Source organism: Rana temporaria, chromosome 8 (genome assembly GCF_905171775.1).
Source record: "Rana temporaria chromosome 8, aRanTem1.1, whole genome shotgun sequence".
Classification (NCBI taxonomy): Eukaryota; Metazoa; Chordata; class Amphibia; order Anura; family Ranidae; genus Rana; species Rana temporaria.
This window is the reverse complement of record NC_053496.1, coordinates 141936819-142194669: the sequence shown is the minus strand read 5'-3', so window position 1 is coordinate 142194669 and position 257851 is coordinate 141936819. Positions and strand designations below refer to the sequence as shown.

The 257851-nt window shown below is 44.2% G+C and overlaps 2 protein-coding genes across 5 annotated transcripts; one reads left to right on the top strand and one right to left on the bottom strand.

Moving 5' to 3' along the window:
• Positions 1-19637: 19637 nt before the first annotated feature.
• On the bottom strand, positions 19638-164157 carry LOC120909128 (catenin delta-1-like). Of its 4 annotated transcripts, XM_040320795.1 has the most exons (20): positions 164004-164157; positions 145192-145398; positions 127206-127271; positions 126977-127111; positions 126478-126893; positions 105985-106213; positions 102249-102471; positions 92123-92318; positions 89253-89370; positions 72307-72454; positions 67302-67367; positions 64488-64615; positions 50617-50767; positions 50274-50463; positions 48864-48978; positions 44994-45072; positions 43971-44018; positions 31024-31097; positions 29474-29555; positions 19638-20218 (listed from the first exon to the last, which is right to left on the bottom strand). In XM_040320795.1, the coding sequence occupies exons 2-19, from the start codon at positions 145378-145380 to the stop codon at positions 29493-29495; spliced, it is 2634 nt and encodes an 877-aa protein (XP_040176729.1). In that variant the 5' UTR covers positions 145381-145398; positions 164004-164157; the 3' UTR covers positions 19638-20218; positions 29474-29492. The 4 variants fall into 4 exon arrangements, with proteins under 4 accessions (XP_040176729.1, XP_040176726.1, XP_040176727.1 ...); XM_040320792.1 differs by lacking the exon at positions 29474-29555 and having other exon boundaries at positions 164004-164086; XM_040320793.1 differs by lacking the exon at positions 43971-44018 and having other exon boundaries at positions 164004-164086.
• Positions 164158-235354: 71197 nt separating this feature from the next.
• Positions 235355-246077, top strand: LOC120909127 (pepsin A-like). Its single transcript, XM_040320791.1, has 9 exons — positions 235355-235466; positions 235580-235733; positions 235820-235937; positions 240276-240394; positions 240744-240943; positions 244561-244677; positions 244851-244995; positions 245082-245180; positions 245722-246077. The coding sequence occupies exons 1-9, from the start codon at positions 235411-235413 to the stop codon at positions 245869-245871; spliced, it is 1158 nt and encodes a 385-aa protein (XP_040176725.1). The 5' UTR covers positions 235355-235410; the 3' UTR covers positions 245872-246077.
• The last annotated feature ends 11774 nt before the right edge of the window (positions 246078-257851 follow it).

Here is a 257851-nt window from a genome sequence, read left to right as displayed (position 1 = left end):
TGATAGAAGTTGGCTCACTCTGGTGTTTGTTACACGCTAAGATTATTAAAGTTTGCTTGGTCCAGTTATTCATGGACAAAGCATTATGGGCATTGTGGCACCAAATACAGGGACCCTATTGATATGGGCAGAATTGAGACTAGTGGCTTGGAAAGAACATTGGGACTTTGTATGAAATATGCTGCCGAGTTGGACATGTGGACATGGGGTGGCTGGTAAAAAACAAACATATAGTAACAAAGTGTCATCTTATATACATAGTGGCATAACATACACACATTATATCAATTGTAAATAGGTTTATTATATAAACATCATAAAATGGCATAACAGCACATAGCATGAATAGCAGTAAATTAAAAAATGACACAATGATGGTAATAAAAACACCAGACACAAACAACCATGTACATATAACAAAACCATGACATATGGGTCTAGGCCATTGCAGCATATTGTAAGAGTAGGTTAGTAACGGTCTTGATTTAATGATCATAGGGCATCTATATAGCTCGACACGTTTCATGGATATTTCCAATCGTCAGGAGCAGATACAGTATCAAGGTCTATGAAGGATACACAGAATAAGTTTTAGGGGTTAGCCACAGGTACAGATAGGGAAGAAGAGTAAAACTCATAGTATTGGTAATGATAATAAACAAACAACATGGACTAAGGATGATAACCTTAAATAGAATTGAGACTACATCGCCCACAAGTCATTGTACTACCAAGGTGCAATACACCACGCACAGCCTGATGGGAGGAGTAATTTAAGGCAAGTGCGGACTCACTGCCTGGGCCTACCCTGGAGAGGACAGATCACCTAGCATGAGAGGGATTATTGCGGACATCTTCGCTGACTGGACCGAAGAGAGATCGCCTGAACTCACCTCCCGTCGGAGTCACCTCTTCACTGGTATCCATAGAGCGGCAGTGCAGAGGACTAGAGGCCCTACGCTACAGAAAGTCTGATCGTTGAAGGAAGGTTCCGGACTGAGGAAAACCAGTGAAGTGAGGCCTTGTTTGGTGAGCTGGCACTTGCCCATCAACATAGTTAACTGTTTCGCAGGAGTGTGACTTCCATAGATTTCACTTGTGCTTGCCGGCCTCTGCAACGCAGCGAGCGGGGACACACTGCCTTCTGAGAGCGATACTTTGGGAAATTGGCACATAGCTTTACTGTTACATTGTGGGCATCAAGCGTGTGTCTTCCTTCCACCCTGTTATTGGAAATACAAATAAATAAGTGCACCAACGAAGCTAGCAGAAGATTAACTGACTCTTAAAGGAACAGCCACCCGTTTCTTTCTTTCCCCTACAAGTCGTTTACTACAGGACACACACCAGTTGAATTGTCCACTAGGGGGAGCCATACAGTTGGGAGTTATGTGTTTCTTTTATATAACTGCTTGTATTGCACTGCGATTTCTTTGCTGTTTTATGCGAGACCTGGTAGAGAGGTGTCCCAGTGCTGACATCACGGCATTGAGAGATTCCTCCACCATACTCTCACTCGGGTTATTTGAGTCTGATTGCAGGAATATTCTGAATTAGCTGTGTTCCAGTGACAACTGTAGAGAGCTGTATGTATTTGATGTTCTTTGCATAACCATTGTTCTATTTCTTTGCTAAGTAAACATCTTAACACTGGTTAAGTCATATCTTTTGTGGGACTCTGTCTGTAGCAGCTGTGTGGCAGGTGAACAACAACAAGGTAACAATATTTGACTGCATCTATTATTGTGTGGTATAATTGTGGATCCCTATAACCAGCCCGGGTTCACAGTTACATTATTGTCCATTTGTGCCAAGGGGGGATCGAGACAAATTCTGGGGGTTGACAGGCAGAGTGCAGGCCCAAATCTAAACCAGCTGCTCCTTCGGGGGTGCTACACTATATAAAAACCTGGTAGTGAACCTAAATGGCTAACTAGCATCACCAGTGACACTTATAAGGTGATCACTGGTGAAAGGGTTAACTAGGGGGCAATCAGGGGGTTAAAACCTTTATTAGCTAGTATATGGGGCACCTGACGCTATAAAAACCTGACGGTGAACCTAAATAACTAACTGGCTACCTAGCGTCACCCGTGACACTACGGCGATCAGAAAAAAGATCGCTTAGTGACACTGGTGACAGGGGGTGAAATGATTACTTGGGGGGCGATCAAGGGGTTAAACCTTTATTAGGGGTGGTTAGGGGGGTACCCTGGACCTAAAGGGGCCTAACACTAACTGCACTGACACTTCTTTTTACAGTCACAAATGACACCAAATGCAGTGATCAGTAAATAAATGGCCACTGCAATCAGTGACACTGTGATTGGGGGTGCAGGGGGTGATCTGGGGGGGGGGTGATTTGTGTGCCTATGTGTACTGGTGTCAGTGTAGTGTTGGTGCACTTACTTAACCGGTTAACGCCCGCCGCATGTATATGTACATCCACAGAATGGCACGTACAGGCATATGGGCGTACATGTACGTCCCTGCCTTTCCTGGGGTCGGAGGTCCGATCGGGACCCCCCTCGGTACATGCGGCCGTCGGAAACCCGCGGGAGCGATCCGGGACGAGGGCGCGGCTATTCGTTTCTAGCCGCCCCCTCGCGATCGCTCCCCGGAGCTGAAGAACGGGGAGAGCCGTATGTAAACACGGCTTCCCCGTGCTTCACTGTGGCGGCTGCATCGATCGAGTCATCCCTTTTATAGGGAGACTCGATCGATGATGTCAGACCTACAGCCACACGCCCCTACAGTTGTAAACACACACTAGGTGAACCCTAACTCCTTTAGCCCCCCTGTGGTTAACTCCCAAACTGCAACTGTCATTTTCACAATAAACAATGCAATTGAAAGGCATTTTTTGCTGTGAAAATGACAATGGTCCCAAAAATGTGTCAAAATTGTCCGAAGTGTCCGCCATGTCGCAGTCATGAAAAAAATCGCTGATCACCGCCATTAGTAGTATTTGTAAACGCTATAAATTTTGCGCAAACCAATCGATAAACGCTTATTGCAAGTTTTTTTACCAAAAATAGGTAGAAGATTACGTATTGGCCTAAACTGAGGAAAAATTATTGTTATTATAGCAAAAAGTAAAAAATATTGCATTTTTTTCAAAATTGTCGCTCTATTTTTGTTTATAGCGCAAAAAATAAGAAAACGCAGAGGTGATCAAATACCACCAAAAGAAAGCTCTATTTGTGGGAAAAAAAGGACGTCAATTTTGTTTGGGAGCCACGTCGCACAACCGCGCAATTGTCTGTTAAATCGACGCAGTGTCTAATCGCAAAACCTGGCCTGGGCATTTAGCTGCCTAAAGGTCCGGGGCTTAAGTGGTTAATGTCTTGCTCCGGACTAAATGACTGCACCGCGAAGAGATGACATCACTTCCTCTGCTTCTGTTTACATTTACAGAAGCAGAGGAAGCTTCTCATTCTCCAGGAGCTATCATTAGGGGTTGGCCACAAATCGATGTCAGCCCCCTCATCACGGATCGCTCTCGATCGAGCCCCCCACCTGCTGGGAGGCAGGGATGTATATATACGCCCATATGCCTGCCCGTGCCATTCTGTCTACGTATATCATCGTGTTGCAGTCGGCAACTGGTTATTGTTTATATGACTTAGTGAGCAACTGTTTGGACATTCAGCTGAATGTTTAGGGAATCCAGCATGGTTGCTAAGAAAGTAGCAGGTGCTATGGTCATATTTGGGCAATAATGTCACCACTGTTCCTTCCCCTTCCCTTATATAGCTGATGACAGTTTGTGAAGTTGTCATTTGGCGAGTGGTGTCCTCGGGTTAAGGTAATTGGGTTTTATTTCAGCAGGCATTGGGCATCATGATTGACGTGAATCTACTTCATGGGGCTGTAGTTTTACCAGGATTTAAACACACTTTTAAATATTAGTATAGTAGGTTGTACACATCACACAGATGCGCCACTTTACAAACAGGATCATGGCACCCCCCAGGCATGTTATTTATTGGAAGTTTGCATTATTAATGCTTCACTTTAAAAACATTACTAAAATTTCAGCTCCCCATCGATGGAATAAAAAAAAAAATGTTTTTTCTTTGGTACGTTTCCCCCAGCCCTCCATGCCATTTGGGTTCGGCACTCAAACTTTAGTAATGTTCTCCAAACCCTGCTTAAACAATACCCAGGTATTTTTGGCACATCACTACTTATTAGACATGTGCATTCGTTTTTGTCCGAATGCATTTTCATCCGAATTTTTTAGGTATTTTCGTTATCGTTTTAACAAACGATAACGAAAGCACAGAAAACGAAAACCGAAAAATCCGACATAAACAAATGCTTTATTTTCGTTTTCGTTGCGGTCGAATGTGCCTAACCTTAACTCTATTAGTCCAATATTATTATACATAGAGAGAAAAGATTCGACATAGAGAGACATGAAGATTCGACATTGAGAGACATGAAGAGTCGAAATTGTTTTTTTTTTTTTTTTTTAAGATTCTGTTGAATCTTTTTTTTTTTTCTTAGAACATTCAACGGACACCATAAGCCTTCAATGACAGATTCGACATAGAGAGACATGAAGATTCGACATAGAGAGACATGAAGAGTCAATTTTTTTTTTTTTTAAGATTCTGTTGAATCTTCTTTTTTTTTTTAGAACATTCGACAGACACCATAAGCCTTCAATGACAGATTCGACCTTAATTTGGATTTTCGGACGAATGCATTTTTTTTAATGAAAAACAAAATAAATAAAAACGAATTTCGGGAGTAACTAAATAAATTCATTTTTCGGACGAAAACGAAATTAAGAAACAAAATATTTCAGTGTGCACATGTCTACTACTTATAAGCCTGTGCCTCAACAGCCATGCAGCAAAAAACAATAATTGAGAGGGTCAGGTCAGACCCTGTGATAACAGATCTGGATAACCTAGAAGGAGGCTTGGTATGCTAGACATCAGAATAATAAGATCTGCAACCCATACTCTCCTTTTCACCCAGAACCATATGCAATATTGGAATCATTTTGGAATGATACAGCAAGATGGACAAAGACAGGGTAGGGAATATGTAACACATTCCACAGAAACAAAAAACATCCACTGCCTTCACTTCTGGTGCCCGGAACAGAGTCAGGTATAACAGTCCACCCAAAAAAAAAACCTGAATTGTTTTAAATGTATAAATTCTCTGAGAAAATCGTATTAAACCGTATTAAGATAAAGATGATTAACGTGTCAAGAATCAAACTGTCAATATTTTTGGTGAATGAATACATTTATCATCATTTATGTCCAGATCAACATACAGTATCTCATAAAAGTGAGTACACCCCTCACATTTTTGTAAATAATTTATCTTTTCATGTGACAACACTGAAAAAATTACACTTTGCTACAATGTAAAGTAGTGAGTGTACAGCTTGTATAACAGTGTACATTTGCTGTCCCCTCAAAATAACTCAACACATTGGCAACAAAAGTGAGTACACCCCTAAGTGAAAATGTCCAAAATTGAACCCAATTAGCCATTTTCCCTCCCCGGTGTCATCTGACTCATTAGTGTTACAAGGTTTCAGGTATGAATGGGGAGCAGGTGTGTTAAATTTGGTGTTATCACTCTCAATCTTTCATACTGGTCACTGGAAGTTCAACATAGCACCTCATGGCAAAGAACTCTGAGGATCTGAAAAAAAAGAATTGTTCCTCTACATAAAGATGGCCTAGGCTACAGGAAAATTGCCAAGACCATGAAACTGAGCTGCAGCATGGTAGCCAAGACCATACAGTGGTTTAACAGGACAGGTTCCACTCAGAACAGGTCTTGACCAAAGAAGTTGAGTACACGTGCTCAATGTCATAGCCAGAGGTTGTCTTTGGGAAATAGACTTGAGTGCTGCCAGCATTGCTGCAAAACTTAAAGGGGTGGGAGGTCAGCCTGTCCACTATAGTGACTGTCCAATTTTGCATGAAGCTCTCCTCAATTGCATATTGCTAAGCCAAACGCTTAAAGAAGCAAATAGCTTTTCAGAGGGAGGCCAGTATAGGACAGGTGCTGAAAACAAGTGGGCTGTGAAGTTCTTAGCAGGCTTCAGTTATTTTAAGGACCTGGAAACTATGGGGTAGCCAGAATTGGGCTATTACAACACTAAACAAGAGCATAAGGGTAGCAAAGAGTGGATGAAATTTCAGCTGTAGGTGACTCATTCTGATATGATTCCTGTGAAGGAGGAGGGAGATCTTCCTTCTCCTCAGACAGTGGGGGTTATTTACTAAAGGCAAATCCACTTTGCACTGCAGAGCTTCCCCTCATTTCAGATCTTCCCCTCAGATCTACAGCGACTGCACTTCCAAGTATTTGCCTTTAATAAATCAAAAGTGGAAAAATACTGCGCTGATCACAAACACAGTGTGAAAATGAATTGTAACACTGCTAAAACAAAAAAACAAAAAGTGCTGGTGCAGCGAAAATGTCAGATAGAAACATTAGATGCCATAAAAATTATATAAGCTGCGCTACACAAATCGCATAAAAAAACAAGTGAAATAAACAGGTGAAATAAAATAAATTAAACACCATAAATGTGTATATAACCTGTGCAAAATATATTTATGACTTAAAAAATCCTGAGTGACTAAGTAGATTATAGTTCATAAAAAAGTCCATATTCCAGTGATGTCCAAAAAGTATATATCTTGTAAAATACGTGCAAAAAGCAAATCCAGGAGCCCCGTGTTAGAAAGTGGGATAGATGAGACCTCCAGCTCTTATTTCTAATCTGCTTACCAACTCAAAAGAAATTGTAGGCATGTACGGCTAACAGCCCTGGTGTATTTTCATGGACCCCTTGTTCACTGATCTCCTGTACGTTCCACCTTAGGTTCACACCGAGATTTCCTCATTCGAAATGACCCAAAAAAAGGAAGGTACTGACATGGTGTAATAACGTCTAAAAGGTTTATTAGGTAAAAGCAAAGGTTGCACTCACATGACAATCGAATAAAAGTAGCGTGTGTAAAATTTGCTGAAGCCGGCCGGCTCTCACTATCCACCCGCCCTTCCGGATAGCAGCGAGGTAAATCTGTGGTGACGTCAGCACGCCGCTTCTCCCTACGCCGTTTCGTCAAACAACTGACTTCTTCCAGGGGCACGAGCGGCGCGCTGACTCGCCACTACTTATTCATTAGGAACACCCAGGACCGCCCAGTTTTGAGATCCAGGAATCAGGTGTGCCGATCCACCATTTTGGAATGGGGATCACTGCCAATAGTGGAATGAACTACTTATTGGATAAAAAAGATCAATCATCACTAGCGCTATCAGTCAGCACTCAAAAAAGATGATATGACCTATCACAAAAATTATATATAAATCTAAAAAACAAAAAAATGTTGCTGATATTTTATTTAAAAAAAAAATTCTTTCACAAGAATGATCGGACAAGGAAGCAAGTCCTATGTCGAATCTGCAGCAACATCATAACACCAGCTTAAAGGGACAAACTGTAGTTTAGAATATATAGAAAAAAATTGTTTTTAAATATAAAATTATTCTATATTGCTACACACTAAAAAACTGGCCTGAGTACAATTGAATAGTGATTTTGGACAATAGCCAGAGTCCGAATGGACCAAAATTGAGTCCATATCATCTGGATTAAATCAATAGCTATACACAGAGGGGGGCACGCAAAACAATGCATAGCACCCAGTGGCAGAAACTGTGTACTGCAATCAGCTTATAAATATAAGCTAATAAGTTGAAAGGCAAGTATGTTGCCCATAGATATTATGAATTAGCATTCACAATAATGGACAATATAAAAATGAAAAAACAAATACAAGAAAAAGCAAAAAATACAAATAAAAAATGAAAAATAAAATGTACAGTAAAATAGATATAAAAATGGTTAATGTCATTAATTCTATGAAGGAGCAAGAATTACATTATAGGAACCCAGATTTGCCCAGATCTCAAAACTGGTTTACAATATAAGTCACACACAAAACATTATGGGTCAGTTCAGATCACATAAACATTGATTGTCTAACCGTTATCAATGAATGCATTCACATCAGTGTCTACATTCAACCCATGTGGCATGTACGTCCGTACCCGGTAAATCCATGACATTTCTAACCTAGATAATTCCCTAATCAGAGAACTGCCTCTCCAATGAGGATCGTATTTGTCGATCCCCAAAAAAAGTGTACCTGCCGGATTGCGACCATGATGCTGGTCATAGTGGCTGAACACTGAATGTTGAGGAAAGCCGGATTTAATGTTATTGATGTGTTCACCTAATCTCACCTGCATAGACCTTTTGGTTCTGCCTATATATTGAAGTCCGCACGGACATTGTAATATATACACTATGCCAGTCGAACTGCAGGTGATAAAGGGCTTAATTTTATGTTCTTTTTGGACCTACTCTTGTTAAGCAAGCAGACTTGGCATCTACGGCATTGATGATACCCTTTGATGCCATGTTGGAAAAATGAGATCTTCTTAGTGGGAGGGTCCACCACATTGGAGCTATCCTATCCCTTAGTGAGGGTACACGTCTAAAAATAACCTGTGGGTTAATTGGTAGGAAGGTTTTAATAATCCTGTCATTACCCAACAAGTGCCAATGTTTTTTTTTTTTTTTTTGCTCTCGCCTAGGAGAGCCACCTTGTGGACGTATTATGACGGTGCGGCGACGGCAAGTGGTTAAGGTATTCTCCAATGATCCAGGGTCATACCCCTTCTCCAGAAATCTTTTTTAGAATTCCTGCTTGTATGTCAAAATCCTCTAAGGAGGTACAATTTCTTCTAATTCTTATAAATTGACTCTTAGGGACCGATCTTAACCAGTTGTTATGATGGCAACTATGGAACGGCACCAAGTCACAAGTGGAGCAATTCCTCGAGACTTTGAATGGCAATGACAGGGGAATTCGCTTAACATACAAAGCGAGCCAGGAATCTATTAATTTCTTGGATCTTTCCATTAGGAAAGAAGAAGGTACCTTTAAAACTAAGACTCATTTTAAACAAACTGACCGAAACTCTTTTATCCCTATGGGAGGTTGCCATCATTACAACTGGTTAAGATCGGTCCCTAAGAGTCAATTTATAAGAATTAGAAGAAATTGTACCTCCTTAGAGGATTTTGACATACAAGCAGGAATTCTAAAAAATAGATTTCTGGAGAAGGGGTATGACCCTGGATCATTGGAGAATACCTTAAAGGAAGTAGCTGAAATTGACAGATCATATCTGCTGGACTCTGGCCCTAAGCCCAGCAGAGAAAGACCTATGATCCCATTCATTACTACGTATTCCACCCAACACTTTGCAATTAAGAAGCTGATTAAAAAACATTGGCACTTGTTGGGTAATGACAGGATTATTAAAACCTTCCTACCAATTAACCCACAGGTTATTTTTAGAGGTGTACCCTCACTAAGGGATAGGATAGCTCCAAATGTGGTGGACCCTCCCACTAAGAAGATCTCATTTTTCCAACATGGCATTAACCTCCCTGGCGGTATGATTCTGTCTGGAATTACGTACCAAAAGCGGTACAATTATTTGCAAGGAAATTTGGCGGTTTATACTGTAGGCCTGTAATTCTTAGGAATAACTCACTTAAATCTGACCAAACAATAATCTAATAGGCATCCCGGCTATGACATTTTTTTTAAAACAAAATTATAAATTATAATATAATAAATAATTATAAATAATTATAACAAATAATAATATAATTCTAATAAAAATTATTCAATAATGTAATCAAATAAAAATCACTGAAATTTGCTCAGTTGCAGAATTGTCGCTGTCATTATTTATTTATTTTTATGACGAATTTCCCCACAAATCGCTATCGCACAATTCTGCAAGTGATTTTAATTTATTATCGCTGTTTTTTAGCTGCTCTAAAACCATTTTTGACATAAAGGGACACTTTTGGTTGCTATGTACAATCTACAGTTTTCAGGCAGAAAGAAAGGTTTTTATTATATAAAATGACATGTAGAACACAGGGCAGACCACTAGGGACAAGGGGTGTGTGTTTTTTTTACATACAGTACTGTAATCTATAAGATTACAGTATACTGTGTGTATTGTGTTTGTTTACGTTTTTGAATTTGGCGCCGTTCTCCGTCCCTGTGCGTCGTAACATCGCAGGGAACGGAGATCGGCGGCACAGGAGGACGCTGTGTGAATCTAGCAAGGTCCCGCTCACTCACACAGCGCGGTGACATCGCTGGATCCAGGACAAGGTAAGCCAGCGCACGCTGCAGGCTCTGCATAGCTAGCCCGAGCGTGACTCGGGGATACCGATCGCAGCATGAAAAACCCACCCCGAGTCACGCTCGGGAATACCGCCAGGCAGGTTAAAGGGTATCATCAATGCCGTAGATGCCAAGTCTGCACGCTTAACAAGAGTAGGTCCAAAAAGACTTTAACTTTTCGCTCAACTAGTACTTCTCAAGAACATAAAATTGAGCCCTTTATCACCTGCAGTTCGACTGGCATTGTGATATAGAAAAATGTATGTGAAAGTGTCTGCGCTGTAAGATCCTGAAATGGGGGAGGGGGAAAGGAGGGGTAAGTGAACAAAGGTCCGTGGACCAGTGGGGTGGTGGGGTGTGCAAACACAAACACAAAAGGAAGTGACCTACAATTGGAAATTGTATGAGTGCAGTCTGACCTGGACTGTATGGCAGGGAACACACAAAAAAATCTACAAATGTGAATAATCAATGAACTACAGTTCAAGGAAAACCTTGGATTGTGGGTGGAAATCAGAAAAAATAAATAAAATGAGCAAGACTAAGTAAGAAGTGGAATCCTACAAACAATATTGGAGTGCAGTCCAAATTTCAGACAGATTCAAAGTGAAAATGGGTAAATAAGTGGTTCAGTGTGAGAGGTACCAAACTCAGGTGAGTGAAAGTGTCAGGTAAAAATATCAAGTATCAGGTAAAATCCGCACACCGTGCACCCTTCACCGATGGTGAATCAAAAGGCTTACCTCCCTACTGATATACAGACCCAGGTGAATCACTATACCAGCCTTCTATTAGATGGATGTCTACTTGTCAGATCTCAGTGGTTGATCATACATGTAAAAAACAATGGTAAAGGTATTGTGGCTTTTTCCTCTTTAAGACAAGGAGGAGAGAAACTGCGCAAAAGAGTGACCAGATGTCCACTTACACAACTTACAAAAGTGTGTAGGGGGCGTGTGCCTGTCTCCACGAGTGCCGAGCTCGTATCCTTGTTTTCTTCCTGCTGCCAATTTCTCCCTTTAGCATCCGTAGAGCTGTCCGCTCATAGCGAGATATGAAAGGCAGGGGTGGAAGAGGAGAAGGGGGCACATCGCATAAACCGTGCAGCAAAGTAAATTTAATAGATCAGTCGGTTTAACAGTCGGTAAAAAACTCACATGGGGCAGTCTAAAGGCGGTCACGTAGCCACGAACACCGCGCTCGTCCACCGTCCGTCAGGTACTGCTCCTGGTGTATGCTCTGTTGTCCCGACGCGTGTTCGTCACATCACGTGACTTCATCAGGGGATGTTTGACTAGAGCGCTGGATTCTGTTTAAATATCGTCTCAACGATAGGGCATAGCGGCGGCCATTTTGTTGAAGTCAACGCCGTGGAGGAGCGGCGTGCTGACGTCACCACAGATTTACCTCGCTGCTATCCGGAAGGGCGGGTGGATAGTGAGAGCCGGCCGGCTTCAGCAAATTTTACACACGCTACTTTTATTCGATTGTCATGTGAGTGCAACCTTTGCTTTTACCTAATAAACCTTTTAGACGTTATTACACCATGTCAGTACCTTCCTTTTTTGGGGTCATTTCGAATGAGGAAATCTTGGTGTCAACCTAAGGTGGAACGTACAGGAGATCAGTGAACAAGGGGTCCATGAAAATACACCAGGGCTGTTAGCTGTACATGCCTACAATTTCTTTTGAGTTGGTAAGCAGATTAGAAATAAGAGCTGGAGGTCTCATTTATCCCACTTTCTAACACGGGGCTCCTGGATTTGCTTTTTGCACGTATTTTACAAGATATATACTTTTTGGACATCACTGGAATTTGGACTTTTTTATGAACTATAATCTATTTAGTCACTCAGGATTTTTTAAGACATAAATATATTTTGCACAGGTTTTATACACATTTATGGTGTTTAATTTATTTTATTTCACCTGTTTATTTCACTTGTTTTTTTTATGCGATTTGTGTAGCGCAGCTTATATAATCTTTAATAAATCAACCCCAGTGTGTCTGTAGCCAGGGTAAATTCAAAGACCAATCAAGGAGGGAGAGGTTAAATGGGTTTGCTTGTAAAATCTGTTATGTACATACTCTAAAAATGTCTGAAATGCAGTCCATGAAATCATGTTGTGAGTAGCCAAAGGGCCAGCAGAATGTCCAGAAGTAGGCAGGGAATCAAACTGGGGGGCAACTATCCAGAAGGTAAGTGTAAAGGCTAGCCGAAGGCTATCCTCCACCACCCTCTCCAGTGCATCAGGGAACCGCCAGGGGTTTCTGTCACAGCGTTCTGCCCCAGGGGGTTCCGTGATAGCGTTCTGCCCCAGGGGTTTCTGTCACAGCGTCTTGGCCCCAGGGGTTTCTGTCACAGCTCCTGGTAGGTGCGGGGGGGGGGGTTTCAGTCCTTGGGGGGGGGGGTCTGTTTTTCAATTGCAGCATTCTGTCATAGCGTTTCTACCCCAGCTGTTCTGTCACAGCGTGTGTTCCCCAGGGGTTTCTGTCACAGCGTGTTTTCCCCAGGGGTTTCTGTCACAGCGTGTTTTCCCCAGGGGTTTCTGTCACAGCGTGTTTTCCCCAGGGGTTTCTGTCACAGCGTTCCTGCCCCAGGGGTTTCTGTCACAGCTCCCGGTGGGGGGGCGGGGGGTGTCCGGTTTTCATCGCAGCATTCTGTCATGGTGTTGCTGCCCCAGGTTTCGGTCATTGCTTTTCAGTCTCGGCATTCTGTCATAGCGTTCCTACCCCAGGTTTCTGTCATTGCATTTTCAGTCTCAGCATTCTGCCATAGCGTTGCTGCCCCAGGTTTCTGTCATTGCATTTTCAGTCATAGCGTTTCTGCCCCAGATTTTCTGTCTGTGCATTTCTGCCTCAATGGTTCAGTCTCAGCATTGACTGCCACAGGGTTCCTGTCATTGCGTTCAGTTTCAGCGTTTCTGTCATTACATTTTCTGCCTCAGCGGTTCAGTCTCAGCGTTTCCATCTGCCCAGGATTCTGTCTTTGCATTTCTGCCTCAGCGTTCAGGCACAGCGTTTCTCCCTTAGCGTTCTGCCCCAGGGTTCTGTCATCGCATTTCCGCCTCAGCATTACAGGCTCAGGATTTTAGACTCAGCATTTCTCTCATACCTTTTCTGCCCCAGGTTTCCTGTCATGGCATTTCTGCCTCGACGTGTCAGGCTCAGCATTTCTCTCATACCATTTCTGCCCACGTTATCTGTCATACCATTTCCGGCTCACGATTTCTGTCATAGCGTTTCTGCCCCACGATTTCTGTCCCACGATTTCTGTCGTAACGTTTCTGCCCCACGATTTCTGTCATAGCGTTTCTGCCCCACGATTTCTGTCATAGCGTTTCTGCCCCACGATTTCTGTCATAGCGTTTCTGCCCCACGATTTCTGTCCTAGCGTTTCTGCACCAGGATTTCTGTCATAGCGTTTCTGCCCCGCGATTTCTGTCATAGCGTTTCTGCCCCGCGATTTCTGTCATAGCGTTTCTGCCCCGCGATTTCTGTCATAGCGTTTCTGCCCCGCGATTTCTGTCATAGCGTTTCTGCCCCGCGATTTCTGTCATAGCGTTTCTGCCCCGCGATTTCTGTCATAGCGTTTCTGCCCCGCGATTTCTGTCATAGCGTTTCTGCCCCGCGATTTCTGTCATAGCGTTTCTGCCCCACGATTTCTGTCAGCGTTTCTGCCCCGCGATTTTTGTCATAGTGTTTCTGTCCCATGTCTGTCAGTGTTTGTCCGTCATAGCGTTGTCTTCTTTGTGGTTACCATGTCTCATTGTACTTGTCCACGTTGCACCTGGGTTGGTTAGCTAGTGCTCACATCTCAGCATCTGTCACGTCTACAGATACATACGGGCTGAGGTTTCGTTTCTTAACACATTAGGGGGGGGGGCTGTCATGTTCATTCACGCACAGTGGTTTCAACGTTTTGTTCATATTCTCATACTTAGCATTTCTGGCTCTGCGTCCTAGCATTTCAGTCTCTGCCTTTCTGGCCCAGCGTTCCAGTCTCTGCGTTTCTGGCCCAGCGTTCCAGTCTCTGCGTTTCTGGCCCAGCGTTCCAGTCTCTGCGTTTGTCATTTCTGCCCCAGTCTCTGCGTTTGTCATTTCTGCCCCAGTCTCTGCGTTTGTCATTTCTGCCCCAGTATGTCGGTCATAGAGTCTCTGTCATGGCGTGGTTGTCGTTCGTTGGTTATCATGTCTCATTGTACTTTGTCATGTCGCACCTGGGTTAGCTAGTATTCGCATCTCGGGATCTGTCACGTCTACAGATCCATACAGGCTGAGGTTTCGTTTTTAATGATTGTTGACCACAATCTTCTCGCCCGTATACCATACGTCATACGATGCACGTTCATTCTTACACCTATACGACTACCCACCACACTCCGTGGGTACACTAGCCCTGAGTGTTCAGTTAATTGCCTGTGTCTGCGCTGCAGGTTACTGGGCTCATTTACTAATCACACAAGGGTGGGGGGGGGGGGCTGTCTTCAGGTTCATTCACGCGCAGTGGTCTTGACGTTTCTGCTCATGTTCTCGTACTTAGGTAGGTGCCGAGGGGGTGGTGGTTGTTGCATGTCTGTTGTCTTGTTTGCTAGTTTATGTTCCTAAATCTGTGAGTCTGGCTTGGTTCCCATGTGCCATGATTCTATTGCCTAGTGTATTGGCCTTATCCAGGTAGCTGACAATTAGTCTCCTGCCTGTTGTCCTTTTTGCAACTTACCCTCATCAACATGGGTAGTGCCCGGTTGAAGGATTTCAATCCGCGTGGCCCTTGCTCTATTTCCCCATGCATCCTCTTGTCTGTCACAAGCAGTTCATTCCTCATGGTGGGGTTGTCTCGGGCATCAGGCGCGATCCATCTTTCATGGGTCATTGAGTTCTGAGCAGTTTCGCAGGTTATATGGGGGGGTTCCTTCTGTCACAAGTCGTGGGTTCTCCTGTCATAGCGGATACGTATACGGTTGCCTTCCTGGTGCACGCTACTCCACTGGATGGATTGTTCTCTACCCTTCTTCACCTATACATGTGTCTTTCGCCCTCTTCTCAGGCATATCGACCAGCTAGGCCAGGGGTCTTCAAACTACGGCCCTCCAGTTGTTCAGGAACTACAATTCCCATCATGCCTAGTCATGTCTGTGAATGTCAGAGTTTTACATTGCCTCATGGGAAGTGTAGTTCCACCACAGCTGGAGGGCCGTAGTTTGAAGATCCCTGAGCTAGGCCAAGGCACACCTCAGGCCTTGGTTGTTAGGGTGATCACAGTTCATACTCGAAGACTCTGACTACAACTATGCGCACGCTCTCTCTAACCCCATATTTGCAGGAAGCCATGTGCAACCTCTGAGGTAGCTTGGCCATCCAACCCCTTACCTCTGCGCTTGCAACCTGCCATTTGTGGCACAATGTCCTCAGAGGGGTTCTCACAATCTATGCAGCAGTGGAAAGGAAAGAGTTAAGTCTGATGTGCCAGGCACTGTAGGCTCAGGGTACGACTCTACAAAGGCATTGGAAAATCAGAATTCTCAGCTACTTGCTAGGGATTCGGATTAAACACAGCAGTGTTTGTGCTGGGAGTACACTTGGAAGCCCTGAGTCTTGTACTAAATATCAAGTTAAATAGCTAGATCAAGGTTTGATTTAGGCCAGTCAGGGTCAAAGGGTTAGAATAATTTGGGGAAGATTTTTTTTAACATTAGGATCAATGCCAGTGTGTTTTAGGTAGGATTAAAAAATAAAATAAAAATTTGCACTATTCTTTCTGGGCCCAACTACACCCTGTCCCAAATTATTATGCAAATTCTATTTTAGTGTCACAAAGATTAAATATTTAGTTTAACTCATGGATGGCATTGTGTCTCAGGGCTCTTTTGATCACTGAAAAAAATCTCAACGCTTTTGAGAAGAAAGGTTTCCTTTCCGGATCTTGCCATTCCCAAGAGGAAAAAGAGGATGTTCCCGGTCCATGATGTCTTGATCAATGCCATCAAGAGATGGCATTGATCAAGACATCATGGACCGGGAACATCCTCTTTTTCTGTTCCCCCCAATCCCTTGTACATCTGATCATGCAGCGACGCCTTTTTTCATCCTGAATTCCTAAAGTGGTGTGGATAGCTCCTAAGAGATCCTTCCACCTCCTCAAGGGAAAGTTTGTATCGCAAGGTTTTTGTGGACTTCCCATCCACCCCCTCTGTATCCGATTCTCCCCGAGAATCTGAAACGGCGCTCTCTGCTTCTTCCTCAATTTCTTCTCTGAAACCCTCCAGTTTCTCACCCTCACCAGGGAGAACATACTTTAGGTTAGGTGTAACACCTTGCTGCACTGGTGGAGCGTTGCTCTGGGGCTGGGGCAACTGGAAACTAGAAAACAGTGCCTGAAACGATTGGAAGGTGCTCGAAAGCTCTCTGATGCTGCCAGTTCCAGACCCTGCTCTGCTCTCTCGCTAGACTCTCAATACACTCCCTACAGAGTGCCTTGGTCCAGGAATCCCCCAATGTGGTTCTGCAAACGGGACACTTCTTAGACCCATGGGGCGACTTACTTGTGGCTTTCTGAAATATAAAGAGAGAGACTGCAGCATAAGCAAGAGCCCACCAGCGCTATAGTCAAGGATCACCAGGAGTGCCACCACCAGGGTCCCAGACGCGCTCCTCTCCCCCCTTGACCACCAAGAAGGGAACAAACACCCGTGGAGCTAACGGGGAACAGGTAAGGTAACACCACCCCAGGGTTCCACTTACTTTAGAGTGGCTGGTGCGGTTATCCCCAGGAGCTATCCGTGAAGCCTCTGCCTCCAACATCTCCCGCTGGAGGACGAGTGGTCACTAGCCTCCGACCGCTGTCTGTACAGGATACAAGAAAGGCCGCACCAGCCCAGCGCTTGGTCCGTCTTCTAGGCCGCGTCCGGAACCGGAAGACTCGGCCTCAGGTGAAGCACCCGCCCCCCAGCCAGAACTGACGTCACCCGGCCTTCAGAGCTCCCATGCTGGCTGCAAATGCAGGGGGGACCTGGTATGCTTCCCACAGCGCCCCCCTAGGCAGAAGGAACACAGACCTCCCAATCTGCATCTTCCCCAAGAGAAGCTGGGATGCGAGGCACGCGACCGCACAGGTAAGCCGGCTCCCTAGCCGACCCGGCCGCAATACAAAAACAGGGAGAGAGAAATTCCCAGAGCTCCTCCTGGACTCCCTCTCAGTAACATTCAGCCTCAGCTTTCCCAGCTGTCTGGCCCCAGCACCATAGCAGTCTCCCCACCGGAGGAAACACCATAACTGAGGGGCCGGCAGGAGGATGAGGCTTAAATCTTGGCTGAAGGAGTGTTTCCTGAGGGGGAGGAGCCAGGATCTCTCTATGGTGGCTGTCCTGAAAGACGGCCTAGGGAAAGTTAATTTTTTGCAGATCCTTTTTACCTTGCAAAAATCTCATCCACACGCTGTGCAGCCAGACATGGACAGAGATATCAGTGAAGACAACAGAATAAGGTATGCGCATAGACTCCATCTAGTGGAGATTTAAGGCAAAAAATTCACATTAATGGAAGAACGGCGGGCTGCGTTTAGCAAACCTTTAAGGACTTAAAACGGGGTTCCAACTGCCTTGGGCCATATATAAGCACCCCATCAGGAAGCTTTAGGTAATGTAACAAGACCTAAGCCCTGGGTTCCTGCCCTACAAAGAGAGGCGTTGCAGGCAAAAACCTTGTGCCAGGTACCATCCACTTAGGCCTCAGTGGCACTTTTAGATGGATCTGGCTTCTTTTTATGGAGGAATTTAAGTCCAACCTGGATCCCTCCTGTAGCTCCTCCGAGCACTTCTTCACTCATGACCAACACATTAGACACTGGCGAAAAAACTGATGTGCTCCTGGAAAGGAGGAGGGGGTTATATAGGGAGTGAACTTGTTTTAATTGAGTTTACCAGCGTCAACACCTGAAGGTGGCCTATAACCCATTAAGTAATTACTTAAAGCTCTGTGTCCCAAGATGTACCATAAAGAAAAATATTTATAAAAAAAAAATTACAAAATACCCCAATATGTACAGTGGGCTGTGAGGGGAGAAAAAAAAAGGGGGGGGGGTTGACTCTGCAAACATCACAGCTATTTGAGAAACTGAACAAAATTCAGACTGTCATTCAATCCTGGGGCCTTTGTGGCCTCTAGTTCCCAAATCCAGCGGGCTTCATGTTGAAGAACACGCTGATCAATGTCCCCCCCCTTGTCCGGTGGCATTACTTCAAACATTTCAGGCAACTGGGGTCCCTATTATGTTGTAAACATACATGTCTCACAAGTGGCGCTTTAAGATGGTAGGTCTTAAAGGGGTTGTAAAGGTACAATTTGTTTTTTCTAAATAGCTTCCTTTACCTTAGTGCAGTCCTCCTTCACTTACCTCATCCTTTGATTTTGCTTTTAAATGTCCTCCTTTCTTCTGAGAAATCCTCACTTCCTGTTCTTCTGTCAACTCCACACAGTAATGCAAGGCTTTCTCCCTGGTGTGGAGTGTCGTGCTCGTCCCCTCCCTTGGACTACAGAAGAGTCAGGACACCCACTAACAAACGGCTCCTTTCTCAATCTGCAAAGTAGAGAATGTCCTGACTCTCCTGCAGTCCAAGGGAGGGGCGAGCACGACATGAGTACCGAGTTTAATGAAGTACCCTAGGACCGTATAAGTACCTATTCATACTTTATTTCAAAGGAACATTGATTGTGTAACAACTTACTTAGTCCGGATTATGCACTTCACAAGGACTTCACAGGAATCTCATTGGTAGCCCAGTGCTTTATAGACTGTGGATCTACTTTTAGAGCGAGGCAGGGAGTAGAATACAGAGTGATCCCACCATTGAATACATGACACTTTACTCTCACATCTAGTTCCTGACACTTGAACCTCCACTAGACCACCATCATCAGCTTCCAGAACATTCATTCCAGTGTTTGATTGCTTTCACCATTTGCCATCGGTCTGTGTTCATTTGGAGTAGGGATTTTGGTGCTACATCTATGCTTTCTGTGGATCATCTTGAATTCCTTACCTCACAGGATGATTTTTCCATTTACCAGGGTGTATAATTCCATCTATGTTTTTTTTTCTCCAAGTAGTTTAGTGCTTATATAAAATGTATACAACACAATAGCACTTATGGTTTTACAATTCAACCGTAGAGATGGTCACATACTTTTAGCAATGGGTCTTGTCTTGTGTTTGTTTTACATGTAGCTTTCCATAACTTTTTCATACCATTAAACTCTTTGCCTTATTAAGATCTCCGATGGGCTGTGAGAGTTTGTTTTGTCAAATGTGGAGGTGGTGGAGCTAAACTGTAAATGGACCTTTAACAAACCTTTAAATAAAGACGGCAAACAAACTTTTCTTTTATTACGATTGTCTTAAAACTTTATTTATAAAAAACATAATTCTTGGCATGAGATTGTTATGAAAAAAGTTGCAAGTATAGCATGATGAGACAAGGTTAGGGGAGTCCATTACACAGCCACCTCCCTCTATTCCCCAATAAAGGCCACTGGTGATTCCAGAAAAAAAAAATAGAGGCAAAAAAAAAAAAAAAAAAGAAATCATTTGCAGCAAATATGAAACCAAATCACCCAGGATTAAAAAAATTGGGAAAAAAAAGGTGATGCTGGAATAACTGCACCACAAGATGTCCTAAAAGACTGTTAGTGTTGTATATCAGCCACATTATATGTTAGTGTTCCTGTATTTACAGTCAGTCATTATTATTGTGATATTCCAGTGTTATTGCATCCGCTGCAGCCAATGTTCAAAAATCCAGTAATTATCAGCTCAGTTTGCACTTCATCATTGATCTGCAGAGGACATTAGAGATGGGATATGAAGAATGGAAGAGAGGCAATTGGGGCTAAAAGATTAAGAATTCCTGGTCCAGTAGCTCCAATGAGATCAAGCACGAGTGTCACCCTGCAAAAAAAAAAAAAAAAAAAGATATGAAGTGGGCCATTCATGAAAAATATCTTCCAGCTACTTTGCAAAGAAATCATAATGCTATGTAAATTTAAGTATTTATCCCTATTACACATGTATTCAAGAACTGGTATGGTATGCTCAAAAGTGGATTCATAATTTTCTCTTTATTCCTACATTTTACATTTTGGTCAATGACACAGAACAAGCATACCCGCTAGCATTCATGTTTGTGCAATTCAATGAAGTAACTCAAAGCATTAGAGATGCTGAGAAAATAATTAGCTTTGCATTATCATTCAAATGATACTCATTAACCACTTCCATACCGGGCACATGTGTCCCTTCCTGCCCAAGCCAATTTTTAACTTTCAGAGCTGCCGCATTTTGAATGACAATTGTGATATCATGCTGCACTGTACCCAAACAAATTTCCCCCCCACAAATAGAGCTTTCTTTTGGTGGTATTTGATCACCGCTGGCGTTTCTATTTTTTGAGCAACAAATAAAAAAATACCCCAAATATTTCTTTGTTTCTGTTATAAAATGTTGTAATTAAGTTTGTTTTCTCCTTCACCAACGGGCACTGATGAAGTGGCATTAATGGGGTTGGCACTAATAGGCAAAACTGATAGGCGGCACTGATGGGCGACATAGATGGGCACCGATGGGCGTCACTGAGGATACATCTGGCAGGCACCGACTGACAAGGTGTGGGCACTGATGGGCATTGTTTGGGCACTTACTGGCATCCCTGGTGGTCTAGGGTGGCATCACTGGTCATCCATCTGTTGTGGGCATCCCTAGTGGTCCTGGTGATGTCCCTGGTGTTCCAGTGTGGACATCCTCAGGGGGGCAATCAGCGCAGACCCCCCTGTCAGGAGAGCTGCCGATCGGCTCGCACGTCTGTCAGACGCGAGTGAGGAAAAGCAGATAAAACGGCTCTTCCTGTTTACATCGTGATCAACCGTGATTGGACACGGCTGATCACATGGTAAAGAGCCTCAGTCAGTGGCTCTTTATCGAGATCAGTGTAACGTTGTATTAGACTGACATGCCACACCACTGATCACTGCGCTGTGCATCCCCACGGGCGCACGCGGGCAGTTATCCTGCTGGACATCATATGACGCCCAGTCAGGATAACTGAACCACTTCCCGGCCGTCATTTTGCTATATAGGCAGGAAGTGGTTAAAAAAAGCTGGTGGAAGGTTAAAAAAGAAGGCACCTAGAATTGTCCACACACGCAGTACCATCCATTCCCTTCTGCTGTGACCAAAAAAACAGACCGTTAAAAACAGACATGTAAAAATGCGCACTGTGTGTCAGGAGAGCCCAGGGAAATAACCCCAAAATGCATCAACAGTTAATAAAATATAAATTTACTGAAAAAATTAACCAATTGATAAAGGGTATGCAGAAATTCTACACCTAACACCACAAATAGACAAAGATTGTCTGGTGGTACTGTGGTGTACATTTAATTGGTTCCCTCTCAATCCTTTTGTTATATGCTTGCTTCTATATAAAAAGGTACTAGTGACCTTTTCATGGGAACCATTTTTGTTCTCATATCTATTCTCACCTTTTATCATCCAGACAACCTTGTCTATTTATGGTGTTAGGTGTAGAATTTCTGCATACCTTTTATCAATTGGTTTGCTTTTTCAAAAAAATTATATTCGATTAACTGTTTATACATTTTTTGGTTATCATTTCCCTTGGCTCTCCTGTGTGGCACTTAGCACTGTGCCTTCTTTCTGACACAGTGCACATTTTTACATATGCTTCTTTTGGCCACGAGTTGCCACTCGACCTGTGTGTGGATAAATACCTGGTGATACCATGGTGTACCTTTATTTAATCGGTTGCCTCTTCATCCTTTTGTTATATGCTTGCTTCTCTAAAAAGGTACTAGTGACCTTTTCATGGGAACCATTTTTGTTTGAAAATCTATTCTCACCTTTTTTTTTAGCATAGTTATGATATTGTGAGGTCCCAGTAAATTCAGGCACCCCTGTGTGGGATCACCTGGCAATTAACATCTGCCCTTCAAAGCTTTCACTTTATATAGTCAGCACCAATTATTGGACATTTTTGATATTACCACCTTTAAAAATTGATATTATGAATATTAACCCATATACTTATCTATTAACTTTTTTCAAATTGCACATATTGTTTAGTTCTGAACATATTTTATATAACGTGGGTTGCAGATCCTGGGAGCCCAGAAGGTTAGTTAGAAAAGTTTCCTTAGATTTTTTCTGGAGGTCCTTTACTTGCCTCTGTACAGCATGTAGCCTGGGAGATCCATTCCTCTGCACCTATCAGGCGCAATCGGAATTTATCTAGTTAGTTGCAGATAAGACTAATGTCTCCAGACAAAGTAAATGTTATCACCAGGTCTCCTTGCAGGCTGTTATGGCCGCTAGGATGTCAGTGCTGGAGGGCTAGTCTTTCCCCATGTCTGCTGAGGAGGTCTGAGTGCTCACCAATATGGTAGTTGCAAGAAACCACATGTCAAAGATGGTTACTGCAGGATGTGCACAGGGGACACTGAAGTGCATGTGGCCAGACAAATACAGAGAGCTAGAGCAGTAGTTGGTAAAATCCAGAAAACCACAGGTTGGTGCTCTCAGAATGGTGAAGAGATGACGGTAAGCTTGGAGCTCTAATTCCGTAATTTAGCTCTGAATCCCTTCTTAGCCACATCCCTGAGGGTTAAAGACTTTAACGTAGTTGTTCAAAACCCCCTGAAAGCTTTTCAGATACTTTGAAAAATTATGCTGCACACACCACTACAGTTTGTAGAAATATGAACTATATGGATTCCTAAATTAGCGAATTCTACACAGAACTGACAGAGCTACACAAAATTATAAAGACAAATAAGAAAAAGTGATGCACCAGAAGTGTGCGATTAGGCACTAATGTGAACATATATGTAAAGCACACCGTAAAATCGTAGGCACTATACAGATGCCTGCAATAAATAATTGAAAAAGGACCCTAGATATCGTCACTGCAAATATAACTGTACTTGCACGATTAAAGAATGGGGGAAAAAAAAAAAAGGAGTACCAGTACCTGGAAAAAGCAAATACATGTATACTAAAGCCACTATCAAGTTAAAACAAAAAACAAACAGTCAGTAACCACTGGCAGCTCGATTTGCTAAACCACAGCAACATTGGCACTAAAAGCATGCATCCCCCCCCCCCAAAAAAAATACCTCATGGGACACAGAACCTGCTGGTGGATGAACACTGGCAGATAGTCAAACAGGAAGTCCACCCCTATATAACCCCTCCTACACAGGAAGTACCTCAGTTTTCTAGCAAAGCTATGAATATCTAAAAAAAAAAAGATGGAACGTCTGTGTACCATGATGTACTCCAAGAAAAGGATTTTACCAGGTATGACAAAAAAATCCTATTTTCTTTATGGTACATCACGGGACACAGAGCAACGATAATAATGACTATTTGGGATGTCCTAAAGCAATGCACTTGAGGAGGGAGACACAATCTCACACTAACTGCCACCTGAGAAGGACTCCTGCAGCCCAAAACATACTGTGGCCAAAGCAGTATCCTCCGTGGCTTTGACATCCATCTGGTAAAATTCTGTGAATGTATGAACAAAAAAAAAAAAATGTAATGGCCTTAAATCCTGAGCCACTGACACCTGATGGCCCAAGATGCCCCCACACACCTGGTAGCGAGCACTTTTACAAAAAAAAAAAAAAAAAAAGGGATGGGGGACCTTTCCCTTTCAAGCCATAGGCTTGAATAATTAACTGGAAAATCCAAATGAATAGTTAACTTGGATGCCTTCTGCCCATCCTAGGCTCTGCTGGCAGCACAAACCAGGATTCCTGACCTGTACCGACAAATCAAGTAATTCTGACAGCCAGAACTACCTCCAGAGTATGCAGTGATCTAACTCCTGCCAACTGAGGATCAAAAAGGACGGCAAGACATGGTCTCAATTCAAATAAAAACTAGACACACTCCAGGCAAAAAAATGATGAGGGACCAACAATCTACTTATTGGTTCAAAAAGTGGGCTCTGCAAGGACAGTCAAGATCAAATTCAAGTCCCAAGGACACAAGAATGTTCTGACAGGCGAGACTGTCTGCGTTACACGCTGTATGAAGTCTGAATCAGAGAGTGAGAAACAACAGCCCCTGGAAAAAGAACCCTGACCCTTAATGGCACTCAAGGCCAATTTCCTTTTCCCTACCGATAAAAGAAAAAAAAAAGAAAAGCTCCCACTCACATATTTTTGCAGGTGCCACTTCCTGGCTTCACACCAAGCAAAAAAATGATTTCTAGTCCTGTAATTGAAGTCCCCCAAAGCTGGCTTCCAGGGGCTCAACAGTGCTGAGATATAGGACTCAAGACCATTAGGTCCCGCTGGACTGGGAGTGTTCTAAAAGCGACCCCAGCAAGACTCGCTATGTCGGCTTAGCCAAATTAGCCCAAGAGGGCTTGGTTAACACTATTATCAGTGTTACTACCTTCCGGGTTCTTTGCAAAAGATGTGGGAGAAGTCAAAACAGGAAGTGTTGAAGAACTTTTGACAAGTTCTACAAGTTGGGACAGGTTGTGTTCGGTAACACCTCTCTCCGTTCTTCAGCTCTGTGACCCGATTGCGGGACACCGGCCGCGATCGGGTGCCGCAGGGGCTGTCATGGAGCTTCGGACCGGGCTGCCAGCGTGCCATCGGTGGCACGCTCGCGACCCACGGCTAGGTTCTTAAAGGGGACGCCCTTGTGCCCAGCCGCGCCATTCTGTCGACGTAAATCGTCGTGCGGCGGTCCTTAAGTGGTTAAATATCACCAAAAGAAAGCTCTATTTGTGTAAAAAAAAAATTAAATTCATATGGGTACAGTGTTGTATGACTAAGTCATACAATTGTCATTCAATTTGTAAGAGCACCGAAAGCTGAAAATTGGTCTGGTTTAAGTGCCCAGTGGTTAAACAGCACGCTGCCACAGATCTTTTTTTTTAAAGAGAAACTGCAAAAATGCAGACTTAACATTCCTGCTGCAGGACTCTGAACACAACAGGAGTCTAATCATGGCAAGCTGCGTCATAAAAGACCTTCAAAAACTGGGTCCCCCTTAATGTGGGGTCCACTCCCCTGGACCTGTATAGCACCCTGCAGGAAAGGACCTTGGTCAGAACAAACACTGCACAAGGCTCCATTACTCAGGGTCCAGCACCATAAGGTGGCATTACAGGCAAAACTTCAAGGAATCTTCTCTCCTTCCAATGAGGCTCGGGTACCATCCATTTTCAAATGGATCCGAATGAAGTACGTGATTCTAAATAGAACCGTCCAGATCTCCAAGTATGCTCCAAGAGCACATGTATCACATCAGTGACCATTCCATCTTACAGACACTGTTGAAAAAAACTGAGGTCCTTTCTGTGTAGTAGGGGGTTATATAGGGGTGGACTTCCTGTTTGACCATCTGCCAGTGCCCATCCACCAGCAGGTGGCATATAACCCTCATTATAACCTATAGTCATTATTATGGTTGTGCTGTGTCCCGTGATGTACGATAAAGAAAAGTTATTAAATAAAAAAAAACATTTCTTCAAATAATGCATGCATTACATTTTTATTTTGTGGTATTTAGCAAATTGTTTACACCTTATACTACCTTGATTTACATTTGTAAAGTTATTTTTTTAACACTTTATTTTAAAAATGTTGCTGAACTTTATTGCCATCACAACCGTATTCAGAGAGTAGTGAGGAATGATTCATACTCTGAATGGTATAAGGTTATTAGTGGTGTACCCCAAGGTTTAGTTTTGGGACCCCTACTTTTTACCTGGGCTTCCCGGCCGTCTAGGGGGCATGTGCGCCCGGCGGCCGCGATATCTGCCGGGTACCCGCAATTACATGAGAAAGAACAGGGACATGGATCTGTGTGTGTCAACACGTCCTGTCAGGGGAGAGGATAACTGAGTGTGTTCCTTGTACAGAAGAACACTGATCGATCACCTCCCCCACAGTTAGAATCAGTCCCTAAGCAACACATTTAACCCCTTGATCGCTCCTTAGTGTTAACCCCTTCCCTGCCAGTGACATTTATTCAGTAATCAGTGCATTTTTATAGCAACGATTGCTGTATAAATGTGAATTGTCTCAAAATAGTGCCAAAAGTGTCCGATATGTCTGGCGCAATGTCACAGTCACGATAAAAATTGCAGATCGCCACCATTACTAGTAAAAAAAAAAAAATTGCTATAAATCTATCCTTTATTTTGTAGGCGCTATAACATTTGCAAAAACCAATATACGCTTTTTGTGATTTGTATTACCAAAAATGTTGAAAAAAATACCCAACGGCCTAAACTGAGGATTTTTTATTTGAATATTATAGCAAAAAGTTAATATTGAGTTTTTTTCCCAAACTTGTCGCTATTCGTTTGTTAATCGCACAAAAAATAAAAACCGCAGAGGTGATCAAATACCACCAAAAGAAAGCTCTATTTGTGGGGGAAAAAATTGATAGATTTAATTTGGGTAAAGCGTTGCATGACTGTGCAATTGTCATTCAAAATGTTACAGCACTGAAAACGGAAAATTGGCCTGGGCAGGAAGGGGGTGAAAATGCCATGTATTAAAGTGGTTAACTTCCCACCCGACCACTGCATATGTACCGCCGGGTGGGCGCTCTCTACTGAGTGGACATTCAGGAATGTCCCTCAGGTGCAGGTTCCCGTGCATCGGCGCAATCCCAATGCGCTCGTGTCACCCGGACATGGCGCATCTCAGATCGGCAGGAGGGCTCTGTGATTGGCCCACCTGATCACATGACGTCTGTGTCCAATCACAGCCGCCATTTGTTGTAAACAAAGAGCAGGTTGCTAGGCAATCGGCTCTCCTCACACATTAGTTGTCGGTGAATAGAGCAGCTCGCTGCAGCCAGCTGGTGACCAGTGTGTATGAGCGTTTTTTTTACAGCTTTTTACACACTGATCACCAGTGTAAAACATGTACAGAATGTAAAAACACACATGTCCCCACATAGTAAAAACCCCTGTCCCCCACATATGCAACAGTAAAATCACATGTCCCAATGATTATCTGCACACATATTTCCGTGATCACCTGCGCAAATCTGTACATGATCATTTGCGTACATATGTCCCTGATCACACGAACCAATTATTACACTTATTGGGATTTTTTTTTTACCAAAAACATGTAGCAGAATACATTTAAATTAATTACAAATTAATGACAAAATTAGATTTTATTGGATTTCTTTCTACTGTTTTTTTGCTTATATTGCAAAAAATTTAAAAACCGAGTCGTGAATAAATACCGCCAAAAGAAAGCTCTATTTGTGCGAACAAAAGTATAAAAAATGTATTTGGGTACAGCGTAGCATGACCGCACAATTGACGAGAGCGCTGAAAATTGGCATGAGAAGGAAGGGGGCAAAAGTGTCCAGTATTGATGTGGATACATGGACAACCAAGTGAGAAATTTGGTTTAATGTTGATAAATGGAGAGTTACACACTTGGTGGCTAGGAACATGCATGCATTGTACATACTAAGAGAACAGCTGGGGGAGTCAATAGCAGAGAAAGACTTGGGTGTTCTAGAAGATCAGGGATATGCAATTTGCAGAACAACAAGTCCGAAGAGGCATAGCAAAACTAACAGCCAAAAGCCAACACCCAGAGGCAGAGGCATGATGGGACTTGTAGTTTTGCAACATCTGGAAATCTGCGAATTGCATATCCCTGTAGTAAATCATATAGAATTAATAACATGCAATGTCAAGCTGCAGTTTCTAAATCTAATTCTTGTATTAAATGAGGTACAGACTACAGAGAGACACAATTTTGCCCCTGTACAAAATTATTAGTAAGTCCTCATCTGGAATACGTAGCTCATTAGTAGGAACTCACCTGGAATATACAGTTCAGTTTTGGACACCAGTTCACAAAAATGACATCAGATAACTTGAGAAAGTGTTGAGAAGGCCAACCAAACTGATAACAGGCATGAAGGATCTCAGGTATGAGGAAAGATTGGCTGAGCTGAATGAATGTATTCCCTCTTAAGAAGAGGAGATTTGAGGAGCATATAAGCAACAAGTATAAATACATAAGTGGTCCATATAGTAAACGATGTAGCGCAATTCACTTTCAGGTCAGTACAGAGCAGGCACGCCTTACGTCTGGAAGAAAAGACTTCCTCAAGAATAGGTTCTGGCCAGCTCAGTAGGTTTTAAAACAAAGGCATGGATGCATTCCTAAATGCAGATAATAGAACTATATATTTAGATCTAACACCACCAGGGATAGTTCATCAAGGGAATATTCGATTGCCTCCCGGGGATCAGGAAGGTATTTTCTGCCCCCACTGGAGCGAAATGGATCATGCTTAAATTTTTTTTTTTTACTATGCCTTTCTCTGGATTAACCGTGGGTATAGGATTGTGTTTGAGGGTTTTCAAATTTCTTGTTGGTTGAACTAGATGGACTCAGTAACTATGTAGCAAGGCATGATAGCATGGGCAGTGACAGGTACTCTTTATTGAAACATAAAACCCCTTGAACCCTCCAAGGCAGCTGATCAAACCAAGATCAGTTTGATAGGCTGCATTAAAAAGCCGGTACTGACACCTAAACCAGAAAATATGACAATGCTAAAGCTGACGAAACCCATACAGAGTGACGTCATCTTGACCTGGCCAAAGACAGCGGCCAGCAATCGTGACCCGGAAGCCAGCTGCCCAAAGATGGCCAGGATTCCAGGGACAGTGGATCGCTGGATTGAAGGGGAGTATAGTTCTACTTTAATACATTTGATATGCCCGTTATCTTTGTCGAAATTCTTTGATATTTGGCTACGTCCCTATTTGCCTCTAATACATTGGTTAAATAGCGAATGGTTTGACCAGGAATTAATGAATGTGTTATTTTAATGAAATGATCCTTAGTGCACACCACAAAATTTTATGAGGTATTTATGGTCTGTCGGTTTTGTGGTATTTACCACAGGAACCATAAAGTGTATGGACTTTTTAATTAGCGCATTTGAGATTTCACATGACCTAAATATTAAATGTGATAATGGTTAGCGAATTGAACCCTGGATGTGTTACTCTTCAGGAAAAGGAAATTAATTTCACAAAGAACACGCCATAACTATGACAGTTGAAACTAAATGAAATGAAAAATAAATGAAAGAGTTGGCTTTACATACACGTGTGAAAGATGTATGATTAGACTGGTTGGTCTTCAGCATTCCCAAGATCCAAAGATCCCCCAGTACTGAGAGACCTCTCCTGTGACAGAAAGGGTTAGTGATGAGATGAAATGTCACAACACAGTATGAATGAAAAACACAGATGAGGTCACAGTCTGATATTTTAACTGAGCAGCACAATGTTTGCATTAATATTTTCTACACTATTTACTGCATTACAGACACAGCAATTAACCACTTAAGGCCCAGCCTATTTTTCAGACTGTGTTTACAAGTTAAAATCATTTTATTTTTCTAGAAAATTACTTAGAAACCCCAAACATTTATTTTAGACACCCTAGAGAATAAAATGGCAGTCGTTGCAATACTTTATCGCACCATATTTGTGCAGTGGACTTACAAGCGCACTTTTTTGGGAAAAAAATCCAAGTTTTTGAATAAAAAAAAAAAAAATAAGACAACAGTAAAGTTAGCCCAATTTTTTTTTTTATATTGTGAAAGATAATGTTACGCCCAGTAAATTCATATCAAACATGTCATGCTTCAAAATTGCGTCCCGTTCATGGAATGGCGTTAAAGTTTTACCCTTACAAATCTCCATAGGCGATTGTTAAAAATTTCTATAGGTTTCCAGTTTTGAGTTACATAGGGGGTCTAGGGCTAGAATTATTGCTTTCGCTCCAACGATCGCAGCGATACCTCACATGTGTGATTTGAACACCGTTTTCTTATGCAGGCGCGACTTATGTATGCGTTTAAAAAAATCGTATTTATTATACTTTTTATTTTCACTGTCCTATTAAAAAAAATATATATATAATTTGGGACACTTTTATTCCTATTACAAGGAATGTAAAAATGTATTGTAATAAAAAAAACATGACAGGGTCTCTTAAATTTGAGATCTGGGGTCAAAGAGACCTCCGATCTCATTACACTAAAATGCAATAAAAATTAATCCCCTTTAAGAGCATACAGAGGAAGTGACGTTTGACATCACTTCCGTCTTCCATGGAGCAGAGTGTAGGCCATCTTCCCCTCACTCGGTATCCAGGCTAACAGGAGAGCAGACGCGATCGTCTCCGCCGCTACCGATGGCTCCGGAAGGGCGGAGGCGACCAACGTGCTGTTGGTCGCCTCCGCCCTTCCAGAGCCATCGGTAGCCGCCCCCTCTCCCGCCCCTGATAAAAGTGAGCAGAGACCACTTTTATCTGAAAGCGGACCGCCCGCTGAAGAAGAGATTACCGGGGTTATGACAGCTAGCTGCTGCCACGACGGCGGGCGGTCCGAAAGTGGTTAAAGTATATTCTGTAAAGGGAAACACTGCAAGTAACCATTTAAAATAATTTTAAATTGGGTGACAGAATATGTTTAAATAGGGGCATTTATGTATATTCATTAAAATTGCTGTAATTTTTATAGGGGTGAAGGTTCACGTTAATGTAGAGATCACTACAACCCATTTAAGATTAGAATAATGTTCAGGTAATTAAGACCGTGTGGACAGGTGAAAAAAAAAAAACATGCATGCTGTGCAACATATTTACCTTAAGAGGCTCCAGTTCAGAGAGATCTCCTGAACGATTCAGTAGGCGAGAGTTATTTTCCCCATTGAATGGTTCTGGGGAAAAAGTAATGTGATAGGAGAAAAAATATAAAAAATTGCAAAAAATTGTATATGCAGTATATGGAAATATGCCTTACTGTGCAAAAGTTTTAGGCAAGTGAGAAAAAATGCTGCAAATTAAAGAATACTTTCAGAAATAAAAGTGGTAATAGTTTATCAATTATTAAAATAAAAAGTAAATTAACAGAAGAGAAATCCAAATCAAATCATTATTTGGTGTGATCATACTTTGCCCTGAAAACAGCATAACCACTTCTAGGTACTCTTGCACACCGTTTTTAGAGGTACTTGGCACGTAGGTTGTACGGGTAAGCCGATAAACTGACAGTGTGCAGGAGACCTGCGTGGCACCAGCGATTTGCAGATCGCTGGTGCAATGCTTTACAGGCCTCTACTACAAAAAATAATAAACATGTATTGAATTGTATTGTAACTGCACTGTCTGCCCACATGTTGTAAAACACGCAAACTGTTGGCGCTATATAAATCCTGTATAACAATGCAAATTTTGGATTTGCATTAGATAATGCACTTTGAATGCAATTGCACGGTCATGCAACACTGTACCCAAATACATTTTTTCTATGTTTATTTTCTCACACAAATAGAGCTTTCTTTTAGTGGTATTTAATCACTGCTAGGATTTTTATTAAACAAAAAATACAGTACAATACAAATGTCAGTACATTTTGTAAATAAGTAATTATTCTCTTTCACTGATGTGCGCTGATGAGGCTGTACTGATGGGAACTAATGAGGCGTTACTAAAATGCCGCACTGATGGGCACCGATAGGTGGCACTGGTGGGCAGCACTGATTGGTGGCACTGCTGGGGCTTTCCTGTAATCAGGGCACTGATCACCTGCCCAAGTCTCCTCTGCGAGGAGATGACGCTGATCGGCACTCCGCCACACAAATACTTGGTGGGAGCCGATTCACAGCACTTCCTTATTTACATGTGACTGGCTGTGATTGGACACAGCCCATCACATGGTTAAAGAGCCGCGACTCTTCATAGAAACCGGGGTCACGCTGTGTCCTAGCAACACGGCGCGGCCACGATCGCTGCGCGCACCCGTGATAGCAGCCTTTTTGGGGCACAGTTATATGACGTCCTTTTAGAACGAGGACTGTGGCCGGGCGGCAAGCGGTTAGTGCACAAACACACAATACCCAATTATTTGGTAAAATATAAAAAAATGTTATGGCGAGTAAATAGATGCCAAGCATGTCACGCTTTAAAACTGTGCACTCTACTATCCATAGGCGACACTTTAAAAGTGTTTACAGGTTGCCACTTTAGATTTACACAGGTGGTCTGGTGCTAGAATTACTGCCTACATTCTGAAGTTCGCAATTATACCGCACATGTGTAAGGCGATGGCCGTTTGCACCCGTGGGACCAATCTGTGCATTTGCCTTTGCGTACAAGGCGCTTTACATTGTTTTTCTACTTGTTGGTTTTATTTTTACATTGTTGCTTTAATTTTATCACTTTTACTGTTATTAAAAGTAATATAAATATGGTTATGGACACGGATGCATAACAATGATATTTTATTTCATGCGATTTATAGACTCCGTAGTAGTATTTTACTGCTTTGTGCACACAGCAGCGCAACACCAGATTTATATTTATTATTACTTATTTTGGTGAACGCACTGGGATTGGAGTGGAAGCACATACGTTTTTTTTTTTATTTAACCTGAGGTTCATATACACTTGTGCTTGCAGCCATGGATATTTTAGCTTTCTTGAAACCAGGGAGGTTAATCTAGAGGAGGTTTCCTGCACACAATACAACAGAAAATGGAGATTTAGTGCCTTCAGAAAGCTAGAACATCTGATGGAAAAAATAAATGAGCCTATGGTGTTGATACCCAAGACAGGTACAGTATATCAAAGAAAAAATTGTAACAAGAAGATTGAGATGAGAGGTCCCCATCAATGAGAGATGTACAGATGAGGAATGGTTCAATTTTTTAACGATTAAAATGCGGGGGTGTAAGTTTGTTACCCCCCCCCACACAAAAAAAGGATCCGTGTTATACAGAACATGCTTGTGCTGTGCAATTTGGCCCTTTTGATCACCTAAAATACATGGCAGATACTGCCTAGTTCTGCCCTCCCCCCTGAAAACTGACCACAGTTTATCATGGCTGCCGAGCCCTGACATTGTGGTCCGTCATCCGCAGTTCTCCTCTGTCCCCCCCCCCTGCTTGTCAGCTCATACCAGTGCCCACTCCTCCCCTCCTGATGCTAAGATTACTTTTGAATTTCCATACAATCCTCTCTGGTTGATAGGTGCCCAGAGTATGTGCTTTATAAAAAAAATTGCAGTTCTATACCTTATTTTAGAGCGCAGCTCAGTGCTCATGTGACTGCCTGCCTCTCCCTCTACTCCACTCTGTTGACGTCAGTGGGGGATTCTCGGCCCCTCCCGCTGTAGCTGTCAGATCGAGGGGGGAAGAGGCAGCCGGTCACATGAGCGCTGCTCTGAAATAAGGTATAAAGTGGCATTTATTATTAAAAAGCACATACACTGGGGCACCTATGATATACCAGAGAGGTTTGTATAAATAGACCACTTTAAGGTGTTGCTAAAAATTGAAAAAAAGTGTAAAATGAGGAAGAACAAGTAATGGATAGAAAATAAAAATTAGAACCGTTTAAAGGAATCATCCGAGTTTGTCACATTGACTACTAGGTTCAACGGAAATTTAGAGAGAAAAAAAAAAAAAAGATCAGGAAGTAAGGCATGGGAAAAGTAAGAAATATCAATGGGACATCAGTAATTAGAAAAAATTAAAAGGTGCTCAATTGGCAAAGCAGAGATTTGGAAATGGAACTGGGATCGATCAACACCAGAGAAAAGTAGGGAAAATAAGGAGGTGATAAATAGATCTAAAAGTAAAAGCAGTGCATAAAGTATGAGCTCCTCTTACTACCTTTAGTTTTGCAAATAACCTCTTCCAATTGGGTTGTACCAAAGATTGTTATTCACTCGACAGAAATCCTGACATTCTACCAAAAATTTTCTTTGTGCATTTCAACTGTCTTAGCGCCCATTTAGTGGCTTTTATTGCTTCTTGATGGTTTATGATGGTATAGAGAGGCAACATCAGCTGTGGCTAAATATATTTGTCCTGCGTCCAATTCTATCTTGTCCAGCATTTGTAGCAAATGTTTAGCATCTCTAAGATACTCTTTAGCTTGTTGTACTACAGGTTGCAAAAAACAATCTATATATTGCCCCATTCTTGCTGTGACGGATTCAATCACATTTTACAATGGGCTGTCCAGGGGTATTTGTCCCATCTTGGTGTATTTTCAGAAATATATATACAGTGCCTTGCGAAAGTATTCGGCCCCCTTGAACTTTGCGACCTTTTGCCACATTTCACGCTTCAAACATAAAGATATAAAACTAATTTTTTTTTTTTGAAGAATCAAAAAGTGGGACACAATCATGAAGTGGAACGAAATTTATTGGATATTTCAAACTTAAAAATAAAAAAAGGAAAAATTGGGCGTGCAAAATTATTCAGCTCCTTTACTTTCAGTGCAGCAAACTCTCTCCAGAAGTTCAGTGAGGATCTCTGAATGATCCAATGTTGACCTAAATGACCAATGATGATAAATTGAATCCACCTGTGTGTAATCAAGTCTCCGTATAAATGCACCTGCACTATGAAAGCTCAGAGAGCATCATGAAGAACAAGGAACACACCAGGCAGGTCCGAGATACTGTTGTGGAGAAGTTTAAAGCCAGATTTGGATACAAAAAGATTTTCCAAGCTTTAAACATCCCAAGGAGCACTGTGCAAGTGATAATATTGAAATGAAAGGAGTATCAGACCACTGCAAATCTACGAAGACCTGACCATCCCTCTAAACTTTCAGCTCATACAAGGAGAAGACTGATCAGAGATGCAGCTAAGAGGCCCATGATCACTCTGGATGAACTGCAGAGATCTACAGCTGAGGTGGGAGACTCTGTCCATAGGACAACAATCAGTTGTTTACTGCACAAATCTGGCCTTTATGGAAGAGTGGCAAGAAGAAAGCCATTTCTTAAAGATATCCATAAAAAGTTTGTTTAAAGTTTGCCACAAGCCACCTGGGAAACACACCAAACATGTGGCAGAAGGTGCTCTGGTCAGATGAAACCAAAATCGAACTTTTTGGTAACAATGCAAAACTTTATGTTTGGCGTAAAAGCAACACAGCTCATCACCCTGAACACACCATCCCCACTGTCAAACGTGCTAGGGGCAGCATCATGGTTTGGGCCTGGTTTTCTTCAGCAGGGACAGGGAAGATGGTTAAAATTGATGGATGGAGCCAAATACAGGACCATTCTGGAAGAAAACCTGATGGAGTCTGCAAAAGACCTGAGACTGGGACGGAGATTTGTCTGCCAACAAGACAATGATCCAAAACATAAAGCAAAATCTACAATGGAATGGTTCACAAATAAACATATCCAGGTGTTAGAATGGCCAAGTCAAAGTCCAGACCTGAATCCAATCGAGATTCTGTGGAAAGAACTGAAAACTACTGTTCACAAACGCTCTCCATCCAACCTCACTGAGCTCGAGCTGTTTTGCAAGGAGGAATAGGCAAAAATTTCAGTCTTTCGATGTGCAAAACGGATAGATACATACCCCAAGCGACTTACAGCTGTAATCGCAGCAAAAGGTGGCGCTACAAAGTATTAACTTAAGGGGGCTGAATAATTTTGCACGCCCAATTTTTCAGTTTTTAATTTTTTTTAAAAGTTTGAAATATCTAATAAATTTTATTCCACTTCATGATTGTGTCCCACTTGTCGATTCTTCAAAAAAAAAAAAAATTACAGTTTTATATCTTTATGTTTGAAGCCTGAAATGTGGCAAAAGGTCGCAAAGTTCAAGGGGGCCGAATACTTTCGCAAGGCACTGTAAATAAAAAAGAAAACGCAGTAGGACGTAAGATGAAGCACACAGTTGCAAGTGGATGAAATTGTCAATATATTGTCATATTTATTGATTCATATATAATCGGTATGTGTCAAAGTACAAAATAGTAATACATAATAATGGTAGGTATCCCAATATAGGATTTTTTGTCATCCTTACCTGTAAAATCCTTTTGACTACATCTTGGGACAGAGCAAGGCTATTCTTACTTACTGGGACATCCCAGAGCAATAGCCTTGAGGGGAGGGAGACACCCTGCCAAAACAATAACCATCAGACCTATTACGGCAGCCCGCAGTACACTGTGGCCGAAAAACGAATCGTCGGCTGCTCGAAAATCCACTTGATAACATTTTGTGAACGTATGCACGGAAGACCAGGTAGCAGCCTTATAAATCTGAGCCACAGATAACTGATAGTGAAAAACCCTGAAGGGAGGAGCCTTACGTTTCAGACCGTAGGCCTGAATGGGCAATGGAAGCCTTGGAAGCTGCCTGCCCCTTCTTGGGTCCATCTGGTAAAACAAAAAAAGGAGTCTAATCCTCGGATCTCCACAGATCTAGACAAACTGACTGCTCGCACTACATCCAAGGAGTGCAGTCTTTCCTCTTTCGCCGAACAAGGCTGAGAGAAAAAAGAAGGCAAAACAATGTCCTGACTCAAATGAAAGGCCGATACTACCTTAGGCAAGAAGGATGGAACAGGTCGTAACATGACTATCGTGGTGAAGGATCAAGTATGGTTCCCTGCACAGGCCAACTCTGACACCCTTCTTGCCGAGGTGATGGCCATCAGGAAGGCTAGCTTGCGTGATAGCCAGACTGAGCCTATCAAGGAAATTCCATTAAACAGTTGTTTCTGTAACACGGACAGTACCAGGTTTAAAACCCAAGGAAACGTAGGTGACCTAATGGGGGGATGCAAACGAGTTACCCCGTGCATAAAAGTGACGGATCAGTGACTGGGATGCCAAGAGGCTTTGGAAGAATACTGACAAGGCCGTAATCTGACCCCGGATTGTACTCAAGCCAATCTGATTTTCACAGTCGACTGTAGAAAAGATAATTCTCCGAATCACGTATTTCCGAGGATGCCATTTTCTGGCTTCACACCAAGCAATATAGGCTTTCCAGATCTTATAATAGATCTTCCCAATGATCGTATTTCTGGCATTTATTAGGGTAGACACCACCAATCGCGAAATGACACGATCCTTTAACACCCTGGCTTCAATAGCCATGCTGTCAAATTTTAGAGACTGTAAATTGGGGTGGAATATAGGACCTTGAGACAGTAGATCGGGGTGGCGCAGAAGCGCCCATTGCCCATCTATTGCCAATCTCATGATCTCTGGGAACCAGGGCCTTCTGGGCCAGGCTGGTGCCACCAGGATGACAGGAGCCCCCTCTGTTCAAATCCTGCACAACAAATGTGGAAGGAGAGGGATTGGGGGAAAGCATATACCAGAACTGGTTCAATGGAACTACTAGAGCATCTGCTCAGATTGCCAGGGGATCCCTTGTTTGGGATAAAAACTGCTGTCGCTTGTTGTTGAACCTGGATGCCCAAAGCTGGAAGATTTCCCGAAACACGCTTGGGTGTAGGGACCATTCTCCTGGGCAGATCTGCTGGCGACAGATAATCTGCATTCCAGTTCTCTACTCCTGGGATATGGACCACTGACAGAACCAGCACATGTCCCTCTGCCCAGGTTAATATGTGGTTCACCTCCTCCTGAGTTGAACGGCTCCTGGTAACTGGTGGTTGATATAGGCCACAGAAGTAGCATTGTCTGACTGAACACTGATAGGGCAGTCCTGAAGCTCCACCGTCCAGGACCGTAGGGCCAGACATACCGTCTGTAACTCCAGGATGGCGATAGGCAGGCTCTGCTCTTCATCTCCCCTGAGCCCCTCTAGGATCGCTCCCCAGACCGAGAGACTGGCGTCAGTGGTCAGTTTTTTTTTTTTTTAGGCTTGCACCTTGTACAGTATAAGATTTCATGTCATCTGTGCCCAGTCTTGACACAGCGTTAATCTGGTGCGGAGCAGTCCTCTTATCTTTATTCAGTGAGATAAAAACTGACACACAGAGAAATAGAAGTCAGTTTCTCCCCCTTGCTGTGAGCGACAGGTGATTTACACGTCTCATGCACCCGAGAGAGGCATTCTGTGTACTTCAGATCCCCTCCTCCTTTCTTCTCCAGCTCTCCCAGGATTGTCTGCTCCACACCTCAGCATGATTGGGCATGCTGAAGTCATGTGGTGACTTTTCTGGGTTTTGACTGGATGTTAATGATCATAGTAGAAGTTCAGTTCAGTGTAAAAAAAATAAAAAATAAATCACAGGAAAAAATGCATGTTGACAAGGGAAGTGTAGAGGTGGGCGGAGAGAGTCTACTGACATCACAAATCCACCCACAGAGATCTGAACAGACCCATCCACAGAATCTGCAGTTTTTCGGGTCTCATAACAGACATTTGACAGCTAAGGATACATACAGGAGGTATGTAGATCCTTATTGATAACCACTATGGCAGTAGTTTAGAAAGGATGAGAGTGGGTTTACATCCACTTTAACAGATGTTGGTTCAGGGATCTTAGGTCCATGTCCCCAGGTTCGAATAAAATCAGGTGCCTCTTTTGGACACCGGAACCTGTATGATCACTCCCTGATGCACTAACTTCTCTAGTGCTTGAAACAATACGTTTTTTTGGAGGACCTGCTGGAACGCTGGATCTTAAAACCTCTGAGGAGGAAACCTCCAACTCCAGCTTGTAACCGTGGTACACTGTTGAGATGACCGGCCACCTGACCTGATCCTTTCAAGACTGTCAGACTCCAATTGCTGCGACATCTGCCTGAATAGCTGAACTGGCCACGGGACAAGTTAAGCTCTTGTTTAAGTAAGACTGCCGCATCTACGGCTGGCATGCTCCTTTTTTTTTACTTTTCCTCCATGGGATATAAAAGGGAAAACCTCTTAGGAGGAATGAAAATCCTGTCAGGGTGTTCCCAATCCGCATACACCGCCTGTTTCAACAGTGGTTGCAAGGGGAAAGCCTGTCCCGAGGAGGCCTTAGGGACCCCAAAAGGGACCAGAGGGGCTCAAACCTCTACAGGAGATAACTTAAAGGCAGAACAAACCATCTTGGTAAGAGTCTGGATCAAAAGCCTCTGCGAATGAGAGGCTGGTACCAACTGCACATCTTCTGGTCCAGATTCCTCAGAAGCACACTCATCTGCCGGGCCATCTCCCAAGTCCTTAGCATCTAGCTCTTCCCCTCTTCCTCAACCCATTCCTGCTCCAAATTAGGAGGCTCGGGGGGGAGATCCCTGGTGATAAAGGGTGAAGCAGGATAGTTGACTGTAGGCACAATACCAGATTGCCCAGAAGCCTCTGGTCTCTCAGGGGATCTAACCCTAGGGTTTCAACTAGGCTACTCGGGAGCTACTGACGACAAAGGTGTGCCCTTTTCTGTAGCGTTAGGCCCGCTCCTATTTTTGAAGACATTGCAAGCCACAAAAAGGGAGTACCTGGGTTTAGTATTTTACCCCAGATAGGAGACCCTTTAATGGGGCTCACCAAGCCCCTATGCAACAATCCTGCTAAGCACTTATCTTGCCAACCAACACCTGGTGACTCACATGACCCAGGTAAGGAGTGAACTGCTGAAAGCGAAAAGGTTTTCAGAGCCTGCCCTGTGTCCCACAGCCATCCCCTGGAGGCGCTGCATGTCAGCCTCTTTCAGCTTAAATTGGATGGCTGTGAGTTGGGGCGCTCTGCACCTGCATGGTCATGGTGCCAACAAATTTTTGTGTGCAGACCAGCCACAAGAAGGCAGTCAAGACAACAAGAAAGGTACTCCTTAGTCAAATGCCAACAGTCAGCCCAAAACTCCCCCCTGCGATGACCGCTAACACAGGTGTCCAGCCTTAGCTAGTAGTCTGACAGTTTGTTACACACAGGGGGCACCCCAAAATAAGTAAATGAGGAGGGATTTCACTTACCCGTCCCATTACGGCGGGATCAGTCACTTGGGGGACCTTCAATGACCTTTACAGCACCCTGCAAGAATGCCTTAGGTCTGTGGTGTCCAGTACTGGGACAGACCTGGCGCTCGAGTGAATTCAAACAAATGTGCCCACCCCCCTTGCAGACACTGGTAAAAAAAAAAAAAAGTACTGCCGGCATGGGAGGGGTTATATAGGGGATCACTTCCTGTCTAAAGACCTTTCCAGTGTTCATTCACTTGGAGATGCAGTATAACCCAGTAAGGAATAGCCTCACTGTGTCCCTAAATATATATATATATATATATATATATATATATATATATATATATACATATACACACACACACACACACACACACACACACACACACACACACACCATCTCACAAAATTGATTACACCCCTCACATTTTTATAAATATTTTATATCTTTTCATGTGACAACACTGATGAAATTACACTTTGCTACAATGTAAAGTAGTGAGTGTATAGCTTAGCTTGTATAACCGTGTAAATTTGCTGACCCCTCAAAATAACTAAACACACCAACACATTAATGTTTAAACCTCTGGCAACAAAAGCGAGTACACCCCTAAGTGAATATGTCCCAATTGGGCCCAAATTGTCAATATTTTGTATGGCTACCATTATTTTCCAGCACTGCCTTAACCCTCTTGGGCATGGAAGTCACCAGAGTACTCTTCCACTCCTCCATGACGACATTACAGAGCCCTTGTGCTCCTCCACCTTCTGTTTGGGTATGCCCCACAGATGCTCTATATTTCTAATGAAATGCATAAATCCCTATATAGTCTGGCATTGTCAAAAGGGAAAATTTAAAAAGATTGGATGAGGAGACAACAACCCAACATAAAGCAACATCCAAAGTGGACAGATATCCATGTGATATGCAAGTAATTTAGGGGGGTCTCCTCATCCTATCTTTTTCATTTTTCCCTTTTTCCCTATATAGAAATGTATGCATTTCATTACACCATTTGCCTGCTCCTGAAGAGTGGATTAAATCCACAAAACGCGTCAAGCTATTTAGATGTCGTGTTTAAATCAATCATGTGTTTACAAGACTTTGTATGCAATTTGTTATACAATCATGCGTTTACAGGATCCTATATGAACTTTTCGCAATTTTTACTTAAAATATTATATATGAATCAATAAATATGACAATATCTTGACAATTTCATCTACTTGCAACCGTGTGCTTCATCTAAAGTCCCACTCCTTTTCCCATAAGAAGAATTGGAGGCATATGACTTTACTAGGTCATTGCTTAATTTAAAGAGTCTCTCTCCACACATACACACTGTATATACATACACTGTACACTATTAGGCAAGTATTTTTACCTTTTTAAATCATAATTTTTATGCATATTGTCCAACTCCAAGCTGTATAAACTTGAATTTATATTGGATTTAAGCATGTGAGGTGATGTGTATTTGTGTAATCAGGGAGTGTGTAACCTAAGAAAATCAACACCCTATATGAAGGTATGCATAATTTTTAGGCAGCTTCTTTTCCTCTGGCAAAATGGGCCAAAAAATGTATTGAACTGCATTTGAAAAAGTAAAAAAAATTAAAAAGTCTGTCAGGGGGATGCAGCACTCTTGAAATTAATAAGATATTGGGGCGTGATCCCAGAGCCAAACATTGTTGAAAATGGTCAACAGGATCGCAAGAAACGTGTTCAGAAAAAGGACGTTAACTGGCAAAGATTTGAGAAGAATCAAACTTGAAGATACCAGGAACGTATATTCCATAATTGCAACCTACCTCAAAGGCCCATAGGTACAAGGTGTTCAGTGCTCCGAGATATGGCCAAGGTAAGGAAGACTGAAACCTGACCACCACTGAACAAGACACATAAGTTGAAATGTCAAGACTAGGGCAATTTTTTTCAAAAAATCACAGATTTTTCAAAGGTTTTAAGGACTTATGAGATGAGAGCGACTCTTGATGTGGATGAGTCAACAACTCATTGTAAGAGTACCTACCCCTACCCCAGGTGGTGGAATCACAACTCCTTATTGGTGATCGCACAATTGAATACCAGGCTTATTTCTACTTACAGGCCACTTTGGAAAGACTTTCATCTATTTTCCAATATTGGCGTTCTTGGAGGACTTTAAGATATGCTAGTTGAGCAAATGATTTTTATTGTTTATGAACTTTTCACTATAGCACATTTGCACTTGCATTGGACTTTCGTAAATGTGGATTGTTCACTTAGACCAGTTAACGGTCCATTTATGTGTTTGATTTACATAAGGATTATTTTCAGATTTATGCACCATCAGTGAATACACCGATTCTTATCCTTTTCACTTCAGGATTATAGACCAGTTTAAGCGGTTGTATAGTCCCAAAACAAATTTATATATTTTTTTTGGGTCACCTGTAAGGCAAAAGGCATAATAAGCTAGTATGCTCGTGGGAGACTTCTTTCCGACAAGGTCCAGCGTCTGCCGGGCCTTAACTGAGAATCCCCTGTGCGCATGCGCCGCTGCAGGTTTTTTTTACCTACAGGTTAGCCTTATTATAGGGTTACCTGAAGGTAAAAGTAAAAAATTTGACTATACAACCACTTAAATGGTTCATTTATGTTTTATATTGGTTTCCTTTTGCACTTTCAGTGAACAGACCAATTTTGATTCCAATCGTTCCAACTTTAGGATTATAGTCAACATTCCAAGAGTTTACACATATGATGCTACCTGAAAAAAGATGAGGTGCAGAATCCTGGGGAATTTGTAGAGGCCTGGCTGAAAACCACGTTTCCAGAGGCCCAATTCTCCACTGCCTTCGCTGTGAAAAGTGTATAGAGTGCCAGCAATACCTCCCTTACCAGGCGCTCCACCGTGGCCATTTCCTGGTAGAATGCTGAACTGCAAGGACTGGGATCTTATCCGTCGCAGGGCCAGATTCAGTTAGAAATTACACAGATCTCGATTTTTCCCCACTTTTCAGTGGAATTACAAAAGCAAAAAGGCCTCCTTTACGGACATCAAAAGAAAAAAAGAGGGAGAAAGGGATCATTTAATCTAGGTCCTTCCCGACTCGCTTAAAAGGTGATTGACTGGAGTAGAGATATTTTCTTTACAACTCCTAAAGGCTACCCACGACTGGTTTACCATGAAAGGGACATCAAACACGACTTTGCTGCAGCTGGATCCCCTTTATTGTTTTCCTGCTTTAACCTGTTCTATGCTGATTACTTAACTCTGTTCTTTAAGGATGTGTCTTTGCTGCCAAGGCAGCAAATGTTGACAGCTACTCTAACTTTACAGTTAAAATAGCAGTGCACTGCAAACCATGAACTGTGGTCACTATTTTCTGAACCCCATTTTGCGTTACGTGTTTTTGCTGAGTTCCAGAACGATGCAGTTATCCTTGTGGTTTGTCAGCATCTACTAGTCTTTGCACAAAAGTCCAACAGTCAAGAGTAAGACCACTGGACATGTTCTTATGACATCCGTTACTGGAGGGTGGAGACATTGGCAACAATGGATTTTGATATACAGTATATCTATTAACAGAAATGGTAAATTCTTTGGAGAGGTGAAAAAAGGAGGCTCAAAATGTATTTTGTGTTGCCTGTACTTGATACAGACAGACATTAGTTGGGTCAGATGCTTTACAAGCTGGTAACCGTATCAAAATTATATATAAACATACATATATTTTGTGTTAAAATTACAGGTCTAATAAAATACTACAAAATATAAAATATCATGTACTGTACATGTACTTTGAGTCATGTTTTAGGTTCTCTTCATAGATATCAATATGTATCTGTAGACACAGGTCTTAGATTTATGTATTTCTGTAAGTGGGGACATTAATAAAATAATGTAAGTGTGTACTACCTGTTCTAATGTCATTCAGTGGAATGTCCACACCTTCAGACGTTTTACCTGGGGAGGGGGAGAAATAAAACGCACAACTATAAAAAAAAATCATCTACCCATTACAAATAAAATATGAAAGTGCTATACATCAAACTGCTAAATTTGCTAAATATAAATTGCACTTATATTGGAAGGAGGTTATATGCACCCTCAATCGGGTCTTTCCTGCTCAGATTCGCAAGGATCTCAAACAGTGCCCTTTTGGGTATACTTGATAATATTGCAAGAGCCTTTTTTCAGGCCCGTAAACTAATTCGGAGACACTGGAGGTCCACAAGCCTCCCACAGTGGAGGAATCGATTGCTCAAATGGTAAAAATACCAGCATAGTGGTTGTATGTGGAAGTTTGATGAACTCTGGACCCCTTGGTTAGATGGATACTATCCAGACCTTGTTCTGGACAGTATATTGTAAATAATGGAGGGCTAATGTCTACTGTAATGAGGATTCGTAGTGGATAATGTGGTACAATACATTTCTCCAGACGTCTATCAGCACAGGAGAAAGACATGCTTCACCTCCGGAGGCAGGAAACACGAAAATGCAAGGCATCCCCACTCTTCAGTATTTTTACTAAGTTACTAGTAAAATATTGAGCCTACAAACTATGGAATAACTTTTGCATCAATCAATATACGCTTATTGAATTTTTTTTTTACCAAAAATATGTAGCAGAATACATATGGACATAAATTGATGAAGAAATTAGACTTTTAAAAAAATGTTATTGGTTATGTTTGATAGCAGAAAAAACAAAAAATATATTTTTTAAATTGTCTGCATTTTTTGTTGGTGATCAAATACCATCAAAAGACAGCTCTATTTGTGGGGAAAAACGTATATACATTTTGTTTAGGTAGAGCATCACACAATTTTCAGTTAAAGTAACAGTACCATATCGCAAAAAAATGACCTGGTCATGAAGGGGGGTAAACCTTCTGAAGCTAAAGTGGTTAAAGGAGATGATTTTAAAACACTTACCAGTTTTCTGGCTGCGATCGATGAGAGGGAGTGTGCTGTCATCATATGACTGAGGTTGTAGTGTGCCAGCAAGAGACACCTAATACACAAAAACAATCGTTAACATGCTTTTAGAATTAGAATACTGTATCAGCAATTAAAAGTTGCAGTATTCTATATCGTCTTTAAAAGACTTAGGAACCAAGTAACACATAAGAGCAAAAAAAAACCAGGGGTGTCCGTTTATGAAAGCCAAGATCCTGATGATCCTGGTTGATCTCTCATGTATGCCAGTTTATGTAGCCGAGATGAGGAGCAGAGAACATGTTCTTCACTTATCACAGGACACATCCTTCGGTCATTCACTTTTACAGAGATGGCTGGTTTATGAAGGCAACATCTGAAGATCTCACTTGCCATCTCTGTAAAATATCTGTCCCAGCTTCTCCAGGGCAGAAGTGGAGAATATGTGAGGAAGAAGGCTTCTTTTTTCCCCCAATATCAAAACCAGCAGGGTTACAAATGTATATAACTACGTATGTTTATATACCGTATAGAATGTTATATATGGTTAGTACATTGTCTTTTATGCCCCATTCACATCTGAGCAATGCAGAACCGTGGGCAGAATCTTGCAATTCTGGCCACAATTACAAATTGCGCTAAAATTGTGTCACAATACGTAGTACGCTTTTGGATGCCATTCATAGTTAATGGCACTGCAAATGTGGTTAGCAGACATGCATTTTAAATTCAAAAGTGACAATTTTTTTCTATAATGCAAAACAATGTTATGCCAAGTAAATAGATACCCAACATGTCACGCTTTAAACTTGCGCACACTCATGGAATGGCGACAAACTACACTACCTACAAATCTCCATAGGTGATGCTTTAAACGCCTTTACAGATCACCTTTAGAGTTAGAGAGGAGGTTATTTCTCTCGCTCTAATGTTTGTGGCGATCCTTCACATGTGTGGTTCGAACACAGTTTACATTATTTTCTTCCAGCCTGGACCAGAACATGACATTGCTCCGGTCCTCCAAGGCCATAGAGTCAATCAAAGAGTGTTTACTATTTGATCGAAAAAGGGGTCAAACACCTTTGGTGAGTTGCCACCTTCCCTGTGAGCAACCGTGATGAAAGAACTAGAAGCACAGTAAGTGCCAATTCCTTTACACACTTTTTATGCATCTCAGAGGGGACGTTTAGGATTTTTAATTATTTTAATACGACACACTGGATTTATCAGAGGAGTCCTCCAGAAAATAATCTAGACAGACATTAAAATTTTAGGCGAAAGTAGTCAAACTCCATAAGTTTCCGAATGGCCATTTGGAGAAAGTGTAACTGAACATTTGATAATGCATATATGTTTTCTATTGTGACTTCTCCATTTTACAATTTTCCTCTAAAGTAGATATCCACCCCTACTGTCAGACTGCATAGAGTTTAGATTATAGAAAACCAATCACAACTCCTGCAGACTTATTAAAATCAGTGTTACTAAGGCTGGCCATAGACCATTCGAATCTCAGATGGTTCACCAGGATCCATTCGAGATTCAAACCATGTATGGGCAGACAAAGTACCCAAGTTGATTGATCAACTCGGGTAAAACCAGCCTGCCGGATTGTGCTAGCGCCATTCAAATACGGAGCTGTGGTTTGGCCCCTCCCTCTCTCCTGATTGGCCGAGTTTGATTGACAGCAGTGGGAGCCAATGGCATCACTGCTGTGTCTCAGCCAATCAGGAAGGAGAGTGCAATTACACTTAAACTGCAGCTTACAAATAATATGTGGTGGCTGCAATAGTATTTTTTTTCAACGAATGATCCAGCCAGCAAGTCTGCCATTATACAGCTTATGTTAACAGATCAAGCTTTCTAGACAGCTCTAAAAGGATTAAAAAAAAAAAAAAAATGAATGGGAACCCACCCAATTGTGTGACCATAGAGAATTACTTTTCGCTATTTTTCCACACTACAGTGCCTCCCCACCAATCAGGAGCAGGTCAGTGAGACCCGTTTCCCGATTGGCCAAAGTGCCAGGCGTTCCTATTGGATGCCTAGCGGCGCTTTGGCAAGAGGAGGAAGCATAAGGAGCGGATCCCGCCGCTGCTGCCTGCACTGTGGAGGCAAGGATAGTGGAGCCAGAGCAGGATCCTCTCCACAGCCCGTTAAGTGCAGTGCCACCCACGTGGGGAAGGAGTCGGTGCTGCCATTGTCGCAATTTAGTTTATATAAATCCTGTATCCCGTAATGAAAAAACTAAACTGTTTAGAAAGTGTTAGATTATTTTCAGTTTCAATTTCTAATTAAAGCTCATCTAAATCTAAGTCAGGCCATAGATTATGCAAATTTCTTTCCTGCAATCATGGGTTACAGGAAAGAAAATGGCTAGATTCCCCCATCAACACTGAGCCCTTCACACAGAGCTATTGTGATCTCCTGCTGAGGGAGCGGGGAGCCATTCCTGCTGGGAGAACACAACAGTTATTGCAAGGTACTATATTCACTGGCCATAATCACATGCTAGAAATCTGACATGCTGGTTGTACATTTTGGACATGCTGAGTGTACATTTTTATCTTTGCGTTTAATACTGCTTTAAACTGTAGACATTATATGTGTAGGTTACACAGTAAATAATCACATTTGGAAAAAATAACTTTCAGGGAGGCCTATCACACCTCCGACTAACCACAGTCCCCACAGTCATGACCATTTGTACTACTTGTCCCACCCTATTAGAGTGTAAGCTCTTCTGATCAGTGCCCTCTTAATCTTCTTGTATATTACTGTGTTTTAACTGTATTGTCACCCTTTATATTGTAAAGCACTGCGTAAACTGTTGGCGCTATATAAATCATGTATAATAATAATAATAAGGGTTGCACCGATGCCACTTTAAGACCGAGTACCGATACTTTCTCCCCCCCCCCCCCCCCAAGTACTCACAGATACCAATTACCGATACCCATCGGCTAGGAAGAGTGGGTGGGGGGTGGTTTGGGAGCAGGAAGGTTGGTAGGGACTTGAGTTGAGTAGAGGGGGTTAGCGAGTGCAGAATAGTTGTGTGGGGTGAAAGAGTTGGGATGGAAAAGGCTGCCATCACTAGGGTAAGATGGTATGGATGGGAGACATGGGAACAGAGGTTGCGGGAATGAGGATGCAACACAATGAGTGCACAGTACAGGGGGTTTGGAGGGCAGGGTCCAGGCACCCTTGCACGCAGAGGGCAGGGTCTAGGCACCCTTGCACGCAGAGGGCAGGGTCCAGGCACCATTGCACGCAGAGGGCAGGGTCCAGGCACCATTGCACGCAGAGTGCAGGGTCCAGGGCCCATTACATGCTGGGTGCAGGGTTCTGTTTTCCTCCACCCCTCCTCAGCTCCGACTCGTACTCACACCTTCTCTACTGCGTTCATCTTCTCCCCCTTTCCTTAAAAGCTACATCGTGCACATGCCTTACCGTTGTTGTACAAATGTGAAGTACCCGGCTGGCTCTAGCACAGACATCCCCCAATGCAAGCGCTTCCTCTCTGCAGCCAGATCATCCGGAAGCGTCGGCATCCAGGGTCAGGTCAGAGAAAGTGCAGAATACCTTCCGAGGCCCCCCTCTCACTCCTGACCATACTAGATGGGACACTGGCATCTCCCTCGTCACGGCATGCAGGGAGACAAGCCATCACAAAGCCCAGATCCTAGCACAGATGTAGCCGACAGGCTGCGACTGATGTATGCAGTTCATATCACTTCCGGTATCAAGTTAGGGTATCGGAGCATTTTCGCGAGTACCGATACCAGTATCGGTGCAACCCTAATAATAATAATATTATTATTACTACAAATGTACAGTAAGAGAATACAGGTTGCCAGATATTTTTACCTGAAAGTCACTTTTTTTCCAACCTTCTTTTTCCAGTGGTTTTCTAAGCTCTTTAAACCCCCATACAGTCTGAAGGCAGAGACCAGCTGCACGTATCTCTCGATCAGAGCGTCCTCTATAAGAAGTAAAAACCAACTCATACATTAAAAATCAGCTCTATTAAGTCTGCAAAGTATATACAAAATTAGTCAAGTCAAAAATATAAAATACACTATATATACACACACATATATATATATATATATATATATATATATATATATATATATATATATATATATATATATTTTTTTTTTTATTAGAGCTGCACGATTCTGGCCAAAATGAGAATCACCATTTTTTTGCTTAGAATAAAAATCACGATTCTCTCAATTCTTGCAGCGTAAAATCTTTTTTACATTATACCAAAAAATTGGGCTAACTTTACTGGTTAGTGTAACGGAAGGGCCCGTGGGACACAGAAGCTCTTAAAAAGTACGAGATACTCATGTTTCCGCTTCCGACGACTCTTATGTCTAAAATCATCCTATGTCCACTAGGGGCATAGGATGACTTAGCATTGATATCTTGGACTACCTGAGATGGGGCAGTAATGATTATCCACAATATCTTCCAGGATATCGTCAAAGAACTAATTACTGTTTGTTGATTCTGAACAGGTTAATTGAAAGATGTTAATGTCATCAACTCCTGTCTGATGCCTGTCTGTTGTGATGTAAATGAATCTAGGATGGCTTCTAAGGATCTTTCATTGTGGCCTGTTCTAATTGACCCTGTATTGTGTGAAGGTTTATTGATGGTAATGTGAATTGTAAAGTAGCAGACAGCCTAAAAGGTCAGGTGTACGAATCATCAGCTGTTAATTAGCTCATGTAAAATTACGTCAGAGCCAGAGTCAGAATGGCTACTAAAAAATGTGTATTGGGGCTCGTTGGGAACCATTGTATGATGTTGTGGGTGGAGTTGGGTCATTGTTCATTTTTTTTGCTTGGGGGGTTCCAAGTAATTTTCTAGCAAAAAAAAAAAAACTGTAACTTGACCAACAAACGTCAGAAAAAGGTTTAGTGTTCAAGTCTTTCTTTGATCTAAAGGACAAATTGTTACAATGTTTAGACTTAGTTCCACTGCTAAAGAATGTTACGATACTTGGCAGACTGACTTTTGATCGCAACAGGGAAACAATTTGTGATAACGATTAATCGTGAAGCCCTAATATAATGAAAATAATAATAATAATAATAAATATAAATATATATATATATATATATATATATATATATATATATATATACACACACACATATATACACATATATACACATACATACATACATACATACACCCTGTACATGCAAGAAGCTCTCTAAACTAAGGCTTTAAAGTGAAATGCAAATACTATTAGACACTAACCCTCCTTTGTTGATGAGAACAAGCCTCTCAATTCCTTGGCTCTCCCGCAGCTTCTTAGCTGCCTCCAAATTTCCAGTGATGACTTCCTGGATGGTGCCAAGTACTGCCACAGTTGTATCCTCTGAAACCTTGTTTGACTGGGGAGAAGAACTAGGGAGACGGGCAACCAGACTGCTGAGAGCATGCTTACCTGCAAAGGGTACCACATAAGAAAAAAGCCAGAAATGTAATATACATGTTTATTTAACCTTATTCCTTATCCACTCCCCAATTAGCTTGTTCTGTCATGTTCTATCCGCCCCAGTAACCAATCCCTACAAGAATCACAAGACAACTGCCTCACCAATCAGCTCCCTGTTCCGGTTGTCTCCACATAGATTTCGAAGAGCCCCACATACGGCACGTACAACACGCTCATTCTCATTGGTAAGGTGATCAGCAAGTGACGAAAGACCTTTCTCCAGACGGACAGCAGCACGAATACAACGACCATACTGCGAAAGCCACACCACATAGTATGAGACACAATGCAAGCTCACTAACCACAACAAAAGAAAATTATACATCTCTGTAAAAATGACACCATTAAAAAGATTAAGAGCATTTCAGGCCACATTTACATGTGTTTTTTTACAGTACAATAACTTGCAGTGTGGTGACTTGCCATTCAATTTCAATGGCACCCCAAGGGACATGCATGAACAAAAACACCTGACATTCGCAAAACAAGCTAGGAGAGGTTTTTGACTTGTGGGGGGGTCAATGTTCCAAAAAGGCCGTAAAATGCTAGTAGAAATAAGAATAGGAAAATAATGCTTATATCTTATTTCAGCATATCTAGGACACCAAGCAGATTTGCAGATAGAACAAAATACTTGTCAGTCAATGCCTTTAGTGCAATTTCACAAAATGTATTATTTCTAGACTGCGCTCTCATTAACCAAGTAGCCACAGGACCATGAAAAATGTGTTTTTACTTACCTGTAAATTCCATATCTTGGAGTACCGTGCAGAACACGGACTGAATATTCATAGACCCTCAGATGTACCCAAACAATGAATAAGAAGGGTGAGCAACAACTAGGCAAACAATACTGTGCCAACAACCCATCTTCAGAATGCCTCTGCACGAGTCTTGTGGCAGAAGATTGGATGTCCATCTGGCAGATCTTTGCAAAGGTATTAACAGATGTCCAGGTGGTGGCCTTACAAAAGTTGGGCTACAGAGGCCCGGTGCCAGAAAATCCAGGAAATTCCCATGATCTGGTGGAATGGGTACAAAAAAAGCACAAGAGGAGATTTGTACTTCAGAATATACCTTCTAGTGATCATATTCCTAATTCATCCAAGAGATGAAGGCTTTTGAAGCAGGGGTTCCCTTGTGAAGTCCTGAATACAGGATAAACACAGAATCCTTTTTCCTGATCAAAGCCGTCGCTCAGCGAAGCTGTAGATGCTATAGGCTCTGACTAGGTTCAGGCAATAAAGATTTTGGTTTGATGCTTTGGAGCAAGGCGTAAGGACGGAAGGAAGGAAGGGTGGAACTCACTGAGGAGGAAGGATACCCCCTTATGCTTCATGTACACGGGACATTGAACAACTTCTCCTGAACGATTTAACTTGACAGCTAGAAACCAGCATCTAAAAAACGTATAAATATTTTTTTAAATGAGCAAAAACAAAAACCTATAAACGAAACGCGGGTTACCGCGTTTGGTGTCTGAACTCTTTTTGCCTTAAAAAAAAAAAAAAAAAAAGGGCTATAAATGCAACTGCCGAAAAACAGTAAAACGAACCTGTGTACATGTACACATAAGATAACATTAAATGAGTTCAGGGGCAGTTGAAAAGTGTCCAACTGCCTCTGAACGTCCGTTTAGCAGCAGCAGTGTACATGGGGCCTTAGGACAAAAGGTTAGTCTTGGGCATAAGACTATGCCGTCAATATGAAAGAGAAGGAACGACTTGTTACAAGAGAGTGCAGCCAGCTCTGAAACACATCGGACAGATGTGACGACAACCAAAAAGGACACTTTTCAAGAGAGGTCATGTACAAAAATTCAAAGGGCGATTTCTAAAGAGGTAGAGAGAAACAAGATAAAATCCCAAAAAAGTACAGGGTGCTAAGGGTGGGCTTTATGAGAGATGCACCATGAATAAAATGTGTTTGTTTTTTTGTTTTTTTTAAACAAGGGATTGTGAAGCCAGAGGTCTTTCAAAAAAAGACAAGGACAAGGCCAAAACCTGATCCTTTCAGAGTGCTGAAGGTCAAATTCTGGTCATGGCCTAATTGCAGAAAAGCTAGGATGTGAGGCAGAGGGTTATTACTGTGATTGAAGTGCCTGTGTTCATACCAGGCAAAAAAATTGATTTCCACATACGATAATGGATCTTTTTTGAAGTGTCTTTTAAAAGAAAGTCTCAGGTTCCTATATCTCGTAAGGCCTGGGGCTTCAGCAGCCATGCCAATCAAGCTAGAGACTAAGAAGCCAGATGGAACGGGGGGGGGGGGGACTGGGACAGCAGATCTTGCCTGTTGGGGAGAGGCCAGGGGTCAACTGTGAGAATTCAGAGTATGTGTGTTTACCAGGTTCTTCTGGGCCAGTTTGGTGCAACAAGAATCACCTTCGTCCTCGCTAGCTCTATCTTCTTCGGTAGACTAGGCAAAATTCAAACTGGGAAGAATGCATAGATTGGCCTGAACTGAAACCAGTAAATTATTAGAGCAATCAATCTCAGCTCTAGAGGATCCTTGGTCCTGGACACAGAGTTAGTTTGTCATTCAATTAAGGTTAGGATGTCTAAATCGGGAGTCCCCCCCCCCCCACTTTGTATTGCCAGTCCTATTGGTCTGAATTCTGCAATATTGATGGGTAGCTTGGTTCCCATGTGTGACCATGTACCCTGGACCACGAGGGAATGGAACACACCTCCCCTGCCTGAAAGACTGGCATTTGTTATTTTCCAGTGATAAGAAAGGAAAAACTCCTACTGCCAACAAAATTATGAAATTCTTGCTTGGCTAAGCAGCAGCATGGGTAGTTCAAGAGAAGGAATGTGTCTGTTCCAGGTCGACAATTTGTGTTAGAGAGGTCTCAGATATAATTGGGCGAATGGTACAGCCTTGGAGGCCAATGAGATTAGGTTCCTGTGGCTTGCCTCTGATCTCAAAACTAGTGAGAGACAAAATAGGATTTTTTAAAACATCTTCCCTGTAAAATCCTTATCTTGGAAATACATCAGGGGACACAGAGCCTTTAATTACTTAATGGGTTATGTAGTCACCACAGGTGATTGGACACTGGTTAACCCAAATAAAATTGAGTTCCTACCCTATATAACCCCCTCCAAAATGGAGAGTAACTCAGTTTTGTAGCAAAGCAATAAGTGTCCCACGTTTAACTCAAAGAGGGGTGGGAGCTCTGTGTCCCGTGATGTGTTCAAGAAAAGGATTTTACAGGTAAGCTGTATTAAAAAATCCTATATTTTTTTTTATCATACATCACGGGACATAGAGCCTTAATTACTTAATGGGATGTCCCATAGCAATGCTAAAATTTAGGGGAGGGAGACACAGATCATAACAAGACCGCCATCGGGCCAGAGGATCTATACTGCTGCCTGCAGCACACTACGCCCGAAGGCAGCATCCTCGTACCCCCTCACATCTACCTGGAAGAATTTAGTAAATGTATGGACCGAGGACCAAGTCGCAGCCTTACAGATCTGAGCCATGGAGGCCTGGTGATGCACTACCCATGAAGCACCAACTGCCCTAGTCGAGTGCGCCTTCACCTGTAAAGGAGGAATGTTCTTTTCTAAACCATAGGCCTGAATGACTTGTCGAATACAACTCGCAATAGTGGACTTCGGCGCTGCCTGGCCCTTCCTTGGGCCCTGTGGCAGAATAGACAGACAATCAGTCTTTCGTATCTGAGCCGTAGCTTGCAGATAAACCTTCACCACTTTTACAAACATCTAGAACCCAGAGCTCCGCAGAGAGACATTACAGGCAAACCTTGTTTCTTCTTTACACGAGGCCCGGGTACCACCCATCTTAGGCTTTTGATATCGGCCCGAGGCAAGGATCCGGTTATAGCTCCTAGGCCTCCGCAGACAGACCATCAAAAGAGCTTTTTATTCTTAGCACATGTTCAACGTGACCAACCACCTTAAACACTGGTGAAAAAATTGAGGGACTCTCCATTTGGGAGGGGTTATATAGGGGAGGAACTCAGTTTTAATTGGGTTTACCAGTGTCCATTCACCTGTGGTGACTACATAACCCATTAAGTAATTAAGGCTCTGTGTCCCGTGATATATGAGCAAGAAAACTAATTTTCTAGGAAGAAGGTCTTGTTTGGGATAGGTCCAAGAGCAGACCTAAATATTCCTGGCAAGAAAAGGCTGGAAAGCAGATTTTAGGAAATGTACCCAAAGGCCTGGAGAATCCAAATTGTTCTGTGGACATTTTCAGATATCTGTAATACAGAGGAGTCCATCAAGATAAGGACGTCTAGTTAAACCGGACATGGAGGCCCCAAGTTCTGAGAAGGGCAAGAAAAAGGTACTCAAAACTGAGAAGAGCCCGAAGGGCAGTGTGACAAGCTGGAAATGGATGTCTGTCCCTGAAAAGTGCAGAAAGAACCCATGGAGGTAGATAAATGGGAATATGCAGATAGTTATCTTGGCTATCTACTGAGGTCCATGTGGATTTCATGCAAAAAATAAATAAAACATTTTTGTGAAAGTATTTGTTGAGAGATTACAGGAGAGAACAAATACCCCATTGGGCTTTGCTACTGTGAAACAATTTGACTGCCATAACTACTTCCTGAGATAAGACATGGGTCTCAGTCACTCATAGCTGCTACAGATCATCTGTTATTTCTGTTTGGTATTCCACCAGCAAATATTTCTTTTGTTACCATCATATAAACAGACGATTCAGACGAACACACAAACATGGGCAGATAAATAGCCATATAAAATCCATCATTCGCTGATGCCTCCAAGTCCTCCAGGTTATCGAGTTTCCCCAAGTTCCAAGTCTCAAACTGGGGCATAGGGAGAAGGCTTTTCATCCCCTTTTAACAAATTGCGTATATGCTATATGGAGAAGAAGTGGGTATGGTATTGGTGGGAAACTTCCCGCAGACTATGGTACAATAAAAACCATTAACATGATCATGCAATATAGTAGTTTGTATGCCCAGAGAGATTTGTTCAGCTTTATATACAGTGGATATAAAGTCTACACACCCCAGTTAAAATGTCAGATTGGTGTGATGTAAAAAAAAATATTTCAGAACTTTTTCCACCTTTGATGTGACCTACAAACTGTAATTTTCTTATAACTGGGAATGTAGCTGTGTACCTGACATCATTTAAAGTGCCTCTGATTAACCACAAATAAAGTTGTTCTAGTAGGTCTTTCCTGACATTTTCTCAGGTGTATTCTACAGCAAATGCCATGGTTCACAGAGAGCTGCCAAAGGGATTTCATTGTTAAAAAGTGGTCATTCACAAGAAGGGTACAGAAGAATTTCCAAGGCATTAGTTATACCAGGGAACACAGTGAAGACGGTCATCATAAAATGGAAAAAATAGGGCACAACAGTGACATTACCAAGAACAGGACGTTCCTTCAAAATTGATGAAAAGACCAGAAGAAAACTGGTCAGGGAGGCTGCCAAGAGGCCTACAGCAACATTAAAGGAGCTGCAGCAATATCTGGCAAGTACCGTGTGTGGTACATTTGATGACAATTTCCCGTAATCTTCGTATGTCTGGACTATGGGGTAGAGTGGCAAGACGGAAGCCTTTTCTTTTACGAAGAAAAACATCAAAGCCCAGCTACATTTTGTAAAAACACATCTGACGTTTCCCAAAAGCATGTGGGAAAATGTGTTCTGGTCTGATGAAACCAAAGTTGAACTTTTTGGCCATAATTCCAAAAGATATGCTTGGTGCAAAAACAGCACTGCACATCACCAAAGGAACACCATACACACAGTGAAGCATGGTGGTGGCAGCATCATGTATTAGGGCTGTTTCTACAGCTGGAACAGGGGCCTTTATCAAGGTAGAGGGAATTATGAACAGTTCCAAAAATCAGTCAATATTGGCACAAAACCTTCAAGCTTCTGCTAGAAAGCGACAATGAAGAAGAGGAACTTCATCTTTCAGCATGACAATGACCCAAAGCATATATCCAAAACAAAGGAATGGCTTCACAAGAAGATTAAAGTTTTGTAATGGCCCAGACCTGAACCGGATTGAAAATCTGTGGGGTGATCTGAAGAAGGCGGCGCGCAGGAGATGCCCTCGCAATCTGCCAGATGTGGAGTGTTTTTGCAAAAAAGAGTGGCCAAATATTGCAAAGTCAAGATGTGCCATGCTGATAGACTCATACCCAAATAGACTGAGTGCTGTATTAAAATCAAAAGGTGCTTCAACAAAGTATTAGTTTCAGGGTGTGCACACTTATACAACCATATTATTTATATTTTTACTTCCCTCCACCTAAAAGATTTCCGTTTGTTGTTCAACCGAGTTATACAGTTGATAGGTCACAGAGGTGGAAAAAGTCCTGAAACTATGCATCTTTGTCTATTTTTTTACAGCACAGAAACTTGAAATTTAAACAGGGGTGTGTACACTTAGAAAAAAAAAAAAAAAAGTTTATTTTTCCATGTATAAAAAAAAATATACAAAATCACTCCCCCCCCCCCCCCCAAAAAAAAACCTTGCCCCATTGTGCTTCCCTTATGCTTACATTTACTCTTCCTTAGGCCCTCTCCCTTCTCTTTTTAATCCTTTACTTGAACCACTGAGAATTTTAGTGCACAGGGGCTGCTCACCTGTCAGTTAATTACCAGCCACTCCTAGTTCCCACAGGGACTCACCTTGTCACCATTACCTGCCTCATTAGTCCAGCCTACGGTCAGCCCCTTTTGGCTATTTAAAGCTCATTTCCTCTGTGCCCTTGCATGGTCTATGATCTCCAGTGTGTTCTTGTGTATGATTCGGCCTGGCTGACTTCTCTTCCGATACCTGTTCCTATATTTGCTTCTTACTACACTAACTTCTGGCTTCCTGATTTCATCTCATCCGATTACCCGCTCTGGCATCCAAACCCTGGTTTCAGTTTTTGACTATGATCCTCAACATTGTATTTTTCCATTTTATTAAAGGTTCGATTTTAACTGCATTTTCAGCCTCCATCCAGTTTATGGTTCCTGAAAACATAGCCCCATTTGAAAAAAATTAAGGATAAAGGGTGACTGTCTTTGCTGTCCACAACACTGGACTGTATATAAATCTCAGGCTTTGCCTATCACTGTGGGCATACCCCATACCAGTTCTATAGCAATCAACCATGACCCTGCACCTGTATAGCACCCTGCGACTAGATCGGCAACGCAACAAGTGGCAAGATGAGCTTCCCACACAGGATTCAGTGCCTGATGCAACATTACAGGCCGTCCATACAATGCGAGTAAGGCCTCATACACACGATTGGTTAACCAGAGGACAATGGTCTGGTGGACCTTTTTCATCGGTCAAAACCGATTGTGTGTGGGCCCCATAGATTATTTAACCATCGGTTAAAAAAAAAGCTAACTTTATTTAAAATTAAAATTTAATAAAATCCAGGCATGCTCAGAATCAAGTCGACGCATGCTTGGAAGCACTGAACTTCGTTTTTTTTCAGCACGTCGTTGTGTTTTACGTCACCGCGTTCTGACACGATCATTTTTTTAACCAATGGCTATAGGCGCGACGGACCATCAGTCGGCTTCATCGGTTAACCAATGACAACGGTCCATCAGACCGTTCTCATCGGATGAACTGATCGGGTGTACGAGGCTTTACAGGAATAGCTCCCCAAAATTTACAGAGGTTGTACCAATCCAAATAGACAAAAAAAAAAAAATAGCCAAGTAATAAACTAGCCAAGCAATAAGCGTTTATTGATCGGTTTGCGCAAAAGTTATAGTGTGTACAAAATAGGGTATAGTTTTATGGCATTTTTATTAATATTTTTTTACTAGTATGACGGCGATCATCTATTTTTATCGTGACTGCAAAATTATGGCGGACACATTTGATACATTTTTGGTACCAGCGATCAGTGCTATAAAAATGCACCGATTACTGTGAAAATGACACTGGCAGTGAAGGGGTTAACCACTAGGTGGCGCCGTGTAGGGGTTAAGTGTGCCCTGGTGTGTGATTCTTACTGTAGTGGGGCGTGGCCTGGCACGTCACTGATCGTTGTTCCCCATGACAGGGAACAGACAATCACTGCCACTAGGAAAAACGGGGAAAGGTTTGTTTACACTTGCCTCTCCCTGTTCTTCAGCTGTGACCCGCGGCGATCGGGTCCCACGGGCGCGGTCACGGAGCTTGGGACCGCGTCACGCTCACGACCCACGGCTGGGCTCCTAAAGGCAACGTACCTGTACGCGCTTATGCCCAGCCGTGCCGCTCTGCCGGTGTATATTGTCGTGCGGCGGTCCATAAGCGGTTAAGCTACAAATGTGTCATTGACTCCTTACATGCTACTGTATATGTGGTATTAGGCCAAGATCTATAATGCTCATCTCCAGCACTTTTCCAGAGCCTCTCTCATCCTCTCAAACTCTTTACCTCAATTTGTTCTGCCATCTTTTACTCTGGCAACCTTTAGGTGATCCCTGAAAACCCAAATCTTTAGGGAAGCCTATCCCACCTCCACCCAGCAACAGAACTTTTCATTCTTTCATCAGCTCATCTTTCACTGTTATGTGTTGTACCACTTGCCCCACCCTATTCGATAGTAAGCTCATGTAAAAAGAGCCCACTTAACCATATTGTACTGTACCTGCACGGTCTCCCTTTATATTGTAAAGTACTGCGCAAACTGTTGGCGCTATATAAACTCTGTAAAATAGCAAGTCTAAGACCCTCAAAAAGAAAACCGTGGAAACATAATCTTGGAAAAGGATTTAAAAAGATTTAAAAAAGTTAAGTTAATTTTAAACAACTATTTTGTCCTTGACTCAACCCAGGAGCTGATCTTGTTTGATGCCAAAAGTAGTCTCCATAAAGCCCAAAATGTCATTGCGTCTCTTTAGTAACTCTTGCAACACTTGGGTTCAAAGAGCATTCATTTAGAATCACAAAGATTGCACCAGTTAAACCTAAATGACAGGTGTGTAAAAACAAAATCTTTGCGGTTCAAAAAAAAAAAAAAACAGTGGCTGGATTATACAGTGAGGAAAAAAAGTATTTGAACACCCTGCTATTTTGCAAGTTCTCCCACTTGAAAATCATGGAGGGGTCTGAAATTGTCATCGTAGGTGCATGTCCACTGTGAGAGACATAATAAAAAAAAAAAAAAATTCCAGAAATCACAATTTATGATTTTTTAACTATTTATTTGTATGATTCAGCTGCAAATAAGTATTTGAACACCTGTCTATCAGCTAGAATTCTGACCCTCAAAGACCTGTTAGTCTGCCTTTAAAATGTCCACCTCCACTCCATTTATTATCCTAAATTAGATGCACCTGTTTGAGGTCATTAGCTGCATAAAGACACCTGTCCACCCCATACAATCAGTAAGAATCCAACTACCAACATGGCCAAGACCAAAGAGCTGTCCAAAGACACTAGAGACAAAATTGTACACCTCCACGAGGCTGGAAAGGGCTACGGGGAAATTGCCAAGCAGCTTGGTGAAAAAAGGTCCACTGTTGGAGCAATCATTAGAAAATGGAAGAAGCTAAACATGACTGTCAATCTCCCTCGGACTGGGGCTCCATGCAAAATCTCACCTCGTGGGGTCTCAATGATCCTAAGAAAGGTGAGAAATCAGCCCAGGACTACACGGGAGGAGCTGGTCAATGACCTGAAAAGAGCTGGGACCACCGTTTCCAAGGTTACTGTTGGTAATACACTAAGACGTCATGGTTTGAAATCATGCATGGCACGGAAGGTTCCCCTGCTTAAACCAGCACATGTCAAGGCCCGTCTTAAGTTTGCCAATGACCATTTGGATGATCCAGAGGAGTCATGGGAGAAAGTCATGTGGTCAGATGAGACCAAAATAGAACTTTTTGGTCATAATTCCACTAACCGTGTTTGGAGGAAGAAGAATGATGAGTACCATCCCAAGAACACCATCCCTACACTGTGAAGCATGGGGGTGGTAGCATCATGGTTTGGGGGTGTTTTTCTGCACATGGGACAGGGCGACAGCACTGTATTAAGGAGAGGATGACCGGGGCCATGTATTGCGAGATTTTGGGCAACAACCTCCTTTCCTCAGTTAGAGCTTTGAAGATGGGTCGAGGCTGGGTCTTCCAACATGACAATGACCCGAAGCACACAGCCAGGATAACCAAGGAGTGGCTCTGTAAGAGGCATATCAAGGTTCTGGCGTGGCCTAGCCAGTCTCCAGACCTAAACCCAATAGAGAATCTTTGGAGGGAGCTCAAACTCCGTGTTTCTCAGCGACAGCCCAGAAACCTGACTGATCTAGAGAAGATCTGTGTGGAGGAGTGGGCCAAAATCCCTCCTCCAGTGTGTGCAAACCTGGTGAAAAACTACAAGAAACGTTTGACCTCTGTAATTGCAAACAAAGGCTACTGTACCAAATATTAACATTGTTTTTCTCAGGTGTTCAAATACTTATTTGCAGCTGTATCATACAAATAGTTAAAAAAATCATACATTGTGATTTCTGGATTTTTTTTTTTTTGATTATGTCTCTCACAGTGGACATGCACCTACGATAACAATTTCAGACCCCTCCATGATTTTAAAGTGGGAGAACTTGCAAAATAGCAGGGTGTTCAAATACTTATTTTCATCACTGTAGTTGGTCATTAACCACTTGCTGACTACCCTATAGCTGGTATTACTGCTACAGGGTGGCAATCTGTGCTCAGGATCACGTGTACTACCGGGTAGCGGGCACGAATATGACTATACATAGCGAGAGCCGATCAGTGAGTACCGCTGACCATGTCCGCTGGCACCCCCGATCATTCTGCCGTGACATCAAACGGCAGTCTGCCTATGTAAACAAGGCAGATCGCCGTTCTGAGGGGGAAGGCATGGATCCTTTGTCTCTGCAAGGACATGGATCCATGTCCTCCCCTAGAAAAAGCACCTCCCACACAAAACAGTGAAAAACACTGGCTAGGCACACAGTTAAACCTTTGATCGTCCCTGATGTTAACCCTTTTCCAACCAGTGTCATTAGTACAGTGACCGTGCATATTCTTTTAGCACTGATCACTGTATTAGCATCACTGGTGTTCGAATGTCCACCACAATATCGCAGTCCCGCTATAAGTTGCTGTTCACCGCCATTACTAATAAAAAATAAAAATGAATAAGACTATCCCATAGTTTATAGACGCTATAACTTTTGCACAAACATACGCTTATTGGATTTTTTTTATTTTAACCAAAAATGTGTAGCAGAATACATACTGGCCTAAATTTATGAAGATTTTTTTTTCCTTTTTATAGCAGAAAGTAAAAACATTTTTTTTTTGGTCTTTATTTTTGCTTATAGCATAAAAAAAAAAAAAAAAAAAAAAAAGGACACCAAAATAAAGCTTTATTTGTAGGGGGAAAAAAAAAGGAAACACATTTTATTTGGGTACATCATCGCACAACCGCGCAATTGTCATTTAAAGTAAAGTGGTGTATCGCAAAAAACGGCTGGGCCATGAAGGAGGGTAAATGTTACTGAGCTGAAGTGGGTAAAGTGGTTTTAAACCTTCACAAACACCCTGTGATAAACAGACTAAATTATTATTTTTTATACATAAAACCTGTTTGTTTACCTGCCGTCTTCCCAGCCGTTCAAAGTGTCAAATTTATACAGCATGTCTGAGCTTTCAGAAAACAGGGGAGCTAAAGTTACACTATGCAGATCTCAGTGAGGGGAGCTCTGAGAGCCAATTGGATGAAAAGGGACAGAACACCTAAACACAGCATACAGGAACAGTGCTGAGGCTGTTTATCACAGGCAGCTTTTTTTTTTATTGGGGTCAGGAAAACTTGTCAGAAGTGACACATGTTAATAGAGAAACAAGGCAGTAGACAGAAAGAACACTTCCTGCTCTGGATAGAAACATCTACACACTTTATTCCGATTTCATGTCAGAGGTTTACAATCACTTTTACTGCCAGAGCAAATTTTGTAAATATATATTTTCTGAAAGCAGGCAAAATAAAATGGGGCTAGTTGGAACTTTTTATGTCAATATTAGCCTCACTGAAAGAATATTTTAAAAAAGAAAAAAAATACTAAATTTTAGAGCACACAACAATACTATATATTACCTTTTTTTTTAAATAACATAATAGTCTGCATCAAGTAATAGACACCAAACATGTCAAGCCTTAAAACTTCATTACCCCAAGTTGTCAATAGATGATGCTTTAAACGCGGTTGAAAGTCATCAGTTTAGAGTTAACCATGAATTATTTTTCTGTCATGTGATATTTAACCACTTAAGGACCAGCCCATGTACATATACGTCCACAATATGGCACGTACAGGCACATGGGCGTATGGGTACGTCCTCCCCTATTAGCGGGTGGGGGGTCCGATCGGGACCCCCCCCGCTACATGCGGAGGTCGGGTCCGCTCGGGGAGCGATCCGGGACCACGGCGCGGCTATTTGTTTATAGCCGCTCCGTCGCGATCGCTCCCCGGAGCTGAAGAACGAGGAGAGCCGTGTGTAAACACGGCTTCCCCGTCCTTCACTATGGCGGCGCATCGATCGCGTCATTCCCTTTATAGGGAAGACACGATCGATGACGTCATTCCTACAGCCACACCCCCAAACAGTTGTAAACACATACACAGTGATCCCTAACTCCTACAGCGCCGCCTGTGGTTAACTCCCAAACTGCAACTGTCATTTTCACAATAAAGAATGCAATTTAAATGCATTTTTTGCTGTGAAAATGACAATGGTCCCAAAAATGTGTCAAAATTGTCCGAAGTGTCCGCCATAATGTCGCAGTCACGAAAAAAATTGCTGATCGCCGCCATTAGTAGTAAAAAAATAAAAAAAAATAAAAATGCAATAAAACTATCCCCTATTTTGTAAACACTATAAATTTTGCGCAAACCAATCGATAAACGCTTATTGCGATTTTTTTTACTAAAAATAGGTAGAAGAATACGTATCGGCCTAAACTGAGGAAAAAAAATGTTTTTATATATGTTTTTGGGGGATATTTATTACAGCAAAAAGTAAAAAATATTGCTTTTTTTTCAAAATTGTTGCTCTATTTTTGTTTATAGCGCAAAAACTAAAAACCGCAGATGTGATCAAATACCACCAAAAGAAAGCTCTATTTGTGGGGAAAAAAGGACGCCAATTTTGTTTGGGAGCCACGTCGCACGACCGCGCAATTGTCTGTTAAAGCGACGCAGTCCCGAACTGTAAAAACCCCTTGGGTCTTTAGGCTGCATATTGGTCCGGGGCTTAAGTGGTTAACATATAGCGCAATAGTGTCTTGTACGTAGCCACACCTGACTGAAGTGGCGGCACACAATTCCCCCCCCCCCCCCATTCCAGCTTTTGATGTCAAAGGTATGCACTTTTTCTAGAATACACCATTACAATTTGATATTTGACTGAAAAGGCACATTTTTATTTTATTCGTATTCAAGTACTGTATTTATTGGCGTATAACACTCACTTTTTTACCCTGAAAATGGAGGGTAAACTGTGCCTGCGTGTTATACGGAGGGGGCTGTGGAATGTTTTTTTCCTGAAACTTCCCTCTTAAAGTTAGGGTGCATGTTATACGCCTGTGCGTGTTATACGCCGATAAATACGGTATATAAACTTTATCAGTAGGCACGGTTTGAATAAAGATCCAATGTTTGTCTATTCAGACATGTTGAGAAAGCCCCAGAATTCAATTGAGTATGCTTATATATTTATATGATTGTATTTATATGTACTTGCCAAATTTTTTTTTTAAGGGAAATGGGCACGTACTGCAGACATGTACTAAAAATGTTATTTTATTTTTTTGCCCTAGACTCGGCAAGTGATTATAGTTGGCATGTAATTGTAACATTTCACACAAACACATGGGACAAAATCTCCTGAACATTTCACCCCCAAAAAATTGTAAGCAACCACAGGAAACAATGTACAGTTAGATTCAGATAACACTTACAGTCCAGTTACCAGCACAAAGGTTCTGTATTGCTCCAGACGCTGCTTCCAAGATGGCCGGTGTAGGCGACAGCTTCACAAGAGAAATGTAGAGACGCACTACCTCTGGTTGAAAGAGGAGCTCATAACCTGCCATTGAAAAAAAAAAAAAGTTCATAGCTTGGAACCACAATATGAAAATAATCAAAAACCTAAAACTAACTCCAGGAATTTTATCCTATTGAGGCTTTTTAAACAGGCTGAATTGTTTAAAGTGATTGTAAACCCTTACAACACTTTTTGCTATGGGTAAGCCTATATTAAGGCTTACCTGTAGCTACCCTGGATATCTCCTAAACAGTTTAGGAGATATCCCTCCCCTGTGCCTGCATGTGCCCAAGTCATTGGCACATGTGCACTGAAGCAATGGTTCAATGCTTCAGAGCATGCATGTTTTTTTCTCCGTCGGAGTGTCCTACAGAAAAACTGAATTTCCGAATCGTTTTTCCGATATTCTGCAGCAGGAGTTGAGCCTCTTATAAAGATACATGGTAGAGTGGATGCAAATGTTTAACAGAGCATTCTTTGACAGCATGCGGTTCATCACTTAATCAGCCAGCAATTTTTCATGCAGAACAATGCCCCGTCACACAGCTTAATCGGTAGGTAAAGCAGTTCCTTAAAGCTGAAAATAATAAAATAACCATCCCAGAGTCCTTAACTAAACACAATAGAAAACCTCTGGATAATCCTTGGCGACAAAGTTATGGCCAAGAAACACTCTACACTACCCACTTCAAACTGTGAAAGAGACTGGAAGAGTGTGTGTGTGTGTGTGTGTGTGTGTGTGGGGGGGGGGGGGCAATCACACCAGAGCAGTGTAGCGATTGTCCTGTGGCCACATATGTGCTGAAGCAACAGCTTTTTTTTTTTTAAAGTGCCTTTGGTTATTTTGAAAAACACTGTTCTATTAGCATGGTATAGCCACAACAAAAATGCCATCAAATGTTGAGCAATGAAGATTACATTATTTCTGGGGAAAAAAAAAAAAAAAGTTTTCATAAATTATCTCATTTACATACATACACACACACAGTGGCGTAACGTGGGTTGTCAGGCGGCCGGGGCAAAGCAAAACATTTGCGCCCCCAACCTGCGGACTTTACACTACACACTGACCACTAACCTGCACACCACTACACTGCACACTGACCACTAACACGCACACCACTAAACTGCACACTAACCACTAACCCGCACTACACTACACACTGACCACTACACTGACCTACCCGACACCTACACTAACCTACCTGACACCAACACTAAACCACCTCACTCCTACTTCCTGCACTACTCACATTACACTGACCCACCTGACACCAACACTGACTATTACACTGACTGACACATACACTGACCCGACACCGACCTTACACCTACACTGAAATATGTAAAATGAAGTACAGCGCTAAATGAATAAATAAATGAATGTCAATAGGTGTAATTATTAATCCTCAGGAATTGGATTAATAATTTACTGAGCTTCATGATGTTATTCCTCAGGGCTTTCAGCATGTAAGCCTGTGAGAGAGGCAGAGCAACCACCGGTCAGCAGCAGTTAGGGAGAGGAGAGTCACGCCATGTGTTAATGCACAGATAGTACAGAGACCGTTACATGCCGAAAGCCCCCTCCAAGCCCCCCCCTCAGGAATCGGATTAATGATTTACTGAGCTTCATGTTATCCCTCAGGGCTTTCAGCATCATGTAAGAGGTTAAATTATGAATCCTGCATGTCAAATTCCCTGAGGGATGCAATATATAGCAGGATTAACAATTTAACCGCTTACAACATGCTGAAAGCCCTGAGGGATGCATTATATTTCAGCATGTAAGGGGTTAAAAGATCCTGCTATATAATGCATCCCTCAGGGAATTCGACATGCCAAATACCTAGCAGGATTTATAATTTAACCCCTTACATGATGCTGAAAGCCCTAAAGGAATAACATCATGAAGCATAGTAAATCATTCCTGAGGTGGGGGGCTTGGAGGGGGCTTTTGGCATGTAACGGTCTCTGTCTGTACTCTCCTCTCCCTAACTAACTGCTGCTGATCGGCGGTTGCTCTGCCTCCCTCACAGGCTCACTTGTGACTCACTCACTTTTTGTTGTCCATCGATTTAGTATGCCACACTGACACTGCCGAGTTGTTCCACTTCCCGGTCCCAGATGAAGGCTCTGAGCATTTCGAGATCCTGTCAGGGAGGAAGAGAAGACGGCGCTGGCTTACAGAAGCGGGGGCGGGACTTCACCCAATGCGCCGCCCGCGTTCAAGGACTGGCCAGCCCCGCTGGAGCACATGACCACATTCGGCCAATCACAGGGCGCCATCTGCCGCAACATGGCAGCCGGCCCGTGACAATAACGGTAACCGACCTTAACAGTGTGGGATTTCGCCCCCCCCCCCAATATTGCGTCCAGTGCGACGGCCCCCCCCCCTACGCTACATGTATGTATGTATGTATGTATGTATGTATGTATGTATGTGTATATATATATATATATATATATATATATATATATATATATATATATATATATATATATATATATATATATATATATATATATATATATAAATAAATGTATTCATTATGACATCAATATTAATGCATTACAGGGCATGTTGCAACACACTCGCCAATTAAATCATAATGACATGCTGAATTGACATATTTTTGAAGGATTACCGTTGATTTCAACAGATAAAAGTAAAAATGCAAAAGGTGTGGATCCAAACATGAAGCACATTGTTACTTAAACTAGTTGTTACCTTTTGCTGAAACCGTTCTCTTTGGAAAATCCACACTGTCTGGCGTCTCTTCCGAAGTCTTTTTACCTAAAAAGAAATAATCATCAGGTTTACCATAAATGGACGATTCACTCAACATAACGCCTGACTAGATAGACAAATCTAAAATGCAAATGAACCTGCAAACTGGAATCAGGTGCCCCTCTGTTTCAGGTGCTGGCATAGAGCCAATATTAGATGCTGTGAAAACATCATCATTCACAGATTTGGATAACTCGCAACATAAGCAGATATTACGTCCATGAAAAATAAAATAAAAATTACCAGCAGATCCAGGCATCTGAAGTTATAAGCAAATCTGGTTAAAGTCAGATTTGGCCCTTTCCTCCATCTCTTCACAGCTTTTCTCTAGCAACAGGTTTCCTAAAGTAATGGCTTACTGAGCAGAAGCAGCTGGGGTTACCTTTTTTTTTTATTAACCAAAAGCCTGTATGTATTATATCAGTCACTTATGTTCAGTTGCCTAAACTCTAGATCTACAGATCATTTTGCAGTTTTTACAAAAAGGGAGGCATGCTTTAATCCTAGTCATTCCTTCATTACACACTACGTTTGAATTTGGCAGATTTCAGTCAGGTTTTATTTACCACATATAGTAGACACTTTTACACAGAGCACTTATTCACCATGGACCATGCTATGTAATGCAAAGACACTACGTTCCTTCTCTTAGGGGGTCATTGCTCCCTCACAAAAGCTTTAGCCAGTGAGGGGGTGAAGTCCAATAGGGAAACGGTCAATTGCACCTTGGTGTCCGCTGTTGAGGTAGAGATTTGCCAGTGTGACATAATAAAAATCTAACAAACATTAAAGGATTGTTTCATGTGGTACTAAAGGTTTTGGTACTGCATAGACACATCTGCTAACCATAACAGGTGCACCAAGCCGAAAAATCTGCACAAGATACTGCAGTTCACAGTAAAAATGCTGTTAAGGGGGCGTGGCCGACAGCATGGAGTAGGTCGCAGGAGGAGCTCCATCCATTGATCCTGGCATTTAACTTATCCTGAGACACTACGGTATCCCGACTTCATTTAACCTTCTCTGGAAGACCCCCACAAGCATACTGAGCTAGGTCTCCGACTAAAGCCCAGAAGGCAGCAACAGCCAAGTGAGGGAAGATGGCGGCGCCACGTGTGAAAACCCTTCTCCGCCACCTATGGACACAACTACACTCCTGGAGGCCATAACATTATACCGAACCTCGCTGACGGCCCAGATCAAAGAGGTAAAGGTAGACATCTCACTGATCCGACAGGATTTCCAGAAGCTCCACAGCAGGGTCACAGAGGTGGAAACCTGCTTGGGCCTAGTGGAGGACGCCATCACGCCCCTGCAAACGGGATCCAACCACATGCCATTGCCCAGATCACCCAGCTATTAGCAAAACAAGATGATATGGGAACCATTTGAGGAGATGCAACCTCTGATTCATTGGCCTCCCTGAAGGCGCAGAGAGTAAGGACCCGACCACCTTCCTTGAACAGCTGATTGTCACATACGGCCGGGAGGCCTTCTCCGCCATTCTAGCAGTTGAGAGGGCCCATCGCAAGCCAGCTAGGCCCCCCTCCCATCGGGCGCTCCCTCTCGTACCTTCATAGCCAAGTTTCTCAATTATAAAGACCGGGTGCAGTCCTGTATTGATGGGCAGTGACCCTTATTTTGATTCACAGTTCTTTATTTAAAACGTAAGATTTTTAAAGTGAAGGTGCATGTTATACACCGATAAATACGGCATATCCAAAGAACACACCCAAGCTCATCTCTTCACCACACACAGCCACAAAGGCAAGAGAATTCTTGTTGGGCAGTGTTTTAGTGCTCGAACTAACAAACTTAGACCGAATTTTAATGGTTCACAGAATCTCAGGCAAAATGGTCGGCCCTCACGCATGTTCACTTCATCTAATCTGGCCCTCTTTGAAAAAAGTTTGGACACCCCTGGTCTAAGGTTATCAGTGGTGTAGCCCAAGGTTCAGTGCTGGGACCCTTACTTTGTAATACCTTTATAAATGATATAGGGTCTGAGATTAAAAGCACCATTTCAGTCTTTGCAGATGACACCAAACTATGCAAGTGGAATAACATCCTTACAAGAAGTCTCCAATTTACAAGCCAATTAGGCGACTATGTGGCAGATGAGGTTTAATGTTGATAAATGTAAAGTTAAGCTCTTGGGGGCTTAGAATATGCATGCATCATACATACTAGGGGGATCCATAGTGGAGAAGTATCTGGGGGTTTAGATAGATCATAAGCTCAATAATAACATGCCAAGCTGCGGTTTCCAAAGCGAGCAAAGTCCTCTCTTGTATTGAGAAGTATAGACTCCAGAGAGAGACATATCATTTTTGCCTCTCTACAAATTAGTAAGGTCTCATCTGGAACATACAGTTCAGTATTGGGCCCCAGCTCTCAAATGGGATATCGGGAACTGGAAAAAGCGCAAAGAAGGGCAACCAAACTGATGAGAGGCATGGAGGAGCTCAGCTATGAGGAAAGATTATAGGAACTGAATTTATTCTCTCTTGAGAGAGAAAAAGGCGAACGCAAGCATCGGTCTTGTGTCATATGTAAACAGCATCTCTGCACCTAAAGTGGTAACCTGTAAATGCTTTTAAAAAATGTATGTAGTTTGTCACTGCTGCACGGGTGTGTGTAATTTTAAAGCAGGTCGGGTTTGGTATCCATGTACTCGGCATAAGATCATCTTTTATATTTTACCAAACATTTGAGCAATATAGTGTGTTTTTGTGCATTAAGATTCAAAAAAGTTTTTTTCCCCCAAAAACATGCATTTGAAAAATCACTGCGCAAATACTATGTGAAAAAAAAAAAAATTGCAACACCCATCATTTTAATCTGTAGGGCCTCTGCTTTAAAAAAATATATATATATAATGCTTGGGGTTCAAAGTATTTTTTTTTGCTAGAAAATATTTTTTCATGTAAGCAAAACGTGTCAGAAAGGGCTTGGTCTTCAATTGGTTAGAAGAGTGGCTGTTGTGTAGAAGCTTATGTCAAGCTTCTAATGTTGGGCATAAAATGCCAGGACAGTTCAACCCTATTTTGGAAAGTAGACACCCAAAGCTATTTACTGAGAGGCTTGTTGAGTTCATGGAATATTTAATTTTGCCACAAGTTTGGGAAAATAACTTATATTGCTCAAAAAAGCCATGGGTGTATGTGAAATTACACCCCAAAATACATTCCGCTGCTTCTCCCGAGTATAGGGATACCACGTGTGAAACTTTTTGGCAGTCTAGTCGCATACAGGACCACGAAAACCAATCACCTTCATGCTTTATAAGGGTGTAAATTGTTGGTTTAACTCCTCACTACTTATCAGTTTCGGAGGCCATGAAATGCCAAGTTAGCACAAACCCCGCCCAAATGACCTTTTTTGGAAAGTAGACAACCCCAAGGTATTTTCCAAGAAGTATGGTGAGTATTTTGCAGCTCTCATTTGTTTTGGAAAATTAAGAAAAGGAAAGGAATTTTTTTTCTTTTTTCAATTTTCAAAACTTTGTGACAAAAACCTTGTTCTGCAAAATACTCGACATGTCTCTCGGCAAATAGCTTGGGGTGTCTACTTTCCGAAATGGGGCCATTTAGGGGGGGGTTGTTGTGCTATCTTGGCATTTCATGGCCTCCGAAACAGACAGGTAGTGAGGAGTGAAATCAAAAACGTATGCCCTTAGAAATCCTGAAGGCAGTGAATGGATTTCGGGTCCTGTACGTCGCTAGCCTCACAAAAAGTCTCACACATGTGGTATGCCCGTACTCAGGAGAAGCAGTAGAATGCGTTTTGGGTTGTAATTCCACATATACCCATGGCATGTATGAGCAATGTATAATTTCCTTGACAACTGTAATTTTTCAATTTACAAAAAAGAAAAAAAAAACACAATGGGCTCAACATGCTTCTCAGCAAATACCTTGGGGCGGCTACTTTCCAAAAAGGGGCAATTTGGAGGAGTTTTGTACTGCCCTGCCATTTTAGCACCTCACAAAATTAGATAGGCAGTCAAACGGGTGAATACATTTTGGTCTAAATGTCAACTACAATTCAGTTTATTCGCCGTGTCCATTTTCGCCCCTCTTTCTTCCGGGGGCACGGACTCCGGCTCTGATTGGCTGGAGCCGCGTGACGTCACACGCTAGAGTAGAAACGGCACTGAGGTCCGTTTCTTCCCAGCACATGTGCTGATAACATCATCGGCGCACTACAAGTATGTTCCCCGAGGGCTTTCACACTGGAGTGGTGCGCTGGCAGGACGGTAAAAAAAAAGTCCTGCCAGCCCGCTAGCAGCTGAAAATCGCGGCAAAAACTACAGTAAACTTTATTGCCGACCCCCCAGTGTGAAAGTACCCCAATACCAAAAAAAACTGGCTCCTAACTTTAGCTGGCTCCTAGATTCAAACACATTTTGTCAAACCCTGAGTTATGTCATGTACGGGAAAGGGGTCATAAAATGAGTGGCAATGGGAAGGTAGAAAAAGGCACTACAAGGTATTTTTCCAGCTGTACAGTGGCTGTGGCAGTTTGCTTGTTTCTACACGATTACAGGTTCAATTTAATGCTACACACCATTGGAATCTGCCAGATTCTCCAAGTCATTATAAAGAAGAACGTAAATATTTGAACATACCAAGAGAGGAAAAAAAAGAAACAAGATGACACAAAAATAGAAATATTTGAGAAAGATTTCTACACTTTAAATGTTTATTCTTTTCCCTTTTTTATCCCTTCTAACAGTGCCTGTGCTCAAGGGCTACTGTATGATCATTACTGATCCTTTTATTCATTGCTCACTCATGTCACATCCCTTTAGAAATACCTAGGTAGCATCTAGTATAAAATATGACTATCTTTATTCTGTTAGATGGCATAGCAGAGGAATGTTTAGACATCACACGTTCCCCATTTTAAAAACCGTATAAAAGAATCAGTATCCAGACAATACCTTTACCACGTCGCACACCAAAGCAACTGGGATTCTGTGGTTCTGCATTAGTGGTTTGTGGGGTTTCCTGATATTTTTCAGCCTGTGGTATCTCACGATGAATGTGGTAGGAGAGATTCCTAAGCAGGCACACAGCATTTTCCGCAAGCTAAAAAGTCAAAGAAAATACATGACAAACATTTCTCACATTGCCTACGTGTTCACTATCTTGAACAATTTTTATTCTTATAGCCTTAAAAACAATGAGAGAAATTGATCAGAGATGGAACAGATATAATCTGGGGGAGCTGTGCATAACAAATGATAAACGGAACAAGTGGAAGATGGAAGCTTATCTTGAAATTAAAAAATAGTAGCTGACTGGCTGTCATGCACAGCTGTTTGAGATTCTGGCTACTCCAGTTTTGATAATTTACCTTTGCTGAATTTAACCACTTCAATACCAGGCACTTTTATCCCTTCATAGGCAGGCCAATTTTCAGCTTTCAGCACTGTCACACTTTGAATTACAATTGTGCGGTCATGCTACACTGCACCCATATGACATTCTTCTAAATTTTTTCACACAAATAGAGTTTTATTTTGGTGGTATTAAATCACCACCGTTTTTTGTTTTTTTTTGCTAAATAAATAAAAAAACAAAAGACCAAATATATCGAAAACATGTTATACAATTAAGCAAAAAATCTTTGTAGATTTAGACCAAGCTGTATTCTGCTATATTTCTTTGGTGAAAACGACCCAAATCGATGATTATTTAGTATGTAAGAAAGTTACAGTTTCCACAAACTATGGTGCATATATCTGAAAACTGTCACCAGTGCAGTGTCATAACTGGTGTGGCAGTGGCCAGGGACACTGACTGGTGGCAGTATAATCTTATTTTTTATACATACTGTGACCAGAGTAATAAAGTGTCACCATAGTAACACTGTACCACTCTGTGGTGTTGAGCAGGATTTTTTTTTTGTACACATACAGTGCATCCGGAAAGTATTCACAGTGCTTTTTCCACATTTTATGTTACAGCCTTATTCAAAAAATTTATCAAAATCATATTTTTCCACCTCAAAATTTTACAAACAGTACCCCATATTAATGACAAATGTGAAAGAAGCTTGTTTGAAATCTTTGCAAATTTATATATATAAAAAAAAAAAAAAAAAAAAAATCACATGTACTGTATAGAAGTATTCACAGCCTTTGGTCAATACTTTTTTGAAGCACCTTTGGCACCAATTACAGCACAAAGTTGTTTTGCGCATTATGCTCCAAGCTTGTCTCACCTATTTTTGGACATTGTCTCCCATCCTTCTTTGCAGGACCTCTCAAGCTCCATCAGGCTGGATGGGGAGCGTCGGTGCCCAGCCATTTTCAGACCTCTCCAAAGATGTTCATCTGGGTTCAAGTCTGGGCTCTGGCTGGGCCACTTAGGGACAATTACAGAGTTATCCCGTCGTCACCCCTTTGTTATCTTGGCCGTTTGCTTAGAGTTATTGTCCTGTTGGAAGATGAACTTTCCCCACCGAGGTCCAGAATGCTCTGGAGTAGGCTTTCATCAAGGATGTCCCTGTACATTGCTGCATTCATCTTTTCCTTGATCCTAGCTAGTCTCCCAGTTCCTGAAAAACATCCCCATAGCATGATGGTGCCATGCTTCACTGTAGGGATGGTATTGGCCAGGTGATGAGCGGTGAATGGTTTCCTCTAGACATGACACTTTCCATTCAGGACAAAGAGTTCAATCTTGGTTTCATCAGGCCAGAGATTTTTTTTTTCTCATGGTCCTTGTGGTGCCTTTTGGCAAACTCCAGGCGGGCTTTCATGTGCCTTTTTCTGAGGAGTGGCTTCCGTCAGGTCCCTCTATCATACAGGCTGCAGCTCTGTTCTCTTGACCATCAGGTTTTTGGTCACCTTCCTGACCAAGGCCCTTCTCCCCCAAATCACTCAGTTAGCCCAGGTGGCTCCGCTCTAGGAAAAGTCCTGGTGGTTCCAAGCTTCTTCCAATTATAGATGGAGGAGGCCACTGTGCTCATTGGGACTTCAATGATGCAGACATTTTTCTGTACCCTTCACCAGTTCTGTGCCTCGATACAATCCTGTCTCGGAGGTCTACAGGCAATTCCTTGGACTTCATGGCTTGTGCTCCGATATGTTAACTGTGGGACCTTATATATAGACAGGCGTGTGTCTTTCCAAATCATGTACAATCAACTGCATTTACCACAGGTGGACTCCAATTAAGTTGTAGAAACATCTCAAGTATGATCAGTGGAAACAGAATGCACCAAGCTAAATTGTGAGTGTCATGGCAAAAGGCTGTGTGATTTTTTCCTTTTTTTATTGATAAATTTGCAAAGATTTCAAGATTCTTTCAAGTGGTCATTATGGGGTATTGTTTGCAGAATTCTGGAGGAAAAATAATGAATTTAATCCATTTTGGAATATGGCTGTAACATAATGTGGAAAAAGTGAAGCGCTGTGAAAATAGTTACATAGTTAGTCAGGTTGAAAAAAGACACAAGTCCATCAAGTTCAACCATAAGAAATAAAATAGTATCGTACAATCACATATACCCAATTCTATACCCACAGCTGATCCAGAGGAAGGAAAAAAAAAAAAACAGCATAGCGTGATCCAATTTTGCTACAGCAGGGGGAAAAAATTCCTTCCTGATCCCCCGAGAGGCAATCAAGTTTTCCCTGGATCAACTTTACCTATGAATGTCAGAACCCAGTTATATTCTGTACATTTAGGAAAGTATCCAGACCTTTCTTAAAGCAATCTACTGAGCTGGCCAGAACCACCTCTGCAGGCAGTCTATTCCACATTTTCACAGCTCTTACTGTGAAGAAACCTTTCCGTATTTGGAGGTGAAATCTCTTCTCCTCTAGACGTAAAGATTGCCCCCTTGTCCACAGTGTTGACCGTAAAGTGAATAACTCAACACCAAGTTCACTATATGGACCTCTTATATATTTGTACAGGTTGATTATATCCCCCCCTTATTCTCCTCTTCTCCAGAGTGAATAAATTCAGGTCCTCTAATCTTTTCTCATAGCTGAGCTCCTCCATGCCTCTTATCAGTTTGGTTGCCCTTCTCTGCACTTTATATCTGGATGCACAGTACTAAGTTTGCCAATAGAAACGAGGCCTGAGCAAGGCGCGTTCTCAGAACATCCTTTCAGAACGATAGGGTTCCCGCCCGTCATTTTACAATGATGCGGGGCAGGAAAAAATTGATTGGACTTTGATTATAATCAGCATAAATTGACTCAATGTTAATGGAGAAAATAATAATGTCTCCGAATTCCCTACAAATAAACTGAAAAGTCATGAAAGCATAAGTATTCCACACTGCCCTGCCTCAAAACCCCCAAAAGATGCTCTAGTGTAATCAATTATCTTTAAAAATCAAATTTTTAATTCCATTCCACTGTGTACAATTAAAGAGTCACACGAATGCAGCACAAACAAGGTGGCAACTTATAGTACACATCCTTAACCACTTAAAGACCTTAGGTGTTTTTCAGATTTGGTGTTTGCAAGACTAAAACAGTTTTTTCTGCTAGAAAATTACTTAAAACCCCCAAACATTATATATTTTTTTTTCTAACACCCTAGAGAATAAAATGGCGGTCATCGCAATACTTTTTGTCACACCGTATTTGCGCAGCAGTCTTACAAGCGCACTTTTTTTGGAAAAAATTCACTTTTTTGAATTAAAAAATAAGACAACAATAAATTTGGCCCAATTTTTTTATATATTGTGAAAGATAATGTTACGCCGAGTAAAATGATACCCAACATGTCACGCTTTAAAATTGCGCCCGCTCGTGGCATGGCGTCAAACTTTTACCCTTAAAAATCTAGATAGGCGACGTTTAAAAAATTCTATAAGTTGCATTTTTTGAGCTACAGAGTAGCTCTAGGGCTATAATTATTGCTCTCGCTCTAACGATCGCGGCGATACCTCACTTGTTTGATTTGAACACCGTTTTCATATGCGGCGCTACTCGCGTTCGCTTCTGCGCGCGAGCTCGTCAGGACGGGGCGCTTTAAAAAAAATTTTTTTTTGTTTTCTTATTTAATTTTATTATTTTTTACACTAAAATATAAAAAAAAAAAAAATTATCACTTTTATTCCTATTACAAGGAATGTAAACATCCCTTGTAATAGAAAAAAGCATGACAGGTCCTCTTAAATATGAGATCTGGGGTCAAAAAGACCTCAGATCTCATATTTAGGCTTAAATGCAAAAAAATAAAAAAAAAATAAAAAAAAATAAAAAAAGGAAAATTTGTCATTTAAAAAAATGACAAAAAAAAAAATTGTCTCTTTAAGAGGCTGGGCGGGACTGACGTTTTGATGTCACTTACGCCCAGCAGAGCTATGAGGACGGGTGGGGGCCATCTTGCCCTCACTCAAGTCCTCACTCTCCAGGCGGCAGCATCGGATCTCCTCCGCCGCTACCGACGGCTCCAGTAAGCGGCGGAGGGCGCGGAAAAGCGGCGGGAGGGGGGGGCCCCTCTCCCGCCACCGATAACGGCGATCTCGCGGCGAATCCGCCGCGGAGACTGCCGTTATCGTTTACACGGCCGCCCGCTGAAAACATGGATATCTCAGTTGTGACAGCAGCTGCTGCCGTTACTGAGATATCCATGTTTAAAAAGAGGACGTATATATACAATATGCGGGTCTTTAACCACTTACCCCCCGGACCATATTGCTGCCCAAAGACCAGAGTACTTTTTGCGATTCGGGACTGCGTCGCTTTAACAGACAATTGCGCGGTCGTGCGACGTGGCTCCCAAACAAAATTGGCGTCCTTTTTTTCCCACAAATAGAGCTTTCTTTTGGTGGTATTTGATCACCTCTGCGTTTTTTATTTTTTGCGCTATAAACAAAAATAGAGCGACAATTTTGAAAAAAATGAATATTTTTTACCTTTTGCTGTAATAAATATCCCCCAAAAATATATAAAAAAACTTTTTTCCTCAGTTTAGGCCGATACGTATTCTTCTACATATTTTTCGTAAAAAAAATCGCAATAAGCGTTTATTGATTGGTTTGCGCAAAAGTTATAGCGTTTCCAAAATAGGGGGTATTTTTATGGCATTTTTATTAATATTTTTTTTACTAGTAATGGCGGCGATCAGTGATTTTTTTTTTCGGTATTGCGACATTATGGCGGACACTTCGGACATTTTTGACACATTTTTGGGACCATTGGCATTTTTATAGCGATCAGTGCTATAAAAATGCATTAGATTACTATAAAAATGCCACTGGCAGTGAAGGGGTTAACACTAGGGGGCGGGGAAGGGGTTAAGTATGCCTGTGTGTGTTCTTACTGTGGGGGGGGGGGGGGGGGCCTCACTAGGGGAAACACTGATTTTCTGTTCATACATTGTATGAACAGAAAATCAGCATTTCCCCTGCTGACAGGAACGAGAGCTGTGTGTTTACACACACAGCTCCCGTTCCCCGCTCTGTACCGAGCGATCGCGTGTGCCCGGCGGCGATCGCGCCCGCCGGGCACACGCACGGGAGTCGGGGGCGAGCGGGGAGCGCGCGCCTCCGGCGGCGCGCACGCGCCCCCTAGTGGCGGCTATACGATAGGACGTATAGCTACGGGCTCTCGCCCAGGAGAGCCGACCTGCCGCCGTATAATGACGGTGCGCGGTCGGCTAGTGGTTAAGTGGTTAAAGGGTCACTAAAGGAAAAAAAGTTTGCCTAAAATTAAATGTCTGCAAGGTAGACAGACAGAATAGTGCAATGAGTAAATACCTATTAAATTCCTTCATCTATATCGCCTCCGGCATTCTAGTTTCTGTTCCCTCATTCACTTCCTGGTTTGCATCGTTTGTTCATGTAAGAACTACATTTCCCAGTATGAATTGTGGCACGCCCAGTAATTCACACCTCCTTGAAGTCTCTAACACGTAGAGAGCGTCCTGCCGCACAGATGTAGTTCCCAGGAGGGGGTGAGCACGTCACTGACCACCGCAGTAAAGCCTCCCATCACGGTGGTCAGTAAAATCAGACAAGCAGGAAGTGAACAGAACAGAGAAGAAATAGAGCAACTTCTGAGCAAAAACGAACAATGAGGAAGTGAAAAGAGGAATGTCTGCAGGTAAAGGATGCTTATTATGAAAAAAAAAAACTTTTTCCTTTACAACCCCTTTAATGCAGTTCTAAAGCCAAAACTTTGTTTTATTCTTTTAACCACTTGCCTACCAGGAACTTGCACACCCTTCCTGCCCAAGCCGTTTGAATGACAATTGCACGGTCATGTAACACTGTACCCAAACACATTTTTTATCATTTTCTTTACACAAATGGAGATTTAATTTGGTGGTATTTAATCACCGATGGTTTTAAATTAGGTGGCATTGATAGGCGGCACTGATGGGCATTACCGATATGTGTCACTGATGGCCAGAACTGACTGGCATTGCTAATGGGCAATGATTGGTGACAATTTATATACTGCAATTAGGGCACTGATGATCAGTGCCCCGATTACATTCCTACGTGTCCCCCTGTGAGGAGATGCAGCCGATTGGCTCTCCTCACCACACTGTCAGTGTGAGGCAAGGAGAGTCGATTACCAGCATCTCCGTGTTTACATGTGACCGGCTGTGATTGGGCACAGCCGATCACATGGTAAAAGAGCCACGGACGGTTGGGGCTTCCACTAAACCTTCTGGGCCGCATCAATCATGTCAAGAAGATGCATCTTCCTCGGTTCAACTATGTGTTCCACAACTGCCCTATTTCTCTACCAGCTGCCTTTTTCAAAGAAATTGATTGCTGCTTGCACTCTAACTTGGAACGTGGCATCTCCCAGACTGGCTAGGACGATCTCATCCTTACCACAGAGGTTGGGGGAACTGGCAATGCCAGACTTTCGGGTACGTTTCTGGGCGGCTGTTTTGGTCTGGGTATTTTGGTGTTTCAGGGCTCTAGATCAAATGCGGCTCCCTGTCTGGAAGCGTCTTTTCTGGGATCCTTGCTGGACCTCCGGAAATTAATATACAGAGACCTACAGGCGTACACCTGTCTACCGGGACCAACTCAAAGTATGGAAGTTAGCAACTAGACGTTTTGGTCAACCGAGCCAGCTGTCACCTGTTCAGCCCTTGTGGGGTAACCCACACCCTTCTCATTTTCGCACTGTCCCGGATCCTCACGTGTGGTGTGGGCACGGTTTGGGATCAAAACTGTGGGAGACAAATGCCTGCGGGGATTCTTCTGACCTTCTCCCAGATGTCTCGAAAATATGATCTGCCCGGGTGGATGTTTTTTTAGATGCCATCAATTACGGCACGCAGCTAGGGCCCAATTTCCCAGCCCTCCAACCATTGCAGTGGATCCTATTAAGGAGCTGCTGTCCCTGGGGCTAATGGAGAAACCCCTCTCCACGCTTTATGATGCGCGTCTTTGTACTAGCTCTGTCAAGCTGGAAAATCTGTGGGAATATTGGCAGGCAAATGTTCCATCTGGGGCAGTTTGGAGCTCGGTCCCAAACGTGTCATCTCCTCCAGGGATAAATTAATACAGGTTAAGTTTCTCCACAGTGTATACTTTACCCCTCAGAGAGACTTCAGAGGATGTTCCCGCACCATAACCCTAACTGCCCCCGCTGTGACCTTAAAGGGGTTGTAAAGGTTTGTTTTTTAATTTTCTTAATATGTTACTTTAAGCTAGTGCATTGTTGGTTCACTTAACTTTTCCTTCGATTTCCCTTCTAAATGTTTTTTTTCTTTGTTTTCTCTGTCTGAATTTCTCACTTCCTGTTCCTCCTTAGTAAGGTGTTCAGTAAGCTGTTCTTAATGACTTTCCACCACTCGGATGATGGTGGAAAGCTTACTGAGGAGAAACAGGAAGTGAGAAATTCAAAGAAAAAATACATTTAGAAGGGAAATCGAAGGAAAAGTTAAGTGAACCAACAATGCACTAGCTTAAAGGAACCAATTTAGAAAATAAAAAGACGAACCTTTACAACCCCTTTAACGTAGGAACGTACATGTTCTGGCAATATCCTGTCATAGTGTCCTATTGGCAAGCAGTTTTTAATGAAAAAAACCTCAGGTTGTTAGTCTGATTCCTGTTGGGGATCCCCGATTATGAGTATTATGCTAAAAAGGCAATCCTGCTTAATTGGGTTTCTTCATCTCCGCCGAGCATCTCTGGTTGGGAGAAGAAGTTGGTGTGGATGAGGAACTCCCGTTATATAGGATGACCTATTCAAACAGGGGGCGTGCCTGGAAATATATGGTATGGGCACCCTGGACACCCGTGATGTCTCTGGCTGGGTATCGACGGGGGTGTGTGGTGTTCTCCTGGTTTGGGGGGAGCCCTTCAGCCCCCTCTCCCCTGCCATCGATACAGAAGAAGATTGTGCAAACTTTTATCGTAGCAGCAGCTGGAGTGTTAGTGGCCTAATGGTCCCTCTGTTATTACGCAACTTGTATTAGGTTGTTGACAGACTCGTTGGGCAATCCAGGCTGTAGTGACTGTTATTATACATGAGTTCTTCACTGTTTGAGTATCTTCTTTTCCTGTATTTGCAATGTAATGTATGATCGGTGTTAATTTGCATGACTTTTTTTCTGAATAAAGCACCTCACTGAATAAAGCGCCCCGGGACGCGGCTCTTTACAAAGATCGATGTAGCGCCACGTCCTAGGAAAACAGCGCTGCCGCCCATTTTGAAACGCCGTCATATGGCGTCGTCCCAGAAGGAGAGATGCTCCTTTACGCCGTCATTTGACGGTGGGCTGGCGTCAATGAATTTCTGCATTAATTAGTTTGGCTCCTTTGCACAAAACGTTTTTTTCCCTACTCACCGTAATATTAATCTCTGAGTACATTAATGGACACAGCTCCTTACATTCTTGAACGCAGGGTTATAGAGCCACCTTTAGTAGGACTAGACAGAAAAAAAAAAAAAAGAAGAAGCAGAGCACCGCCTATGGGCAGTCACAACTGGCAGTAACCACCACCACCCTGACACCCCACACCATAGGCAGATCATTTCAACACCAAGCAGTACAAAAAAAAAAACAACTTGGGAAATGTGTGCACAGACAACCCTGGCCTTACAAACTTGAGAAAGGGACGTTTTGTTTCAAAAAGCCCTGGAAGCACAAAATCGCCCTGACAGTGTGCCGTGATGGGAAAGGGAGGCACCTGACCCTAATGGCATAAGCCTGGACAACCGTTTGTCTGATCCAATGCAAAATAGTAGCCAAAAGCGGCCACCAGACCCTTTTATAGAGCGACCACAATCACAAAAATTTACTCCAACCTACAAAAAGGGGGCTGTTGCAGACATGTACACGCGGATCCCCCAAACCACAGCCACCAAATGAAGTGCGACCCCCTTACGATGAGATGGCCGAGGATACAAGGAAGGAAGAACAATGTCATCATGCAGGTGAAAGGGATGTGGACTTAGAAATACATTATCCTTGTGGAGAACCATTAAGGGAGACTTACAGGACAAGGCTGCCAGCTTAGACACTCGACCAGCGGAAATAATGGCAACTAGAAAGGCAAGATTCTGGCACAGCTTAAGCAAGGGGAGCTCCCTAATGTTCTCAAACAGTGGCTTCTGAAGGACCGAGAGAATCAGGTTCAGGTCCCACGGTGGCAGCGACGAGCACACAGGGGGAACAGCATGCCCAACCCCTTAAATAAAGGTACTAACCAACGAATGAGTAGCCGAAGGGTGCTGAGAGCAGATATTTGAACCTTAATACTCAAGGCCAGTTTCTGATCGACACCATGTTGTAGAAAAGCCAGGATCCAATATACAGAGAAGGATCGCAGATGCCAACCCACAGCCTCGCACCACAAAATGTAAGCATTCCAGGGGAGATAATAAATCCGGGAAGTGGATTTACACGCCTTCAACATTGTGGGGATCACAGACGCCAGCAATCCTCTGTCCCTCAGCAACTGGCTTTTAATAGCCAAGCCATCAAAGAGACAGTAAAGCAGGATAGATAAATCAGTCCTTGAGACAGGAGTACCTCGCACAACGGAAGCCGCCAGGAGACGTGACCAAATGTACCATGTCTGTGTACCAGGGGTGCCAAGGCCAATCCGGAGCTATTCTTATAACCCCTTCGCTTCTATTCTGCGCAGTAGATGAGAGAGAAGCTTGAGGAGGAAAGGCATAAATGCTAATGACTCCACAACACCACTAAAGCACCGGCCGCATCTGCTAAGGGAACCCTTTCTCTTGCCACGAAACTCTGCACCTCCGATTGAGGCAGGAGGCCAGCAGATCCACATCTGCCATGCCCCACCGCAGGCAAATGTGACTTAACACCCCTAGGTGCAGAGACCACTCTCTCTGATCTAGCAACCCTCGGCTGAGGTAGTCCGCTTTCCAGTTTTCCGTGACTGGAAAAAAAAACGGCAGAGAGAACTGGCACGTGAAGTTCTGCCCACCAAAGAATGTGAAAAACCTCCAGCACCACTGCCGAACTCCTTGTCCTTCCCTGGTGATTGACATAGGTCACCGGAGTGGCACTGTCCGACTGGAAATCCCCATAATGAAGGGTAGCCACCACAGAAGGAAGGGACTCAAATTTGAACCTCCGTACTTTCACAAAGTAATTGAGAGCCTCGAGGTACAGGATCAGATTGACACCTTCCTTCTTGGGAAATGTGAACAGGTTGGAGTAGAACCCCAAAACCTTTCCAAAGCTGGCACCGGGGCTATCACACCATGAAGAAGCAAGTCGGGGAGAGATGAAGATTGGAAGGAACGAACTTGTCTGATGGATAACTCGGTTTCTAGGAGTCGTCCAGGAGAGCAAGGCTTTAAAGGGTGGTTGCACATGCCCCTCTCTGTATTTTCTCTGAGTATCTCCCCAGAAAACGCTTTCGACTTGTCGAGTTATCAAAAATTTTGTAGGTAAGGCTCCTCAATAGAAAGCACTTACAGCTCATTAATGTGTCCGACTGTAGAAATCGTGACCAAAAGGGCAGCTTTAAGAGTAAGCCACTTCACTGACAGGTCCTCTTCCCCCAAACATTTAATCCATCCCTGTAAAACAAATAAATCCCATTTAGGCAGAATCCTGAATGGTACAGGCTTAATCCTGGATAAACCCCTAAAAGAACCTGCTGATCAGAGGATCTGACATCAGGGGTTGTTCCAAGACAACACAGAAAAGTCAGCCACCTGAACATTTAAAATGTACTGATGGCCAACCCTTATGCCCTGTACACACGATAGATTGTTTTCATCGGATGGACCTGATGGACCGTATTCATCAGTTAACCGATGAAGCTGACTGATGGTCAGTCGTGCCTACACACCATCAGTTAAAAAAACGATCGTGTCAGAACGCAGTGACGTAAAACACAACAACGTGTTGAAAAAAAAAGTTCAATGCTGCGAAGCATGCGTCGACTTGATTCTGAGCATGCGTGGATTTTTAAACGATGGACATGCCTACAAACTATCTTTTTTTTTTTCTATGGGTTAGGTATCCATCGGTTAATTTTAAAACAAGGATAGAATTTTTTTAACCGATGGATAAATAACCGATGGGGCCTACACACGATCGGTTTGGTCTGATGAAAACGGTCCATCAGACCGTTCTCATCGGGTTAACCGATCGTGTGTACACGGCATTAGTCCATGCAATCTTGTAAAAAGGTGGTTGGAATATCTGCAAACACCTTTCTGGTGTCTAACCAGAAAACAAAAAAATAAACTTTCCAAAAAACTTAAAATAAATGGCTTGTGTATTCTCCCGTTCTACTACCCTATCTGAAAGCCCCCAAGACTTCAGGAGGCTTTCAGGTGCCAGGCCAACAGTCTTAGATTTGCATCTAGGGCAACACTGGGCCCTGGGATAACAGATCTTCCTGTTGAGGGAGCAGAAGTGGAGGCTCTTTCACGAGGCTTAGCAGAGTGGAAAACCAAACCCTCTTCAGCCAATACGGCACCACCAGAATCATTGTGATGTTCTCCTGTATGAATTTTAAAACTAGAGGAATAAGCTTAACCACTTCCTTACTGGGCACTTAAACCCCCCTCCTGCCGCCCATACCAATTTTCAGCTTTCAGTGCTGACGCACTTTGAATGACAAGTACCTCCCCGTTTGTTCATTGTCCAAAAGGACCTGAACGTGGTGATCCCTTACCTCCTTGGCAAATGCACTCAGAGCTTCCAACTCTCCCCAATTGGCCGATCTTTGGGACTTCTGTGCTGGACCAGAGAAGACCCCCTGGAGATATGTGTAGAGATATGTGGGCTTATGGAGATAAACAAAAGGTTCTATCCAAAGATTGTTGATTACCGTCCCAATTCCTCAAGATGTCGGCCTTGAGACAACTTAAAATGGACCCTCGTCCATGGAACTGCTGGTATTGTCGCCAAGAGACCTAGACCCAACATGGCTGTTCGGGTGGACAGTTAGTTTGCTTTGAAACCAAAGCAGCGGTTTCCTTAAATTTTTTTACCTTCTCCTCCGTGAGGTAAACTCTCTGCGCTACTGAATTGACCCTGTATCCTAGGTAGCACAGGTCTTGCACCGGGCTCAGGTTTAATTTCTCTCTGTTTACCAAGTTTTCAGGAAATGATTGGCCACCCACAGATGCCTCTGTATTTGGGGCATACTGGGATAAAAAAAAAAAGTTGTTTATAGAATGGGATGACCGAAATTCCCTTCAATCCCAATGGGGCCAGTGTCTCCAACAGGACTTGTAAAAATCCTGGGAGACAATGATAGGCTGAAAGGCAGAGCCCTGAACTGGAGGTGGTGGATGTTCTTCCCCCACTCGATTGCCACCCTCAAGAATTTTTACAACTCCTCGTGGATTCAGACATGCAAGTAGGCATCCTTTAAATCGAGGTACGCCATAAAGCAATTTGGAGGTAAAATCACTTTTGCCGAAAAGATGGGTTCCATTCGAAATTTATTGTAAACTCCCTTGTTTAATGGTTTTCAGTCCAATATAAAAATGTGGAATTTGGCTGACGGTTTTTGGACAACAAAAACTTTCGAATAGAAACCTTGTTCCTGTGGTGGGACCAGATAAGGCCCTGCTGGTCCACCAGGCTGTCAATTTGAGATAGAAGGGCCAAAGCTCTGAGGATCTGGGGGAGGGGAGGTTACCAAAGTTCTTGAGGGCGGACTGCCCTTGAACTGTAACCGAAAACCCTCCCTAATTATACTCGGGGTCTAAACATTTGGGCCAATCTTTTCCCACTGATGAAAGAAGAGCTCCCACCCGGACTAAAAAGTTGCGCTTACCGGTAACATATTTTCCAGTAGTCTTTCAAAAAAAGCCACAATGAGAGACATTGGCCCCTCCCCTTCCTAGGAAACACTGTGCCAGCTCGTAAAATTCCACTTTCCATCTGGCCGGAGGTGCTCTTAGAAAAAAAAAAAAAAACTGAAGTCCGGCAAGGGGGAGACACAAGAACACATTAAATAACATACCATCACATATTACTACCATGCCAATTTTGAGCTCTTCCTCAAGACCTCTATAAATTTGGGTGGGTAACTAGTGCTGTCCTGAAAGATTACTGGAAAAGACTAACGGTAAGTGCAACTTTAAATTGTCCCTCACTGTCTTTCAGAACAGCCACAATGAGAGGATAGGCAAGCACTTACGACTTAGGGTGGGACTATGGCTTGCAAAACCTTTCGCCCAAAGGCTTGCTCATTTGCCAAAACCAGATCCACCCTGTAATGTTTCAGGTGGCGAAACAAATTTGCTCTGGCATTGATCCAGCCTTTTCCGCTGGAGAAGCTGCCATAGCCCGAGCAGAGTGTGCTTTTATACAAACAGGAACTTATTTTCCTGCTAACGTATAGGCCTGGCCAATGGTTACCCTGAGCCATCTGGTAATAGTTTGTCTGGAGGCTTGATAACCCTTTCTTGCGCCAGAAAACAAAATAAACAAGGAATCCGACTTCTTTACTGCTGTAGCCAGCTCCAAGTACTGCAGGATTAAACTCCCTTCCTCCTGAGGGATTAGAGCATAAAGTGGGTAAAACTATCTCCTGGCTTCTATAAAACATCGAAGCCACTTTAGGCAAGAATGATGGATCCGTTTTGAAAGCTACCCAGTCCAAAAAGGGGGGTCCGACTGACAAGGTCTCTATTCCACTGACCCTCCTGGTAGTGGTCACTGTAAACAAAAATATGGTCTTCAAAGTAAGATCTTTTAGAGAACAATTTTCTAAAGGTTCAATTGGGGACATTGTTAAAGCCTGCAAGACCAAAAGATAGGTTCCACTTGGGGAAGGGTGGGCCTTGAACTGGTTGGCGGTCAGAGGTCTTTCCAAATATGCACCAAGTGCTGATACCTGGCTCTTTAAGGTACTCATGGCTAACCATTTATTTGCCCCACACTGCAAAAACTCCAAAACTCCTATGGGGCTCTGCACCTTAAAAGGAGTTTCCTGCGCACCATTCATCAAAGCATACCCAGACCTTTTTGTAGATCAGGCGAGTTTCCTTTCTGCTATTGAGGAGAGTGGATACCAGCCTTTCTGAAAACCCCTTGGATTTTAGTAATGACTCCTCAGTAGCCAGAAAGCGTGGTTCCATCGATGCCCCTGGGGACAAAAGGACCTGGCCCTCCGAAAGAAGATCCTCCAGGAGTGGTATGAACAATGGGTGTTCTACTGCTAATTGTTTGAGGACCAAGAACCAGGACCTTTTGGGCCAATGCTGTGTCGCCAAGATAAGAAATGTTCTCGGTTTGAAATTTTTTCAACACTGCTGGTAGCAAGACCGGTGGCGGGAAGGCATAGCATTTTGTGAAACGCCAGCTGTGTGTTAGAGCAGTGGTCATCAACCCTGTCCTCAGGGCCCACTAACTAGCCAGGTTTTATGTATTAACTTGGGTAGATGCAGACTAGAATACTGCAATCACTGAGCAGCAAAATTATATCACTTGTGATGCATTTCAGTTATCTTGCAAACCTGGCTTGTTAGTGGGCCCCAAAGACAGGGTTGATGACCACTGTGTTAGAGCATCCACCTCTTGTGCGTCTTTCCACCTGTTTAAGGAGAAGAAACATTTTTTGCGTTCTGACTTTAATGCGAGGAGGTCCACCACAGGGGTCCCCATCTTTTGGATACAAGAACAAAGACCTCTTGGTTGAGGACCCAATCGTCCTCTCTCAGCTGTTTTCTGCTGAGAAAGTCTGTCACCACATTCTTTTCCCCTTTTATATAAAACCGCCGATAGGGACAGTGCGTTGGTATTGGCCCAGCTCAGGACTTCTGTTGCCAGGGTCAGCAGGATTTCACTCCTCGTGCCACCTTGCTTGTTTACATATGCGACCGAGGAGTTGTCTGAGCGCACTTGAATGTGGTGGCCTTGTAATTCCCTCTTTTCAGTTCCTTCCAATTGGACAACCTTTTGAGCTCCTCGTCCCTCCAGGTGCACTGTGCCAGTAGGGTTCCCAAGTGTGCACCCCAGACTTTGCCGATTGCGTCTGTGATCACTACCCTGGAGACCAGGATGAGCCATAGACGACCCTGCGATAGGATTTACCATTTCCCTCCACCACCAGAGGAATCTTTTTACCTGAGGTGGATTATATACTAAGGTGTCCAACTACTCCTGGCTTTGGTCCATTATGTTTGAAGGGGATGAAAATGTAGCCTTGTCGACTGGATGGTGGAGTCTAGCAGGTACCCCAGGTAGGTAATGCGCTGAGATGGAATCAAACTGGACTATTCCAGGTTTAGCAGCCACCCCAGACCTCTCATGATCCTCTGTCAGTTCCAGATTTCTGGTTAACTGTTCTGGAGATGCTGCGAAGAGGAGCAGGTCATCCAGATATGCAATTCTTGAGACTACTTTGAGCAGCAACCTTGATTAATTTCCCTTAAAGGATCACTAAAGGAATTTTTTTTTTTAGCTAAATAGCTTCCTTTACCTTACTGCAGTACTGGTTTCATGTCCTCATTGTTCGTTTTTGCTTTGAAGTTGCTGTAATTCTGCTGTGATCTCCACACTTCCTGCTTGTCTGGCTCCTTATGAAAAATCTCATGGCAGCTTTTCACTGTGGTCCAAGCTGTGTGTCTAAAACTCCTCAGAACCAATCAAGATTCATTTTAAAAACAAAACACTGCCCTGGATTTGTTTGTTTCTGTTCTGTGGGTCTCTTTACTTCACATAAACATGAAACCAGTTTAAAAAACGAAAGTGAAACTACAGGCACATTATATGATTGAATTTAATCTATGTTTAATCATTTTTAAAAGTAATCAGTTAACTTTTATGTCTCTATACCCTGTAAACAGTCATTTCAGCCAAAAATGTGTTTTCCTTTAGCGACCCTTTAAGTTATCGCTTCCCATGTGGAGATTATAGATCTAGATAGAGACATACACTCGAGAGATAAATATGGAGAGGGGGGGGGGGGGGCTCAAAAAGGGACAGATCTGGAAAGAAAGATTAAACAGAATTCGAGAGAGGTACTGATGACAAACACATGACCAAAGCCTCACACATACTACTACCTGCTGGGGTTGAGTGAGAAAAAACTGACAGCTCAGGTCAGAGCTGCTGTGCCAACAACCTAATGTTAGTACAGCGATCTCTTCTGCTGTGCTTCTGTGTTCTGACAAACATGCAGTTGAGTACGCCGATCGGTAGACCTTTTTTTGGTCATGGCTGTTTGACAGAAGCCGGCCGAACAGCCGGCACCTGACGGACCGACTGCCATACACACGTGCCATACACACGTGCCGAAAGTCAGCCCATGTTTACTAGGCTTTACTACTGAATTCAACATTAAAATTTGTCCCCCTATATGTAGTAAGACATTTAGCGATAAATATTACACAGCAAAAATATCTAGATTTTTTTTTTACAGTATTCATATACAACTGAAATAATTTCTCAAATTTCAATTGAGAGGCGCATGTATTTGTACCTTGCTGTTAACATGTCCATGACCAATCTCTGACCGCAATACGTGGACTACAGAATCCACTAGCCCCTCACACTCTCTCATTTTTCTTCGCGCTTCAGAGCGTTCAGATGAGATATTCCTAGAATGAAAAGGTTTTTAGGTTTATGTTTTTTCTTTGTTAAAATTTAACTTCGTAAAGGTAATGCTGTATAAAGAAATAGTAAACTTCACTTTCAAAGTTAACCTTTCACTACAGAGATGAAATTAAATAAAGGCAATCTCTCAAAAGAGATCCTATATACTTGCCCGTCTGGTGGCCTGTGAATTAAAATTCTGCAATGTTGCTGACAACTGTTGCAAACTTCTGGGTGTGTAAATACCAATTCTTACCAAAAACCGATTTCGCCCACAGGCTTGTACAGTACGTGGCACCATCAGCAGATATCTGTCACATCGAAAAGTGTTGGGAGACATGCAGTGGCCATGTATTAGAGCTGCACGATTAATAGCGTTTTCGCGATCTTTTGAACGCGCTCTCGATTCACCCCCCCCCCCCCCGCGATCTCCAGGCTGGATGACCCGTGATTTTCAGGTGCGGCCATAGGAAAGTCCCGGCTTCGGCCTAGCTCCGGAGCGGCGGCCATCTTGGTACACCCGGCGGCGGCTGTCTCGTCAGGAAGTGACGTTTCTTTGCCGCCGTCTTGCTCCACCCCACACAGTAATGTTAGTGAGAAGGGGGCAAGTGGACATCTTGTTACACCCAACAGAGTTTTAGATTTCACAGTTATTTTCAACACAAAACTAAGCTTATGTGCTTACATACAGTATTTGTAAATCTGACGGACTGTTTACATGTTTCATTTTTAAAGCAGCAGCAAACCTTACATGCTTGCTAATGTGATAATTAAATGTGAAAATCAGAGGTGTTTTTTCACATTAGCAAGCATGTAAGGTCATCAGGTTTGCTGCGGCTTTTAAAATTTAACATGTAAACAGTCCGTCAGATTTACATATACTGTATTTAAGCACATAAGCTCCGTTTTGTTTACATTTTTGAGAATCATGATCTTCATTTTAGGCAAAAGAATCGCGATTCTCATTTTTCCCAGAATCGTGCAGCTCTACCATGTATCAGCAATGCAGCAGAGTTTTTACACCCGGACAACTGAAACTACGAATAACATACACACACATACAGTGAGGAAAATAAGTATTTGAACACCCTGCTATTTTGCAAGTTCTCCCGCTTGGAAATCATGGAGGGGTCTGAAATTGTCATCGTAGGTGCATGTCCACTGTGAGAGACATAATCAAAAAAAAAAAAAATCCAGAAATCACAATTTATGATTTTTTAACTATTTATTTGTATGATACAACTGCAAATACGTATTTGAACACCTGTCTATCAGCTAGAATTCTGACCCTCAAAGACCTGTTAGTCTGCCTTTAAAATGTCCACCTCCACTCCATTTATTATCCTAAATTAGATGCACCTGTTTGAGGTCATTAGCTGCATAAAGACACCTGTCCACCCCATACAATCAGTAAGAATCCAACTACTAACATGGCCAAGACCAAAGAGCTGTCCAAAGACACTAGAGACAAAATTGTACACCTCCACAAGGCTGGAAAGGGCTACGGGGAAATTGCCAAGCAGCTTGGTGAAAAAAGGTCCACTGTTGGAGCAATCATTAGAAAATGGAAGAAGCTAAACATGACTGTCAATCTCCCTCGGACTGGGGCTCCATGCAAAATCTCACCTCGTGGGGTCTCAATGATCCTAAGAAAGGTGAGAAATCAGCCCAGGACTACACGGGAGGAGCTGGTCAATGACCTGAAAAGAGCTGGGACCACCGTTTCAAAGGTTACTGTTGGTAATACACTAAGACGTCATGGTTTGAAATCATGCATGGCACGGAAGGTTCCCCTGCTTAAACCAGCACATGTCAAGGCCCGTCTTAAGTTTGCCAATGACCATTTGGATGATCCAGAGGAGTCATGGGAGAAAGTCATGTGGTCAGATGAGACCAAAATAGAACTTTTTGGTCATAATTCCACTAGCCGTGTTTGGAGGAAGAAGAATGATGAGTACCATCCCAAGAACACCATCCCTACTGTGAAGCATTGGGGTGGTAGCATCATGCTTTGGGGGTGTTTTTCTGCACATGGGACAGGGCGACTGCACTGTATTAAGGAGAGGATGACCGGGGCCATGTATTGCGAGATTTTGGGCAACAACCTCCTTCCCTCAGTTAGAGCTTTGAAGATGGGTCGAGGCTGGGTCTTCCAACATGACAATGACCCGAAGCACACAGCCAGGATAACCAAGGAGTGGCTCTGTAAGAAGCATATCAAGGTTCTGGCGTGGCCTAGCCAGTCTTCAGACCTAAACCCAATAGAGAATCTTTGGAGGGAGCTCAAACTCCGTGTTTCTCAGCGACAGCCCAGAAACCTGACTGATCTAGAGAAGATCTGTGTGGAGGAGTGGGCCAAAATCCCTCCTCCAGTGTGTGCAAACCTGGTGAAAAACTACAAGAAACGTTTGACCTCTGTAATTGCAAACAAAGGCTACTGTACCAAATATTAACATTGATTTTCTCAGGTGTTCAAATACTTATTTGCAGCTGTATCATACAAATAAATAGTTAAAAAAATCATACATTGTGATTTCTGGATTTTTTGATTATGTCTCTCACAGTGGACATGCACCTACGATAACAATTTCAGACCCCTACATGATTTCCAAGTGGGAGAACTTGCAAAATAGCAGGGTGTTCAAATACTTATTTTCCTCACTGTACATACATACATAATTTTATTTTACAGGCTGCATTTTTTTTATGTGACAGTCATTTAAAATGTTTAACGGCACAAACTCTCTGCATGCTTACCTCAAACACCCTGTTGTATTAATTAGAGACGGTTCCCATTCAATATGTTGGGATTTCCCATCCTCCACATTTACTGATCCTCCCTCTTTTTTCCATCCTGAATAAGGGACCAGGATTTCCTGAGTCAAAGTGTATAGGGCTTGGTCCACTAGCTCCATTTTGATAGAGTCAAGAGAAGACAAATTCCAAAGAGTGCCTAGTGAAGATTTACCAATAAAATAAATTAAAATTAACATATACACATATAAAGCAGTGCGTGTGCCTTCATATAAAACATTTTCCTTAACCGCTTCCCGCCCGTTGTATAGTCATATGACGGCCGCAGGAACCTTTCGTCCCGCCGGGCGGCCGTCATATGACATCCCGGGATTCCCGCAGTGTGGAGCGTGCGCGCTCGTCACAAAGCCAGGGACGTGGATCTGTGTGTGTAAACACAGAGATCCACGTCCAGTCAAGGAGAGACCGATGGTGTGTCCCTTGTACATAGGGACACCGATCGTCCCCTCCCCTTGTGAGTCCCCTCCCCCCACAGTAAGAATCACTCCCTAGGGAACACATTAACTCCTTGATCGCCCCCTAATGTTAACCCCTTCCCTGCCAGTCACATTTATACAGTAATCAGTGCATATTTAGATCCCAAAATAGTGTCAAATAGTGTCCGATCTGTCCTCCCCAATATCGCAGTCTTGGCAAAAATGGCCATTAATAGTAAAAAAAAAAAAAAAAAGTCAAATCTTTCCCCTATTTTGTAGGCGCTATAACTTTTGCGCAAACCAACCAAACACTTATTGCAATTTCTTTTACCAAAAATATGTAGAAGAATACGGATCGGCCTAAACTGAGAAAAAAAAATATTTAAATTGGACATTTACTACAGCAAAAAGTAAAAAGATTTTTATTTATTTTTTTAAATTGTCAGTCTTTTTTTGTTTATAGCGCAAAAAATAAAAACCGCAGAGATGATCAAATACCACCAAAAGAAAGCTCTATTTGTGAGAAGAAAAAAAAGGTAAATTTTGTTGGGGAGCCACGTCGCACAACCATGCAATTGTCATTCAAAGCGTGACAGTGCTGAAAGTTGGCCTGGGCAGGAATAATGATAATGGGGTGATAACGCCCGGTATTAAAGTGGTTAAACCACTTGCCTACTGGGCACTTTTACCCCCTTCCAGCCCTGTCAAGCTTCGAATGACAATTGTGCAGTAATGCAACACTGTACTCATGAATTTTTTTTTTGTAAACCGACAGCTTTCCTTTGGTGGTATTTATTCACCAATGGGTTTATTTTTTGCTAAAAAGGAAAACAACATTTTTCCAGTTTGTTATAAAATTATGTAAACCGGTAATATTTCTCCCTTTCACTTATGAGCACTGATGGGCACAGAGACTGCATTACTAGGTTGCACTAAATAATAGCACTGGTGGGACTGCACTGATAATCTGGACACTGATAATCAGTGCCCTGCTTAACCACTTAAGGACCGCCTCCTGCACATATACGTCGGCAGAATGGCACGGCTGGGCACATGTACGTACAGGTACATCCTGTACTAGTACCCAGTCGCGGGCACGCTCCGAAGCTGCGGGACTCGCGGACCCGATCGCCGCTGGAGTCTCGCGAACGGTCCCCAGGGCTGAAGAACGGGGAGAGCCGTGTGAAAACACGGCTTCCCCGTTCTTCACTGTGGCGGCAGCATTGATGGTGTCATCCCTTTTATAGGGGGACACAATTGATGACGTCACACCTACAGCCACACCCCCCTACAGTTGTAAACACACTTCAGGTCACACATAACCCCATCAGCGCCCCCTGTGGTTAACTCCCAAACTGCAATTGTCATTTTCACAATAAACAATGCATTTTTTGCTGTAAAAATTACAATGGTCCCAAAAATGTGTCAAAATTGTCCGAAGTGTCCGCCATAATGTCGCAGTCACAAAAAAAAAAAAAAATAAATAAAAAAAAAATCGCTGATCGCTGCCATTAGTCGTAAAAAAAAATAATAATAAGAATGCAATAAAACTATCCCCTATTTTTGTAAACGCTATAAATTTTGCGCAAACCAACTGATAAACGCTTATTGCGATTTTCTTTTACCAAAAATAGGTAGAAGAAAACGTATCGGCCTAAACTGAGGAACATTTTTTTTTTATATATATATATTTTTGGGGGATATTTATTATAGCAAAAAGTAAAAAATACTGATTTTTTTTCAAAATTGTCGCTCTATTTTTGTTTAAAGGCCAAAAAATAAAAACCGCAGAGGTGATCAAATACCACCAAAGGAAAGCTCTATTTGTGGGGAAAAAAAGAAGGACGCCAATTTTGTTTGGGAGCCACGTCGCACGACTGCGCAATTAAGCACATCCGTTTTGTAGCAAGCACACAATCCTCAAAAAAAAAAAAAAAAAAAGGGGGAGGAGAGGGACATCTGTGTCCCATGATGTATTCAAAGAAACAGATTTTACAGGCAAGTATGATTTAAAAAAATCCCATTTTCTTTTTCAAACATCATAGGACACAGAGTCAGGCTAATATTCATTACTTGCTGGGACGTCCCAGAGCAATAGCCTTGAGGGGAGGGAGAAGCACTGCCAAAAAATAGCCATCATAACTTACTTGATAATATTTTGTGGACGTATGCACTGAAGACCAAGTAGCAGCCTTACAAATCGGAGCCAGTTACCAGATGGCGAAAAGCCCAGTAGGGTCCTACACCCCTGGTAGAATGAGCTTTCACCCTAAAAAGGGAGGAGCTTTACGTTTCAGAACATAGGCTTGAATGATCAATTGGACCCAATTGGCAATGCAAGCCCTGGAAGCTGCCTGCCTCTTCTTGGGTCCTTTTGGTAAAAGGATCTCCGCAGATGTAGACAAATAAACCTTGACTGCCTGGACCATGTCCAAAGAATGCAGTCTCTTCCGCTGAACAAGGCAGAGATAAAAAAGAAGGCAAAATAATGTCCTAATTTAAATAAGGCCGACACCACTTTTGGAAAAAAGGATGGAACATGTCGTAACACGACCCTGTCGTGGTGAAGGATTAAGTATGGTCGGAATTGGTCACCAACTATGACACCCTTCTAGCTGAGGTAATAGCCATCAGGAAGGCTAGCTTGCGTGACAGCAAGTCTAAATGGGATTTCCTTAATAGGTTCAAATGGTAGCTTCTGCAACACAGACAGCACCAAGTTCAATTCCCAAGGACACATAGGTGCCTTCTGGGCCAGGCTGGTGCCACCAGAATGACTGGAACCCCCTTCTCTCCGAATCCTGCGCAGCAAATGTGGAAGGAGAGGGATCAGAGGGAAAGCATAAACCAGGGAGTATTGGATTCATGGAACTAACAGAGCATATGCTCCGATTGCCAGAGGATCTCTTGTTCGGGACACAAACTGCTGTAATTTGTTGTTGAACCTGGATGCCAGTAGGTCGACCTCTGGCCATCCCCAACGTTGGCAAATTTCCTGGAACACCTCTGGGTGCAGGGACCATTCAGCTGGGCAGATTTGCTGGTGGCTGAGATAATCTGCCTTCCAGTTCCCTACTCCTGGGATATGGACTGCCGATATAATTGGCACATGTCCCTCTGCCCAGGCTAGTATGTAGTTCATCAATCCCATGACTAAGTATTTTATGACGAAACATGTCAGGGCGTGGCTGTGCGGCAACCATCTGAAGTGAACATGTGACGCATCAAGGCCGATCCAGGAAGAAACAGTGGGGAGGTGGAGAGCGATCAGTTGACACCTTGGGTCTGCTGTGACCAATATACTTGGTTTTCTGTTCATCTCTGAACGAGTGTTTGCTGTGCAGTGTATTGCTCTATTTTTTGAGATTCATGTGAGTGCTATATTTGAAGATTTAAGTGTGTTATTAAACGGATTTTACGGTATCACGCTATTTTGAGCACTTTTATTTATATGCAGAGCTTTCTGGCTGTGAATTGGTTGGAACTGGGATTATCTGCTATACCTACCAGTGAGGTATTTTTGTACACATTTACACGCCGAATTGTAAGGCAATATGAGTTGGTGAGTTTTGCATCTGACGGGAGAGGATTCACTGACACCGGGTGTGATGTGTTTTATGGACTTATATTCAATTAATATTTAAACACATTTATATATATTTTTTGGAATTTGTGCACATATTTACTTTTGTCGAATGGTGATGTTTATGGACATTAGCATTATTTTTGAATACCTGTGAAAACTGATATTTCATCTTACATTGTTTACAGCGCTGCTTATATTTTATTACACTAATTTTAGGGTTTTAAAATATGTTCTTCATAGTATGTAGTTCACCTCATTCAGAGCTGAATGACTCCTGGTACCGCCTTGGTGGTTTATATAGGCCACTGCAGAGGCATTTTCCACTCCTGGAGAACTAGGTCTTTTATGCCTCGTTTCCACTGAGCGGATCGGTTCGGGTCGCTTAGAATGGAACGGGTTAGAATGGTCCGGTCTATTCTGCAGAGCATTTCCACTGCAAATCGGACCATCCGGGACCATGCAAGGTTTAGAAAAAAGCCTAGCACGTCCACCAATCAATCAGTGAGATGTATTTGTAGGTCCGCCCTAATGGAACCATTCCATTCTCTATGGCCCCACATCTGAAGCAGGACCCAGAATGATCCGGTATGGTTCGCTTTTATGGCACGCTTTCATAATGGAAACACACAAAAAAAGCATACCGAACCGGAAATACGTAGTGGAAATACCCTAGCTTGGTTCTTAACCAAGCCCCTGTACATTTTATCCCGTGCAGAGTTTTCCTTTGCTGGCTCAGGGATTTCTTCAGTGGCATAGATTGCCTGAAGAAATCCCTCCAAGTCTTCTAGACCAAAAAGGTGCCTACTAAGCTTGATGTCCTCTACATCACTGTCTGGACCACAAGCCGATCTCATTAGAAGAGAGCTCGGATTTTGCCTGCCTTTCTGCTTACTCCATCTCATCCTCTTCCCTAGTTTGAGCTGGGGGGGGGGGACCCCTGGTAAAGGGAAAAGGAGGTACTTAATCCTAAATGACAGTAAACTCTCCTGCGATAAGGAACCGTCTTTAGGGGTAGGTTCCTTTGCACCTAGTACTAAGGGTGTCTGCCTAGAGATGCGGATAGATTGTATAGTACATTTCCTCTTGTACAGATTTGAGAAAAGCTTTCATTAGACCCGAGGCCTCTTTCCCAGCTAGTTTAATACATCCAACACAAAAAGATTTGGCGTGGGATTTTGACAATCATTCCCAGCAATTACCGCACTTTTTACTGGCAATGGTGCTAGCGGATGAGGAAGGTGGTTTATCAGAGACCTCCAGTGTTCCACTGGGGGGAGTCTGTAAGAAAAGAGGAAAACCTATAATCACTCTTGCTGTCCCCTATACCAGTGTTTCTCAACTCCAGTCCTCGGGGCGCACCAACAGGTCATGTTTTCAGGATTTCCCTCAGATCAAACTGCTGTGGTAATTACTAAGGCAGTGAAACTGATAAAATCACCTGTGCACAATAATGGAAAGCCTGAAAACAAGACCTGTTGGTGCGCCCCGAGGACTGGAGTTGAGAAACACTGCCCTATACCATGGCTGCATGCCCCTTCTTTCCCCAGAGGAACAAACAATCCCCAAGTCGGTAAGAAAACGGCACTTACCTGGTCCCAGTTTGCTTTTTCCTGCAGCCACCTCTGCCTTCTTTCCATCCTCCTTGTCCATGAGGTGGGCTCAGACTGTTAGCTCTTCGCAGCTCACCGAGTCCTGCTATGCACAGGAATGCATCAGTCTCCGCAGCCACGCGGGTCCGGCGTCTCCTCTATGCTTTTGACCTACTTCCTGGTGGAGTAACCCCAACTCCTGCTGTGACCGGAAGTTCAGCCCGAGAATGAGGCTTGTAACGTGCAGTGTCTTCCCCTAGTGTTCGTAACGATCAGACTCCGGCAAAATGGCACCGCTGTATCAGGGAAAGACCAGGGAGGAGACCCGAACTGCTGAGCAGCGTGCAACGGCGGGGGGTTGAAGTGCCCAAACCATAAATGCAGTTTTTGCGGCGACCTGTGAGAAGCTCTGAGGTGGCAGGTAAGTGTAGCCTTCACCGGCATTCCTACACCTGGCTCACAGGGATACCATCCGACAGTTTTTTAGTCTTCTGGTCAGAGAGAAAAAAAAAAAGTTTCGTTGTCGGAGAAACACAATCAATACTGAGGAAAAAGGGGTAAGGCGGGGCCTTATAAACAGCTATGATTTTATTGCGTTTTCTGTTGGGTGGAGCCTATCATCTCATGTGTTGCTGTCCTGGAAGGCGAGGTGGGAAAAAAGGGTTTCACTTACCCGTTCAGACGCAGGGCAGCTTAGAAACTAAGAGCCCAATCTTCACCCCTCACGGCAGATTCCTGTCACTTGAGGACCTTCAGGGACTGGGTACCCTTTTCATGTTTAGGGTCCACTCCCTTGGACCTGTACAACATTCTGCATGAATGCCTTAGCGCTGTGGTGTCCAGGATTCCACTTTGCAGGGTCCAGATGTCACATTACAGGCAAAACCTTGCAGGATCTCGTGTCTTCTTCTTAGCGAGGCATTTATCCAAGCATATAAAGCCTGTGTCAAATGGATCCAATCGGTCAATCCCTTGATTCATTTAAGAACTGGTTGTGGGACTAGAGACCTGGAGCTCAGAGAGCTCAAACAAACCATGCCATCCACCTTACAGACACTGGTAAAAAAACTGAAGCGCTTCCTGTATGGGAGGGGTTATATATGGGATCACTTTCTGTCTAAAGACCTTTGGTCTACCAGTGTCCATTCACCTGGAGATGAAGTATAACCCAGCAGGTAATGAAATATTAAGCCTGACTCTGTCCCACGATGTATGAAAAAGAAAAAAGTATTTGATCCCCCACTGACAAAGAAATTATCAGTCTATAACAATTTTTAATGGTTTATTTTAACGGCGAGAAAGAACCAAGAAGTGCTTCTCAAAGTTATAAATTGATTTGCATTTTAAGGAGTGAAATAAGTATTTGACCCCTTCGCAAAACAGGACTTGGTAGCAAAACCCTTGTTGGCAATCACAGATCAGACGTTTCTTGTAGTTGGCCACCAGGTTTGCACACCTCTCAGGAGGGATTTTGTCCCACTCCTCTTTCAAGATCCTCTCCAAGTCATTAAGGTTTCAAGACTGACATTTGGCAACTCGAACCTTCAGCTCCCTCCAAATATTTTCTATGGGGTCAAGGTCTGGAGACTGGCTAGGCCACTCCAGAACCTTATTGTGCTGTTTCTTCAGCCACTTCTTTGTTGCCTTGGCCCTGTGTTTTGGGTCAATGTCATGCTCGACCAATTTACGACCCACTTTTAATGCCCTGGCTGAGGAGAGGAGGTTCTCAACCAAGATTTGACGGTACTTGGTCCCGTCCCTTTGATGTGGTGAAGTTGTCCTATCTCCTAAGCAGAAAAACACCTCCAAAGCATATTGTTTCCACCTCCTTGTTTGACGGTGGGGATGGTGTTCTTGGGGTCATAGGCACCATTTCTACGCCTCTAAACACAGCGAGTTGAGTTGATGCCAAAGAGTTTGCTTTTGGTCTCAGACCACAACATTTTCACCCAGTTCACCTCTGAATCATTCAGATGTTCATCATCAAACTTCAGACGGGCCTGTACATGTGCTTTTTGGAGCAGGGGGACTTTGCGGGTGCTGCAGGATTTCAGTCCTTCATGGCGTAGTGTGTTACCAATTGTTTTCTTGGTGCCTAAGGTCCCAGCTGCCTTGAGATCAATGACAAGATTCTCCCGTGTAGTTTTGGGCCGATTCATCACCATTCTCATGATCATTGATCGTGGAGTTCACGAGATGAGATTTTGCATGAAGGTAGCGTGACAATTTTATTTTTATGCAAATAATCGCACCAACTGTTGTCACCCTCTTACCAAGATGCTTGGCGATGGTTTTGTAGTCCATTCCAGCCTTGTGTAGGTCTACAATCTTGTCCCGACATGCTTGGACAGCTCTTTGATTCTGTGGACAGGTGTCTTTTATACAGGCAACACGCTCCCTTTAAAGGGAGTGCTCCTAATCTCAGCTCGTTACCTGTATAGAAGACACCTGGGATTGAGAAATCTGGCTGATTTATAGGGGGGATCAAATTCTTATTTCACTCATTAACCACTTAACCCCCGGACCATATTGCTGCCCAAAGACCAGAGCACTTTTTGCGATTCGGGACTGCGTCGCTTTAACTGACAATTGCGCGGTCGTGCAACGTGGCTCCCAAACAAAATTGGCGTCCTTTTTTCCCCCACAAATAGAGCTTTCTTTTGGTGGTATTTGATCACCTCTGCGGTTTTTATTTTTTGCGCTTTAAACAAAAATAGAGCGACAATTTTGAAAAAAATGAATATTTTTTACTTTTTTCTGTAATAAATATCCCCCAAAAATATATCAAAAAACATTTTTTTCCTCAGTTTAGGCCGATACGTATTCTTCTACATATTTTTAGAAAAAAAATATATATATATTTTTTTTTACTAGTAATGGCGGCGAGCGATTTTTTCCGTACTGCGACATTATGGCGGACACTTCGGACACTTTTGACACATTTTTGGGACCATTGGCATTTTTATAGCGATCAGTGCTATAAAAATGCATTGGATTACTATAAAAAATGCCACTGGCAGTGAAGGGGTTAACACTAGGGGGCGGGGTCAAGTATGTTCCCTGGGTGTGTTCTTACTGTGGGGGGGGTGGCCTCACACACAGCTCTCGGTCCCCACTCTGTAACGAGCAATCGCAGGTGTCCGGCGGCGATCGCGCCCGCCGGGCACGGGACTCGGGGGCGCGCGCACGCCCCTAGTACCCTGCGAGAGCCGAAGTACAAAAAGAGCAAATAATCGCTACTGTAAAGGGGTTCATCTTTTTACTGTGGGACAGTGAAAGTAATATTTACAGTAGCGATTTGCTCTTTTTGTACTATAAAGGGCCAATTTTAGTTTTTTTTAACCCCATTAGGTTACTGGCCGATTAATCGATTAATTTCATAATCGATTACAATTTTAATAAATCGATTCGTTGTTTCGGTCCTAGTATATAGTGTGATCATTTCTGTTAAATGTACAAAATCAGCAGGGGATCAAATACTTTTTTTCCCTCACTGTAGAAGTCCCCCTCACACAAGCAAGTTATCGGCTCTCCCCTCCTCATGCTGACAGTGTAGGAGAGCCGATAGCCGGTTTGTGTGAAGAGGACCGCTACACTCACACTCAGTGCACCGATTAATACAGTCCTATCATGTCCCCAAAATAGTTCAGATAACTGGCTAGCGTTTTATTGTGATCAGCTGTGATTGGACATGGCTGATTATGTTGTAAAGAGTCGCTGATTGGCTCTTAACCCCGTTCTGTGATCAGCTGTGTCCCGAGGACACATCGATAACAGCACGATGCAGTGGGCGGGGTCACGGGACGGCATCATGACACCTTCCAGAACTGGCTGGCCACGCTGTAGCCATAATTGGGCTATAGCACTGTCAGCAAGTGTTTAACCCATCATTAGAACTAGCAAACTCTTATGCCGCGTACACACTACCATTTTTAACGGTCTAGAAAAAAAAAATGTTTTTTTCAACTCGATTCTTGTGAAAAATAAAATGCTTGAACAAAGCGCGGTGACGTACAACACGTACGACGGCACTATAAAAAAGCGGAAGTACCATTTGGAAGGCGCCACCCTTGGGGCTGCTTTTGCCGATTTCGTGTTAGTAAAAGTTTGGTGAGAGAAGATTTGTGATTTTCAGTCTGTTACAGCGTGATGAATGTGCCATCTCCATTACTAATGCTAGTTTTACCAGAACCAACGCTCACATCTCATAACTTGCTTTCACGTTGTTAAAGCCCACACACGACCATTTTTTTACAATGTTAAAAACGACAACGTGAAAAACGCCACGAAAATTTAGAGCATGTTTTAAATTTTTAATGGCTATTTTTAACGTCGCAAAAAATGCTCTGGAGCCCACACACACACACACACGATCGTTTATAATGACATTAAAAAAACACGTAATTTTTCACATCGTGAAAAATGGTCGTGTGTACGTGGCATTACACTTTTAAACCTGCACAAAGTTCCAGGCTCACCAGTTACACACTCTGCCATCTCTCTCCCTTCGTGTCCCTCTCCTCTTCTGCGTAAGAGTCTTGCTAAAGCTGGCACTCCATCACAGTTCTTTACTGCCATTTTGTTTTCACGTGCAGGGCCATACGAGAGATTCTTTAGTGCCCCACATGCTGCAAGTCTGACAGGAGCCCTTGAATCCTCCAGGAGACTGATCAGAGGTGGTATTCCACGTAGGCGACAAACCTTCAAAAAAGGAGAAAAAAACAAAACAAAGATAAGATAAGCCAAGGCACCATCAGTGTACTTGGAGCCAACAAGGGGAAAAAGAAGCAGCAACTGCAGTTTCATATACAAGATTAATTTGCACAGTTATCAGACATTTCCCAAATATCTAAAATGTTTATAAATTGTTTAAAAAAAAAAGTTATTTCCTTGAAAAAATAAAATATGTGATATATATAACCCTATGGAGCAAACAAATTAAAATGTCTTGCAGGACAATTTAATGGGTCAGATGGTGAATGCACCAACAAGAAACAATGCGTTACTATACCTACTGATTACCAACAATACAGACCTGATTGAGGATGTAGAAATACGGGGCAACTTAGAAAACAGACCACGAGTCAATTATATTCAGTATAAATGAAAAAAATAATAGGAAACACAACAGTAATACAAGGACCCGAATGTCAAAAGACTTCCCTAAACTGTCCTCTTTGCTAGATATTAAATTGTATAATGTCCTAAAAACAAATGAGGAAAAATAGGAGAGCTTTAAGAGCATACTAAATAGAAAAAGGTATTGGGCCAGTGCATTCCAATGGGAAATACGTTTAACAGAGCTGAAACAAATCCTGGCTGACTAAACTCTAATGTAAAAATGCACATAAAAACATAAGAAAAAAAAAGCCTTCAAAAAATACAAGGTCATTGTTAGCATTCCAACATTACAAAGAATGAAATAAGAAATGAAAGAGTGCAACCAAGACGGCTAAGATGGAACACGAAAGGCACATAGCAGAAGAGTAAAAAAAAAAAAAAAAAAAAAATCTTTAAGTATATACATACAGTGGAACCTCTGATTGCGAGTAACGCGGTTAACAAACGACTTGTAATACGAGCAATTTTTTTTTTTTCTAATCCTGACTCGGTTTGCAAGTGTTGTCTCGCAAAACAAACAAAATTCAAGCCTTTGTGGTGTGCAGTATTTGGCCAGAGATGGTAGGGCAACAGTGACACTCAGAGGCAAGTGGAAATACTCAGTTCCCGAGTGCAGCCGATCGGTCTCCCGAGTATTTCCAAGTCTCTCTGGTCCTGGTCTGCATCCTCTGAAATGTCAGAACAGGGGCCGTGTGCCACAGCAAGGCCCGAGTCTGAATCAGAGATTACCCCAGAAGACGGTGGGGGGGGGCGTTTACCCCCTTTGTGTCTGCACGTCGCTTTTCACCCTAGAAACAAAAGCGTCCATAGGCACCGCAGGTGGACCGGTTGCCATTACAGGGATGTCTGGAGAAGAAGCGCCAGCTGCTGACGCACCCCACCTGACACCATTAGGGACCGCAGGCCAGGTACACCAAAAGTCCACCCTCCTAGCTGCCACAGAGTGAGGGACACTCCGCAGGACTCACCACACCGGCCCAGGTACTGTGCTGTGTGCTCTCCCTCATGAGGTGTTTGTGCATTTTGCGCCGTTCCAGAAGGAAAAACAGCGCTTGAGGCAAAAACAAGCTAACATGCTGGCCGCTGGACTTCCAGACTAAGGCTACAGGAAAATGGCCGCCGGACTTCCTGAGTAAGACTACAGGAAAATGGTGCAACCGCACTGACCTCCGCGCGGTGGTCTCTCACAAAAGTGCACACCAAACACCCCACTATGCCCCAAAAATAGGGAAGAGCGGACCCCAAACACCCAGCAAAGCCCTCCCTCCGCCGGACATAGAGACCCCCGTTCAGTTGTGCAGCGGCCCCTTGCCTCCTCCCCATGGGGAGGAGGCAAGGGGAGAGAAAAAAAGAGGAGCATGAGACCCCCAATTCGACCTCCCAGGGAATGCCGAGGCAGGCGGAACCATACTAACTCCTCCTGTGGGAACTGCTGGACGCAACCCTCGGACAGACCCATCACCTGAGCGGTACGGGTGGCTGTCGGCCATTGCACACTGACACAGACAGTAGTAGCGGGATCATATGTGGAGGATATAGCTTACCGGCTGCCCCTGGGCGTGGCTGGGGAGACTACCAGGGTCTATATTACCCAGCCTGGCTGTTGATAGTAGATCACAGGAATCAAAAAGAAAAAAAATCCCAAGGACCAATGGTCCCCACTGGGAGCCAGGTCCTTCTACACTAGGCAGAAAAAAAACTGAGCTGCTGGATGTAGTGTAAGGGGTTATAGCCAGTAGGACTGCCCCCTGGGCGGTACTGTGCAGCTTTGCTGTTTTTACATGTTCTGCCTAGTCCTCTCCTAAAGGTGGCGATATAACCCTAAGGTCAAGATTAAAGTGCTGTGTCCATCAAAGAACGAAAGAGAAAATAGGATTATACGCAGATGACACCATATTATGTTTAGCGGACCAAGGTCCATCACTCTAAGCTGCACTACGACTCATTGAGCAAATGGGAGGATATTCGGGTCCGCGTATAAAACTGGCACAAGTCCCAAATTCTACAAATAGATGTATTCCCTCCCCCTATAACTGTCCCTCCGTTATCCATGTCTAGAGTATCAAAGATCAAGTACTTGAGTGTCGAGGTTACCAGAAATCTGGCCGATTACACGCCCCTGAATATAGCCCCACACTTTGAGCTACTCAAACTTAAAACTCAGATGTGGTGTAAACTACCCCTGGGAGTAATACCTTGCTGGCATTTTGGCTAAGAAAGCAAAGATGTATATATCACCTGTATCTATGTGACTGTGTAATGCAAGTTATGTGGGCAGTACTAATCACACGGACTGTCAAGTGAAAATGTATCTCAATTAGCAAATGTAACTGTATGCAATGTATTCCGTGTTATGTCAATAGTCGGTTTTTCTGGTAAAAAAAAAAAAAAAAGAAAAGAAGCTAGAGAGCAGAAATATTGCTCTTCATGCTGCCAATGACCAAGCATAGGTCTTAACTGTAGAAAAAAAAAAAAAGAAAAAAAGGAGGGAGGATAATGTCCAACACGATACAAGTTCCTAGCCATTCAATTTCTCAGCAGATATCTGTTGTCCTCAAAAGGGGACTACCCACACAATAGCCAATTACAGAAGAGGCATAAACAACCGTTTACATTATGTTGACAATTCGTAAAATTTCAGAGCTCAGAATACATCATGTGTAATATCTATTAAGTAACTTCATAGTTAAAAGAGGAGTTCCTTCAAACACTGTAGCTGCTGATTTTTACTATTAGGGCACCTACCTGTCCAGGCAGCCAGCAGCAAATTTTTTAATCTGTTCTTGGGCCTTGCAGCTTCACAGCCAGTTTCCTACTGCGCCAAGCTCTGAATGGGCGAACTGAGCCGGAAGCGCATACCCATTAAAACCAAGTACCCTCTCCCAAAAAAGGTGCCAAATGTGGCAGCGGAGGCAGACAAGCAGAGCTTCCCCCTTTGAATAGAGATCCGCTTTAACTATCATCACAGCAATAATTCTCCTTTGCTATGTATTTATGGATGTCTTCCTTGTGGGTGAAGTAAGCTTTTAGATCTCGTATAGAAAAACTGCGCTACATAATTAACAAAAACAAAAAAAAAAAAAAAACACAAACCTCTTTCTTGACCTCCTCATTACGATAGGACAGGTGCTGCAAGTAGGCAGCAGCATTCAGTCTGACAGCATCCAGTGTGTAACTCAACATAGCAAGAACTTCTGGCAGTTCTGGCTGCCGCCACGGGCCGCTGGGTACTGCAGTCAACGGAGCAGGTCCAAGACTGGAAAGACTTCCAGACTGAGGCAATGATGAGCCATAATGATCGCTAAGTGGATCTTCATAACTCCTAGAGAGAAACAAGTAATTTGTTTAATGATAAAAATAAGGTGATTTTCTTATGTTACTTTATTAAAAACTGATCTTTCATCAAAATCCAAAGCAGCTTTTTACAGATTTTACAAGACATGTAGATATTAGCTGAAAGTGTGGTGGGGGCTGTACAGTTGCATTGTTAAAAACATGGGAATAGGCATGCAGGTCTGGGGTGGGAGCAGAGGCTGATGAAAGAATGGAGGTGCAAACACACAAATGAGGAAAGTGGGTGCACAGTGGTGAAAGAAGGGTGCAAGGAGGTGGAGACGGTCCACAGACGTTACAGAATGAGGAGCAGTGGTCTCCAAACTGTGGCCCTTTTCTTGCACTTATCCAGCCCTCGGGGCATTATTCCTCTAACAGACACCAATGATAGGGCACCATTTATCCCATGACATCAATCATGGGGTACCAATCCTCCCCCTATCAACGGGCACTATTCATCCAAATGACACCAATGATGTGGCGCCATCCTCCAAATGACACCCACATAGGGGGCACCATTCCTCCCACCATTGATCGTGCTCTATTCCGCCAAATTATATCAATGGAGCACGATCCCTCCAGCTGACACCAATGAAGGGGCACTCTTCTACTCCCACTGGCCACAGTAAGAGGTACACCTTATTTCTCTACCCTCAGGCAAAAACAAGCATTTAAAGGCTGTACAGTTGCATTGTGGTTTTCCAAAATGTCCACAAAGTGCAGCAGCCTTCTTCCCCCCCCCCCCCACCCAAAAAGAAGGACTTGGTGCCGAGTTAGAAGATTTTTCTACCCAGGGCCTTTTCTGGCCCTAGCCTTGCGGCTTACCCCTGGCCCTAGCGCCCTGTTGGCGGCAGAACCACAGAGACGCTGAGACATTTGAGGAAGCAGTCCCTGAGGTTTTAAACGAGGGACGTCTGCTACTTTTCTTTACAGGAAGTAGAGAGCTCTTCCCTCCAAAATTTTGGGATGTATTTGTCCAAGTGATCACCAAATAAACGTCCCGCCGAGCTCGCGCGCAGAAGCAAAACACATACCTAGGTCGCACCCGCATATGAAAACAGTGTTCCAATCACACGTGAGATACCGCCGCAATCGTTGGAACGTGAGCATTTCTTTTAGCCTTTGACCTCCTCCAACTCGAAACTGGGAACCTGGAGAATTCTTTAAACGTCGCCTATGGAGATTTTTAAGGGTCGAAGTTCATCGTCATTCCAAGAGTGAGCGCAATTTTGAAGCGTGACATGTTGGGTATCAATTTATTCTGCGCAACATTATCTTTCACAATATAAACATTTGACAGGTAAGGATACATACAGGAGGCATGTATATCCTTATAAAAGAACCACTATGGCAGTAGTTTAGAAAGGGTGAAAGTGGGTTTATATCCACTTTAAATGGTTAATAGGATAACCATTGGGGTATTCTGTAGGAAATACAATAGCTGGGGCATAAAAATCCATTTTCACTAGATTCACTTTACCCACCCATGATGGCCAAAGTTTCTTCTCGATTTTTATTTTGTCACTAAAAAGAGACACCGTAAAGGCGCTATATTCAAGCAACAAAAGTTTCCCAATTGAGGAGTGACCTGTATGCCTAGGTATTTAAAAGTAGACGCTTGAGAGGGGACAAAAATAGCGATTTACAAATACCTCAATGGCGACACTCAGCATAAGAAAAAAGCTATTCAATCTCAAGGGGTGCAAGAGGACACCGGGCCACACAATGAGATTGGAGAAGCGGTTTAATCTTAAGCAGCACATGGAATTTTTCACTGTCAGGGCGGTAAGAATGTTGAACTCTTCTACATGTAGTGGTGTCAGTGGGGAGCATTGATATTTTTAAAACTGTTTGATGTGCATCTTAAAGAACACAATATACAGGAAAAAGGGAAATAATTAATCAACGCTGACACATGTACACCTGCACAGGTTGAACTGGATGGACTGTTGTCAATTCAACCTTGCCTCCCCAAATCTAGTGATAGAGCTCCTTTCCGCCTCAAGAGAATTATTGGGTATCCTATCCCCCCGATATTAACAGTGTTGTTAGCATACGTGAAAGAAGTTTGTTTGAAATCTTTGCAAATTTATAAAAAAAAAAAAAAAAAAAAAAAAGGCACATGTCCAAAAGTATTCACATCCTTTGCTATGGCACTTAAAATTGAGCTTGGGTGCATCCTGTTTCTACTGATCATCCTTGAGGCTGGGTTCACACTATACTACACAACTTTTATCCTACTTTGCTCTGCGACATTGGTCCTACACAGATCCTACATCCATCCAACTTTCATGAACAGGATACTACTTTGATCTGACTTTGCCCTGGACATGAAGTCCGACTTTCAATGAGTGGGGATCAGACTTGGATCCATGCCAATATCAGGCACTGTGTTTGATATGAATCTTGAGGGGGAACTCCACGCCAAATTTTAACAAAAAAAAAAAACGGTATGGGTTCCCTTCCAAGAGCATAACAGGCCCATGGGTCTGGTGCGGATTTAAAGGGGAACCCCCCCCTACGCAGAAAAAAATGTTGTGGGGGTCCCCCCAAAATCCATACCAGACCCGTATCCGAGCAGCAGCCCGGCCGGTCAGGAAAGGGGGTGGGGACAAGTGAGCGCTTCTCCCCCCCCCCCCCCCTTAACCGTGCCAGGCAGCATGCCCTCAACATGGGGAGGTAGGTGCTCTGCGGCCACCCCAAAGCAACCTGCACCCATGTCCCCCCCCCCCCCCCCCCGTTTTAAACGATTTTTATTGAAAATAAAAAGAGGTACAATACAGCATACAGGTAAAATAAAGTGCACTGCAAAATACATTTGGCACACTATATACAGTGTGTAGAGATATGAAAAACAGATCTAGCCTCTGGAGCAGTGAAGGGTGTAAAATATTCAAAACTAACTTGTAGCAAAAATGTTTATCAGGCCTACTACCAAAGGGAATACTCCCTAGAGGCTAACACTTGGGCTGCCCCATGTTGATGAGGACAGGGCCTCTTCCCGACAACCCTGGCCGTTGGTTGTCTGGGTCTGCGGGGCTTACCGCCCCCCCACCCTAGGTGAATGAGTATGGGGGTACATCGTACCCCTACCCATTCACCTGGAGGAAAAGTGTCAAAAAAAATAAACACTAAACAGGTTTTTAAAATATTTTATTAGTCAGCTCCGTGGGTCTTCTTCCGACTTCTCCGCTCTCCGGGGTTCTTCTGACTTCGGGGGTCTTCTTCCGTCTTCTCCGCTCTCTTCTGCTCTCCCCGGTTCTTCTCCCGCTCTCCGATGCCTTCTGCGGGCTGCGCTGCCGCTATCTTCTTTGTAGCTCCTTTACTAGTGGCAGCGGCCAGCCCGGTCTTCCTTGTCGCCTTTTTCCGGTGTTGACTCAAGGCTCCCTTCCACTGTAATGTCGGGTGCGCGGCGATTTATATAGGCCTCTTATGATGTCACAGTCCCAGCATGCTCCGCGTGGCGACGTCACCACCCAGAGCATTCTGGGACTGTGACGTCATAAGAGGCCTATATAAATTGGTGCAAGCCGTGCACCCGGCATTACAGCGGGAGGAAAATGTTGAGTCAACACCGGAAAAAAGAGGGAGGGAAGAAGAAGCCGGCGGAAGAAGCCCGGGCGGGCCGCTGCCGCTAGTAAAAGAGCTACAAAGAAGATAGCAGCGGCAGCGCAGCCCGGCAGAAGGCACCAGAAGGCGGGAGAAGAACCGGGGAGCGCAAAAGAAGAGAGCGGAGAAGACGGAAGAAGACCTCCGAAGTCAGAAGAAGACCCCGGGAGAGCGGAGAAGTCGGAAGAAGACCCCGGAGCGGACTAATAAAATATTTTAAAAACCTGTTTAGTGTTTATTTTTTTGTACCCCATGCTCATTCACCTAGGGTGGGGGGGGGGGGGTCGGTATCTGGGGGCCCCCTTGGGGCCTCCCAGATTCCGATAAGCCCCCCGCCTGCAGTCCCCGAGAACCAACGGCCAGGGTTGTCGGGAAGAGGCCCTGTCCTCAACATGGTGGCAGGGTGCTTTGGGGTGGGGGGGTGCCACAGCGCGCCCCCCTGCCCCAGAGCACCTACCTCCCAATGTTGAGGGCATGCAGCCTGGCACGGTTAAGGAGGGGGGGCGCTCGCCCATCCGCACCCCCTTTCCTGACCGGCCAGGCTACTGCTCGGATACGGGTCTGGTATGGATTTTGGGGGGACCACCACACCTTTTTTTCGGCGTAGGGGGTTCCCCTTTAAATCTGCACCAGACCCATGGGCCTGGTATGCTCTTGGAGGGGAACCCATGCTGTTTTTTTTTGTTAAAATTTGGCGTGGAGTTCCCTCTCAAGATCAGCAGAGTACAAGTCGCATGCCAAAGTCAGAGCGTGCAAGACGAAAGTAGTACAGGGAGCATTTGCAAAGTCGCTCCGACATGTGTCGGACCAGTTAAGTCGGCTCCCATAGGGAAACATTAATTTTCATACGTCATGCGACATGAGCTCCCAATGTCGGAGCGTTTGTCGGACTAGTGTGAACCCGGCCTGAGATGTTTCTACAACTTTGGATTGGAGCCCATCTGTGGTAATTTCAATTGATTGGACAGGATTTGGACAGGATTTGGAAAGGCACACCTGTCCATATAAGGTCCCACAGTTACAATGCATGTCAGAGCACAAACTAAGCCATGAAGTCCAAGGAAATTGTCTGTAGACTTCAGAGACAGGATTGTATCGAGGCACGGATCAGGGAAAAGGTACAGAAAACATTTCTGCGGCATTGAAAATCCCAATGAGCACAATGGCCTCCAATATCTGTAAATGGAAGAAGTTTGCAACCACCTGGACTCTGCCTAGAGTGGGCCGATCGGCCAAACTGAATGATTGGGGGAGAAGGGCATTAGTCATGGAGGTTACAAAGAACCCGATGGTCACTCCGACAGAGCTCCGGTATTTCTCTGTGGAGAGGAGAACCTTCCAAAACAACCAACTCTGCAGCACTCTACCATTGAAGGCCTGTATGGTAGAGTGGCCAGTTGGAAGCTACTCCTCGGTAAAAATGCACACGACAGCCTCTCTGGAGTTTGCCAAAAGGCACCTGAAGGACTCGTCACCTGACCAATACCTTTCCAATAATCTCTACAGTGAAGCATGGTGGTGGCAGCATCATGCTGAGGGGATGTTTTTAAGTGGCAGGAACTGGGGGACTAATCGGGATCAAGGGAAAGATGAATGCAGCAATGTACAAAGACATCATTAATGAAATCCTGCTGCAGAGGGCTCTGGACCTCAGACTGGGGCAAATGTTCATCTTCCAACAGGGGAACAACCCTAAGCACATAGCCAAGATAATATATGAGTGGCTATGGGACAAATCTGAATGTCCTCAAGTGGCCCAGCAAGGGCCGAGACTTGAACCCCATTGAACATCTCTGAAGAGATCTGCACCGACGCTGTGCCAAGCTTGTAGCATCATACTAAAAAAGACTTGAGGCTGTAATTGGTGCATCAAAGTATCGAGCAAAGGCTGTGAATACTTATATACTTGAGTTGTTCCATTTTTTTATTTTTAATAACTTTGAAATCTTTGCAAACAAACTTCTTTTTTTACATTGTCCTTAAAGCGGATGTCCACCGAAAAAAAATTTTTTTTTAAAAGCCAGCAGCTACAAATACTGCAACTGCTGACTTTTAATATCAGCACACTTACTTGTCCTGGAGTCCAGCGCAGTCCGCAGCATCGTCACTCTGCTGCTCCCACCGCCATCCTCGGTGAGGGAACCAGGAAGTGAAGCGCTCCGGCTTCACTGCCCGGTTCCCTACGGCGCATGCGCTAGTCGCGCTGCACTGACTGGTTCCCGCTGTGTTCTGGGCGCTGTGTGTTTCCCAGAACACAACGGGGGGGGGGGGGGGGACAGGATCTGATGTCCTGCCCGCAGACTGTGTGGCGGGAAGTGGGTGCAAATACCTGTCTTTAGACAGGTATCTGCACCCCCTCCCCCCTGAAAGGTGTCAAATGCGACAGCAGAGGGGGGGGGGGTTCCGATGAGTGGAGCTCCGCTTTAATGGGTATTTATATAATTTTGAGGAAAAAAGAGATTTTTAATACAGCTTACCTGTAAAATCTTTTTCTTGGAGTACATCACGGGACACAGAGCGGCATTCATTACTATATGGGTTATATGGAGTACCTTCAGGTGTAGACACTGGCAATCTCAAACAGGAAATGCCCCTCCCTATATAACCCCCTCCCATAGGAGGAGTACCTCAGTTTTGTAGCAAGCAGTATGCCTCCCAAAATGGTCCTCAAAAAAGAGGGGTGGGAGCTCTGTGTCCCGTGATGTACTCCAAGAAAAAGATTTTACAGGTAAGCTGTATTAAAAATCTCTTTTTCTTTATCGTACATCACGGGACACAGAGCGGCATTCATTACTATATGGGATGTCCCAAAGCAATGCTTACAATGAGGGGAGGGAGAACATCTCCAAGACAAAAGGATTTAATTTAGAGATATACTCAAATCATAATAAATCCAACTTAGTTGAGAAAAATAAAAATTTTAAATTTAACTCGAACAAGAGGAGCCCCCGGAATCCGAGGGTCTCAAACTGCAGCCTGCAGCACTGCCTGCCCGAAGGCAGTATCAGTATTCCTTCTTACGTCCAACTTGTAGAATTTTGTAAACGTGTGGACAGAAGACCAGGTTGCCGCCTTGCAAACTTGAGCCATAGAGATCTGGTGGTGTGCTGCCCAGGAGGCGCCCATGGCTCTAGTAGAATGAGCCTTTAATGATACTGGAGGAGGCAACCCTTTCAAGCCGTAGGCCTGAGTGATTAATTGCTTAATCCACCTAGAAATGGTGGACTTTGCAGCTGCCTGCCCCTTCTTGGGCCCATCCGGTAGAATGAACAGCACATCTGTCTTCCGGATCTTCTTTGTAGCTTTAAGATAGGCCTTCATGGCCCTGACAATATCCAAGGTATGCAGCAACCTTTCCTTTCTGGAAGTAGGTTTAGGGAAGAAGGATGGTAATACCAAATCCTGGTTCAAATGAAAACTGGATATGACCTTCGGAAGGAAGGAAGGATGAGGGCGGAGAACGACCCTGTCCTTATGAAAAACAAGATATGGTTCCTTACAGGATAAGGCTGCCAGCTCCGAAACTCTTCTTGCGGAAACTATGGCAACCAAAAATACTAACTTCCTTGTCAGTAGAACCAAAGGAATATCAGCCAACGGCTCAAACGGTTGTTTCTGTAAACTTGACAGAACAAGATTTAAATCCCACGGACAAAGCGGGGATTTAACTGGAGGTCTAATACGCAAGACCCCTTGAAGGAAGGTCTTAACCAGCGAGTGGGTGGCCAGCGGCCGCTGAAACCACACTGACAGAGCAGAAATCTGTCCTTTGATTGTGCTTAATGCCAATCCTTTATCCACTCCTAGCTGGAGAAAACTTAATACTCTATTGATGGTAAATTTGCGAGAAAGCCATCGCTTGGACTCACACCAGCCTACATAGGCCTTCCAGACCCTGTAATAAATCACCCTAGAGACCGGTTTCCTGGCTCTGATTAGGGTAGAGATTACTTTCTGAGACAGACCTCTACCCCTGAGAATCAGGGATTCAGCTTCCAGGCCGTCAAATTTAGATGCCGTAAGGCAGGGTGGAGGATCGGACCTTGCGATAGCAGGTCTGACCGTAGAGGAAGAGTCCACGGGTCTCCCACTACCATCCTTAAGATTAGTGAGTACCATGCTCTTCTGGGCCATGCTGGAGCTACCAGGATGACTGGTATGTGCTCCACCCGGATCCTGCGCAGCAGGCGGGGTAGTAACTGGAGCGGGGGAAACGCATAAAGTTTGAACTGATGCCAAGGGCAAACCAACGCATCGGTTCCGCAGGCCATCGGATCCCTTGAGCGGGACATGAACCTGTCTAGTTTCTTGTTGAGTCTCGATGCCATGATATCCACGTCCGGCACTCCCCATCTTTGGCAGAGTGCTTGAAAGACTAGTGGATGCAGAGACCATTCCCCCGGCCATAGAGTCTGGCGGCTTAAGAAGTCCGCCTGAAAGTTGTCCACTCCTGGAATGAATATTGCCGATATGCAGGGCACATGAGCCTCTGCCCATAGAAGAATCAAGCTCACCTCTCTCTGAGCGGCTTGACTCCTGGTTCCCCCTTGGTGATTTATGTATGCCACGGCCGTGGCATTGTCTGATTGAATTCTCACCGGGAACCCCTGCAATTTTGACGTCCAAGCCCTGAGGGCTAGTCGAGCAGCTCTGAGCTCCAAGATGTTGATGGGCAACTGCTTCTCTGGCTTTGCCCAAGTACCTTGGCGAGTGCAACCATCCAAAATTGCTCCCCAGCCCGTCAGGCTGGCGTCTGTGGTCACTATCTTCCAAGCCACTGGGCTGAAAGACCTCCCCTTCAGTAGATTCTGAGGGTCTAACCACCAACACAGACTTTGTCGGACTCTTGATGAGAGCGGCAACGGGATATCCAAGGCCTGTGGCCTTCTGCTCCATGCTGACAGGATGGCTGCCTGTAGGATGCGAGTGTGGCTCTGGGCGTATGGTACCGCCTCGAATGTGGCCACCATCTTGCCTAGTAACCTCATACATAGGCGAATAGTCGGTTCTTTCTTGCTTAGAACCAGTAGGATTAATTCCTTGATGGCTTTTACCTTCCTCAGAGGTAGGAACACTCCTTGTTGTTCTGTGTCTAATCTCATGCCGAGATATTCCAACTGCTTTGTGGGCTGGAAAGCTGACTTTTCTCGATTTAGGACCCAGCCGAACCTCTCGAGGTATTGGACCGTGAGGGCCACTGCTCGCTCCAAGCCGGGAGACGAGGTCGTCCAGGTATGCTAGGATCGTGACCCCTTGGATCCTTAGTTTGGCTAGGATTGGAGCTAGGACCTTCGTGAACACCCGGGGGGCCGTAGCCAACCCGAAGGGAAGCGCCACGAATTGGAAGTGACGCGAAGCCACCATGAAGCGTAGATATCTTTGATGTGGCTGATAAATTGGAACATGAAGGTAGGCATCCTTTATGTCTATGGACGCCATGAAGTCGTCCTTCTGGAGTGTGGCAGCTGCTGACCGCACGGATTCCATCCGAAATGAGCGGATCTTTAGATATGCATTTACCATCTTTAGGTCCAAAATTGGCCTGACATCTCCATTGGATTTTGGGATGATGAATAGGTTGGAGTAGAAACCCAGCCCCTGTTCCAGGACTGGTACCTCTACTATTAATTCCTGGGAAAGTAGATGATCTAATGCCGATCTTAATGCGGCTCCCTTTTCCGGATCGTTTGGGATCCTCGACTTCTGGAAATGAGGAGGAGGAAACCTTAGGAAATCTAATTTGTAGCCTGTGGCCACGGAAGACCGTACCCACTCGTCGGGAATGCTGGCTTCCCAAATCTCTGAAAAGAGTCGCAGCCTTCCCCCCACCTTCGTGGGTGGGGGCGCCCCTTCATAAGGTTGGCTTGGGGGCTGGTTTTGCTGGTTTGCGAAACCACTGCCTTTTGCCTCTAACAGCATGTCCTTGTGATCTGCTGTTGAAGCCGAAGTTTGCTTTTGCAGGAGGCCGTCGATACTGCTTGGCATTAGAGGGCCCCTGCCCAGGGGAATACTGTCGTTTAAACGCAGGTCCCTGAACCTTCTTCTTAGTTGGCAAGAGAGTACTCTTGCCGTTTGAAATGGTCTGAATGTATTTATCTAGGTCTTCTCCGAAGAGTCGTCCTCCATGGAAGGGGAACCCTACCAGGAGCTTCTTGCATGGGGGCTCAGCCTCCCAGCTTTTTAACCATAAGAGTCTTCTCATATGGATAAGGGATAACGATAAACGTGACGCTTGCTGGATAGAATCCTTGATTGCGTCTACCGTAAAACATATGGCCTTAGGGACATCCGAAAATTTTTCTGCCTGCTGGGCCGGAATAAGTTTAAGCATCTGCTTAAATTGATCCGATAATGCTTGAGCGACCCCAATCGCAGCCACAGCTGGCTGTACTACTGCCCCTGCAGTAGTGAAGGAGTTCTTAAGTAGTGCTTCCAAGCGCTTATCAACTGGATCCTTGAACACCTGTATGTTTTCTACAGGGCATGTTAACGATCTGTTAACACATGAGATGGCTGCGTCCACTGCAGGAGTAGCCCATCCTTTGGAAAAATTTTCTTCCATAGGATATAGGACAGAGAACCTTTTAGGTGGTAAGAAGATCTTATCTGGCTTGTTCCAATCTTGGAACAAAATTCCCTCTAATAGAGGATGGATCGGAAACAGCATTGCTTTGAGGCGCCCTCAGTGAGCCCAAAGCTGAAACAGTCGATACCTGGAGATCTGGTACTGGCAAGTTGAATGCCCTATGGACCAAGTCCGACAATCCTTGAATCCACCAGCTCTCCCTCAGGGAGACTGCCCCAGACTCCTCTGTATCCGGGTCTTCGATCCCTGAACCTACTTGGTCCTTGTCCAAGAGGTCGTCCAATTCCCCTGAGGAAAGGACCTCCTCTTCTGAGGGTCCGCGCTCGGGCGACGGAGATCTATTCCGCTTACTGCCCCGCATAGCTGCGGCTCTCATTTTTCCCATGCTTTCTGCATCTCTTTTAAAGAGGTGAGTAATACCTCCTCCGTGACCATCTTAGGGTTGGACTGACCCGCGTCAGCTCCAGCCCCAGATCCCGATGGCCCCAAGGCTCCCTGTAGGGAAAACAGCGGCATACCATGGTACAATACCGAGGTACACCTGCTACCTATTGGTATTTGGAACTATAAAAGTTAATTGTCCAAACACCTGTTTGGGGGATAAAAAAATGCTTCCTCTCCCCTAGATGACTTTTTTTTTTTTTTTTTTTTTCGTTTTTGTTTCAAATCCAGGAAAGAAAAAACATTCTGTCCCCCTGAGTAGTATTGCAAAGAAAAACTATGAGATGGAAAAGAAACAGCCTATTTCTAGGCTTGAAAAAACAGTAACAGGAGGGGGCGCATGCGCGGCGCGACGCTGATGGGACGTGCCTAGTCACTGCTCCGCCACACCCGGTCATCCAGAAGCCGTTTCCCCAGGGCCACAAACCTCGTTTCAGGAAAAAAACCATCAGCACCCCTGTGGGAAAGCGGGGTGCATGCCTGGCAACCAAAAGAAAAAAAAACGAAACCAGCAGCATTCGCTGACATACTTCCTCCTGGACATGGAGCAAAGATCAGTGAAGAAATCCCAAAATGGCGCCGGCAGCAGCGTGTGGGGAGATGATGAACTCGTCTCACAGCCTCCCAAAAGTTTGGAAAACCGTGAGTACAACTCCCCTCTCTCTAAGGCCGACCTAGATGAGAGTCTCTCACACATTTTTGATAAGCTTGTGGATAAAATTGAGAGAGAGGTACACAAATCCACCGCTGCACTATCCCATGAGATAGCCAGCATAGGGAGCCGCACGGATCTCCTAGAGACTAAGCATGATGAGCTCTCCCTGGCTCATAATGACCTGAGAAAGGACTTTGAAAATTTAGCTGATAACTTTGCGTTCATGCAGGCCCAGGTCGAGGATTTGGACAATCGCAATCGCCGCCAGAACATAAGAATACGTGGCATTCCAGAATCTACTATAGATTTATTACCAGCAGTGTCCAAACTATTTCATAGTCTCCTACCAGAAAAGCAGCTTTCTGCATTTGCCTGCGATAGGATACACAGAGCCCTCCGCCCCAAACCCCCCCCTGAAAATCCCCCTAGAGACATCATTATGTGCATGAAGGACTTCCTTGTAAAAGAGGACATTATGCGTGCCTCCAGGAATTCCCCCAACATCTCCTTTGAAGGGAAACGCATACAAATCTACCCAGACATCTCCCCTGCTACATTAGACAGAAGACGCAGGATGAAGGAGGTTACCTCGGTCCTACAGACTGCCAGGATAAAGTACAGATGGGGATTCCCCTTCAAGCTAACTATCCCCCACAACGGCTCCACGTACACAGTTTATAACATAATAGAAGGAAAGGAACTCCTAATCAAGCTGGGCCTCTTGCCCCCTGAACCTCACCTACGGCTCCCTTCCACCCCAAGGCCCTCTCCTATTTGGTCTACTCCTTCCAACAGGCGCAGCCAGAGAGATCAAAGGAGACTCTTCAATCCCCATCAAAATTAGCCTATGTTATTTTGATTGGATGCTTCATGTTATCACACCACCTGTTTTAAAGGTGTGACTGTACTTTCTAAATTGTTTACCCCTGGGATTCGACCTCTCTCTGCATGGAATGCAGACTGCATTGAATTGATGGTTCTGTGCGGATTGGGCTGGGCTGAGTGAGACTCCACAGGTTTACAAATGTTCAACCCCCATGGTTATGCCGACATATGATATCACCTAGTTAAATCTCAACATATGGACTTGAAACTCTCTGACACAGCTCACTGAAGCTCAGCGAAGCATATTACCAGCTGCTAGGTATGATAAGGAAACACTTCAAGTCATGGCACTCTCTTCCCTATCTACATTTTACCTATCAGAGGCATCTAGACATCTAGGCTGGGAAGTTACCTCTACAGCTCATCGAGATACACTACCTGTTCCCATAAATAAGTATTGGACACTTCAAGTCGGTATTATCTGCACTATTATCCTTATCACATGCCATGTACTCACTCCTTCAGTATGATGCTTTGCTATACCCTAACACCCAAATTGGCCCGAATTTAATACCGCATTTGGATTCTACAGTAAAAGGATGAACTCCCTAGACTTCCTGTTGTGATCCCCACTCTCTGTGTCGCATTTCATGGGCTCCATAAGTGTCTCTCCCCCCCCCTGCTGATCAATCTGGGATGTTGCCCACGGGTTCATACCCGTCATTTGATCTCATGCTATTACCAGGAGGATGTTGTTTACGTGACTAGCCAAGTTCTTTAACATTGATGATGTTATATGTTGTTGTTCTACGTTGCTATCAGGCATGCACTAATTTGATGATTCTTTGCAGTTTAAATTGCCTTCTTTGACCGGGTGCGTCCACCGTCGCTGGATTGACCCCACCCCTGCCTCGGTCCTCGCCTAGACTTACTGATGGTCTGGCTAGGCCTGATGCGGGAAAAGGACTTTTTTTTATTGATGTCCTTCATATTGTTTTTCTTGTTTAATAATTTTTTTTCTTCATTGATATTTTATTCATCCAGGTTAGATGGGTTTCTACCTATCATGATATTCCTGGATGGCACCACGAGTGCTCCGTTTAAAAAGTTGAATGTGTTTCTTACGAGCATAGAGTATAAGAATTTTAGATCCTCCTCACATATAGGTATACGCAACCAACATGTATCATATATTTTTGCTTTCTACAATCCAATATGTGCAACAATTACATTATCTCCATATAAACACTTCTTGGGCTTACTTTGCCTATGGCACACCAATAGTGAGAATGATTCAATTTATGTTCACTTGACACAATCTGAAATATTTCTGTACAGGCAGATTCTTTTCTTATCTGTGGTTCTGCTGATAGTCTACTTTAAATTTAGTCATGGGTCTTAGATTTCTCTCACACAATACTAATGGGTTTAATTCCCCCAACAAACGCAAAAAGGCTTTTCAACAATACAAAAAACTAGGGGCTGACATTATTCTTCTCCAGGAAACTCACTTTGCATCCTCTAATCACCCCAAATATTTTCATAAATCCTACAATCAGACATATTTTACCACATATAATAACAAAACTAGGGGCGTCGCCATTTTTATTCGCAACTCAATAATTTTTGATATACAGCACGTATTTAGAGATCCTGAAAGTAGATTTATCATACTCAAGGGAACTATTAATAACAGGGAGATCACCATAGCATCTGTATACGCCCCGAATGATACACACACATCCTTTTTTCTAAATTTTTTTGAGGCCCTAGATAGATACCATTCACCCCACATATTGATAGGTGGAGATTTTAATCTGGCTGCTCACCCATTCCTCGATAGGAGCAATGTATCCCCACATACGAAATCATTTTCTAAAACCATTAATCGTTTGATTAACAAAACACAGCTACTAGACACCTGGAGAGCTCATAACACTGGTATCAAGGCCTATACCCATTATTCACACCCGCACGACTGTTACGCCAGGCTTGACTATCTATTCTCTACCCCCATTCTCCTTGCTAATTCTACACAGGCTCAAATTCACCCATGCCCATGGTCAGATCATAATATCTGTACTTTCACTACCTCATATATTGGCTTAGCCCCCTCCCCATTCAACTGGCGCCTCAATGACTCCCTTCTAACCAACTCTTCTTGTAAGTCTACTATTTCCACACACATAGAAAACTATTTCTCAGACAACATCAATGATGAAACCCCACCCACCTCAATATGGGTCGCCCATAAAGCGGTCCTACGAGGCCATATTATTAGCTTGGCAGCATCAAAAAACAAGGAAAGACAGACAGACATTAAGAGTCTTACCAACGAACTTCATCATCTATACATTAAACTACATCACAAAGTTGATCCTATTATCACTCAACAAATACAAGATACACGAAAATCCCTTGATTTACTCCTCTCCGCCAATGTAGAAAAATCGCTTAGATTTTCCAAAGCCAAATATATGCTACATTGTAACTCTCACTCAGCAATGTTCGCAAGGAAACTCAAAGAAGACAGTAACCCCACCCACACATATAAACTTAGAAACAATAATGGTAACTTAGTCTCCCACCCGCAAAAAGTAATGGAAATATTCACCTCCTTTTATAGGGACCTTATGTCAGATCCCAACACTCCCCCTGGTTTAGCCGCGAAATCATGGCTCGACAGCCTCAGTCTCCCTTCCCTAGAACAAGAAAGCTTAGACTCTCTCAATTCCCCATGTACTGTTGAGGAAATCACATCTATCATTAAATCTCTTAAATCCTCTACAGCGCCTGGCCCTGATGGTTACACCTCCCTGTACTATAAAAAATACGCCCCCCTTCTTGCCCCTCATTTAAAAAATCTATTCAATCACATACTAGAAGGTAACTCCTTCCCAAAGGAAATGCTTTTGGCCAACCTTTCCCTTATCCCCAAACCCAATAAGGACCATTCACTCCCCCAAAATTTTCGACCAATTTCGGTCCTAAATAATGATCTTAAGATCTTTGGCAGAATCCTGGCAGATAGACTTGCTAGGGTGATTTCCCCATTAGTGCACATAGACCAATCAGGTTTCATCCCCAATAGGCAGATCACGGATAATATCAGGCTTGTTACCAACATAATCCAGGATGCAAATCTTCATGCTCGCCAAACATGTCTCCTCAGCCTTGATATTCACAAGGCGTTCGACAGCGTCAGCTGGACTTACCTAAATTATTTACTACCCAGATTTGGAATCTCTGGAGCATTCTTGCAGGGGTTTAACGCTCTTTATAGCTCCCCACAAACACGCATCCGTTTACCTGGTATCAACTCTGACTTCTTCCCCTTGGGCAGAGGAACAAGACAGGGCTGCCCATTATCCCCGCTCCTCTTCGCCCTAGCAATGGAGCCACTTGCCCAAGCTATTAGAGCAAACCCAGACATAAAGGGCTATTCTAAAGAGCATCAGGAATATAAAATTAGTCTGTACGCGGACGATGCTCTGATATATATTACAAATCCCCATACCTCCCTACCCATACTACTTAAAGTCCTAGAACTCTTCCACAAAGTATCCGGACTCAAAATCAATCTCAGCAAGTGCTCCGCTCTACCCATCAACATCCCCCCAGACTCACTCACTCTTCTCCAAACCAATTTCCCCTTCACATGGATTTCATCCTCAATCAAATATTTAGGTGTCAACATCACCCCACTTCATAATGGTCTCTTTAAGGCCAACTACACCCCCTTGTTCGCTCGTATTACCACCCTCCTGAATACCTGGTCCAAATATCATATTTCATTTTTGGGCAAAGTTTGTGCAATTAAAATGAATATACTCCCCAAATTATTATATTACTTTCGTACCATACCAATTAATGTCCCTAAATCTAAACTCGAAGCACTACAAAAAAGCATCAACAAATTTATATGGGCAGACAAAAAACCGAGATACAGCTACGCTTTACAATATAGATCTCAATCCAAGGGTGGTTTGGGTCTTCCCAACCTATGGAAATATTTCCTAGCCGCACGTCTCTCCCAGATTTCCCAATGGTACTCCCCAAATAAAAATATCCCCTGGATTAGCTTTGAGACCTCATCCATACAACCGTTACACCTTCAGGGAATTCTTTGGTCCAAATATGTTCTTTACCGAGACCTAATTAAACGCAATATTATAGTAGCTCACGCCTTCAAACTCTGGCAAACCTCCAGAGACATTTTTTCACTGGCTTCAGAAGTCTCTCCACTCACATCATTCTTAGGTGACCCCAGACTACCCCTTGCATATACAAACAATCATCTATTTTCCGCCTGGACTGATAGGGGACTAACATCTCTAGGCTCGCTGCAGTCTAAATGGTCATTTAGATCATTTGATTCCTTCCAAAAGGACTATAACTTCCCCTCTTCAGAATCTGAAAGATATCTGCTAATCAAATCTTTTTTTCTCTCGCACTTCTCACTTTCCACAAATCCTAATATCACGATATTCGAGAGAATATGTAAATCTACATCCAGAGATAGAGGCATGATCTCTAAGCTCTATAATCACCTTAATGACACCTCTGCCCCGGAAAAATCACATCCCATGATCCAATGGGAAACAGAATTAGATTTCACCCTCTCGCCTGACACTTGGCACTCCATGTCAGAAAACCTCCGTAAAAGCAATAAAGCGGTATCCTTTAGAGAAACACCCATAAAGCTATTTACAAGGTGGTATCTCACACCATCCAAAATCCATTCCTTCTACCCTTCAGTATCCCCTAACTGCTTCAGGGGCTGCCAAGCTGACGGTACTTTACTCCACACATTCTGGAGCTGCCCTCGTCTCTCACATATATGGTTGGAAGCAGCTCACAGAGTGGAAACCTCTTCCAAACACAAGATTGCCCTCACACCACAAATCTGCCTCCTATATGGTAATGCCCCAAATATCCCACTCCCATGCAACAGACTCCTCCACTCACTTTGTAGCTCAGTGCAATGGATGATAGCCCTTAACTGGAGGTCTGAGGAATTGGTATGGTCACAGGTTCTTGATAGAATGGAGCTATTGAAGCTTTCGGAGAGAATATTTCACACAATTAACGATAGCCTTCACATCTTTGAGGATAAGTGGTCATACTGGTAGTTCTCTGTGGTTGCTTCCAATGATGTTGTGATATTCCCTCAATCTCTGAAATAACGTTATCATATTCATTTTGAATGTACTCAGAAATATTCAATGCAAGATTGTTCACATGTTGCTTTAATATTTGTATACCTCCGAAAAATTTCTGTACTTTATATTTTTACCTATGCTTGTACTACAATATGCTCAATAAACTTTTGTAAACAGAAAAAACAGTAACAGGAAATGCCCCTCCCGACAGGGGGAGGGGGGGGGGATTTTGGGAGGAAGGGACCTCTCTGTTCCAGCAAACTGCAGCCTGCAGCCTGGAACCATGAGGAGGTCAGCGTTTTGCCTGCTTGCAGGCTCTGAGGAGGAAGACTGAATGGAGCATCGCCTGGAGGCCTGCAGGTAAGCAAAGCTCTCTGACACACACATATATTTTTATATAACACAGGCCCCACTCAATGCTTTTCCAACACTACAAGGGAGGTCACATCTTATGGGGAATAATACATAGAGAGCCATCCTATCTTTATGATATGTGACTAGTTTGCCAGATGCAGTGCATAACTTTAGGCATGTCCCCTGTGACCCCCCAGAAAAAAACCTGCTAAGAACCAAGTTCCGCAAGTTTTCCCCTCACTTACCTGCTCCATGCCGCAGGACTTTGCCAAGCAAGAGGCCCAATCTTCCCCCATCTCCGTGGGGATGTCTAGACCTTCAGGCCCTGGGTTCCTATGAAGGATCCACTGTCCTGGGCCCATATAGCACCCTGGCAACAGAAAACTTTAGGTACCCAAAGGTTTCTAAGTTCTGGGCCCAGGATCCAGCTCTCTAAAAAGAAAAGCATTATGGGCTATACCCCAAGGGTTTGGGGTCCGGTTACTGACCACTTTAGCGCTGAGGCTTTTTTGGACAGAACCGGTAGCTCACCTAATCCCAAGGATGCGGAGGCAAGCTAAACCATGACTAACACCTAAGACACTGGCGTAAAAACTGAGGTACTCCTCCTATGGGAGGGGGTTATATAGGGAGGGGCATTTCCTGTTTGAGATTGCCAGTGTCTACACCTGAAGGTACTCCATATAACCCATATAGTAATGAATGCCGCTCTGTGTCCCGTGATGTACGATAAAGAAATAAGGAATTTATTCCATTTTGGATTAAGGTTGTAACATAAAAAAAAAAAAAATGGAAAGTGGAAAAATACAAAGTACTTTCCAGATCCACTGTTTGATGGCAGCAGCCAAGGGCTTAATCACCAGTGCAAATAATAATGGCGACAGGGGATGCCCTTGGTGAGGCAGGGGAGCAGAGAGATGAGATCATCTCTCACCGACAGCCCCCCATTACTGCTGTTCGCCATCACTTGAAACCTACTACGCCAGGCCTGCCTCTGAACTAATGTTCACGCCTGTGCTGCCACCACTACAGTGACAACCCACATCTGGTGTCAAGCAACATTGCAAGTGACGATCCACATCTGGTGGCAGATTCTGCATTATGGCGAGTTGAACCATTTCATTCTATATTACAATGTAATAATAGAAATAACGCGCTTCAATTATCCTGACACCAGGTACATGACGGAGAGAAGGCACAAAGCCTTCAAAACTTATCAAATCAAACAGGAGAACCAACATTGGAACAATTACAAAATTACCCAGAATCAAAGAGGTTTACAAGGAGGGAACTTCAAAAAATAACACACCATTGTTTTAAGGTGAAAGAAGATAAAGAGAAATAGGAAAAAAGGGTGAAAAAAGGAAAGGGCAGAAAAAGGAAAGAAAGGAGCAAGAAAATACGTTTTTGTTTTTTTAAATGCAACTGAACCGCAACTGACCAGTGTAAAGAGCTGCAAAGTGATGCATTCTTCTTTTGCGTTTGTTCCGTTTTTAAGTAAAAAAAAAAAAGCGGATCAGTGTTAAAGCAGCCTAAGGCTCCGCTCACACTTATGTGACTTGTCGTGTGACTTTAGTACCCCCCCCCCACACACACACACACACACACAGCGAGTAAGCACTCCCTAGGCACACATTTAACACTTTGATCGCCCCCGATGTTAGCATATTTTATATCACTGTATTAGTGTCATTGGTCCCCAAAAATTGTCAAAAGTGTGAGGCCTCGAATTCAGCGAGAAACTCGGTCAGAGCCGGATTCTACCGAGAAACTCGTCGAGAAAATAGAGAACATGTTCTCTATTTTCTCGTTGTTCTATGGGAGAAGGTGGCCCGCCGAGCTCCTCGGCGGCTTCATCCCTGGACTCGACGAGGAACTCGATGTGTTTGGCACGTCGAGTTCCTCTGTCGTGTGTACGAGGCCTGAGGCGTCTGATTTGTCTGCCACAATATTGCGATATAAAATATAGCCCATAGTTTGTAGACGCAATAACTTTTGCGCAAACCAATCAATATATGCTACATGTAGCAGAATACACATTGGCCTAAATGGATGAAGAAATTTGATCTTTTACATTTTTTTATTGGGCATGCTTTATAGCAGAAATGAAAATAAATAAAATTTCCCCAAAATTGTTAGTCTGTCTGTTCATAGCGCAAAAAATAAGAACCGCAGAGGTGATCAAATACCACCAAAAGAAAGCTCTATCTGTGGGGGAAAAAGGATTTACATTTTATTTGGGTACAGCGTCGCACAATTGTCAGTTAAAGCAACGCAGTGCCGAATCGCAAAAGATGGCCTGGTCATGGGGGGCCTTCTGGAGCTGAAGTGGTTAATTGTGCACCAAAAATTTACATAGAAAACAATTTACCATCAAAAGCACAGAAAGCTGTTTGCAAAGGAGGGCCATTGCTCAGTGTGTGAGAGTAACAGACTCTCTGAAACAGTAATACATGTCCCCTTCTAAGTGGAAGACCGATACAATTAGCAGGGAGCAAAATCTTTGCAGACTCAATATATTTAACAGTAAACTTCAACTAGGCTTTTCCTCACTGGCCTGGGTCGCAAGCTATGAAGTCAAAGCAGACCAAGTTTGTACAAGAAAAGGATGATCAACTAACCTTAATCTTCTACGTGGGTCTGTTGAACTGGGACCCCTCCGTCCAGCAGTGGAATAATCTGGCCCATCCATATAACCACCAAGGCTCCTACGATCCTCCTCCAGTCCATAAGCATCCTCAGATGTATACCTGGCTGAAAGCAGGTCAGACTGGCTGCCTCCAAAACCAGCACCTCTGACTTGGGGTTGAGCACCATAACCAGGACCCCTATAGGGCTCAACAGAATGGTAGCGGTTGTTTGGTCTGGACAAGCTGCTGTAGCCAGGATGCTGTTGAGGTAGAACCATCTGCATTGGCTCTGTTCCAGGTCCTCGAAAATGGTAATTGCGGGGAACAGTGGTGTAGGCATTAACTCCGCCACTAACATCACGGTAAGGTCGATCCAATGTCTGCGAATACCCCATAGAAGGTTTTAACTAGAAAAAAGAAGAATGTATGCTGTGAAGGAACCTAGTTGTCATGGTCACAATAAATCGAAAACTTGCACGGAGGCACTTACTGTGATGTCACTGTGTCGGGGATCATCAGATATACTGTATGACAAGTAGGATGGGTCACCATCTGGTGGATAAGCCTCATCAACAGGATGACCGTGAATATCCATTCTGGCTGGGGAGTAAACAGGTGAAAGATCCTATATATACGAATAAAACAACACCATAAGTACAAAGTATTTAATACCCATAAGTCTACATGTTATCCAAACTCCAAACTACTACTTATCTCACCTGAGAGGTGTGTATATCTGTATATTTTTTCCGCTGCCCCTCTTGGGGGAGAACAATCCTCCCGTTCTGAAAAGACAATTATAGTTTGTTTATTTTTTAGTCTTCAAGGGAAATGACACACAAATAAAAAGTAAAACTAATAATTAGGATCATTTTCCTGTGAAACTTTATTAAAGGCGAAACAATTAAGGCGAAACTATGGGCAAAATCAAAAATGACATGGGCTGTCACTAGCATTACCCATCCAGTCTTTGTTTTTTTATGTCCCCGCATAACAGTTTTACTGCCCATCAAGCCTGCCAGCAAGCCTGTTACTTTTTTGAAATCCTTTAAAGTGGTTCCAAGGGCATTTTTTTTTATCTTAATGCATTCTATGCATTAAAGGGGTTATAAAGGTTCGTCTTTTATTTTCTAAATAGGTCCCTCTGAGCTAGTGCATTGTTGGTTCACTTACCTTTTCCCTTCTAAAGGTTTTTTTTCCATTTATCTGAATTTCTCATTTCCTGTTTCTCCTCAGTAAGCTTTCCACCATCATCCGAGCGGTGGAAAGTCATTTAGAACAGCTTACTGAGGAGGAACAGGAAGTGAGAAATTCAGACAAAGAAAAAAAAACATTTAGAAGGGAAATTGAAGGAAAAGGGTTAGTGAGCCAACAATGCACAACCTCCAAGGCAAAAAACCTTCAGGGTGCAGCCCACCCCTTATATTTACCTCTGAATACAGCAATATACATGAGAGCAGCGGAGGCAGGGCCGGGCCACAGCTGCTCCGCGTCCGAATGGACACAGGGAGCTATGGTTCGGCTGCCCCAAAAGCAAGCCGCTAGCTTTTGGAGCAGCCCAATGATTTATGGCCTGGACCTGCTGATCGGTCCTGACAAATTAAATCCTTCCCCTGCCTGTGTAAGTTTAAACACAGGGGAAGTGATGTCATCTCTCCTTGTGGAGTCTTATCGATTCCCGTTAGAGGAGAGAGGACGTTTAACAGTGAGTTGCACCAACACCAGTACACATAGGTACAGATTTAACCCCCTCGATCACCCCCCCCCCCCAGTTAACCCCTTCACTTGCTGTCATTGTGTCACCAATTGCAGTTATCAGATTTTTCACTGCATTGGTATCATTTGTGACTAATGAGTGTTAGGGCAGTTAGTAGTAGGCCCCATTAGGTCTAGGGTACCCCCCAAACCCCCCCTAATAACGTTTTTTTTTAACCCCTTGATCGCGCCCCCCCCCCCCCCAATTAACCCTTTCACCCCTTGTCGCCAGCATCACTAATAGATGTTTTTCTGATCACCGTATATCAGGGGTTGACAAATTTGCTTGGAATCTAGGAGCCAGGTAAAAAAGTTAGGAGCCAGAAAACGCGCCCCGTCCCGACGAGCTTGCGCGTAGAAAGCGAACACATACGTGACCAGTGCCCCCATATGTAAACGGTGTTCAAACCACACACGTGAGGTATCGCCGCGATTGGTAGAGCGAGAGCAATAATTCTAGCCCTAGACCTCCTCTGTAACTCAAAACATGCAACCTGTAGATTTTTTTTAAACGTCGCCTATGAAGATTTTAAAGGGTAAAAGTTTGTCTGCATTCCACGAGCGGACGCAATTTTGAAGCGTGACATGTTGGGTATCAATTTACTCGGCGTAACATTATCTTTCATAATATTAAAAAAAAAAAATGGAGATAACTTTACTATTGTCTTATTTTTTAATTAAAAAAAGTGTAATTTTTTCACCAAAAAAGTGCGCTTGTAAGACCGCTGCGCAAATACGGCATGACAGAAAGTATTGCAACGTTTGCCATTTTATTCTCTAGGGTGTTAGGATAAAAAATATATATAATGTTTGGGGGTTCTAATTAGAGGGAAGAAGATGGCAGTGAAAATAGTGAAAAATGACATTAGAATTGCTGTTTAACTTGTAATGCTTAACTTGTAATACCAACGGCCACCACCAGATGGCGCCAGCTCACACATCTGGTGGTAATAACGTGTAATACCAACGGCTCACCACCAGATGGCCCCAGCTCAAAATTTTTTTTTTTTTTTTTTTGCCCCCCCTTCCAAGCCAAGTCGCCAGGGCCCCATTTCTAGTCGCCATGGCGACCTGGCGCCCGGGATTTGTCGAGCCCTGCCGTATATGTTTCACTGGTGACGCTAGTTACCCAGTTAGTTGATTCATTTTACCGTCAGGTTTTTATAGCGTCAAGTAACTCCATATAATGCATAAAAGGTTTTGACACCCGCGATTGCCCCCCTAGTTAACCCCTTATCGCCAATGATCACCGTATTAGTGTTATGGGTGACAAAGCTTAGTTAATCTTTTATAGCGTCAGGGCACCCGCCGTATATTACCTAATAAAGGTTAAACCCCCCTGATCGCCCGGCGGTTATATCAGTTAGGTCTTAGCATCAGTCGGGGTCTGCGTCGCCCCAGGCAGTGACAGATTAGTGCCAGTAACACTAACACCCAAGCACGCACCATACACCTCCCTTAGTAGTATAGTGTCTTAACAGATCGTCCCCAGTAATTTAGGGTTTCCAAAAACGCAGAATTAGCGGGATCAGCCCAGATACTTAACCCCTTTGGCCAGCCCACCTAAGCGCAGCATCAAATCGATCACCGTCACTTACAAAACACTAAACACATAACTGCAGCGTTCGCAGAGTCAGGCTTGATCCCTGCGAATGCCAACATTTTTTTTGGTAGTATTTGAATCAGTCACTGACAGTCAGTATTAACCCTTTGTAACCCTTTATCGGCCGCTAGCGGGGGTTAAAACCGCACCGCTAGCAGCCGAATCCCGCGGCAAATCCGACGGTATAGCGCCGCTATACCGCCACCTCGCCTCCCGCCCAAGTGTGAAAGGGGCCTTAGGAGGCAAACGTTTCCAATGGAAGGTACACTAGTGAAGAGACCTACACGTTTCTGAGCATGACAAATAGTGAAGAGGAAGTCACCCATCTGTCAGATTTAGGCTCAGAATACGATCCAGTAGAGAGCAGCGGCACCCGGACAGATAAGCTCTGACAACGGAGTAGTGGTCCCTGCCAAGATCAGGCATACTCAACCCCGTTCTTCTGCTGTTGAGGTGCAAGAACCACAGGGCTCTCGTATGAAGCAGAGAGCCAGTACTAGTGCCGCTCATCCTTCTGGTTTAGAGGCAAGCACCAGTGGCCTAGTACATACTGGTTGTAGTCAAACCAGCACTGCAGTATCACGTGGAGAGTCCCATAACTGCAGTTCAAGCTGGTGCGGTGGCTAGCACAACTAGTGTCCCGCAGCCACCAAGAAGACAAAAAAAAGACAGGCCCATCGAGCCCATAGTGCCCTTCCTGCTGCATTTGCCAATCCGAATTGGGAGCCCACCACTTCTGCCATTCACTGACCAAACCGGAATTCAGGTGGAAAAAGTTGATTTTACATCGCTTGATTTTTATTCGCCATTTTTCACAGAAGATCTCTATACATCCATTGTGGACCAAATCAATTTGTATGCTGGTCAATTCATCGCCGCTAATCCCTATTTGACCCTTGCCAGAGAATGAAACCCTATTACAGTTTCCGAATTTAAGACCTTTCTGGGCCTAATTAAAGAGTGGGCTGTAGTCAAATTGGTCCACTGACCCAATTCATCATATGCCCGTGTTCTCTGCCTCCATGGCCAGGGAATGATACGAGCAGATCTTGCGGTTCATGCACTTCAATGGCATTGAACTCTGTTATCCTCGGGGTGACCCTGGACACGTTCGGCTCTACAAAATTCGGCCCCTTGTACTTCAACCAACTGTTAGCAGCCTTCTTTACTCCTGATTAAGTTGTCTGCGTTGACAAGTCCCAGATTAAGTTTTCTGCCCACTTGTCTTTCAAACAGTATCTTCCCAGCAAGCGTGCCAGAGACGGGGTCAAGATGTATAAGCTCTATGAGAGGGCAACAGGCTATACAGGGAAAATAGTTATATAGAGCCGGAGAACTGCCCAGACTACATGGGGAGTGCTGGTAAGATTGTGTGCGACTTGGTGTCACTCTTATGCAGAAAGGGGTACCCACTTGTACATGGACAATTATTACACACGCTAGCTGCTGAAAGGCATTTTGAGTCCATGGAATATTTTATATTTTGCCACAAGTTTCGAGAAAATTAAACACTTTTTTTTTTTTTTTTACACAAAGTTGTCCCTAATATATTGTTCAAACATGCCATGGGCATGTGTGGAATTACACCCAAAAATAAATTCTGCCGCTTCTCCCGAGTATGGGGATAAAGGTGTAAAATTGTGATTTTACTCCTCACTACCTATCACAGTTATGGAGGCCCTGAAATGTCCAGATGGTACAAACCCCCCCCCCCCCCCCCCAAATGACCCCATTTAAGAAAGTAGACACCCCAAGAGGCATCGTAAGTATTTTGAAGCTCTATTTTTTTTGGAAAATGAAGAAAAGATAAGAAATGCATTTTTATCTTTTTTCAAAACTTTGTGACAAAAAGCGAGATTTGCAAAATACTCAACATGCCTCTCAGAAAATATCTTGTCTACTTTCCAAAATAGGGTCATTTGGGTGGGTGGGGTTGTGCTGGTTTTCGGGGTCCTGTACGCGGCTAGGTTCCCAAAAAGTCACACACACGTGGTATCCCCATGCTCAGAAGCAGCAGAATGTATTTTGGGGTGCAATTCCACATACAACTATGTCACGTGTGAGCAATATATCATTTATTGACAACTGTGGGTAATATTTTATTTTTTTGTAAGTTTTTAAATCACACGCACACAAAAAATAAAAAAAATTAATAAATAAATAATTGGAACCACCATACCGCTCCAATTTCCTTGGGGTGTCTACTTTCAAAAATGGGGTCATTGGGGGGGGTTTGGGTTTGTACTGCCCTGCCATTTTAGCACCTCAAGAAATGAGATAGGCAGTCAACTAAAAGCTGCGTAAATTCCAGAAACGTACCCTAGTTTGTAGATGTTATAACTTTTGCGCAAAACAATACACGCGTATTGAATTTTTTTTTTACTAAAGACATGTGGCTGAATACATTTTGCCCTAAACGTATGATTAAAATTTCGTTTATTGGATTTTTTTTTTTTTATAAACAAAAAGTAGAACATCATATTTTTTCAAAATGTTCTGTCTTTTTCCATTTATATAAAAAAAAAAAAAAAAAAAAAAAATCGCAAAGGCAATCAAATACCATCAAAAGAAAGCTTTATCTGTGAAAAAAAAAAAAAAAAAAAAAAAAAGACGCACATTTTGTTTGGGTACAGCATTGCTTGACCACGCCAATTAGCAGTTAAAGCAGCGCAGTGCCAAATTGTAAAAAGTGCTCTGGTCAGGAAGGGGGTAAAAATCCTTCCGGGGCGGAACTGGTTAACTAGTTAAGCAATTATCCATTGGGTCAGTTAGGCTACTTTCACAGTAAGGTGCTTTACAGGTGCTATAGCCAGTAGTGTATTTAGGTTTTGTGCTGCCCTAGGCCTTACTAAACTCGTGCACCCCCTAATTTGAATGTTACCCACCCCTCCCTGTGAACGCCACTCCCCTTTCTGTTTAAGGCCCACCTTGAATTTTTTGAGTGGGGAAACCAGTTTTTATGCCCTGGGGGGGGGGGGGGGGGGTGATGGATTCCCTTAACCTCTTCCATACAGGGCAGTTATACACACATCCATACCGGGCCTATTCTGGCACTTCTCTCTTACATGTACAAATCATCATTTTTTTGCTAGAAAATTACGCAGAACCCCCAAACATTATATATGTTTTTTTAGCAGACACCCTAGGGAATAAAACGACGGTCATTGAAACCTTTTATTCTGCACGGTATTTGCGCAATAATTTTTCAAACACCTTGTTTTTGGGAAAAAATTGTTTCATGAATTAAAAAAATAACAAAACAGTAAAGTTAGGCCAATTTTTTTGTAAAATATGAAAGATTATGTTACACCGAGTAAATAGATACCCAACATGTCACGCTTTAAAATTGCGCACACTCATGGAATGGCGCCAAACTTCGGTACTTAAAAATCTCCATAGGCAACGCTTTGAATTTTTTTTACAGGTTACCAGTTTAGATTTACAGAGGAGATCTAGTGCTAGAATTTTTGCTGGCACTCTAGCGCACACGGCGATACCTCACATATGTGGTTAAAACGGCGTTTACATATTTCGGCGGGACTTGCGTGTGCGTTCGCTTCTGCGCGCAAGCTACTGGGGACAGGGGCGTTAAAAAATAATTTTTATTTCTTTTTTTTTTTTTTTTTTTTTACATATTTATTTCTTTTTTTACACTTTTTTTTTTTTTTTTATTATCACTTTTATTCCTATTACAAGGAATGTAAACATCCCTTGTAATAGGAATGTGTGTGACAGGTACTCTTTATGGAGAGATGCGGGGTCAATAAGACCCCACATCTCTCCTCCAGACCTGAAAGCATGAGATCGGTGAAAAAAAATTCACAGATCTCATGTTTACCGTTGCTTAGCAGCCGCAATCGCGGCTTTGTTTACTTACGGGGACCCGGGCGTGACGTCATCACATCGCGCCCGGGTCCTCCGACGGTCATAGAGATGACTGGTGACCATCTGGTCACCAGTCATCTCTATGCTTCCTGCGAGCGCCGGACGATTCGTTCTCCGGGCCCCCGATGGCACGGGAGAGCCCGGAGAAGCACCGGATGGCGGCGGGAGGGGGGGGGGTGTCCCCTCCCGCCGCCTGCAAGAACGATCTAGTGGCGGAACTGCCGCTATGATCATTCTTACGTTGTGCAGAATCACCGGCACAAGAGAATGATATCTGAATGATGCCTCTAGCTGCAGGCATCATTCAGATATCCCCCCCACAAAGCCCAGGACGTCATATGACGTCCACTCTGAACGGCAGAGGTTCTTTGTGGACGTCATTTTACTATGGGCCGGTAGGGAAGTGGTTAATATGCATAGATTTCCTCTCACTTCCTGTTTGGCTAAGGGGCAGAAAGTGAGGGGAAATCTCTGCAATGGGACGGGGATGGTAAAAAATTACCTGACACGGGCTATAACTTTCCCTTTTTTTATTATTCCTTTTGGATAAAGTAAGTGTTGCCTATAGTTCTACTTTAAGCAGAAATTTATGATCATTTTATGGAGAGGACTAAAGCCCTGTACACACGCTCTGTTTTCTCGGCGGTAAAAAGTCAGCCGAGCAAACCCTGGGGAAAGCCGAGAACCCGGCAGGAAACCGGTCATGGAGCTTTGGCCGGGAACACATCGCCACTGCCTCGCAGTGTTTCCCATAGGCAAGTAGTAATTCTGGCGAGGAAAAAAAAAAAAAACGCCGGGAATCCCGACGGGAAATTAGAGAGAATGTTCTCCATTTTCCCGGCTGTTTTCCTGATGGGAAAACTGCGAGGAAGCATACACACGTCCAGTTTTCCCTGCCAAATGCTCTCCTGGCAGTTTTCTGCCGGGAAAAATCGGTCGCGTGTACGAGGCTTAAGAAGATATAACCATGCCAATAGTGCAGCAGAAAACAGCACAGTGAGGAAGGTTTTTGGTCCAGGCTGATAGGACAGTCAAAATTAGAAGCAGCTTGAGTTACACCAACAGTGTAGCGCAAGCCGGCGGGGACTCTTTCCGTGCTGCCCCCCTGCAAAGTGCTGCCCTAGGCCTTGTTGGCCTAGGCCAGGATACAGCGTTGGCTATAGCGCCAAAAAGCACCTCTCCTCTCACTCCAATGTGAAAGCCCGAGGGCTTTCACACTTGCGCGGTGCGGTGGCAGGAAAGAAGCTCAATTAAAACATGCAAAAGAGCACCAAAAAAAAAAAAAGCTGAAATAAAAGCTCAAATGCCTGTAGAAGCAGCTTTGTTTTCTTTGAGCTGCTTTGGCTCCTTGCACACTGCAGCTCAAAAAATAAACAGATTTTTATTTTTATTTTAATAACAAATGTACTTTTACAGGAATTTGAGCTTTTATTTCAGCTTGAGGAAGCTTGTGTTTTTTGTGCTCTTTTGCATGTTTTAATTGAGCTTCTTCAAGCACAATTATTATTTTATTTTTTTTCACAAACGCTCACTTCAGCTCATTTTTGTACTTTTGAGCTTTTTTGCGCACTTGCATGTCTTTTCTGCTCGAAAGCTCCTCTCAAAAAGTGAGTTTGGTGGGGGCGTTTTTTGTTCTGCCTGTAAACTCCTGAAAAATCCATAGTGTTCATGGACAAATTGGCTAACAAAAGGGGAGTTTCCAGGCAGGAAAAAAGTAAAAAAAAAAAAAGCTCAAAAGCAAACCTCTTTCCCTCACATGCTCCACAATTACAGAATTTTTGGCTAGTGAATCAAGACCAAGTTTATTAGAAAGCTGGGATGCTTTTAAAGCGGTCCTGCAGGGAATGTTTATAGGCCAGGTTAGTGGAGTTAAACGCAACACGCACAGTTTATGTGCCAAACTTGAGCAACAGGTGCAACAATTGGAGCAAGTGTTGACAACCCTAGCCCATACGCTAAATGTGTTGAGGCCCCTTTCATACTTGTACGACTTCAAAGTCGTGCGACTTTGCCACGATTTCACCACGATTTTGGATCAGTACTACTTTGTAGACTTTGCCACAACTTTGGCATTAACCAATGAAAACATACATGGTGTGAGGTAATTTCTTTTTCTGCCATAGTTGTTTCCAGTTCCTGTTTGCTTCCTGGTTGTGACAGAAAATGTTTGCTACTCAATATATTGCCACAGCAGTTGTCATTGCTGCTGCTGCTGCAGTACATGAGAAAGAAGAGGGGGAGAAGCGGAGGACAAGGACATCTTTTTTTGGACTGTTTGGAGCACATTGTTCCTAAAGGAATAACCAGGAAGTGAATGTGTGCTAGAAAAATGTGCTTGGGAGGGGCTACTATGCTGAAAGGATTGGGTGGGACAAGGGTCAAAAAGCTGCTTGTGCTTACAAAGTCGTACTAAAATCGTGTCTATTTTTCAGGTACGATTTGCATGCTACTTGAGGGTTTAACATTGAGGTCTATGGACATCAACTCGCATGTAAAGTTGGACCAAAGTAGTGCAGGAACTACTTTGAAGTCGGCACTACTTAAAGTCGTGCCAATATGAATGAAAGTCATTGAAAATCATGGAGAATGACTTGTCTGATGATTTTGCAGTCCAAAATCGTGGGACAAGTCGTATAAGTGTGAATGGGGACTTACTGTGGCAGTGTAAATGGGCCCACAAAACAGCCTCATGTAAAAACTTTACACCCACAACTGGCATCAACTGATGCTGCCACATCCACCTTATAAAGTTTGGTGAATGTATAAACAGGACAGCCAGGTTTTATAAATCTGTAATACTGATGCCCGATGATGAAAAGCCCAGAATGCACTTACTGCCCTGGTTGAGCAAGTCATTACCAGTAATGGTGGTTCCTGGTGCTTGATGGCGCACACTAGTACAATAGTTCGCTGGATGAAGCAAGAGACTGTAGTCATCAATGCTGCTAGACCCTCACTCTGCAACCAAGAACATGCAGCCCGTTTTAGAAACCCAACTGTGGGATTCAGGTAAAGTCACTTCCTTAGGGTATACTGGATTAGGGAACAGTGAGCGATGTCAGTATGTCTTCATTCAAGTGGAAGGCAGACACCACTTTTGTCAAAAAGGAGAGTCCTGATTGCAGCTTTATCCTTATGCAACATCAAACATGGATTGTAGGATGAGGCCACCAGTTCTGCTATAAGGCGTGCCGAAGATATGGAAACTACAAAAACGTCACTTTCTGTGGCAATGTCAGCAGCAGTATCTCTTGGTTGCTTTTGAAGGGCGCTTTTTGCGGAACCATTCGTACCAGGTTAGAATCCCACAGCATGAATGGTGGTCTTATAGAAGCACAAACATGCTCATCTCTCTCATGCTCATGAATGAAAGTGTGGACAAGTGGCAACAAAACCAGCAGCCGTTTGACCAGCTTAAAGTGAGATTAAAGGCCTTTGTTTTTATTAAACAATCAGGTTATACCTGCCTGCTCTCTGCAGTGGTTTTTCAGTGCATAGAATGCATGAAGGTAAAAGAAAAACCTTCATTGTTTTCAATAACGGTCGTTCACATACATGCATTGCGATTCCTCTACGAATGCGATAAAAAAAAAAAAAAGGGGTCTTGCGAATTTAGTCTCCATAGACATCAATGTAAATCGTTGTGGAATCGCATTGATGGTTCACATATGTGCGAATTCTACCACACTACTCTCCACAAAAACCAGGAAGTACACAGGAAGTTCCATTGGCTAGATCATTTGCAGCCATGTCCAACTCCTGAAATTCGCAGTAAAATAGCGGTAAATTCCCACCTCACAGGACAAAAAAAACGGAACAAATTCACAGCGCAGCAGTGTGAACCAAGCCTAAAAGGCCAAGTTCACCTTTTTTCCACCCCCATGTACCAATAATGTACCTGGTTGCAGAAAAATACAAGCCTTCTTTGATTTGGAGTACAAAGCCATTCATTAGTCCTTGCTGTATTTCTTAGAACACTTTAGATACTCCCTTGTATAGAGACAGAGGAACCAGTACGACACAGGAAGGAGTTTAACAGCTGACCTCATTAGCAAACCAACTACGCTTTTACAGTACCCCCGGCTTATCCCCACGCATGCATTTGCCGGCTTCCCCAGGGCCCCTTCAGACGGGTTCAGGGTGCATGCAGCCAACAGTACACCCTTGATGTATTGCAAACGCCTGCCTGATTGGATAGATGGTGTGTCCCATTATATCGTGTTGGTAATCTAAAAAGGAGATTGTACAGTTTGTATAGTGTATTGCCAAATTTATGCACCCAAAATTACCTGGTTGCGCTTTCTGTGTAATGAATTGTTAACAGCACACCAAACACAGAAGCAAAAACACTTTGACACATGAAAACACAGGTGACAAATACAGTAAAAAATTAGCAAATCGCACTTTGCCAAAATGTCTGTTAAACCAGGGCTTGACAAATTTGCTTGGAATCTAGGAGCCAGCTAAAAAAGTTAGGAGTCAGGAATGCGCCCCGTCCCGCCAAGCTCGCACGCAGAAGCGAACGCATATGCGAGTAGCACCCGCATATAAAAGCAGTGTTCAAACCACACATGCGAGGTATTGCTGCGATTGGTAGAGCGAGAGCAATAATTTTAGCCCTCCTCTGTTACTCAAAACATGCAACCTGTAGAATTTTTTAAACGTCGCCTATGGAGATTTTAAAGGGTAAAAGTTTGTCGCCATTCCACGAGCGGACGCAATTTTGAAGTGTGAAATTTTGGGTATCAATTTACTCAGCGTAACATTATCTTTTACAATATACAAAAAATTGGGCTAACTTTACTGGTGTCTTATTTTTTTTTTTTTAAAAGTGTATTTTTTCCCAAAAAAGTGCGCTTGTAAGACCGCTGCGCAAATACGGTGCGACAGAAAGTATTGCAACGACCGCCATTTTATTCTCTAGGGTGTTAGAATAAAAAAATATATATGTTTGGGGGTTCTAATTAGAGGGAAGGAGATGGCAGTGAAAACAGACAGGGGAAGCTCTATTAGCAGATCACAGAAAGAAGCATAGGCCTGCAGAAGGCAGCAAAGCTGTGACCTCAATTACCGGCCGGCGCAGCGGGGGCGCACGGAGACACAGGATACCCCAGTTGTGCTGCCCCAGGTCGCTAATTCTAGTCGCAATTGCGACCTGGCGCCCGTAGCTTGTCGAACCTTGTGTTAAGCTACTTTGCCAGGTGTAGCACAGCCCATTGAAGTCAATGGGCTGCTCTATGTGTGTCACTGGATAAACAAGCCAAACAACACGTGCTAGCACTGCACTAGGTTTGAGTGGGGCCTGAAAGTGAAATTGATGCTTGTGTTGTCATTACACGTTAAAGGCTCCCCAAGTGCAAACGCATCAAAAAACGTGGTAATGCACCGTCCTCCGCTATAAAAACAAAAAAAAGTTTTGGAGCTTCTCTGGGGCGAGGCTTGCATGTTGGGAAGCCAATTCAAGTGAATGGACTGTCCCATGTGCGACAACTTAAAACACTTCAAACATCCAAAACAAATGTATGCAGGAATGTGAGTTTTCACTAAGGGGAGATGTGAACAAGGCCTGACAACCGAGTGTCTCTGTTCACTCCCTCCTTTGTACTTGTATAAAGATGTCCTTATACCATGCAATCTGATGGTACAATTGCCTTTAGATTTACTAGAACTTTGGAATAAGAGGACACACCTGAACAATCCATTCAATTTGTATCAAATCAGACAGGCCCTTGTACTACAGAGCTGATGGGAGATCTAAAGAAGATTGTACAATCGGATTTTAGAGAAAGCGAATGGAAGGCGATATTGTAATGAGGGAGATGTGGTCCAGAGTGGTGAATACACCCTATCACACCCTCTTCTGTAATGCAACAAGCAAAAGCTTCTGGGAGATGACCTAGCAGGAAGTGACAGCTGAGCAAATGATGGAATCTGAAAATCCTTTCAAAAATACAACTGACAAGATATTAAACCCCCTGTGGATAAGGTAAGCGAGAAAAAAATAAAAATAAATCAAGAAAACGCTTCTATCATGAAAACTGAAATTCTGCCGAAAAGGTGAACGTATCATTCTATGCACTAGAGAGAGGCCAGTTGTTGATAACGGTTTGACACGTACCTGCTCCCACTTTCGGTCGGGCCGCCTAGGCAACTCAAGCAGAAGCTTTCCTCTCCCCCTCCCTACCAGAATGATTCTGGGACACGTCACAGGTCCCAGAAGATTTCCCGGCCATTAAGGACATGCACAGCGTGCCTCAGGCTGTGCGCACTTGGCTGTAAAGCCACAAGCTGTCACATCTGGGTGCCCACACTAGTAATGCCAGTAAGAGGCGCGGGAGGGAACCGAGGCTTCGGGCAGCCGCATCGCTGGATTGTGAGACAGGCGAGTGTGTTTATTAAAAGTCAGCAGCTACACTTTTAATAAAAACACTCGAAAAGGCTGGAACTCCACTGGCACTCCACTGGCACCAATGTTTCGGTAAACACTCGAGGAGCCATGGTTAGCCAAAACGCAAAAGTTGCAAATTGTTAGTTGCTTCTCTCCCAGCGCAAGGACTTCTGGTGCTCCTGGTAAATGGGTACATGAAGGTATGAATCTCTGCTCTCTACATATGCCAGGAAGTTTCCCTGAAGTTGGAATACCACTACTGAAGGGTTCGACTATCTTCAACTTTTGGATTTTTACCAACTTCATGACCTGGATGAATTCCCCTTCCATAAAGAGGTTTTAGGAAAACCCCTGAAAACTTTATGTGGCCAGGAGTCCCTTGATTGCCTAATGCAAGTCCCACAACCTTTGAAGAGACAAGCACAAGTTAAAGGTGGAACCCCTCTGCAGAGGAAGTGCCTGGTACGTGACGTTACTCCCCGAGGATACCACTTCATTGTTTGATACATGAGCTAGCCAATAGTTTGCAAACACTTGAAGTTGTCCACCGACCTTGAACTGGACAGGAGGGAGCAAAACCCCCTTTATAATTTTCTGGCATTTCCCTGTGTTAAATAATGCAATGTCTCCAGAGTATGTGCTTTATTAAAAAATGCAGTGTACCTTATTTCACAGCGCTGCTCACTCGACCACCTGCCGTTCCCTTTCCCGATCTGACAGCTACAGCGGGAGGAGCAAAGAATTCCTTGCCGAAGGAGGAGACCAGTCACGTGAGCGCCGCTTGGAAATAAGGAATACAGGGGCTTTTTTTAAATAAAGCACATACTCTGGAGATATTGCATTATTTAACATAGGGGATTGCCATAAAATGATAAAGTTATGATAGCAGCAGGAGGGGAGGGCACTGTTACAAGCCGACAGGCAGGGAGTCAGAGCTCAGCAGCCCTAATAGACCATAGTCAGTTTACAGGGGGAGGGCAGAAACTGTCAGGATCAGCCAGGAATTTCAGGGGATATAGTGGGGTATTTACGCAGCACAAGCACCATGCTGTTATTTATGCTTTAACCACTTCAGCCCCAAAAGATTTCCCCCCTTAATGACCAGGCCACAATTGCACAGCGTGCAACGCTGTACCCAAACAAAATTTAGGTCCTTTTTATCCACAAATATAGCTTTCTATTGATGTCATTTAATCACTTCTGCGGATTTTATTTTTTGCGATATAAACAAAAAAACAACAACAAAAAAACATCATTTTGAAAAAAAATATAATAACTTTTTACATTTTGCTATAATATCCAAAAATAAATAACTAAAAATAAAAAAAGTCATCAGTTTAGGCCAATATGTATTCTTTTGGTAAAAAAACGGAGGGGATATATTTATGGCATTTTTTTTTTTTTAGTAATGACGGTGAACAGCGATTTAGTCGGACACTTGACACTAGTGAATTTTTTTACAGCGAACAGTGCTATAAAAATGCACCGATTACTATATAAATGACACTGGCAGGGAAGGGGTTAAAACGTGGGGGGGGGGAATCAAATGTTCTCCCTGGGAGAATAATGACGGAGTACAGAGATATCGCTGTTCCTAATCACGAGGAACAGATGATCACTCTGTACTTCCCTATCAGAACGGGGATCTGTTTGTTTACATTGACAGATCCCCATTCTGGCTCTCCGTGGAGTGATCGCGGGTGAGCGGTGGAGATCGCGGCCAGCAGCCACGTTTATCAGCTCCACCACCGTGCAGCGGCGCGCACTCCACCCGCTATAGCTCTTAAAAAAGAGCCGACATAGCGGTACAGTGATTTGGGGGAACGAGCCGACCTGTCGCAATATGACAGTGGCTGGTTGGCAAGTGATTAAAAAGGGAACAGGATCTTTTTTTTTTTTTTTTTTTATACAGTAACAAAATGAAAAAAAAGAAGGGACAAAGCTTGACCCTTCTTTTTTTTCCACAGAGGGGGGGATTTCCCTAAAGTGTGTTTCGTTTTGTTTTTTTATACTGGTTGAACTGTTGTCTTTATTCAACCTTACCAACACCTTAGGGACTGAAAAGATATGCCCAGGTTTGCAACATGAATCCTTGGCTTTTTAAAGCCGAGGCAAGAATGTACTCTTTCCTACATGTTTTAAAGGAGTAGGCACACAAATCTTCAAATTACCTCCAGCAGTAACCCCACTAAGGGGGGGGACCAGTCAGCCACACTACCTGGTATACTTGTGTCTTAAAGTACTCCAGCTTTTCCTCCCCAAAACAACTGATGCATTGTGCATGTAAATGAATCGCAACCTTATTGTCAGTTTGTGTGAAACTTGCCTACTTTAGCTATATAAAGCAGGTTTTTGTATCGGATGCCACTCCTTCTCCTGGCTGAATTTCAAAGTTCTCCGACCTCCTATTTCCTTCCTTTACCAGTCCTGATACTACATGTCCCATGATCCTTTAAGCTTCTATAGGATTTAGGGCAGGCTATGGGAGTCACTTATAACAGTTCTGGGAGTTGATAAGGGTGGGTTCAAATGGCATTCTAATGTAAATATCGATTTTCAATCAAATGGGCACCAAGAGTATGCCCAAAAATCGTTCTTACTGTTTTTTTCCTTTACATTCTAAACGCTCATCATCGATATTAGCCACCCCTATTAGTCCCTAATCCCACGCATGCACAGTAATAGATCAAGGTGCTCAATGTCCACAATCCTCTTCACATTGCAGAGGACGTAATCGAGTCTCACGTGATGTCGACACTCGGAAATGATGCAGCCCCGGCATAGACCCTGCATTTTTCCGTCAGGGTCTCTGCTTGCCTGGAAAAATAGGAAATAAGGCACATGCGCGGGTGACTTGGGAAGTGAAAAGAATACAGGAAAGGCAAGCAGGTAAGGAGACTTTCATATAGCGCAACTCATTTTAAAACCTGCAATTGTCCATTTACAGAAAAGTCGTCTGAAGTGATACAACTCCTTTTCAACGCCTGTCAAATGCTCTCTGAAGAGTGATCCAAATGCAGATCAGTCTGCAAATCAGGTGTAGGTGTGTCATGCCGCTCTTGCAGCATGCCAAACAAAGAGCTTACTGCAAGACTACAGAGGAAGGTTATCAGGAAGGCGCTTTGTTCATATGTAAATGAACCAGTTCACAGAGAACTATGCTCCGGGAGGGCAGGGTCTCTATGTTCACATGGGTCAGCATATTTACCTGGGCAGGAATGTATTATAATTGTGATCCATTCAATCCTGCCCAGCAGCGGCACAGCTAGCTTTCAGAACAGGCTGTGTATAAAGGCATTTCCTATTTGATATTCAATAATGCTGTGATCTGTAAGGTGGGACTTGGGAGCTTTAGACTCTTCCTGTAGTTATGACTGAGCAGGACTGAATGCCAATTAGGCTGTATTTAATCCCACCCACCATCAGAGCTGTGAAGCAAATTACATAATTTGCACAGTCTCAAAGACTACAGTGGGGTGCGTTTTAGGCTAGAGATGGAGCAGAAAGTTGTTATGGAAGGGTCTTGGTCTACACCAAACTATACAGACTGTCAACATGGTACAAAGCCACAACTAAACCAAGAATACCAGAGGATCTGCAAACAGAGCAACATGGTACAGAGGTATGATCTATGCTGGCACTGATTAGGGTTGTCCCGATACCGATACTAGTATCGGTATCGGGACCGATTCCGAGTATTTGCAGGAGTACTTGTACTCCCGCAGAAGCCCCCGATGCCAGATCCGATACTTCCCCCCCCGCCGCCGCTACGCCGCATCCCCGCTGCCGCTTGGTTAATACAGGCGGGGAACATTACAGCTTTCATTTGAATAGCTGTAGTGTTTCCCGCCGTGTATAAACACTCCCCCTTGCTCGGGTGATCTGTCCAATCCCAAGCAAGGGGGAGTGTCTATACGCAGCGCTGCGCGAAACACTACAGCTATTCAAATGAAAGCTGTAATGTTCCCCGCCCGTATTAACCAAGCAGCGGCAGCATGCAGGTAAGGGGGACATGGCTGCATATGGGGGGAGGGGGACATGGCTGCATATATGGGGGGGGGGGACATGGCTGCATATATGGGGGGGGGGGGACATGGCTGCATATATGGGGGGGGGGGGCATGGCTGCATATATGGGGGGGGGGGGGGACATGGCTGCATATATGGGGGGGGGGGGAGACATGGCTGCATATATGGGGGGGGGGGACATGGCTGCATTTGGGGACACATTTAAAAAAAAGTATCGGTATTCGGTATCGGCGAGTACTTGAAAAAAAAGTATCGGTACTTGTACTCGGCCCTAAAAAAGTGGTATCGGGACAACCCTAGCACTGATCATTCCATTCAGTTCTAGTGAAAAGAAAGTTGGAGTTCAGCTTTAAAGTGGTTGGTGCCCCGAAAGCACAATGACCCTGACCCCAGCAGGTAAGCCCATATTGAGGAGAACTCTAAGGCCTTTATACCATCAATACATTACCTCCCATATATTAAAATAGAATTAGGGGAAAATGGGTCAAAGAGCAGGAGGACAGTAAGGAGATATTCATTGCACCTTAAACAACGAATACTAGCAGCTATAGCTGTCTGCCATGGTACTGCAGACCAACACCATTTGGAGCAGAGGTGGTACAGGCCTTGAGGAAGATACTGTGAAAAACGGCGCATTTTAGCCAGTCACATGTGCCCCCTTAGGGTAAAAACTCCAAAGGGCTGTCTATTTGTAAACCATGCAGTCGCAACCAAATTCAGACGGGGCAAGAAAAAGAAAAATTTCCATGTTCAAGACTCTATATTCTAACTACTAGATACCAGGCTAATAACCTAGTTGTCTACAAGCAGGAGCCACCCCTGGGCTATCTTGTTTTCGTGTTTAAGTGGTGATAAACATAACGTGTATCCACAATGCAAAAACGTGCATCCCTTTTGCAGGCACATGGCAATGAATTAACTGCCCTAAACACAATGTGCAAAATGGTGCAAACACATGCTCAAAAGCTGCATCCTCCAATTAACAAAATAAACATTTATATATATATATATTACAAAAAAAATTATACACTAGCAGTGTTAATTACCTGCTGGCGACGGGTGAGGGTGCCATTGGCTTGAGTGGAAGTGACCTCCTGGGGGGTCACCCACACCCGGTCCAGCTGAGCAGTGACGTGTCTCCTCTCTTCTTCCAGAGCACGAGACAGCAACTCAAACTGTGCTTCCTGCGCTCTCACCGAGGCCAAGATACTGGCCGGACTCTCAGAATCATCCATAGAAACAGGAAAGAGAAACTGAAGAAGGAGAGATCATAGAGTGAAGGTGAATGAGGGAACAGAAAGACAGTGGATTGGAAAGGGGGGTGACAAAAGGAAAAGAGGGGGTGGGGGGGGGAAACAGACACCAAAATTAAAACAAGCAAAAAAGAGACAGTCCCAAAAACCATAGATGATTACTTTCACAGCAGATTGTTTCTAAAGGGAAACTATAATGGTTTGGGGGGGGGGGGGGGTCAATGTATACTTTGTTAATATTTTCTTTTCAAACCGACATGAGAAAGTTTTGATTATATATTTTAAATCAATTCTCTAGCTTTTAAAAAATTAAGTTTTACAAATAAATACATGTCAAAGGGAATTCCATATCACTAAAAAATGTAATTTAATGGGATAGCACATCAGTCTCCATTCAGGCAGTGTAAACCTGGGACTAAGGCACCAAGTGGAGGGGGGGGGGGGTGGTGATTGTTCTGTGTTTGAGTTGAGTTATTAAACTTTAAAAGAAAGTTTTTTTCTTCTCATTCCTAACCAAGAATGAATGAGAATATACACAAAACCACTATAAAGTCCCTTTAATTAAACAAAGAAAATTGTACATATTACTTTTTGCAAGCCGGGTGTGAAAAGAGGAATTCCAAAGACGATCTCAAATTGTTCAACAAGAGGGAGAAATCATCATTAATTCCTGACCACAGTGAAATTACCATGTATTAGATTGCGAGTCTAGGAGTAGGAAATTAGGATGGAACAATTTTCAGCTACTGCAATCTATTAAAGGGGTTCACCCCTGTTCAATTTCACACCATCAGGGGCTGATGAAAAAGCCAAAAATCTGCTTGGGCTGCATAGGGTTTAGCCATTAACATACACAAAGAAATGTTTGCAGCACTCCAAAGATTTATTACAAGAATAAAGCAGTAGTAAACCACAGATAAAGCGGAGGTTCACCCTAAAACAATTATATACCGTTACATCCAGCATACTGCTGGCATCTACAGTATGCTGGTATTTTTCCGCTGTACATACCTTTTTTATAGTTCTTTTCACCCGGCTTCTCACTGCCCCGGGGAGTAGGCGTTCCTATGAAGATGCGTAGATGATTGACGTGCGGGTAAGGTGCGTCACGTGTTCTGAAAATAGACGAACTAGGACTCGGCTTTATACAGCGCCTGCGCAGTCAGCTTTACAGGCAGGCGCCGTATAGAACCGAGTCCTAGTTCGTCTATTTTCAGGAACGCGTGACACGCCTTACCCACACGTCAATCAACTACGCCTCTTCATAGGAACGCCTATTCCCCGCGGGAGTGAGAACACGGAGCCGGGTGAAAAGAACTATAAGACGGATAGTACAGCGAAAAAATACCAGCATACTGTAGATGTCAGCAGTATGCTGGATGTAATGGTATATAGATGATTTTTAGGGTGAACCTCCACTTTAAAGAAAAAAAAAATCCCCTGCAAAGCAATGTCATAATGTGCTAGTATGCATCGCATACTAGCACATTATGAGAAACTTAGCTGAAAACAAAGCCCTCCATCAGCACGCTGTCACCGCTGCAGAGGCTTCCATCTTCATTCCTTCCGGGTTTGCGCCCTCCAGCTACATGAGTGGTTGGGGGTGCGTGGACGTCACTCCCACACGTGCGCGGGAGCCGCTGTTTACGGCACAGGCTCTGAAGGTCCAGCACAGTATACCAGACCAGAGCACAAGCCCCGGTGACGTCACTGGCTGCATGCACTCTGAATATCTCCTTAACGGTGCAAGTTTAGGAAAGATTCACAGTATCAGTATTCACACTATAATAAGGCTTACCTGTAGGTATAAGTGGCAAAACGGAGTTAACCACCACTTTACGGGACCCCGTACACACACACAAAATCCGAAAATGATACAAAAAAAATCCACTTTTGAAGCGATTGTATGCTAATCGGATAGTTAGTATGGAGTTGAGAGCCGATCATGACAGTTCATCCAATATTATTCTACTGGACATGCACGGAACTTTTTTTCTTACGATGCAAGATCGTATGATTTTCGTTTAATCATTACAACACGACATCACTTTTATTCTGTCGTACAAGAATTTGTGACTTTAGTAAACTCATCAGATTTGATGTGCGAATAGCATGCAAAAAATAAAAATAAACGAACGGACGATCATTCGTCCGATAATCTCATCACCCTGGTAGAATGAGCTCTTACCCTAAAGCGAGGAGCTTTATGTTTCAGACCAGTCTGATTCTCGGATCTCCGCAGATCTATATAAATAAACCTGGTCTGCACGGACAACGTCCAGGGAGTGCAGTCACCTCTTCTGCCCAAGGAGGCCGAGAGAAAAAAGGCGGCAAAATAACGTCCCGATTTAAATGAAAGGCCGACACCACTTTTGGCAAAAAGGATGGAACAGGTCGTAACACGACACTGTCGTGGTGAAGGATTAAATACGGTTCCCTGCATGACAGGGCCGCCAACTCCAACACCCTCCTAGCCGAGGTGATAGCCATCAGGATGGCTAGCTTGCGTAACAGCAAGTCTAATAGCATTTCCTTAACCACTTGCTTACTGGGCACATATACCCTGTTCCTGCCCAGATGAAATTTCAGCTTCCCGCACTGCGCCGCTTTAACCGACAATTGCGCGGTCATGCGACTCGGCTCCCAAACAAAATTGACGTCCTTTCCCCCCCCCCCCACAAATAGAGATTTATTTTGGTGGTATTCGATCACCTCTGCGGTTTTTATTTTTTGCGCTATAAACCAAAAAAAAAAAAAAAATCGACAATTTTGAAAAAAAAAATTATATATTTTTTACATTTTGCTATAATAAAAATCCCCTTTTCTTTTTACAAAAAACTATATATTTTTTTTCCAGTTTAGGCCGATATGTATTCTACATATTTTTGGTAAAAAAATAAAATAAATCGCAATAAGCGACTGGTTTGCGCAAAAGTTATAGCGCCAACAAAATAGGGGACAGAATGAGGATTTTTTTTTTTTATTATTTTTTCACTAGTACTGGCGGCGATCTGCGACATTATGGCGGACACATCGGACACTTGACACATTTTTGGCACCATTCACATTTATACAGCGATCAGTGCTATAAATATGCACCGATTACTGTATAAATGTGACTGGCAGGGAAGGGGTTAACACCAGGGAGCGAGGAAGGGGTTAAATGTGTTCCCTGCATAGTGTTTCTAACTGTGGGGGAAAAGGGGACTGACTGGGGAGGTGACCAATCTGTGTCCCTATGTACAAAGGGACACAGCATCGGTCTCCTCTCCCTGACAGGACGTGAATCTGTGTGTTTACACACACAGATCCACGTCCTTGTCGGTGTAACGGCCGATCGCGGGTACCTGGCGGACATCGTGGCCGCCAGGCACGTGCATCGGCACCGTCTTTTGCCTATGGCCGGGATACCAAGTGGTTAAGGACCGAGCCTGTTTATACGTTAAAAACAATTTTTTTTACTTGAAAAATTACTTTGAACCCTCAAACATTATACATTTTTTTTTCTAACACCCTAGAGAATAAAATGGCGGTCATTGCAATACTTTTTGTCACACCGTATTTGCACAGGGGTCTTGCAAAAAAATAAAATTGGGTTAACTTTTTAACTTTACCAGTGTCTTAAAAAAAAAAAGGTGATTTGTTTTTTGGGGGGGGGGGGGGGGGTTTATTATTCAAAAAAAGTAAGACAACAGTAAAGTTAGCCCAAATTTTTTTTTTATATTGTGAAAGATAATGTTACGTCGAGTAAACCGATACCCAAAACGTCACGCTTCAAATTTGTGCCCGCTCGTGGAATGACGTCAAACTTTTACCCTTAAAAATCTCCATAGGCGACGTTTAAAAAAAAGTTCTACAGGTTGCATGTTTTGAGTTACAGAGCCCGAGGTCCTAGGGCTAGAGTCATTGCTCTCGTTCAAACGATCGCATCGACACCTCATATGTGTGGTTGGAACACAGCTTTCATATGCAGGCGCTACTCACATATGCGTTTGCTACTGCGCACAAGCTTGTAGGGGGGGGGGGGGGGCGCTTTAAATTTTGTTCTCATTTTAATTTTTTTTTTTTTTTTTTTTTACACAGTTTAAAAATGGGGTCACTTTTATTCCTATTATAAGGAATGTAAACATCCCTTGTAATAGAAAAAAACATGACAGGTCCTCTTAAATATGAGTTCTGGGGTCAAAAAGACTTCAGATCTCATATTTAGACAAAAAAAATAAATATTGTTGTTTAGAAAAAAAAAATGTCCCTTTAAGATGTATGGGCGGAAGTGACGTTTAGGACATTGCTTCCCCAAGGACACCTTGCACAAAAGGTTTGGATCAGTGTGAATGGGAGGCTAAAGGCCTTTGGAAGAATAGGGATAGGGCCGAAACTTGACCTCTGATTGTACTCAAAGCCAAATTTCATTTCTACAGCTGATTGTAGAAGAGAGAGAATTCTCACAATCATGCATTTCTGAAGATGCCATTTTCTGGCTTCACACCAAGCAATACAAGTCAATATAAAAGTCTTTCAGACCTTTTAACAGATCTTCCTATTGACAGCTTTTCTAGCTGTTACTAAGGTAGACACTGCTGGTTCCGAGATGCCACGGTCCTTTAACACCCTGGCTTCAATAGCCATGCCGTCAAATTTAGAGACTGTAAATTGGGGTGGAACATAGGACCTTAAGACAGTAGATCTGGGCGAAGTGAAAGCATCTATGGCTCGTCCATTGTTAGTCTCACAATCTCTGGAAACCAAGGCCTTCTGGGCCAGGCTGGTGCCCCCAGAATGACGAACTCCCTCTTTCCGAATCCTGCGCAACAAATGTGGAAGGAGAGGGACTGGAGCGAAAGAATAAACCGGGGAGTGTTGGCTCCATGGAACTATCAGAGCATCTGCTCTGATTGCCAAAAGGATCCCTTGTTCAGGACACAAACTGCTGTAGCTTGTTGTTGAACCTGGATGCCAGTAGGTCAACCTCTGGCCATCACCAATGTTGGCAATTTTCCTGGAAAACCCCTGGGTGTAGGGACCATTCACCCAGGCAGATCTGCTGGCGGCTGAGATAATCTGCCTTTCATTTCCCCATTCCCGCGATATGGACTGCCGAAATAATTGGCACATGTCCCTCTGCCCAGGCCCGAAAGTGGTTCACCTCCTTCAGAGCTGAACGACTCCAGGTACCACCTTGGTTGATATAGGCCATTGCAGTGGCATTGTCGGATTGAACTCTTATAGGGTAGTCCTGAAGCTCCATCGTCCAGGACCGTAGGGCCAGACGTACTCCCCTTAATTCCAGGATGTTGATGGTCAAGGACAGAACAGATCCTGCCATTTCCCTTAAGGTGTGAGCCTCTCTCTAGGGTCGCTCCCCAGCCTGAGAGACTGGCATCTGTAGTCAGTACTCTCCAAGTTACCGGGAGGAAGGATCTTCACTTTTGCAGGTTCTGATCCTGTAACCACCATCGTAGGCTTACCCACTCATCCTGAACTATTGTTCTCCAAATGTCCACAAAAATGCAGCAGCCTTCACCCCACCCAATAGAGAGAGGGAGCGTCTCCTCAAAAGGAGTGCTTGGTACTTGGTTTAGAAGAGTTCTGGACCCCGGTTTTTCTCTGGCCCTTGGCTTGCCTCTGGCTCTAGCGCTCTGTTGATGCTGGAACCGCCCCGGTGCGGAGACATTTGGGGTAGCAGTCCCTGAAATTTTAAACGAGGGACGTTTTGGTGCTTTTCTTAACAGGAAGTAGAGAACTCTTACCTCCAGAAATCTTTTGGATATTTTTGTCCAAGTGCTCGCCAAATAAGCGATCCCCCTGAAAGGGGAAGCCTGCCAGTAACTTCTTAGAAAGAAGCTCGGCCAACCAGTTCTTAAGCCACAAAAGTCTGCACATATGTACAGAAATGAGAGCCAAACGAGAAACCTGCTGCGTTGAATACTTTAAGGCTCGAGGAACATCTGCCTTATTTTCAGGCCGATTATCCTCCCGGTTAGGCCTGTCAGATCTGGTCCTTTACGGATTGGCATATACCAACTGCTGCAGCAGCTGGCTGAATAGCTGAACTGGCCAAAGAAAAGGAAGCTTTTAATAATGACTCCTATTTCCCAAGTGAACTTTTCATCCATGGGATACAAAAGGGAAAATCTCTTTAGGAACAAAATCCAATCAGGATTTTCCCAATCAGCATACACCGCCCAAAAGGTTTTTCACGTTAATGCATTAAGGTGAAAAACTGAGGGTTTACAACTCCTTTAAGCCCTGGTTCACACTGGGCTGCGGGAGTGAAGCCGTGCGAGTTCAGCTGAAATCGCATGGCTTCACTCCCGCTGGCAGTCCCGATTTCGGCCGCGATTTAAGAGACATCTGTGCAGGTTTCAGCTGAAGTCGCATGGCTTCATTCCCGCAGCTCAGTGTGAACCTGGGCTTACAACCACTTTTCACAAGGGACAGAGATGCCAGCCTTTTCTCTTTTTTTTTTTTAAAGAGAATGGATACAGCTGAAACCTGTTCTTTCAGGGTGCTTAAGGCCAAGTCCAGATTGGGTGGAAGGCCAGAATGCAAGTTATGTAGAATTATTTAGGATTGAAGCACCTCTTTTCACACCAGGCAAGAAGGATTTCCAAGTACGATAACAGATCTTCCTGGAAATGGCTTTTCTTGCTTTCAGCAAGGTAGGGATGACAGACTAAGAGATCCCCGTCTTAAAGCGGAGCTCCACCCTAAAGTGGAACTCCCACTGAACAGAACCCTCCCCCCCTCCGGTTGTGTTCTGGGAACCCTCGGCTCCCAGAGCACAGCGGGAGCCAATCAGCAGGCGCAGCGCGACTCGCGCATGCGCCATAGGGAACCGGACAGTGAAGCCGGAGCGGTTCACTTCCTGGTTCCCTCACCGAGGATGGCGGAGGGGGCAGCAGAGTGACGAGCGATCGCTCGTCCTCTGCTGCAGACGGCGCTGGACTCCAGGACAGGCAAGTGAGCAGCTGCAGTATTTGTAGCTGCTGACATCCTCTTTAAGATATTGGCTTCAACAGCCCAGCTAAAGTTAGTGGTCGAGAAGCAAGATGGAACAAAAGGTCCCTGGGACAGCAGGTCTGGTCTTATGGAAAGAGGTCAGGGGTTGTCTCCCAGTAGTCTTACTAGATCTGTGTACCAGTTTGATGCAATAAAAAAAAAAAAAAAAAAAACGGGGATTTCCACCTTCAAAATGTATGGCATCTTTAACAGGCAGATCCAGCTGTCCAAGCTTTCAGCCTTAAACTGGTTGTAAACCCGTTAGAACCACCTTTTTTTTGCCTACATGTAAGACTATATTAAAAAGGGGTTGTAAAGGTTCGTCGTTATTTAGGGAAAAAAAGGGTTCCTTTAAGCTAGAGCATCGTTGGTTCACTTACCTCTTTCATCGATTTCCCTTCTAAATGTTTTTTTTCTTTGTCTGAATTTCCTACTTCCTCTTTCTCCTCAGCAAGCTTTCCACCATCATCCGAGCGGTGGAAAGTCATTTAGAACCGCTTACTGAGGAGGAACTGGAAGTGAGAAATTCAGACAAAGAAAAAAAACATTTAGAAGGGAAATTGAAGGAAAAGGGAAGTGTACCAACAATGCACTAGCTTAAAGTAACCTATTTAGAAAATAAAAAACAAACCTTTACAACTACTTTAAGGCTTATCTGCAAGTACTATGAATTTCTCCTAAACTTGCAGTTTGAGATATGTACTGTATACGCATGTGCCAATGTCACTGGCATGTGCCCACTGACGAAACAGCTCATACGTGCCGTTTCCTCAGCTGTTGTGCCGTTATCAGCGGCTCCCGCACACATGCTTCCGGCGCTGTGATTGACCGGAGCCCACAAACCCGGAAGTAACGTTACTTCCGGAGACATGTCGTCTGTCACAGCGGTGTACGGGGACCGCTGCAACAGCTTTAAGGTAAGCATTACTAGCTCATTATGCCTTTGTCTTGCAGGTTGTTTTTTCTTTTCTTCTTCTACAACCACTTTAAGATTCTGCAATATGGCTGTTCGTTGCCCTAGACCAGTTAACCCCTGCTGATTCTGTATGTTTGCCCACTAAAATAAATTATCAAGTTTTTTTTTTTATGGTAGATTTATTTTAACAGTGAGACAGAATAACAAAAATATCCAGAAAACATTAAAACGCATTTTAAAAAGTTAAATTGATTTGCATTTTAAATTAGTGAAATAAGTATTTGATCTCCTATCAATAAGCAAGATTTCTGGCTCCCAGGTGTCTTCTATACAGGTTTAGCAGCACTGCCAGGAAGGTTGGCTCTCTGACAGGGAAAGACCACAACGATATATACAGGGTAAGGGTGAAAGGCCACACATCTATAAGGCCCCTTTCAGACGTGCGGACCGTATGTCCGCATTTTCATCCATCCGTTGCGGATGAAAAAACGGGACATACATTGGCCCCTATGTGATTGCGGGTGTCAGCGGATGAGTAAGCACCGATTGTAGTGCGAAACGTCAGCTGTATGCCCCTGTCTTTGCTGTGATGTGTATGGTTTGAAAACTTTTATCAATAAAAGGCAACCAAGAAGGTTTTTCCAGAGTGCGGCTGTCCAAACATTTCTTTCTACTATATACCATCCGCTGACACCCGTAATCACCCGCCTCCGGAAAGATCTTATTTTTTGGAAGGAAGAAAATCCTATTTTTCTTCCGTCTGGCGGATCGGATGAACACGGACATACGTTCTGTGTTCACCCGATCCCCCATAGGGGAGAGCGGAGGAAAGACAGTGCGGTCCCTGCACAGTGTGCGGGGACCGCCCTGTCAGCCGACGGCTTAGCGGGATTTTACGGAGGATCCCCGCTGAGCTAAAGCGGACACATGGAGCGGATCATTACTGATACGCCCATGTGAAAGGGCCCTTAGACTTCTACCTACGGACTATCAAAGGGCCCAGTGGAAGCTTATACTTTGACCCTGTTTTTTTTATATATAACCCATCCTTGCTTTTTGTCTCCCACATTTATGGTCTGCGACCAGCCTTTGGGGTCCTCCGTGGGATACCTCGTTTTGGCTTGGAGGGAGTGTCAGAGATCTCCATTTGACGACATCCTTTGCAGGGACACTTGTAATTTCTGTTGGAACAATTCAGCTAAGCATTGCACCATTTACCGTACTCTATCCTACTTTGACAAGTATTTAAATATACATTCTCCTTATAAGTACCTGACGAAAGGCTTGAACCTGAAATGCGTCGGTACCGAAGAGTGTTTTCGGACCATGGAGAGTAAGACCCCATACACACTATTACATTTTCTGCAGATTTTTGTCTTCAGATTTACCAAAACTATATACATATGAGGTGAAACCTTAAGAGTTTCAATTTGTATGTAATCAGGCAGGCCTTTGTACTACGTGGTTTTGGTAAATCTGAAGACTAAAATGTGCAGAAAATCTAATAGTGTGTATGGGGCTTAACACAATATATACTATTAATTCCATCATTTGTTTTTATCACATCACCACATCTGTGTGTTTTTTTTTATATATATATATATATATATATATATATATATATATATCAATAAACTTGTTTTTACTCTCATTGATGTTGTTGCCATTACAATCCCAATTTAGGGGGGAGGGGGGGTATCTTTTTTTTCTATACAGGCAACAATCTGAGATTAGGATCTCATAACCTCAGCTTGTTAACAGTCCACAGAAGCAAATCAGATTCGAATCTCTCCACCATGGCCAAGACAAAAGCGCCGTCCAAGGATGTCAGGGATTGTAGACCTACAAAAGGCTGGAATGGGCTACAAACCCATCGCCAAGTAGCTTGAGAGGGTGACAACAGTTGGTGCGATTATTTGCAAATGGAAGAAACACAAAATAACTGTCAATCTCCCTCGGCCGGGGGCTCCATGCAAGATCTCACCTCGTGGGAGTTTGTGATCATGAGAACAGGGAGGAATTAGCCCAGAACTACCCGGGTGAATCCTGCTCAAGAAAGCACATGTACAAGCCCATCTGAAGTTTGCTAATCAACATCTGAATGATTTAGAGGAAAACTAGGTGAAAGTGTTGCGGTCAGACGAGACCAAACCAAGCTCTTTGGCATCAACTCAACGTGTTTGAAGGAGGAGGAATGCTGCCCATGACCCCAAGAACACCATCCCCACTGTCAAACATGGAGGTGGAAACATTATGTTTTGTGTTTTTTTCTGCTAAGGGGGCAACTTTACCGCATCAAAAGGACAATGGACGGGGTCATGTACCGTCAAATCTGGGGTGAGAACCTCCTTCCCTCAGCCAGGGCATTGTAAATGGGTTTTTTAGCATACCAATGGCCCAAAACACATGGCCAAGGCAACAAAAAAATGGCTCAAGAAGAAGCACATTATGGTTCTGGAGTGGCCTGGCCAGTCTCCAGACCGTAATCCCATAGAAAATATGTGGAGGGAGCTGTAGGTTCAAGTTATAAAAACGTCAGCCTCGAAACCCTAATGACTTGGAGAGTATCTGCCAAGAGGAGTGGGACAAAATCCCTCCTGAGATGTGTGAAAATCTGGTGGCCAACTACAAGAATCGTCTGACCGCTGGTTGCCAACAAGGGTTTTGCCACCAAGTGCCAAGTCATGTTTTGCTAAGGGGTCAAATACTTATTTCACTCATTAAAATGTAAATCAAACACGTGATCTTTTGTTGAACCGGTATATATTATACTTGTTTTTCATTCCGATATACAACGCCTACTTACCAGCTCAGTACCTGTATATCTGCTTTGTATACACTATCTCCCTGTGTTTTCTATGATAGCGTTGATGTACCATGCAAACTCTGAATAAAAATATTTACCAAAAAAATCTAAAACCAATAACATTTTTGAAATGTGTTTTTTGTTGTTGTTATTCTGTCTCTCATTAACATTATAGACTGATCATTTGTCAGTGGGCAAACTTAAAAACTGAGCAGGGGTCAAACGTTTATTTGCTCAATGCAACTGGCTGCACAACTGGGCCTGTAAGAGTAAAGATATCCTTTAAAGCAGAGGTAGGCAACCTGGGGCCCTCCAGCTGTTGTGGAACTACATTTCCCATGAAGCAATGTATAGCTACTCTGAGGCATGATGGGACTTGTATTTCTGCAACAGCTGGAGGGGACCCAGGTTGCCTACCCCTGCTTTAAAACATCAAGTTTCCCATCAGCAGCACCTTTCAATAAGGGCCAGTTTACACCATAGAAACATAACGCGGGTGCATTCCAGATGATTTTTAGATTTTGATGGAAGAAAATCAGGTGTGGCAATGTCGAGGCATCTGCCCACTCCAGAGGAGAGAAATCTTCCAAAGCCAACACTGCCCCCCGGGTTTTCATTCCCTGCCACGTCTGCCTCTTCAGGGCTGGGCATATTGAGATATCAAGATCTGGCTGGAGAAAAAGTCTGTCGTTTTGGGGCTCTGAGGAGTGAGGGCCGTAATAAAGCCATTAGTGGTCTGAGAATTTGTGACATGGTTGCAGAAAACCTACGTTAGAAATACCGTTACCGGTAAGTCTACGAACCTTCCAGGACGGCACACCTGAGAGATGAGGGCTCCTCCCCACAGGAAACACAATCAATTGACAGCTTGTTATGTCCCCATCCTTCCCCATGATCCCCAGTTTGTAATAAAGTAATCCTGAACTGGTTCACAAGGAGCATGGCTCCACATTAGGTACCGTATTTATCGGCGTACACCGCGCACTTTTTTGCCCCGAAAATCAGGGCAAAATCGTGGGTGCTCGGTATACGCCGATACCCGTGCCGGCATATACCGAGCGCAGTACACTCGTGTATAGTCGAGCAGGCTCGGCTCCTCTCGCGCTCACGTCCTGGACGTACAGGACGTGAGCGCGAGAGTAGCCGAGCCTGCCCGACTATACACGAGTCTACTGCGCTCGGTATATGCCGGCGCAGTATTCAAACTCGGCGCGGGGATCGAGCGAGGAGGACGCCGGACCCGACGAAGAGGACACCCGAAGCCGCAGACGGACCCGACGAGGCCGCCGATGGACGCCGCGCAAGACACCAAAACTAAGTACTAAAATATTTTTTGACAGGAATGTCGGGTCCACTTTAGGGGTGCGCGCTATACGTCGGAGCACGCAATACCCGGATAAATACGGTACTTACCACCTAGCGTTTAGCTCATCTTTCCCTCCACATAGGGCGGGAATTAGGCCTGCTGTCCTGGAAGGTTCGTAGAAATACCATTACTGGTAAGTCTAACGTAGGTTTTCTCCTATTACCTTCAAGGACGGCACACCTGAGAGGATAACAAAGGAACAACAGGCCTACTTAAGCCCCCATTCACACCTAGGCGTTTTGTCGCCTGTAGTGTGACGCCGCTGCCGCCAGAGGGATGATTTAACATTGCCCTCTATGGAGATGGTTCACATCTCCACGCCGAACGCCTGCCGCCTGGAAAAAGGTCCCGGACCTTTTTTTCAGGCGGCTTTCGGCATTGGAGATGGGAACCATCTCCATAGAGGGACAATCTTGGGGCACATCTAGGCGGACAATCGCGGCGTTTTGTCACCGCAAATCGCGGTACAAAACGCCGCAAATTTGTCTGCCTAGATGTGAATGGAGCCTTCGGGTGGGACCCCTGCCTGCAAGGCCTTTCCGCTAAAAGCCAGATTTTGACTTGAATTTTTTACCTTCACTCTCTAGTGTGTGATGAAGGTATCCTAGCTGGATCATGTAACTGACCTGCAGGTCTGCTCCACCTATGCCCCTGCCTTCTCTTCGGATGCAGGATCTAGGTGGCATGGGCTCTTAACCACTTAAGACCCGGACCAATATGCAGGTTAAGGACCTGGCCCCTTTTTGCGATTTGGCACTGCGTCGCTTTAACGGACAATTGCGCGGTCGTGCGACGTGGCTCCCAAACAAAATTGGCGTCCTTTTTTTCCCCATAAATAGAGCTTTTTTTTGGTGGTATTTGATCACTTCTGCGGTTTTTTATTTTGTGCGCTATAAACAAAAAAAGCGACAATTTTGAAAAAAAAATATATATATATATTTTCTGCTATAATAAATATCCGAATTTTTTTTTTTAAACTATTTTTTTTCGTCAGTTTAGGCCGATACGTATTCTTCTACATATTTTTGGTAAAAAAAATAAAATAAAAAATAAATATTGTAATAAGCGAATGGTTTGCACAAAAGTTATAGCGCCTACAAAATAGGGGACAGAATTATGTTTTTTTTTTTTTTTTATTATTATTTTTTCACTAGTAATGGCGGCGATCTGCGACATTATGGCGCACACATCGGACATTGACACATTTTTGGGACTATAAACAAAAATAGAGTGACAATGTTGAAAAAAATTCAATACTTTTTGCTATAATAAATATCCCCCAAAAAATATTATATATATATATAAATAAAAAAAAAAGTCCTCAGTTTAGGCATTAGTCTACCTATTTTTGGTAAAAAAAAAAAAAAAAAAAAAAGGGAATAAGCGTTGGATTGGTTTGCGCACAAGTAAAAGTGTTTACAAAATAGGGGATAGTTTTATGGCATTTTTACCACGTTTTTGCCACGATTTTTGGGGCATTTTTAACCGCAATTTTTGCTGCGTTTTTTACCGCGATTTTGGACAGGCCTAGGGTCACCAATGTTAAAAGCAGAAAAACGCCCAAATCTGCCTAAAAAAAAAAGTCACAGAACTTGTTTGAGCTTCAGGCGTTTTGTAGTGGAGATGTGAACCATCTCCATAGAGAATAATAGATTTTTTCCCCTCCAGCGTTTTGTAGCTTCAGGCTTCAAGCTACAAAACGCTCAGGTGTGAATGGGGTCTTAGTGCAGTCCTCCTTCACTTACCTCATCCTTCCATTTTGCTTTTAAATGTCCTTATTTCTTCTGAGAAATCCTCACTTCCTGTTCTTCTGTCTGTAACTCTACACAGTAATGCAAGGCTTTCTCTCTGGTGTGGAGTGTCGTGCTCACCCCCTCCCTTGGACTACAGGAGAGTCAGAACGCCTACTAACATACAGCTCCTTTCTCTATCTGCAACGTAGAGAGTGTCCTGACTCTACTGTAGTCCAAGGGAGGGTGCAAGCACGACACTCCACACCAGGGAGAAAGCCTTGCATTACTGTGTGTAGTTACAGACAGAAGAACAGGAAGTGAGGATTTCTCAGAAGAAATAAGGAAATTTTAAAGCAAAATCAAAGGATGAGGTAAGTGAAGGAGGACTGCACTAAGGTAAAGGAAGATATTTAGGAAAAAAAAAATTGTACATTTACATCCCCTTTAAACCATTAGTCTGTTCAGGAGAACGATTTAGAAAAAGGCTTCCTGACTAGGGTTGCTACCTCATCCCTTTAAAAAGGAACACATCTGAATTACACAGGTTCTGAGGCTAATTTAATGCAGATAAGGCACCAAGTGAGTTTAATTACCACCTTAATCAGCCACAGAACCTGTGTAATTCAGATGTGTTCCTTTTTAAAGGGATGAGGTGGCAACCCTATTCCTGACAGACACTCCTTGTGGAGCCCCTTTTTATTTGTTTGCCATAGCCATGGTGAAAAGGAAAAACCCACTTAAGGATAATAGATGAAGGGAAGCTTATTCCCTGGGCTCAGAGCACTGGACAGGTATGTAACCAAATATACCCAACCTCTGTTTTTTTCCCCATCTGAATGCTGGCATGTCAGATGTGAAAGTGTTCTATATCCCTAGAATCTGTCTCAACAGGGGTACCAACAGACCCTCCCCGGTCATTAGGTATTTAAACAAAACAAACATGTCGCTGTGTTCGGGAGAAACACAATCAATGCTGGTGATCAAGGGGAAGGGTGGGGACTTCTAACAAGCTGATTGTTTCCTGTGGGGAGGAGCCCTCATCTCAGGTGTGCCGTCCTGGAAGGTGATAAGAGAAATATGCTTTTGTACAGTAGGCCACAAGAAACCAATGCTTATGGTGGAGCGTAATGTCGGCCTTCAGCAGAGCAAATGTTTGCCTGAGGTTTTGCTGTCTCTCTCTTACCTGGTTTCCATCATATCTAAAAAGTGGTAGTATTCCCCTCAGGGCTACTCACAAAGTAGGGTGCAGAATATAGGGTACCCATGTCTGGAATGAGAATACTGCCATCCAGTTATAGACCACCCTGTAGCTAATAGTGCAAAGGCTTAAACACACCGGTTTATACTTACCTGCTCTGTGCATATGGCTCCCCGCTGCCTCAGCAAATCCGGTGAGACCATGAAGTGAGTGGAGAGAAGAGCTGCAGACGTGTACAGTGCTGGATATATTGGGGGCTCAGGTAAGTAAAAGGGAGAGGGGAGGGGGGATCCTGGTGGCTAAACATTTGTTTACCTTAATGCAAGGCATGCATTAAAAGGGTTGTAAAACTTCAATTTTTATTTTTTTAAATAACAAACATGTTATCCTTATTTCCACTGTGCAGCTTGTTTTGCACAGAGTGGCCCTGATCCACGTCTTCTGGGGTCCCTCTGCGGCTGTCTCAGCTACTCCCCGCTTCTGGTAACCCCCCTGGGAAGCACTCGGCCCGCCCCCCGCGTCATTGGAGTTGATTGATAGCAGCGCAGCCATTGACTCACGCTGCTATCAATCTATCCAACAAAGAGCCGAGAAGACTGGGCCGAGAAGCAATCAAGTTCTCGACGCAGGATTTTTGAGGACTCAGGTAAGTAAAACGGGGAGGGACGTAGCCAATGTTTTTCACCTTAATGCACAGGAAGCATTAAAGTGGAGGTCCACCCTAAAAAATGTTTTTACTTACCCGAAATGCCTGTTGCTAGGCAGTCTTCCTAATCTGCCACTTCCTATACCACGGCACTCTTCTTCCTCGTCCTCCTCACGTTGTCTGGGGAATGGGGTGCGTTGTCCTCTGGGACCTGTGTGTGTACCAGAAGACAGCAGCCCATTCGCGCATGCGCAGTAGGAAACGGGCAGTGAAGCCGCAAGGCTCCACTGCCTGTTTCCCTTAGTGAGGATGGCAGCGCAGTGAGGATGGCAGCGCAGGCACACGATCCAAAGGACGGATCAGCCTCTGGGGGGGGGGGGTGACATTGTGGGCTCCCTGGACAGGTAAGTGTCCCTGTTAAAAGTCAGCAGCTAAGCAGTCACAGTGTTTGTAGCTGCTGACTTCTATTTAAAAAAATATATATACATTTGCGGCTGGAACACCGCTTTAAGGTGAAAAAACATGAAGGTTTAAAACCTCTTAAGGTAAAAAATGTTTAGGCAAAATAACCTATTAAGTCTTAAGGCAGCCATACACTGTTCGAATTTGGAAAGAATTTTCGTATGAATTTCGCACCGTTAGTGGGCTGCAGCAACAGCCGATTTTCGTGCAGCAAACAAATTTGAGAAATCCGACATGTTGGAAATTTTTTGAAAAACAAACGATTTTCTGATCAATGATGGGAAAATCGTGCGAGAAATGTAATAGAAAAAAAATGCGCATGTGCAAGAAAAGAATATTCCCAGAGAGAAACGAATATTCCCGGCAACATGAAGGTTTTGTCGGCTGAATTTCGAAAATCAATGGTGGCATCATCGGATCACAAAAAAAAGAAATTCCGATTTTGAAAAAAAAAATTGTTCGTAATTGGACCGTGTATGGCCTGCTTTAGCCCAGGTTCACACTGAGCTGTGGGAGTGAAGCCGTGTGAGTTCAGCAGATCTTGCACGCTTCAATTTTCGTGAATATCACCAAGCTGCAAAGGCAGCCATATACAATGTTTATCCTTTTTGTATAAAGCTAGTGTTAGGCTGGAATTGAACAACAAATGGCCATGCTCCTTCATCCACTGCCATGATGTGAATGCAGCCCGACTTCCTATTATGTCTATGGGACAGGAAGTGATGGGTAATCTCTATAACGGGAGTCTAAGTAAAAAGGATAAGGGCCAAAGCTTGTTTGTTTGTTCTGCACTCCTGCGACCAGTTCCCAGCCAATAGCAGGCTAAAGCCCACTGACAGCTGAGGTCACTCACCTGTTCCAGGCTTTGATGCGATCCTGACTTTACAGTTGGGATCCACCCTGATCCCTGGACCAGCCTCTCAGTGTACCGCTGAGAGCCAGCAGCTCCAGTGAGCGCTGGAGGGGCAAAGCAAAGAGCGTTGACTGATCGTCGCTAGCTCTCTAGGAAGAAGCAAGCAATTAGTAGTCTTTGAATGCTCAGTTCTCAGTAGAGTGAGCGGGAGACCAATGCTGTATTTACCTGGGTGAGAATAAGGGACCTTTCACACATTCATGTCCATGCACACGGAATCCGCTTGCTCAGTAGGGACCGATCCGTTGATCCCTGCTGAGCCGGCGGGTGACAGGTCCGTCTCTGCTCACTGTGCAGAGATGGACCAGTCAGAGCCAAGCTCTCCTTTATGAGGATCGGATGAAAATGGATCTGCCTGTCCGTTTTCATCTGATAGACGCATGGAAAAGAGGGTTTCTGTCTGGATTTAGTGGAGCCGATCGGATGTCAGCAGACATGCGTCAATCCAAAAAGGTACATGAAGCATCCGGTCCGGTCCGCATGTGTGAAAGAACCGGGTGTTCCGGGCAAAAAAAAAATTAAAAGCCAGCAGCTACACATACTGCAGTGCTGGCTTTTAATAAATGGAGACTTACCTGTCCTGGAGTCCCTCAACACCGCAGCTGGTGCTCCTGTCGCGGGTAAGGGAACCCGGCAGTGTAGCCTTTCAGCTTCACGCCGGAAACCCTACTGCGCATGCTCGAGGCCCGCACCTCTCTCCTATTAGCCCGGCGGCCAGGGGAGGAGGAAGCCCCGCGGTGACATCACAGCCGGACTCCCGGAAGTGGGGAAGGATACCGGTCTTTGACAGGTGTCCTCCCCCCCCCCCCCCGAAAGGTGCCAATTGTGGCACCGGAGGGGGTTCCGATGAGCAAAAGTTCCACTTTAGGGTGGAACTCCACTTTAATGTTTTATTTTTTTAAACCCAAACTTTTTATATGGCATTCTTTTTACATTTTGGATAGAATGGAGAGTTATTAAAACATTTGTTTATTGCAGTCTCTATCCGCTTTAACATCTCTTTGACCAGCTTCCCCAAGAGTGAAAGTGAAAGGAAATTGCAAAGTTGGGTTGTCACCAGAACAGGAAAAGGAGGAAAAACACTTCCAATGGGGACACTAGCTCTGGTGACAACCCCTAACTTTGGAGGGACTTCCTGTTTTAGTTATCAAACAGGAGGTGAAGGGACATTTCCCAAAACTGACAGGTGGTAGAAATCTCTTTTGCCAAAACGGGAAGAACAAAAAAAGTTTTGGCTTTTAGTTGAACTTTAAGCCTTTAGATAGGCTTTCAATGGTGACTGGTCCCATACTTGCCACCACACCACCAAGCTAAGTCCGGTGTAGGTAAGTAACCGCTCGACATCTAAGCACAAAACACATACATGACCCGACAAACCCGTGACGGTTACATTAAAGAGCAACAGGTCAGTTACACCGCTTCCAAATGTCACCACCCTATACAGGAGGCGAGCGGGGCTATTCATTGCTAAGTACAGGCCTCTCAACACACCCTGCACGGCTGCCACATAGGACTACACAACGGACCGACCAACAACAGACACCACAAACATGCTCTACATACGGTGTTGTCTGGATCTCTTCCTGACGTCAAGCCGAATTCAGTGACGTCCACCGCAGGCACAAAACCCAATTCTGCCGCCTGAACCGAACCCGCCCTACCAGGCCCTGTTACTGACGTCACCAATCGTCTGCCATTCAGCTTCCGCGAAAAGAAAAAAATCCAGGAGAAGCCAATGAGTGTGCACCTTGTACAAAGAGAGGAAGAAGGAGGTGGTATGCGCGTCACATTGCTGAGATTGCGGGCGGGCGTGTGGGGTGGGGTGGAATAGACATTTTCGAGGAGAATGATAGGTAGAGACCATATAAGGAAGAAGAATTGTCAAGTCACTCGTTTTACAGAGCTATAGATAGTTTAGTGCTGTTGTTTCAGCTTGTTAGAAGGGAGTATGCAAGGTGTGTGTGCAAGGCCGTGTTACCCGAGTGTACACGGTACACTTATACTCGCATACCTGCAGCAATTATAAAGCCCCTGAGCACTATGTTTGTGAGGCAAACCCGCTAATTTTCTGTCATTCTAACCCAATTGTGTGCATTTTTTTTTTTCTAGAATAGAAATTCCAATTTCGCCCAGTTTGTTTTTGTTTTTTGACGGAGTGGGTTAGAGACCTTGTCAGGCTTTCACTGCAGTCTGTGTCCTGATTCGTGATTAACCACTTCAATACCAAGCATTTACACCCCCTTCCTTCCCAGGCCAATTTTTCGTTTTCAGCGCTGTCGCACTTTGACAATTGCGCGGTCATGCAACACTGTACCCAAATGAAATTTTGATGTTTCCCCCCCCACAAATAGGTGGTATTTGATCACCTCTGCAATTTTTATTTTTTGCATTATAAACAAAAGAAGAGTGACAAGTTTGAAAAAACACAATAGGGGTTAACCCCTTCAGAGGCGTTGCTAGGGGGGTGCGGTCCGCACACAATTGGGTTAGAATGGGATGGTGTCACCCCTCTAGTGGGTGTCACCCGGTGCGGACCGCACCCCCCTAGCAACGGGTGCAGTCCGCACCGGGTGACACCCGCTAGAGGGGTGACACCATCCCGTTTTTTTTAAGCTGACATGCCCAGCCTGCCCTGTGCAATCCCAGCCTGCCCTGTACCACCACAGCCTGCTCTGTGCCATCCCAGCTTGCCCTGTACCACCCCAGCCTGCCCTGTACCCCCCCAAACAGCCCTGTACCACCCCAGCCTGCCCTGTGCCACCACAGCCTGCCCTGTACCACCCCAGCCTGCCCTGTACCACCCCAAACTTTCCCATGCCACCCCAACTTGCCCTGTACCACCCTAACTTGCCCTGTACCACCCCAATCTGCCCTATGCCACCATAACTTGCCCTATACCACCCCAACCTGCCCAATGCCACCCTAACTTGCCCTGTACCACCCCAACCTTTCCCATGCCATCCCAACTTGCCCTATGCCACCCTAACTTGCCCTATACCACCCCAACCTGCCCTATGCAATCCTAACTTGCCCTATACCACCCCAAACTACCTTATATCACCCCAACATGCCCTATACCACCTTAACCTGTCCTATACCACCCCACTACACCAACCTGCCACTATACCACTCTATACTACCCTAACCTGCCACTATACTGCCTTATACTATCATTTACAGGGGATGGTTTGGGGTGCGCCCCGTGCGCTGCCTGCTTGGTGCTGGGCAGCCTAGACAGAGGGGGGGTGACACCATGTTTTACCGCACCGGGTGACACCAACCCTAGTGACGCCACTGAACCCCTTCACTGCCATTGTAATTTTCACAGTAATCAGTGCATTTTTATAGCACTGATCGCTGTGAAAATGAATATGGTCCCAAAAGTGTCCGCCATAGTGTCGCAGTCACGAAAAAAACGCTAATCGCCGCCATTACTAGTAAAAAAATCATTATTATTAAAAATGCCATAAAACTATCCCCTATCTTGTAAACGCTATAACTTTTGCGCAAACCAATCAATAAACACTTATTGCGATTTTTTTTTTTTTATTTGTTTTACAAAAAATATGTAGAAGAATACGTATCGGCCTAAACTGAGGAAAAAAAAATTTTTATATATATTTTTGGGGGATATTTATTTTAGCAAAAAGTACAAAATATTGCTTTTTTTTCAAAATTGGCGCTCTATTTTTGTTAGTAGCGCAAAAAAATAAAAACCGCAGAGGTGATCAAATACCACCAAAAGAATGCTCTATTTGTGGGAAAAAAAGGATGACAATTTTGTTTGGAAGCCACGTCGCACGACCGCGCAATTGTCAGTTAAAGCGACGCAGTGCCGAATTGCTAAAAGGGGCCAGGTCCTTTACCTGCATAATGGTCCGGGTCTTAAGTGGTTAAAACGCCCTTTGCGGCACCCCCCCCCCCCCTTTTCCCATCTTGAATGGGACTAGGCAGTGATGCCCGCTCTCTCCATTGCTCTTCGCCCTGTGCGTCGAACCCCTGGCAGCCCAGATCAGACAAGACCCCGACGTTAGTGGGATTATGGTTAGAGGACGCAAATTTAAAGTTTTACTATTTGCAGACGATATACTTCTGACCTTGACGCGACCACGCACGACCCTCCCTAATCTTCATAGGCTCCTGGAGAAATTTGGATCCTTGTCGGGTTACAAAATAAATTCCGCTAAATCGGAAGCCTTGCCAATTTACAAATCCTCTTCGGAGGTACGCCATCTCTCTGACAATTTTCCCTAGGCTTGCAAGACACACGCCATTAAACCGGGAGTTCACCCAAATTATTTTTTTAACCTTAGATTGATGCTCATTTTGTCAAGGGGAATCGGGTGTTTTTTTTAAATCAAAGCCGTACTTACCGTTTTAGAGAACGATCTTCTCCGCCGCAGTCCTCGGGACTGGGCGTTCCTATTTGATTGACAGGCTTCCGACGGTCACATACATCGCGTCACGAGTAGCCGAAAGAAGCCGAACGTCGGTGCGGCTCTATACGGCGCCTGCGCACCGACGTTTGGCTACTTTTGGAAAATCGTGACGCGATAGATGCGACCGTCGGAAGCCTGTCGGAAACCTGTCAATCAAATAGGAACGCCCAGTCCCGCAGCCCATACCCGGAAGCGGCATAGAAGATCGCTCTCTAAAACGGTAAGTACAGCTTCGATTTTAAAAAAACTACCCGATTCCCCTTGACAAAATGAGCATCAATCTAAGGTTAAAAATTAACTTTTCGGGTGAACCTCCACTTTAAGTACCTAGGAGTGCACCTCACCCCCCCCCCCCCACTACGAATCACTATGTGACGCATATTTTAGACCCCTATTTGCGCAAATCCAGTCCCTTCTGTATAAATGGAGACACTACCCAATATCTTGGTTCGGACGTATAGCCTCGATCAAAATGACCATGTTGCCTAAAATACTGTACTGCTTCATGACCCTCCCAGTTCCCATCCCACTAGTCCAACTTAGGAAACTCCAGACTGATCTCTTAAACTTCACATGGAACTTCAAACGGCACTGCGATGCTTGCTCGATACTCTATGCCTCCCGGAACAAGGGTGGTCTGGCCTACCCAAATCTTCTTCGCTATTACTATGCTACCCAGTTTAGAGCAATCGCATCCTGGGTCACCCTCCCGGCCTACAATAGATGGACCCAAATAGATAAATTATGGATAGCCCCCATCCACCTGAACAACTTACTGTGGAACACAAACGCAGATGTCCCCTCCACCTCTCTATTACACATCATGAATCTACTGCGGTCCATTTGGAAACAACTGAACCGTACTACTCCCCTCCAATCTGAGGCCTCCTTAGTCACAGCCTTTCTCTATAACCCTAAATTACCCGATGGTTTAACCTACCAAATGATCTATCCCTGGTCACGGAAAAATCTTTTTCACTTTGGATATCTAGTAAACCCGGTAACCAGGGTATTAATACCCTTTGACCAACTTATAGCCAAGCACGACCTCCCTAGTACTGCTCTCTTCGGGTACCTTCAGATACGGCATTATGCCCTCACGATCCCCCCCGACACTACGGTTCTCCATGCTTTTCCCATTTGAGAGAGTGGTTTTTTCAGGCCCCTCACAGAGAGGACTGACTTCGGATATATACAAAATTCTAAAATATAATGACAGACTAGTCTCTGGGGAAACAGAGCTACATGTGCAAGTGGGAGGAACTCTCCCCTACACAATGGAGAGCCTTCTGGTCCTGTGCGGCTAAAAGTTCTATATGTACTCTATACAAAGAAAACACTTATAAGGTGCTTTACGGTTGGTATCTAACACCGTCGCGCCTACACGCGATATACCCATCGGCCTCGGACCGCTGTTGGAGGTGTCTCCGTGACTGAGGTACACTATTTCATATTTACTGGAGCTGCCCAGCTCTCCAGCCCTACTGGAGCTCGGTGCGGGCCCTTCACCATCAGCTGTTGGAAGTGGATGTACCTCTCTCCCCCAAGTTGGTTCTTCTGGGACTTCTCCCTCCCAATCTCCCAGACTAGCAAAAAAACTTGCCACACATATCCTCACGGTGGCAAGGTGCTTAGTGGCATTACGTTGGAAGAAACAACACCCCCCAACTCTCTCAAATCTCTACGCCAGAATTAAAGATGTAGAGCTCATGGAGTCTATGTCGGCCTGACTAGAAAATCTCATGGCCAGACACACAGCAATATGGGAGGGCTTGTATCTTCAGGTGGAACCCCCTTGACTGCTTGGGGCACCCCCCTTCTCCCCTCCCAGGGGTCCACATCTACGTCTGCGCAGGATCCTCAAGTGACGAGTCTAGCTGGTTGGAACTACTCTCCTCTACACTTTACCTCCTTTTTCTTTCTTTACTATCTCCCTTTTTCTTTTTTGCTTTTAGGTATACAGTCTGTGCATGTATAGAACATTTTCCTTCCTCAAGGTATGATTAACTGATGACTGAGACCTGCAGATAGGCCTATATGTACTGCCACTGTGTTGGGCACACGTCTCTTAGAGCAAAGGCCAAGCTCAACTCTGGTCGGTCAACCAGCTAAGCCTTATGTTGGATAATTGCAGGATGCACTTACGCTACCTACGGATGTCTGATGATGTTTTCTTATTTCCCACCTCTCTCCCCCTCTGTGTTTGTTTTATCCCACTATCCCCTCTTATTTTTGTGTTTTGTATTTTTGTATTGTAACTTTTAAACCTTAATAAAAATTGTCAATTCAAAAAAAAAAAGATCCCACATCTCTCCTCCAAGCTGGAAAGGCTGAGATTAAAAAAAAAACTGTCTCAGCCTTTCCAGCCGCATCCTCGGCTTTGTTTACTTCTGCCGGCCTGGACGTGACGTCATAACATAATGCCCGGGCCTCCGAGGGTCATAAAGATGACTGGGGACCATCTCGTCACCAGAAATCTCTATGCTAAACTTCTGGCGGGGACCGATTCATTCTCTGGCTCACCGTTCGCATGGGTGAGCCAGGAGAAGCACCAGAGGGTGGCGGTAGGGGGGACATCCCCTCCCGCTGCCTTTAAGAACGATCAAGTGGCTGAACTGCCACTATGATTGTTCTTACGGTGCACATAATTTCCTGTGTAAAAAAATCATATCTGGATGATGCCTGTAGCTACAGGCATTATCCAGATATCCCCACTCAAAGTCCATGACGTCATATGACGTACCTTGGGTGGAAGTGGTTAAATAGTCCCAGCCACAAATGAGGGGGAATCTCTCTCCCTCTCCTGCCAAAAATAAGCTTTCAGTAAAATTAGGAAGGATTAGAGAAGTTGTCCCCAAACTGCAGCATTCAGTTTGGAGGAGGGCCTTACTTGGCCCTTAGGGCAAAGTAACTCCCGCTGACACCAATGATGGGGGCACTATTTCTTCCATAGGGGCCAATTTACTAACATTTATCACACAATATTGCATAAAGTATTTTAAGGGGTTGTAAAGCTTCGTGTTTTTTTCACCTTAATGCATCCTATGCATTAAGGTGAAAAAACACCTTGCAATCTCGGGCCCCCCTGCCCCCCCGTTTTACTTACCTAAGCCACGAAACTTCGTGGGCTCGTTCCCACGATGGTTTCCCCCAGCTTGAGGCAGCTAGTTATTGGCGATTGATAGCAGTGCAGCTATTGGCTCCCGCTGCTGTCAATCAAATCAATGATGCGGCGCGCCGGGGTGGGGCCAAGTGATACAGTTGTGGCTATAGCCACCGGCTGTATCACAGGAGATCGCTTCCCAAGAAGGGGATTAGCTCTTGTTGGTAGGAGCCGAGACAGCCGCCGAGGGACCCCAGAAGACCAGGATCAGGGCCACTCTGTGCAAAACGAACGGCACAGTGGAGGTAAGTATGACATGTTTGTTATTTCATCTGCTTTACACAAACGGCAGGCTCTGTGATCGTTGTGTGTGTTTTGGGTTTAATTCTTATTATGTGTGTTAGAAATATCTTATTATGCTCGGTTCACATAAATGCGAATTGTTTGTTTTATCCCACTATCCCCTCTTATTTTTGTGTTTTGTATTTTTGTATTGTAACTTTTAAACCTTAATAAAAATTGTCAATTCAAAAAAAAAAAGATCCCACATCTCTCCTCCAAGCTGGAAAGGCTGAGATTAAAAAAAAAACTGTCTCAGCCTTTCCAGCCGCATCCTCGGCTTTGTTTACTTCTGCCGGCCTGGACGTGACGTCATAACATAATGCCCGGGCCTCCGAGGGTCATAAAGATGACTGGGGACCATCTCGTCACCAGAAATCTCTATGCTAAACTTCTGGCGGGGACCGATTCATTCTCTGGCTCACCGTTCGCATGGGTGAGCCAGGAGAAGCACCAGAGGGTGGCGGTAGGGGGGACATCCCCTCCCGCTGCCTTTAAGAACGATCAAGTGGCTGAACTGCCACTATGATTGTTCTTACGGTGCACATAATTTCCTGTGTAAAAAAATCATATCTGGATGATGCCTTTTAACTGCAGGCATTATCCAGATATCCCCACTCAAAGTCCATGACGTCATATGACGTACCTTGGGTGGAAGTGGTTAAATAGTCCCAGCCACAAATGAGGGGGAATCTCTCTCCCTCTCCTGCCAAAAATAAGCTTTCAGTAAAATTAGGAAGGATTAGAGAAGTTGTCCCCAAACTGCAGCATTCAGTTTGGAGGAGGGCCTTACTTGGCCCTTAGGGCAAAGTAACTCCCGCTGACACCAATGATGGGGGCACTATTTCTTCCATAGGGGCCAATTTACTAACATTTATCACACAATATTGCATAAAGTGTTTTAAGGGGTTGTAAAGCTTCGTGTTTTTTTTCACCTTAATGCATCCTATGGGCTCATTCCCACGATGGTTTCCCCCAGCTTGAGGCAGCTAGTTATTGGCGATTGATAGCAGTGCAGCTATTGGCTCCCGCTGCTGTCAATCAAATCAATAATGCGGCGCGCGGGGGTGGGGCCAAGTGATACAGTTGTGGCTATAGCCACCGGCTGTATCACGGGAGATCGCTTCCCAAGAAGGGGATTAGCTCTTGCTGGTAGGAGCCGAGACAGCCGCCGAGGGACCCCAGAAGACCAGGATCAGGGCCACTCTGTGCAAACGAACGGCACAGTGGAGGTAAGTATGACATGTTTGTTATTTCATCTGCTTTACACAAACGGCAGGCTCTGTGATCGTTGTGTGTGTTTTGGGTTTAATCCTTATTATGTGTGTTAGAAATATCTTATTATGCTCGGTTCACATATATGCGAATTGGATGCATTTTGAACCACATCCGATTCGCAGGACATGTGAAAAAAACATAGGTTTCCATTAAAGTTGTTCACATAATCCACAGTGCGGATTTAAAAAGATTCTTGTGCGTTTTCTGAGTATTGCTGTGCGATTGAGATGCAAATTCCAGGCTCATTATATGGGAACACTTCTGAATCGCACATGTCATCATTTTGAACACAAATTAAGAAAGAAACACATAAAAAAAGGCATGGGGGCCCCCCAAATCCATACCAGATCCTTATCCAAGCATGCAGCCTACCAGGCCTCCCCCTCCCCTCCTGAACCACACCAGGCCACATGCCCTGAGTATGGGGGGATTATTTGGATTGACACACAATGATGCTCTGCAAGCGTCACCTCCACTGGCTGGGTCCTTGGCTTGACCTCTGCTGAAGTTTCCCAATTCTTCACCATCCATAGTTGGTGAGAATACTACTCAGGTACTTGCTTCAGCTACTCACAGTGGTCCCTGGTTATAAGGTAGATGGTCCCTAAGTGGCGACAGCTTCCCCTCTACCTCTGACCACAACAGGTTCTCCGGTCGGCAGAACCAGCACTTCTGGTTGGACTGCAAGCCGCAATCCCAACCCTACGCTGCTTTCTTGTTTCTGGATAGGCCCTTAGACAGCCTAGCAGCCAGATGTCCCTGGGATAGGCCTCAGGCTCTGGCCTAGCAGCCCAGGGCAACACAACACAAGTCCACCCAGACAGCCGTCCAGGTGGCACAGAACACTGATCAACTGACCTCACCCAAATAAATAGGCTCTCCCAGCAGGCCAAGGACCCAAGAAAATCCCTGCCCATTGGCTGAGACACCCCATCTTTCTCTTCTGTTCATGGACGGACACAGCAGCATTGACCTTAGGGTTATATACCTTTCCTTTCAGGAGAGACTAGGCAGAAAAAACAGCACTTTAAGTGTTAAAAACACTTCTCTCAGTACAGCACCTCCCAGGGGGCATGTCCCCCGGGTACATCCCAATTTCTGGAACATCCAGCCTCAGTTTTTTATCTGCCTAGCGATAGGAGAAGACATGGCCCTTCTGGATCCCATGTGCTCTGGAGATTTTTTGCAATTTTTTGCCTTTATTTGATTTTTTTTCCTGCATTTTTGGATCCTGGGATCTACTATCAACTGCCGACTGGGTGACAGGCTGGATCTTGATCCTTGTAGTCCCCGCCATCGAGCGTGTGCCGGCCTTTAGCTAGGCCCTCCATGACATGCCCCGTTGCTCCAGGTGCGGCCGGTGAGCTACATGCTACAGGGCACACATATGACCGGTCTCTATGGCCGTGTCACAGTATGCCAGGCCGACAGCCATGCCATATCTACCTGCGGACGTTGGGTCTGTCTGGAATACCTCCAGCCGGTGGTTGCAGGATGGGTAAGTAGTGTCCCCTTGCCTTGGCAGGGTGGTTCGGCTGGTGCATTCCTAGGGAGGTCGACTGAGGGTCCGCCCTGCTTTCCTCTCTCCCTTCCTCTCCCTCCTTCCCCGTTCTGGGTGGCAGCTGTGAGGTGGGGGTCCACCTGGGGGGGGGGGCTCTGTTACTGCCGGGGGGCTGTGCTGCTGTGGGGTGCTGTTGTTTTTTATTATGCTTATGTGCTGTGTGTGCTGGACAGTGTTTGCTGTATGTTACTAGTGTTTTAAACACGTGTACGGTCGCCATTTTACCGGTGACGTGGTTCTATATGTCGTGACCATTTTCTTGTAACCCACATGCTGTTTTTTCTGCATGTCAGCGGCCATCTTGGAAAAGTTTTGGCCTCTAGTGTCTGGAATAACGGCGCGAAGCCGCAGCATTCTTTCTGAGGGATGGCACAACACGGACATCGCTCTTAGCTCTGCACAGTAGTACAGCCTGTTTCTGGGTGGTGAGTCCCCTGGGGGGTCCCCTGCTCTCTGTAACAGCCGGGAAGGTGGCCTGTGGGTCCCGTTTTTCTGCAGTACTAAGGCGGCATATATAGGTGGGTTAGCATGGAGTATGAACCAGAGGCTTCTACCCCAACCATGCCAGAGTTAACCCTTAGTGCCCCTGTTCCTGCGACCTCGGTGGATGCTATGAGAGCAGTCCTTGAGGCATTTGTTGCCAGGATTGGAGCAGCAAGTGGCCAGAAGGGGGGTAAAAAGCACCCCCTCCCTGCGACTGCTTCTGGGAATGTCTCTGACCCGGAATCAGGCCCTGCTATTGCATCTGGCTCTGGTTCCGTTATGTCGGATGATGCAGACTTAGCCCACATGGACAGTGAGGATGACTCTGTTTCAGGGTCAAAGCATGATAAGGAATTTGTTGGAGCTCTTATCACTGCGGTGTGGGACACTCAAATACTTGAGGATTTGGCAGAGGCATCAGACATGCCGGTTCCTTTTGGGTTCCGCAAGCCACCCCGCACCGCAAAAGTGTTTCCTTGTGTTCCATATCTGGACACACTGTTATACAAGGAATGGGAACGGCCGCAGAAAGTTTTTGCAGTACCAAAATACTTTGCGGTCCGTTACCCTTTTGAGGAGGATTTCCTAAAAAGTGGGTATCTCCTCCGTCAGTGGACCCTCCGGTGTCCAGGCTGAACAAGGCTACCACGTTACCTGTGGAAGGGGCTCCCGCATTTAAGGACCCCGCAGATAGGAGAGCTGAGGATGTGGCCCGCTCCATATTCAAAGCGGTGGGGTCGGCGGTGAAACGGCCGAACGGGCTAAGTCCCTGGTGCAGGAGCTGGAGGCGCAGAATGCTTCTGAGCTCTGTGTAGACCTGGCCGACCAGTTGGTGCAAGGCCTAAAATTTGTCTGTGAGTCGGCCCTGGATACGCTCCCCTTGCTCTACAGGGCTTCCGCCTACGCGGTGGTACTACGCTGCCTTGTGTGGCTAAAGTGTTGGTCTGCGGACCAGTCCTCTAAGAAGGCCCTGGTGGACTTACCCTTTAAGGGTGAACAGCTTTTTGTGGCGTCCCTAGATGACATCATAAAGGATGCCACAGGCAGTAAGAGCACTCTGCTCCCGCAATCTGGGAAGGGTAAGGAGCCTCATTTACTACACCCAAGCTTTTTTTTCGCCCGCCAAGTGCGGCAGGAAAACTTTTCCAGGGTGCTAAGGCGTCCACTGAAAGGCAAAAGCACCCCTGGTTCCGCAAGCCCAACAAGCCTGCGGATAAGCCTGCCTCCGAATGAAGGTCTGCGCCGCCCATATCTCAGGTGGGGGGCCGGCTTCGCGAATTCGTAGCTCGGTAGAGGTCTCTTCTTTCAGACCCTTGGGTTTGCGAGGTAGTTTCCTCGGGGGACAAGATAGAGTTTCTCTCTTGTCCACCAAACAGATTTTTTCCCTCCAACCTCCGGCTTCCTCTGGATCGCCTGAAGGATCTGTCAGGGGCTGTCCAGGATCTGCTGGTCAGGGGAGTGATTGTGCCGGTTCCCTCGATGGAACGGTTTCAGGGGTTTTACTCCAATCTATTTGTAGTCCCCAAGAAGGATGGGGTCCGTCCAATTCTGGACCTCAAGGCCCTCAATTGCTTTATCAAAGTGCAAAAATTCAGGATGGAGTCGATTCGCTCAGTAATAGCAGCGCTCCATCAGGGGGATTTCCTAGCATCCTCGGATATCAAGGACGCGTACCAGCATATCCCAATATGCGCAAAAGACCAGAGGTTTCTGCGCTTTGCGGTCGGGGAGGACCACTTTCAATTTGTGGCCCTCCCGTTCGGCCTGGCCTCAGCACCGCAGGTTTTCACCAAGGTACTCGCCCCGATTCTGGCCCTGCTGCAGCAGAGCGGGATCGCTATCGTGGGATACCTGGACGACCTTCTTCTGAAAGCTTCCTCAAGCTCAGTTAGAAGAGAACGGCCCAGATTCAAGAAGCACTTGCGCCCGCGCAACCATAGGTTGCGCGGCGCAAGTGCTTACTTGCTCCGGTGTAACGAGTGCTCCTGATTCAGGAACCTCGTTACACCGACTGCAGCCTAGGATATGACAGACATAAGCCTCCTTATGCCTTCATATCCCAGGCTGCATTCTTGCGTTGGCCGCTAGGGGGCGCGGCCATTGTGATCGGCGTATAGTGTGCAAATTGCATACTACCACCGATTCACAAAAGTTGCGCGGGCCCTGCGCACGCAAGGTACGGAGTTTCCGTACGGCGACTTTAGCGCAAGGTTGCTCCTGCTATAGCAGGGGCAACCTATGCTAAAGTATAGCTGCGCTTCCCGCTCGTGAAATTTAAATTTCACGTCGTTTACGTAAGTGATTCGTGAATGGCGCTGGACGCCATTCACGTTCACTTAGAAGCAAATGACGTCCTTGCGACGTCATTTGCCGCAATGCACGTCGGGAAAGTTTCCCGACGGAGCATGCGCTGTTCGCTCGGCGCGGGAGCGTGCCTAATTTAAATGATTCCCGCCCCCGGCGGGATCATTTACATTAGGCAGCCTTACGCCCGGCTGTTTAGCATATCGCCCGCGCAATTTACGGAGCTACTGCTCCGTGAATCGCGGGCATTTCAAAATATTTGCGTGGGCGCAGAGCAAAACTCGTTGCCCTGTGCCCACGCAAATATTGCACGGATCTACCTGAATCTGGGCCAACGTGTCTATCACCTGTCAGACCCTCCGAGAATTCGGTTGGCTGCTGAATATCCAGAAGTCAGTACTGGTACCGTCTCAGAGGCTGGAATATCTGGGGTTGGTCCTGGATTCCTCAGAGGCGAGAGTTTTTCTCCCAACGGAAAAACTACAGACACTGCAATCTGCGGTGCAGTGGTTGGCGACCCAGAAATGGGCGTCGTTTTCGCTTTTGCATGAGAGTGCTGGGTCTGATGGTGGCCTCTTTCGAGGCAGTTCCGTATTCCCAATTCCACACCTGAGTGTTGCAGAAAGAGATTCTGTCACGTTGGAACAAGTTCCTTCGTCTCTGGATTACCAGATTTGGGTGAGTCGACTGGTCAAGTCTTCCCTAGTGTGGTGGCTGACACCTCCTGTACTTCGGACCGAAAAATCGTTTCTGCCATGTCATTGGACAGTGATCACGACGGATGCCAGCCTCTCCGGCTGGGGGGGTGTCTGGGGTGTCCAGTCAGCCCAGGGGCGCTGGACTCAGGAGGAGTCCCGCCTTCCAATCTATGTAATGCAGCTCTGAGCGATCAAGTTGTGTCTCTCCAAGTGGTCTCTGGGTCTGCAAGGTTGACCAGTCAGAATCCAGTCCGTACAACGCCATGGCCGTGGCCTACGTCAATCATTAGGGGGGCACACGAAGCTCGGCTGCAGCGACGGAAGTCGTGCACATCCTCCGGTGGGCCGAAGGTTACGTTCCGGCTCTGTCGGCGGTGTACATTCCGGGGGTGCTGAACTGGCAAGCCGACTACCTAAGTCGCCAAAAGCTAGACCAAGGAGAATGGTCACTACACCCAGAGGTGTTTCAGAGTCTGTGCCAAAAATGGGGCGCTCCAGACGTGGACCTTCTAGCGTCCCGTCTCAATCGGAAGGTGTCACGGTTCGTAACCAGGTCGAGGGACCCGTGGGCGGACGCGTCAGACGCGTTGGTGGCACCATGGGGTCACTATGGCCTAATATACGCCTTCCCTCCTCTGAAGCTTCTTCCTCGCCTGCTGCGCAGAGTGGAAGCCGAGGGGATACCAACAATCCTGATCGCTCCGGATTGGCCGCGCCGTCCCTGGTACGTGGACCTGGTGCGTCTGGTGGCAGACGTCGCTTGGAGTCTACCCCTGAGAGAAGACATTCTGTCGCAGGGTCCTATCTTTTACCCTGCTTTACAGTCGCTGGCTTTAACGGTGTGGCTGTTGAGAGCCAGGTGTTGAAGGACTGAGGTCTGTCAGGCTCGGTGATCTCTACCATGCTACGAGCACGGAAGTCCACTTCACAAAAGATTTACCATTGTACGTGGAAGGCCTACATCTTTATGTGTGAGGAGATGAAATGGCACCCCCGTACATATGTGATGTCCTGGATTCTGCTCTTCTTACAGCGTGGAGTGGATCAGGCTCTCGCCTTATGTACGGTTAAGAGTCAGATTTCGGCTCTAGCTCTCTACTTTCAGCGACCCTTGGCGGCGCACTCCTTGGTGCGTACCTTTGTGCAGGGGGTCCGGCATGTGGCCCTTCCTGTGCGTCCTCCACTGCCTCCATGAGACTTGAATTTAGTTCTTTCGGTGCTTCAAGAAGCTCCGTTTGAGGACATTCAAAAGATTCCTTTGGTGACTCTGTCCCAGAAGGTGGTTTTTCTGGTAGCAATTACCTCGGTCAGATGAGTATCTGAACTGGCGGCCTTGTCCTGCAAGGCCCCTTACCTGGTCATCCACAAGGATAAGGTGGTGCTGCGGCCGCAGCCATCATTCCTTCCAAAGGTTGTTTCGTTCTTTCACATTAATGAGGACATCGTTTTGCCATTCTTATGTCCTCGGCCGAAAAACCCAAAGGAGGCCACTTTGCATTCCTTGGACGTGGTTCGGGCCCTATGGGTGTACTTGTCTGCTACGGCTCGGTTTCGGAGGTCGAACTCACTGTTCGTGTCGGTGACTGGTCCTAAAAAAGGTGTGGCGGTCTCGTCGGCCACCATTTCTAGGTGGATCAGACAGGTTGTGCTCCAGGCCTATGCCCTAAAGGGGCGAGCGCCTCCCTTTTAGGTTACGGCGCATTCGACCAGGGCGATTGGTGCCTCTTGGGCATTTCTCTGAGTTCATGGACGGACACAGCACCCACCCCTCCTTTGTTTGTGCTGCTTGTCTACGAACTGAGGCTGGATGTTCCAGAGAGTGGGATGTACCCGGGGGACATGCCCCCTGGGAGGTGCTGTACTGAGAGAAGTGTTTTTAACACTTAAAGTGCTGTTTTTTCTGCCTAGTCTCTCCTGAAAGGAAAGGTATATAACCCTAAGGTCAATGCTGCTGTGTCCGTCCATGAACTCAGAGAAATGGATTTTACGGTGAGTACAAAAATCCTATTATTCCTAATCTGTCCTTGCAATGCCCTTGTCTTATATAATGCCAACAGATATCTGACAATCTAGTGGCAGAAGAGGCAAGTGCAGCATTTCCAGAATTAGGTTGAAATCAATTGACCTCCTAGCAATTGGCCAAGGCAACTATCACTTGTCTAGGGGTGCAACGGATCAAAAAACTCAGGGTTCGGATCGTTCCTTGGATCAGAGTCAGAAAAAAAAATGAGGAGGATGGAACACTGGGCAGTCAGGGAAGGCAGGGGAGCTCACCTAGGCATACATGGAGGCATACATATATCAATATCAATCACTTTTGGGTGCCCCTTTAAGAGAGTATATCCTCTCACAATATCCTCTCACCATATGTAGCCAGTTATAACAGTGTCCATGTATGTATACAGAATTGCCCTGTCATTTCATTGTGCTTTTAGGCAATTTACAGTCCTTTTACACTTCAAGCTAATTCCATTAGTGCCACTAGGGGGAGCAAAAGCAAGTCCTGCACAAGTTGAAGACAAAGTTCATATGTATGTCATGTACTGTGACTGTGACTCACCCCTCTGATGTGTCTGGCACAATCGACTCGGTCCTGGGTTGCTGTATTGTAAGGAAACACAGCGCTGGGGGGGGGGGTGCCTTCTCTCAGTCTGATAATTTAGCAAATGGAGGTTGGACGATCAGTGTATTGCTCTCACTCTCGGGCGATCTATGCAGGCTGTGACAGCGGTGTTCTGTTCTTTGCGCTCTCGTTGGTATTCAACAGCGGGGTGCCAGGGAAGTTCTGGGCTACGCCGCCGCGCTGTTCCACAGTGAGCTCTCGGGACGCCTTGCGGGGGACTAGATGGAAGCTGGCCGAGGGAGAGGAGGAATCATCTCCTCAGCGTTGCATCTCGTGGGAGAGCATGCAGGCAGCGGAGCTCACACTACCTCCTGCAGATCCGCGGATCACGTGTGTGACGATCCGAAGATGTTGATCCGTATGGATCACGGATCAATGACTATTTGTTGCACCACTACACTTGTCAGATAAATTTGAGAGCAACCCTGCCTACACCCTCCCCCTGCCTACAAAACTACCTCTCAGGCCAGGTACTCACGAGCAAACATGTACGGTGAAACCGGTCCGTCGGACCGTTTTCACCGTACATGCCTGCCAGAGGGCTTCTGTACGATGGTTGTACTAACCATCGTACAGAAGTCCGCGCGTAAACATTACGCGGGGCGTGTCCGCGTCGTCGCCGCGATGATGACGCGGCGACGTGGGCGGGCCTGCCATTTAAAGGCTTCCACGCATGCGTCTAAGTCATTCGACGCATGCGAGGGACGGCGGGCGCTCGGACATGTACGGTAGGTCTGTACTGACGACCGTACATGTCCGAGCGGGCAGGATTCCAGCGGACGGTTTTAAAACACATCCAGGAATATTTGTCTGCTGGGAAAAGGCCCGGCGGGCAAATGTTTGCTGGAATTCGCCCCGCTCGCGCCTACACACGACCGAACATGTATGCTGAAACTGGCCCGCGGACCAGTTTCAGCATACATGTTTGGTCGTGTGTACGGGGCCTAAGAGTTTGCAGATTTTTTTTGGAGCTCTCAAGCCTGAGAGCGAATGTCCTGACAAAAAATGGGATGGGTGGGGAAACAGAAAAGAAACAATATTAACAAATAATGTACGTGGCATACCACATAAAAAAAACATGTTTAACACGTGAGCGAATGGTAGTTCACACAGGGTAGATAAATATCAGACATTATATATACAATTTAGAGTTGAAAATATGTTTATTGGTATTTTCGCATATTAAACATAAAACAGCATTAGGTGTCACAATCTGGAAACAGACACAGATGTGCATGGGTAAAGAGTAAGCCAAATGGCTATCGCCCACAGCGGGACTCCTACCAATAAACAAGACAATAAGAACAGTAGTGACTATAACATGAAACAAAAATCAGACACGACTGCAAGGGTCACTTCGTATTTGGCAAAATTGCAACCAGAATTTTCAGTAAGGATATGATAAAACCATAAATAAAAATGACAAACAGGACAAAAATTCAAGTGAAAATGGGAGATCAGGGATTTAGAGCGTGAAGAGGTGGGAAAAGAAGGGGGAGAGAGAAGAAAGAAGGGGGGGAAGAAAGAGAAAACGGAAAATTTATTATCAAATACTTACCGTAATTTTCCTTTCCTGATAGGCTCCATGGCAGCATACGTGTGGGTTGGCCACGCCTCCATAACTACTGAATAGGACCGCTCCCTATAAATTTCAGCTGTGGGCTCTTAGCCGTGTTCCGTAACTAGCCTACTCCAAGCATTGGGAGGGACTCCTGCTGCCATTGAGCCTATCAGGAAAGGAAAATTACGGTAAGTATTTGATAATAAATTTTCCGTTTTCCTGACATGCTCCATGGCAGCATACGTGTGGGAAATAATTCGCCAAACACACCCGGGCAGGCAAAATGCTGAGGCAAGAAAATAAATTAATTTAACACTGTTAACTGACAGCACTTGTAAATTAAAATTCAGTGAGGAAAAAGCAGCCGGTTCAACACAATAGTGGGAAACAAAACGTATTAATAGACGACCACGAAGCCGCTCTGCATATAACTTCAGGTGCGACATGACGTGAGGTTGCCCAAGAAGTCGAAAAATGCTCACTGCCTCTGGAGGAGCCAAGCCCTTGGCTTTGTATGCCCTCTGGATGGTCTGAACTATCCAGGCTGCATTGGATCTGATTGAGGCCCGTTTTGATTTGTTCTTTCCATGAAGAAGAATGAAAAGAAAATCCGTCTGTCTGAAAGATTCTGTCATTTCCAGATATTGACTTAATGTGTGCCCCACATCAAGGGGATGAATACTTTGATCTTCAGATAACCCAAAAGTGGGCAGTACAATTTCCTGATTTTCATAAAAAATGAATGTAAATTTAGGATTTGAGCCCAGCATGGGAATTAATACTGCTCTATCTGAAAAGAAGGTCAAGAATGGTTCTTTTGAACCCAGATTTCTGATGTCAGAGACATCTTTTAGCTGAAATGACTGCTACTAGAAAGACGGTCTTGAGAGTAAGATCCTTAGCTGATGGTGGTTTATCCGGATCAGAGCTGATCGTGGTAAGATAGCCCAGGACAAGAGGCAGATCCCATTTGGGGAACCTTGGTTTTCTCTGGGGTCTAAGCCGGATGGCACCCTTGAAGAACTGGCGAACCAAAGGATGATTGACCCAAGAGATTCCTGTAAATGCAGAGATGGCTGAGATCTGCACTCGGAGTGAACTGATTGCTAAAGGTAAGTCCAAACCTGTTTTGTAAAAAAAAACTGAGTATATCTTGGACCTCTGGGGAACTGGGTTCTGGAAGACATATGATCTGTAAATTTTGACCAGATACGCTCGTAAACTTTGTTAGTACTATTTCTTCTAGCGTTAAGAAGAGTTGAAATGGCTTCTTCTGGACATCCTAATACTTCAAGCCTTCCCCTCTCAAGAACCACAACCTGAGGTGCAGATGAGCCGGATATGGGTGCAACGTTGTGCCGTGAGAGAGGAGATCCAGTCTGAGAGGAAGAGGGATCGAGTCCCGGTAACTGAGAAGCGTTAGGAGGGAAAACCATGGCCTGTTGGGCCAAAATGGAATCACTGCTAGGATTTCTACATCCTCTGATCTGAGTCGGCGAAGAAACTGAAGAATTACAGGTATTGGTGGAAAGGCATATGCTATGCTGAATTTCTATCGATCTGTGAGAGCGTCATTCCCATAGGCTTGGGGATCCCGGAACCTTGCATAATACTTCGTCAACTTGTGATTGCATGGGGACGCAAACAGATCCACTTCTGGGGACACTCCCAGTGTTAGAAGCCAATTGAACACTTCTATGTGCAGAGACCATTCGTTGTTGTTCAATTGGATTTGTGATAGAAAGTCCGCTTGAACATTCTGGACCCCCGGAATGTACACTGCCGAGATGTTGGCTAGGTTCTTCTGGGCCCAATTCATAATTGGCTCCACCTCTCGGAGTAAGAACCAGCTGCGGGTTCCACCCTGCTTCCTTATGTAAGCAACAGCGGTTGTGTTGTCCAGCCTGAGCATCACAGAGGAATCCATTAATAGATGGCGGAAGGATATGAGCGCCTGAAAGGCAGCTCGCAGCTCCAGTATGTTGGATACAGTTCCTTGAGAAGGTGTGCTCCACCTGCCTTGGGCTATTTCTGTCAGGCAATGAGTGCCCCAGCCCTGATTGCTGGCATCTGAGGTTATTGTAACCCAAGTGATGGGACGGATCGAATGACAGTTGCGGAGATTCTTCCCCTGAAGCCACCACAGAAGAGACTTTCTCATGGGTTGAGTGAGCATGATGCGTTGACTCTTGCTGGGGAAGTCCCATTGCTGGAGAAACCCTTTTGGAATGGGTGAGTGTGTCACTGAGCCCACTTCAACATAGGAATGGTGGCTGCCATGGTGCCAATCACCTTCAAAACATTGAAGAGCAGATAGGTGAGGAGCAGCAAGTGTTGCGCGTATCCTGTCCTGGATTGTTGCAATTTTCTCTTCGGGCAATGAAATGGTGCCTTCTATTGTGTTCAAGAGGGCACCTAGAAATATCAGAGATTGTGTTGGAACAAGATGACTCTTCTTCAAATTCAATAGCCATCCAAATTCTTGGAGAGTGGCAATGACTAGGTCCCTGTGTTCCAGGAGTTGACTTCTGTCTTGAGCTAGAAGTAAGAGATCGTCTAGGTAGTGATGAAGACGAACTCCTTTCACTCGGAGAAGAGCCACAACGGCCAATAGAACTTTGGAGAACACCCGAGGTGACGTCGTGAGACCAAATGGTAGGCAGGTGAACTGTAAGTGTTGATTGCCTACCGCAAAGCGGAGATACTTTTGATAGTTTGCCGCCACTGGACGTGGAAGTATGTGTCTTTCAGGTCTATTGACACTAACCAATCTCCTGTATGGACTGATTGCTGGATTGTCAATAGTGACTCCATTTTGAATTTTTCTTTCCGAATAAATCGATTGAGATGAGTCAAGTCTATTACTGGTCTCCAGGTACTGTTCTTTTTCTGTACCATGAACAAAGGGGAGTACATGCCTTCACCTCGTTCGCCCTCTGGAACAGTAATGGCTGCGCCTTGAGTTACTAAAGAGCTTACATAAGCCAATAGGATTTGTTTCTTTCTTCTGTACATGGAAGATTTGTAGGCATAAATTTGAGCCTGGGGTTGCTGTTGAAGACCCAGGTGTGGCCTGAAGAGACCGACTTGATGGTCCAAAAATCTCGAATTGAGGCCGCCCAATTTCAGAAAGACTTTTCAGTAGACTCCTGAAAACTTGAAGGATTACTCTTAGTTTGCTTCTTGAAAGAAGACTGTCTGGATTTCCAGGGCCTTAAAAATTCACGACCAGGCCTGAAGCTGCGTGCTTCCCTTGTACGGTCTGTATTCTGTGCTCTGAAAAAAGTGCATTTCTGAATTTGTAAATGCCTGTCCTGAGGGAGGGACCCCGGTTTACCACCTGTGGCCCGGGAAATGGCACTATCGAGTTTATTACCAAAGCGAGAGGAGCCCTCAAAGGGAATGCGGCACCAAGCTTGCTTTGAAGCTGGATCCGCCGACCAGGGACAAAGCCATAAGGCACGGCGGGCAGTAAGCGCTGACAACATTACTCGAGCCACTGGGCGAACAACATCAATAGAGGCCTCCCCCAGAAAGGCCGATGCTAGCCTGATTTCTTGGATAGGAGAGCTCTTGGCCATTTCTTCAGAGATACTTCTGAGGGAATCATTCACATTGTCTGACCATGCCTCCAAGGCTTTTGAGACAGCTGCTAAAGCCAGAATTGGTTTACAGACTGATCCTGCTGTCAGGTAGATTATCTTCAGGTCTAAATCAATCCGTCTCTCTAGAGGATCTTTGAAAGAAACTGTATCTTCCAGGGGAAGGGTTACGTATCTCGCCAAACGCATCAGAGTTGCATCAACCAATGGAGCAGATTCAAGATGTTTCACGTCTTCCTCTTTAAAAGGATATAATTTTGCAATTTTTGACTGCATAGAGCCTTTTTTTTTGGTTTAGCCCATTCTTCTGAGATAATGGCACCTATTTCCGTGACAAACAGAAAATAATGTTGCTCCTTATTGAGCTGTTTAAAAAGTTTTCTTTTTTTGGGAGGAGAGATAATTGGATCTTCCAAATTCACAAGCCTATCCCCGTATCATCCATTTCTGACCCACTCTCTGAGGGGGAAGCTGAGGGATGGCTGGTTTGAACGACTTCAAAAGTCTCAGGCCCCGTACACACGAGGGGATATCCGCTGGAAACGTCCACCGGACTGTTTCCAGCGGACATTCCTCCTCCGGATTTTGATCCGATGGCTTGTACACACCATCGGATCAAAATCCGCGCGGAAAACATCCGCAGTGACGTGTCGCGCCGTCGCCGCGACGATGACGCGGCGACGTGCGCGACGCTGGAGGGTAACTACTTTCACGCATGCGTCGAATCATTACGACGCATGCGAGGGATGGGAGCGGACGGATTGATCCGGTGAGTCTGTACAGACGACCGGATCAATCCGCTGGAAACGATTCAAGCGGATAGATTTCTTAGCATGCTAAGAAATTTCTATCCGCTTGAAATCGATCGGCCGGACGAATCTCCGTGGAAAATAATCTGCTAGGCCGTACAGACGACCAGATTTGTCCGCTGGAACTGATCCACGGATCAATGCCAGCGGATAGACCCGGTCGTCTGTACGAGGCCTTATGCATTTGTCCCTGATCCAACAAGGGAATCATTGGGTCTGGAGGAGAATCATGCTGCACTCTGGCATCTCTCTCCTGTAGCGACTTGTCCACGACCCGCTTAACCAATGCTTCTAGGTGTTTGTCTGCACCTTCCCTTTCATTGGCTGCCTTTGAAAAACAACGGTCGCAAAGGGACTTGCTAGCAGAAACCGGGGCCTTGCACCCCCAACAAAATCTCTCTGAACTCTTGTGAGATGAGAGGAGGTGAGTATCCCTACTGGGATGTCCAGGTTTTGAAGAATTATGGTGTCTAGAAGTGTGAGTGCCGGTGGTGCGATTTAGAGGACCCGCTGCGTCTGCGGGATTTGCTGTGATGTTGATCAGACCTAGAAGGGCTGAGGAAGGAAGAATAGAGAGAGAGAGACAAGCAAAAACATGACAATGAACTATACTCCACTCTCTTCCCCCCCAACAGGAAAAGAAAAACAGGGCCAGATTCACATACATTTGCGGCCGTGTAACGTAAACCGTTTACGATACACCGCCGCAAGTTTCCAGTTTTAGTGCCCGATTCACAAAGCACTTACCTGGAAACTTGCGGAGGTCTATCGTAAATACGTCCGGCGCAAGGCGGGCCAATTCAAATGGGCATGTGCCATTTAAATTAGGCGCGCTCCCGCCGGACCTACTGCGCATGCTCTGTTTCACAATTCCCGTCATGCTTTGCGCGCAATGACGTCATTTTTTCGAACGGTGACGCGCGTAGCGTAATTCCGTATTCCCGGACGGCTTACGCAAACGACGTTCATTTTTAAATTTCGACGCGGGAACGACGGCCATACTTTATATAGCAATACGATTGCTGTGTAAAGTTAAGGCACCAAAAACGACGACTAACTTTGCGACGGGAAACTAGACTAGCGGCGACGTAGCGAACGCGAAAATCCGACGTGGATCGCCGTAACTCCTAATTTGCATACCCGACGCTGGTTTACGATGCAAACTCCCCCCAGCGGCGGCCACGGTACTGCATCCTAAGATCCGACAGTGTAAAACAATTACACCTGTCGGATCTTATGGATATCTATGCGTAACTGATTCTATGAATCAGTCGCATAGATAGGAACAGAGATACGACGGCGTATCAGGAGATACGCCGTCGTATCTCTTTTGTGAATCTGGCCCTTAGTTTTCCAATCTTACCTGCTGAGAGAGGGCTGGCCACTAGGGGGCAGTGAAACATCCATAGTAGAACAGACACTTACCTGGGGTAACGAGCACTTATATAGCGAGTAAATTATGCGCAAGAAGTTTATCAGAGCATTATTATTGAAGGCAGCATAGTCAATATAAAAAGCTGAAATCAGTAAAAGTTCCGGCTGTTTGGGGTGGTGATGGGGGATGTGCGGGTATGCTTGAATGGGGGTATGTACTCCTGCCGTCAGTAGGGAACAGAGACCATGTTCCAATCTAGGAGACAAACAAGTAGAGAGGCGCCTCTGGGTGCAATACTTTAAAACAGTTTTAATTTTAAAAGCCACAAGTTAAAAAAACACTCACATTTTGGTGGTCTATCAAAAGCGTGTAGAAGCGTGTAGAAGCCTCTCTACTTGTTTGTAACGAGCACTTACCTGGGGTAGTCTCTATAAATGCACCGGGAAACTGTCGTTTCGAACGATCGATCCCGAGCTTCACAGATTTCCCCCGACTTTTTTTTTAAAACTACAGTGATACTCGCCTGTGTCCTCTGTAGTTTGCACCTAAAGCTACTTGGTGTGTACTGGCCGTGTGCTCTGTAGTTTGCACCTAAAGATTCAGGAGCAGTGATTTTAATGATGCTTAAATAAAAAAAAAAAGAAAAATTCCTTTAAATATTGTACCTGCTGGGTGTCTATAGTATGCCTGTGAAAACGTCTTTGAGAACCCGGGTCTTGCCCGAGGGAACATGTATCAATGGAAAAAAAAACGACAGTTTTTAAAACTTTTTTCCATTAATACATGTTCCCTGGGGCAAGACCCGGGTTCTCAAAGACGTTTTTACAGGCATACTATAGACACCCAGCAGGTACAATATTTAAAGGAATTTTTCCTTTTTTTTTTCTTTTTAATTTAAGCATCATTAAAATCACTGCTCCTGAAAAAACGACCGTTTTTAAAACTTTTTTTCCATTGATACATGTTCCCTGGGGCAAGACCCGAGTTCTCAAAGACGTTTTACAACAATAACTTGCATATTAGGCTTTAAAATGAGCACTTTTGAATTTGAACGTTCGAGTCCCATAGACATCAATGGGGTTCTAAATGTTTGCGCGAACGTTCGGTCTGTTCGAAGGTTCTGGTGCGAACCGAACGGGGGGGGGGGGGGGGTTCGGCTCAACCCTAATAGTGACACTGTGGGCAAAGAAAAACCCCTCTAAGAGTGCGGTGGGGATTCGCCGGGCAGGGTAGTCCCCCGAACCCAAGCTCCACGGAAAAACAATCATAGAAAAAAAAAACAGTATACAGCATACATGTCATAAACATTGGTACAGAAAAAAAAAAGGAAGAATTGGTCAAGAACATGTAATAGGAAATAAAATGATCTAGTAGGCACATAGTACAGTCAAGTGCTAATATAAAGAGAAAGGCACAGTGGTGATAAAACTGTAGAGTTTGGACAAGCTTTCTGAAGTCATGAAGGAAAAAATATAGGTGAACAGTCAGCAGAGGACTCTCGGCCGGAGACATGGAGTCTGAGCAACCTGGAAAGAAAACCAAGGGGTTAACAGCAATAACAACATTAGAACAGTCCAGGGCCCAGGGGGATAAACCCCACAAAAGAAACAGTATCTGGGGAGAGCAGCAGGCCGAGTTCTCAAAAAAATAAAGATAAAAAAAGAAGAAAAAAAATCACAGAAAGCAAAAACTATGAAAATAACCCAGGCACAGGGAAAGGCAAGCCGCAAGAGAAAAAATAAAACTAAGCTGTGGTGGCTTTAACCCTGTGGTGTTTCAGGGGAAAACCCATGTGAAGGGAAAACAAGTGAGGTGAGTGATTCAACCAGGGCATGTTCAGTCCTCAGAGTCCCGGCGAAGCAGAGGCTTGGGGTTACGTTTGCATCCCTGTGTCTGCCACAGAGAGGCGAAGGGCAAACCCGAAGTAGTCGGCGTGAATGGCCAATCTGGGAGAGACACCTGTGGAAGTTCCAGTGTGCTGAGGAAAGTCGGCAGGTCTCCAAGCGTGCGAAAGATGGCGTTCTTGCCCTCATGGTGCACTCGTAGATGGAACGGGAATCTCCATTGGTATTTCATCTGTTTGGATTGCAGAAGTTGGGTAAGTGGCTTCAATGCTTTTCTCATCACCAATGTCTGATGCGACAGGTCTGGAAATAGCATCACGGGGGTGTCATTGAACAGGATAGCGTCTTGCGAGCTAGCCGCTCTCATGATGGCTTCCTTAATCTTATAAAAATGAACCCGGCATAGGGTGTCGCGAACGAAGGAGGGGTCCTGGATCCGCGGACCTGAGGTTCTGTGAACCCGGTCCAGCTCAATTGGGTCGTCCTTAGGACATTGCAGTAGTTGGTTAAAAATGGCAGTTACAGCTACAGGCAGGGTTTTGGCGTCCACTGATTCGGGTATTTTCCGCGAATGCGAATATTATTGCGATGATTATGGTTTTCGATGTCATCCTGTTGGTACGATAACTGCTGTAGCATGACAGTATGGGTGTTCAGGATTTTGTCATGCATCTGTACTGCATTGTTGAGACTGTCTGTGGTGGCATCCAGGTCCTCAAAGCGTGCGCCCACATCCTTTTTAAAATTTCTTTCTTATAGGCCTTTTCAATCCTATGGACACAGTATTCAAAATCAGCCTTAGTGGGCAGGGATCTGATATAGCTTTGCAGGGAACGGATCTGTGCCTCCATATCCCATCCCTCTCCTGAGCCCAGGGAGGCATTAGAGCGGCTTCTGCTGAGCATAAAGTCAGATTCCCCAGGGAGTGTGAGATGGCTGTGTGTGCTCACCTGGGAGTGCGGGCTGGGGACGGAGGTTCCGGCGCCATCTTGGCTTCAGAACGAAGCTGTGATGCGGCCCGGGATCGGGCGAAATACTCCTCCAGATCGCTCCTTTTCGGTCCCCACCGGTTCCCTTTTGTGCCCGGTGCTTGTCTTTCCCCATGTGCCGGTTTTGAGCTGGTTTCCAGCAGTTATGTGGTCCGTGGAGCCGGAGGTTCAGGGAGCTAGGAGAAAGTACGTATTACTGCTCCATGCGTCAAGCCACGCCCCTATATATACAATTTAACATGTGGTGTATCACCCAAATAGTTAAGGGAAAACATAAACAGTAGCCTTATATTCTAACTATCTACGTAATATATACAGTAATAAAGAGAAATAAAGAGGAAAAAATCCACACCTCCAGCAGTGGAGGAGATAGGTTTAAACAGTTATGTAGGCGCAAGGTTTACCGGATATTCCTTTTACACACCAGAATACCGAAAGGGTTAAACTTTGAGTGGGACGTATCCCATTACTATGATTAGGATTTATTCCAGTAAACACCGCACACCATATATGTCCTTTCAGTTTATTCCTCACATATAATATTTTCCATACACTGTTATATCTTCACATGATATTATACACCTGAGTTCATTTATCAATTTCTTTGGTAAACAGGCTTTCTATTCATGTATATTATGCAGTCTCTGATCTTTGACAGTCTTAGATATAATAACTCAGGCATATACAATATGAATCAATGATGATACATGCAGACAACCAGTGATTTTGAGTGTCTTAGGGCCTAATCCACAAAAGGGATACGCCGGCGTATCTACTGATACGCCGTCGTATGCCTGTTTCTATCTATGGAACTGATCCACAGAATCAGTTTCACATAGATAGGCAGAAGATCCGACATGTGTAAGGGACTTACACTGTCGGATCTTAGGATGCAGTACCGCATCCGCCGCTGGGGGCATTTCTCGTCGAAATGCCGCTTCGGGTATGCAAATTAGCACTTACGGAGATCCACAAAGCTTTTAAGCTTCGTTTTTTCTCCGTAAGTATTAGTTTGCCGTCGCAATATTAGGGCTGCTTTTACAAGGCCTAAACTGTTTACACCTTGTAAAAGTAGACCCTTCTATCCCGCGTCGCTGTAATTTTTTTATTTTTTTTTCGCCGCAACTCGTTTTTTTTTTTACGCCCGTCGCGATTCTCAAAACCCAGCGCAACGTAAAACCGTGCAAAGCACGTCAGGAAAATGAAGTCGGGAGCATGCGCAGTACGTCCGGCGCGGGGGATTTAAGTTACACCGCTCAAAATTTCTAGGTAAGTGCTTTGTAGATCGGGCACTTAGGTAGAGATTTTGCGGCGGTGTAACTTAAACGGGAAAAATTACGTTGCGCCAGGTTTTTGTGGATTAGGCCCTTAGTACATATAGGTATATTACATATGCCTATAGGGTTCTGCTTTTTTAGGATACATCCATTAGTTATGTGTGTTCATGTTTCCTTTCCTTCTTTTTCCTTTTTTTTCTTACCTAATTTAAGTTTTTATAAAAAACTAATTCTATGATAATACATGGAAAGGACTCCTCATTGGGCTGCTTGATCACTCGGGTCTTGAATACACCAGGATCCGGTTATTGCACCCAATCCCGCATAACAGCCATCAGAGTACACACATATGATAGATGATTTATTTTCATGCACCAGTTTCCATCGGTGTAGAATAAGGTTTTATGTTTATATATCCATGTATATACAAGTATGTACAATGTTTTATGTTTATATATTCATGTATGTACATGTTTTATGAGATATGTAAAGATAATTGTGATGATGTGAGCATAGTACTATTTTTCTATAGCGATTATGAGATGTGACTGCCTGTGCGCATATGTGCAAAAACAGGGGGATAATAAAAGACTTTAGTCACCCCCCTCCTAGTAGCAATTGTAGCATTGAAGGGTTCCTTTACGCAACCTTCATGCAATTTTTATGCAATTTTTGGTTTATGCAATCTTCATGCAACTTTTGGTTGTGAATCCATCCATACAGGCATTCGCTTCTTACAATGGGAACATTGCACATTCGATGCTATGGACACTAGGTATTGAATTCATGTGCATATTTTTCTATAGCGATTGTGAAATGCGACTGCCTGTGCGCATATGTGCAAAAACAGGGGGATAATAAAAGACTTTAGTCACCCCCCTCCTAGTAGCAATTGTAGCATTGAAGGGTTCCTTTACGCAACCTTCATGCAATTTTTATGCAATTTTTGGTTTATGCAATTTTCATGCAACTTTTGGTTGTGAATCAACCCATACAGCAGTGTTTCTCAATTCCAGTCCTCAGGCCCCCCCAACAGGTCAGGTTTTCAGGATTTCCCTCAGATGAAAAGGCTGTGGTGATTACTAAGGCTGGGTTCACACTACTACACTACTTTCATCCTACTTTGCTCTGCTACATTGGTCCTACATTGATCCTACATTGGTCCTACATCTATCCTACTTTCATGAACAGGATACTACTTTGGTCCGACTTCAATGATATTCAATGGGCCTAAAGTAGGATCAATGTAGGACCAAAAGTAGTACAGGGAGCATTTTCAAAGTCGGACCGACTTGTGTAGGACGCTACAAGACGCTCTCATAGGGAAACATTGAACACAGAGCAAAGTAGGATGAAAGTAGTGTAGTAGTGTGAACCCAGCCTCAGGCAGTGAAACTGATCAAATCACCTGTGCAAAATAATGGAAATCCTGAAAACCTGACCTGTTGGGGGGGCCTGAGGACTGGAATTGAGAAACACTGCCATACAGGCATTCGCATCTTACAATGGGAACATTGCACATTGCACATTCGATGCTATGGATACTAGGCATTGAATTCATGTGCACATGTTCCTTTGTATATAATTTTTTGTCAATTGACATTTTTATATGTATATCCATTATCTCTTTCTTTAATCTCCCCTCTTTTATTATGTTGATATGAACCTTTTATTAGGTTCGTCGGGGGTTATGTGCCTGGTAATTATTTAGACACACACATATATAAGGGAGATAATAATAATTATACAACTATATACGTATTGGAACGCTCACATCACTATATGTGTGCATTTTTCACCCGCACACCTACAGGGTCATAGTCATTTGCCATTCTTATTACTATCCATTACAACATATTTATTATACTTCATCACATCTACATGCATACCTTTTTGTGTTTTAATGTTATAACTCCATAATAGTTTTTATGACACAATATTAGTGCCACTTAATTGGCATTTTACATGATTTACATAAAACACTAAATATAAAATAAAATATATAAAGCACAAAAACTAAAATATATAAAATATAAATAATATTTATTCATACATCACATTCACTCTTTTTTTCACTTTTTGTTACATCACACTAGAAATGTTTTCAACATTTCCAATATTTTTATTTATTTTAGGTGGTAACTGGTCATATATATATATATATATATATATATATATATATATATATATATATATATATATATATATATATATATATATATATATATATATATATATATATATATACACACACACATCACACAATAATTTTTATTAGTTCCTGGAAGCGAACAAAATTCACTCGTAGTTTTTTCACTGCTCTATTTTCACTTTAATTTTCATCCCCTACACACAATGCATTTTCACTATAAAATCGCATCACAAAGGGCATTTTTATTATTTATCTACTTATTTATTTACTTATTAGTTAATGAGTATGTATACACAGTTATTATAACAATAGTCTTGTATCACTAGACACACACATGTAATTTAATTCAATCTAATTTTATTTTAATGCATTTTTTGATACGGTTTCATTATATTTACAGATAAATTCATATCGTTTCAGTCACTTTATTTAAATCTCTTTTTAAACATGAACTACATTTTTTTATCTATATGAATTTTTTACACAAGAAACATTTATTATATTTTGTTTTTCATTATTTATTTTCCAATAATCTAGACATTTCGGGGTTAAATCTCAGTGATCTCTGAGACTTACACACACACACACACACACACACACACACACACACACACACACACACACACACACACACACAGATGATTGTGGTTAGGGATTCAGATCTGGCAACCCCATTGGTCAATTAGTTTTGACCTATCAGGGGTTAGCATTGATCACATGTCTTTGAAAGTTTGCTATATATTAGATGTGATGTTTTATAATTGTCAGCTATGATTAAGCACTAATTTATAGTGCGAAACGCATCAGCTGTTTTACTCCCGTGTTGTGTGCTGTGACTTGTAGTGCATTTTTCCTTTTTTAAATAAAGACAACCATCAAGGTTTTTTGGAGTGCGGCTGTCCATATTTTCTTTTTCCATTTGTTGCCTTGTGCATTGCCAGCACCCTTGATCTTCTGAGACCATACTGATCATCCTAACACAATCCACCAGGAGCGGTAACTTTCTTTCTTTCTTACAGTAATAAAGAGCATGAACAATTAGCATTATTATCCATCTTAGGTCACTGTCTCTCCTTGTCCAAGGAAGACGCAATGGTGCAGGAACACCTGAAAGAGAATATAAACAGCAATACAAATGCATCCGATCCCTATGATAAAACAGTGTAAAATGTACATAAGTGAGCCTTAAAGTGGTTGTAAACCCTAGGACAAAAAAAACAACCTGCAAGACAAAGGCAGAATGAGCTAGTATGCATAGAATACTAGCTCATTATGAATTACTTACCTGATATCCAAGCCTCTGCAGCTGTCCCTGTACACCGCTCCGGCGGCCGACATTGCTCCCGAAGTTACACCGCTCCGGTGGCCGACATGCAAATACAGGGGATATCTCCTAAACCGTTCAGGTTTAGGAGATATCCAGGGTAGCTACAGGTAAGCCTTATTATAGGCTTACCTGTAGCAAAAAGTGTGTTGTAAGGGTTTACAACCACTTTAAGAAGGTTGTTAATTTGTCCTCAGCCAAGAACAGCATAGCAGTGTAAATACACCCTATAACATGTCTAAGCCATACACATATGAATGAAAGTGGGCCCCATTCTAATCTGAGAATGCCACCCCCTTCCACAACTATCCTACACATTTTCTTAATGTTTCCTATAGATGAAAACATAATGAAAACATAATGTAAATGAAGGCTCACTCAGGCTGGCACTTCTCACACCACCTAGTGGCCAATATGCGATACTGAACAGTCCATTACTCAGAATACACAGTAAGAACTTTTACCCCCTTTATTTACCATAGCCTATTCTATCTATCTAACTGACACCCCACTGTCTTTGAGTCCATCATTTTATAACTTGGGTGAAACACATTTCACAGCAGTTTCCTTTCTTCTTAGGGATAACTCTGAGGACAGATGTTAAAGCTGCTATTAGACAACAAGCAGCCAGACCATGGTGCAATGGAACGCACTTCCGAACACAGGTTCCTTGGCAATGATAGTCGGGACTGAGAAAGGTCTCCTCATTATTTGAAGAAAAAACCGGCTGAACATCACAGGTCATTTTTCAGAGGGAAGCACACTGGCAATTCCACAGTACTGGCCAGTAGACATGTGCAATTTGTTTAGTTTCCAATTTATTTTGTAACGAATATTCGGAAATTCGTTAATTTCGAATTTTCGTTTTAACAAATTTTTTATTTTCGGACTTCCGAAAATTTCGAATTTCCGAATTTCCGATTTTTCGGATTTCTGAATTTTTCAATTTCCGAATTTTCGGACTTCCGATTTTTTTAAATCCCGAATTTCGGAATTTTTAATTTTTTCGTTTTTTTTTTATTTCAAAAATCCCGAATTTTAGAAATTTCGAATTTTTCATTTTTTATTTTCGATTTTTTCAATTTTAGACATTTCGAATTTTTCTTTTTTTTTTAATTCTCGAATTTTTCATTTTCGATTTTCAAAATTTCGAATTTTCGATTTTTTCATTTTCAAATTTCGAATTTTTCAATTTTCGAATTTTCGTTTTTTTTCGAATATTCCAATTTTATATTTTTCGAATTTTTCAATTTTTCAATTTCGGTTTTCCGAATTTTTACATTTCCGAATTTTCAATTTCGAATTTTCGTTTTTTTTTTAAATTTTCGAAATTCCGAATTTTCGAAATTTCAAATTTTTCATGTTTTATTTTCGAATCTTTCAATTTTAGAAATTTCAAATTTTTCATTTTTTTTAATTTTCGAATTTTTCATTTCGAATTTTTAAATTTTCGAATTTTCGAAATTTCGAAATTTTTAAATTTTCGAATTTTCGAAATTCCGAAATTTTAAATTTTCGAATTTTTAAATTTTCGAATTTCGAAATTTTAAATTTTTAAATTTTCGAATTTATGAATTTTCGAAATTTCGAATTTTCGAAATTCCGAATTTTCTAATTTTCGAAATTCCGAATTTTCTAATTTTCGAAATTTCGAATTTTCAAATTTTTCAATTTAGAATTTTCCAATTTCAAATTTTTCGAATTTTCAAATTTTTCAATTTCGTATTTCCGAATTTTTACATTTCCAAATTTTCAATTTCGAATTTTCGTTTTTTTTTTATTTTCGAAATTCCGAATTTTCATGTTTTATTTTCGAATCTTTCAATTTCGATTTTTCAAATTTCGAATTTTTAAATTTTCGAATTTTCGAAATTTTAAATTTTCGAAATTTCGAAATTTTAAATTTTCGAATTTCAAAATTTTAAATTTTCGAATTTCAAAATTTTAAATTTTCGAATTTCAAAATTTTAAATTTTCGAATTTCGAAATTTTAAATTTTCGAATTTTCAAATTTTTAATTTTCGAAATTTCGAATTTATGAATTTTCGAAATTTCGAATTGTCGAAATTCCGAATTTTCGAAATTCCGAATTTTCGAATTTTCGAAATTTTTCATTTTAGAATTTTCGAAATTTCGATTTTTGGAATTTTTCATTTTAGAAATTTCGATTTTCCGAAATTGTGGAATTTTCTTTTTTTTTAATTTTCGAATTTTAGAAATTTCGAATTAAAATGTTTTCGTACTTCCGAATTTTTTCATTTCGTTTCATTCGTTTTTTTCGGAAATTTCGTTTTTTCGCTTTATTCGTTTTTTGCTTTTTCGGAAATCCGAAAATTCGGAATTTCAAATTTCCGAATTCCGAATTTCGAATTTCCCGAATTTACGAATTTACGAATTTACGAAAAAAGCAAAAAAACTAATGAAACAAAATTTTTTATTTTTTTTTATTTTCCCGAATTTCCGAAAAAAAAAAAGGAAAATAACATAAACGAAAAAAACAAATTTTTTGGCAGTGCACATGTCTACTGGCCAGCAAGACTCAAGTGGGCTCTCCCTGTATCTGCCGGCAGCATTCTGTACAATCTCACCAGCAGGGCTAACAGAAATGTTCTCCACTAGCAACAATTTCTGTGCAAAGGTGAAATGGCTTCCAGCATAGCATCCTTAACTCCACCGAGCACACTTTCGTAATCCATAGGTTTTGGTGAACAGATATACAGTAGTTCCATAGCATTTACCAGTAATACCTGGGATCCGGTAACTAAACCTCCTGCGTCAACAGTGGTGATGTATTGGCAGATGTCATATAGTGCCATTTGTACTACTAAAAATTATATGAAAAACACCAGAGAAAAATGTAATAATACATTTAAGTGTTTGTCCACCAATGCCAGCAGTCTGCCAAGCAAAATAGGTGAGTTGGAAGCTCTGGTGCATGAGGAGAGCTATGATGTAATCGGTATTGCTGAAACTTGGCTTCAATCCTCACATGACTGGGCTATTAATATTCCTGGCTATGCTCTCTTTCGGAAATACAGGATAAAAAGGAAAGGTGCTCCTTGCACAGATGGAAAGGGCTGCAAGGGCTGGGACGGTGATAATAATGGGGGATTTTAACTACCCAGAAATTGACTGGATTAATTGCACTGCTGGGACAGTTAAAGGGCAAAAATTTAAAAACCTATTACAGGACAATTTTATGGTCCAGTTTATTGAGGCCCCAACTAGGAATGTTGGACTTGGTAATCTCAAACCATGCAGAGCTTGTTACTAATGTTCAGATAAAGGAACACCTGGGCAGCAGTGACCATAACATGATTTCATTTGATGTTAGCTGTAAGCAAGAAATACATACATGAAAGATAAAAACACTTAAGCCCCGTACACAACATAGAATCCATCTGCAGATAAATCCCAGCAAATGGGTTTCAGCGGATAGATCCTATACACGCCAGCGGATCTTTTTCCGCGGATATATCTCCCCTGGGATGGATTCCAGCAGATCGAATATTTGCTGACATGCACAACATATCCATCTGCTGGAGTCCATCCCAACGGATGGATCCGCTGGTCTGTACAGACTCACCGAATCCATCCGTCCGAAGGGATCCCCCGCATGCGTCGTAATGATTAGACGCATGCGTGGAATTCCTTATATGACAGCGTTGCGCACGTCGCCGCGTCATAATCGCGGCGACGGCGCGACACGTCATCGCCAGAGGATTTCGGCGCGGATTTCAATGCGATGGTGAGTACACTCCATCGCATTAAAATCTGCTGAAATCCTCGAGAGGATTTATCCGCGGAAACGGTCCGCTGGACAGTATCCGCGGATAAATCCTCCTGTGTGTATGGGGCCTTAATTTCAAAAGAGCACATTTTCCAAAGATGAGGGCTGCTCTCCAGGACTTAGACTGGGAAGGAATATTGGCATTGATGAACACAGAACAGAAATGGGAATTCTTCAAAAAGACTGTTTGTGAACTCGCTTCAAAGTATATTCCCATGGGCAATACGTTGAAAAGGCTAAAAATAAAACCTGTGTGGCTCACAGGCAAAGTTAAAATAGCTATAAACAATAAGAAAAGAGCTTTTAAAAAATATAAAAATGAAGGAACACTAGTGTCTTTTAACTAGTTGCAGACCAGCCGCCGTCGTTTTACGGCGGCAGATCGGCTCCCCTGCGCGAGAGCCCGTAGCTCAGGTCAGCATCTTCTTGAGGGGGTATCCCTGATAGGGATGGTGTCCCTTGAGGGGGTATCCCTGATGGGCATGGTGGCCCTTGAGGGGCTATCTCTGATGGGGGAGGATGTTTGGGAGGGACCAGTTATGGGGGTCTCCTCCACAAGATAGACTGCATCCTCTATCCCGACGTGCTCCTCCTCCACTTCCTCAACAGGTGAGGGGGGGTCACTCTCCACCACAGATGGCGTGGGTCGCCCAGCAGCCGACGACGGCCCAGCTCCCTCCTGCACATCTGTGGATGACACAAAACATTCACATGTTGGTGGACCCACACACTTGTTACATGTTCCCTTGCCCCCCCACACATGCTACACACCAGAAAGAAGATAAAACACACTTACCTGTCCTCAAGGGCTGTTCCCCAGAATCAAAGCCCTCCAGGCCCTCCACCAGCTGGCTATCCAGGCACCTGGCAACGACCATCTCATCTGCCTTCAGGGAGATATTTGCGGCTGGTCCTCCTTCTGTGCCAGTGGCATGCCCCCTGATCGCCACAAGCTTCTCCTTGACCAGTCTCCGCAGATCGTTGATTTTTTTCCTAATATGTTTTGGCTCCCTAGCCACCACGCCGAGGGCATTCACCTGTGTGGTGATCTCCAAAAATATGCGGGTTTTGTCGTCCTTGCCAGTGGTGCCACTCTGTGGCCCATAGAGGCGGGCGCCGTATTGGGAGAGGCCATCAATAATTATAGCCTTCTCCTCAGGACTGAAGTTGGTCATCCTGCAGTCCGTCGAAGTCCCTGGTGTAGACATATTTCCAAAAAAACAAAAGTACTAGCACCCAAAAATGCTTGCGTACTTTTGCACTTGACGGGCGCATGTCTGGGCATATTTATGCACTGGGCGTAGGCAGTGGGCCGGCGTATCTTAGGGGTTACGCCGGACGCAGTTGTGCGCGAATGCGCAGATGGGGGCAGACAATCCGTCGTCGTCACAGCGCATGCACCGTTTAAGATACGCCCGACGTATCTCTCTGCGACATGGTCGGACCATCAATTGCATGGGGTGACGCCCACTTACACTTACGCTGCCTTACGCCGTCGAAAATACGTTCCGCTGTTGCATCTTGGTGAGTAATATCTTTCTGAAAACAGTACATGCCTCTCCGCGCTGGTCCGGCGTAGCGTAAAAATGATGCGCTATGCCGGCGTAAATATGCGCCAATATATCTGAATCCGGGCCAGGATGTCTTCAGTTGGTCAAGGTGAAAATGCTTTTCCAATTTTTAGCTTATTTTTTTTTTAAATATTGTCTTTTTTTATAGCAATGTTCTTCTTGCTTTTATATCCAACATATCTTTTACAGTATGTCTTGACACTTTTGTGAATAAATTCTATTTGTGTGTATCTATCCTTTTCCTTTTTTTTTATGAGTTTTGCTTCTAATCTCCAGGGAGTAAATTGGGTGCCTATAAAGAGATTATCTGTATTAAACACAAGTAATATATACACAGTCAGAGCCTTTATGCTCACAAATTGTGTTGCTGATATTAACAGGCAGAAGACGGGGCCTCTCAGTAATGCAGTTTGGGCAAAGTAATATCTTTATTGTTTTATGTTCTTTTTAAATATGTATGTGAATTTCTTAATAAATCAGATGCTGCTTTAAGACATAAGCTCGGACTATCTAGAAAACAATATCTGATTTGCTACATTCTATACGATTATATTTATTTGCATATTTATATATTCCTTTTAATGCATATGTATATTTCTACTTTTGCATGTGTAAGGATTGTTTTGCTTTCATGTACAAATACATATTTTTATAGCTGTAAAATATGTATTTGTACACAAAAGCAAAATAATAGGCATGATTTACTAAAAGTGAGCTCAATCTGCCAGTGCAAACCAATGGACAGAAATAAAAACTCACATTGTGATGATGTATGTACATTTCATAATCTGTGGATGATGATAGGCCACATGGCCAGATAATTTTCCAAAACATGCCAATGAAAAAAAAAAATAGCAAAAGACTGCACTGCACAGTCCTAGAGTGGACCCAAAATAGTCCTCTAATGGTATGATTAAAGCAGAGTTCCACCCAAAACAGGGAACTTCCATTTTAACCTTTTCCGGACCACTCGCCGCAGTTATACTGCGGTAGGTTGGCTCGGCTTTGAGAAATACAAAACTTAAACTTAAAGTTAGTCCTATTTGAACTTGGTGGCTTTACCATGGTTCAGTCATATTACTACACCACCATCTTCCATTGTTTTCTCTGGCTCTCCTGTCCCAACAGGGAACCTGAGAATGTAGCCAGTGGTGTCGCCAGCTGACCATAGAGCTGATCAAAAACCAGAACGGCTCCAATCATCTCTATGGCCTATGGCGAGCATTTCGTGACTTAGATTTTGCTGGATATAAACAGCGCCATTGGGAAATTGGGAAAGAATTTTATCACACCGATCTTGATGTGGTCAGATGCTTTGAGGGCATAGGAGAGATCTTTAGCCAGATTCACGTAGACTTACGATCAGTAGATACGCCGTCGTAAGTCCGAATGAGCGCCGTCGTATCTTTGCGCGCATTCTCAAAATGAGATACGCCTCACTGTTGCTAAGATACGACCGACGTAAGTCTCCTACGCCGTCGTATCTTATGTGCATATTTACGCTGGCCGCTAGGGGCGTGTACGTGGATTTACGCATCGAATATGTAAATGAGCAAGATACGCCGATTCACAAACGTACGTACGCCCGTCGCAGTAAGCTACGCCGTTTACGTAAGACATACGCCGGCGTAAAGGTAAACCACCAAAAAGATGGCGCAGCCCATGCAAGGTACGGACGACGGAACAGCCATCGTATTTTACGTTGTTTGCGTAAGCGTACGTGAATGGGGCTGGGCGTAGGTTACGTTCACGTCGAAAGCATTGAGTATTTGCGACGTGATACTGAGCATGCCCGCGCATGCGCCGTACCAACGGCCCTCATTTACATGGGGTCACAGTTACTTTACATGTAGCACGCCCACTACCTGCTTAATTTGAATTAGGCGGGGGTAACGCCGGGCCATTTGCACTACGCCGACGTAACTTAGGGAGCAAGTGTTTTATAGTGCAAATGGTATGCACTACGCCGAACTAAAGATACGCGGCTCTACGTGAATCTGGCCACTAGGGTCTATTTTTCAAAAAGGAGTACCTGTCACTACCTATTGCTATCATAAGGGATATTTACATTCCCTGAGATAACAATAAAAATGATAAAAAAAAAAGTAGATGTGAATGCAAGCGTCGGTCTGGCATCATATGTAAACAGCAATTGAACCATGCATGTGAGGTATCACAGTGAAGGTCAGATCGAGGACAGTAATTTTAGCAGTAGACTTCCTCTGTAAATCTAAAGTGGTAACCTTTAAATGTATGTAGGGCTTTTAAAAATGTATGTAGTTTGTCACCACTGCACGTTTAAAGCATGTCGTGTTTGATGTCCATGTACTTTGCCTAAGAGCATCTTTTTTATTTCATCAAACATTTGGGTGTTTTAGTGTGTTTTAGTGCATTAAAATAAAAAAAGTGTGTTTTTTCCCCAAAAAGGCGTTTGAAAAATCGCTGCGCAAATACTGTGTGGAAAAAAAATGTAACACCCACCATTTTAGGGTTAAAAATATATTTATTGGTAGTTTAACAGACCAGAGTTACAAACTATTGACAATTGCAAGAAAACATGTGTAATGAGTCAGCCCAATGGCTATCGCTCATAGCTTAACTCCTATGGTCATACAGTATATAATTAACATTGACGACTGTCACTTGGAGTAAAGAGCGATTCCGGCTAGGGGAGCCCCGTTTGTTTCTAATAAAATCGTATACAAAAAATTTGAGAAATTAAAAATAAAAAGGGAAGAAATAAGGGGGGAGCGACCCAAAGATGGGCGTGAGTTGAAAAGAAATGGAAAAAGGAAGGTGAAGAAAAAATAGGAGAGGAATGAAAGAAAGATAGTCGAAGGAGAGCGTAAGAGCTGCTGTGGAGACATTCGTAGAAAGGACTGTCAGGTTTGTGTGTTAGGGTGATCTTGCTGGGGTTGACAGCATGTTGGTGAGAGTATCAGAGGCGGAAAAGTGGAGCCAAATTGACCACGGTACCTTGTATTTATCGAAGGTGTCGTTGTCAAGGGCCAGCATCTCCGCAATTATCATGGTATTGTTCATAATAGAGACCCATCGTGACAAGGGAGTGGCGGTTGTCTTCCAAAAGGATGGGATGAGCTGTCTCGCTGAGGACATAAAAAAATGGAGGCGATTCCTTTTCTGTGATGTTATCGACCCAGGAAGTATTGAAAGAATGTGTAGATAGGTACCTGTAGAGGAAGTACATCGCCAACAAGTGGCTGGAGTAGATGGGAAAATTTTGTGTAATGTGGAGTTGTCCCTGTAGCATTGTGACAGAACCTTGTAGTTCTTTTCCTGAGAGTAGCAGGATATTGTTGATTTGTGAGTCAAATGAAACAAGGTCTGCCAATCCAGACAGGGGATGTCTTCTCCCAAGTCTGCAGACTACAACCTGGCAAGTCATCATGTGTAAGAGCTTGTAAGAGACGATATATGGTTGAGAGAAGGTGTCTGGGTGTTTCAGAGGGGGAGCACAGTCGTTCAAAATGAGAATAGGAGCGGTGGATTTGGGAAGAAGAATGTTTTGTCGACTTGGATAAGTGGAGGGTGGCTCAGTCATGGGAACCTGTACGGTGTCCCTTGCAGCGGGTGTACAAAGGAGTGTGCTTGGGGCCAGTCAGAGCGTTTAAAGGGCCCCATTGTTGTCGCTCCTATGCCCTGGAGGAAAGCGGGTTGTTAAACAAGGAAGACAGCGGGGAGGGGTCGGAGGGGCAAAAAACCCTATTATACCAGAGTCTGAGAGAGGCGAGTGTTAGCAGTCGGATTTATACCCCCAGAGAAGTGCCGTAAGTCCTGTTCTATGGCAACAGAAGCCTTCAGGAATGGACGAGGGAACCATTCCAAGATGCATGCCACATGGATGGCTTTGTAATAGGTCTCAAAATCAGTTAGGACCGCCCCGCCCTGCAGCTTTGGGAGGGTTATGCCGCGTACACACCATCACTTTATGTGATGAAAAAAACCGACGTTTTTAAAAACGTCACTTTAAATGACCGTGTGTGGGGGAAAACGTTGTTTTATGTCTTGTGAAAAATGACAAAAAAAATTGAAGCATGCTTAAATTTTATGTGTCGTTTTTCAAAACTTGAAAATTTTATGTGTCGTTTTTTACTTCACAGACATTGACCGTGTGTAGCAAAAAACGACGTTTAAAATGACGTTTTTACACCCGCGCATGCCCAGAAGCTAGTTATGAAGCAAGCTTCAATGAAAAAATGTGGTGAACGTAACCTCGCTTTGCTAGAGCATTGTGAAAAAACGATGGTGTGTAGGCAACTTCGTCTTTGAAAATTGAAGTTTCAAAAACGTCGTTTTTTACTTCACAGAAAATGTCGTTTTTTTTCATCACATAAAGTGATGGTGTGTATGCGGCATAAGTAATTTGTATTTCACTCTAGGCAACCCCCGGTTCCACATAAATCTGATCGTTTAAAAGCGGAGAGTTTAGTGGGACTTTAAATGAGGAAATTACAAAGTCAATTACCTCCATCCCTGTTATTTGTATAAAGGAAGAGCGAAGGAGAGCGGGACTTTAAATGAAGTGTGTGTGCGGGAAAAGCTTGGAATGGTAAATGATGATTGAAGTAGATTATGATAATTTAATACTTTCATATAATGTATCGTACATAACTATATTACATTATTGAAGAAGATCATAATTATACAGTATTCAATACTTATATAGATAGATTCAAATTCATGTCAACAAAAAGACAAAGATAAGGTTAAAATACACATAGCTGGATTCATATAGAGTTAAGCCGGCGTATCAGTAGATACGCTGACCTAACTCGGAATCTGCGCCGCCCTAAGTTTAAGTGTATTCTCAAACAGAGATACACTTAAACCTATCTAAGATAAGACGGCTTGCGCCGTCGTATCTATTTAGGCTGGCCGCTAGGTGGCGCTTCCATTGAGTTCGGCGTAGAATATGTAAAACACTAGATACGCCTATTCACGAACGTACGCTTGTCCGTCGCAGTAAAGATACGCCGTTTACGTAAGGCATTTTCAGGCGTAAAGTTATTCCAAATAGCTGGACTAGTAATGTTAAGTATGTTAAAAATGGGGGGGTGTAATGGCGGTTGCAAATAATTATTATATTATTATTTGCAAGCGCCATTACACCCCCCCATTTTTAATCTGTTATCAGTGTGTGAGCACTATTAGTCGTGGCTGCTGCTCATTAATTAATTGTTATTTCATTCATTTAGTTTAATTGTTATGTGCCCTTGTTAGGTTGGTTTTGCGCATTAGTTCCCCCCATTTTTATAATGTTTAGTATGGCCGTCGTTCCCGCGTCGAAATTTGAAAACTTTTCGTTGTTTGCGTAAGTCGTCCGTGAATAGGGCTGGACGTCATTTACGTCCACGTTGAAACCAATACGTCCTTGCGGCATACTTTGCCGCAATGCACACTGGGATATGTACACGGACAGCGCATGCGCCGTTCCTAAAAAACGTCTATCACGTCAGGTCAACCCATATTAACATAAAACACGCCCCCTCAGCCTAATTTGAATTAGGCGCGCTTACGCCGGCCACATTTACGCTACGCCGCCGTAACTTAGCAGGCAAGTACTTAGTGAATACAGTACTTGCCTAGCTAACTTACGGCGGCGTAGTGTAAATACGCTACGCTACGCCGCCGCAAAGATGCGCGCCCCTAGCTGAATCCAGCTAATAGACTTTTATGGAAAGCTTAAAGCAGTTAAGAACAAAAATCGGGATATACAGACACAAAATGCAATATGGGGTATTGTAGTAACATATGGTTGGAGCATGACGTTGTTAGCTCTATGCGTTTCGCGACTTTAAGTCGCTCATCTTTCTTTCTTTTTGTCTTTTTGTCTTCCTGCCTGATGCCTGTCCATCCTGGGTGTGCGCCTCTGTGTGTGGGGAGCCGTCTGCCGTTCAGCACCCTGCCTCAGTCCCTGGCAGGATCTACGCCTATTGGGGTCTGTTTGGGCTCGACTTACCCCGGTACCAACTGGGACTTTGATTGCTCACAGTCCCCAGAATGTCAGATGCCCTGAACCAGCCTAATTTGTGCTTTTATCTTTACAGAAGCACAATGCATCTTTGCTCCTGATGAGCGACTTAAAGTCACGAAACGCGTAGAGCTAACAACGTCATGCTCCAACCATATGTTACTACAATACCCCATATTGCATTTTGTGTCTGTATATCCATATTTTTGTTCTGAACTGCTTTAAGCTTTCCATAAAAGTCTATTAGCCAGATTCAGAGAGACTTACGGCGACGTATCAGTAGATACGCCATTGTAAGTCCGAATGTGCGCCGTCATATCTTTAAGCGTATTCTGGAAACCAGATACACCTGCATTTGAAATTGCGATATCAGAAAGTGGCTGAGTCTGCTAAAGGAGTTGTGTGCCACTGAATAATGACTGTAATCTCTCTCTGTAGGATGCTGGACACGCCAATCATCCACCAGATGAGATGAGTGTAGTGGGGATTTGATGCATGTCAGGGTAGAGAAAGAAACAGGAGACTTACCCGAGGAAGTGTCTGCAGAAGTTGAGATCTCCATCGATCTCCACCGATGATAAAGCAGGGACCCCCAAATGACGATTGTCTGGTGAGAACGGATGAGAGAAACCCTAGCCTGATCCATGTTAGGTACATATATGTTGGCCACTGTGAAGAGAAAACTGTTTAGTTTCAGCTTAAGAAAAATAAAGCGACCAGCCACATCAATAAGGGAGTCTAAGACCTCAGGATTGAAAGATTTATGGAAAGTGATGGACACCCCCTTGGATTTGGCCTGAGGATTAGTACTGTGATACCATTGTGTATAGTACCTGTTACGTAGGACGGGTACAGAGCCCGTACGGAAGTGCGTTTCTTGGAGCAATAAAATATTTGAACGCATTTTATGGAAGTGATACAGAATCTGGCTCCGCTTCTCCGGCTTGTTGAACCCCCTACAGTTAAAAGATGCTACAGCAATCAGGGTAACAGTAGCCATAAAGAGCGGTGGTAGGCACAGCAGGTGTCTCATAAGTCAGAAGCTCTTGGTGGGAAAAGCAAAGCCAAGGGAGGCCCAGAGAAAGAGAAAGAAGGGGAATAGACAAGGAGAAAGGGGAAGGAAAAAGAAAAAGCAAACAGAAAGAAGAAAAAGAGAGAGTGACAAAGGTCAGAAAGACCCGATATACATGAAGGTAATCAGCTGTATCTCGGTCGCCGTCCCCAGAACCAAAAATAGGAAATAGAAATGATGAAGAGAGAACATTTTGGGTCAGTGGGGAAGGCGACCAACAACACAAATTTGTAACATAAACAAAAAAGGCCACTAGGTGGCGCCAAAAAACTATAAGTAAGGGATAAAAAAGCCTAACATCGTGATATACAGCAGTGTACCACTCAGTGTCCATTATGGCACTAAACAAAAAAAACCTTAAGGGGGGTGCGAGGGAAACTCACAAGGCAAAGTAGTCCCCAGGTCCCCGGCTCCACGGGGAATCAAAAAAAAATCAAAACCATTAAACAGGCAGCACAATATTAAAATGGTAATACAGAATATTGGCAATTAACGGCTTGTAGGAAACATAAAATTGGAAGAGGTATGTAATATATCTAAAGGTGAGCATAATATAAAAGGCATAGGCAGGGAGAATCAGCAAAACAAAACCATGTGCAGTGAAGCAGTAGAAAAATGTCACATATTAGGAGGCCCAGGGTATGAGCGAGGCGACCGGAGCAACCTGGAGAAAGGGAATGAAAAATGACATGTGTGTAACAGGTATAATAGTCCAGATCATAGGATGATCGTACTGTGGTAAAGAAGAAAACATTAAAAGAGTGAGGCAGTTCAAAAACAGGTCTCCAAAAAAATAGGTTAGTAACATACAAGTGAGGCAGATTATGAAGAAATCATGTCTGTGTTTGCCCTGTGTCGTCACAGGGGTATTCCCTGCAAAGGCAAAAGAAAAATAAATACAAACAGGCCCTATTCAATCGTTGGGATCCTGCTGGGGCATAGACGCAGAATGTTGAGGCATAGGCCTGGAGTTTCGTTTGCGCCCTGTTTCTGCCATTGAGGCGCAAAGGGTAGGCCAGCGGTAGTAGGTGTGAACGGACAATCTGGGAGAGAGACCTGTGGAAGCTCTAACGTGCTGAGGAAGGAAGGCAAATCTCCTAGAGTGTGGAAGATGGCGGATTTGCCCTCATGGTGTACCCGGAGGTGAAAGGGGAATCGCCATTGATACTTCATCTGGTTGGCCTGCAGCAGTTGTGTAAGCGGCTTCAACGCTTTCTCATCATCAGCGTCTGGCGTGATAGGTCCGGGAGAAGCATCACAGGGGTGTCGTTGAAGAGAAAAGTGGTCTGAGAGATAGCAGCCCTCATGATGTCCGAGGACCCGAGGTCCTGTGCACGCGGTCCAGTTCAATGGGGTCGTCTTTGGGGCGTTGCAGCAGTTGATTGAAAATAGCCGTCACACAGCTGCGGGCAGATTTTTGGTGGTCTACTGTATCAGGGATACCCATTTTGGAAAGTAGACACCCCAAGCTATTTGCTGAGAGGCATGTCGAGTCCATGGAATTTTTTATATTTTGACAAAAGTTGCGAGAAAAATACAGATTTTATTTTATTTCTTTGCACAAAGTTGTCACTAAATGATATATTGCTCAAACATGCCATGGGCATATGTGGAATTACACACTAAAATACATTCTGCTGCTTCTCCTGAGTACGGCGATACCACATGTGTGAGACTTTTTGGGAGCCTAGCCGCGTACAGGACCTCGAAAACCAAGCACCGCCTTCAGGCTTTCTATTTTCTTAATTTTCAAAAACAAATGAGAGCTGCAAAATACTCACCATGCCTCTCAGCAAATAGCTTGGGGTGTCTACTTTCCAAAATGGGGTCATTTGGGGGGGGGGGGTTTGTGCCATCTGAGCATTCCATGGCCTCCGAAACTGTGATAGGTAGTGAGGAGTGAAATCAAAAATTTACACCCTTAGAAAGCCTGAAGGCGGTGCTTGGTTTTTGGGGCCTTATTCAATCACTTGGGACAAAAAATTAAAAATTCAATGGGCTCAACATGCCTCTCAGCAAATAGCTTGGGGTGTCTACTTTCCAAAATTAGGTTATTTGGGGGGGGGGGGGGGGTTGTGCCATCTTGGCATTTTATGGCCTTCAAAACTGTGATAGGTAGTGAGGAGTGAAATCAAAAATGTATGCCCTTAGAAATCTTGAAGGCGGTGCTTGGATTTCGGGGTCCCGTACGCGGCTAGGCTCCCAAAAGGTCTTTGGTGGTATCCCCGTACTCAGGAAAAGCAGCAAAATGTATTTTGGGGTTCAATTCCACATATAACCATGGCATGTGTAAGCAATATATCATTTAGTGACAACTTTTTGTAAAAAGAAAAAAAGTTTGTAATTTATTGGGGGTTATTATTCAATCATTTGGGACAAAAAAAATATTCAATGGGCTTAACATGCCTCTCAGCAATTTTCTTGGGGTGTCTACTTTCCAAAATGGGGTGATTTGGGGGGGTTTTGTACTGCCCTGTCATTTTAGCACCTCAAGAAATGAGATAGGCAGTCATAAATTAAAAGCTGTGTAAATTCCAGAAAATGTACCCTAGTTTGTAGACGCTATAACTTTTGCGCAAACCAATAAATAAAGGAGAAAAGAAGAAAATAGCAACACAGTCCTAGATTCACGTAGGGCGGCGTAAGTGTGGGCGGGCGTAGAGTATCGTATTTACGATACGCCGCCGCAACTTAGAGAGCCAAGTGCTGTATTTACAAAGCACTTGCGTCCTAAGTTATGGCGGCGTAGCGTAAATGTGCCAGCGTAAGCGCGCCTAATTCAAATTGTGAAGAGGTGGGCGTGTTTTATGTAAATAAAGCATGACCCCGCGTAAATGACGTTTTGAAAGAACGGCGCATGTCTGCAGTCTCTGACCATCTCTTGTATCATGTCTGCAGACTCTGACCATCTCTTGTATCATGTCTGCAGACTCTGACCATCTCTTGTATCATTTTTTCAGTCTCTGACCATCTCTTGTATCATGCCTGCAGTCTCTGACCATCTCTTGTATCATGTCTGCAGTCTCTGACCATCTCTTGTACCATGTCTGCAGTCTCTGACCATCTCTTGTATCATGTCTGCAGACTCTGACCATCTCTTGTATCATGTCTGCAGACTCTGACCATCTCTTGTACCATGTCTGCAGTCAGTGACCATCTCTTGTACCATGTCTGCAGTCTCTGACCATCTCTTGTATCGTGTCTGCAGTCTCTGACCATCTCTTGTATCATGTCTGCAGACTCTGACCATCTCTTGTATCATGTCTTCAGTCTCTGACCATCTCTTGTATCATGCCTGCAGTCTCTGACCATCTCTTGTTTCATGTCTGCAGTCTCTGACCATCTCTTGTTTCATGTCTGCAGTCTCTGACCATCTCTTGTATCATGTTTTCAGTCTCTGACTATCTCTTGTATCATGTCTGCAGTCTCTGACCATCTCTTGTACCATGTCTGCAGTCTCTGACCATCTCCTGTATCATGTCTGCAGTCTCTGACCATCTCTTGTACTATGTCTGCAGTCTCTGACCATCTCTTCTATCATGTCTGCAGTCTCTGACCATCTCTTGTATCATGTCTGCAGTCTCTGACCATCTCCTGTATCATGTCTGCAGTCTCTGACCATCTCCTGTACCATGTCTGCAATCTCTGACCATCTCTTGTACCATGTCTGCAGTCTCTAAACACCTATTGTTTCATGTCTACAGTCTCTGACCATCTCTTGTATCATGTTTTCAGTCTCTGATACTTTATTTCTGCTCCTGATGAGTGGTACAATCCACGAAACGCGTAGACCTTTTTCACAATGAGATGTCACAGTATAGGTCTATCATGTGTACCTTTATATTATTTCAATGATTCAGCTATTATTGTTATTTTGTTGACTTCGCTACCATTACAGAATCGGTTTCCAGACATTAAATCTATGATTATGACATTATTACCATGAGATGAAAACTTTGCAACAATGTATTGTCTGTCGACATTCAGTGTAACCTATCATTGCGATACATTATCATGTATGCTTTACTGTAAATATTAGGTATTATTTTGCACTGTCCAGACCTTACGTGTTGAGACTCATAACTATTTTATCTATTGACTTTTATCATGTGTCTGCTATACCCCTTTGTAACTCAATAAATATTTATACATCAGTTTATCCATTGAATTTAGCAGTGTGCTTCATATAAAGTCCCAAACCCAGTTTTTTCTCTCAATCTATCGGGGATGGAGGTCCATACTAGGTATGGCCTCATATAAAGTCCCAACCCAGCTTTAGTATAGCATTTCGCTTTCATAATATCGGGGATGGAAGCACACTGCTCAATTACCATATATACGCCTTATTACTACTGTGACCCATTTAATAGCCCATGTTTTCTCGTATTCTACAGTGAACAGATCTGCCAGTATAGGCTGGGCTTGCCTTCATAATCCCCGGGAACTGTGACCCGTTCTGAAACCTCCCCCTCTCCTCCTCCTTGGAGGGGCGGGATGGGCAGTCATTGCGGGTCGACACCACGCTTGTATGGCCAGCGTACGTCATCAGACGATGACGCTGCGACGCTCCCATTCTTATCCATCTGCGTCCCAGTCAAGGGAGGTTTTGGCGCCAAATGCCGAGCGCGTGACGCCGCTCGGGCACTGGTGCCGCCCCTTCCTCCCCGTGACGCTGCGTGGTGTTGACGGCTGTCATTGGTCCATGGCTAACTTATAACACCCCTCTGCACCGTCCTCACACTTTAGATTATCGCCTATGACACCTACACGCTATGTTTGCTTCCTGCTGGATTATGTCAATTAGGTACCCCAGCAGGTACTGTAGACATGTATCATGTCTGCAGTCTCTGACCATCTCTTGTATCATGTCTGAAGTCTCTGACCATCTCTTGTATCATGTCTGCAGTCTCTGACCATCTCTTGTATCAATCATGCAGACTCTGACCATCTCTTGTATCATTTTTTCAGTCTCTGACCATCTCTTGTATCATGCCTGCAGTCTCTGACCATCTCTTGTACCATGTCTGCAGTCTCTGACCATCTCTTGTATCATGTCTGCAGACTCTGACCATCTCTTGTATCATGTCTGCAGACTCTGACCATCTCTTGTATAATTTTTTCAGTTTCTGACCATCTCTTGTACCATGTCTGCAGTCTCTGACCATCTCTTGTATCATGTCTGCAGACTCTGACCATCTCTTGTATCATGTCTGCAGACTCTGATCATCTCTTGTATCATGTCTGCAGTCTGTGACCATCTCTTGTACCATGTCTGCAGTGTCTGGCCATCTCTTGTATCATGTCTGCAGTCTCTGACCATCTCCTGTATCATGTCTGCAGTGTCTGACCGTCTCTTGTACTATGTATGTAGTATGTCTGGGGGCTCTTTCTACCAGACTCTCTAACAGAAGCCCTCTCTGTGTCCATCAGAGAGACCCCCCAGGTCCCATTAGTGTACTCTCTTCCTGTAATTTGTTTATTGTTAAGAGATCATTGGAGGATCCCAGGATAATGAAGACTTCTTAAGGGAGCATCTCTGTGTCTGAGTCGTTGCCATAGAAACATTTGTAACGGGAAGGAGTTAGTAAGATGACCACGCCCATGTGGGGGCGCCAGAAATATTTCTGCACCCAGGCGCCTGTGACCCTAGGATCGGCCCTGGCCTTCACGTAGCCCACCTTCTATCCATTGGGTGTAGTAGGATTAACTGCCGTACAAACATTTTCAGGAACAACAGCTACTGGTGGCTCAGGAACACTTGCTATAGCGACATCACTGTTGGTGCCACTCACTGTAGCAGGCATGGCAGGTGTAGAATTGGAAGTAGGCCAAGGAGTAGCTTCCTCCAAAAGTGACGGCACATGTGACCCAGTCCACCCGATAGGCGTGGGGAAATCCGGTAGGCTGATCCACTCCAAACAGGTACTCCCCACACTGGAAGCATCGACTGAGGGGTCGGAGCTGGACTGCCAATCCTTCACATTTTGGGCACGACATACCAAGCGCTTCCACGTTCCCACCGCCGCTGCGGTTTTTATCTGGATGCCTGTATCCGTCAGTAGTGCTCCTACCGGTGCGGAACTCACACTAGCTCCGGCCTGGAACATCATGCGCCTCGGTCCCATTGGTGGTGGCAAATACACCCGACATGACTGCTCTGCGATCCTAACTCTCCGATCTAGCAATCAAGTTCTTACTGCGCCAGACACACTCACGTCTCAAGCAGGAGGCGGAAACTCCTCCCCCTTCTGGTTCTTTTCTTGGCACGTCGCTCCACATGCAGCCGACATCACCGACAAGCAACCTGACCTTAACCCCTTCTTTCGCGAACACAGTTCAACACCCCGTCAAGTTCAGACTCTCAATAGCGAAATGACTTTCCAATTCTGTTGCTAGAGGTAACAGCCAATCCCGGACGAGCCCCCACGTGTAGCACTATCCCCGAAGGAGCTGCTGAGTATTTTTGGGTGGCACGTTACCTCTATCTTCTTGCTGTCCAGGGTGAAAGGAAAGTCTGATGAATTTCAATGTCCACACAAGGCACTTCTTTTTTCAAGATTTATTTGCAGAACTTCAGTAGAAAATAAGTAAAAGGGGTGGAAGGGTAGGTAGGTTCAGGTGCATATTCACAAATAGGAAAAAATAGTCCTGCTTCCAGCAACCAGCGCACACACTGTGCACATGCCCATGTTGTGGTTTATTAACATGGACTTTTCTGCACAAATTTTATTTTTATATGTTTTTTTATAATACAGTGGAACCTCGGATTGCGAGTAATGTGGCGGATTGTCTCGCAAAACAAGCAGGATTTAAGCCTCTTCGGGCAGAGGTACGGGGGCGCCGGGGACACTCAGAGCCGTTCGGAGCTGTTCGAAAATACTCAGAAATACTCGGAAACACTTGTAAATACTCTGTTCCTGAGTGTTTCTGAGCCTTTCCAAGGGTTACCAAGTGCATCCGAGCGGTCTCAGAATATTTGCGAGTCTTTCCGACGCCCCACCTCTGGCCACATGCAGTATTGCATGATATAGAAGTCAATGTGGAACAAATTATCCTTGTTTCCATTGACTTCTATAGGGAAAATTGCTTTGATATTCGAGTACTTTGGATTACAAGCATTCTTCTGGAACAGATTATGATCATAATCCAAGGTTCCACTGTATATGCACAGTTTAACGTTTCTATTGTATATGTTTGATAATTGTTTTTATATACAGTGTTGTACATTCCAATTTTTGTTTATGTCTATTTACTAATTTACAATAGTCCTCGTAATAATTTAGGCGTTCTATAAGACCCTTTGTACTGTCATTTTGTGCTTCAGTTTTGTAACTTGTATAAGTAAACATTTGTTAGTTATTTCTTAACATGTATTTTAAGACAGAATTAAAAAAAAAACTTTATAAAAAAAAAAGATTACAACTATATAATACTCAAATTTGCTGTAGAAGAAATTAAATAGAAACAATATCGGAGTGGATTTTCAGGAATCTGCTTTTCACAATCACGCACCACAAAAGTAATAGGCCGGGATTCAGATACATTGGCGCATATTTACGCGGGCATAGCGTATCTTTTTTACACTACGCCGGAGCAGCGCGGAGAGGCATGCAGTGTATTCAGAAAGCCATTACTCACCAAGATGCACCAGCGTAACGTATTTTCGAAGGCGTAGGCCAGCGGAAGTGGGCGTCACCCCATGCAAATGATGGTCCGAGCATGTCGCAGTGGTTTACGTTGGGCGTATATTAAACGGCGCATGCGCTGTGAGGTTGCCGTATTGTCTGCACCCATCTGTGCATGCTCACAACTACGCCCGGCGTAACCCCTAAGATACGTTGGCCCACCGCATAGGCCCAGTGCATAAATACGTTCAGACATGCGCCCGTCGAGCACACCAGCAGTTTTTGGTGTTAGTACTTTTGTATTTTGAGCCATGTCTGCACCAGTGACTGGGAAGGAGAGGAGGAAGAACATTTTTAGCCCTGAGGAGAAGGCTATCATCATTAATGCCATCTCCAAGTATGACACATGCCTCCATGGGGCACAGAGTGGCACGACCAGCAAGGTCCAGAAGGAGGAGATCCTGCAGGAGATCACAATGCAGGTCAATGCCCTTGGCCAGGAGGTTAGGACCTCAAGGGACATATAAAAAAAATGAATGACCTGCGTCGTTTGGTCCGAGAGAAGGTGGCCGCGATGAGGAGGCATGCCAGGGGCACGGGAGGCGGACCAGCCACTAAGATCACCCTCACTCCTGATAAGCAGAGCATTGCCAGGTGCCTGGAGAGGAAGCAGGTGGAGGGCCTGGAGGGCTATGACTCAGGCCTTGAGGACAGGTAAGTGTGTTTTATCTCCTATCCGCTGTGTAGCATGTGAGGGGGTGGAAGGGAACATGTGACAAGTGTGTGGGTCCACCAACATGTGAATGCTTTGTGTCATCCACAGATGTGCTGGAGGGAGCTGGGCCGTCGTCAGCTGCTGGGCGACCCACGCCATCCCCAGAGGAGTGTGCCCACACCTCTCCTCTAAAGGAAGTGGAGGAGGAGCACGGTACTCTAGAGGAAGGTGTATACCTCGTGAAGGAGATCCCCATCCCTGGAGACTCCCAAACCTCCTCCCCCTATCAGGGATAGCCCCTCAAGAACCACCTCCCCCATCAGGGATAGCCCCTCAAGGGCCTCCTCCCCCATTAGGGATATCCCCTCAAGGGCCTCCTCCCCCATCAGGGGTAGCTCCTCAAGGGCCTCCCCATACAGCCGGCCCCAAGCCTCTCCTGCCCCCAGGAAGGCTACCCGCAAGACCAGGGGTGATCCAGATGCCTTGGAGGAGAATCTGGCGAGGGACCAGGCCCGGCAGACCCATCATATGGGTGCTTTAGTGGGTGACCTGCCCCGTGTGGCAGAGAGCCTGGCCTCCTCGGCCCAGACCCAGGCTGCCTGCACCTTGGCTGTCCAGCAGGCCCTCACACAACAGGCTGATCAGACTACCTCCATCACTGACAGCCTGCAGGATGTAAGTGCCAACTGCACTGGAATTGTGACCCACCTTGGGGAGCTGCAGGCCACGACATCAGGCCTTGTGACAGAGGTTAGGAGCCTGGCAGTGGCTGTCCAGGCAAATACAGCTGCCATCCAGGTGGAGGGGAGGAGCCTGGCAGCGGCCGTACAAGCGGAGGGGAGGCAGACAAGGCGCCACCAGCACAACACCACCACCCGCCAGCTGCGGATGCAGGCAGAGACCAATGCCATCCTCAACTGCATTGCCCTGGCATTGGAGGGCAGGCAGCCAGCCAGGGAGAGACCAGGGGATGATCCTCCTCCAGATGCCCCATCCCCCCCACCTGAGGCTCCCCCCAGGCAACTGGGAACCAGGAGCCTTGGCACCAGGCGTAGCCCACGACAAGGCAAATTAGTGCCCTTTTTTTTTTTTACTTTTATGCTCTGGGTATGAGTTTATTTTTATTTTTTTATGCTCAGGATATGAGTTATTTTCTTTTTGTAGTGTATGCACACGGTGAGGAGTGCTACAGTGTGACTGGTGTGTGAATGTGGGGGTGACACTCCTGCCAGCAAAGGGGTGTCACCCTGGGTCGTCAGGGAGAGGTTATCCCCACGACTGTGTGAATGTGGTATGAATGGACAGCGACACAATTGGGGCCTTGACGTGGCGTTGTTGCTCCCAAGTCCTGCATGGTGGACTTGGGCTAATCCAATGTGAGGTGGATGTGGTGTGTGTGAGATAGGGACCACAGTGGTGTGCATGCGTGCATTCTCCTTGTGCCATGATGAATTTGTGTGTGTTTAACGTGCAAAGATGCGTATCACGAGGCATCTCCTAACTGCTGTTCCCTCAGCAGATGGGGTAGCCTGTGTGGTTGGGGGGTCAGGTCATCACATATGTCAATCTCCAGGCCCTTTCTCATGGCGCAGTTGTGCAGCACGCAACATGCACCGATGATCTGGCACACAAAGTTTGGGGAATACAACAGGGTCCCCCCGGACTTGACCAGGCATCGGAAACGGGACTTCAGGATGCCAAATGTGCGTTCCACCACTGCACGGGTACGTATGTGTGCAGCATTGTATCTTCTCTCTCCTCTGGTTTGGGGGTTCCGGAATGGAGTCATGAGATGGGGCCCAAGTGCATATGCAGAGTCACCTGGAAGGGAAAAGACAGGAGGATGTTAGTCGTGCATGTGCCCCTCGTGATGTCTGCATCATGGGGTCGGACAGTCATGCCTGACTCCCATGTCACTCACCAACCAGCCAGCTGTCCCCATACACGTTCTGTTCGAATTCTGTTGGGATGTTGCTTTGACGGTATATGTAGCTGTCGTGGCTGGCCCCTGGGTGTTTGGCACAGACGTGCCATATGAGGCATTGGGCATCGGCTATCACCTGTACATTGATGGAATGCCAATGCTTACGATTGCGGTACATGTGCTCTGTGACATGGGGGGGCCGTAGTGCCACATGTGTGCAATCAATGGCCCCCACGGTGCGTAGGAATCCGGCAATTCTGTAGGAATCCTGCATTGCCTTCTGCCGCAGATGCTCATGGGTGGGTTTGATGATGTGGTGGGACATGCGTGTGAGAATTGCAGGGACAACCTGGTGCACACATCTGCTCATGGTGGATTGTGACATCCCAGACACGACTCCACTTGTACGCTGAAAAGATCCACTTGCAAGGAAATGGAGTGTTGCCAGTACCTTGACCAGTGGCTGCACTGCATGTACACGTTGTGTCTGGCTGGTTATGTCATCATGCAGGGCTGTGGCTAATTCCAGGATGGCATCAGGGCTGAATCTGAAGATGCGATACACCTCCGATTCCCCCATGCCAAAGACGTTCATGCGCGTTCAGTAGATCCTCTCCCGTGCCCTCCTCCGTGCCTGTAGACGCAGTAGTGCTATGACCACCGCTGCCCCTGGCATGTTGGCATACAGATGTGTTGTCCTGCAAGTGTGGTTGTTCAGCTCGTCCGTAACTGTGCTGCTGTAGCTGCTCTCCAGCTGACCTGTGCACGTCTGTTGCTGAGTTACCCCTGCTTTATGAGGGGTAACTTTAGGCCGGACGTACAACTTACGCGCACCGCGCGTAGCCTGCGCCGGGCGCACGTACGTTTCTGAATCGCCGTATCTCCCTCATTTGCATATTTGAATAGGAAATCAATGGGAGCGCCAGATGCGTCCAGCGTAAATATGCGCCCACGATACGCCGGCGTAGGAAAGTCGGAAGAAGCCTATTTTCTGGCGTATCTAGTTTTGTGGGTACGGCGCATAGATACGACGGCGCATCCGTGGACTTACGCGGCGTATCAGTAGATACGTCGGCGTAAGTTCTTTCTAAATCCCTGCCTATAGGTAGATTCACAAAGAGTTAGGCCGGCTTATCAGTAGATAAGCCGACCTAACTCAGAATCTACGCCGCCGTATGTTTAAGCGTATGCTCAAACAGAGATACGCTTAAACATATCTAAGATAGGACGGCTTGCGCCGTCCTATCTTAGATTGCAATTTTTCGGATGGCCGCTAGGTGGCGCTTCCATTGCGGCCGGCGTAGAATATGTAAATGAGTTTCTACGTCGATTCCCGAACGTACGCCCGGCCGCCGCAGTCGCTTTACGCCGTTTCCGTAAGGCCTTAGGCGGCCTAAAGTTATTCCACCTATGAGGTGGAATAACAATGTTAAAGTATGGCCACCGTTCCCGCCGCGAGGTTCGAATTTTTTACGTTGTTTGCGTAAGTCGTCCGCGAATCGGGATTTAGGTCGTTTACGTCCACGTCTAAATCAATAGGCCCGTACGGCGTACTTAGCCGCAATGCGCACTGGGAAATGTAGGCACCCGGCGCATGCGCAGTAACAAAAAACGTCAAAAACGTGAGGTCAAGCCTACAACACGCCCCCCTCCAACCTATTCGAATTAGGCGCCCGCTGCGTTTACACTACGCCGCCCTAAGTAAGGTTGTAAGTGGCTTGAGAATCATGGGCCAGATTCACAAAAGGGATACGACGGCGTATCTGCTGATACGCCGTCGTATCCCTGTTTCTATCTATGCGACTGATTCATAGAATCTGTTACGCATAGATAGGCAGAAGATCCGACAGGTGTAATAGTTTTACACTGTCGGATCTTAAGATGCAATACCGCGGCCGCCGCTGGGGGGAGTTTGCGTCGTAAACCAGCGTCGGGTATGCAAATTAGTAGTTACGGCGATCCACAACGGTTTTTCGCGTTTGCTACGTCGCCGCTAGTCTAGTTTCCCGTCGCAAAGTTACACTTTTTTTTTGGTGCCTTAACTTTAGTCAGCAAGTGTATTGCTGTCTAAAGTATGGCCGTCGTTCCCGCGTCGAAATTTAAAAATCAACGTCGTTTGCGTAAGCCGTCCGGGAATACGGAATTACGCTATGCGCGTCGCCGTTCACAAAAAAATGACGTCACGGCGCGCAAAGCACGGCGGGAGTTCGGAAACGGAGCATGCGCAGTAGGTCCAGCGAGGGAGCGCGCCTAATTTAAATGGCACACGCCAATTAAAATTGGCCCGCCTTACGCCGGAGGCCGCCGGCGTAGGTTTTCATCGCAAGTGCTTGGTGAATCAGGCACTTGCGATTAAAACTTGCGGCGGTGTAAAGTATCTACGATACGTTACGCCACCGCAATTATTCGTGAATCTGGCCCCATGTACTTGCCTCTCTTACTTAAGGCGGCGTAGTGTAAACACGCTAGACTACGCCGACCTAGTTTTGCGCGCCCCTACCTGAATCTACCCATTAGTGTTTTTTGGCAGAAAGTTAGATTGCTCCTGCTTTGACATTGATTGCTATAACCTTGAGTTAAACATCTGCTGATGCCTATTGCCGTTTGTTAATTTATTTTCCTAGCCCTTTTCCTAGCCTTTGATCCCATTTGTTTGTCCATTATATATATTGCTGATACACAATGTTAACACAGTAATCTTAGTGAGTAATGTCCCAAACTCTCTTGTGGAGTAATTTTTTACTTGTATAAGCACATGGCAGCAGTTCCATGCGCATCAACTTATCTTTTATCTTAAAACATTTTTATCTTAACAGATAGTCACTGTCAGCATAAAGCTATCCAGAAATGTTACAGATGTCATATGAAGCAGAACTCCACTTATTAGCATTAATGCATGTGTAGCAGTGTCTCAGAGGCCAGTCCCCAGAATATGGACATTAGCACCTCAGCAGCCAGTTCTCAGGCTATGTGTAGGGATGGGCTTAAAGGAGTTGAAAAGGAAAAAACAATTTTGCCTAAAATTAATGGGCTGGATTCAGATACATTGGCGTATCTGTCCACCCGGCGTAACGTATCTGAGATACGTTACGCCGCTCTAACGTTGGGCGCGAGTTCTTTATTCAGAGAGAACTTGCGCCTTTAGTTAGAGCGGCGTAGCGTATGTGTTGCGGCGTAATTCAAACGGGGATGTAGGGGGCGTGTTTTTTTTACATTTTTGTTGACCCCGCGTTTTTTACGTTTTCCCAGTGTGCATTGCTCTAAATGACGTCGCAAGGACGTCATTGGTTTCGACGTGAACGTAAATTACTTCCAGCCGTATTCGCGAACGACTTACGCAAACAACGTAAAATTTCAAAACTCGGCGCGGGAACGACTGCCATATTTAACATTAGCTACCCCTCATATAGCAGGGGTAACTATACGCCGGAAAAAGCCGAACGCAAACGACGTAAAAAAAAAAGCGCCGGGCGGTCGTTCGTTTCTGAATCGGCGTAACTCCTCATTTGCATATTCCCCGCGTAAAGATACGGAAGCGCCACCCAGCGGCCAGCCTGAAATTGCAGCCTAAGATCCGACGGTGTAAAACACTTACACCTGGCGGATCTTAGGGATATCTATTCGTAACTGATTCTCTGAATCAGTGGCATAGATACGACCGTCGGAACTGAGCGATACGACGGCGTATCAGGAGATACGCCTTCGTATCTCTTTCTGAATCTGGCCCAAGGTCTGCAAGGTAGACAGACAGAATAGTGTAATGATTCTGTTAAAAAACGAGTAAATACCTATTAAATTCCTTCATCTATATCACCTCCGGTGTTCTAGTTTCTGTTCTCTCATTCACTTCCTGGTTTGCGGCGCTCGTTCATGTAAGAACTACATTTCCCAGTATGCATTGCGGCACGCCCAGTAATTCACACCTCCTTGAAGTCTCTAAGGCCCCGTACAGACGACCAAACATGTCTGCTGAAACTGGTCCGCGGACCAGTTTCAGCAGACATGTTCGGTCGTGTGTAGGTCCGAGCGGACAGGATTCCAGCATACATTTGCCCGCCGGGCCTTTTCCCAGCGGGCAAATATTTCCGGGCTTGTTTTAAAACAGCCCGCTGGAATCCTGTCCCCTCGGACATGTTCGGTCGTCTGTAAAGACCTACCGTACATGTCCGAGCGCCCGCCATCCCTCGCATGCGTCGAATGACTTTGACGCATGCGTGGAAGCATTTAACTGGCAGGGCCGCCCACGTCGCCGCGTCATCGTCGCGGCGACGCCGCGGACACGACCCGCGTATTGTTTACGCGCGGATTTCTGTATGATGGTGAGTACAGCCACCATACAGAAATCCCCGGGCAGACATGTACGGTGAAAACGGTCCGGTGGACCGGTTTCATCGTACATGTATGCTCGTCTGTACGCGGCCTAACACGTAGAGAGCGTCCTGCCGCACAGATGTAGTTCCCAGGAGGGGGCGAGCACGTCACTGACCACCGCAGTAAAGCCTCCCTTCACGGTGGTGAGTAACAATCAGACAAGCAGGAAGTGAACAGAACAGAGAAGAAATAGAGCAACTTCTGAGCAAAAACAAACAATGAGGAAGTGAAAAGAGGAATGTCTGCAGGTAAAGCATGCTTATTATGAAAAAAAAAATGTTTCCTTTACAACCCCTTTAATCTGTCTAAACACAAGTTTAGACTAAACCTTGGCTGTTCAAGTGTTCTAGTATTCAGACGAACACCAGAACAATTATCCATTTAGTAGGAGCCGAATGTCATGTGTACTTCCAGGACTACACATGACAGATTAATTTTAAAAATGGTTGGAGTCCCTAGGAACCAGTGATGTCACCAGCCCCATTTACCTACATGGCTAGGAATCCCCAGGCCATCGGTATTACTGACACAATTACACATGACAGCCTCCCACTGTCAATGTTATGGTCACCTGTGGGACAGCATCCCAGTAACTTCTTTGACCCTATATGGTTATGTTCATAGGCGTACGCACAGGGTGTGGGCACACCCTAATCACCCATGTGGTGCAGATTCCTCTTGTTTAGATCCCTGATATTTCACCAAAGGCTCCTAAAAAAATTGTAAGGCCCCTTTCACATGGGGCAGATCAGAAATGATCTGCCCCGTGAACCTCCGCTTGCTCAGCAGGGATCGCTCCGTTGATCCCCGCTGAGCCGGCGGATGACAGGGTGGTCCCCGCACACTGTGCAGGGACCGCCCTGTCTATTCTCCGCTCTCCCCTATGGGATTGGGGACTGTCTGTCCATGTTCATCCGATCCGCAGACAGAAGGAAAAATAGGGTTTTCCTCCGTCTGCAGAATCGGAGGAATGAGGAGGCAGCCGAGATCAGGTGTCAGCGGATATTTATCAGCACACAGATGGATGAAAAAGCGGACTGCACGTGTGAAAAGGGGCCAAAAAATAAATAAAAAATTCAATTGTAAAAAATATAATAATAATAATAAAAACTAGTGAAACCGTCCACTGCCCTACTGACACTAATATGTGCTATACTGACACTGTCAGTATATATATATATACACATACACACGCCGTGTTTGAGCTTTGGGGTGCACACCCTAATGCAATAGGCTGTGAACACCTATGGTTATATTCATATATGGTCAATCAAGTCACCCAGAAAACAGTGCATATTTATGCATACCAGCTATCATCTGTTGGACTTGTCATTGGGTGGGAGTGAAATGACCGGACCAGATATGTGTCAGAATATGGTAGTTTTTTTCTCTTGGTGGGTCAGCGGGCTTACAACAAAATACAACTTCATGAGTGATGTAATGTGTTGTATTGTAATGTACTGTTTTCTTTTCCGAGCATGTGTGGTCTTGGTCTTACACATTTTTTTGGACAAATACTTATGATTAAATTATAATTATACTTACTGATTAAGTAAAAATCGTTTGTTTTGACATCATACGAGAAAAAAAAATTGTATTTTCTATCTTCAGATAATCTCACATGAACTGTCGTGGTCGGCTCTTGAAAGCTGTGCATTAGCATTAGATTATCATACGATTGCTTTGAAAGCAGTATTTTTTATCCAATTTTCTCATACTAGGCATAAACCTCTCAGAGGCCAATCACATGTACAGTATATGTGCCTTAAAGTTCACCCTTTCAGGTAAAATGTTATGTTTCACAATTACGGCGCAGTGCAGGAAATGTTGGTTAGAGGATTGTGTCATGGGCAGGGCCGGACTGGGAATAAAAGCCAGCTCTGGAAAAAATTTCATACCAGCCCCACAGCATTATTATACCAGCGTAACAGCATAACGTCATTATTTTCTTGTTCATGAAAGGGAAAACCATACATTTTAAAGCAAATTTGAAGAGTTTATTATACAGTATATAGATAAGACAGATATGAAAGCACACAGGGCTTTATATCTATAAATGCAAATTCCAGGTAAAAGTGGTCAATCATCACGGGGGACCCCAGGAACTCAGAATGTGGGGGGGGGGGGTCACCTTCCGCAGAAAGAATACGGTAAGGGTAATGGGTTATTAATATAAGGGGAAACCTTTATATCAGTGCCCCCTTATATTATCATATTCACTTCCCCCCTTACATCAGTGACCCCCCTCAGACTGCCCTAGCTGTGCTGTCACCAACCTCCTCTCAGGTGCAGCATGCAGGGCTCAGTCAGTTGGCTCCAGCTTGGTGGCTCTAGTTTTATCCTATATAGTCTCCTCTCCACAGTCCACAGACATCTGACTTCTCCCATGACCCCCATCCCAGCGGTGCTTCCACTCTACATGTCCTTTTATATGCAGGCCTTCAGCCTAAGCAGAGCAGAACCTTTCCGGTACATACGTCCCTAAAAGAGACAGTACTTCAGGAATGAAGGAGACCGGAAAAGGGAATCTTCTTCCCTAAAAATGTGATAAGATGGTTTCCCTTCAAAGAGGAGGATACAAAGCTGTGGGAGAAATGCCCCAAACTGGACGCTTCCCTATCTAAAGCTTCAAAAGGTTCAGAGCTTTACTTTGAGGACTCAGGCACCCTAAAGGAGCCAATGGACAGAGAGGCAGAAGGGTATTTAAAGAAAGTGTGGGAAGCCTGCTCCACTAACTTTAAGCCAGCACTAGCCACTACATGCGTGGCTCATACGCTTGATTTGTGGCTTAAACAGCTCTGCACTCTTCTGGGGTCAGATACTCCCAGGGAAGAGATTTTAGATGCTTTATCAATGCTAAATAAGGCAGTAGCCTATATAGCAGATGCGTCAACGGAGTCTGTAATATTCTCGGCCAGGTCTACAGCATTAATTAATGAAGCCAGGAGAGCTATCTGGCTTAAGTCCTGGGGAGGAGACACAGTGTCAAAGGCCAAACTCAGTTCTCTCCCCTTTAATGGAGAGTTGCTCTTTGGTAAAGAGCTAGAATCTGTCCTAGAGAGGTCGGCTGATAAAAAGAAAGGGGTTCCTTTTCCCCAAAAAAATCATTTTTTTTATTTTTGTCTCTTCCAGCTTCCAGAGGTCAGGTGAAAGGAACTTTAAGGGGGACAAAAGACAGCATAACAAGGATTTTGCAGCCGCGCAAGACCAGAAAAGAGGGTTGCAATATAGGAGGGGAAGGGACAGAGGTGGCTACCTTTTTAAAACCCCCCAGCCTAAAGGCCCTTCCCAGTGACTCAGTCGGCCATGTGGGGGGAAGGTTGGAGTCATTCCTCAGACAAGGGGCAGGCCATTTCCAGCAGCAGCTTTATCCTTGATTTGATCAAATCGGGGTACAGGATAGACCTATTGGGCTGCCTCTCTCAAAAATGTCACCCAACAATTCTCCTGAAAGACGAGGAGAAAGCAACAGCTATGTCTTCCCTCTTACAGAGTATGTTGGAGGAGAAGGTGATAAGCTTCACCCCCCCCCCCCCATCTCTAGGAAAAGGGGGGGTTTTATTCTCACGTTTTTCTGATAAAAAAGCCATCAGGAAAATTTTGATTAATTTTGAACCTGAAGCAAACGAACATGTACGCAAGGTATAAATGATTCAAAATGGAGCCAATTTACACCACCAGAGATTTGTTAATTCCTATGGTCTTCATGGTCTCATTGGACCTAAGAGACGCCTATCTTTATGTCCCCATTCGAAAGGAGTCCAAGCAGTTTCTCAGGTTTGCAGTGAAGAATGGGTTCAAGACCCTCTATTTTGAGTTCAATGCTCTGCCCTTCGGATTGGCGTTAGCACCACGTATCTTCACAAAAATTCTGGCAGAAGCTCTGTGGACCCTGAGATCAGAGGGGATTCATATATTTTCCTATCTGAATGACCTGCTGATCTTTGCAGACTCAGCAGACGAGGTGAAACAGAACCTGAGCAGAACTATCAGACACCTTCAGCAGCTGGGGTGGCTGGTAAATCAGGACAAGTCACAGTTGGTACCTACTCAAAGTATAGTATTCCTAGGATACCTAATAGACTCGACTACATCCACAATTTGTCTGACGAAAGAAAAAGTGTCAACAATAATTGCAGAGGTGAGCAGCCTCTGCGCATGTACAGAGACCTCAATTCAAGGTACAATGAGGGTCCTTGGTTTGATGACAGCCGCCTTCCCAGGAGTCCAGTGGGCACAATTCCATACTCCAGCACTTTAGGCATTCATGCTTTCTCTCTGGGATGGAAGGAAGGAATTTCTTCAGTGGCAGACCCTGCAGGAAGTAAAACTCTCAATAGAGTGGTGGTTGATCCCTGCAAATCTCTCTGCAGGTCGACTTTGGTCCCAACACAGCCCTCTGGCGGTCACCACGGACACCTGCCGTCAGGGGTGGGGAGTCCATTCAGGCACACAGATGGCCCAAGGGGTCTGGAAACGGCAGGAGACCAGCCTCTCCTCTAATGCAAGGAAGCTGAGAGCAGCTCTAAAGGCTCTAGTAGCCTTTGGTCCGACTCTGAGGGGAAGACACGTGCAGGTAATTTCGGACAATATTACCACAGAAAGTTACACCAACAAGCAAGGAGGTACAAGAGTCCCAGGTCTTATGAGGATAGCAGAAAAGATCCTTCAATAGGCGGAGGCAAATCTCTTATCCCTGTTTTCAATTCACATAAAAGGGGAAATAAATACTATGGAAGATGTCGTAAGCGGGGATATTCTGTCTCAGACAGAATGGTGCTTGAATCGAACAGTGTTCAAACAGATAGTGCAGAAGTGGGGAATCCCACAGATAGACCTTTTTGCTACAAGGCAGAACAGGCAGGTGGAACAATTTTTCTTCCTTCGGATAGATCATCTCCGTCTGGGCCTAGATGCTCTATCCCAGTCCTGGGAGGCAAATCTGGTGTATGCGTTTCCACCTTTTGCCCTCATTCCAAAGATTATCCGGAAGATAAGAGTGTCGAGCACAAAGGTTATCCTGATCGCAGCATTCTGGCCAAGGTGGTCTTGGTTCTCAGGACTACTAAGACTCAGCAACACGGAGCCTTAGAGACTGTCTTACTGGACAGACCTCATATATCAGGGAGAGGTGAGTCATCCAGAAGTGAGCTCTCTTTCTCTGACGGCCTGGCTTCTGAGAGGGAGCTGTTAGAGCAGAGAGGGTTATCGGCAAAATTAATCGATACCATTCTTAGCATCTGGAAGCTGTCCACTAACGCAATTTACAATAAAATCTGGAAAAAATTTGGGGCCTGGCGCATGCTCAATAACAGAGTGTCAGGAGCCATGATCCCGCCGGTACTAGATTTCCTCCAAGCCGGAGTAGATCTAAATCTTGCAGTCAGTACCCATAAGGTGCAGGTATCGACCCTGTCTAGCTGGCGGTCGGTCGGACGTGTCCGGTGAGTCTGTACAGACGACCGAACACGTCCGACGGACAGGTTTCCAGTGGATAGATTTCTTAGCATGCTAAGAAATTTTGACCCGCTGGAAACTAGCCGATCCACCGGACAATTGTCTGCTCGGGCCTACACACGACCGGATCTGTCCGCTGAAACTGGTCCGGTGGACCAGTTTCAGTGGATCGATCCGGTCGTGTGTACGGGGCCTAAACCTTGAAAACAGTGGTTTTGGTGGCCCTAGTCTCCACCAGGAGGGTTGAGAGATACAGGCGCTTTCAGTGATTGAGCCCTTCTGCATCATCTTGCAAGACAAAATGATCCTCCTGCTGGACATGGGATTTCTCCCCAAAGTACCGTCTAACTTCCATAGGTCGGAAGAGATCGTGATACCATCATTTTGCAGAAATCCTAAAAACGGAGGCAGGATTTAATAAGATAGATGTCAGGAGATGCTTGATCGCTTACATAGAGCGCAACCAGGAATGGAGACGTTCCACCAGCTTGTTTGTTTTGTTTGCAGGTTCAAAAAGGGGTAAAGGGGCATCTAAAAATACCATTGCAAGGTGGATGAAGTCAGCCATCACGGAGGCATACAAAGCAGCATCCCGGACATCTCCGTTTGGAATAAATGCTCATTCCACAAGAGCTGTTTCTACTTCTTGGGCTGAAAGGGCAGGAGCGTCTCCCCTCCAGATTTGCAAGGCTGCAACCTGGTCCAGGTTCCAGACTTTCGTAAAGCATTACAGACTGGATCTGTGCTGCAGGCTGTGGTCTCGCCCCCGTTAGGTAGTCCTATTTTGTCCTCTCTGTAAGCCATCTTTGAAGATGACTTGGAAAAAAAGTGTTATTACCTGTGAGCTACTTTTTCCAGGAATCTTCCAGGACGGCGTCAGTTCTCTCCCTTCTTTGTTGGTGATTAGCAATGTAAAACAGAGTAAAAATAAAGCTACGCTAAGGGTTTAATGATTGCTTATTCTGAAACCTTCAGTTATTTGTTAATACTGAGGGGCTAATACATGTGTGATGCTTTTATGATGTGGATCATGTGTTTCCTGTGCTAGGTGGGAAGAGCCTATCTCTCTGTATGCCGCCATGGAAGATTCCTGGAAAAAGTAGTTAACATGTAATAACACTGTTTTCTCCACCTTAAAGAAGAAGTAAACCCTCTTTTAAAAAAAAAAAACACCCTGCAAGGCAAAGGCATAATGAGCTAGTATGCATAGCACACTAGCTCATTATGAAGTACTTACCTGAGATCGCAGCACACACAACGGTGCTCGGTCACCTCCTCCATCGACGCCATCTCTCCACGAGTCACTTCCGCATATCGCGACTCCGGAGCTGTGACTGGCCAAAGACGTGATGACGTCACTCCCGTGCATGGGAGCCGGTGCCACCACTATCGGCATGATCGCAACGGCACGCTCAGTGCGCCTGCGCGCCGTTGTCTACGGCACATGCGCCATAGACATCGGTGCCTTTCTTTTGCGAATATCTCGTAAACCAGGTAGGTTTAGGAGATATTTGTTGCACCTACAGGTAAGCCTTAATCTAAACTTACCTGTAGGTTAAAGTGGTCTGTAGGGGTTTACAACCACTTTAACAGTTAGTGTACCCGGGGGTGCTCTAGTTCCTATTACTTCCATCAGAGGGAGGTGACAGTCAGCAACAGAATTCTGAGGAAGTATACTTTGGCTTGATTGATGGTTTGTTAGTGCCTCAATCATCTGGGCACAATGTCATCATGCATACAGATAATTCCTGGGGTGCATGGGCACCTGCACAAATTTCAACTAGAATTCTGCAAGGGAGGGAACAGGATCGAAAACCGTTAATAACAGTGTTACTCAGTATGAGTAGCGGTCCACGGTGATGAAAAGTCCTGAGGAAGTCTTGGTCCATTAGGACCTTTAGACTGGAGAATCATGTTTGCAAGAAAGTCAGGAAGATGCACTGCAAAGGACTTTCGCTCAAGATCAGCAGAGATTCCGAGCCAAGGAGGGTATACCTGAACGCTCTGGGGGTTCAAACAGCCCTTTTAGCACTTTGGCCTTACTACAAAGAGTCAATGAAGACCAGTCTCCTTGCAGTTGAGCAACAGGGCAGTGCTCAGTTCCAGGGGAAACTCACGGCAATATGCTATTGAGAGAGGTGAAACCCATAATGCCTGAGACGGAAGATCACCAGCAAAACTCCAGAAGCAGTTTACCTCCCAGTGGATTTTTTGAACAAGTACAAGCTTCCCAGAGCACAAGGAGTGGGTCTACTTCCCAGGTCTTCTCTGACCTGGTCCACAGGTGGGGCCTACCACAGACGGACCTCCTCGTCTCCCACAGTAATCACAAACATTGGGTATGTCTGACTTTGTTTCCGTTCCCCAAGGCGCAGGGGGCTGATGCTCTGGTCTCTCCCTGGGACTTTAATCTAACCTATATATTTTTCCCAACATTTCCCGTAAATGAGATTCCTCTTGAGGCTGTCAAGAGAGGACACGGTTGTCATAGCCAGTCCTCCATATTGACCAGGAGGCCCTCGGTTTTCCCTGGCCATTCATTTCAGGATACAGAAGACATTTCCCCTCCATAACCTATGCAGACTGGGGCTGCAAGCAGGGGCACTAAAAGGGGAGGGTGGGCAACTCTGTTTGCTCCAGTTTCACTCCAGAGTGATCTCTACTTTGTTGTGTGCGAGAAGACATTGGCCCGGATTCACAAAGCACTTACGCCGACGTATCTCGAGATAAGCTGCGTAAGTGTAAGTATGCGCCGTCGTATCTATGCGCCGTGCCCATAAACTGAGATACACCTGAAAATAGGCTTCATTCGACCGACGTAACTTTCCTACGCCGGCGTATCGTGGGCGCATATTTACGCTGGGCGCATTTGCCGCTCCTATTGATTTTCTATGCACATATGCAAATGAGGGAGATACGCCGATTCACGAACGTACTTGCGCCTGGCGCATAATATACACGGTTTGCGTAAGTCGTACATCCAGCGTAAAGTTTTTCCCCATATAGGAGGCACAACCCATGCAAAGGTATGGACCAGGGAACACAAGCCATCGTATCTTTTGTCGTTTAGGTTGTACGTGAATATGACTAGGCGTAGGTTACGTTGCATGGGGTCACGCATCATTAGCATGGCTCACGCCCACTTCCACCTACGCTGGCTTACGCCGAGGAAACCCAGCGTATCTTTAAGAGTGAGTGGGAGCAAGTGCTTTGTGAATCCAGTGCTTGCCTCTGTGCGCTGTGTCGGTGTAGCGTATATTAGATACGCTACGGCGGCATAAATATGCGCCGATGTATGTGAATCTGGGCCATTATATATATAAAATATATATTTTATTTATATATATATATATATATATATATATATATATATATATATATATATATATATTTTTTTTATTATTTTTTTTCCAGAAGGAGTAGAGTTGGGTCTTGTAGATCATCTTGCAACAAATGTAGCAACAGCCTGCTATTTAACAAACAGCTGGACATTGCCTAACTTTCCAGAACATCATACAGGAAAGTCACAAGAACTGATAATTTTAAGAACTTTGAAGTAGTATCTGTCCACAATTGTCCCTTTCAGGTCATCTAAATAATCCTTTTGTCATTCCAGCTGGGAATCATCAAGGGAAAATTTTTACTGCCTGGACCAGGACTGCTAGGTGTCGCGAGCCTCCATCAGCGACGGTGGAGCACTCTACCAGAGCGGTTGAAGCCTCATAGGCAGCACATTCAAGAGAATCTATGGTGTCCATCTGTAGAGATGTATCGTTGTCGTCCCAACATTCCTACTCAAACTTGATGGAATAAAGGGGACTTTGAGGGGACTTTGTAGGAAGGACTATTCAGTCCTATGTCTTATCCTAATTAGAAGATTGGTTGGACAAGTAGATCCCACCCTGTCAGCTAGTTATTTATCACTAGTATGCTGCCATGTTTGCGACAGGTAAACTAAAAATTGTATCAAATACTTACCGTAATTTTCCTTTCCTGACGCCAAACCATGGCAGCATATAAGCCCACCCATGTGCGTTCTGGTATGTGGCTTGTTACAAAGAATGGGGTGGTGGCTAACCATGCCTTCATTTATGCTATTCACTGGTCCTGAGGGAATGGTCAAGAGGCAGAGCTCTATCACTAGTATACTGCCATGGTTTGGCACCAGGAAATGAAAATTACGGTAAGTATTTGATCCAATTTTCCATTTTATTCTCCTCTGGCTCTTCTGTCTAGGGATGAGCTTCGTATTCGAGTCAAACTCATTCTCGATTCGAACATCGTATGTTCGATCGTTCGTTGAATTACGAATGTTTTGGGCCGTTCGCGCCAAATTCGAGTGACGTGTCACGGCCCATAATTCACTGTGGCATCGCAGTGTATTGCTGGCTGATGATTGGCCAAGCATGCACTATGACCCGCATGCTTGGCCAATCACAGCTTGCAAAAAACAGAGAGCCATAATTGACCAAAGCCAGGGTGGCTTTGGCCAATTATGGATTAGGGGGTTTAGTACATGCCCCACACTATAAAAGGCCGTCTGCAGGTCGGCCTTGTGTAGTGTGTTTCGGTGGTTAAGAGAGAGAAGACAGAGAGAGAGAGAGAGTGTCATTTTTTGTAGGTAGAGCAGGCAGGCAGGCTAGTCAGTTAAAGTTACAGTGTGTAGAGGATATATATGCATCCCAGGTGTTGTATATATATTTATACACTGTATAGTTTAGCTAGATCCACTCTTCCTAATTTAATGACAGGCAGGCAGGTGATTGTGCTAGCTGCAGTATTCTCACGTGGTGTACTGCCTGTGTCCTCTGCAGTGTGCACCTAAAGCTACGTGGTGTGTGTACTGCCTGTGTGCTCTGCAGTGTGCACCTAAAGCTACGTGGTGTGTGTACTGCCTGTGTCCTCTGCAGTGTGCACTTAAAGCTATGTGGTGTGTACTGCCTGTGTCCTCTGCAGTGTGCACCTAAAGCTACGTGGTGTGTACTGCCTGTGTCCTCTGCAGTATGCACCTAAAGCTATGTGGTGTGTACTGCCTGTGTCCTCTGCAGTGTGCACCTAAAGCTACTTGGTGTGTACTGCCTGTGTCCTCTGCAGTGTGCACCTAAAGCTACATGGTGTGTGTACTGCCCGTGTCCTCTGCAGTGTGCACCTAAAGCTACATAGTAGGGGGCGAGTGGGGGCGAGGGACCAATAGCTGAAGTTGGACCCCGCGCCACCCATTCAATGGTTTGGGAGGGACTATCTCGGTACTGATGAAAATACATAAAACATAATAATGTAAAAGAGTTTATCAATATATAAGCATTGCAAAAACAGATAAAAACACTTCAATGACGTCGACTAGTTTTGCGGGGTTGCCGCTTCGTCAGGACTGCCAATCTAAAGAGTAATGCAATAAGAGTATGTAACAAACATCAGCAATACAATATACAAGTAATAAAAAAAACATTAATAATCGCTTACCAAATGAGTCAATTGATAATATGCGGAAAGCAGGCGGCCCAAGGGATTCCCCCCGCGGCGGACAAGGGGATGGTAGATTGTGGAAATCTGGGTGTAAATAAAAGTGGTATGTCTAAACATATAGGTATTGAGCCTTATAGAATAAGTGGACTAGGTAGGATGAGGACGGGGGAAGGTGTGTGAAAGGAAATGGGGAGAGGGAGGGAAAGGGGGAAGGGGGGAAATTGGGAAGGGGGGAGAGAACAAGAGAGGAGACAGAGGGGGATAGAAAGTAAGAAAGGGGGGGAGAGGGGGGGAGGGGAGGGGCATGGGAACGAGGGTGGGATGAGGAAGAGAGGGACAGGGGGACGAAAGGGGGGAGGAAGAGGAGAGTGGGAAAGGAGGGGGGGAGAGGAAAAGAGAGCATCCACAATTAAATAAAGAAGGAAGTGGTTCTTCAATTAATAAAACTTACCACGGTAAAGGCTTGTGAGGAAAATAACCAGGCCATAAAGAAAAAAGAGCCTGGTGATATCATCCAGATATGCCGGGCAGAGGGTATGGACAAGGCAGCACGGTGGGGGGACTATGAGGGCGCAATGAGTACAAAAAGGTCCAATAATGCTGGTGAAACCAGTATTATGTCATAAAAGGAATTTATCCATGTAAATGACAATTGCATGGTAATGCATGGACTGAGAGGTAGAGTGAGTTGCGCCAAGGAAGAACCCCAATATACTGCCAAACAAGTCCTGAGACTGTCACGGCCATGCCATCGGACCGCCGATGGACAGATCCACATTACTTACCTGATGGCCGGTCGACCATTAAGTAAGCCATCCCAACCCGGAGACGCTGTAGGCGCCGCCTGGCGGCCGCATCATGGCGTCACCGGGTCAGTCTCCCCACACAACGCAAGTGCGCGGTTAGTGCTACTGTGCGTGTGCGATCAACTCGAGCCAAGGGGCAGGGAGCCCCGAGCCGAGAGGAAGCAAGAGGGGGTGAGACAAAGTGTCACCCCCGCCAGGGGAGACACAAGTCCGCCGCGATTAGGAGGTGCAGGCAGCCGAAACCGCATCAAAATGACTCAGAGGGTAATTGAATACAAGGGAAATAAAATTAAATAATAATGGTATATAAAAAAATGTAAAAATAGAGCCACATTCTCATTGCAGCTAGGCTTACGATCACATCCAAATGGAGGTCCAACTTGATTCCCAATAAAAGCGAAGTTATACAGCGGGTGAAGGTACAGTACTCGTACGAGAAATACTTTGCTATCCAATCCCACTCGGTCGCTAAGTTTTGCGACCAGTGGGAACCTTGGACGTCTAAATTCCAGGACTAAATCATAACCATGGATCATTGAATAGACCTTTGGCCCTGTTTTTTTTCATTACTGAAATCTATATATCAGTAGTCAGGCAAAAACTAATTAACAGCTATTCACTCTGTCATTCTTCAGGTATTCTCCTCTCTTCTACTCTCTCCTTCTACCTCCCTAGTCCTTCTTCCTTTCCCTCTACCTTCCCTTTTTTGCCTTCTTCTTCTCTCTTTTTTGTTTGTTTTTCCCTTTTATCCCTTTAATTTGATGTTATAACCCTGGTTCATTTCTTGGGTGCTATATAACTTAGCAACCTACATACTGGGTTGAAATACTTTGCTATGCCACTTGTGTTATAATTAAGTTTGTTGGATAAGTGTAGTAGTGGCAAGATATATGGTAATCTTGTGGTTCATGCTGATTCCCATCACGGAAACTTTCAGTGGGGAGGTGACGTCCACACCTAGCAGTAGGACGTGCTTCCTCGTTTACCTGACAATCTACGGTGGGGGTCTCCGTGAATCTATGGTCAATGCCTTGAATGTTGTTTTTATTATTCCCACTGCTAGTCTACGCAAATATTCGTTGGTTCTGCATTGACAAATGTTGAAAAATTGTATGCACTTGTATTGATTTATGCAATTTTGTATTGTCACTCTTTTTTATGAACCAATAAAAACTAATTGAAAGAAAAAATGTAATAATAAACAGTAAAGGTGGGGGTATAGATCCCACAAGGCAGAATGCAGCTTTTTTAAAGCTACATAGTGTGTGTACTACCATTGGCCTCTGCAGTGTGCACCTAAAGCTACGTGGTGTGTGTACTGTCTGTGTCTGTGCTATTTTTATCAATGATTTTCATCCATATTGCAGGGACCAGACATTACATTAAAGCCGCAAGCAGTTTTAAATTACTTTTTTCTTATAGTAATCTCATTTTGTGCCGGGACAGTTCTAAACACGTGCCACTTCACAGGCATACTATAGACACCCAGCAGGTACGATATTTAAAGGAATTTTTTCACTTTAAGCATCATTAAAATCACTGCTCCAGAAAAAACGACCATTTTTAAAACTTTTTTTTCCATTGATACATGTTCCCTGGGGCAAGACCCGGGTTCTCAAACACGTTTTACGACAATAACTTGCATATTAGGCTTTAAAATTAGCACTTTTGAATTTGAACGTTCGAGTCCCATAGACGTCAATAGGGTTCTAAATGTTCGCGCGAACGGTCGGTCCGTTCGAAGGTTCTGGTGCGAACCGAACGGGGGGATGTTCGGCTCATCCCTACTTCTGTCAGCTGGACTTTTAAAAACTGCTGTTTCATGTTACTTTTTTCTGTTTACATGGACATGAAAGTGCATTGTATTTAGATAAATATGAATTTACCCAGTTATAGAGAGAAGAGATCACAAGGTACCATACTTTATGAATTGTATCTTTTCCTTGTTGATAAAGCGGTTTATAAATGTAACTGCCACAAATTTGATCATATTTTTATAAATGTTACAAATATATACACTTTTTTTATCAGTCTTCCTACGTTCTTTTTTTTATTATATAAAAAAAAATAAACAGTTTGCGTGTTTGTCTCAAAAGCTAGACGATAGATTTTTAAGTTAGAATACATTTGAAAACCTCAGCTAATTCTATCGCAAAAAAAATCTCTATTTGCATGTGGTATGTATCAATGACTTTCTGTGATTCGTATCACATGCCTACAGTGCTTTGCTAAAGTCTAATATTTAATCAGTTCAAGTTTACAAATTTGGCAGCCCTAGCCTCCTTCAAAAAGGTGATGGAAGATTTCCCATTAGATTTAGTTCTCTTGAAGGACACAGGGTGTATTCATAAAGGTGTATATAAAGAATTGTTGATTGTTGATGATAAGTTCTCACTTTGGTGTCTGAGTAGGACAGAGTCATGAAGATCCTTCTGCTCTTGGGGCTGGTAGTTCTGGCAGAATGTGGTGTGGTAAAGTATGTAACAAAAGGGTCATTTTCTAAATTTTAACACAACAATTTAATGAGTAATTGTATATACAGAGTAGTATTGATATGTTAAATTTCATATTTAAAAAATCTTTTTACAGGGTTTCCCTCAGAAAAGGAGAATCTTTAAGGGCCCGTTTAAACAGACTAGGATTACTGGGTGACTATTTAAAGAAACATCACTATAATCCAGCAACTAAGTATTTTCCATCTTTAGCCCAGGCATCTGGTGAGCCCCTGCAGAACTACATGGATGTGAGTATCCAACTTATTTTCTCATGCAGCATTTTTTAAATATATTTCTCTCTCAAAAATGATTCTTAAATTTGTTTCTCTGTCAGATTGAATATTTTGGAACCATTTCCATTGGAACCCCACCTCAGTCCTTCACCGTTATCTTTGATACAGGATCTTCCAACTTGTGGGTTCCCTCTGTTTACTGTTCCAGCCCAGCCTGCAGTGAGTAATGTACAATGAGTTTACACTAAAGGGATAAATCTGACACAATTTTTTTTGACGAGTGGGAAAGGGATAGAAACTCGGTTATGTTTTATTGCTCCATTAGTAAAATCTCTACAACGGGTGCATAAACAGTACTAAAATATTTTTCTAAAGTAGAGTCAGGAAGAGTGAGAACCTCTGCCAGTTTTTTATTATTATTTAATATCAAATGAAGATGGGGAATTGGAGTCTAAGTGGATGTTAAGTGGATGGTAACAAAAAATATACAAAAGTAAAATAGTGTACTTGGCAAATATTCTCCACTGAGTAAATGATGGCCCTCTCATATAACAATACTTATGCCACGTACACAGAAAAGTCCGATGTGAGCTTCGGAATTTCTGCCAACAAAAATTTGAGAGCTGGATCTCAAATTTTCAGACGGAAAAAATTCCAATCAGAAATTCCAATCGTCTTTAGCAATTCCGACGTGCAAAATTCCGACACATGCTTGGAAACAATTAGAAACATGCTCGGAAGCATTGAACTTAATTTTCTCGGCTCATCGTAGTGTTGTACGTCACCGCGTTCATGACGGTCGAAAGTTCAGAGAACTTTTGTGTGACAGTGTGTATGCAAGCCAAACTTGAGCGAAAGGTTTTTCCGACGGAAAATCTGATCGTGTGAACGCGGCATCAGGCAATTATATTACAATTATATGTATTTATACAAATGTTTATAAGCATTCTTAACAGCAATGGCATATCAAAATATCTAAGGGGCTAAACAACGCAACACAGAATCCACTGTTAATGTACTAAAAAAAAAAAAAAAAAAGGCAAATAAACTTAGCCATAAATAACAGTCCTCTATTTAATTTCAATAGTTTTTATTCAAGTTTTTCACAATACAAAGTAAGGACCATGGCATTGACTTTAACAGTGTATAGTTTTGTAGACAGAGTAGCATACAGTGCAATCACGGATTGTCCGCCTCATTCTCAGATGAGGCAGGGTAAAACATAAAAAAAAGAGATAAACTCGCACTTAGTGTAGCATGAGACAGCAGCAGGAGCGGTGTCAGTGGCTTTCAGATTTTTGTTCCCTAGCACTGTGCTCTCTCTCCTACTGGGAGAATAGAAGTTTTAGTTTGCCTCACCTGTCAGCTGCCCGTTGACAGTGAGGGGAAGTGGGTAATGCATACCCCCCCCCCCCACACCCATTGCACACTGCCGTTTAGTGACAGTTCAGCACAGCCTATTTTAAATGTTGTGTGACATACTTCACGCTGCGCCCCATCACCTCATGGGCAGAACTTGAAGGAGGTACCAGTGTGGCTGTAGGCAGTAACGGGATGTGGTGGATAGGAAGGGGTGGAGGGAGGATGTGGGGGGTGCTGGGGGTAAAAAAACACCTTCGCCTGTGTAGACAAAAATCTTTGGATAGACCCCCGATCTGCAGCACTTCCAAATGTCTGAATACAGGACATTAAAAATCTCTTACAATAATAGGTGTGCATATCTCTACCCCCCCCCCCTCTCCCCAAATAAAAATAAAATCATAAATGTATCAAATACAGTGTTTTTGCAATCATAAGTTTATCAATAAATATCCACATTAAAGATCAGTGCTGTGTATACTGAAAGTGTATCCCTTTTTGTTAAATAAACTATGCTTATTGAGCTTTGAGGCTTCTTCTGTGTTACTTTGGTACTGCCTGTGGAGAGCTGTGATGGGTAAAGATGAGCTCCAGGCTCCCCCCGCCCCAAAAAATTTTTTTTTCAAAGTCAGCAGCTACAAATACTATAGTTATTAGGGCACTTGCCTGTCCAGGCATCCATCGGTGTGTCCTCACCAGAGCCGATTCTTCAATCGGCTATCGAGTGCTGGCGCCACCATCTTGCCTAAGGGAAACCGGCAGTAAAGCCTTTCGGCTTCCCAGTTGGTTTCCCACTTCACATGCGAGAAGCGTGCTGCCCTTTGTGAATGGGCCACAGTCATCTGTAATCTGTAAAGTGTCCCAGGAGGTTGCGGGGGAACTTACGACATACAACTCAGTTTTCTGCGGCGAACTGAGCTGGAAGTGTGGGTACCTGTGAGAAAAAATGTGGCAGTGGAAGGGGGGGACAGGCAAGCGGAGCTTCCCCTTTTGGGTGGAGCTCTGCTTTAGGAAATGAGATAAAGTGCCTGTAGCCGATATTCATTGGTGTTACTTGAAGCTGACTGCCTGGACCCTTATCGTTATACAAAAGTGCAAATTGATTTTTTTTATGTTGAGATCTGAATTTCTGGTAAGAAGTTATGCATTGAGGGAGCAGCACCGGAACATGAAGGACTTTATATGAATTTGAATATCACTAAAAGCACATTAATTCAATTGGTGGACTTTTGGTGAATTTTCCTTTGACTTTTTATACATATGTATCAATTTTTATTTTATTGAGTGTTCATTTTTTAGTATTTAAAAAATAATTTATGATTTTATTTTTATTTTGTGTGTTAATGGAGATATTCACCTTTTTTTTTTGTATTAGACTTGTATTAATGTCCAGACCTAAAAAAGAGAAACTGCTTCAAAATCCTTGGTTTAAATGAACCAGTATTTAGGATAAAATTCTAGATGCATCATTGTAATTATAATCCTAATATCTATGGAATATAATTAGATATGAGAATATTCAGTGGTGTATCTGGCACCCAGAACTGATCAGGAACCCCCTTAAAAAATGGTTTGCAAAAATAAAGTGGCGTGTAGATCACACCACACTGAAATGTTGGTGTCGTCAAATTGCACCAACAGTGGGAGGGGCTTAGAAGGGCATAGTTCAGTAAAAAAAAACTATACTCGGCACACATATGTCACAGTCCTTTTAATCCACAAAATATGCGTTAATAATTGTGCCACGAGCACATGGGTCAGGAATGCATAATGCACTTTACAATCAAATTTACCCCTTCTTCCCAGTATAAATCGTAATCCCCCAAGCCCTTATCCCCCAAAGTACAAATCTCCCCTAACACCCCTAAATCCCCCTTCTTGGCCTACTCCTTCAGTAAAAATCCCCCCCAGCAAAAACCCGGTCCAAGCACAGACCTCTCAGTACAGACTCCTCAGCACAAACTGACCCCCCAGCACAGAACAATTAGTACATACTGACCTACCTAGCAGACAATACCCCCAGCGCAAACCCCTCAGTGTAGACAGAACCTCCCAGCACAGACCCCCCCCCCCCAGTATAGACTCCTCAGCACAAACTGACCCACCAGCACAAACCCCTCAGTACAGACTGCCCCCCTCCCAGCACAGTCCCCTCAGTATAAACTGAACCTCCCAGCACAGACCCCTCAGTACAGACTGACCACCCCAGCACAAACCCTTCAGTACAGACTGACCTCCCTAGCAAGGACAGATACCCCCCCCCCCCCCAGTACAGACCCCTCAATACAGATGGACCCCCAGCATAAACTCCTCAGTACAAACTTCCCCCCAGCACAGACCTCTCTCCCAACTCTCCCCTGCCATGCCAGCCTCTCCAGTACAGACCCATCAGTAGTAGAAATCACACCTTTTCTAGTATACACTCCGAAGAAAAAGCACTCCCCATTCCCCGCCCCCAGTAAAGACCCCAAATGGCTCATTCACACTTTTTTTGCTCTTTAAAGAGCAGACCACTGTCGGATCACACTTCAGGCAGCATTTGACAGTCAATGAGGAGGTGTTAAATTGCCTGATGCATCACCAACTAGTTAACATCTTGATCCGCTGTGCCACAAGCTGTGAGGGGGGTAGCGCAGTTCAATTGTGGTTGTTTGCCACCCCCAACCTCATATTGTAGAACCCCCCCCCCCAGTAAAGACTCCTCACAACCTCCCAATCCGCAAGTAAAGATATCTCTCAGCACAGTCATTCTCCATTCCTCCAGTACCTGAGTAGTAGAGACCCCTTCCCCCCCATACAGACCCCTCAATAGTAGAAACATCCCCTTTACCCTCAGTACAGACCCCCTTAGCACAGATCTATCCCACCTCCTTCCCAAACTCAGTCACCAGGCTATGCAATAGTCAGAGTGAGAGGAAGTCATTTTGACTCTGTCATGCAAGCAGAGAGGGCACGTCTTCTCACTCTGAGCTCCACTGTCAATAAAATTGTGCATATAATATAGACTAAATATAACCACATTTTTTAATTTCTGCTCTAAATATGTTAAATAACATTTAAGATCCTGACACTTTCAGTTAACACAGTAACCCATACATTTTATTACTGTACCACTTAACTTTGTGCCAAGGTGCAGAAAAAAAGTGCATGGTTATGCAAAGGGAAACCCTGGCCCCACTAACATTTTTTTTCTTTCAGCCAATCACCACATGTTTAACCCACAGAAATCATCAACCTTCCAAGCTACCAACACCCCAGTATCTATCCAATATGGCACTGGTAGCATGTCTGGGTTTCTTGGATATGACACGGTGCAGGTAAGAGCAAGAAGTGACTAAAAGTCTTACATTGATTACAGTAATGATATTGTTATACACTTAGCAATGTATATATTTAAAAAAATTACAGAGCTATTTCTCCTGTAAAACTGAATGTACTTTCATACTAGTTGTGGGACGGCCAACCCTGGTGAATCTAGCAATTCTTGCGAAATCCCGCTGAAACTTGTGATGGCATTATGATATCGTAAACAAGTTGCTCTCTCAGTAGTAGAGAATTGATGTACCCTATCTATTGTTTAACTGTCCGAAATACATTCCTTTAGGTTAAAGGAAAATAGTTTAAATTTTAGCATTAGCACATACTTTGTTCTTTTTATACCCTCAGGTTGGAAACATCCAAATCACTAACCAGATTTTTGGTTTGAGCCAGTCTGAACCTGGATCATTCTTGTATTATTCTCCTTTTGATGGAATCTTGGGATTGGCATTTCCAAGCTTGGCATCTTCTCAAGCTACACCTGTATTTGATAATATGTGGAACCAGGGTCTCGTCCCTCAGGATCTCTTCTCTGTCTATCTAAGTTCGTGAGTGAAAAATGCTATTTTAAAAGTTGCATTCAAGGCCCCCGAATTGCAGCTTGGACTCAAACTGATAAATTATTCCAATCCAAAATCACAAATTTAATTTTAAGTAGTGGTAATATACTTCAAAGAGTGAAAATGGTAAAATTAGAGGTAAAGTAGGCAAGCTAGTAATTTAAGTTAAACATTGCTTTTGAAATCATTTAGAAATGCTGTATGTGTGCAACTCACACACACAAAACTACTTTGTTTTGAGTCTGGTCATATTCAAACTATTGGGACTTTTATGCTAAAAATTGAGTGCTGAGTTTGAACTGGTAAACCAGAAAGGACTCCAGTGTAGATATACTGTAGCTGCAATCAAGTCACTTATTTGCACTGTTATAGGTGCCTGTACAGAGAGTTCCACACTGCAATCAGTGCAGTCAATACTAAAAAGGAAATATGTACTCCTCTCCACAGAAGAAATTTACATATCTGATACCTTAATGGAATATCTAATCATTTATAAAAGTTTTATATTTTATATACAGTATTTCTGCTAAAATGATGGATATAGAAATCTGTCAGATATGGACACGTGGCATGTCCCTTAAAATTTCTCTAGCATGGACCCTAGAAGTCCTGATTTTACCTGCATTCATTCTGAAGGGTTGCACTATTTTAAATGCAAATTTTTAGCAGACGGACAAGGCTACTTTTAACATAATTATTGAAGGCTTTAAAGAATGTGATTTTTGTTAGATTGTAGTGAGTGAGCATGAGTGAGTGTAGAGTTGGTCCTTGATAGAAAGCAAAGGTTTATTCGCTGATAAAGTTAAGGATTCACCCTCAAATTTCCAATGTCAAAAGATAGCCTGAAGTTATTATATGAGATGTGGAACCTAGATTTTCCATTGAAGATTTTAGCTTTAAGGTAAATTACTGCCATGCACTGATCATCACATTGAGAATTGTGGTACACCGTTTGCCTATAGCTTCCAAAATGACTATCTGAATACCTGTGCTAAATGGCAAAAAGAACAACTAGCCAGATTCAGTAAGACTTACGATGGCGTATCAGTAGATACACCGTTGTAAGTCCGAATCTGCGCCGTTGTATCTTTAAGCGTATTCTCAAACTGAGATACGCTTAAATGTTGCTAAGATACGACCGGTGTAAGTCTCCTACGCCATCGTATCTTAGCTGCATATTTACGCTGGCCGCTAGGGGCGTGTACGTGTATTTACGCCTAGAATATGCAAATAAGCAATATTTGCATATTCTAATAAGCAATATACGCCTATTCACAAACGTACTTGCGCCCGATACGCCATTTACGTAAGGCGTATTTCAGGCGTAAAGATAAACCACCAAAAAGATGGCGCAGCCAATGTTAAGTATGGACGTCGGAACAGCCGTCAAATTTCACATCATTTACATCGTTTGCGCAAGTCGTACGTGAATGGGGCTGGGCGTAGGTTACATTCACGTCGAAAGCATTGACTATTTGCGACGTGATTTTGAGCATGCGCACTGGGATACGTCCACGGACGGCGCATGCGCAGTTCGTTAGGCGCGTCATTTACGTCGGGTCACGATTCATTACCATACAACACGCCCACTACCAGCCTACTTTGAATTACGCCGGCCCATTTACACTACGCCGCCGTAACTTAGGACGCAAGTTCTTTGTGAATACGGTACCTGCCTCTCTAAGTTACGGCGGCGTAGTATATCTGAGATACGCTACGCCCGCACAAACTTAAGCCAGTCTTTCTGAATCTGGCTAAACTTGTATAAGCAATGCTATATATTCAGGTAGCTGCTGTTATACTGTACTGTGATAACAGAACAGTGTGTCCAAGATTGTGACAAATCCAAGAGTTCTACCTACATGTAACACATATTATAACATACAAAATGTCTACAGTAAAGTGTCAGTGCTTCGTGATCACTGAATAAATAGTGACACACAATGGCGCTTCAAATAGAAAGGTGCTTCAAAGTGCCGAATACTCCAAGAGAGACAGACCACATGCCGTTCACGTCCCACTAAACCAGATAGTTTTGACCCTTGTCAAATGGAGCAGAGCACACAGGACCAGGAATGTGCAGCTGTTAGTGCCCACAGAACAAAAAAACTCCTGCGCTCCGGTGTTTCGCTAGACAAGGATTACGTAGTCCAGTCTTTAGTTAGAGACAAAGGGGCAGATCCACGTAGTGTATCTAAGATACACTACGCCGCCGTAACTTATCTTTTTTCTTCAAATCCTCAAAGAATTCGCACCGTAAGTTATGGCGGCGTAGTGTATATTTGGCGGCGTAAGGGCGCAGAATTCAAATGGCTGTGATGGGGGCGTGTTTTATGTAAATACGTTGTGACCCGACGTAAACAACGTTTTTTTTTGAATGGCGCATGCACTGTCCGTGGGGGTATCCCAGTGTGCATGCTCGAAATTAAACCGGAACAAGCCAATGCTTATGACGGTGATGTCATTCTATGCAAATCCCTATTCGCGAACGACTTACGCAAACGACGTAAAAAATTCAAATTTAAACGCGGGAACGACGGCCATACTTAACATTGAGTACGCCACCATAAAGCAGCTTTAACTATACGCCGGAAAAAGCCAAACGCAAACGACGTAAAAAAATGCGCCGGCCGGACGTACGTTCGTGGATCGCCGTAACTAGCTAATTTGCATACTCGACGCAGAATTAGACGGAAACGCACCTAGCGGCTGGCGGAAAAAATGCCCCTAAGATCCGACGGCGTACTAAGACGTACGCCTGTCGGATCGATCCCAGATGCCGTCGTATCTTGTTTTGTAGATACAAAACAAAAATACGAAGCGGGAACTTTAAAATTACGTGGCGTATCACTAGATACGCCGGCGTAATTCTTTTGTGGATCTGCCCCAAAGTCTAGAGTCTTGAGCCCTCCTCAGAACAATGGGTGTCCGTATAGCTACAAAGAAAAAGAAAAGGAGGAGGGCGCACTGACCTAGTGCATTACCAAATGTAAAAGCTTTCTTAAACGTGAAATAATAGTCCTACTCACAAGCAAGCTTAGGTACACACTTTTCTGTCAGTAAAGCTGGATCACATGGCATCTACAGGCAGGACTTGATGACAAGAGGATTGGACGATACCCTGAAAGGCTCGTCAGTGCCTCCATAGATCTTCCTTCAGCTCTATAGCGTAGTTGAGAATTGCCCATTGTATTACCTCAAACACTTGAGACACTGGAGTTCTCCAGATCAAGTATGCCAGAGAAGGGAGCACCACATAGTGAAGTATGTAGATTTTATTTAATAACAAAAGGAAATGTATTTAAATATGTAAAACCATCATAAGCCTAAAGAAACTCAGAAGTTCCTTTCATCCAAGATGACTGCTAGCTCCTAACGACGTCCATGTGGTCTGTCTGTCTTGGAGGATTCGGCACTTTGAAGAACCTTTTTGAGTCACTATTGTTTTACTATTTACTGAAGTGATCACGAAGCGCAAACACTTCACAGTGGACTTTATTTATGTTATATTATGTGTTACATGTAGGCAGTACTGTTAACTTGTCATCCCAGTTTGCTATACATGTTTAGTTTAATTTTACATGTATTGTTTTTTCCTCTTCTAGTCAAGGGCAGAGTGGCAGCTTTGTTCTCTTTGGTGGCGTAGACACCTCATATTACACTGGAAACCTGAACTGGGTCCCTCTCACCGCAGAAACATATTGGCAGATAACGGTGGATAGGTAAGAACAGACATCAATTGAGCTGCTTTTTGCACCATGATTCTTGTACATATTCAAGAACTAAAATGTATTTATCACATTTATGAAACTATACAAAAGGTCAAAGTGGGTCACTCATCTATTTAAAATATATATATATATATATATATATAATTTTTTTGTTTTGTTCATAGCATATCCATTGGAGATCAGGTCATTGCATGCAGTGGCTCCTGCTCAGCTATTGTTGATACGGGAACATCTCTTCTGGCTGGACCATCTACCCCTATCGCCAACATTCAGTACTACATTGGAGCAAGTCAAGATTCAAATGGACAGGTAATTATTCATAGCTTTTGTGTTGAACTGGGCTGGAGATGTGTGTGTGTATTTCCATAACACTTATCTTTACATTCTGTATTTAGTATGTTATCAACTGCAACAACATCAGCAACATGCCAACTGTTGTGTTTACAATCAATGGTGTCCAATATCCACTGCCAGCAAGTGCATATGTTCGTCAGGTAGGTTCTTTAGAGTAATACTGTAAAACATATTTTAAATCTTTTATCAAACCCATAGATATGTGCGATGGGGCCTTTACTGAATATCAATGTCAATTCCTACAACAATTCAGAATACTAATTGCGTACATATCATTTGTATATAAGATTCTAAACTATATACTGTATAAATTCATTGTATTCAAATTTATTTGCATACAATGCAAACTTAAAGTGGAAGTAAACCCTCCTATTGTTTTCAGCCATGGAAGCCGCCATCTTGGCCTCTGTTTAATCTGCAACTGCCACAATGCTGCACATGTGATCAGTTATGAAACCAGCCATTGGATGGTTTGACAGTTTGGTTGAGAGCACAAGCAAATGTGACATCTAGCATTTCCGGTATGCCGGGAATGTTAACTGTTTTTTTAAACTATCAAATAGATGGTTTTACTTCCACTTTAAGAGTTCTCACTCTGTAACTTGAGAGTTCTAGGTTTTCCTTCACAATGTTTATGATAGCATGACATTATTTGTTAATACATGTTTTCATATTCCACAGAGCCAGCAGGACTGCACCAGTGGATTCCAGTCAATGAACCTGCCAACCAGTTCAGGAGATCTGTGGATTTTGGGAGATGTGTTTATCCGAGAATACTATGTGGTCTTTGACAGAGCCAATAATTATGTAGCAATGGCACCAATTGCATAAAAAAAAATAGCTTTTTCTCTGTTATTCCCTTATCTATTCTCTTTAATATAAATAATAACATTGTCCTTCATAGCATTGCAGATGTTCAGCTGTTCTGTTTTAATAAAAAATAACTTCTATCAGTACAACCCCAACTATAGCTTGTTTTGGATTGAAATGCAACATTAGGATAACAATGTACAATAAAACATCTTTGAGCATTATGAGTAATGTTATATTATAAATTATTAAGTTTAAATAGATCGCTATATATTTTTTTATATTATTATGTCAAGGCAAAGCTTTTTTTGTACTTTTTTAGTTTTAATTAGTGAGGAAGGCTTAGAATCTTTGCCATGTTTGCATCGCTGTGCTTCCCTGCTGGGGTGGGTGATTCATCCTCTCCTGAGACCTGTGACCATTGACACTGATACTAAAAGTATGTGAAAACCAACATTTTGTTTCATGATGGCAAAGATTGAGAGCAAATCTACCTTATTGGGACAAATGTTCCACTGACAATTGTCTAATTGCACTCAATGGAGACATTTTCATTGATTTCCTGTATGACAGGAAGTGAATGGAAATCACCTAGACAGCTAGACAGCAAAAAATAACATGATAGATGTTTAAATCATTCCCTACTCCAGGGGTCTCCAAACTTTTCAAACAAAGGGCCAGTTTATTGTCCTTTAGACTTGAGGAGGGCCGGAATGTGGCCAGCAGGGGCAGAAAATGTCACGGGCCTGGCATGAATGAGAATAAATATGGCTTTGGGTTGGGGGTCAATAGGAGTAGGAGTAGTGTCACTATAAGTAAGAAGAATAGTATCCTATCATTGGTATCGTGGAAGAAATAGTGCCCCATTGTTGGTGTCAGTGAGAGGAATAGTTATTCATATCAGTGGGAGGAATAGTGCCCCAAGGGCCGGATAAAGGCTAGTAAAGTGCCACATCTGGCCCTCGGGCCATAGTTTGGAGACCCCTGCCCTACTCTATCCAAAACTAATATAAAACAAACACTTTAACACGGAAACAAACATGTATAGCATATCTCATAATGATATTCTGCTGAAAAGGTAAATATTATGTAAACATAATTCGGAAAGGTTAACCCTAAAAATGCCTTGCAATAGGCACATCTGACTTTCCTGAGCCCACCTCACATCAGCACACAATGGGTTAACACCTCCTCTGGAGCCTCACATGGCCACCTGTTCCAAGCTGAATAGCAGACAGCCCCTCCACCAATTAAGATGTTCTTTTTTTTTGGTCTGCTCCAAGCCACATGTTGATTGCAGTTGGTAAGTAATTTTTTTGCTGCACCCCCCCCCCCCTGCCGAACCTACCCCTCCATGTTCAGCCTCTCATGGAGTTGGAAGACCCTGAATGCTGAATGTGAATCCTTCTAAAAACTGGGTGCCTTTTTTTGCCAGGGCCGTGAGCAAAATGATGCATAAACAGCATTGACATTGTATAGGTGTGGTATTATAAAGGCTCTTCAATGTCATCATTGCCTTTCCCATTGTTTTTTTTCCCTGTCTTTTTATTTGCATCGCACTGCACTGCTCTTCTGGCTTTATTGTCAGTCTGAGAGCGGCTGTGAATTAGGTCACAGGTTGCAGGGAGATGGGCAGCACAGGATGGGCCAGTCGCCATGCAATGGTGTGTAGCACCACCCCCGAAGGATCTGCTGGTTTAGATTTGGGCCTGCAATTTGCCTGTCAACCCCCAGAATTTGGCTCGATCCCTCCCTGGCACAAATGGACAACAATGTGATTGGGACTACCAATTGGTGATAGAGGACCCCAATGATACCATACAACAATAAATGTAATAAAATGTTGTTACCTTGTTGTTGTTCGCCTGCTACACAGCTACAAAAGACAGAGTCCAACACAAGATGTAGCTTAACCAGTGGTAAAACGTTTACTTGGAAAAAAAATTGAACAATGGTTATGCAGTAAACATTCAATACATACAGCTCCCTGTATAAATCAATGGAGTACCACTGGTTTAAAGTATCTCTGTAACCAGACCCTCATAGCGCAACCCGAGGGCCAGACTTGAGTGAGGGTGTGGTGGAGGAATCTCCCAGTGCACTAACTTCAACACGGGGGCACCTCTCCACCAAGTCTCATGTAAACAATAGAAAACACAACGTAATGCATTCACTTATATTAATCACATAAAGTCACAACTGTATGGCTCCCCCTAGTGGACAGTTCAACTGGTGCGTGTCCTGTAGCAACTATTTGCAAGGATAGAGAAACAGGTGACTGTTCCTTTAGTGAGTGAGTGAGTGAAAAACTTATATAGCGCTGCACATGCGAACTGAATCGCCTCTGGGCGCTTGTTGACCATTACTCCTTTGACTTCAAAAGAGATGGGTTTTGATGTTTCTCCTAAAGGCCAAGTGGTTCTCCTCCAACCGAATGGAGGTTGGTAAAGTGTTCCAAAGTCGAGGGCCTTGGACAGCAAATCTTCTTTCTCCTTTGGACTTGTATCTGGTTTTGGGGATTTGGAGTAAATTTTGGTTTGAGGATCGCAGAACGCGATTTGGGTTGTAAGCCTTTAGTTTTTCGCACAAATACCTGGGGGCATTTCCCAAAATACATTTGTGCGTCAGACAAAGTGCTTTGAAAGTGATTCTATCTTTCACTGGCAGCCAGTGAAGGCTTCTCAGTGAGGGCAAAATTGATTCCCATGGTTTTTTCCCAGTCATAAGTCGCGCGGCAGTATTCTGAACGACCTGCAGGCGAGTGATTTGGTACTTTGGGAGTCCGAGGTACAGGGCATTTGCATAGTCGAGTCTGGAGTTAACAATTGTTCCCACCACGACTGCTATGTCCTCTTTGGGAATAAATGGAATAAGTCTGCGTAGTAGGCGCAGCAGATGGTGTGATCCACTGACTACTGACCCTATTTGTGCATCCATTGTCATGTAGGTGTCAAAAATGACCCCGAGACTTTTGACTTTGGTGCTAGGGGTGATGATTTTGCCCAGAATGGGCGGAGGAGTCCAGGCTGTTGCCGGTTGATTCTTTCAATTAGCGTGAAACAGAAGAAGTTCTGTTTTTGATCCGTTGAGTTTAAGATAACTCTTTGTCATCCAGTTCTCTATCAAAGAGAGGCATTTCTCTAGAGCGAGATGATGATCCTTTTTGTTGCAGATGCGAAAGTACAATTGTGTGTCATCCGCATAAGAGTGGTAGAGCAGCTTTTGGCTGCTAATGATTTCAAAAAGGGGGCGAAGATAGATATTAAACAGCACCGGGGACAGAGGGGATCCTTGAGGGACTCCGCATGATACCGTGCGTTTTTCAGAAGTGAACGGTCCCAGTTTCACTACTTGTGATCGGTTTTCCAAAAAGGAGGAGAACCAGGATAAGTCACATTCTGCGACTTTGGCTACTTCAACTAGCCGAGTCAGCAAAAGTTTGTGGTCTACCGTGTCAAAAGCTGCGCTGAGGTCCAACAGTACTAGAAGACAAGATTCTCCTTCGTCTGCGGCCTCTAGAGCATCATCCCATATTTTGAGCAATGCCGTTTCCGTCCCGTGTCCTGGACGGAAACCCGATTGAAAAGGATCGAGCAAATTATGGGTGTCTAAATGCTGTTGCAGCTGTTGTACCACCACTTTCTCCATTACCTTGGAGAAGACGTTCAGACGTTCAGGCCTGTTATGGGACGACGATGTTCAGGGTCCTTGGGGTCAAGGGTGGGCTTCTTTAGGATGGGTTTGATTATACCTTGTTTCAACAGGGTGGGCACTATGCCCTCACTGAATGAATGGTTAATCAGCTGTTTGATAGGTGGTGCAAGAATATCGGCACATTCCTTAAGCAGTTTGGTGGGGATAATATCATTTGGCGCTGTGCTATTTCGCAGGGCGCTCATGATATTTTTTGTGTCCTCGATGGAGATGGGTTTTAGAGTGAACCTAGTTGATTGTGGCTGATTTCCATGGGCGTTGGGCGGTTGACTAAGGGGGGGATTGAGTGGGGTACTGTTTTGCTGAATGCTTTCACGGATCCTTTCAATTTTGTTAATGAAGTGATACGATAATTCATTGCAAAATTCTTGGGTATCAGAATTGGGGGCTTCAAGACAGACTGGATTCATGGTCTGTGTGACCAGCTTGAAGAGTTCACGGGGGCGGTTTAGGGCATTAGTGATGATTTTGGAAAAATTATTTTTTTTGGCCTTCAAAATTTCTATGTGGTATTTTTTGGTTATTTCCTTGTAGGCGGCGTGGTTTTCGTCTGAAGTGCTTCTTTTCCAAGCTGCTTCCGCTCTTCTACGTTCTTGCTTAAACAACGCTAGCTGGTCGTTAAACCAGCTGCGGTTGTATTTTCAGTCGGCTGACTGTAGTAGAGCTATGTTAATGGCATCCAGGGTTTCCGTGGCTGACTGATGAGAAAGAATGTCTTTTACTTTATTCCCTAATGTTGTTCTGAAGAGTTCCGAATGGAGCTTCTTCTGAGATCTCGTCCAGTGCATTGTCACTGGTTTTGGTGTTTTTGTTAAAGGGGCATTTTTGGTAATCATGAATTTGATTACATGGTGGTCTGTCCATGGTAACAGTTCATTTTCCAGAATTTTTACTTCCAGATCTTGTCTGAAAATAAGATCGAGCGTGTGACCAGAAGCATGTGTGGGCTCACATACTAGCTGCTGCAGACCTAGTCCTTCCAAGTGGTCGATGCAAGCGACGGCCACGGGATCGAGTGAGGAGTTGGCCCAAAGGTTGAGATCCCCAAGCAGCAAAAGATGTTTGCTGTTTAGTGTATAAGTGGAAATGAACTCTGTCAGTGATGTGAGAAACTGCGATTTTAGACCCGGTGGTCTATAGCAGAGTAGGATATGGACGATCTCTTGGGGATTTGTTTGAAGTTGTAGGGAGAGGGTTTCCATGAATGGAAGTGTGTTTTGACGGACTGGTTTGGTGATCGAGAGGGAACTCTTGTAGATCACTGCCAGGCCTCCTCCTCTTTGCCCCACTCTGTTTTCTGTTATTATGCGATAGTTCTCTGGCACCAGTTCACCCAGAATGGTGTTACAGTCAGCTGTGAGCCAGCTTTCAGTAATAAAGAGACAGTCTAAGTCGCATTGTAGAATGAGATCATGAATTTCTACTCGGTGTCTTACTGCCGATCTTGTATTGACCAGAGCGCATGATATGCGCTTTGGTTTGGATAAGCCGGTGTCGTGTTTGACTTTCGATCGTCGATCGATTCTGAATAGTCGTTCCGTCCTTAAGGCTTTTTTGGTGGCGGCCGGCAATATTGAGGCCAATGACTTTAGTCCCCAAATGGTTGCTGCCGAGTAACACAGTTTAGCCATGGTTGCTGACGCACTAGGGGCAGATGCCTAAGAGGGGGAAGGGGGATTTTCAGTAGTGCTGGGAGCGACGGTTCAGTGAATCGTAGCTCCCTGTTTGATCCAGAGGAAGGCGAAAAACCCCTGTCCGTGCTATGCCAATGTGCCGTGGCAGGGGAAAAAATTCCTTCCTGACCCCCAGCTGGGCAATCGGCCGTGGCCCTGGATCAAAATACTGAACGGGCCGAGGTGGTGACTTTAAAGGGAACAGGGTCGGGGATGGGGGGGGGTGTCCCAAACTACGGGGGTGTTAGGTTATGGTTATAGGGTTAAGGATTGGGTCAGGGATGAGAGGAAAGGGTATCCCAAACTGCGGGGGTGTATCAAACTAGTCACCCACTGAGGATTGGTGTGTGGCTGGGGGCTAACTCGTGTGGTCGGGGGCTATAGCAGGGATACAGCAGGGATACCTGGTGATGGAGAGGGCGGGGGGATCTATGTCTGTTTGCAGAGTAATTGGGGCTTTCAGGTGGTTGAGTGTGGCGCGGCGCTAGGCCGCGGATGAAGCCGCGGTCTTTCCTAACGAACACGGCTGCCAGGCGTTCCACAAGGTGGCGCGAGGGCCACCGCTGCGGCTTGTCCTGAAAAGGACGGCCGCTAATGGTTTTAGGGTGTGGAGAAAACAAGCCCTGTGAGCAGGGGCTTACCTTTAAGGCTAACGATGCCTGCTGAGGCCCAGAGGGCGCCCTGGGAAGGGAGATCACAAGTCCAGGGAGATGGGACGCAGAGGCTGGGGATGGAAAGCCCTGCCTATCTGCTCCAGCAGCCAGACGCCTACTGCTAGGTTCGCCCGCCGTTTACTGCTAGGAGCAGTTCAAGCCCGTGGGAGGAGTCACTTTTTCAGACTCTATCCTGAGAGATCAGGGGAACGTGTGACACTTTAAGAGTCAGTTAATCTTCAGCTAGCCACGTTGGTGCACTTAGTTAATTGTAATCCAATCACAAGGTGGAGAAAGTATAAACACTCGAAGTATAAAGTGGTATGGAGTTAAAACGTCAATCCTCCCAGACCGCTGTATCGCTCTCAGATGTAGTGTATCCCTGCTTGTGACACTGAAAATGTCAGCACATGCGGGTGGAACTATAAACAACCCAACTTCCTGGGACTCAGTTAAATAAGTGGATAGGCAAGTGCCCTCTCACCAAATGAGGCCTTGCCTCGCCGGGCTGCTCCGTCTGAACTCCGCTTGGCTCTCAAACTCTCTAGAACTCGTGATCCCCGGTCCTCCACGCAGCTGCTGACAAGGTTCCGTGGACAGGTGGTTCCGGATGCTGTGGAACGTAGACTGGTCCCTCTCTGGCCTGATCAGCGAGGCTGTAGCAAGGATCCCACTCTGGCTAGGCGATCCGCCCTCAGTCACTGTAGGCCCAGGCTCCTCGGGCCTAGGAAACTTTCAGCAGGCCTCAGCACAGGCCTCCTGCCGGCTTGAAGATAGAGAGAGCTGAGGGCGCGCTCATCTTAAATAAGTCCTTCCATAAAGCCATGTGCGGCGCACTGCCCTCTGGTAGCACAGTGGCCTTGTGGGCAACGTAGTCTCTGTGCTACCCACTATAATAGAGTCTTTGTCTCTGGGTAACTGAACCAAACAAGTTGCAACGAACTAGCATGAAACAAACACCAGAGGGAGCCAACTTATATTCAAAGCACAAATTGCAGTCCTTTAGGATGCTTTCAAGGGTAATACCTTGCTACAGGTGTAAATGGTCTTGGAGGTCTTAAGTTGAGAGGGCTTCTCTTCCTCTTTCTCTGTAGTCCTGACAGATAAAGGACTAATGCCGCGTACACAGTACACAAGGAGAAAATGCGCAAAAGCTAAATACAACGATTCCTTAATATTATGAAAATATGTAATGATGAAAGTGATGATAATTATAAATAAATAAATATATATATATAAAATTATATATAAATAAATAAATAATAATGTGCACGAGATTTGCACACTACAGAAGAGTCCAATGCTCAAGGGATGCAGGTGGGGGGAAGAAAGTCCAGGGATGGACGGATAAAAGTTTTTTGCGAGGGGTCACAACTATAACCTCAGGGCTGCCATCATTGAAGAACAGAAACCATGTTCCGAGACTGTAACAAAAAGCAAGGGAAGAGGCGCCTCTAAGTGTAGATGTTTTGAGCAATTTAATATATAGATAAGTACAGGCAACTCACATTTTTGAAGTTCAAAATAGGCATTTGTACATAAATTCTTTAGAAGAGGTCATCAGCTCTGTCACTTGTGGTCCTTCTTCTGCTGGGCGCTGTGCTGTGGGAAGCTGTCCTTCACCGCTGTAAGGTGTTGAGGCCGGCGGCGGTGGGGAAGAAAGCTTGCAAGCCAGGCAAATAGAGTGGAGATATTGCAGCAGAATGGCGCTGGTGACGTCACTGGAATGCGCAACACGTTTCCTGAGTGTACAAACTGCGGTGGTGTGGCAGTCGCACTCCTTTATCAAGAGCTATGACTAAGCATTGATATCCAATGCGAAACGCGTCAGCTGTTTTTCCCACTGTGTGCTGATACCTGTAGTGCATTTTTCCTTTACCCAATAAAGGGCACATCTTTTTAAGAAATTGGAGTGCGGCTGTCCATATCTTTCCTCTTTTGCATATCCCGTGCATTGCCTGCACCCATTGGTTTCTGAGTGGACATTGATTGTTCTAGTGTGCACACCTGGAGCGGCAGCCTTCCTACGCCGTTTTTTCAGGAGCAGTGATTTTAATGCTTAAAGTGAAACAATAAAAATTCAAAATGGGGGTCTGTGGGTGGGGAGGTATATCGGAATCTGGAAGCCCCCTTTAACAAGGGGACCCTCCGATCCCGCTCCCCCCCTATGTGAATGGGTATCGGGTACATTGTACCCGCACCCATTCACCAAAAATGTGAAATGTGAAAAAAAAATGTGACAAAATAAAACAATAGCCAGTTTTGGACAATTCCTATATTGTAAAATTGCTGAGCGGTCTTCTCCCCCGAGCCATGTCTCCGGCCGTCATCTTCTCTTGGTGCTGTCTCTCTTGCTGTCTCTCACATCACCTCCTACTTCGCCCGCTGTTGTGTTCTTCCTCGCCTCCGTCTCCCTCCATTGTGTTGTCCCCCGCAGTCTGGCATCTCTTACACAGCCATGGGGTGTGACCATCAGTTGATGCCATACAGAAAGCTCGCCCCCTTTTGACAGAAAATAAAGGGGGGGCGAGCTCTGCTGCGTCGACGAGATATTAAGTATGTCTTAGATAACGATGGTGGCGCAGCCATCGGATGACGTCTTGCGGAGACCCATCCCCCTGTGATATCACTGACCGGAGCATGGTACGTGGTACGTGACATCACAATGGGGCAGGGCATTCGGATGATTGGTAATATGGATTGATCGTGGTGGACACAAGGAGTGATATGTCTATGAGTTTTATACTCATCCTTGAGGTGAGCAGGCATTTTAGCAGGTCGTGGTGTACACTGAATATTGGATCCATTTAAATAGGATTTTACACAGCGGTGACAGCTTTAGAAACCTACATATCAACTGTTTTTTTTTTCATAAATTGTTTTCTGGAATGTATAATTATTTGTTTATATAAGATTTATAGATATTAATATTGCAATAGGTGTGGTGTATCACTATAAGTGTCCAGCAGCTGTGTAGACATTCAGAGGGGTATATTTGATTTTTTTCACGTCATTATAGGCAGGGCAGGACTTAGGGTGGTGGGGGCCCCTGGGCTTGAGTCACTTTCGGGCCCTACCTTCTATACATTACTTTAAATAGAACAAAATTATACATTCATATCTAATATGTATTAGAGCTACACAATTCTGGATAAACTGAGAATAAAAATAGAGATCACGATTCTGAAGTAAACACCGGCCGATTTTTGCAGTTTTTCAATTATTAAGTTATAACAGCTCATCGCAATGCAATACATATATATATATATATATATACATATATATATATACATATATATATATATATATATATATATATATATATATATATATATATATATATCCCCCAAAAACGAGGCCTGCAAATACTGTTTTTAGGATGGTTTCGTTCTCTGTATTTCCGGGTATCTCAAGTGCCATTCGTACTGCTGTTATGTGATTAAAATTATGACGTCGCTTCCGCCCTTACTGTGTCCCTGTCGGTACTCTCGTGAATGCGCCGTTGCGCCGTAACCATTCGTTGCTGTGTCTGCAGCTGCTGTTTTCTTTCACTCCCCTTTTGTGACATCTTCTTCAGTCACACGGGGGAGTATCAGGAAGAGTGGAAGGAACTAAACACCGGAAGACTTCTCCTCTGTGCTGGACAGAGGGGAAGTTCTCACAGACTGCATTCCGGCAAACTTTAAAGGCCAGTTTAGAGGGGCTAATGTGCGCAAGCGCGGTGACGTCATGCAAATGATCAGCTGCCTGTGTTATGGGCTATTTTTTAAGACAATGTTGTGTCCAAGGGTTTAAATTACAACCACTTTAAATGACTGGCATATTATTGAAAAAACTTAACGTAAGCGTAAAAACTTAAGGGGCCCCCTATTGGGCGGGGCCCATGGGCTTGAGTCCAGTCAAGCCCAATGGTAAGTTCAGCCCTGATTATAGGAGTAATTTATTAGCATTGTGGCGCTGATGGTTTTTCTCACAATTTTCTAAGGTAACCTTTTACCGTGTTTCCCCGAAAGTAAGCCCTACCCCTAAAGTAAGCCCTAGCGTGATTATTGGGGCAGGCTGCAATATAAGCCCTACCCCGAAAGTAAGCCCTAGTCAAAGTTCATTAAAAATCTATTTTTTCAAACCTATACATTGCTGCAGTGTTTACGTTTATTACTGTGTTAAAAATATGGTACGGTTATGTTTAAAGCCACTGCTGATCCGTTCTCTTCTCGCCTCATCTGCATCCTGTCCCTCTTTACTGTAAGCAGCGGGCCGGCTCTTCTCGTTCCTCCTCTCCTCCCCCCTGACATCTTTAGCCCGTCCCTTCTTACTGCACGGAGCAAGCCAATGACAGGTGACCTTGGCTCTTCTCTCTCCTTCTCTCCTCCCGCCTGACGTCTTCAGCCTATTCCTCCTCAGTGCGCGGAGCGCGCTGACATCAGCGGGATCTCTTCTCTCTCACTCTCTCCTCCCAGATGACGAAAGAAGAGCAGGTGAATACCGGTACACCAGGGATCTGTATACCCTACGGTAAAAGGTATTTTCTATGGTACTGCACCTTATACAGTGCCAAGATGTCTTCTCAAAATACCGTAATAAATCCTGACCTGACAGTTGGAGGTGGGGGTGACACGGGGACACAGAATCTTTGTAAAATTTGTACATTCTGTAAATAAATAAGCCCTACCCTGAAAGTAAGCCCTAGTGTGTTTTTGGTGGACAAAATTAATATAAGACCCGGTCTTACTTTCGGGGAAACACGGTGGGCCAGATTCACATATAATTGCGGCAGCGTAACGTATGTCATTTAAGTTACACCGCCGCAAGTTTTCAGCGCAAGCGTAAAGCCGTCCGGCGCAAGCCCGCCTAATTCAAATGGGGCGTGTATCATTTAAATTAGGCGCGTTCCCGCGCCGAACATACTGCGCATGCTCCGTTTTGTAATTTCCCACCGTGCTTTGCGCGAAATGACATCGCACCAACGTAATTTTTTGAACGGCGACATGCGTTACGTCCTTTCCTATTCCCGGACGACTTACACAAAAAAAAAAATTGACGCGGGAACGACGGCCATACTTTAACATGGCTGGTCTAAATATAAGCCATTGAAATAGCAGTCGCAACTTTACGATGGGAAAAGCCGACTAGCGACGACGTAAGAGAATGCGACGACCGCGCGTACCTTCGTGGATCGCCGTAAACAGCTAATTGGCATACCCGACGCGGAAAACAACGCAAACTCTACCCAGCGGGCACCGAAGTATTGCATCCTAAGATCCGAAGGCGTACGAAGCCGTACGCCTGTCGGATCTTAGCCAAATGCCGTTGTATCTTTGTTTGAGAATTCAAAATAAAGATACGACGCGGCAAATTTGAAAGTACGCCGGAGTATCAGCAGATACTCCGGCGTACTTTTTCTGTGAATCTGGCCCGGTATTTATTTCAGTTAAATGAGCTATGAAAAATGTAAAAAAAAAAAAAAGATTTTCTCCTATCTTGATTTAAAAAAAAAAAATTCTCCTATTAGCAAATAACTAAATCTAAATATATCTGCCATTGAACCCTGTAGATTGCCATCTATTATGGCTTGTTTACTTCACCCTAGTGTGAGAATGTGTACAAGGATGTTTATAGCAGCAGTTTTTGAGCCTCTTGACAACCAATGTTTATAGCAACATCTAGGCAGCACTTAATGCATAAGAATGCCAAAACAGAACATTCTGAAGACTTCAGAAGATATTCAGAGATAGAAAAAAATAACATTTTGTTCATTCACAGATATCATGCACTGTATGAGAAACATGAATATAGTGACACTTTGGAGAAACCATTATAAAGGTAAAAGAACAGGCATGAAATAGCAAGGGTCAGGCAGTTACAATTTGTGCAGGAATCTCACAGAGATGTTGGTACTTTAAACCTACAATCTTGAAAAAAAAGAGAACATAGTAGCCCTTGAACTGAAAACCATTTACG

What these genes read in the sequence shown, in the direction of transcription:
- LOC120909128 (XM_040320795.1), bottom strand. Translation starts at nt 145,380, where the DNA reads ATGGATGATTCTGAGAGTCCGGCCAGTATCTTGGCCTCGGTGAGAGCG. An exon ending in AATACAACAGGGTGTTTGAG is followed by an intron (nt 89,371 to 92,122) that starts GTAAGCATGCAG and finishes TTTTCATTCTAG; the next exon opens with GAATATCTCATCTGAACGCT. An exon ending in GGAAAAAAAGTGACTTTCAG is followed by an intron (nt 45,073 to 48,863) that starts GTAAAAATATCT and finishes TTTGTGTATTAG; the next exon opens with GTGTCTCTTGCTGGCACACT.
- LOC120909127 (XM_040320791.1), top strand. Translation starts at nt 235,411, where the DNA reads ATGAAGATCCTTCTGCTCTTGGGGCTGGTAGTTCTGGCAGAATGTGGT. An exon ending in CCCTGCAGAACTACATGGAT is followed by an intron (nt 235,734 to 235,819) that starts GTGAGTATCCAA and finishes TTTCTCTGTCAG; the next exon opens with ATTGAATATTTTGGAACCAT. An exon ending in CAAGTGCATATGTTCGTCAG is followed by an intron (nt 245,181 to 245,721) that starts GTAGGTTCTTTA and finishes CATATTCCACAG; the next exon opens with AGCCAGCAGGACTGCACCAG.